Here is a 259,609-nt window from a genome sequence, read left to right as displayed (position 1 = left end):
GAGGATGTAGCTTTACCATAAGTTCTCTATCATTCCACCATCAATGGACAGTCAAAGTTTGGTCATATTAATAATAACTATCCTTTCTATACTATAGGATTTGTTTCTGTGGAATAGACTCCACAGAGTGAGATTTCCAATTCAAAGAATGTTAAAAGTACAGAGCCATGGCCATGTCTTTCCCCTAGAGGCTGCCATAATGCACCTCTCCAGCCACCTCTCAGGGCATCCTTCTCCCCACAGCCCAGCCAGCCATAGGTGGTGCTGATTTTCAAATTGTGCCAGTTTCACTGGCAGTTTGATATTTTCTGAACTTGGACTATGTTTACTGGGCATGTGGATTTACTCTGAATGAACTGTTTGAATTCACTGCTCATTGTTCAAGTGCGTAACTTTTATCCTTCTGTGTAAAATGGAAATTGTTATTAAGGCTTGTCATCTCCATTTCACATGATTTCCCAAATCTATGATTTGTGTATCACATTTTTGCAAGCTTTGTGCCCCAGAACGATCACTTGAGTCAGCACCATTTATTAAATAAATATAATTTTCTTGAAATACGACCTTTGTAAGTTATTGTGACTTCTTAACAGATTTTGTTTCATTGGTCGACTTGTCAGCTTCTATGCTATGTAATATCAATTTGTTCTGTTACCCGAAGAGGTAGACACCTGTCACTATCCTGCTTTTTCATGTTTTACTTTGGTAAAACCGCCCTGGTTTTGCAGCGATTAAGTGCTCAACTGCTAGTCCAAAGAAAGTGTGGCAGGTCGAACCCACCAGGTGTCCCCAAGGGAGAAAGACCTGGTGTTCTGCTCCCATAATGATTACAACCTAGAAAACCCTATGGGGCAGTCAAATGGGATCGCTTTGAGTCAAAAATTGCCTCCAAGTCTCGTAACAACAGGAATATTCTTTGTTATCTATTCTTTGTTATCTACTGTAGTATTTGTAGCATATGATTACTGTATACAGTTCAAAAACAACTATCTTAATATTCCGGCTAGAAATGCATTCCACTTATATATTAGTTTTAAGGACCTCCATTTAATCGACAAGACGTTCCATTTGAAAATATGGCATATTTTTGCATATATTCAGGTTTCATTTTATGTACTTTAATACACTGTTTTCCCTCATAGAGGTCCTTTGCTGCTCTGGTTAAAACAATGTTTTGCTAAATATTTTACAGTTTTGGACACAGTGTGGTACAGTCAAGTAGTAGGGGAAAGAGAACGGTCTGCCCTTCCCACCCTTGCCAATTTTAGACCCTTATTCTATACTGGAGAGAAACCATTGATTTTGATGCATTTGTCTTTTATGCAGGTATATAATTATATCATCATTATTTTAAATATCTCTTTTAATACTTGTACTAGTTACTTAAATTTTCTAATTTATTCCTTCACCTAAAAACTATGTTGAGTGATAGCAAAATTTTTGTCTAGTTCCAAATTTATCAGAATGGGTTTAATATTTTTCCATTTATCTCACACCTGATAAGTTTGGGGAGAATTTGTTATGCACCAAGAGATAACTAATACTCTGAGCTACTGACCTTTATGGTAATCTACACACGACTTGTTTCTGACAGTTAAGTACTTCCACCTGGCCTCTGTTCAGCTGGGATTTACATTGCTACTAGGCAGCCCAGCTCCCACTAAAACCTGATCCTATAGAGAATTGTTCTTGTTAGCTGTCATCAAGTCATTTCTAACTCATGACAACCCCATGTGGGCATAGTACAAGTGTTCAATAGGATTTTCAAGGCTGTGATCCTTTAAAAGCAGATCGTCAGGACTGTCTTCTGAGGTTCTTTTGGTTAGGTTCAAACCTCCAAACTTTCAGCTAGTATAGAATACTTAACTGTTTGTGGCACCCAGGGACCCCCTGCAAAGGATACATATTGGGTAAGCTCCATGTTGCTGGTGCTCCCCTCATCTCCACGTTCCTTATTCTTTTGATGAAATGGGTGTCCTTCAGGACCTCCAAGAAATGCCCACATATTGGAGGCTTTTATTTCTTCTTCCAACACCCGACACAGTAGGTCTGGCATTTCGATTTCATAGAATTTGGGCCGTTGCCTTTTCCAACCTTCCAAAAGCAATCCCACAGCATATTAAACCCATTTCCAGAACCCTTGCTACGGCAATAAATCCTTGTCAACAAACTCTCCTTGACCCAACTTTATACTAAATGCCCCTTGACTCAGCACCTTCAGCACCCACTCCTCAGCACACCCCCGTCCTGCTCACACAAGGCAGCCAGGTCTTGCAGCTCCTTCAGTGTACAGTCCCTCCGCCCCTCCAGCCACAACCAGCACTGCCCCCGGTGGCTATGCTGGTATCTGACAACTAAGTATCTGGACAAATGCATGGGTCACTATCTCAGGACTCTGCAAAGGAAAGTGTTGAAGGTGGATGGGGGCAGGGTGGAGCCAGAACATAAAGTATGAACATTCTAGAGGCTGAAATTAAATGAGCCCAAATCTCACAGCTGCACACCCGTTGTGGACAGAAACAGCTCCGAGAGAAGCCCTCTCTCATATAAATGGGATAGAAGGTCCGCAAAGGAGAGAGACAGGCAGCTGGGTAGGTGGGCAGACACCTGAAACTCTGGCAGAGGAGAATCCTTCTCTCTGACCAGAGTATGGAAGAACCAAATATTGTAGAGAAAGCTCCATTACATTTTCTCTCTCTCTGCTGTTAACTGGCACCTAGTGAATTCTACCTCAAAGGCTGAGACTTTTCAAAAGCAGATCACCAGGCTTGTCTTTTGAGGTGCTTCTTGACAGGTTCCAACTGCCAGCCTTTTGGCTGGTTGTCCATCCAGTGCTTTGGCCCCATAGGTAGAACCAGTCACTTATGTGTACAACAGAATGAAGAGATTAAAGCCCCAGCATTCCTGCCAGTGGGCCAGGAAAGCACTCCTTCAGAACTCAGACAGCAGAGAGAAATAAAGAGAGGAGACTGTGCAAGAAAGAGATTCTGCAGACTTGCCATGAAATCCTGGTTCACCCCCCAGATGCATCTGCATTGCCCTGACTCTAAGAAGCATTATCAAATCCTTTAAGAGGCGCCCTATGGGTTAGAACGCCATCAAGGTTCCAGACTGAGTGGGGCTCACATAGATTAGATCTGAATACAGCTGCAAAGCCTTCAAAAATTGAACTTACATTTGAACCACAGAATACAGAAGATGGGACAGAACTTGGAGCCTGAACATAACTGGGTCAATAGACTGCTAAAAACAAAAAACAAAAAAGAAAAAAATTCTCATAAAATTAAGCCAGACTTGTAGTCTTGAAATCATAAGACACAGATTTTAAAATGCTATTCTAATCATTCTCCAAGAAATAACACGGACACTTTTTAAATAAATGGAAAGATAATAGGTGCTATTTGCAAAGGAAAATTTTACATGGTAAAAATACATGGTAGAAATAAAATTCATTTGATAGTTTCAAGAGCAGAATGGTGATGACTGAGAAAAAAAGATGAGTTTAAAATATTTACTCTGAAAAGAGAGAAAAAATATGGAAAAAAATGAACAGAGCCTCAAGAATTAGAGAAAAAGTCTGTTTATTTATTAGAACTCCAGAAGAAGTGGAGAAAATGTGTGCTGTAGGAAAACATATTTGATGAAATACTGGGCAAACACTTTCCAAATTTGATGAAAGACGTAAACTTACAGCTTCAGAAGGTCAGCAAACTCCAACAGGTTAATCCTAAAGAATTCTATGTGAAAATATATTTTTATGCAAATATTGTGTTACGTGTTTTTTGCAAATCACATGCTCCCCTCCCCCCAAACCGGCATATTTGCAAGTATGCTATGCTAGTTTTTTACACCAACATATAAAAAAATAAATAAAATTAGGCACCATTCTCATAAGAGTACCCGGGAAGGGGAAGGCTCAGTTGGCAAAGAATATCTATAATGTGTGCATTATTTGCACAAAAATACAGTACATCATAATCAACTGCAGAATAACAAAGATCAACAAAATACCCAGGAAGAAGCTAGAGAGAAAACAATAGATTTCACATGGGAAAAATAATTTCACTGACTCTTTCTTCATTATCAGAAAACCACAGAGGCTGAAATGTTGTGAAAAAACATTTTTTCAACACTGAAAGATCAGAAACATTACCCCAGATTTCTATATCCAATCATTACCTTCAGGAGTAAAGAAAAAATAGTGCCATTCTTAGGGAAGGAAAACTGAGAGAATTCATCGCCACCAGACTTCTCCCAAACGAGACTCTAATGGAAGTGCTTCAGGAGGTAGACTTGGGATTTCACCCGTATTTCAGGAAAGCAGAAAACATGGGAACTATGTGGGTAAATATACTGTGTTAATACTGTAGTCACTGCACAACATGGCGCTGGACATGACTCTTTGGAAAGTTTTTCCAGTCTCTTGGAAACGCTTGGGAACATACTCTTGACAGAAAATCATTATTAGAGAATAGAATTAATTTTGACAATATCTGAAAGATGTCTGTAGTCAAGTCTGGTGAATAAAATGGAAACTAAATTTTGGGACCCAAAATAAGGTGTGGTAACAAAAAATGAGTCTCAATTCCGATGTGGCCATGAGCTGGCTCTGAAGGCCGGCCTTCCCCAGAGAGGCGTTTCAGGCACATTGGGAGCAATGGCTTGTTGTTCTTGTTGCTAGGTGCCATCGAGTGGATTTCTGAGTCATTGAGGCCCAGAGTGAAGGCAATACTGTCCCAACAGGGTTTCCTGAGTTTTAATCTTAATGGGAGAGGATTGCCAGATGTTTACTCCTTTGAGCCTTTGGGTGGGTTCAAACCATTGACCTTTCGGTTAGCAGTCAAGCACTTAAACTTTGCACCACCAGGGCTCCTTGGAATAATGGCAGCACCACAGAATTTGGTACAAACTTCCCCATGGGCCTTCCCTGAGAAGTAACCTCTTTGCTGAAGTACCAAGTTTAGTTTTCATACATAGTCATTCTGTACAAAGTCTACATAAGAATTAGAGTGTTTCCTTGAATAGACAACATTTTACATGCCCTCCATGAAGAAAATGCCTCAAGGGCAAATTTTAAGAGTAAACCAAGGCATTTCCCATCACTCCTTACCTGAGAGGCTCTTTGTGAGGATTTCCTAAACACATGGAAAAGAACATAGTAGACACTGCCTTCTTTTACCTCTTCCTTCCTAAACAAACTGAAACCTTTGCTAAGATGTCAGGTGTCAAGCCCCAAACTCCTCTTCTTATCCTGTATGTAAGTTCTGTAATGAGACCAGGACCCAGGCAGTATTTCCCATCTTCCAAAGTTTCGAGGTCCAGTGAAATCCTGTTACAAGTCACTAGATCAGCCCAGGAGCTGGAAGACTGAAATTCCTGGTCCTCTGACAACTGGGAAGGGCAGGGTGGGATTGGGCAGAGCCTCCTTGACCATCACTTGCCCCAACAGGCTCTGGAGGCTGCTTCATGTTATAAGTCAAAGGCCCTTCCAGCCCAGTCGCATAAGAGCAGGGAAAGGCTTTTGCCATTGAAAGAAGAAATGGGCTCAGGAGCAGCAGGTTTGAGGCCATTCAGCTTCTGTCAGCTTTGCGGCTTTGGACATCTTGGCCGCTAGTCGCCTTCACAACTGGGTCTTTATACCTCTCCACCTCTCTCTCCCTCCCAGTACCATGGGCTGTGGCTTCTGCTAGTTTTAATGATTTCAATGTTTCAGTAGCTCCTCGCCCCACTCAGAGGAGGCAGGTTTGCAGGGTGTGAGGGACAAACCCATAGTTCTGCTTAGGTTTCCTTCAACAGAAACACTCCTGAGGTGACAAGCTGTCCTGACTGATCCTGAGACCAAGACAGAGAAACTCAGTGAGGGGGTCATTGGCTTCTGGAAGTGTCAGCACTCTCAGAGACATGTCCTGGGGTCATGCCCAATTGCAGGAAAAATGAAGTGGCTCTGAACCTCGGTGTGTTGATCGTCCAGTACACAGGACCCGGAAGCCTCTGGAGGATTCTCAGTCTTAGTCTAACCCAGCACTGGTGAAATCCTCACAGGGTGGGAGCAGTGATATTCCTGGGTATCTTTATTCTAAAAATCTCAGAGCAGTTGATACAGTCTTGTGAAGTGGGAAAAGAGAAAGCTTGGGACCACAGGAGGGCGGCAAAAGAAGGAGGCTCCTATCACTCACTCCCTCTGGGATCTTGTTCAGGTTTTTTTGTTTTTTAATGCAACTTGGGCTCCAGGCAGGCACTTATTGCTAAAGTTGTATTTCTCTGTTTTAATTTATGATATCTAAGTCAAATCTGGAGTCTTGAGCTGATTTTGATAATTCGTCTTTAGTCTGTGCAGACAAGAGTCCGCTCACACCCATGATGAGAGCAAAGGAAATAAATTCCCTAGCCTAGACCAGGGCGGGCTCTCTTGCTCCTCAAACTAAGAGTACCACACTTGGGGAGCTCTCCTAGGGCAGCGCAGGCGGTGAGTCCAGTCTGGGGCCCTGGGAAGGGGACGGGGTGGGTGCCAGGCAGTGTGGCCTCTGTGGCTTCACCTTCTCCTCCAGGAAGTGCATCTCGAAGGCCTCCACTTTCAGATCCTGACGCTAACCACAAGTTCTCACCCTTCTGTGTCCACTGTCTGGACCCAAGTCCCCATATGCCTCCTCTGCCCTCCTATCCCATCATATGCGCTGTGATCAGGCTCAGGTATGTACCCTGGGTCTCGCCCTCTATGGCCTTAGGGTCCCCGAGTTCTGTTGGGACCTGCCAGTCTGGCCAGTCTTAGGTGTGGGTGGGGATGGGTGGGCTGGGACTGTCACAAAAGGCTCCTGAAGCCAGCTCTTTCCTGCTCCCCGCCAGCTTGTGGTAGGGCTGCCCAGGACCCCGCACCTCTCCCGGGTGCCCCTCTCTGAGCATCCCTGCCGCCCCCTCCCCTAGTTCTTGAAGCGCCTTCTCTTGATGCACAGATGCAACTGAGCACCTCACCACACTGAACCCGGAGTCGGTTCTCAGCTAGATTAAAGATCTGAACCTGAAATGCACAACCTTAAAAGCACTAGAACCAATAACTCATTGTTGTCTAATCCATTCCAACTCATAGGGACCATAAAGGACAGAGTAGAACTGCCCTATAGGGTTCCCAAGGAGCGCCCGGTGGACTTGAACTGCCAACCTTTTAGTTAGCAGGTGTAGCTTTTAACCACTACTCCACCAGGTTTCCTAAAACTGCTAGATAGGTGGGAAATGAAAAAAGAAAAAAAAAGTAAATAAAAAAATTTTAAGAAAAAGAACAATTACGGAATATGTAAAAGAAAAAAAAATAACAAAACAAAAAAACAACTACAAAAAAAATCACATAATATGAGACTGTAACCTCACATTATGGACTCAAGGCTGGGTTGTATCTTTCTTTGCAAATAAGTCTTAGATTAGGGAATTGGTACCAGGAGTAGATACACACTCTCACTTCAGGAAAACGGAAAATCTGGGATTAATTGACCTGGATAAGGCGGAAAACAGTGATAACCACATAATATTTAAAGATGAAATCCTAACAGCCTAAAACATGCAGTGGAAAATTTTCTAAGTAAAGTAGTATCAGAAGAGGCCTTTAATCACTACACAAAATGGGTCAGTAGTTCAAGATCTCCCTACAAAGATGGAATCAACTCAATGGCCAACTGGTTTTGGGTTTGGTGGATCACTTTCAGGCAGGTTCCAGCAAACACGCAAAAAACAGATCATTTCAATCTTGTACACAGTCATTAAAGAAGAGAAAACTATGAGATGCTTCCCAACTTGTTCCCTAAGGCTACTTTAATATTGATACCAAATTAGAAAAGGAAGGTGTAAGAGGAGTTACAGGACAAGCATAGTAAGCAATTGAGATGCAAAAGCCTACATAAAATGCTGGCAAAGAAATCCAGCAAGGTATAAAGCAGGTAATACGCCATGATCAAAGGGGTTTATTTAAAGGATGCAACCTTGAGTGAACATTAAAGGTTTAATAATTTAATTCACCACATGTGTAGGTTAAGGAAGAAAAGACATAGGCTCACCTCAAGAGACGGTGAAAAGGCAGTGATAAAATCCAACCACACTGAGACATAAGAACTCTGAGCAAACACGGAACAGAAAAGGAGTTCCTGAATGTGGAAAACTACAACTAGCATGATAGTTCCTGGTGAAATATGGGACATTCTCTTTAATATTCATTAGCAATAAGGATGCTTTCTCTCATTATTTCTATTAAATATTTAACACTGGAGTACAAAAAGAAAACGTATAACTCTTATTATTCATAGATTATAGGAATGTCTCCACAGAAAAATTTAAAAACCATAGAAAATATTAGAATTAATATTAGTTAATCATAAATACAAAGTAAAAAATAAAGTTAATGTCTATGCAGCGGCATCAAGACAACTCTGTCACAGCTCTCAGTGAAAGCAGAGGACACTGACAGGGAAACAGCGGGATCCAGGTGGGCTAGACCACGGAGGGGAGAGCACTATTTTACACTGGGCTGGATTTATAAGCACAGGTATGTGTGTTAGTTACCTAGTGCTGCCGTAGGAAAAAAAAAGATAACACAGTTGGGTGGCTTTAGAGAATAAAAATTTATTTTCTCGCAGTTCAGGAGGCTACCTGCCTCAATTCAGGGTATGGCTCATGTCTACTCTAGCTTCTAGCAGCTTCCAGCCACCCTTTGTGTTCCTCGTCTCGTAGGTGCATCTGCTCCATTGTCTGTCTTCCTCTCCCACTGAGTGTGTCTGCGTCTATTCTGCTGTTTATATAACTCAGAAGGGACTAGGTTTAGGACCCACCCTACACTGGTATGGCCTCATTAATATAATTTTAAAATCCTCTATATCCAAATCAGGTCACATTTACGGGTATGGCGGTTAGGATTTCAACATACCTTTTGGGGTTATACAATTCAGTCCATAATAGTGCCCTCACCAGATATTCTGGACTGAGAATACTAGCATGAGCAGCTAGGAGTGGTTCTATTTTTTTCCCGCATTAGTGGGTTGTAACTTGTCTCAATGGCCACTCATATGAACTTTGGAGCAGCTTATTATGAAGACCCTGGCCAACCTTTCGCACCCATGTCCATTGTGTGGAAAAACACACAGACTCCCATCACTGAAGCCTTGGGAAATTCATTGATAAGTGTGGAATGGAGTTGGGACCAGAATTGTTTCGTGGCCTTGATAACATGGCATAGCTGTTAGATATCCACATGGAGATGTCAGGTAATAATACTAACAGCTAACACTTACTGAGTACATGCGCTGGTGCCGGGATTCTTGTAAGGGCTTCTCCTTTCCTAAGATATTTGTTCTGCATGATAGCCCTATGAGGAATGTACCATTATAATGCACATTTTATACATGAAGAGGCCGATACAGAGATTTAAGCTGATATTTGACTATAAGTCTGCACCCAGGAGGAGTTGAAATGGCTGGAGGTGTAAATCTCACGACCTCAGCTACAGACCGATGGCTGTGGACACACTGAGGCATTCCAGACAGAGGGTGTCAATAGAGAGAGAGGACTAAACACCGAGCCCTAGGGCACCCTGACGCCTACAAGCTGGCCAGGTGAACCACAGCCAACAAAGCTCTCTGAAGGCCAGTGTGGTTCCTGGAAGGTGGTCTGTCCTTTCTCTAAGCCGAATTTCCCCACTGCCCCTCCCACCTGCACTGCCTTGTCCCCTTCGTAATAGCAGGGACAGTGTGTAACTTTCACCACTGCCCAAGATCCCAAGGTTACAATAACATTGGTATGGAAAGCAGAATGATGGAGTCAGGAAGCCTGGTGGTCATATGCAGCCAGTTGGAAACAGAAAAGAGCAAATAAACAAGGGGAGAAGACCATGAGTCAGAGGAGAGGGAGAAATGAATATTTCCTGAGTGCTAAGTAAGGCTGGGCGTCTGCTAGAGGCATGTAGTTCCTCATTTAAACTTCAGAGGGACACAATGGGTGGAATAGTCATTGCTGTCCACTTTCATCATGCAAACGTTTTATTTCCTTTGATTTTAACAGTAACTTCTTATGAAAACAAATGAGAAAATAGAGAAGAGAAGAATAAAAGAATACATCTCATCAATTCAGTACTATCATTTTGCCTCAGCAGCTATACATTTTTGTTGTTGATGTAAATATAACACAAACCTTTGCCAAGTGAACGAGTTGTACAGATGTACACACTATTGAAAGGAATTAATCGGCTGTGCAACCCTACCCTTAATCAGTGTGATTTTTCAATCATTGTAAACAGAAACTCAGTTTCCATATGCAATAACACCCCTTTATTCCCTCCCTCCTGCCCCTGGGAACCCTTATAAACTTTCGTCTCTATACATTTGCCTGTTTTTGTAAAAGGCATGCTTTTTAATTTGAAAGTTGATGACAAGCTACAAGGGTGAATTCATGTGGAAGCAGAAGTTATTTGCAATACATACATCCTACTACAAACTTGGTTCTAGAATATACAAACGATGATTCATAAAGAAAAAAAAAAAAGAATTCAATAGAAAGCCAAGTAAATACTTGAACGTTCTATAAAAGATTTCTGTATGGCCAACACACATATGGAAAGGGACTACATCAGTTATCAGAGGAATTCTAATAAAAACTCACAATGTGATCTTAACCCTGCACACCAGAATGGCTAAAATAAAAAAAAAAAATGGAAACACCAACTATTTGGTAGAACATGGAGCAACTGGAATTCTATTCTACTGCTAGTGAAAGTGTAATTTGGTACAACCACTTTAAAAATGCTTTGGCCATATCTACTAAAGCTGTGAACATCCATATATTCTATGACCAAGCAATTCTACTTCTAGATACATACCCAATAGAAATGGGTACATATGTTCACCAGAACACATAAGTCTAACTATTTCCTAGGGAATGAACACCCTCCTTCTGAATGCCTAACTTTTGTTTTTAACGGTTCTTTAGATGAAGGTTTACTGAGCAAAGTAGCTTCTCATTAAACAGTTAGGACATATATTGTTTTAAGACATTGTTTACCAACTTCAAGATATGTCAATACCCTCTCTTCTTAAACTTGGGTCCCCTATTACCAGCTTTCCTGTCCTCTCCTGACTTCTAGTCCTTGTTCCTGGGCTGGTATGCCCCAGGAGTCTCATTTTGATTTATGGGCCTGTCTAATCTTTGGTTAAGGGTGAACCTCAGGAGTGACTTCATTATTGAGCTAAAAAAGGATGTCTGGGGGTCATATTCTCAGGGTTTCTCCAGTCTCTGTCAAGCTAGCAATTCTGGGTTTTTTTTTTTTTTTTTTTTGAATTAGGATTTTGTTCTACATTTTTCTCCAGTCCTGTCCTGAATGCCTCACTTAAAAAGCATTATTCTCGTCTGTTCTAAGGTGATGTTCACATATAATGATAAGCTTATAAAGAAAAGTCTAGAGCTTTCTGTGAAATGCAGCAGGAAATCTCTAGAGGCTCATGTTCTTATAGCTTTTGTTCCCTCTGGAGCTACTGCTTCTGTCTGTCCTCCTGCTGGGTGCACCACATGGAACCAGTTATAAAATTCAACCTCATCTTATAAATTCACAGGAGTCCTACTCACACAAAATTTTTATTGGCTATGAGAACAGGTGTGTAGAAAAGGTATCGAAGGGATTTCTATTCCAGCAAAGCAAAACCTTAAAATGAAATGGCTGGAAATGGCGGGCCTCCTTCTGTAAAAATGCTTTTCTACATGGAATATGGGAAAATGCAGTTAAGATATGGCTTATGCAAAAAGGCAAAAAGGAGTGCTTGCAGCAATTTGGTAATCATTTAGATCACCTGTAAAAATATTTTCATCCTTTTTCTCACAGCTTTCAGGAAACGAAATTCCAAAAGGATCACATATTCAAAAGTAAAATATGCCACCATAGAAATTTCAGAAGAAACTATGAGAGATTTTGTTTTGCTTTTTATTGGTAAAAGAGAAAGATTTTCTAAAAATCCCAAAGCTGTGAAGGTTAAAACTGGTAAGATACAGATATAGATGTTAGGCATATCAAAAACTATATGAAGAAAGCAAAAATACAGGTAAAAATCTGAAGAAAAATTCGTAGGCTAAGGATTTGAATTGACATTTCTCGAAAGAAGATATAGAAATGGTCAATAATCACATGAAAAGAAGCTCAACCTCATTAGTCATTAGGGAAATGCGAATCAAAACCAAAACGCACTATTATTTCAAAACCACTAAGATGGCTCAAATCAATAGGATGGACAACACAAGTGGTGAGGATGTGGAGAAACTGGAACCCTCATACATTGCTGGTGGACATGTAACATGATCCAATCGCTTTGGAAAACAGTTAGGTACTTGCTCAGAAAGTTAAATACAGAGTTAGCATGCAACATAGCATTCCACTCCTAGGTATGCATCCAGGACAACTGAAGCACGTTCACATATAACTTACAAAAGAATTTTCATAGTAGAATTATTTATAAATAGCCAAAACGTGGAGAGAATCCAAAAGTCATGAACTGATAGATAAACTGTGGTATACTCGTAAAATGGAATATTACTCAGCCATTAAAAGGCATCAGGTACTAATACATGGCACTATATGGACAAACCTTGAGAACGATATGCTAAGTGAAAGAAGCCAAACAGAAATGACCACGTGGTACATGATTCCATTTACATGAAATATCCAGGACAGACAAACCAACACAGACAGAATGTAGATTAGCAGTTGGTACGTCTTGAAGGAAAGGAGTAATGAGGATGACTACTAATATGCAGGGCGTTTATTTACAGGGTACTGAAAATATCCTGAAGCTAGACAGTGGTGATTGTTGCACAACTCTGTCCATATACTAGAAACCACAGAATTGTGCACATTATAAAAGGCAATGTTATGGCGGGTGAATTATATCTCAATAGAAATATTTGTGACTCCCGAAAGACTAACATTTCAATTAAATATATACAACCTATGAATCAGTAGGCGAAAACAACCCAACTTTACCACCTCTCTCTCCAGCCAAAGTGAAGGGGTACATTCTACTAATACATCTTATTTTTTTATCTCTTCATTAACAAGTTCTGTTTTCATTATACATAACTTTGAGTTATACGAGTCCTAGTCTCCATTTCCTTATGCCTGTTTTCACTATTGTAACTACATAAACAGAACACTTCCATGGTTTTTATAAAAACCCACCCACTCATTCAATCAGACATATCATTTTTGGAAGCTTCTTAGGTGCCAGGAACCAGGATACTCTGACCAACACAGCAGAAAGGTCCTGCCTGCATGGGCCTTCTATTTTTGTGGAACAGTCAGATGATAAACCAGCCAAACAGTATGTAATGTTACCTAACATCAGGAGGGAGACGTATCATTTTGGAGGTGTCCCAAGCTGTGTCTCTCGCCTCTGAACCCAGTGGAAAGTAAACACTTTGAAGGAACTGTGAGGTCAGTAAGTGTGAAAAAGACATTTCATTTCAGTTTCATTTGGTTGGTTTTACCTGCTATGCTGTCAACATTTTTTTAAACTCTATCCTGCAGCTGACATCAACCAACCCCCCAAAAAGCAAAAACAAAACCCGATGCCATGCAGTCGATTCCGACTCACAGTGACCCTGTAGGACACAGTAGGGTCTCCAAGGAGTTCCTCGTCTTAGGACACAAATAATTCCTGCTTATGAGAATCTGAAAGTTGTTCACTGTGGATGTGTGAGGGACTCAGTAACACTTGCAGAGATTCCATGTGGGTGTGGTGCTCAAGTGTGAGCATCGGGGGGAATGGACCCCATGTGCACTTTGCATCCTTCTGGAGGTTATGACACAACAAACATTCCCTCTTCATTGTCCTGCATCTTGTAAGAGAACAGAGGGAATTGTTAGGCAGAACCATTTGAAAATGCATGGCAAGAAATTTTATTGAAACATTAAATTCAAAATAAAATCTTCCTATGTTTTTCAACCTTCCCTACCTCATTTCAAGAGGTAATTGGACACACAGTTAAAGCCCTGAAACTTCGAGACTCTGAAGAGTCTGTTGTAAGAGTCTCAGCTCATTGGAGTAATCACACTGAGTGAACTGGAACCCAGGGGAAGAGTGGGAGTCAGACAGCAGAGACCTACACATTGGGAAGGGGTGAGGCCTGCTTCTTGATAATGCCCTGGGCTAGGTGGCAGCACCTCAAAGGGTAATGCAGGCACACAAGTAGACAAACCACGTTACGGTGTTCCCAGCCCTGCCAAGGTTCTCATGCTCCATCTGAGAATGGAAGCAGCAGAGACAATGCTTCTAGAGAGATCACCCACATAGGCTGAGGCGATGGGTGTGTTAAAGATCTCCAAACCTTGGTCCTTCTTTAGACCCCGGGGTACCCAGAAAATAAACCAACACCAAATATACCCCTACAAAGAAGTAAGGTTAAAATTTTACCCCAATTTTGTAAGCCGAGAGCTCTGAGTTGGAATTCATTTTATTTAAAGAAATATCAAGTTTTCTTGCACACATGAATTTGTGCTGATTCACTTACAATTCATATTATTCATTCATCCATGAAGTCAGCAAACATTTACACTATAACAGCTACATGTGAGACCCTATGTCAGTTGCTCTTGGTGATGAAATGACTCAGAGAATTTCCCTCAATGCCTGGTGAGAGAAACAGCCAAGTTAACAGTTGTATCAGTCATGTATTGCTGTGTTACAAATGACCCCAAATTGTCGTGTCTTAAAAGAGCGACAATTTACCAGCTCACAATTTTTCAAGTTGTCAGTCTGGAGCTCTTCTGATCTGGGCCAGCCTCAGTGGCTCACAACATGGCTTCCTCATGTGTCTACAATTTGCTTCCAGGTAGCTGGGAGCCAGTTCATAACATCAAGTCAGTGAAACCGCTAGATCCTCCCTCCATTGGTCTTCCATCATCTAGCAGGCTGGCCTGAGGATGTTCCCATGAGTTCTCAGGGTTTAAGAGCAACAAAAGGGAAGTCTCAATGTAAAGTCTTCCAACTCTCTCATTTTATCAGGTTTTCTACCATCCCAATGTCCAAAACAATAATGTCAGCCCCAACTAAGGGATGGAGAAAGACTCCTACTGCTAATGAAAGGTACTCCAGAGTCTCATAGAAGGCATGGGCACAGAGAGAGGATAAATGTGTAGACATTTCTTACATCAACCACAAAAAGTAAATGCAATTGTGTTTTATGCTGTGGTAAAGGGTTTTGCAGGTACAATGGAGTAGGGAGCAAGAAGTGAACAAATCTACCAGGAGGATATTTAGGGAAGAGCACAACCAGGAACTGATGCCTCAACCAAGTTGAGAATATGATTGGATAGTTAAGGGGTGACAAAAGGCCCAAGTCCAGGAAGCCCCATGTTTTCTCCAGAGAGAAGTTTGAGGAGACAGGCTGAAGCTACTGAGGCATTTGAAACATTTCTGACCAGATGCAGATCATCTTTTGTTCTACTGTTTTCCAACCACTCATCCCTATTTATAGTTTGGAGTCACACAAAAGTAGCCCCTAACATTTCCCTGTTGAAACTTTTATTTTCCTCTGAGAAGTCATCACCACCCCCAACATTCTTAATTGCTTCCTCAAATGCTGTCTCCATTTACCAGCTCCTTTTCTAAATGGGCTCCAGAGTGAAAGCAGAGCCTGGAAGATGCACAGGTCATGGACTTTCCCCAAGTCAACTCCTAAACCTCCCATTCTGGCTGACCACAAATTCCTGAGTCTTAGCATTTTATGGTGAGCTCATAAGCCCAATCTGTTCCAATGGGGTCAGTTCTCTTAACCACCATGCTTCACCAGAGAGTAGGCCATCAGATGGGATGGGAGAGAAAATCTAGTCACGGGGAAGAGCCTGTGTGAAGCCTCAGAGGCTAAGGAGACCTGAGAGGTGTTCAGAGCGGACATTGTATGACCAGGGCTGGAGAGACATGGTTCCAAGAGAGTCAAATGAGAAGTTTTGGACAAATCAACTCCTGGTCACACTGTAACGATTCCCTGTACTCTCTCTCTCCCCACCAAGGGATAGTAACGAATGGAGTGCAGAGAAAAGTTGCAATTCCTTTTTTATATCTAAGCCCCCTTTTCCCAGTCTGGGACTGGCAGTATTCAAGCTCCTACTTGAACTGTTTCATATTTTTCTTTTTGCTGTGTTTCTATTTAAAGTGGGCCCATGGAACTGAGCAATGTCAAGAATGATGTCACACAGGGTTATGGAAGCCATGCCGTTCATGCTGATCTCACCTACTCTTTTGGAGAGGGTGTCGATCTGAGATCCTGTGGGAGAACACCTGGAACTACTCTATCACAGAAATTCTGGACTAAACCGGGGTCCCCAAGTCATCAAACGGTCATGCATCATGAAGAACTGGGAAAAGGGATAAAGATCCTTCAGAACATCATTATGATTGGACATCTTCACCCAGAGAGGATGAAACAGTGATACACAAGGAAGAGGCCTTTCTCTAAGACTCTAGATAAGGGTGAGAGGAAAAATTGTCCCAGATTGATGTGTGTTACGGAACAAAGGGTCTGGTTTCCACCAGAAAAGAGAGCCGTGATAGGACAAGATGAAGGAATTGGGAATGGATAAGGTCATAAGGAGGAGCGCCCTGAGAAAGCATTTCCTGTCATTTGGTAGGCAATTAACCAAATTCTTATATCAATAAGAAATGTAGGAATAAGTGAGGGATCAAGCTACAGAATTCACTGGGAGTTCGAGAGCTTTCCAGGCACTCTGTTGTTTAGGCTCTGTACCTGGTGGAAAGGAAGGAAGCCAGTGGACAACTAGTGCAGAGAGTATACGATGGGGGAAAGGGTGGTTAGAGAGAAGCGTACTTATTATATTTTCTAATGACATGATATTAATGTACTATGTGAAGAATTAAGAAAATATTTCAGGAGGTTCTGGGAGTGAGAAGTTGAAGGAGCCCAGAGCCCACATCATTGAGGGCAGAAGATGGCTTGCAGACTCCTCCCCTAGATTCAGGAACTCCCCTTCTCCTCCTATGTCTTCTCTCCACATCTCCCGAAGGGCCTAAAAAACCCTCACAGCAAAGAGAGCTAAAGGATAGAATTTTTTTACATTCCTACTTTTCTTAACCTGAATTTTGTCTAGGATCTTTAATTTGCCACTCCTTTCAGGGCAGTTTTGTTGCCCTCTTCACTACCATTATTTTTGCTACCCCCCACCACTACTCTAGTGCTGCCCTCCACTGGCCCTATTTCCTTTTGCTTCCTAGGTTTCTAACTGGCCTCTAAAACCCTCTTGAGAGATCCCCTGCTGCAGCTTCTGTCACGGAGCTTGCACTCCACTCCCAAGATGCTTTCATATCTTTCTTCCTTAACTCGCCAATCCTACCTTCATACTCAGAAAAATACAGACCCTTATGTTGACATATACAACCCACCCACACACACAGTTGATGTCATTGTGTCTTGGCTATTGAGATTTGTACCATCGGACTTTCAAATATGGACATCTCTTTCTGCCTCACACTGAAAGAGTATTTCTCATAATGACATGGTGAGAGCTTTCTGTTCAGGGAAAGGCAATCTTAAAGGAGAAGCTTTAAATTATACATAAATATACAAATTTTGCTCTAAGTATAATTCCTTGAATAACAGGTCTTCCCTTAATGGCCACATAAACCAGAGACGTCATCAGCCTGAAACCAGAAGAACTAGGTGGTGTGCAGCTACAGTCAATAACTGTCCTGACAGAGAATACTTGCAAGTTATAAAAATGATGGTACCCTCAAATACAGCCCTTATACTGAAAGAAAAGACCAATATGAATGTCAGAGATACTCTGAAACTTGCTCTTGAACGTAAAGTAGCTAAAGGAAATGAAAGAAATGATGAAGTAGAAGAGCTGAAGAGAAGATTTACAAAGGGCGGCTTGAGAAGACAAAGTATGATAATGACATGCGCAAAGACTTGGCGTTAGAAAAACAAAAGGGAAGAACATGCTTGGCATCTCTCAAGCTAAAGGAACTGAAGAAAAAATCCAAGCCTCGAGATGCAATAGTGAAGGATTGTACGGGCAAAATATTGAACAACACAGGAAGCATCAAAATAAGATGGAAAGAATACACAGGGTCACTGCACAGACACACACACACACAAAAGCATGGGTCGATGTTCAACCATTTCAGGAGGTAGCATGTCATCAAGAACTGATGGTATTGAAGGAAGAAGTCCAAGCTTCATTGAAGGCATTGGCAAAAAACAAGACTCCAAGAACTGACAGGTACCAGTTGAGATGTTTCAACAAACAGATGCAGCACTGGAGGTGCTCAATCGTCTATGCCGAATAATTTAGCCAACTGATTGGAAGAGATCCATGTTTGTGCACATTCCAAAGAAAGTGATTCAACAAAATTAAGAAACTATCAAACAATATCATTAATATCAAAACCCAGTAATATTTTGCTGAAGATCATTAAAAAGAAGTTGCAGTCAATTGGCAAAATAATTCTATTATGAAATCATTCTGCATCCCACTTTGAAATGTGGCGTCTGGGGTCTTAAATGCTAACAAGCGGCCATCTAAGATGCAGCAATTGGTCTCAACCCACCTGGAGCAAAGGAAAATGAAGAACACCAAGGCCACACGACAACTAAGAGCCCAAGAGACAGAAAGGGCCACATGAACCAGAGACCTACATCATCCTGAGACCAGAAGAACTAGTTGCTGCCCGGCCACAATCGATGACTGCCCTGACAGGGAGCACAGCAGAGGACTCCTGAGGGAGCAGGAGATCAGTGGGATGCAGACCCCAAATTCTCATAAAAAGACCAAACTTAATGGTCTGACTGAGACTGGAGGAATCCCGGCGGCCATGCTCCCCAGACCTTCTGTTGACACAGGACAGGAACCATCCCTGAAGACAACTCATCAGAAATGAAAGGGACTGGTCAGTGGGTGGGAGAGAGACGCTGATGAAGAGTGAGCTAATTATATCAGGTGGACACTTGAGATTGTGTTGGCAACTCTTGTCTGGAGGGGGGATGGGAGGAGAGAGAGAGAGGGAAGCAGGCAAAAATTGTCAAGAAAGGAGAGACTGAAAGGGCTGACTCAAGAGGGGGAGAGCAAGTGGGAGTAGGGAGTGAGATGTATGTAAACTTATATGTGACAGACTGATTGGATTTGTAAACGTTCACTTGAAGTTTAATAAAAGTTATTAAAAAAAAAAGAAGTTGCAACAGAAATTCAAGTCAGATTCAGAAGAGGGTATGGAATGAGGAATATCATTGCTGATGTCTGATGGATCTGGGCTGAAAGCAGAGAATACCAGAATACCAGAAAGATGTTTCCATGTGTTTTATTGACTATCAAATGGCATTATACTGTGTGAATCATAACAAATTATGGATAACTCTTCAAAGAATGGAAATTCTAGAACACTTAAGTTTGCTCATTTGAAACCTGTACATAGACCAAGAGGCAGTTTTTCAGAGAGAACAAGGGGCACTATGTGGTTTAAGATCAGGAATAGTTTGTGTCAGGGTTCTATCCTTTCATTACATTTATTCAATCTGTATGCTGAGCAAATAATCCAAAAAGCTGCACTCTATGAAGAAGAACGTGGCATTAGGCTTAGAGGAAGATTCATTAACAACCTACGATACGCAGATAACACAAACTTGGTGAAAGTGAAGAGGACTTGAAGCACTTAGTGGTGAATATCAAAGACTACAACCTTCAGTATGGGTTGCACCTCAACATAAAGAAAACAAAAATCTTCACAACTGGACCAATAAGCAACATCATGATAAACAGAGAAAAGATTGAAGTTATCAAGGATCTCATTTTATTTGGTTCCCCAGTCCACGCTCATGGAAGCAGCAATCAAGGAATCAAATGATGTATTGCAAATCTGCTGCAAAAGAACTCTTTAAGCTGGTGACAAGCACAGATGTCACTCTGAAGGCTAAGGTGTGCCTGACACAAGCCATGACATTTTCAAACGCCTCATACGCATGTGAAAGCTGGACAATGAATAAGGGAAACCGAAGAAGAAATGCTGCCTTTAAATTATGGTGTTGGTGAACAATATTGAGTATACCACAGACTGCAAGAAGAACAAACAAATCTGTCTTGGAAGAAGTACAGCCAGAATATTCCTTACAAGCACAGATGGTGAGTGTTTGTCTCACATACTTTGGACATGTTATCAGGGGAGACCAGGCCCTGGAGAAGGACATTATGCTTGATAAAGTAGAAAGTGAAAAAGAGGAAGACCCTCAGTGAGATGGATTGACACAGTGGCTGCAACAATGGGCTCTAGCATAATAACAAGTGTGAGAATGGCACAAGACTGGCCAGTGTTTTGTTCTGCTGTATATAGGGTCACTATAAATTAGAACTGACCTGATGACACCTAACAACAACAATACCCTGTTCGGCTTACTGCCTGTCTCTTAGTTTGCTGTACTGTGGTGGTTTGGATGTTGCTATGATGCTGGAAGCTAGGCCACCAGTATTTTAAATACCAACAGGGTTATCCATGGTGGACAGGTTTCAGTGGAGCTTCAAGACTAAGACACACTAGGAAGAAAGACCTGGAGATTTACTTCTGAAAATTAGACAATTAAACCCTTACAGATCACAAGAGAATACTGTCCAATTCACTTGCTTTGGACATGTCATCAGGACAGATTAATCAGTCCTAGAGGAGAATATCATGGTTGGTGAAGAAGAAGGCCAACAAGGCTGTAGGAGACCCTTGGTGAGATGGACTGGCACATTAGCCATAATGATGGAATCTAAATTGCTGGCACTTGTGAGGATGACACAGGACCTGGCAACCTTTAGTTCTGTGTTACCTAAGTTCACCATTAGTCGGAGTCACCTCAATGGCAGCTAGCAAAAAATTACTGTTTGAGAGGAGAACTGAGATATGAACTTGATACAATATACCAAATATTAAAATGTTCAAAGATCTCATGTTTGCTATAAAAGAATAGGAATTGAAAATACAAGTTTCAAATCGCTAGAAGGAAAAAGAAAGTAAGAGAAATTTCATCATTCCAATAAAAAAAAAAAAACAGGAAAGGCAGAATAATAATAATAAAAAAAAAGAACAGTGAATATGAAGTATAATATTGGAATTATGTCTAAATGTATGAGTAATAGCAAGAAAAAGGGATTAATACCTAAGGAAAAAACATGTACACTCAGCTTAGACTTGCAAATCCAGCCATATCTTATTTATAAAAGTTAAAACATAATGATAGAAACTTTTAAATTACGTAAATGAAGAAATTTCTACTGTCTAATGACCACATGAACAACCCTCTGCCAGATACTGTTGATACAGAAATGATTAAGAAAAGATTCCTTGCAGTCTGGTGAGAGAAACAGCCCAGTTAACAAATCAGTTATCAATTGCTGTATAACAAATGACCCAAAAATGAAGTGCCTTAAAAGAACAAGCAGTTACTTCGCTCACAGTTTTGCAGGTTGGCAGTTTGGGGTTCTTCTGGTCTGGGGCAGACTCAGCCGCTCTCGGCTGGGCGCCCTCATGTATCTGGAATCAGCCACCATGTGAGCTGGCGGGCAGAGGGCCTGAAATCTTCTCAGCTGGATTCTCTCTCTAATGGTCTCTTGTCATTTATTAGGGTGGCCTGGGCTGTTCCCATGGGTTCTCAGTGTTTGAAGAGCAGCAAGAGGGCAAGGAGGAGCCCTGGTGGTGCAGTGGTTAAGGGCTCAGTTGCTAAAGGAAAGGTAATCAGTTTGTACCCACCAGCTGCTCTGCAGAAGAAAGACATGGCACTCTCCTTCTGTAAAGATTACAGCCTTGGAAACCCTATGGGGCTGTTCTACTCTGTCCTTCAGGGTCACTATGAGTTAGAATATACTTGAGAGTGATGGGTTTCATTTTTGGTAAGAGAGCAAGTCACGATGTGTCTAATTATATTCGGTCTCTGCTTCTATTGGTCTTTACACTGTCCCAAAGGCCAAAGGAATCATAGATCAGTCCAAATTCAAGGACTGGAGGAGGAATCTTGCTCTTCAGAAAGGGAGCTGTAGGTCATATAATATGTATGGATACATACATATTAGAACATGTGGCCATTTTTGCTATCCATCACAGCATGTAAATGCAATCAAGTTTGTCCCTAGTTGTGGCAGAAGCGTTTCTTAAATACAATAGAGTGTGGAGCACGGTTGGGAAATTCTACCAGGTGTAGGGTCGGAAAGGCTCCACCAGGAAGTGATGCTTGACCTAAATTTTGAAATACGAGTGGATGGTTAGGAGATTTTCTTTTTTTTTATATTTCCAACCACTTGCTCACATTCTACCATCTGTCGTCACACAAAGCGAGCCCTCTGCTCCCATGTTGACATCTTTCATTTTCCTTCAAATCCTCACGCTCTCCTCTACCTACCAAGCACAACTTCCCAAACCCTGCCTTAAAATGTTTCAACAATTTGCTTGTTCCTTTTCTAATTGCCCCCTGGACAAAAAAGGAGATCAAGCAGAGGACAGTGGACCTTTCCCCGAGGGCTCTCCTAAGCCTCCCAGGCAGGTTGACCATAGACGTCTGGAGTCTCAGTGCTTTTCTGTGATGATGTAATCCTACCCTTTTTAGTGGCTCCAAGGGAGAAGCGTGTGGACAGGCCAAGAGGCTTCACAGGGTTTAGAGTCAGGAGGTCAAGAGAGAGTGGCCTAGACACCACCACTGAGTGATGGTACCTCCAGGCAACAGACCAAAAACTCCATTGTACATGGATGGCTACGAAGGGTGAGTCTTTTGGAAGAGTTTTCTTTTATTTAATCAATAGATATATATTGGGTATCTCCTATGGGTGGGGTTCTGTCTCACTTTCTGGGACTGCCAAATATGAGGCAGACCTCATCTTTGTCCCCAAGTTATTTACAACACATTTGGAAGACACAAATTGGAAATTGAGCATCTCCTATGACTCAGTGCTATGATGGAGGATTACTAAAAGATTACTAGGTCCTCTGAATACATAAACCAGAAGTGCAGACTGGGTACCTTGGAGGAGGAACCAGTCAACAGGAAGGGAGAGAACGTCTACTAGTCAGAGGGAACAGCCTGTGTGAAGCCTAAGTGGCAAAGGGGGCCTGAGAGGTGTTCAGAGTGGACATTGTGTTTCTAGGGCTGGAGAGATTTGATTCAGGGCCAGAGAAGAGGTTTGGGAGAAATAGCGACTCATTATACTCTTCTATTTCCTCAACTCACAGTTTCCTTCCTCTTAGATGTTGACTTCTTTAAGTGAACATTTCAATTCATTTTTAAGATATAATTTCCCTCCTCCCAGCCTCCTAGCCTCTCCCACAACAGTTGCCATATTTTTTCCTAGTGCGCTGTTTAGATTCAAACTGGGCCCTTGGAACTGAGCGATGTCAGCGATGATGTCACACAAGAGTTACTGGAAACCTTGGTGCTCACTCAGATCCCAACTGCTCTTTGGAGAGGTTGTGGGTCTGAAGTCTCCTGTGGGAGAGTGACTTTGGATACCAAATTACAAACGGTTCTGCCTAAATCAAGGTCCCCAACTTGTGAGAGTTTGGGACATCATCTCTACGTGGGAGGAGGAGAAACATCTTGCCGGTGACCATCCTTCGTGGTTCATCTTCACCCAGCCAGAATGGAGCGGCAATACGTGAGGAAGAGGCCTTTCTCTAAGGCCCGAGGTAAGGGTGGGAGGAAAATTCAGTCTGTGCGATGGGTGCTGGGCAGCAAGGGGTTTGATTCACCCCGGAAACAAGGACCACAAGGGATCACCGAGGCTTTCACCTGAAAAAACTTCCTGTCCATTAGTAAACAGTAAGAAATTATACTGTGAATAAATAAATGAAGGAATAAATATGTGAGTGAAGTATAGAATTCTACTGTCATCTGAGGGGCTTTCCGTAACAGTAGCAGACAAGTCAGATTTGTGAACTCTCCTGCTTTGTTAGTGGAAAGAACGCAGGTGGGCAACTGGGGCAGTGGGTATAGAACCAGGGAGAAGGGTGGTTACAGAGACTTGTACTTAATTTTTTCATGAGAATGAATTAATATATCATGCGAATTAAAAAAATATATCAAATTTATCAGGAGGTTTTGGGAGTGGGTGGTGTGATGGAGCACAGTACGACACATTCATTCAAGGTTCCCAGTCAATGTAAGCTGCCACAGTCCTCAGCCTGGACTCAGGCAGAAGAAGGTCCAGGAAGGCCCTGCCCCTCTAGCTCTAGGGATTTCCCTTCTCCTCCAAGGTCTCCTGACCATCTTTACCTAAGGGTTTAACATTTCTTCTAGGTAAAGACAGCTATAGTATAGATCGTTTTTTTTTCTCTTGTAATTGCAAAGTTTTATTTTTTTAAATTGTCTTGAAAATATACATAAAACATAACTGAATAATTTCTATTGTATGAGTCAGTGATACTTATTACATTCTTCAAGTCATATAACCATTCTCAATATCCTTCTCCAAACTTTTCTACAACCATTAACATAACCTCAATGCCCCAGTGGAAAAACTTCCCCTTCCCCCTGCCCACACCTGGCAACAACCAATAATCCTTGCTTTCTATATATTTGCTTATTTCATGTAAGTCAGATCATACAGTATTTGCCCTATATTTAGGGCAAATACTAACTTATTCCATTTAGCATTATATTTTCAAAGTCTAGCAGGAAAGAATTTTAAAATTCCAACTATAGCTAACCTCAGTTTCTGCTATCATTCTTAGTTATCCATTCTTTCTCCGACTAGTCTGCCCCCCCTTTGTCTTCTTGGTTGCTGCCCCATTCTGCCCTTCAGTGGCTGAGCCCTGCTTTCTGCTCCCTCCTTGATCTCTGTATCCTTCTAACCAACTGCTGGCATGTTCCATCTCTGAATCTTGTCTCTCTCTCAAGCTTTCCCTCCATCCAACGCACCCGACCTAGCTCCATCTCTTTCTGCATCCTGAACTCTGCAGTCCTTCCCACAGATTCAGAAACATACACAGACCTTTAGGTTGACACAGACAACCCACTGAGACATACACAGCGGAGGAGGCTGTGTGTTCTCCATCTGAAGTTCTCGCATCAAGGTTCTCAGATACGGCCATCTCTTTCTGCCTCACTTCATGTACTAAGGACTGGGCTTCTATTCCGAGAAAAACAATTTTCATCTTCTACTGTGGCTGGTTAAGAAGGGTGCAAGGAAGAGGTAGACATGTAAGAATCATAACTAAATATACACATTCTTCTCTTTACGTATAACTCCTCTATAAAAAGCCTTTCAGTAAAAAGAGGATGAAAAGAGGTGACCATTGCTCTGGAGTGTTTACCCTCCAAATTTACTAAGAATATCACCCGCATACAAAACATCAAGTCACACATTTATTATGAAGCTTCATGGGAATGAGGTCATTTCTAAGTTCCAAAGGAACAAATTCATTGGAATTCAATAAATGTGGAATTAAAGAAAAATAACTTCTTAAAAAATGAACTACCATAAACAGTGCCACTTTACAATGGAGACTTTGTCTTCCACAGCAGTGCCCCCATAGGGTGGTGGGTCTCTGGGGAAGAAGAAAGAAACCATGGGGTCTGTAGAGGTGGAGGATGTGGTAATGGAAAGGCCTCCAGGGGTCCCTATGACCAAAGCTTTGGAGTCACAGGTGAGAATAAGGACCCTGAAAGCTCAACTAAATTAACTCTCTATTCTCAGAGGTCTCTATCCAAGAGGAAAATGTGCAACAGTCAACAACATGCCATGAAAAAAGTCGAAGCTCCAGGCCCAGGAAGATTCCAAAACAATCTGAGAACTCTTTTCTGTCATCTTCCACCGAGCAGACCTCTCACTCCTCCAGCTACGGGGCTGCCCCAGGAAAGCCATGGGTCAGGTGTGCATATTTCACCAAGGTGCGCACGGTCAAGGGGGTGGCGGTCTCCTGGCAGACCAAAACCTCCTTTGACCCCGTGGGCAAGATGCCCCAGGTCTTTGAGGCCGAGCTCTCTGAGGAGAGCACCATCGGCTCTGCCCCCAGTCTGGCCAACACTGAGTCCCTGGTCAGCACCCTGGAGCCCTGGCAGGAGGGGCCCCAGACCTGTACCCAGGAGCCCACCGACCAAGGGGAGGAGCATGGGGAGAGACCCCGCGCAACCACCCCGGAGTGGCTGGTGACCCGTGAGCGCGGCTTCCGCTGCATGGCCTGCTGCCGCGTGTTCGAGTCCGGGGAGGCCCTCGTGGCCCATGCGGAGCATGGTGTGACTCAGGGCTTCAGCTGCCGGGTCTTCTTTGAAGAGCTGCTGGAGAGGCGGCTGCCAGGCTCAGTGCAGCGCAGGCCCAGACGCTGCCACCAGCTGGCCAGGCGTTGCCTGATGGCGGCCAAGAATAGGGAGGTGAGGGAGAAGAGAGCGGTCTGCAGACGCCTGGAGGAGCAGCTGGAGAAGCAGAGAGAAGAACTGAAGAGGCTGAGGCACCAGCTGGACAGGCTGAAGAGGCAGGAGACCAGGCTGCAGAAGGAGCAGGCACACCACCGAGGCCAGAGGGGGAAGCGCCTGAAGATGTTCTAGAACCCCAGGAATAGGAGGAGCAGGGCCTTTGGGCTGGAAACGTGGGCCCTTCAGGAGAGACCTCCATTCAGGTTCGTTTAACCCAGCCCCCCTGGAAGATCATACCCTCCTTCCACTGTGACCCTAACCCTCCCAACCCAAGTGCACAGAGAACTCCAGCCCTAAGGGGGATCTGGATGGAAGAAGCCCCAGATAGCTGACCACAGACACCAGGTCCCCTCAGAGGCTCCCCTGACCCAGGAGAGGACAGGACAGGCCTCATCTGGATGGTGAGATCTTGGGACCCTAAGGATGAGCGCAGCATAAATAGGGAAAGGGAAATGGGATTTCAGTGGGACTTGGGAGGATTGGGGGGGGGCCCTGCTGAGGTGTGATGGTGAAGGGGGTGTCACTGAGTTCTTTGGAGGAGAAGGAATCAGAGAGATGGCAGGATGTTGGGAAACATGTCTGCAGGTGAGCAGTGGACATAAAGCCCTAAACAAACAACTCTGGGTCCCTTCCCAGCAGTATAGAGGCAGAGAAAGAGGCAGGGCTTGGTAGGAGGAGAGGAGGGCAGGTTGAAGGAAAATGAACTCACCCCAGCCATGTCTTCTGGTCTCCTACGGTGAATTTGGGTTTATGACTGGGATGCATCCTTTTTGCCATATTAGGGGAATGTAAATGGGAGGTGATGTAGAAAAATCCCCCTGGGTGTTAACCGTTTCTGGATAAGAGTTGATCCAGGGCTTGCAGGATATTTCCTGTAGAGCATGTCCTAGGGGAAGGGGTAGAGCTTTGGAACTTTTTCTTCGCCTAAATCAAGCTGTACATTCCGGTTCTTGACATGTCAAACAAACTTGCTAATTTTCTTTTTGTTTTCCTGTGGTCAAATCTGACCTGTCCCGAGGTCAAAGAACTGGAAGAAAAAGGCCCTCTGAGGTGAAAGAACCAAAAGAGAGGACAGGCTTCAAACCCAGGGAGAAGAGCGAGAACACAGGTGATCAGAGGTAATGGTGGGAAGGGGCAGATTCAGGGCCAGACTCAACAGTGGACAACAAAGCCCCAGTCTCAGTCGCGACATCAAATCCCAAGTCTGGGGAAGCCCTGGACATGACCCGGGTGTATCCATCTCTCTGGGAAATGAGACCACAAGTATCACAGGGAACCCCCCAGGGGCAGAGGAATGGAGGGCAGGGCCTCTAGGATGGGCACCTCCATCCACAGTCTGTCCTGTGTGTATTCCTCAGAGTGACAGAGACGGCTCCTGCGAGGCAGAGGGTCAGAGGCAGAGAAGAACCAAGGTGTTCAGACCAGGTAAATTCTGCAGTCTCCTAAGGATCCAAAACGAAAAATCAGAGATTCTCAGAGGTATCAGGGTGGGAGGGGTTGGTATTCCCAGGCTGGGGAGAGGATGGCTGGGGAGGTGCTGCTTTCGGAAATCTTTTCATCAACATCTTTCTTCTTAAAAGCTACCTTCCCAGTTGATGTCCTCTATGATCTAGGCTCAGACCTGAATGGGGCCTAGAATGCACAAAGGCGGGTTATCCAGTGGGGCTAGGCAGGGAGGAGGTGGAAGCAGCATATCCGGGAAAGAGAATCTTCTAGAGGCGCATGAGTTACCTAGTGAATTGCACATGGCGTCCAGCCTTCTGAATTTAGCTGTAGACGTGTGCTTGCAAGACGTGTTTGAGGGGTAACTCTACTGACTTCCCAAAATTATTTTTGGTCATTTCCAGTTATAGAGACCAGAAGAACTCACTGCCTCCAAGAACAACAAGAAATCCACTGGATCTGATTATTACTCTCTGTGGTGTGCTGTCCTTCCAGTGATTCAAATCTTTTGTCTGTCATTCTGGAGAATTTTCACCTATTTTAAATATCTAACAAAACACGTTAAAATATACATATATCTATGATGTTTATGAATTTCCAAAGCTCTGAAATTGTTTTTTATCACATTTGCAAGATCACAGATTTGTATGACAAAAAAATTTATGTCAGGGTCCCACCCTCATATGTAATTTGGTCCCGCTCCCACAAGGTATCCAATGGTAATAGACACACGTGTATCCTTCCCTACACCTCTCTGCAGGGACGCATACACACAGTCACAGGTACACAAGTACATCTGCTGGGGTGTTTACTTTTATGAAAGCCTGGTCACACTCCACCCACAATGCTCTCGCCCCTTATTTCACTTAATATTCTACCTTGATTCTCTTTAAGTCATTAGATATGGCACTGACACTATATTTTTTGATCTTTTAACTTACATGAATAATTTAAATAGATGATATCAATTCAGTACACTTTATCTGGACTTCTACATGTTGTTGTCAGAAGCTATCAAGTCAGTTCTGACTCACAGTGGCCCTTTGCACCACAGAACAAAACACCACCCGGTCACGTGCAATCCTAATAATCTTTGCTCTATTTGAGCACACTGTTGCAGCCACTGTATCAATCTCATTGAGGGTCTTCCTCTTTTTCACTGGACCTCTGCTTTACCAAGCATGATGTCCTTTTCCAGGGACTGGTCCCTCCCTCTTGATAACATGGCCAAAGCCATCCTTGCTTCTAAGGAACATTCTGGCTTTCTCCCTTTAAGACAGATTTGTTCATCCATACATAACACTACTAAAATGGAAACATTATCATCCATGCTTTTTAAGTCCACTCTTCCTGCGTGTTCTACCTCTCCTCCCTCTGTTCTTTCCTGCAAGTGAATCCAAGATAATTCAGGTTAACAATGTGGTAAGTAGTCTCTCTTATCCTTGCTTAAACAAGCACACGGACTTATACACACTCATAAACATAAACAGGTATTCAAGCATATTCAAACAATTGATATTGTTTAACCCAGATGTGATCATTTTATATACACTTCTCTGCATGCACCTTGATTTTTTCAGTAATACTTCAATAATACTTCACAGAGATTTTTCCCACTCAACTACTACAACTCATTTATTGATGATGTAGCTTTACCATAAGTTATCTATCATTCAACTATCAATGTACAGTCAATGTTTGGTCAACACTAATAATAACTATCAGTTGTATACTACAGGATCTGTTTCTGTGGAATAGACTCCATAGAGTGAGATTTCCAGCTCAAAGTATGTTTTTAAAGTACAGAGCCATGGCCATGTCTTTCCCCTAGAGGCTGTCCTAAAGCACCTTTCCAGCCATGTCTCAGGGTATCCTTCTCCCCACAGCCCAGCCAGCCATAGATGGTGTTGATTTTTAAATTGTGCCAGTTTCACTGGGACTTTGATATTTTCTTAACTACCAGTGTTTTTGAGCAACTTGGACTATGTTTATTGGGCATGTGGATTTGCTGTGAACGATCAGTTTGAATTCACTGCTCATTTCTCAAGTGCTTAACTTTTATCCTTCTGTGTAAAATGGAAATTGTTATTAAGTCTTGTCATCTCCATTTCACATGATTTTCCAAATCTATCATTTGTGTATCACATTTTTGCAAGCTTTGTCCCCCAGAACGATCACTTGAGTCAGCACTGTTTATTAAATAAATATAATTTTCTCAAAATACCACCTTTGTATCAATGGTTATTGTGACTTCTTAGCAGATTTTGTTTCATTGGTCGACTTGTCAGTTTCTATGCTATGTAATATCAATTTGTTCTGCTACCTGAAGAGGTAGACACCTGTTAGTATCCTGCTTTTTCATGTTTTTCTTCTCTATACCTTTTAAAGCAGCCGCAGTGTTGCAGTGATTAAGTGCTCATCTGCTAATCCAAAGAAGGTTTGGCAGGTCGAACCCACCAGGGGGCACTGAGGGGAAAGACCTGTTGTTCTGTTCCCATAATGATCACAGCCTAGAAAACCCTATGGGGCAGTGAAATGGGATCGCTATGAGTCAGAAATGGACTCCAAGTCTCCTAACACCAGCAACATCCTCTGCTATCTACTGTACTATTTGTAGCATATGATTACTGTATACAATTCAAAAACAACTATCTTAATATTCCGACTGGAAATACATTCCACTTATATATTAGTTTTAGGGACCTCCATTTGATTGACAAGACTTCTCATTTGAAAATATGGCATATTTTTTGCATATATTCAGGTTTCATTTTATGTATTTTAGTACATTAGTTTTCGTCATAGAGGTCCTTTGCTGCTCTGGTCAAAACAATGTTTTCCTAAATATTTTACAGTTTTGAACACAGTTTGATCCAGTCAAGTAGTAGGGGAAAGAGAACGGTCTGCCCTTCTCACCCTTGCCAATTTGAGACCCTCATGTCTATACTGGAGACAAACCATTGATTGTGATGTATTTGTCTTTTATTCAGGTATGCAGTTATATCATCATTCTTTGAAAAATCTCTTATTATACTTATACTAGTTATTTAAATTTTCTAGTTTATTCCTTCACCTTAAAACTATGTTGAGTGATACCAAAATTTTTGTCTAGTTCCAAATTTATCAGAATGAGTTGAATATTAATTTTCCATTTATCTCACACCTGCTAAGTTTGGGGAAATCTATTATGCCCCAATAGATAACTACTACTCTGACCTGCTGACCATTATTGGAATCACACACAACTTGTTTCTGACGGTTAAGTCCTTCCACCTGGCCTCTGTGGAGCTGGGATCCCATGATTTGCATTGCTGCTAGGCAGCCCAGCTCCCACTAACAACCTGAGCCTATAGACGATTGTTGCTGTTAGTTGTCATCAAGTCATTTCTGACTCATGACCACCCCATGTGGGCATAGTAGAACTAACTGTTCAATAGTGTTTTTAAGGCTTTCATCCTTTAGTAGTTGATGGCCAGGACTGTCTTCCAAGGACCCTCTGAGTACGTTCAAACTGCCAAACTGCCAGACTTTCGGATAATAGTCAAGCACTTAACTGTTTGTGGCGCCCAGGGACTCCCTACAAAGTATACATATTGGTAAGCTCTGTGTTACTGGTGCTCCCTCATTCATGTCCGCATTCCTTATTCTTTTGATGAAATGGGTATCCTTCAGGGCCTCCAAGAAATGGTCTTACAGAAGACTAACACAGACATGCCCACATATTGGAGGCTTTTAATCCCTCTTCCAACATCTGACACAGCAGGTCTGGCATTTCGATTTCAGAGAATGTGGGCCATTGCCTTTTCTAAGCTTCCAAAAGCAATCCCACAGCATATTAAACCCATTTCCAGAACCCTTGCTACGGCAATAAATCCTTGTCAACAAACTCTCCTTGACCCAACTTTATACTAAATGCCCCTTGACTCAGCACCTTCAGCACCCACTCCTCAGCACACCCCCGTCCTGCTCACACAAGGCAGCCAGGTCTTGCAGCTCCTTCAGTGTACAGTCCCTCCGCCCCTCCAGCCACAACCAGCACTGCCCCCGGTGGCTATGCTGGTATCTGACAACTAAGTATCTGGACAAATGCATGGGTCACTATCTCAGGACTCTGCAAAGGAAAGTGTTGAAGGTGGATGGGGGCAGGGTGGAGCCAGAACATAAAGTATGAACATTCTAGAGGCTGAAATTAAATGACCCCAAATCTCACAGCTGCACACCCGTTGTGGACAGAAACAGCTCCGAGAGAAGCCCTCTCTCATATAAATGGGATAGAAGGTCCGCAAAGGAGAGAGACAGGCAGCTGGGTAGGTGGGCAGACACCTGAAACTCTGGCAGAGGAGAATCCTTCTCTCTGACCAGAGTATGGAAGAACCAAATATTGTAGAGAAAGCTCCATTACATTTTCTCTTTCTCTGCTGTTAACTGACACCTAGTCAATTCTACCTCAAAGGGTGAGACTTTTCAAAAGCTGATTGCCAGGCTTGTCTTCTGAGGTGCTTCTTGACAGGTTCAAACTGCCAGCCTTTTGGCTGGTTGTCCAGTGCTTTGGCCCCATAGGCAGAACCAGTCACTGATGTGCACAACAGAATGAGGAGATTAAAGCCCCAGCATTCACGCCAGTGGGCCAGGAAAGCACTCCTTCTGAACTCAGAGAGCAGAAGAGAAAGAGAAAGAGGAGACTGTGCAAGAAAGAGATTCTGCAGACTTGCCATGAACTCCTGGTTCACCCCCCAGGTGCATATCCATTGCCCTGACCCAAAGAAGCATTATCAAATCCTTTAAGACCCGCAGTATGGGTTAGAATGCCATCAAGGTTCCATACTGAGTGGCGCTCACATAGATTAGACTTTAATACAGCTGCAAAGCCTTCAAAAATTGAACTCACGTTTGAACCATAGAATACAGAAGATGGGACAGAACTTGGAGCCTGAACATAACTGGGTCAATTGACTGCTAAAAACAAAAAAATTCTCCATAAAATTTAAGCAGGACTTGTACTCTCAAAATCATAAGAAACAGATTTTAAAATGCTATTCTAATCCAAGAAATAACAGGGACACTTTTTAAATAAATGGAAAGATAATAGGTGCTATTTGCAAATGAAAATTTTACATGTTAAAAGTACAGTTGTAGAAATCAAAAATTCAATTGATATTTTCACAATAGCAGAATGGTGATGACAGAGAAAAAAACTAAATACTTGAAATAAGATCAGTAGAAAATATCCATTCTGCAAACAGAGAGCAAAATATGGAAAAAAAAATGGACAGTGCCTCAAGAACTAGACAAAAAGCTTATTTATTGGAACTCCAGAAGAAGTGGACAAAATGTGTGGTGAAGAAAATAGTATTTGAAAAAATACTGGCTGAACACTTTCCAAATGTGGTGAAAGACATAAACTTACAGATTCAAGAAGTTCAGCAAACCACAGCAAGTTAAAGAATTCCATGCCCCAATACCGTATTTGCACAAAAATATTCTGCGGGTTATAGGTTTTTTGCCAACCCAGTGGGCCTTACCCCACATCCCAAGTATATTTGTAAGTACATTACTCTAATTTTGTTTTTTTTTTTTTTAAACAGCAGCATGTAAAAAGAAAAAAACAGTATACTGTACTCACAGACACACCCAGGAGGGGAAAAACAGTTGACACACATATATATATATATATAGAACATGGGTTACTTGCATAAAAATACCATACATCATAATCAACTGCAGAATAACAAAGGTCAAGAAAATACTCAGGAAGGAGGTAGAGAGAAAACAACACATTTCACCTGAGAAAAATAATTTGAATGACTCTGTATTCACTATCAGAAGCCATGGAAGCCAAAAAAATAGATTGTGAAACATCATTTTTTCAACCCTGAAAGATGGAAATATTAACCCAGAATTCTATGTATCATGTATCTATGTATCATTACCTTCAGGAGTAAAGCACAAATAATGCCATTCTTAGGGGAAAGAAACCTGAGAGAATTCATCACCAGACTTCTAAGTGAAACACTAAAGGAAGTACTTCAGGTGGTAGACTTGGAATTTCAGTTGTATTTATGGAAAGCAGAAAACGTGGAAACTATGTGGTTAATATACTACGTCAACACTGTAGTTACTGCACAACATGGCGCTGGACAAGCCTCTTTGGAAAGTTTTTCCAGTCTCTTGGAAACGCTTGGAAATACGTCCTGGCAAATCATTATTAGAGAATGGAATTAATTTTGACAATACCTGAGAGATGTCTGCAGTCAAGTCTCGTGAATAAACTGGAAAATAAATTTACTGACTGAAACTAAGGTGGGGTAACAAAACATGAGCCTCAGTTCTTGTGTGGCCATGAGCTGGCTCTGAAGGCCAACCTTCCCCAGAGAGGCACTTCAAGCACATGGGGGGCAACGGCTTCCTGTTGTTATTGCTAGGTGCCATCGAGTGGGTTTCTGAGTCATTGTGGCCCAGTGTAAAAGGAGAACTGCCCCGATAGGGTTTCCTGGTTTGTAATCTTAACGGAAGCAGTTCGCCAGGTCTTTACTCCTTAGAGCCTTTTGGTGGGTTCAAAAAACTAACCTTCGGTTAACAGCCGAGTGCTCAAATTTGGCACCACCTGGGCTCCTTGGAGCAATGGCAGCACCACAGAATTTGGTAGAAACCTTCCCATAGGCCTTCTCTGAGAGGTAACCCCTTGCTTAAGGACCAAGTTTAGGTTTTATATATACTCATTCTACATAAAGTCTAGATAAGAACTACAGTGCTTCCTTGAGCGGACAATATGTATATGCCCTCCATAAACAAAATGTGTCAAGGGCAAAGTTTAATATTAAACCAAGGCATTTCCCGTCAGTCCTTACCTGAGAGGGTCTTCGTGAGAACTTCCTGAGACTCTTGGAAAAGGACTTAGTAGACACTGCTTCTTTTTACCTCTTCGCTCCTGAACAGAAACCTCTGCTAAGAGGTCATGCATAAAGCTCCAAACGCCTCTTCTTATCCTGAATGTAAGCCGTGTAATAAGACCAGGAACTAGGCATTCAGCTGGGTGAAGAAACCCAGGAGTACTTCCTGTCTTCAACACCTTCCAGTTCCAGCGAAATCCTGTTACAAGTCACTAGATCAGCCCAGGAGCTGGAAGACTGAAATTCCTGGTCCTCTGACAACTGGGAAGGGCAGGGTGGGGTTAGGCAGAGCCTCCTTGACCATCACTTGCCCCAAGAGGCTCTGGAGGCTGCTTCATGTTATAAGTCAAAGGCCCTTCCAGCCCAGGCACATAAGAGCAGGGGAAGACTTTGTCCATTGAAAGAAAAGATGGATACAGGAGTGGCAGGTTTTAGGGCACTCAGCATTGGTCAGCTTTGCGACTTCAGGACATCCTAGCCCATGGTCGCCTTCACGACTGGGCCTTTATAGCCTCTTCACCTCTCCGTCCTTCCCAGTTCTCTCCCAGCACCATGAGCTGTGGCTTCTGCTAGTTTCAATGATTTCAGTATTTCACCAGCTCCTCACCCCACTCAGGGGAGGCAGTTTTGCAGACTGCAGGACACAAATCCACAGTGCTGTTTACGTATCCTTCAGCAGAAACACTTCCGAGGGTACAAGTTGGCCTCAGAGATTCTGAGACCCAGGCAGAGAGAAGCCCAGGGGGAGGGTCACTGCCTGCAGGAAGTGTCAGCACTCTCAAGGGTCATGTCCCTGGGGTCGTGCCCAACTGCAGGAAAAACAAAGTGGGCTCTGAGGCTCCGTGTGCTGACCGTCCAGTACACAGGCCCTGGAAGCCTTGGAAGGATTCTGTCTTAGTCTAACCCAGCACTGGGGAAATCCTCACAGGGTAACAGCAGTGATATGCCTGGGGATCTTTATTCTAAAAGTCTCAAAGCAGTTGATACAGTCTTGTGAGGTGGGAGATGAGAAAGCTTGGGACCACCGAGAGAGGGTGGAAAAGAAGGAAGACTTTATCACTCCCCCTGTTCAAGTTTTTTTTTTTTTTAATTGCAACTGGGGCTCCAAACAGGTCTTTGTTGTTAAAGTTGTATTTCTCTGTGTTAATTTATGATCCTTAACTCAAATCTAGAGTTTCGAGCTCATTTTGATAATTGCTCTTTAGTCTGTGGAGACAGGAGTCTGCCTTCAGCCAGTGGTGAGAGTGGAAGAAATAAAGTCCCTAGTCCAGACCGGGGCAGGCTCTGCTGCTCCGCAAACTAGGGGTGCGGTCCCTGAAGAGCCCTTCTGAGGACAGCACAGGAGGGGCGTCCAGCCTGGAGAAAGGGCAGAGGGGGGTGGGGGATTGTTTGTGTGAGCAGTGTGGCCTCTGTGGCTTCGCCTTCTCCTCCTGGAAGTGCAACCTGGGGCCCTTCACGTGCGGAGCCAGAGTCCTAGGGTGACCACAACTCTCCCACCCTTTCTGGGTCACCCTCCGGACCCAAGTCCCCATACGCCTCCTCTGCCCTCCTATCCCAGCATAAGCACTGTGACTGGGCTCAGGGGTGTACCCTGGGACTTGACAACGGTAGCCTCAGGCTTCCCCTAGTTCTGGTGGGACCTGTGAGCCTAGCGGGTCTGAGTTCAGGGCAAGGCTGGGTGGGCTGGGACTCTCGCAAAAGGCTCCTGCAGCCAGCTCCTTCCTGATGCACGTGAGATTGTGGTGGGGCAGCCTCCGACCTTGCACCTCCCCTAGGCGCCCCTCTCCACACAGCCCTTCCCAGTTCCCTCCCCCCCCAACAGCCCAACCACCTCCTCCTGCCTCCTAGTTCTAGAGGAGTGCTCTTTTGATGCGCATTTGCAACTGGCACCCCATGGCCCTGCACAGAGTCAATCCAGCTAATGACCTCAACCTGAAGTGCACAACTTTGAAACTGCTAGATAGGTGGGAAATGAACAACAAAAAAAAAAGAGGAGAAACACTTAACAACAGTTACAAAAAAAGTTATATGGGACTGTATTCTCACATCATGGACTCAAAGATGCTGGGTTGTATTTTTGTTTGCAAAGAAGTCTTAGATAAGGGAATTGGTGCCAGGAAAAGATGTAGAGTCTGACTTTGGAAAAATGAGGGAATATCTGGGATTGAGTAATTGACGTGGATGAGACTGAAAATAGTGATAACAACATAACATTTAAAGATGAAATCCTAGCAGCCTAGAACATGCAGTGGAAATTTTTCTAAGTAGCACCAGAAAAGACCTTTAATCACTACACAAAATGGGTCAGTAGTTCAAGATCTCCCTAAGAAAATAGGAGGCCGAGACCACTTTCATTCAGGTTGCAGCAAACAGGCAAGAAACAGAGCATTTTAATCTTGTGCAAAGTCAGAAAAGAAGAGAAAAAGATGAGATGCTCCTCTACTTCATCCCTAAGGCTAGTTTAATATTGACACCAAATTAGACAGGGATGGTAGAAGAAGAGTTACAGGGCAAGCACACTAAGTAACTGAAATGCAAAAACCTACGTAAAATACTGGCAAAGGAAATCCACCAAAGTATAAACCATGTAATACGCCATCATCAAGGAGGTTTATCGTCAGCATGCAAGCTTGAGTGAAATTAAAGATTTAATAATTTAATTCACCATAAGCATAGATGGAAGAAGAAAAGACATGCTCACCTCAAGAGATGGGGACAAAGCAGTTGATAAAATCCAATCACACTGAGAGATAAGGACTCTGAGCAATCATGGACCAGAAAAGGAGTTCCTTAAGTTGGAAAAATACAACTGGCATGATAGTTCATGGTGAAATGTGGGACATTCTCTTTAAAATTAATTAGCATTAAAATAAGGATGCTTTCCCAATTTGAAGACTGGCGTCTGGCATCTTAAACATTAGAAAGCAGCCATCTAAGGTGCATCCATTGGTCTCAACCCACCTGGCTCAAAGGAGAATGAAGAACACCAAGGACACGAGGTGATTACGAGCCCAAGACACAGAAAGGGCCACGTGAATCAGCTACTACATCATCCTGAGACCAGAAGAACTAGATGGTGCCCGACTACTACCAATGACTGCCCTGACAGGGAACACAACAGAGAAACCCTGAGGGAGCAGGAGAACAGTGGGATGCACACCCCAAATTCTCATAAACTCATACTTAATGGTCTTACTGAGACTGGAAGGATCCCAGTGCTCATGGCCCCCAGAACTTCCGTTGCCCCAGGAAAGGAACCATTCCCGAAGCCAACTCTTCAGACATGGATTGGACTGGACAATGGGTTGGAGAGGGATGCTGGTGAGGAGTGAGCTTCTTGGATCAGGTGGACACTTGAGACTATGTTGGCATCTCCTGCCTGGAAGGGAGATGAGAGGGTGGAGGGGGTCTAGAAGCTGGCGAAAAGGACACGAAAAGAGACAGTGGAGGGAGAGAGCAGGCTGCCTCATTAGGGGGAGAGTAATTGGGAGTGTGTAGCAAGGTGTATATGCGTTTTTGTGTGAGAGACTGACTTGATTTGAAAACTTTCACTTAAAGCACACAAAAAAATATTAAAAAAATAAGGATGCTTTCTATCATTATTTATATTAAATATTTAACACTGGAGGTCCAAGCTAGAACAAAATGACAACAAAAAGAAGGAAAAGCTGCAACTGCTATTATTCATAGATTACAGAAATGCCTCCACAGAAAAATTTACAAACCATTGAAATTAATGCCAGTCAATCGTAAATATAAACTAAAAAATAAACTGCATTTCTATGCATCAGCATCAAGCCGACTCTGTTGTAGCTCTTAGTGAAAGCAGAGGACACTGATAGGGAAATAGCAGGATTTGGGTGGGCTAGACAAGGAGGGGAGAACACTATTTTACACCAGGCTTCATGTATAACCATGGGTATGTGTTAGTCATCTAGTACTGCCATGAGAAAAAAATAACACAATTGGGTGGCTTTAAAGAACAGATATTTATTTTCTCACAGTTAGGGAGGCTAGAAGTAGGAATTCAGGGCATGGCTCGTGTCTACTTCAGCTTCTAGCAGCTTCCAGCCACCCTTTCCGTTCCTGGCCTCGTAGATTATCTTCCCCTTTGTCTGTCTCCCTCTTCCCCTGTTTGTGTCTGTGTCTATTCTGCTCTTTTTGTAACTCAGAAGGGATTAGGTTTAGGACCCACCCTACACTGGTATGGCCTCATTAAAATAATTTTAAAAATCCCCTATTTCCAAATCAGGTCACATTTATAGGTACAGTAGTTAGGATTTCAACGTACCTTTGGGGTTACACAATTCAGTCCATATAGTACCCTCACCAGATATTCTAGGCTGAGAGTACAAATATGAGCAGCTGAGAGTTCTATTTTTTGTCTATATTAGTTGGCTATCACTTGTCTGAGTCCACCCATATAAACTTTGGAGCAACTTATTATGAAGGACCAGGCCAACCTTTATTAGCCATGTCCATTATACAGAAAAACGCACACATTCCCATCACTGAAGCCCTGAGAAATTCATCGATAAGGGTGGAACGGGGTTGGGACCAAGAATTGTTTCATGGCGTTGGTAACATGGCATAGCTGTCAGACATCTACGTAAAGATGTCAGGTAATAATACTGACAGCTAACACTTACTGGTGCCAGGACTCTTGTGAGGGCTTCTCCTTTCTTAAGATACTTGCTCTGCATGATACCCATGTGAGGAATGTATCATTATAAGGCACATTTTACAGATGAAGAACTCAGTACAGAGAGTTACGCTGACATTTGAATAGAAGTCATGAACCAGGAGGAGTTGAAATGTATGGAGGTGTAAACATCACATCCTCAGCTACAGACAGACAGCAACCGACTCACTGAGGCATCCTAGAGAGAGGGTGTCAATAGAGAGAGAGGACTAAGCACTGAGCCTGGGGGCACTCTGACATCTAGAAGCCGGACAGATGAACGGCAGCCAACAAAGCTCTCTGAAGTCCAGTGTGGTTCCTGGAGCATGGTCTGTCCTTTCTCTGGGCTGCATTTTACCAGTTCCCCTCCCACCCGCACTGGCTGTCCCCTTCACCATGGCAGGGACAATGGGTACTTTCACCATTGCGTCCACATGATGTAGACTATTCCTGGCACATGGAATCTTTATCTGAAATTCCACAGCAAATCTCTAGAGGCTCACGTTCTCATAGCTTCTGTCGCCTCTGCAGCCCTTGCTTCTGTCTGTCCATCTGCTGGGCTGCACCACACGGAACCAGTTATGAAATTCAAGCCCATCTTGCACTCGCCAAGGTCCTACTCACACAAAATTTGTATTAGCTTAAAAGAAAAGGTGTGTAGATAAGATACACAAGGGATTTAATTGCAGAAAACAAACCTTAAAATGAAATGGCTGAGAATGGTGGCCTCCCTTTGTAAAAAGGCGTCTCTGTACAGACTACGGGAAAATGCAGTTAAGATATGGGTCATGGGAAAAGGAGCGTTTGTAGCAATTTGGTAATCACTCAGACCACCTGTAAAAATGTTTTCATCCTTTTTCTCATACCTTACACAAAACAAAATTCCAGATGGATAGAATATTTAAAATTAAAATATGCAACCATAAAAATTTTAGAAGTTTTTATTTTCTTTTTATTGATAAAAGAGAAAGACTTTTTAAAAATCCCAAAATATGAAGGCTAAAACTGTTAAGATCTATAGATCTTTGGCATATAAAAAAGTATATGAAGAGAGTAAAAGTACAGGCAAAAAGCTGAAAAAAAGTTTGCAGGCTAAGGATTTGAATAGAGATTTCTCAAAAGCAGATACAGAAACTGTCAACAAGCACAGGAAAAGAAGCGTAACCTCATTAGTCATCAGGGAAATGCAAATCTAAACTAAAGTGCACTATTATTTCAAAACCACTAAGATGGCTAAACTCAACAGGATGGACAAGTGTCGGTGACGATGTGGAGAAGCTGGAATACCGCTGGTGGAACTGTAAAATGATCCAATTGTTTTGGAAAATGGTTTGGCAATTCTGCAGACAGTTAAACATAGAATTACCATACAACACTGCACTTGCACTCCTAGGTCTGTACCCCGGAGAATCAAAAGCATGTTCACATACAAACTTACACAGAGTATTCCTAGTACTGTTATTCGTAACAGCCAAAATGTGGAGAGAACCCAAATGTCATGACCTGATAGACAGGATGTGGTATATTCATAGACTGGAATATTACTCAGCCACAAAAAGGCACCAAGTACTGATACATGCCACAATATGGACGAACCTTGAGAATATTACGCTAAATGAAAGAAGCCAAACACAAATGACCGCATCGTGCATGATTCCATTTACATGAAATGTCCAGAACAAACCAACACAGACAGAAGTAGATTAGTGGTTGCTACGGCTTGGAGGAAAGGAGTAATGAGGATGACTGTTAATACGCCTTCATTAACAAGGGCCTTTATTTACGGGGCACTGAAAATATTCTGAAGCTAGACAGTGGTGACTGTTGTGCCAAGTCTGCCCATACACTAAAAGCCACGGTATTGTGCATATTTTCAAAGGCAGTGTTACGGCAGATGAATTGTATCTCAATAGAAGTATTTGTGATTCCTAAAAGACTAACTTTTCAATTAACATATAGAACCTATAAATCAGTAGGGAAAAAACAATCCAATTTTAAAATGTCTCCCTCCAAAGCAAAGGGAAGGGGGTACATTCCATCCACACAGCTTATTTTTTTATCTCTTCATTATTCAAGTTCTATTCTCATCTTATGTAACTCTAAATTATACAAATAATTGTCTCCATTTTCCTTATCCCTGTTTTCACTATTTAACTAAATAAAGACAGCAACACAGTGTTTTTTTATAAAAACCCACCCACATTCACTCAAATCATTTTTTAGCACTTCTTAGGCGCCAGGTACCAGGATACTCTGACAAACACAACAGACAAGTTCCTTCCTGCATGGGCCTTCTATTTTTGTGAAGCAGGCAGATCATAAACCAGCCAACCAGCTCTTAATGTAACCTAACATTAAGGAGGGAAACGTAATTTTGGAGCTATCTCAAGCTGTTGTCTCTCTCACAAAGATTTCTCCGAATCTAGTGAAAAGTAAACACCTCGAAGGAACTCTGTGGGGCCAATAAATGTGAAAAAGCCATTACATTTCAGTTTTGTTTTGTTACTTTCACCTGGTACTTTGTCATCATTTTTTAATAACACGATTATGGAGCTGACATCAAACTCTCACCACTTGGCTGAAAGAAAAAACCAAACCTGTAGCCATCTAGTCAATTCTGACTCAGAGACCCTATACGACAGAGTAGAACTGCCCCATAGGGTTTCCAGGGAGCAGCTGGTGTTAGGACACAATTCCCTTTTATAAGAATCTGAAAGCTGTTCACTGTGGATGTGGGAGGGACTCAGTAACACTTGCAGAGATTTCCACATGGGTGGGGTGCTCTAGTGTGAGCATCGGGGGAATGGACCCCATGTGCACTTTGCAGCCTTCTGCAGATTATGACACAACAAACATTCACTCTTCATCGTCCTACATCTTGGAAGAGAACAGAGGGAATTGTTAGGCAGGACCCTTCGAAAATGCAGGGCAAGAAATTTTATTGCAACATTAAATGGAAAATAAAATCTTCCTACATTTTTCCTCCTTCCCTACCTCATTTCAAGGAGATAGCTGGACTCACAGTGTTGAAGTTCTGAAACTTCAAGACTCTGAAGAGTCTGTGGTAAAAGCCTCAGCTCACTGGGGTGATCACACTGAGTGGACTGGAGCCCAGGGGAAGAGTGACAGTCAGATAGTAGGGTCCTAGACATTGGGAGGAGTAGGAGCTCCTTCTTGATAGTGCCCTGGAGTAGGTTACAGCACCTCAAAGGCTGATGCAGGCACATAAGTAGACAAACCCTGTTATGCTGTTGACAGCCCCACCAAGGTTCTCATGCTCCAGCTGAGAATGGAAACAGCTGAACGAATGCTTCTAGAGAGATCACCCACATAGGCTGAGGCAATGGGTGTGTTGAAGGTCTTCTCCAAGCACTGGTCCTTCATTAAAAATAGACCCTGGGAATTACTGCATATCTGGATGAGGGAGTACCCTAAAAGTAAGTGAGGTTAAAAACTCCCCTCAATTTTGTAAGCAGGTAGTTCTGAGCCTCAATTCATTTTATTTTTTAAAAAATCATGCTTTTTTTCATACATGATTTTGTGCAGACTCGCACATAAAATTCGTATTACTAATTCATGCAGTAAGTCAACAAAGATTTCCTGTATAAACAGCTACATGTCAGACCCTAGACCAGATGCTCTTGGTGATGAAATGACTTAGAGAAGTTGCCTCACTGCCTGGTAAGAGAAACGGCCAAGTCAACAGGTGTATCAGTCACGTATTGCTGTGTAACAAATGACTCCAAAAGGTAGTGTCTTAAAAAAACAACCATTTACTAAGCTCACAATTTTTCAGGTTGTCACTTTGGGGTTCTTCTGATCTGGGCCAGCCACAGTGGCTCGCAGCAGGGCTTACTCATGTGTCTACAATTTGATTCCAGGTCACCTGCGAGCCAGTTTCGTAAAATCAACTCAGGGAAACCGCTGGATCCTCTTTCCAATGGTCCCTCATCATTCAGCAGGCTGGCCTGGGGTCATTCCCACAGGTTCTCAGGGTTTAAGAGCAACAAAAGGGCAAGACTCAATGTAAAATCTTTTCAATTCTCTCCTTGTATCATCTCTGCTACTACTTCAATGGCTGAAGCAACCGTAAGGTCGGCCTTCAACAGGTAGAAGAAGACTCCTACTGCTAATGAAAGGTGTTCTGGAGTCTCATAGAAGGCATGGGCACAGAGAGAGGAAGAATGTGTAGTAAATGCAATTGTGTTTTATGCTGTGGTAAAGGGTTTCCTGGGTACAATGGAGTACAGAGCAAGAAGTGGACTCATCTACCAGGAGAAGATTCAGGGAAGACTACAACCAGGAAGTCATACCTGAACCAAGTTGGGAATATGACTGAATAGTTAAGGGATGAAAAAAGGCCGAGCATCCAGGAAGCCCCAGGTATTTTCCACAGGCTTCAGTAAAAGGGGAAGGATGGCTTGATGAGAAAAGTCTGAGGAAACAGGGTAAAAGCACTGGGGGATTTGTTACATTTGTGAACAGGCACAGATTATCTTTTGTTCTATTGTTTCCCTACCATTCCTGCCTCTTCTGTCCTTTGGGGTCACACAAAACAAGCCCCTACCATCCCCATGTTGGAATTTTTATTTTCCTTGGAGAAGTCTCCTCCTTCCTCATCACCACCCCAACCTTCTTAATTTCTTCCTCAAATGGTCTCCCCATTTGCTGGTTTCTCTTCTAAATGGCCTCCTAAACAAAAGCAGAGTCTGTCATGGGCTTTCCCCAAGTCAACTCCCAAACTTCCCATTCTGGCTGACCACAAAATTCCTGAGTCTTAGGGCTTTTTGGTAAGTCATAAACCTCATCTGTTCCAGTGGGGTCAGTTTTCTTCACCTCCACACTTCACCAGGGAGAGTAGGCCAGCAGATGGGAAGGGAGAGAACATCTCCTAGTCAGAGAGCAGAGCCTGTGTGAAGACTCAGAGGCTAAGGAGACCTAAGAGGGGCTCAGAGTGGACATTTTATAACCAGAGCTGGAGAGACATGATTCCAACAGAGTCAAATGAGAGGACTGGGAGAAAGCAGCTGCCCATGATACTGTTATCATTCCCTGTGCTCTCTTTACCCACCAAGGGATAGTAACCCCTTACACGGCACCGAAAAGTTTCAATTCATTTTTAGTATCTAATCTCCTTCTTCCCACATTGGCACTAGCACTTCTCAAGCGCCTACCTGACAGTTTCATGTTTTTCTGGTTGCCGTGTTTAGCTTCAAACTGGGCCCATGGAACTCAGCAGTGTCAGCAATGATGTCACACAGGATTACGGAAGCCTTGGTGCTAACTCAGATCTCAGCTGCTTTTTGAAAAGGGTGCCAACCTCAGGTCTTATGGGAGAGAAACTGTAGCTACTGAATCAAGGAAATTCAGGAGCAAGCCAGAGTCCCCAGGTTATTAAAGCTTCCTGCTGGGAGAAGGGATAAAGGTCCCTCAGAAGACCATTATGTTCGGACATCTTCATCCAAGCAGGATGAAACAGTGATACACGAGGAAAAGGCCTTTCTCTAAGACTCCAGATAAAGGTGAGGAAAAGTTGTCCCAGATTGATGAGCGCTACAGAACAAAAGGTCTGACTTCCACCAGAAAAGAGAGCCATGGTAGGACAAGATGAAGGATTTGGGATGAATGGATAAGGTCATAAGGAAGATTCTCCTGAGAAAGCACATTCTGTCATTTAGTAGATAATTAACCAAAGTTTATTTTGTCAATAAGAAATATAGGAATAAATGAGGGATGAAATGAAAGAATTCAATTGTAAGTTTGAGAGCTTTCCAGAATAGCTGCAGAAAAGGCACTCTTTTGTTCTGGATCTGAACATGGTGGAAAGGAAGGAAGCCAGTGGGCAACTGGGGCAGAGAGTATAGGATGGTGGAAAGGGTGGGTTGCAAGAAGCGTACTTCATTATTATACTTTCTAATGAGATGGAATTAATATACCATGTGAAGAACTAAGGAAATTTCTCAGGAGGTTCTGGGAGTGGTAGGTTGAAGAGGCCAGAACCCACGTCATTGAGGGCAGAAGAAGGGCTGTAGACTCCTTCCTAGATCCAGGAACTCCCTTTCCCCTCCTGTGTCTCCTGCCCACCTCCCTCAAGAGCCTAACAACCCCTAACCACAAACATGGCTACAGGATAGAATTTTTTATTTTCCTACTTTTCTTAACCTGAGCTTCATCTAGGATCAGTCATTTATCACTCTTTTCAGGCCAGTTTTGTTGCCCTCCCCACTACTATTACCTCTGCTGTCCTCCTCCACCCAGTGTTGCCCTCCACTGGCCCTGCTTCCTGCTGCTTCCTGCTTTTCTGACTGGCCTCTAATACCCTTTGAGAGATCCCCCACCCCATCTTCTGTCTGTCACTGGAGCTTACACTCCCCTCCCAAACTCCTTCTCTTTCTTCCTTAACTCGCCAATCCTTCCCTCAAACTCAGAAAAAAACTGACCCTTAAGCTGACATATACAAGCCCCGCTCGCCCACACAGGAGGCATGGTTGTGATTCAGCTACTAAGGTTTGTGCCATCAGACTCTCAAATACGGACATCTGTTTCTGCCTCACCCTGAAGGACATGGTAATGGGCTTCTGTTCAGAGAAAGGCAATTTTAATCTCCTGGTGTAGGCTAGTTAAGGGTACGAGGAGAAGTTTTAAATTATACAGAAAAGTACAAATTACGCTGTCTCTTTAAGTATAATTCCTTCTGTGAAAATCCTTCCCTTAAAAGGAGTATGAAAACAAGTTACAAAGAGGAGACCCATTCTCCTGTTTCAATGTTTACACTCTAAATTTACTAAAAAAAATAACTTTCATAGAAAACAGTTTTTAGAGAAACCATGTATTATCATGAAGGTGCACAGCATGAGGTAACTTCCATATTCCACAGGAGCAAATTCACTTCCATCCAACAAACGCAAAAAAAAAAAAATTTTTTTTTAATGTGGCGATCCTCTGTTTATATTATAAACTATCACAGGATAAACCTTCGGCTGCTAACTAAAAGGTTTGGCAGTTGGAATCCACCAGCTGCTCCTTGGAAACCCTATGGGGAGTTCTACTCTGTCCTATAGGGTTGCTATGAATTGGAATCTACTAAAAGAAAACTGGGAGTTTTATTTTTAAATCAATGTATTATAATTTTTGGAAAAACGATAGACTTTTGCTATAAGGTAGTACCATCGCTGAAATTTTCTGGAGGAGACTTTATTGCCCAGAGTAAATTCCCTAAAGTATGGTCGGTGCCTGGGGAAGAAGAAAGAAACCATGGGGACTGTGGAAGTGGAGGATGGTGGTGATGGAGAGGCCTCCAGGGATCCCTAGACCAGAGACTTAGGTCACAGTTGAGACACCAGAGCCCAGAGGGCTCATGTAAATTAACTCTCCATTATTGCAAGTCTCAACCCAAGAGGAAAGTGTCACTCAGGGTAGAACATGAGAACAAAAAGCCCAAGTTCCAAGCCCAGGAGGATTCCCCAAGTATCAGCGAGGCCTTTTGCATCAGCTTCCACTAGGCAGAATTCCCACTCATCAAATTACTCCAGAGATCCATAGGTCAAGTATGAGTATTCTACCCAAGTGTGTAAGGTCAAGGGGTTAGCCATGGTCTGGCAGACCAGACCAAAACATCTCACACCCCTGTCGGCAAAAGGCCCCTGGTCTTGAGGCCGAGTTTTTGAAGAAAGTGAGTGCCATCAGGTCTGCCCTCAGTCTAACCAACACTGAGTCCCTGGTCAGCATCCTGGAGTCCTGGCAAGAAGAGCCAGGCACCTCCAGGAGCATCTGGAGGAGAAGACAGGGGCTGAAGAGGCTACCACACCTACTGGTGCTGCTACACATGTCAGAGACCTGGCTGCAGAGGGTGCAGGCATGGCCTCAAGGTCAAAGGAGAAAGCGCCTGAAGACGTGCTAGGACTCTTAGACTGAGAGGAGCAGGATGTCTGGACTGCAAAATATGCACCCTTCAGGGAAGAACTTCATTCAGGCTTCTTAAACCCACCTCACCTGGAAGATCCACTCTTTTAGCCTTGTGCCCCTTCCACGACCCCTCAAGTACATGGAGAGATCCAGCCCTAGTGCACCAGGGTGGAAGAAGCCCCAGGATAGCTGTCCAAAGACATGAGGTCCACTCCAAAGCTCCCCCCGCCAAGGAGAGAAGAGGACAAGACTCACCTGCAGATGAGGTCTCAGGGCCCTGAGAATGAGCACAATGTTTGTAAGGAAAGAGAAATGGGATTTCAGTGGGACATGGAAGTCTGAGAAAGAGCCTCTGCAAAGATAGCTCTAACGGAGGTGTGATTGTGAAGGTGGGCTGGTCACTGAGTTCTTTGTAGTACAAGGTACCAGACAGAAGCCAGACTCTGGGGGGAACCTGCCTGCCGGTGAGCAGTGGGCTTAAAACCCTAAACCAATGAGAATCGAATCCCTTCCCAGCAGCTTCTGCACAGATCAGTGATGTTTGCTTGGTCTTTCTCTTTTCTGTGGTCTAACCTGATCTGTCCTGAGATCAGAGAGTTGGAATAGAAAAGCCTGACTGAAATGAAATGAGCAAAGAGAAGACAAGGCCTCCTAAATCTGGTGAAGACAGAACACAGATAACCAAAGGTGAGGACGGGAAGAAAGAGATTGAGTTCCAAGTCCCATCCACAGTATCCCAGGGCCTGGGAATCCCTGGAAGTGCCAGAGGTGTGTACTCCCTGGGAGATGTGACCCCAAGTGTCGGAGGAAGCCCTACGGAGCAAGGAAGGGAGGGCAGGGACTCTAGGATGGGCACTTCCATACAGGCTGCCCATGTGAATTTCTCAGAGTGACCGTGACAGATCCTGAGAGGGACAGTTTGAGGCAAAGGAAAGTAAGTTTTCTGAAGAGGGGTGAATTCCACAGTCTCCTGATAATGAAACAGAAATCCCGTCCTGCTCAGAGGTACTGAGTAGGAGGGATTGTGAATTCCCATCCTGCACAGAGGCTGGCTGGGAAGTTCGACTGTCTAAAGACAATGTGGCCAAAGTCTTTTTTATCTTTCAAAGATGTATCTTCAACTTCCTGCAAATTCAATCCTGGAAAAAAGCCTAGAATATACAAGTGTGGGTTTTTCAGGACAGCAACAAGGGAAGAAGGTGATAGTGGCATATCAGAGAAGGAGAACAACAGTCTAATAGTCCCTGTGTTACTTAATGAATCACACATGGTGTCCAGCATTCTTCCTTATCTGTAGACATGTAAATGCAGTAGATGTTTTAGCAATAACTGAATTAATCCTCACAGAATTCTTTTTGGCCATTTCCAGGTACAGAGACCAGAAGAAGTCATTAGTTACAAGAGCAAGCAATAATTCGCTGGTCTGAATTTTGTTCAATTTCTGTGTTTGCCCTTCATAGATTGATAAAAGTCTCTGAATCTGGCATTGAAGACAGTGTTTTCTCTGTTGTTGTGGATTGAATAGTGTCCCCCAAAATGTGTGCCAACCTGGCCAGACCATGATTCCCAGTATTGTGTGGTTGTCCTGCATTTTGTGATCTGATGTGATTACTTATGTGTTGTAAATTCTAACCTCTGTAATGTTAATAAGGCGGGATTAGAGGCAGTTAGGTTAATGAGGGAGGACACAATCTACAGGATTAGGGTGAGTCTTGAGTCAGTCTCTTTTGAGATACAAAGAGAAGAGTGAGCGGAAATGAGAGGGACCTCATACCACCAAGGAAGAAGTGCCTGGAGTGGAGCACGTCTTTTTGACCCAGTGTCCACGCGCTGAGAATTTCCTAGGCCAGGGGAAGATAGAAGACAAGTACCTTCCCCCAGAGCCACAAAGAGAGAGAGCTTTCTCCTAGACCTGGTGCCCTGACTTCAAACTTGTTGCTTCTTAAACTGTGAGAGAATAAGTTTCTGTTTGTTAAAGCCATCCACTTTTGGTATCTCTGCTATAGCCACACTAAAAAAAAAAAACTAGATAACTACAAAACACATATATAAAATAGTCAAAAGAAAAAAAGTTTCAAATACACACACATACACGTATGATGTTATTAAACTTTAAAAGCTTTTACATTCTTATAACACATTTAACAATAGAGATTTGTATATAGAAGTTATAATAAGAGCCATCCCCACATAAGTATATTGTACCTGCTCCCCTGAAGTGTCCAGTGTCCAAAGATACATATGTACCCTTTTACACACTTCTTTTTGCCGGGACACATGTAAGTACATTCATTTGTTTGTTTTTATGGAAATTAGGTCACACTCTATCCATGTTTTTCTCTGAATCACTCTTCACTTGGTCAATATCATGAGTCAGAATCAGGGCAGGGGCTGACTGCAGAACAGATGATCAGTTGCTCATATTCACGTTCAAGTTGAAGCTGAAGAAAATTAAAACAAGTCCATGAGTCAAAGTATGCCCTTGAGTATATCAAACCTGAATTTAGAGACCATCTCAAGAATAGATTTGATGCACTGCACACTAATGATCGAAGACCAGATTAGTTGTGGGATGATAGCAAGGACATCATATATGAAAAAAACAAAAAGTCATTAGAAAGACAGGAAAGAAAGCAAACACCAAAGAGGATGTCACAAGAGACTCTGAATCTTGCTCTTGAATGTACAGTAGCTAAAGAGAATGGAAGGAAAAATAATGTAAAAGAGCTCAATAGAATACCTGAAAGGGAAGCTGGAGAAGACAAAGTATGATAATATAATGTGAACAGATCTGGAGTTAGAAAACCAAAAGGGAAGAAAACACCTGGCATTTCTCAAGCTGAAAGAACTGAAGGAAATATTCAAGCCTCTAGGTGCAATACTGAAGGATTCTATGGGCAAAATATCGAACAACACAGGAAACATCAAAAGTAGATGGAAGGAATACAAAGACTCAATACACCAAAAACAATTGGTCGACGTTCAACCATATCAGGAGGTAGCATAGGATCAAGAGCTGATGGTACTGAAGGAAGAACTCCAAGCTGCACTGAAGGCATTGGCAAAAAACATGGCTCCAGGAATTGATGGCGTACCAAATGAGATGTTTCAACACAGGGACGCAGTGCTGGAGGTGCTCACTTGTCTATTCCAATATATTTGGAAGACAGCTACCTGACCAAATGACTGAAAGAGATCTATATGTGTGCCCATTCCAAAGAGAGGTGGTCCAATGCAATGCGGAAATTATCGAGCAATGTCATTAACATTACATGCAAGAAAAATTTTGCTGAATTTAATTTAAAAACAGTTGCAGCAGTACACAGACAGGAAACTACCAAAAATTCAAGCTGGATTCAGAGGAAGACATGGAACGTGGGATATCATTTCTGATGTCTGATGGATCTTGGCTGAAAGTAGAGACTATCACTAAGATGTTTACCTATTTTTGTTTACTATACAAGCACACTCAACTGTGTGGCTCATGACAAATTATGGATAGCTTAGCAAAGAATGGGAATTCCAGAACACTTAACTGTATTCATGCGGAATATCTACGTAGACCAAGAGGCAGTCATTTGAGTAGGGCAAGGGGATACCGTGTGGTTTAAAATCAGAAAGTTATGTGTCATGGTGGTATCCTTTCACCATACTTACTCAATCTGTATGCTGAGCAAATAATCTGAGAAGCTGGTCTGTAAGAAGAAGAACATGGCATCAGTTTTGGAGAAAGATTCACTAACAACCTATGATACGCAGCTGATACGACCTTGCTTGCTGAAAGTAAAGAGGACTTGAAGCAGTTACTGATGAAGAGCAACCACTACAGCCTTCAGTATGGATTACACCTCAACATAAAGAAAACAAAAATTCTCACAACTGGACCAGTAAGCAACACCATGATAGAGAAAATACTGAAGTCATCAAGCATTTCATTTAACTTGAATCCATAATCAATGCCCACAGAAGCAGCAGTCAAGAATTCAAACAATGTATTGCATTGGGCAAATCTATTGCAAAAGACCTCCTTAAAGTGTTGTGAAGGAAAGATGTCACTTTGAGGACTAAGGTGTGCCTGAGCAAAGCCATGATATTTTCTATCACCTCACATGCTTGAGCAAGTTAGACAATGAATACGGAAAACCAAAGAACTGATTCATTTAAAATATGGTGTTGGCAAAGAATACTGAATATACCATGGACTGCCAGAAGAATAAACAAATCCATCTGGGAAGAAGTACACCAAGAATGCACCTTAGAAGCAAGGATGGCGAGACTTCGTCTCACGTGCCTTGGACATATTTTCAGGAGGGACCTGTCCCAGGAAAGGCTCATCATGCTTGGAAAAGCTGAGGGTCAGAAAAAAAGAGGAAGGCGCTCAACAACATGAACTGACACAATGGCTGCAAGAATGGGCTCAAACATAGCAATGATTGTGAGGATGGTTCAGGATCAGGCAGTGTTTCATTCTGTTTTACACAGGATCGATGGCCTCTAACAGCCACAACTAACATACGTAAGCATATATGGGTGTGTGTGTGTGTGTGTGTGTATACCCATTGCCGTCGAGTCGGTTCCAACTCATAGTGACCCTACAGGACAGAGCAGAACTGCCCCACAGAGTTCCCAAGGAGCGCCTGGTGGATTAGAACTGCTAACCTTTTGGTTAGCAGCTATAGCTATTAACCATTATGCGACTAGGGTTTCCATATAAAAAAAAAAAAATTTTATATATATATATATATACACACACATACACACACGTATATATACACACCCTCTTTTTTTTTTCATATATATGTGTGTATATATATATTCTGTTCACCAGTTTTGCATCTCTAGAGATCCCAGGCTAAGACATTTGGTACCTACACTGGTTCCAGAGGAACCAAATCTTAAGGATGAGTTTTCTGAATTGATTCTCAAGTCTGGCTAATCTTAAAGGCACTGATGACTGTCTCCAGTAGTAAATAGGTTACTGCTAATCCATGGTGGGAGGTGACAATAGAAATACGCAAAATACTACTACAACTGGATCAAATATTTGTGAGAGACAAGGCTCTGCCTGATTACATATTTGATACTTTTCTATAATTTTGTCAGAATAAGAATAATAAGGAAGCTGCTTGGTTGGTCCTGCTTTTGCTAGCCACACTGGTGAATGAAAGAAATGGACTCAAAGCTCAAGCACCACATACAAGATCTGAAAGCTGCCACTTGTGCCCAGAAAGAAAACCATATTTCTTATAGTAACAAGGTTAATGCTGCCAAAAATAAACTCAGATTCTTATCATAAGAGTGACTGAATTAAAGCGCCAGTTGAATATCCAACCTCAAATGGTTTCTGAAGTTAAAGTAAGGGCACTGATTGGGAAGAAATGGGATCCTGAAACTTGGGATGAGGACATATGGGCAGACAGTCAGGAAGCGGGGGACAATGAACCTCCAATTTCTGTTGAATCGCTCTTCCTAACAGAACCAGACCTCTTACTCCCATCTGAAGAGATTCTCTAACTTTGCCGGCTAAGCCACCCTTCCCAGTAAAACCATTATCCCTTCCACCTCCATCTAATGAGATTACCCTCAGCTGTGCCTGAAGTGTCTTGTTTGAGTTGTCTCCTGGGGTGGTATCTGGGGCATTGCCTGGGGCATCACCTTAGGCAGATGTCTTATAAGACACGGCTGAACATCCCACTGCCACTGCCCATTTTTGCTTCTAGACCTATACCTAGACTTCAGTCCCAACAAGCCCCAAAAGGTGAGCTATGAAGTGTGACCCAGGAAAAGCTATGCTAAACTCCAAAAGAACTGCTTGATTTTTCTAATATATACATACAGAAACCTGGTGAATATGTGTGGGAATGGCTATTATGGGTGTGGGATAACGGTGCAAGCAACATAAAGGTGGATTAGTCTGAGTTTATTGATATAGGCCCAGGAAGCATAGATTCTTCATTCAGTGTTTCAGCTTGAGAGGTTAGAAAAGGATCTCATAGTTTATTTGTCTGGTTTACTGAAGCATGGATTAAGTGGTGGCCTAAAATAAATCAAGTGGAAATGGCAGATCTGCCATTGTATACTGTAGGAGAAGGTATCCAAAGGCTGAGGGAAATTGGAATGTTAGAATGGATTTATTAGGCTGGACCCACAGACCCACACACGGAGTGCCCAGAGGGCTCTCTTTTTACCATAGCAGTGAGGTACAAATTTGGGGAGCAAGCCCCAGCATTATTGAAGACTTCTGTGGTTGCTATTTTATGTAAGTAAGAGTCCACAGTGAGAACTGCCCTAACTGAATGAAGACACCTGACTACAATGCAGTTGACTGGACCCCATGGTGGTAGCAGCCAAGTGGTGGCACTCAATCAACAAAGACAAGGTGGGTGTGGTTACCATAACAGACAGTAGAGTCAAAGCAGTAATCAGAACAGTCTGCTCGCATGGATTTATGGCATTGGCTACTTAGTCATAGTGTCCCTGGGAGCGAAAGAGCTGGGAAATGTACATCTCCTGGTACCTAGTGTCTTAGATATCTAGTGCTCCTGTAACAGAAATACCACAAACGGATGACTTTAACAAAGAAAATTATTCCCTCACAGTCTAGGAGGCTATAAGTCCAAATTCAGGGTGCCAACTCCAGGGGAAGGCTTTTTCTCTCTGTCACTCCTACGAGAAGGTCTTTGTCACCAATCTTCCCCTGGACAAGAAGGTTCTCAGCACAGGGATCCTAGGTCCAAAGGATGCACTGCTCCTGACACTTCTTTCTTGGTGCTACTGAGGTCCCCCTGTCTCTCTGCTCTTTTCTCTTTTATATCTTAAAAGAGATTGACTTAAAACACAACTTAATCTTGTAGACTGAGCCCTGCCTCCTTATCATAACTGCTTCAAATCCTCGATCATTAACATCATAGAGGTATGATTTACAATACATTGGAAAATCACATCAGCTGACAAAATGGTGGATAATCGCACAATACTGAGAAGCATGGCCTAGTCAAGCTGATATATACATTTTGGGAAGACAGAATTTAATCCGTAACACCTAGTATGCGGCTATCGACCTGTTAATGCCTTTTTCTCCATACCTGTTTCGAAGTATCACCCGAAACAGTGTGCCTTCTCTCTGACCTAAGTATATAAGGACCAAATAATGTACAGGAATCTCTGTTACATTTTCTCCATCTTACCATTATTTGGCCTCATACGCAGACCCAGTCACTTAATTGTGCAGCAGAATGAAGAGATTAAAGCCCCAACATTCTTGCCAGTGGACCAGGAAGGTAGCTGCTCAGACATCAGAGAGCCTCAGAGAGACAGAGACCAGGCGGCTCAAGAGGGGGATACCATAAAGTTGTTTTTCATACCCCTCCCCACTCCCACAGTTGCATATGCTTTGCTCTGACCCTAAGAAGTAGATCAATCCTTTGAGAACTGCATTATGGGTTAGAACACCAACAAGGTCCCAGACTGAGTGACACTCCCATAGATTACATCCAAATATCACTGCAAAGTCTTCAAAATCTGAACTGACATCTGAGCCACAGCACACAGAAGTTGGGAAAGAACCTGCAGCCTGAACATAACTGGGTCAAGTGATTCCTAAAACAAACAACATTGACATTTTCTGTAAGATTGAAGTAAGACACAGTCTTGGAATCACAGACAAAAACTTTAAAAAGCTACTTTAACCATGCTCAAAGAAGTAACAGGCACAACTTAGAAAAATAGAAAAATACATAGAAACCATTCACAAATGAAAATTTTAGACAGGAAAAACAGAAAAATAGAGATAAAAAATTCACTTGATCAGCTCTACAGCGGAATGCTGTTGACAGACAAAAGGATCAATGAGATGAAAACAGTTCAATTGAAAATATCCAATCTGAAAACAGAGAACAAATATTGAAAAAAAATGAACAGAGCCTCAAAAAAATTCAAAAATATCTAACATTTATTTATTGGAATTCCATAAGGTGTAGAAAAAATATGTGGTGTAGAAAAAAGTATCTCAAGAAATACTGGCTCAACACTTTCCCAATTTGTTGAAAGACATAAACTTACAGATTCAAGAAGCCATGCAAACTCCAACAAGTTAAACTCACATAATTTTATGCCCAAATGCCTCATTGTCAATTGTGGAATAACAAGGACCAAGAAAATATCTTCAAAGAAGCTAGAGAGAAAACAACTCATCTCACACAGGAGAAACAATTGGAATGACTCTGTATTCATCATCAGAAGCCATGGAGGCCAAAAGGCTGTGAAAACAACATTTTTTTCAACACTGAAAGAAAAGAAACATTAACCCAGTGTTCTATAGGCTGTTATTTCCTTCATGAGTAAAGGAAAAATATTGACATTCTCAGGTGAAAGATGCTTAAGAGAATTCATCGCCACCAGACTTGCTCTAAATGAAACACTAAAGGAAGTTCTTCAGGTGGCAGGCTTGGAATTTCAGGAATCATGGAAAGCAACAAAGTGGAAAGTATCTTCGGAAGTTCGCCCTCCACCAAAGATTAGACAGGTCTATAAAACAAACAACAACACACGTGAAGAAAGTGTTTCTTAGTTCAATCATGTGTATGAGACCAAAAGTACAAAACCAGCCCAAAAGCACTGAAAAGAGGGCAGGACGGAACAGGAATCATGGCGGATGGAAACGGGGAACTGGAGCATAGGAGAGGACAATATTGACACATCATGAATATTGCAACCAATGTCACAAAACAATTGTGTATAAATGGTTGAACAAGAAAGTAATTTGCTCTGTAAAGTTTCAAATAAAGCACAATAAAAAATTTAAAAAAGTGGTAGGTATCTCGGTAAACATATTATGCCAACCCTGTTGTCACTGTACAACATGGCGCAGGACTCCCCTCTTTGCAAAGACTTTCTAGCCTATTGGAAAAACTTTGGAATATACTCTTGGTGGCACATTAGTATTAGAGAATGGGGTTAATTTTGAAAATATGAGATGTCTGTACTCATGCCTGGTGAATAAACTGGATAATAATATTTTCAGAGCGAAATGAGATGTTCTAACAGAAAAATAGGCCTGAATTCCCACGTGGGCCATGAGCCTACTACTCTGAAGGCCTTTCCCAGAGAGGCATTTCAGGCACTTCTAGAGCAGCAGGAGCGCTGGGGAATGCAGGTGTCAACCTCCCCCAGGGCCTTCTCTGAGGGGTAAGTACCTGCTTTAGTACTGAGCTTAGTGGTTCATAAATTGTCATTCTGCATAAGGTCTTCAGGTTCAAGTCTGTAATCCAGCTGGGATTCTGTGTGTGCTGCATCTGTGCATCAAAAGAACACGCTTCTAGAAGCAGAATGCCAGGACAGAGGCGGTTGGGCAGTTGGCGTTGGGGGGTGCTGCGCAGACAGGGGTGCCCGAGGGAGGCACAATATAGTCATTCTGCAGGAGGTCTAGTCCTTCTGCACAAGAATTAGAATGCTTCTCAATGCACAACAGTTTACATGCAGGACATAAACAAAGTTACTGAAGGACAAAGTTGAATAGTAAACCAAGCCGCTCCCTGTCAATCCTTACCTGAGAGGGTCTTCATCAGGACTTCCGGGGATGGAGAAGGAAACAGTAAACGCTGATTTATTTTACCTCTTCCTTCCTCAAGAAACAGGAACTGGTGTTAAGATGTCAGGTGTCAAGCCCCAAACTCCTCTTCTGGTCTGTATTTAAGCTGTATAATAAAACTGGGAATCAGGCAATCAGCCATGAGCAGACAGACCCAGAGTATTCCCAGTGCCCCACATCTTTGAGCTCCAGTGAGATCCTGTTCTTAGTCCCTAGATTAGCAGAGGAGCTGAAAGACTGAAATTCCGTGTTTTAAGGCAACTTGGGCTTCAAGCAGGCACTTATTGCTAAAGTCGTATATCTCTGTGTTAATTTATGATCCTTAACTCAAATCCGGACTTGGAAGCTCATTTTGATAACTCCTCATTAGTCTGCCTAGACAAGAGTCTGCTCACAGTCAGTGATGACAATGGAGGAAACAAAGTCCCTAGCCCAGAGGAGGGACTGTTCCCCAAATTTAGGGCAATGCCCCTGGGGAGCATCGGCGAGGTGCACTGTGGCCTCTGTGGCTTTGCCTTCTGCTCCTGGAATTGCACCCTGGGGGCGTCCATATGCAGACGCAGAGTCCGTGGGTGACCATAACTCCTGCCCTTCTGGGTCATCGTCCGGACGCACGTTGCGATATGCTTCCTGCCCCCCTTCCCAGCATAAGCGCTGCGATCACACGTGGCAGAACCAGTTCCCAGGTCCAGACCCTAGACCTTGCCCTCCTTGGCCTCAGGCTTCCCCTAGTCCTGGGGGAACCCGCAAGCCTGGCGGGTGCGAGGTTAGCACCCGGCTGGGCGGGCTTGGGCCTGTCTCAAAAGGCTCATGGCGCACGCAGGTTCCGCCTCCTTGGAGTCTGCGGGCTTGCGGTGGGCAGCCCGGCATCTCCTGCCTCCCTCGGGCGCCCTCTCTGGGCAGCAGCTCCCCTCCCCCCGCCCCGCCAACCACCGAACAGTCGCACTGCCTGCTTTCTGCTTCTAGAAGCGTGTTCTTTTGATGCACACATGCAGCACACACAGAATCCCAGCTGGATTACAGACTTGAACCTGAAACGCACAACTTTAAAACTACTAGACTGGGGGGGGGGCGGTATTGGCAGTGAAAAAAGGAAAAAAAAATAAGAAAGAGAACAATTACAAAAAAAGTATTAGAAGACTGTAACCTCACGTTATGGACTCAAGAAGGCTGCGGATACACAACTGCGTAGATAGCATACTGTTGTATCTTTCTTTGCAAATAAGTCTTAGATGAGGGAATTTGGTACCGCGAAGAGTTGCAGAGCCTGACTTTGGGGAAATCTGGGATTGATTAATTGGCTTGCATGAGGCTACAAGCCCTGATAATCAATATTTAAAGATGAGATTCGAGCAATCTAGAACACGCATCAGAATTTTTTACAAGTAAATTAGCACCAGAAGAGGCCTTTAACCACTAAATAAAATGGGTCAGTAGTTCAAGATCTCCCTACAAAGAAAATGGCAGACCTAGATCGTTTCCAGTCAGGTTCCAGCAAACATGCAAGAAACAGTCATTTTAATCTTGTACGCAGTCAACAGAGATTAGAAAACCATGAGACACTCCCCTAACTTGATCCTTATGGCTAGTTTAAAAATGATAACAAATTAGAGAAGGAAGGTAGAAGAAGAGTTAGAGGACAAGCACACTCAGTAACTGAGATGCAAAACCCTACATAAGATGCCAGCAAAGGAAATCCAGCAAAGGGTAAACCACGTAACATGCCATGATCAAGGCGGTTTATTGTAGGCATACAAATTTGAGTGAACGTTAAAGATTTAGTAATTTCATTCACCACATGCATAGGTGAAAGAAGAGAAGACATATGCTCACCTCAAGAGATGGGGGCAAAGCAGGTTGATAAAATCCAATCACACGGACAGATAAGGACTAGGTGCAAACATGGAACAGAAAAGGAGTTCCCGAACGTGGAAAACTACAACTAGCGTGATAGTTCATGGTGACGGGTGGGACATTCTCTTTAAAATTAATAAACAATAAAATAAGGATGCTTCTATCATTATTTTTATTAAACATTGAACACTGGAAGTGTAAGCTAGTACAAAAAAAGTATAACTGCTATTCATAGATTATAGGACTGTCTCCATTGAAAACCGTAGAAAATATTGGAATTAATAGTAATCATAAATAAAAAATAAATTGAAATTTCAATGCGTCAGCATCAAGCTGACTCTGTCATAGCTCTTAGGTGAAAGCAAAGGACACTGATAGGGAAAGAGCAGGTTCGGGTGGGCTAGACCAAGGAGGGAAGAAAATTATTCTGCACTGGGCTGAACTTATAAGCACGGGTATGTGTGTTAGTTACCTAGTCCCTCCATAACAAAAAATAACACAACTGGATGGCTTTTAAAGGACAGAAATTTATTTTCTCACAGTTTAGCAGGTAGTCGTTCGAATTCAGGGCATGGCTGTAGTGGGAGGTCCTTCCTTGTCTACCTCAGCTTCTAGTAGATGCCAGCAATCATTTGTGTTCCTGGCCTTCTAGAAGCATCTGTCTTCTTTGTCTGTCTTCCTTTTCACCTGTTTGTGTCTGTGTGTATTCTGCTCCTTTTATAACTAAGAAGAGTTAGGCTTAGGACCCACCCTACATTGGTATGACCTCATTCACATAATAAAAGCAGGCCCCTTATTTCCAAACAAGGTCAGAATTACAGGTACAGGGGTTAGGATTTCCACATACATTTTGGAGGGACACAATTCAATCCCTAACAGTTGATTTACCAGATATTCTGGATTGAGAGTACTCACATGAACAGCTGAGAGTAGTTCCAATTCTTTGCTACATTCAGTGGCTGAAACTTGTCTCAATGGTCACCCATAGGAATGTTGGAGCAATTATTTGTGCAGGACCTGGCCTACCATTCCTAATCATGTCCATTGTGTGGAAAAACACACACTCCCATCACCGAAGCCTTGAGAAATTCATCGATAAGAACGGAATGGTGGTTGGAACCAAGAATTGTTTCATAGCCTAGATAACATGGTGTAGGTGTTAGATATCCACATGGAGATGTCAGGTAATAAAACTTCACCCCACACGGAGATGTCAAGAATAATACCAACAGCTAATGTTCATTGAGTACCTACACTGGTGCCAGGCACTCCTGTGCTTTTCCTTTCATGTTTGCTTTTCATGATGGCCATATGAGGAATGTATCATTATAATGCATAAAGAGGTCAATACAGAGAGTTAGGCTGACATTTGAATATATGAGTCTCGACCCAGGAGGAGTTTGAATGGATGGAGGTATAAACCTCACGTCCTTAGCTACAAATAGACAGCAGTGAACTCACTGAGGCATCCTAGAGGGAGGGTGTCAACAGAGAGAGGAGCAGGCACCAAGCCCAAGGGTACTCGGGTATCTAGAAGCCTGCCAGGTGAACAGCAGCCAACAAGCCTCTCTGAAGTCCAGTGTGCTTCCTGGAGGGTTGTCTGTCCTTGCTCTCAGCTGCATTTCCCCAGTGCTCCTCCCACCTGCACTGGGTTGTCCCCTTCATGAGGACAGGGACAGTGTGTACCTTTCACCACTGTATCTGCATAACATAGACTACTTCTGGCCCATGGAATATACTGACTGAATGAAAAATAAACAAACGATAAGTACGTAAAATCCTTCGTAGTTGATACCTTGGGATACATTAAGGGGCTTCATGAGTAAGAGGGAGAAAAACTGATCAGGGCTGCTTCTGAGACCATCTTTTAGGCATAAAGAGTGTTAAACAATAATTAAACAAAGAGATTTAATGGCAGAGATGTATGTTAAAAAGATGTAAGTATAGGTTGAAGTTACTAGAAACATGCACATTTATTATTGCAACTATAGTTCAAATTGTTAAAAAACATATACTACATGCACACAGAATATTATAAAGTAATTTAATGCCCTCATTAAAAAAAAAACAAAAAAATTTATCATGAGAAAAGACTAATGATGAATGAAAATATCAGGATATAATATCCGTGTTAATATACATAAATATGTGTGCTAATACACACATAAAACCAGTTGCCACTGAGTCAGTTCTGATTCATGATGACACCAGTGTGCCAGAGTAGAACTGTACCCCATAGGGATTTCAGTGGCTGAGTTTTCGGAAGTAGACTGCCAGACCTCTCTTTCATAGCAATTCTGGGTGGACCGGAACTCCAACTTTCTGTCAGCAGCTCAAGATATTAACCATTTGCATCAACCAGAGTCTCTAACACACATACATGCCAATATAAGTAAGATAACAGACGTATCAGAACGTTAATAATTTATTCTATGCATTACGTATGTTTTCTTGTTATTTATTGCATACTTTCCCATTGCTTCCAAGTTTTTGAGGAATAGAATGTACTTCTGGAAAAATTCATGAGAGATTTTTAAGTAATGAAATAATTAACAGAAACAGAATGAGTAAATCTGTGGCAAGGCAGCCCATGAACCCAAGATTACAGTAACACTGGTATGAAAAGCAGAATTGTGGAGTCTTGAAGCTCAGTGGTCCCATGCATCCATCAGGAAAGAGGGAAGAGCAAATAAACAAGGAGAAAATACAGTGAGCCAGAGGAGTGGGAGCCCTCTGTTGTGGGCACAGTTTTCTCATGAAACTTTAGATGGACACAATGGGTGGGATTATCCACTTCCATCACACAAACATTTTTATTACCCTTGATTTTAACGGAACTATGTTATAAAAACAAATGATAAAATAAAGTATAATAAAAGAATAAATCTCATCAGTGGACTACTATCATTTTCCCCAGCCACTGAGGAGGGCAGGAGACACACACGGGAAAGAAGATGGAGCAGTGTGAAAACTCATGCTTAGTGAGGAGGGGAGTGTTTCTGAGACAGGCCTTACCTGCTACCACCTAGGGAAGTAGGCAGCCGTGCACAACCAACTGGAAGAAATGGCACATTATTTCTGAGACTTACTCCAGGTCATAACAAATTATGGATAACATGGGGAAGAATGAGATTTCCAGGACACTTAATTGTTCTCATGAGAAACCTGTACATAGAAAAAGAGGCAGTCATCTAAACAGAACAAGGAATACTGCATGGTTTAAAGTCAAGAAAGGTGTGCATCACCGTTGTATCCTTTCACCATATGTATTCAACCTGTATGCTGAGCAAATAATCCGAGAAGCTGGACTGTCTGAAGAAGAATAAGGCGTCAGGATTGGAGGAAGACTCATTAATAACCTGAGATATGCAGATGATACAATCTTGCTTGCTGAAAGTGAAGAGGCCTTAAAGCATTTACTGCTGAAGATCAAAGACTGCAGACTAACAGTCTAACAACTGGACCAATAAGCAACATCATGACAACGGAGGAAATGTTGACATCATTAAGGGCTTCATTTTACTTGGATCCACAATAAACACCCATGGAAGCAGCAGTCAAGAAATCAAACGACACATTGCATTGGGCAAATCTGCTGCCAGAGGCCTCTTTAAAGTGTTCAAATGCACAGATGTCACCTTGAAAACTAATGTGCGCCTGACTCAAGCCATGGTGTTTTCAGTCACCTCATACGCACATGAAAGGTGGACAATGAATAAGGAAGACCAAAGAAAAATTGAAGGCATTGAATTACGGTGTTTGCAAAGAATATTGAATATACCACGGACTGCCAAAAGAATGAACAAATCTGTCTTGAAAGAAGTACAGCCAGAATATTCCTTAGAAGCAAGAATGGCGAGGCTTCATCTCACATATTTTGGACATGTTGTCAGGAGAGATCAGTCTCTGGAGAAGCAGGTCATACTTGGTAACAAGTGGCCACAACAATTGGCTCAAACATAACGACGACTGTGAAGGCGACAATAGGTAGTTTAACATACATTTTGACCTATATGAATTAAAATTTAAACAATTATTTCATGCCTTTTTGTAGCGGTTTCAGAATATACAATTAAAATAAATGTAAACAATTAATAGAAAAAATCTCTGAAAATAAAATTTAATTTTTTTAAGTCACTGCTCCATACCCCAAATCTAAATGGCTTGATATAAAGCACTGGTCTTTGTGATTCACAAAAAGCAGGTGCCAATTCCTGAACAAGAACTGAAGTGACAGGAGAAACTCCTCATGCTGTTATAGCCCTGAGTATGGGCCCTAATCCAATAATCTGTCCTCATTAATTCCTTTTCATTTCATCTCTGTGAAAGGGGAGGGAGAAGGTGAGAGAGGGTTACGTGCGCCTATTCTGTTCTTTAGCATCTAGTTCACTGCCAGGAACAAGTATTCATAAGAGTCTACAAAACATTAAAGTACAAATAAGGAGGAAAATCTCCTAGTATATATATATATTAGGTGGCACAAAGAGTTAAGTGCTCAGCTACTAACTGAAAGGTTGGCAGTTTAAATCCACTCAGTTGCCTTGGAAGAAAGGCCTGGCAATAAACCTCCAAATGGTCACAGCTATTGAAAACCGCACGGAGGGCAGTCCTACTCTGAAAACTCACGGGGTCGTCGGGAGTGAAAATCTCCTCACGGCAACTGGATTGGTAATCTATATATGGCATAAATGTTCGGAAAATTAGTTTCTGAACATATACACGGCATAAAGAATACACTGCACATTAGTATTATGTGCCAAAACCCACTGTCACCAAGTCGATTCTAACTCACAGTGACCCCAAAGGACAGAGTAAAACTGCCCCATAGGGTTTCCAAGGCTGTAAGTCTTCACTGAAGCAGACTGCCACATCTGTCTCCTGCAGAGAGGCTGGTGCTTTCGAACCACTGACCTTTCGGTTAGCAGCCAAGTTCTTTAACCACAGAGCCACTAGGACTCACTGCTGTCATGTACAGTGATTACATAAGCAAATTCTGAAACAAACTGCCTGGGTTTAAATCCTAACTCAATTTATCAGCTGGGTGATCTGGGCACGTTACTTTACCTCTCACTGCCTCAGTTTCCCATTTCTAAAATGGGTCTTATTCAAAAGGTTGTTACGCAGGTTAAATAAAACACACAAGGCACTTAGAAAAAGGCCTTACACACAGAATGAACACAATAAATGTTAGCTTTCATAATTATTAAGGGAATACAAACAGCTTAGTTGAAGAAACTTCCATTGAGAAATAGCTGCGTTCCAAAATTCATGTGTAAAGTCATTTACATCAACTGTTAAAGTTGTATGTTTAGATTCAAGTGATTACTGAGGTATATTATGATCTTGAACAGAGTTCTGGGGACTATACAGGCTGACTCTGCATGCCCTTCTCCTGCACATCCATTCCATCTCCCTTGGAGCCCAGACATCATGTTATCAATTAAACCCCTCCCACACTGGTGGTGTACTGTTTATGAGCTACGGATGCTAAACAAAAGGTCATCAGTTCAAATCCACCAGGCGCTCCTTGGAAAGTCTATGGCACAGTTCTGCTCTGCCCTATTGGGCCGCTATGAGTTGGAATAGACTCAGTGGCAATGGGTTTTTAATGGGTATGAGTTAACTGTTCAGTGCTGAAAGACATACCAAAAGCAACCACTAACACAAAAGTATAGTAAAAGTTCTTATTTTAGAATAGCAAAACCTTAGTTTCTAACACAGTGGTGAATTAGGGTGGACTGTGGATCAAGAGGAGGCCTGGTGGCATAGTGGTTAAGAGCTCAGCTGCTAACCAAAAGGTCAGCAGTTCGAATCCACCAACTAGTCCTTGGAAACTCTATGAGGTAGTTCTACTCAATGCGATAGTGTCTCTATGAGTTAATATCCACTAGGGTCTCTACGGGTTGGAATCAACTTGATGGTGACAAGTTTGGTTTGGTTTGGATTGAATTATGACCCTAAAAAACGTGTGTTTCAACTTGGTTAGGCCATGATTCCCACTATTGCATAGTTGTCCTTCATTTTGTGATTGTAATTTTACTGTAAGAGGATTAGGGTGGGATTGTAACACCACCATCACTCAGGTCACCTTTCCCTGAGGTGTGGCCTGCACCACCTTTTATCTCGCAAGAGGTAAAAGGAAAGGGAAGCAAGCGGAGAGTTGGGGGCCTCAGACTATCAAGAAAGCAGCACCAGGAGCAGAGCATGTCCTCTGGACCCAAGGTCCCTGCACCTGAGAAGCTCCTTGACCATGGGAAGGCTAAGGACAAGGACCTTCTTCCAGAGCCGAAAGAGAGAGAAAGCTTTCCCTTAAAGCTGATGCCTTGGACTATTAGGCTACTTTAATGTGAGGTATTAAATTTCTCTCGGTTAAAGCCATCCACTCATGGTATTTATGTTACGGCAGCACTAGATGATGAAGACAGTGGGTAAAGGTGGAAGGGGTGGATGAAGGACAAAAAAAGAAAAATGGACAACAAGAGAAATATAAGAATTCAGAGAACTGTGAAAATTTAATTCCTGAATATACTTTCTTTCTCCTCCCTGTAACTGGAAGGACTTTTCTCATATACAGCATATATAAGTAAATCCTTGCAATATTTAAAACACTTAGATTTTTGTAAAACTCATTCTCTGAAAACTCATGGTGGCCCCATTAATTTGTGGCTTAAAAACAACTCAGAACTACAAAGAAGCATAAATAAATAAATAAAGGCACTGCTGTCATTTGCGGGTGATGTTCTTTTCCTGTTATCCACAACCCACACACTTGGGAGTTAATTTTCCAGGATCAGTGTTCATAGACCATCCTCTTTCTCTTACCACTACCCCACCACCCTTAATTATTTAGAAAAGGCAGGGCCAGTCAGTGCTCCAAACATCAAGTTTTCTCTCCAAAATGCCAACTCGCACTTGGGGAGCAGGCTACATTCTCAGCTATCAGCAATTCCACTAGCCCCTGCAGATAAGGAACATGTCTCCACTGAACTGTTCGTTGTAATTAAAAAACCAAAAAAAGTAAAAAACTGTTTCTTAAAACCAGAAAAAAAAAAAAAACAGGCATTTCCCTATTACCCACCCACCCCACTCTCCCACACCCAGTGCTCCCCTCACCACACACACACTCAAATATTTCCTACCAAGGGTGTGTCCCAAGCATGGGGTCTGGCTCTGCTCTTCTTTTACACCCCTTGGAGGCCTCTGGAGAAACCATACCTTTGGTTGGCAATTCCCTGAACCCTGCCTATTCAAGCTGGCACTTATTCAAAAAGGCAGGTGAGTCTTCAAGTCAGGTTTTTAAAAGGAGTTTAAGAGGAGCCAGGTGATATGCCTACTCACCCTCAAGTTTCTCAAAGGTAATAATTTCTTGAGATGTTTCCAATGTCTCAACTATGGGTTAATTAAATCCCTTAGGATGGTGGGCATAGGAAAATCCTCCATCTCAATGCCCCCCACTTTGAAAAAAAAGAGGGGGAATCTCCAAAATCACAAATTTGAATTTCTACATACTTGATTGAACTAAGGAGTAAGTTCCTCATGTGTGTTATTCTTGGTTTGAGCCTGGTGGTGCAGTGGGTAAGAGCTAAGCTGCTAACCAAAAGGTCTGCTGTTTGAATCTACCAGCTGCTCCTTAGAAACCGTATGGGGTAGTTCTACTTCGTCCTATAGGGTTGGTAAGAGTCAGAATTCACTGGATGGCAATTGGTTTGTTTGTTTTTCAATCTTTGGCTGAAAGGTAGACTTTGTTATCAATTTATTAAATCAACTGGTAATTTGCTGGATATTTCTCATACACGAACTTATGATGTCTTCAAATCCAGCCAATCAGGTTTAGGGAGAGAGAAACTTCTCTACCTTAGCCTCCCTGCCATTCCCACACCTTTTTCATTGATTTCCATGCCCTGTTTAAGTAACATCACTCATCACTTCTCACTGTCTAGGTTATCTGAGCCAATTCATGGCAGTCAATTCCACCTGAGCCCTAGGATACCCTCATTTACATACTCTGCCCTGTTGTTCCTTCACCAATGGCTGTCTTCACATCTCCCCTTGAATGTCTACTAGGCATCTCAAACTTAATATGGTTGAAATAAAATTCTTGGTCCAAGTGTCTTATTTACCTCCCAGTCTTCCTTATCTCAGCAAATGTTCTCACTATCCTCTGGGTTGTTCAGGACAAAAACCTAGAAATCATCCTTGATTTCTCTCCTTTATTCAAATCTTGCATCCAGTCCATTGACACATATTCTGGACTCTTGGTGCTACCTTAACATAAATCCTGACTCTATCCACTTCTCACTACCTCCACCTTACAGCCACCATCATCTCTTGGTTAAAACTGGACTCCGTGCCACCGATCTTCCCTCTTACAGTCTACATAACAGCATCACCTCAGTGGCTTCTCATGGCAATTAGGAAAAATTCCCAAATCCTTCCCATGGTCTTTCATGATGCGGGGCTTGCCCACCATACTAACCTCATTTCCTAACAGTCTTCCCTCGGTTCACTCCACACTAGCCATGACTTATTTCCTGAGCTTCCTCAAAACATGCCAGAACACTTGGTTATTTAAGGGCCTCAGAAACAACTCTTTCCTTTATTGACAATATCCTCACTCCAGAACTTCATACAGCTATTCTCTCCTTTGATATAGGTCAGTTATCTCCTCGAATATCCTGATCCCATAAGCCTTTACTAACTATTAATCTAAAACAGCTCACCCCACTCATTCCCTCACATGCAACTCTGTCTTATTTTCAAAATATTTAGCTCTCCTTGACATTTTTTGTTAATTATTACCTGTAAATGTACTTTTTGTGGTTGAGAATATATGCAGCAAAACATACACCAACTCAACAGTTTCTACCTGTACAATTTAATGACATCGGTTACATTCAAGTTGTGCAACCATTCTTACCCTCCTTTTCTGAGTTGTTCCTCTGTCATTAACATAAACCCACTGCTCCTTAAGGTTCCTACCTAATCTTTTCAGTAGCTGTTGTCAATCTGATGCCATATAGACAGTTCTTAAAAGAGCATATGCTCAAGGTAGACCATTTTTATTAGTTAAGTAGCTAATGTTCTGGAGCCCTCGTGGCACAGTGGTTAAGTGATACGGTAGCCAAGCAAAAGAAGAGCAGTTTGAATCCACCACCTGTACCTTGGAAACTCTATGGGGCAGTGCTATTCTGTCTTACAGGGTCCCTGAGTCGGAATTAACTCAACAGCAACAGTATGGTGTTTTCTTTTTTATACTTCAGTTTTAAGATGATTCAAGGGAATGCTTTTGGTGTAATGTTTAAAGATTATCTCACGGCAATAGTTTCAGGAGTTCATTCACCCTCAATGGCTCCAAAAAGTCTAGGGTTCATGAGAATTTGAAATTCTGTTCTGCATTTTCCCCCTTTTGATCAGGGCTTTTCTATGGACTCTTTGATCAAAATGTTTAGCGACAGCAGCCGGGAACCTTCTGGTTCTTCTGGTCTCATGGCATGCTAGATGTTCTTTTAAAAAACATGAATGGATGCTGGAGGTTATCAAATACTTATTTTATTACACCTATTAATTATTAATATAACCACATTTATTTTTCCTGTACATATGGCAAATTATACTGATTCATTTTTGAATGTTAAACTAACCTTGAATTCTTGGGATAGACCCAACTTGGTCATAATATATTCTTCTTTAGAGTATTGCTGGATTTGTTTTGCCTATTTATTTTTATATTTTGCATCTATGTTCATCAGTGACATTTCCCTGTAATTTTCCCATCTTCTGCTGCTCTTGTCAGGTTTTGGTATCAATATTCATTCTACAAGCTTTATAAAATGAGTTTGGGTATATATTTCCTTTTATATTGAAGAATTTGTGAAGTATTTCTTGAATATTTGGCAGAATTTGCAGGAAAAGCCATCTGATATGAAGTTTTCTTTTTGAGAATAGTTTGAGCTCCAATTCAATTCTATTAACAGTTGTGAAATTACTTTTGCTTCCTGTTTCTTCTTGAATCGTTGTTATTAACTTACATGGTATGATACGTTTGCCTACTTTACCTAAATTTGCAAATTTATGAGCTAATATGGTTCATAACATTCTCACATTATCTTTAAGTTCTGCAAGATCTGTAGTCATTTTCTTTCTAATTCCTGATATTTGTTATTTATACCTTCATTCTTTTTCACTTGATCAATCTTGCCTAAAGTTTGTCAATTTTACTAGCATTTTCTAAGAATCAACTTTAGTCTTCGTTGATCGTCTGTTGCATGTATCCAATCATTAATAGAAACAAAAATTCCTATGAATGTTTGTTTCTGGTTTTTTCCCAACATTTTGAATGGATGTTTAACTCACTTATTTTTCAAAATTTGTTCTTTCCAATTATATTTTTAAGGCTATAAGTTTCCTATATTATATTGTCTGTACTGCACCAATTTTTATATGCACTATATTCATAATTGTTCACCTCAAAATATATTCTAATTTTCATTATGATGTCTTTTTTAACGCATAGTATTTTAAAATATCCAAGCACATGGAGATTTTGTATTTTCTTTTTCTAAGATGGTTTTTTTTTTAATTATGGTGTACTTACACAGTATCCTCTATATTATTGCAGACTCTTGAAATTTGTTGAGACTTGTTTTATAACACAGTATACAGTCAATTTTTATAAACACTATGTGCATGAGATGAATGTATATTCTTTAGTGGTTAGATAATGCACACACATACACATATATCAATTTGGTATTTTTATACATGTTAAATCTTCTGTATCCTTGACAATTTATGGACTTCTATGTTTCTGAGGGGTGTGTTAAAAATCTATTATGATGCATGATGTCAAAAGGAGCCCCAGTAGTGCAGTGGTTAAGCACTCAGCTGTTAAACCTTTTGATTTGATCCACCAACTACTCCACAGGAGAAAGATATGACCGTTTCCTTCCATAAAGATTACAGCCTTAGAAACCCTTTGGAGAAGTTCTACTCCATCCTATAGTCACTATGAGTCAGAATTGACTCAACAGCACATAAGAAAAAATGTATGATGTGATGGAAACTGAGCAGTACGAAGGTATAAGAATTGGTCCTACCTCCAGGGTCAAAGGATGAAGGACAGAGAAAACAGCAGAGACATCCAAAAGCTTGGAAAAAAGGGGGCTGAGAGGACAATGGTTGGTGGTTTAAGGGCTTTGAAGGGCTACCACATATACTGAGGAATCTGGAGTGCAATATTCTTGCCTAAGGATGAAGACATGCTCATAAAGATCCTGACAAAGCTTTAGGCTTGCACCTCTGGCTGATCTTTGGGCTCCACGGGGGCAGGAAGTGAAGGCTAAGGCAGAGTTTTAGGCGCTCTTGCCTAACATTGAAAGAACACCCCAGTTCAGAGCCAATCGCAAAGACTGGGATAATGTTACTTTTTCTTTTTGGCTACAAGCATTTAAAGAAAGCACTGTCAGCTCATGAACTGACTGCTGAGATAACAGAACAGAACTTCAGTGTCCACACATGAGAAGACATACAATCTTTGCAGAAATAGTTTGGAAACATCACTAAGCAAATGGATGACTGGCCCTCAACAATTAAAAAAAAAAAAAAGCAAACCCTAACGCCTGGAGGGAATCTGATTTCCAGAGTTACATTATAATATTTAAGATATCCAGTTTTCAACACACTATTTTAAGTCATAAAAAGAAAAAGAAAAGGATAGTTTATTTGTTAAGAAGAAAGAAAGAAGAGAAATGAACAGAAAGCATCCCTAAGGAAACACAGATATTGGGATTACTAGACAAAGATTTTAAACCAATTGTCTTAAATTTCCTCAAAGAGCTAAAGAAACCATAGACACACACACAAAAAAAGGAAACCAAGAGAAGAATGTATGAACAAGTAGAAAATATTAATAAAGAAATATTATACAAAAGAACCAAATAGAAATTATAGAGCTGAAAAGTTGAATAGCTGAAATAAAAGTTTCATTAGAGGAGCTCAACAGCAGATTTGAGCAAGAAAGCAGGAAAATGTAAACTTGAAAAAGCACAACTGAAATTGTTCTAACTGAGGAGCATAAAGGAAAAAGAATGAAGAAAATGAACAGAGCCTAAGGGACCTGTGGGACAACATCAAGCATACCAATATACTCATTAAGGGAGTCCCAGAAAGGAAAGAAAGATGAAAGGACAGAAAGAATATTTGAAAACGTAATGACTGGAAGTTTCCCAAATGTCATCTAGATATCCAAGAAGCTCAATAAACTCAAAGGACAATAAATACATAGATATCCACAGACAGACATAATCAAAATGTCAAAAGACAAACACAGAAACTTGAAAGCAGCAAGAGATAAGTGACCCCTAATGTACAAGAGAGTCTCAACAAGTTTAACTGTTGATTTTTCATCAGACACCACTGAGATGAGAAAATAGTGGGATGATGTATTTAAGATACTGGAAAAAAAAATACAGAAACAAAACTATGAACCAAGATTTCAATATCTAGCAAAACTATCTTTCAAAAATGAAGGCAAAATTAAGACATGCCCAGATACACAAAACCTGAGGGAGTGTGTTAGTAGCAGAACTGCCTTATGAGAAATGCTACAGGGAATCATTCTGGCTGCCATGGAAGGACACTAGACAGTAACTGGAAGCCATAAAAAGAAACAAAGACTCCGTAAAGGTAACTACTTAGATAAAACAAAGTCAGTAATATTTTTATATCACGCCTCTCTTTTTTTCATATATGATTTAAAGCACGAATGCATAAAAATACTTACACATCTCTCTTAATGGACACACAATGTATAAAGATGCAATTTTTGTAACAGCAATGTAAGTAGGGGAGGTAACTGAGCTGAATAAAAGCAGAATTTTGTATACTGTTGAAGCTAAATTTGTATTAATTAAAAGAAGATTGTTATAAATATAAGATATTAATTGTAATCCTCATGGTCACTACTAAGAAAGTTAAAAAATATAAGGAAAGGAAACAAGGAGAGGATCAAAATTGTACACTTGAAAAACATCAGTCAAACACAAAAGTGGACAGTAGTGAAGAAAATGAGAAACAAAATACGTATATGACCTACTACAAAGTAGAAGATATAAGTCCTTCCTTATCATTAATCGCTTTAAATATAAACAGATTAAATTCACAATTGGGATCATTAAAGTTGTGTGTCAACTTTGTTGGACCATGATTCTCAGCGCTTTGGCAGTTATGATGTAGTTTAGCAGTCGTATAACGATGCAATCACTTCCATGATGAGACGTGATATAATGTGATTACCTCCATGATGGGATCTGCTGTGAGCAGCCAATCAGATGTAAGGGAGTTTCCTCGGGGGTGTGGACTGTATCCAATATAGGTGGACTTTCTGGCAAGGCTCTTGAGCTTTTGCTCACTCTGAATCCTGCAGCTGGCTCCTCTTCATCTGATCTCAAGTTTTTGGGACTTGAACTCTCAGCTTACCTTCCAGTTTTGGGATTCATCAGCCTCCACAGTCTGTGAGCCGCGGGCTGCCAGCTTACCTGCCGATCTTGAGATTTGTCAGCCTTTGCAGCCTGTGAGCCACAGACCTGTTGTATGACCTGCAGATCTTGAGTTCTGCAGTCCCTGCACCTATGTGAGTCAGGAGAAGCCACCAGCCTGACCCATGGACTTGAGACTTATCAGCCTCTACAGCCTCGTGAGCCATTTCCTCAGTATAAATCTATTTATATATAAATACATACATATATATATCTCACTGGTTTTGCTTCTCTAGAGAACGCAGCCTAAGATACCAATTAAAAGACAAACACTGGCAGAATGAATAAAAAAATCATTCACTTGCTATCAAGCTGATCTGACTCATGGTGACCCCTCGCCCCATGTGTGTCAGAGTAGTAGTGACACACAAGTGTGTCAGTTCAACGGCTAATTTTTCAAAAGTAGATCACCAAGCCTTTCTTCCGAAGTGCCTCTGGGGGGACTCAAACCTCCAACATTTTGGTTAGCAGCTGAATGCGTTAACAGTTTGCACCTCCCAAGGACTCTATGTTTATTTCTGTATTACTTGTCTTTATACTATATACATACACACACACATAGACATCCATGAGTGGTTCATACAGATGCTTTGGACTTCGACTAGCAGGGCTCTATTAATTATTGATAGAAAAGTACTGATACCAATTACAAATGCGTATTTGTCCATTTCCCCTTTCAGATTTATTAGTTTTTGTATTTTGGAGCCCTGTTGTTAAATATGTACACATTTAGGATGGTTGTATCTTTTTGGAGAAGTGAACCTTTATTATGTTATGTCCCTACTTATTCCCATTAATACTCCTTTTTCTGAAGTATAATTTGTCTGATATTAATATAGTACTGCAGTAGAACTGGATAATTTTCAACCATTTCAATAGGTAGCATAAGATCAAGAACTGATGGTATAAAAGGGAGAAATCGAAGCTGCATTGAAGGCATTGGTGAAAAAACTATCCTCTCTCCACCATCTTCACTAACTCTGACACCAACTGTCCCTCACACAGCACTCCCTACTTCTCTGCTGGGTTCAATAATTCATTGCAACGGCCACACAGAGCTCACAGTCCATATTCATGATTATGGGGTTTATTAGGGAAGCAACAGTTATAACTCAGGCTCAAAGACACTCAGAATACAGTTCTTCTATCAGGACAGCCTCTTCCCTCCTGTGCTCATAGGTGTGCCTCTGCCTGGCCTTGGGCCTCTCTCCAAAGGCACTCAGCTTTCCTTCTCCCTGGGCCATCATCTCCTATAGCCAGGTCCCTGTTGCTCGGTCTCTCCTGCCATGGCATCTTACCGTCTTCAGGGTTACAGCTTCCTCTCTCTATCTCAGTCTCCTACTTCTAGGAGCTTCTCAGTGCAGGGATCTCAGGTCCATAATATATGCTCAGCTCCTGGCTGTTCTTCCTTGATGGGAGTTGAATCCTCCTCTTTGCTCTGGAACTGGTTCTCTTTGAAGGGAAAACTAAACAATCCCCTTGCTGAGCCACAATTACCCTATCACACAGTCCTGCCCAAGTACCAGGCTAGATGTTATAAGACCATGGCTAGAAAGGCCACACAAAGTAAACAATCACATCACAGTACCTTGGACTCATTTTTCGAGTGAAGTATCAAAAATCCCATTGGAACGGATTGGTAAAGAACATAATCAATAGCAAGAACATTTTCATAATTATGTTTTCTGTATTTGGAAGAAATCTATAGCACTATTCTTATTTTGCCAATTCACAGGGATCACAGAGATTAGTGGTAGATATTGCAGTACCAGAAAACTCTCTGGTGAAACAGTCTGTGAGCGGTCTTACATACACGGATATTCCACCAGAGTCAAAAGAATGACGTTACATTAATCATCAAAGAAAACATTTCAAGATCTAGCCTGAAGTACAATGTTGTCACTGATAGGCTAATATCCATACACTTACAAGGAAGACCAGTTTATATGACTATTCAAATTTATGCACCAACCACCAATGCCAAAGACAAAGAAATTGAAGATTTTAAACAACTTCTGCAGCCTGAGATTGATCAAACATGCAATCAAGATGCATTGATAATTACTGGTCATTAGAATGTTAAAGTTGGAAACAAAGAAGGAAAAGTAGTTGGAAAATACAGCATTGCTGATACAAATGATGCCAGAAATCTCATGAAAGAATTTTGCAAGACCAGTGACTCATCCGCTGCAAATATTTTTTTTCGCCAACATAAACGGCAGCTATACACGTGGACTTTACCAGATGGAATACACGGGAATCAAACTGACTACATCTGTGGAAAGAGAAGATGGGAAAACTCATATCATCAGTCAAAACAAGGCCAGGGATCGATTGTGAAACAGACTGTCAATTGCTCATATGGGAGTTCAAGTTGAAACTGAAGAAAAGTAGAATAAGTCAAAAGGGCCAAAGTATGACCTTGAGTATATCTCACCTGTATTTAGAGACCACCTCGAGAATACATTTTATGTGGTAAACACTAATGACTGAAGACCAGGTGATTTGTGGAATGACATCAAGGACATCACACATGAAGAAAGCAAGAGGTCTTTTAAAAGACAGGAAAGAAAGAAAAGACCATAACGGATGTCAGAAGAGACTCTGAATGTTGCTCTTGAATGTCTGGTAGCTAAAGTGAAAGGAAGAAATGATGAAGTAATAGAGCTGAACAGAAGATTTCAAAGGGTGGCTTGAGAAGAAAAAGTATTATAATGACATGTGTAAACATCTGGAGATGGATAACCAAAACGGAAGAACACACTCAGCATTTCTCAAGCTGAGAGAACTGACGAAAAAATTCAACCCTTGAGTTGCAATACTGAAGGATTCTACGGGTATAATATTAAATGACGCAGGAAGCATCAAAAGAAGATGAAAGTAATACCCACAGTCACTATGCCAAAAAGGATTGGTCGACCTTCAACCATTTCAGGAAGTAGCATATGATCAGAAACCGATGATACTGAAGGAAGAAGTCCATGCTGCCCTGAAGGAATTGGTGAGAAAAAAAAGCCTCCAAGAATTGATGGAATACCAACTGAGATGTTTCACCAAATGGATGCAGCACTGGAATTGCTCACTTGTCTAATCCCATGAAATTTGGAATACAGCTACCTGCCCTATGAACTGGAAAGGATCCATATTTACACCAATTCCTAAGAAAGGTGATCCAACCAAATGTGGAAATTATCAAACAATATCATTAATATCACATGCAAGTAATATTCTGCTAAAAATCATGCAAAAGCAGCTGCAGCAGTACATTGACAGGGAACTGCCAGAAATTTAAGCAGGATTCAGAAGAGGACATGGAAGGAGGGATATCACAGCTGATGTCATATCGATTCTGGCCGAAAGCAGAGAATACCAGAAAGATGTTTAAACCTGTGTTTTATTGACTATGCAAAGGCATTTGACTGCTTGGGTCATAACAAATTATGGATAACACTGCGAAGAGTGGGAATTTCAGAACATGTAATTGTGCTGATGAGGAACCTGATCAAGAGGTAGATGTTCAAACAGAAAAAGGTGATACTGCGTGGTTTAAAGTCAGGAAAGGTGTGTGTCAGGGTTGTATCCTTTTACAATACTTATTTAATCTGCAAATAATCTGAGAAGCTGGACTTTACCAAGAACACGACATCAGGATTGGAGGAAGACTCATTAACAACCTGCATTTTGCAGATGACACAACCCTGCTTGCTAAAAGATAAGAGGACTTGAAGCACTTACTGATGAAGATCAAAGACCGTGGCCTTCAGTAGAGATTGCACCTCAACATAAAGAAAACAAAAATCCTCACAACTGGACCAATGAGCAACATCATGATCAACGGAGAAAAGACTGAAGTTGTCAAGGATTTCATTTTATTTGGATCCACAATCGACACCCATGGAAACAGCAGTTAAGAAATCAAAAGATGCACTGCATTAGGCAAATCGGCTGCAAAAGACCTCCAAAGTGTTGAAAAGCAAAGACATCACCTTGAAAACTAAGACGCAACTGATCCAAGCCACGGTGTTTTCAGTGGCCTCGTATGTGTGGGAAAGCTGGCTGATGAATAAGGAAGACCGTAGAAGAATTGATGCCTTTTAATTGTGTTGGTGAAGAATTCTGAATATACCATGAACTGCCAAAAGAACGAAAAAATCTATCCTGAAAGAAGTATAACCAGAATGTACCCTAGCCTAGAAGCAAAGATGGCTAGACTACATCCTACATACTTTGGACCTGTTTTCAGAAGGAATTAGTCCATGGAGAAGGATATCATGTACTATTTCTTTGGACTATCTAAGACCTGAAGAACAAAATCTCATGGTCCAAATTAACGTTTTTACTTACTAATTTACAAATGTAGCCCTGGTGGAACAGTGGGTAAGAGCTTGGCTGAAACTAAAAGGTTTCAACCAGCCTCTCCTTAGAAACCCTACTGTGCAGTTCTATTCTGTCCAACAGGGTCACTGTTAGTTAAAATTTAATCCACAGCAATGAGTTATTTAATTTTCAAATATAAATTTTTTTGTGTTAATGTCTAAATTCTAAAGTAAATTTTATTTTATAAACTTCCGGTTTTATGAATTTATTTTCTATTATGCAAATTTATTGTTATGGCAGAATCAAATTTAAAAAGTGACATAATTTTCAATCCAGGCAAAATGAAACGGCAATAACTAAGTGCAGTGCAAAAACGGAAGCCTGCAGAAGATAAAAAGAAAATGATTTGTGAATCCCTAAAGACTATTCCAAAATTCCTTTTTAGAATGTAATAAATCAGCAGAGACTTCTTGCATTAAAGGTACGTGCTTAATGGGTGGGAATCATCCTACTAGTACCACTAGTGCTGAAATTAACGATGGCAATACAAGTATAACAGAATTTGTTCCAAATTCTGCAACTATTTCTTGCTGTAGTAAAAAAAAAGAAATTAGTAATGATCTAGAAAGTGAAACTAAGAATATTAAATTGTCACATCTGCAGACCCCATAAATAACAGAAATGCAGATCCTGCCTTGTGGAATAATTTTCTTCCAATGAAGTAAATTACTGGATCAAAAGAGGCCCAAGTGATTGTCAACATCACAGTTGTCCACTTGTAAATTCGTGTTGAAAATTCCTGAACGGTAAACAAAGTTCTGTAGCCAGAATTTTTTCTAGAGTGCAAAGTTAATGATGAAAATTATAAGAGGGAGTGGCTACTGCAATCTCCATCAGTCAGCTCCCTGTATTGTTTTGTTTGCAAACCTACTAACCAAGCAAACAAACCCGTCATCCTCATTTAATTCTTGAATTGTTACAGATGAATTTAGCAATTGGTGCAAATTGAATAGGATCGGTAAACATGAAAATAGTTCAATTCACAGAGATCATGTTATCATATTTAAACCAAACACATTGTTCTGGCTTAATTTATGAACTGGAATCACAAATTAATGAACATCAGTATTGAAAAGCCATTTTGTAATGTGTCGTTGTTGTCATAAGAATCACTGAATGGGGGCTATCTTCGTGAAAAAGAAATGCAGTCTTTGGGTCCCCACGAAATGGAAAATTTTAAAGTTGGCTTCAACTTGTTGCTCATTTGATCTATTTTTAGCAAGTCACATCTCAAAATACGGTAACACAGGAAAGGGCAATCCATCCCATAATTCTAAAATAATGTGTAAAAAATTTATAATCTTGATAAGTGATGAAGTTCAATCAACTACTGTCAGTGAAATAAGTATAGCTCGATATTTTATTTTGTCTGTGGATTCCACTTCTGAGCCTTCTCATACAGGCCAGCTAAGTATTATTTAAAGATCCGTATCTCCAACAGATAGAAAACCTGTGTGGTGATTTATCACATTTGCTAGCTTAAAAAATCTAAAAAATCATACTGGTAAAGACATTGCAAAGCAAGTGTTTCACTAATTATGTGAAGTTTGCAAAATTGATTTTTCTAAGTGCAGAGACCAATCCTATGACAATGCTGCCATTACGTCACTGCATTACAAAGGCATACAACAGAAAATTCTGGAATGAAATTAATATGCCATTTTCATACCAAGGTGCTGCACATTCACTTAATTTTGTAGGATGTATCACAATAGATTTTTTTTGTCCAAAAGCAATTGATGTTTTTTCTAATATTCAGTTACTTTACAAATTTTTTGCCACCTCTACTCACTGATGAGCTGTTCTTAAAACACATTCAAGCAATGATTGAGCATTAAAATGTCTAATACACATTGGGAAGCACATGCTATAGCAACAAGTACAATTCTAGGCGCCACACAGAATATTGCTGAAGACCAGATACAAAAAGGAAACACCAAAACAGAAGCTAAAATCATCGCTGCCTTAGTCACCTAGTGCTGCCACAACAGATACCATAAGTGGATGGCTTTAACAAAGAGAAATTTATTTTCTCACAGTCTAGTAGGTTACAAGTTCAAATTCAGGACGTCAGCTCCAGGGGAAGGCTTTCTCTCTCTGTTGATTCTGGAAGAAGGTCCTTGTCCTCCATCTTCCCATGGTCAAGGAGCTTCTCAGGTGCAGGGACCCCAGGTCCAAAGGACATGCTCTGCTCTTGGTAGTATGAGGTCCCCAACTCTCTATCCTTTCATCTCCTGAGAGATAAAAGGTGGTGCAGGCCACACCCTAGGGAAACTCCCTGTATCTCAGATCAGGGAGGTGTTAAAATCCCACCCTAATCCTCTCAATATAAAACTACCATCACAAAATGGAGGACAACCTCACATGGCCTATCCAAGTTGATACACACATTTTGGGGGGACATAATTCAATCCATGACATTCTACCCTTTGGCCCCCCCAAAATCACATTCTTGCAAATGGAAAACATATTCATCCCACAACAAACCAAAACCAAACCCACTGCCGTCCAGTCGATTCTGACTCATAGCGACCGTATAGGACGGAGTAGAACTTCCCCATAGAGTTTCCAAGGAGCGCCTGGCAGATTCGAACTGCCGACCTTTCGGTTAGCAGCCGTAGCACTTAACCACTATGCCACCAGGGTTTCCTCATCCCATCATAGCATAGAAAAAGTCTTAAATCAAGTCCAAGTCCAAAATTCAAAAATCCCTCTTCATCTGTGAAATCTAGGACACAAGTTATCTGCTTCCAAAGGTACAATGGCATAAAAGGCACAAGCTAGACATTTCCATTACAAACTGAAGAAACTTGAGGGAAAGTAGGCATAACATGCACCAAGTGAGTCAGGAGAACACATCGCGTTAGCCCTCAAAGACATTGCAAACCAAGTGTTTCACTAATTAGGCGAAGTTTGCAAAATTGATTTTTCTACGTGCAGAGACCAATCCTATGACACTGCTGTGAAATGTCACTGCATTATAAAGGCATGCAACAGAAAATTCTGGAATATAGTGAATATGCCATTTTCATACCAAGGTGCTGCATATTCACTTAATTTTGTAGGATGTATCACAATGGATTTTTGTCAAAAAAAATGATTTTTTTCTTCTATTCAGATATTTTTCAAATTTTTTGCCATCTCCATTCACCAATGAGCTTTCATAGGCAATGATCAGCATTAAAATGTCTTTCTAATACCCACTGGGAAGCACGTGCTATAGCAACGAGTGCAATCCTGGACTCACACACTCAGATTCTAGGTGCCACAGAGAATATTGCTGAAGACCAGTCACAAAAAGGAGATACCAGAACAGAAGCTTAAAACGTCGCCAACGAAATGGAAACACAGCCCATATATTTATGTTTGTTATGTATAATAATATATTGCATCATTTTCATTTGACGAGTCAGTTCTCCAAGATTCAGAAGTAAATTTATAGACATGCATGGATCTCTACCAGCTATTAACAAGATATTTACATGAGAATATTTTGAAAACACAATAAAACAAATACTGCCAAATACTGATTATCAAGCAGTTTATTGTTGCAGAAGCATTAAAAGCAACAAGTAAATGACAGAAATGCTCCAGAAGTACTGAGTGCCAGGGATCAATTTCACATAACCATCATCACTGACACACTTGAATCTTGCATGAAATGAAGGGTGAAGATGTACGAAGTTCCTTCTGATATTTTTTTCCTTCTTAACGTGAATATAACTGATGAAGAACTCCTGAAGGTACCCAATAAATTAGCACAGCCTTATCCTGATGAGGAAACCCTGGTGGCACAGTGGGTAAGTGCTACGAATGCTAACCAAGAGGACGGCAGTTCAAATCCACCAGGTGCTCCTTGGAAACTCTATCGGGCAGTTCTACTCTGTCCTATAGGGTCAGGATGAGTCAGAATCGACTCGACGGCAGTGGGTTTGGTGTTTATCCTGATGACTTAAGACAAACCTTTATGGAGAAGTGCTACAATTTCATTCTTACACTAGAATTAAGTTTAGAGATTCAAGACAAATTTTACTCATGTAGGCATGTAAACCAAAAAACCAAACCCATTGCTGGTGAATTGATTTCAACACATAGCAACGCTATAGGACAGAGTAGAATTGCCCCCATAGGGTTTCCATGGGGCAGCTAATGTATTCGAACTGCCAAGCTTTTGGTTAGCAGCTGAGTTCTTAACCACTGCACCACCAGTGCTCCAAATATACTCTGGCCCAGTAGTTCAAATGCAACAGCCGCTCCTTGAAAACCCTATGAGGCAGTTCTACTCTGACCTATAGGGTCATTATGCATCAGAATCGACTCCAACCCAACGGGTTTGTTCTGCCTACTGCCTCATCCCTATTTCATTTTCTCAGAGATAAGTTTCTCTGATAGTGTCAGATTCAGGAATGTGATGAAAAATGTCTCTTGTAGGGGGTCGGGCCAAGATGGCAGAGTAGTCAGATGCTTTGTGTAGCCCCTCTTATAACAAAGACCCAGAGAAGTAAATCGATTGTCTATGACAATCTAGGAGCCCTGAACATCAAAGGTGAAGTCATAGAATTGGACTTAGTGGCGGGGATATGGTTCAGAAGCAGTGAGAGGTTGACAGATCTGACCCGGCAGAAACCAGCACCCTGCAGGCTGGATTGGATGGCATGTGCGGTGAGGCAAGCAGTGACGCTTGGGACATGTTTTTCACATCAGAAGAGACCGAGTGGTGGAAAGTCTACACAAGCCTCCAGAACCAGTGAAAAGCAGTGTTAAGCTGGCAAAAGATAAGTACATGCATTTAAAATGCCACACAAATCAAAAATCATCCCCTTTGGGAAGAACATCTCTCCCATTTACCTGCTTCCTCCCTCTCTTTTTAGTCTTGGACCAGCTTCGGCTATTTCTGGGTCCTCTGGGCCAGAAGTAGGACCTATCACATGCCGTGGAGCAGGAACAAACAACAAAAAATAATCTGCCAGCTTCCCTAAGCCAGGAACTCAGGGAAGGAACAGACATAAGGGGTCCAAGGACTTTGAATGCCTTTCACCCTTGCATAGACCTGTGTGGGCCCATTTCAACAGCATAGGCCCTCATTAGCACACTACAACAGGGTATATACCTGAAGCCTATTTTCAACTGTATCAGCTATAAAGTAGAGTGGCAGATTCGTGATATTTGACAATGTTCTGCCAATTAAGCAGGGTCCTCACCTACCCACATCAGTGACCTGAGGGTTGGTGGCTCCACCCATGCCACCTAGCCACCCAATTCAGGAGTCCAAGAGTAAGTGGTGAATCCCAGTCCTTACAACCAACAGCATTGGGTGACCATGGTCTGGCTGCAAAACCCACCCACCTATGTGCTCTAGGGAACAGGGACATGCTTTCCTCCCAGACACTCAGGGGCAGTCATTCCCCCCACAGCAGCCAGACACCTGTACCTACACCAATCAACCCTGTCTATGTAGGACTGTAGGTGAGAGCCTACACCACACACTTGGTGACCGACTACCTGGACACCTGAGCTGAATCCATACAAGAAAAGTAAAAGGGCTCCTAGGCTCACATACCTAGTAACAGCTCTGATCACCTGGTGACAGGATGTAAGAGCTTCAAAGGTGTCAATAATCAAACTAGCTCACCCAAGCAGCCTATTTGGGCATATCAAAATAAAACAAGAAGCTAGGACACAGTACACCAAAAAAGAAAAAGAAAAAGAAAAAAACCAAACCCAGTGCCATCAAGTAGATTCCGACTCAGTAAGCAAACATAAAATAAATGAATATAATAACTTACTGACAGCTCAGAGACAAGTGTAAATATCAAATAACATAAAGAGGCAGACCATGATGGATTCAGGAAGCTCCCAAAACAACAAATCAAGAAATCTTCCAAATGAAGAGAAATTCCAGGAATTACTGGAGGTAGAATTTAAAAGATTAAGAGACCGAGCTCTTCAAGAAATCCAGGAGGAGATCAAGCAAAACGAAGAACAAGCCAAGGAACACACAGATGAAACAAAAGAGGAACTTAAGAAGGTTATACAAGAGTATAATGACAAATGTAACAGGCTGCAAGAGTCCATAGAAAGATAGCAAGCAAATCCAAAAGAGTAACAATAAAACTTCAGAATTAGACAACTCAATAGAAAATGAGAGGAGCAGAATTGAGGCACTGGAAGTCAGAATTAGTGAGATTGAAGATAAAGCACTTGACACCAACTTATTTGAGGAAAAATCAGATAAAGTAATTTTTTTTAATTGAAGAAACTCTAAGAATTATGTGGGATTCTATCAAGAGTGATTGGAACACCAGAATCGGGGCGGGGGGTGGAGGGATAACAGAAAACACAGTGAGAATTGTTGAAGACTTCTTGGCTAAAAACTTCACTGATCTTGTGAAAGATAAGAAGATATCTATCCAAGATGCTTACTGAACCCCACCCAAGGTAGAGGCCAAGATAAAGTCACCAGGACATATAATAATCTTGCTTGCCAAAACCAAATATAAAGGGAGAATTTTAAGAGTAGCTAGGGATAAACAAAAAGTCACCTATAAAGAAGGGTCAGTAAGACTAAGCTCGGACTACTCAGCAGAAACCATGCAGGCAAGAAGGACATATACAAAGCCCTGAAGGAAAAAAAAAAAATTCCCTGCCAAGAATTATATATCCAGCAAAACTGTCTCTCAAATATGACGGTGAAATTAGGACATTTCCAGATAAGTAGAAGTTTAGGGAATTTTTAAAAACCTAACCAATATGACAAGAAATAATAAAGGGAGTTCTCCAGTTAGAAAATCAATAACATCAGCTAACAAACCAAGACTAGAACACGGGACAAAACTACCAGATATCAAGCCACATAGGGACGTCACAAATAAATCAAAGCTAAAACACTGAAAATACAGAAACAGAGACATCGATCTGTAAAAGATGACAACATTAAGACAAAAAAGAGGGACTAAATAATGTAGTCATAGATCTTTCATATGGAGAGGAAGTCAAGACGATATAAAGAAATAAAAGATTGGTTTAAATTTAGAAAAACAGAGGTAAATGTTAAGGTAACCCAAAGGAAACTAACAATCCTACACATTAAAATAAAAAAAAAACAAGGAAAGCATAAATTTTCGGCAAATACAAAAGCAACAACAAGGAAAAAGATGAAAGACTAAAAAGAAAAATGATTCAGCACAGAAAAAAATAAATTAGCAGTAAATACAAAGGCAACAAAAATGAAGAGGATGGAAAGAAAATGCACAAAGAACACATGACTCAACAGAGAAAATTAAGTGGAATAAGGAAAATGTCAACAAGACATACACAAAAAAGACGAAAATGACAGCACTAAACTCAAAAATTTACATTTTTACATTTAATTTACATTTATGAATAATTACAATAAATGTAACTGGTTTAATTGCACGAATAAGGAGACAGAGAGTAGCAAAATGGATTAAAAAACATGATCCGTCTGTATGCAGACTGCAAGAGACACACCATAGACTCAAAGACATAAACAAACTAAATCTCAAAGAATGGAAAAAAAAAAATTATATATATATATCAAGCAGACAACAATAAAAAATAAGAGTGGCAAAATTAATCTCCAATAAAACAGGCTTTAAAGTAAAATCTGTCAAAAAGGAAAAGGAAATACACTATATAATGATTAAAGGGTCAATAAAAAAAAAAATTTTTTTTTTAATATCAGGAGAATAAAATCATAATAAATACTTGTATACCCAATGACAGGGCTCCAAAATACATAAAACAAACTCAGACAGCATTGAAAAGAGAAATAGCTCCACAATAATAGTAGAGGACTCCAACATACCACTTCTGATGACAGACAGGATATCCATAAAGAAGCTCAATAAAGACACGGAAGATCTAAATACCACAATCAGCCAACTTGATCTCATAGACTTAAACACAACACTTCACCCAACGATAGTCAAGTAAACTTTCTTTTCTAACGCTCATGGAGCATTCTTGAGAATAGACCACGTATTAGGCCACAAAGCAAGCATTAACAGAATCCAAAACATCAAAATATTACACAGCATGTTTCCTGACCATAAAGCCATAAAAGTCAAAATGCTGTAGTTATCATACATTCTAATTTCTTACATATTTTAAACCCAATAAAGTCTATTCTTATTATGTTATGCAGTCAGTAATCCTCTATTTTTACCCATTTCATTAACTTCCATTCCTTCTTGCATCTTAAGCCTTTCACCTTATTTTCTTTCTGCTTGAAGAATACCTTTGGAATTTTCTTTAATGTGGGCATGCTGATGTTAACTTATCTAGGTTTTGTTTGTCTGAAAACAAAAGGTCTTTGCTCATTCATGATGTTTTTCCTCAGCATAGAGTTCTGGGTTGCCATGTATTTTCTCTCTGTAATTTAAATATATCATCTTATTGTCTTAGGGTTTTCACTATTTCTGTAGAGAAGTCATCAGTCAGTTTTTTTGTTTGTCCTTTAAAGATAATCTCTTCCATTCTTTAGTAGTGTTAAATTATTTGTTTTTTGTGGGGTTTTTTGTCTTTAGCTTCAGCAGTCCTACTATGAATTTCTTTGTATTTACCCTACATGGGTCTTATAAGGAAATCCTGGTGGCGTAGCGGTTAAGTGTTATGGCTGCTAAGGAAAAGGTCAGCAGTTCGAATCCACCAGGCGCTCCTTGGAAACTCTACGGAGCAGTTCTACTCTGTCCTATAGGGTCGCTTTGAGTCGGAATCGACTCGACGGCAGTGGCTTTGTTTTTTTTTTTTGGTTTGGGTTTTGTAAGTCTTCTAGGATCTGTGACTTGGTATCTTTAATCATTTGAAGAAAATTCTCAGCCATAATCTCAGTTTTTCTGCCTCATTCTTTTTCTTCCTTCTTAAGGTATCTCATGCTAGATATTCTCATTGTAGTCTCTGTATCTTATTCCTTTTTATATTATATATATTTTTTTCTTTTGTCTATGCCTCTATTTTCTTCCAACATATCTTCCAGTTCACTAAATCTCTCTTCAGCATTTTTAATCTGCTGTTATATACATACATTAAGATTTTAACTTCAGCTATAGTTTTCAGTTGACTTTCTAAGTTGATCTTTTTCTTAGTTTCTAGTTTTTTGCCAGATTTCTAAGTCTTGCCTTTATTTCTTTGAACATAATAGAGTTATTTCAGTGTCTTTGTCTGATAGCTCCAATATCTAGTTTTTCTGTGAATCTCATTCTGTTATTTGTTGTTTCTACAGGTTTTACTTTTTTCTTTCTTTTTTTAAAAAATTGGTGATTATACTAGAGAGGCGAGGCCAAGATGGCAGAACAGTGAGATGCTGCCAGTGATCCCTCTTACAAAAAAGACCCAAAAAAACAAGTGAAGCGATTATATTTATGACAAGGTAGGAGCCCTGAACATCAAAGGCAAAGTTAGAAAACGGACTCAGCGGCAGGGGGAGGGAGAGACTATTCAGAAGTGGAGAGGAGTTACTGGACCTGAATAGCCAGGAACCCTCAGGCACCGTTCCCTGGAGCGACTGCAGCGGGGCTGGCAGTAGCGTTCCAGAGGCGTTTAGCTCAGGGAAGGACAGCAAGTTGCACAGACTACTCACACCTCCAGAACAAGAGAAGAACGGCACTCTCAGCAAAAGCTAATTACTTGTGTTTATTTTACCACGCCCCCAGCCCCCAAGCCGGCTTCAGTGGCTGTCAACTTCCCTGGGCCTGAGATAGGCCCTGGTACCACTCTGAGCCATTTTTCCATCCTTGAAGAAGGTATAAGTTCACAACTGGGGGAAAGATAATCTGCCAGCTCAATTAAGCTGTTGAGCTCAGGACAGAAGTAGCTCTTGTTCAGGCACAAACGGTCCATGGGCTTTGAATACCTTTCACCCCAGCATGGACCTGTGTGGGCCCATTTCAGGAGAATAGGCCCTTGTTGCCAGACTGCAACTGTTTCAGCTGGACGGTGGAAAGATGGGTGTTTGATGTTTGACACTGCTTTGCCTATTAAACAGGGTCTTCACCTACCCACATCAGGGGCCTAAGGACTGGTGGCCCCACCCACCATACCGAGCCACCTGTGACAGGGCTCCAAGGATAAGTAGTACCGCCCTGAACTTACAACCAAAAGCATTGGGTACCCACTGCCCTTCTGCAGAACCCACCCGTGTGCTCTACAGAACAGGGATGCACTTTCCTCACAGACACTCAGAGCACAGCTGTCAGCCCCCTGCCTTGATCAGACTCTGACCCCCTACTGCAGCCAGATACTTCTGCCTACACCAATAACCCCTGCCCCTCTAAGACTGTAGGACAGAGCCTGTACCTTACACTTTATGACCAACTACCTGGGCACCTGAGTTCAATCCATACAAGAAAAGTAAATGAACTCCTAGGCTCATATACCTGGTAACAGTGCTAGCCATCTGGCGATAGTACATTAGAGCTTCAAAGGTGAAAATAATCAACCTAGCGCACTCAAGCAGCTTATTTGGGAATACCAAAACTAAACAAAGCAAGAAGCTAGGATACAAAAAACAAGCATAAAATAAACTAATACAATAACTTATAGATTGCTCAGAGACAACAGTCAATATCAAATCACATAAAGAGTCAGACACGGGGGCAGGACCAAGATGGCTGACTAGGTACAAGATTCCGCTTATCCCTCTTGAAACAAAGACTCGAAAAAACAAGTGAATCAATTACATAAAGGACAATCTACAAACCCTGACCATCAAACACAGAACTAAGGAGTTGACCTGAGTGACAGGGGAGCAAAAAGCCACACTGCAGCAGGGACCACTTCCGGAGCCAGTGTCCCACGCCACAGCCTTGAGCCCTTGCGGTTCCCTGGTGCCAGAGTGGTGGGGCTGATTGTGGCTTACTGAGACAGGGAAGCACGGATGTAGCCCTAGGAGGGGACCCAGACAGCACACGCAGGCTCCACACAGATGCGGCTGACAGGGAAACGAAAAACCACGGGGAAGCAGTGACTGGTTTTGGAGCCTGGAGTGCAGCGTCCCAGAAAGGAAACCTTGGTGCTGGGCTTTGGACTAAGCTTGGGGGAGCTGATTGCGGCTTCCTAGGACAGTGTGAGCATGGATGCAGCCCTAACCCTCTGAGACAGTCTCAGCAGGGATCCAGCCAGCACACACAAGCTGCACAATGCTCTCGAATCTCAGAAAAAACAGTCCTCACCAAACAACATAAGTAACTTTGTATATTTTGCCAGGCTACTCTCTTCTATATATCTGATTCCACCCCTCATTGCCCCAGCCAGCTTCATTAACATTGGAATTCTCTGTGCCAGAGAGTGAAGTGCACTGCTGGATTTTTTTTCTTCTTTCTTTTCTAACCCATTCTCCTGGCCTGAGAAAAGCAGCATGTAACAATCAAAGAAAAAATCCTTCCCTGACTTCCCTAAACTGGAATTAACAATACAGAATCAGCTCCATCCAGGCATTAAGAGACCCATAGTCTTTGGCTTTCACCCTACAGGTAACTAGGTGGCTATTATAATGCAAAGGCCATTCTGATAGAGATCTCACCATAATTGTTTTAGCTCAGCAGTGGAAAGGCAAGTTTTGGAGGTCAGATACCTGTCCACCTACTAAACAGAGCCCTCGCTGATCCACACCAGCGAACTGAGGGCTGAGACTCCACCCACATCACCTAGCCACCTGCTAGAGAGGTCTGAGAATAGTGACGTCTACCCAAGCATTGGGTGCCTAAGATACAGATGCAGAGCCCACCCACCAGAGCACTCTAGAGAATAGAGCCACATGTACCTCACTGACACTTGAAGGAAGGCTGTCAGCATCCTGCCCTCCTCGAAATGTGACCCCTTGCCACTAATAGAAACTGGTGCATACAACCATCACCACTACTCCTCTAAGATAATAGGTGACAGCCTACACCACACACTAGGTGACCAGCTATCAGGACACCTGAGCTGATTCTATTCAAGAATAGTGAATGGACTCATACACTTACATACCTGGTAACAGCTCAGGCAAGCTGGTAACAGGACGTAAGTGATTCAAAAGCTACATCAATCACGATACCACAATCTAGTAGCCCGTCTGGGTGTACTGTAACAAAACAAAACAAGAAGATAAGACTCAGTGACCAAATATAAGAGAAAACACTACAATACCTTATAGATGACTCTGAGACAGCAGTCGACATCAAATCACATAAAGAAGCAGACCATGATTGCTTCTACAAACCCCCAAATCAAAGAATCAAAATCATTCCCGGATGTAGATACATTCCTAGAAATGCCAAATGTAGAATATAAAAAAATCGTATACAGAATGCTTCAAGACATCAGGAATGACCTCACAAATGAAATAAGGCAATCTACAGAAAAAGCCAAGGAATACACGGATAAAGCAGTTGAAGAAATCCGGAAGATTATTCAAGAACATAGTGAAAAAATGAATAAGCTGTAAGAATCCATAGAGAGACAGAATTCAGAAATCCAAAAGATTAACAATAAAGTCACAGAATCAGATAACTCAATAGGAAGTCAGAGGAGCAGACTGGAGGAACTGGAACGCACATTGGGGGAGCTGGAGGGTAAGGCAATTGACACAAATACAGTTGAAGAAAAATAGAATTTAAAACTATGAAGAAACCCTAAGAATCATGGGGGACTCTATCAAGAATACTTTGCTTGTGATTGGAATTCCAGAACAGGGAGGGATAACAAAAAATACAGAGAGAATAGTGGAAGATCTGTTGGCAGAAAAATTCCCTGGCATTGTGAAAGATGAAAAGATATCTACCCAAGATGCTCATTGAACCTCATACAAGATACATCCCAAAAGAAAATCACCAAGACATATCATCAAACCTGCCAAAACCAAAGATAAAGAGAAAATTTTAAAAGCACCCAAGCATAAACGAAAAGTTACCTACAAAGGAGAATCAATAAGTTTGCACTACTCGGCAGAAACCATGCAGGCAAGAAGACAATGGGATAACATATATAGAGCACTGAAAGAGGAAAAACTGTCAGCCAAGAATCATATATCCAGCAAAACTCTAAAACATGAAGGTGAAATTAAGATATTTACAGATAAACACAAACTTAGAGAATTTGCAAAAACTAAACCAAAACTGCAAGAATTACTAAAGGAAATTCTTTGGTCAGAAAATCAATGTCAGATACCAACACAACACAAGGTCACAGAACAAAACATCCTGATGTCAACTCAGATAGGGTAATCACAAAAACAAAATAAGATTAATTAAAAAAAATTGCTCAAAACAGGGAATCATTGATGTGATTATGTAAAAGATCACAATAGTCAAAAAAGAGGGACTAAATACAGGACACATAGATCTTACTTATGGAGAGGAAACCAAGGCGATACACGGCGAAACAACTTAGGTTTTTACTTAGTCAAACCGGGGTAAATATTAAGGTAACCACAATGAGGTCTAATAATTCCATACTTCAAAATAAAAACCAAGATAAACATAAAGACTCACCGAAATAAATTCAACCTTACTATAAAAAGGAGGAACACACATTCTACAAAGAAAAACTCAGCACAAAAAAGTAAATGGAAAAATGAAATTGTCAAAAACAGGCATCAAAATGACAGCACTAAACTCATACTTATCTATAATTACACTTAATGTAAATGGACTAAATTCACCAATAAAGAGACAGAAAGTTGCAGACTGGATAAAAAAACACGATCAGTCTGTATGCTGCCTAAAAGAGACACGCCTTAGACTTAGAGACACAAATAAACTAAAACTAAAAGGATGGATAAAAATATATCAAGCAAACAACAATCAAAAAAGAGCAGGAGACGCAATATTAATTTCCAACAAAATAGGATTTAAAGTTAAATCCACCACAAAGGATAAAGAATGACACTACATAATGATTAAAGGGGCAAATGACCAGGAAGATATAACCATATTAAATATTTATGCACCCAATGATAGGGCCGCAACATTCATAAAATAAATGTTAACAGAATTAAAAAGGGAGATAGACACCTCCACAATTATAGTAGAAGACTTCAACACAACACTCTCGGTGAAGGATAGGAAATGCAGTAAGAAGCTCAATACAGACACGGAAGATCTAATTGCTACAATTAAACAACTTCACTTCATAGACTTATACAGAACACTCCACCCAACAGCTGCAAACTATAGTTTCTTTTCTAGTGCACATGAAACATTCTCTAGAATAGATCACATATTAGGTCATAAAACAAGCCTTTGCAGAACCCAAAACATTGAAATATTACAAAACATCTTCTCTGAACAAAAGACCATAAAAGTAAAAATCAATAACAGAAAAACCAGGGAAAAGAAATCAAATGCTTGGAAACTGCACAATACCCTGCTCAAAAAAGACTGGGTTATGGAAGACCTTAAGGAGGGAATAAAGAAATTCACAGAATTCAACAAGACTGAAAACACTTCCTGTGAAAACCTTTGGGACATGGTGAAAGCACTGCTCAGAGGTCAATTTATATCAATAAAGGCACACATATTAAAGAAGAGCCAAAATGAAAGAACTCTCCCTACAACTTGAACAAACAGAAAGAGAGCAACAAAAGGAAATGTCAGGCACCAAAAGAAAGCAAAAAATAAAAACTACAGCAAAATTAAATGAATTAGAGAATAGAAAAACAATTGAAAGAGTTAACAAGGCCAAAAACTGCTTCTTTGAAAAAATTAACAAAATTGATAAACCATTGGCCAGACTGACTAAAGAAATACAGGAAAAGAAACCAATAATCCGAATAAGAAATGGGATGGGCCATATCACAACAGATCCAACTGAAATTAAAACAATCATATCAGATTACTACAAAAAATTGTATTCTAACAAATTTGAAAACCTAGAAAAAAATTGATGAATTCCTAGAAACACACTACCTACCTAAACTAACACAAACTGAAGTAGAACAACTAAATAGACCCATAACAAAAAAAGAGATTGAAAAGGTAATCAAAACACTCCCAACAAAAAAAAGCCCTGGCCCTGACGGCTTCACTGCAAAGTTCTACCAAACTTTTAGGGAAGACTTACCACTACTACTGAAGGTATTTCAAAGCATAGAAAAGGACGGAATACTATCTAACTCCTTCTATGAAGCCAGCATAACCCTGATACCAAAACCAGCTAAAGACAACACAAAAAAAGAAGATTACAGACCTATATCCCTCATGAACATAGATGCAAAAATCCTCAAGAAAATTCTAGCCAATAGAATTCAACAACATACAAAAAAATAATCCACCATAACCAAGTAGGATTTATACCAGGTATGCAAGGTTGCTTCAATATTAGAAAAACAATTAATGTAATCCACCACATAAAAAAAAAGACAAGAACCACATAATTTTATCAATTGATACAGAAAAGGCATTTGACAAAGTCCAACACCCACTCATGATAAAAACTCTCAGCAAAATAGGAATAGAAGGAAAATTCCTCAACATAATAAAGGGTATTGATACAAAGCCAATACCCAGCATCATCCTAAATGGAGAGAGCCTGAAAACATTTTCCTTGAGAACAGGAAACTGACAAGGATCCCCTTTATCACTGCTCTTATTCAACATTGTGCTAGAAGTCCTAGCCAGAGCAACTGGGCTAGACAAAGAAATAAAGGGCATCCAGATTGGTAAGGAAGAAATAAAATTATCTCTATTTTCCAATGACATTATCTTATACACAGAAAACCCTGAGGAATACTCAAGAAAACTATTAAAACTAATAGAAGGGTTCAGCAAAGTTTCAGATTACAATATAAACATACAAAATCAGTTGGATTCCTCTATATCAACAAAAAGAACACTGAAGAGGAAATCACCAAATGAATACTATTCAGAGCAGCCCCCAAGAAGATAAAATACTTAGGAATAAACCTTACCAAAAATTTAAAAGAGCTATACCAAGAAAACTACAAGGTACTACTGCAAAAAAACAAAAGGGACCTACGTAATTGGAAAAACATACCTTGCTCATGGATAGGAAGACAACATTGTAAAATTGTCCATTCTACTAAAAGCCATCTATAGATCCAATGCACTTCCGATCCAAATTCCAATGACATTTTTTAAAAAGATGGAGAAACAAATCACCAACTTCATATGGAAGGGAAAGAAGTCGTGGATAAGTAAAGCATTACTGAAAAAGAAGAAGAAAGTGGGAGGCCTCACTCTACCTGATATCAGAACCTATTATACAGCCGCGGTAGTCAAAACAGCCTGGTACTGGTACAACAGACACATAGACCAATGGAACAGAACTGAGAATCCAAATATAAATCCATCCACATATGAGCAGCTGATATTTGACAAAGGCCCAGTGTCAGTTAATTGGGGAGAAGATAGTCTGTTTAACAAAAGGTGCTGCCATAACTGTATATCCATCTGCAAAAAATGAAACAGGACCCATACCACTCACCATGCACAAAAACTAACTCCAAATGGATCAAAGACCTAAACATAAAATCTAAAACGATAAAGATCATGGAAGAAAAAATAGGGACAACATTAGGAGACTTAATACATGGCATAAACAGAGTACAAAACATTACTAAAAATGACGAAGAGAAACCAGATAACTGGGAGCTCCTAAAAATCAAACACCTATGCTCATCTAAAGACTTCACCAAAAGAGTAAGAAGACCACCTACAGACTGGAAAAAAGTTTTCAGCTAAGACATCTCCACCGGCGCCTGATCTCTAGAATCTACATGACTCTGCTAAAACCCAACCACAAAAAGACAAACAACCCAATTAAAAAATGGGCAAGGGATATGAACAGACACTTTACTAAAAAAGACATTCAGGCAGCTAACAGATACATGAGGAAATGCTCTCGATCATTAGCCATTAGAGAAATGCAAATCAAAACTACAATGAGATTCCATCTCACTCCAACAAGGCTGGCATTAATCCAAAACACACAAAATAATAAATGTTGGAGAGGCTGTGGAGAGACTGGAACACTTATACACTGCTGGTGGGAATGTAAATGGTATACAACCACTTTGGAAATCAATTTGGCTCCTCCTTAAAAAGCTAGAAATAGAACTACCATACAACCCAGCAATCCCACTCCTCGGAATATATCCTAGAGAAATAAGAGCCTTTACACAAACAGATATATGCACATCTATGTTTACTGCAGCACTGTTTACAATAGCAAAAAGATGGAAGCAACCAAGGTGCCCATCAATGGATGAATGGATAAATAAATTATGGTATATTCACACAATGGAATACTACACATCAATAAAGAACAGTGATGAATCTGTGAAACACTTCATAACATGGAAAAACCTGGAAGGCATTATGCTGAGTGAAAGTAGTTGCAAAAGGTCAAATATTGTATAAGACCACTATTATAAGATCTCGAGAAATAGTTTAAACTGAGAAGAACATATTCCTTTGTTGTTACAAGAGGGGGGAGGGAGGGAGGGTAGGAGAGGGGTATTTACTAAAGAGATAGACAAGAACTATTTTGGGTGAATGGAAGGACAACTCTCAACACAGTGGAGGTCAGCACAACTGGACTAAACCAAAGCAAAGAAGTTTCCTGAATAAACTGAATGCTTCGAAGGTCAGCAAAGCATGGGCAGGGGTTTGGGGACCACGGTTTCAGGGGACATCTAAGTCAACTGGCATAATAAAATCTATTAAGAAAACATTCTGCATCCCACTTTGAAGAGTGGCATCTGGGATCTTAAATGCTAGCAAGCAGCCATCTCAGATGCATCAATGATTCTCAACCCACCTGGATCAAGGGAGAATGGAGAACACCAAGAACATAAGATAATAAGGAGCCCAAGAGACAGAAAGGACTACATGAACTAGAGACTACATCATCCTGAGACCAGAAGAACTAGATAGTACCGGGCCACAACCAATGACTGCCCTGACAGGGAACGTAACAGAGATCCCTTGAGGGAGCAGGAGAACAGGGGGATGCAGACCCCAAATTCTCATAAAAAGACCAGACTTAATGGTCTGACTGAGACTGGAAGGACCCCAGTGATTATGGCCCCCACACCTTCCGTTTACCCACTACGGGAACCATCCCCAAAGCCAGTTCATCAGACATGGGTTGGAGAGGGATGCTGGTGAGACGTGAGCTACTTGGTTTGGGTGGACACTTGAGACAATGTTGGCATCTCCTGCCTGGAAGGGAGATGGGTGGGTAGAGGGGCTTAGAAACTGGCAAAATGGTCACGGAAAGAAAGAGTGGAAGGAGGGGGTGGGCTGTCCCATTGGGGGGAAAGTAATTGGGAATATGTAACAAATTGTGTATAAGTTTTTATGTGAGAGACTGGCTTGATTTGTAAACTTTCACTTAAAACACAATAAAAATTATTAAAATAATAATAAAAAAAGAAGCTGACCCATAATTGCTTCAACAAGCTCTCAGAACAAAGACTCAAGGAATCTTCTGGATGAAGGTGCAATCCTGGAATTACCAGATGCAGAATACAAAAGATTAATATACAGAACTCTTAAAGACATCAGGAAGGAAATGAGGCAAAATGCAGAACAAGCTAAGGAACACAAAGATAAAGCAGCTGAAGAAATTAAAAAGGTTACTCAAGAACATAATTAAAAATTTAATAAGCTGCAAGAAACCATAGAGAGACTGCAATCAGAGATTCAGAAGATTAACCATAAAATTACAGAGTTAGAAAACTCAATAGAAAGTAAGAAGAGCACAATTGAAGAACTGGAAGGCAGAATTACTGAGATTGAAGATAAAACTCTTGGGACTAATATATTTCAAGAGAAAGCAGATAAAAGAATTTTAAATGAAGAATCCAAAGAATCATGTGGGACTTTATCAAGAGAAATAACTATGAGTGATTGGAGTAGCAGAAGAGGGAGGGCTAACAGAGAATACAGAGGGAACTGTTGAAGATTTGTTGGCAGAAAACTTCCATGATATCATGAAAGATGCTCATCGAATTCCACATAAGGTAGATCTCAAAAGAAAGTGACCAAGACATATAATAATCAAACTTGCCAAAATCAAATATAAAGAGAATTTTAAGAGAGGCTAGGGATAAAGGAAGTCACCAACAAAGGAGAGTAAATAACAATAAACTTGGACTACTCAGCAGAAATCATGGAGGCAAGAAGGCAATGGGATGACTTATACAAAATATTGAAGGAAAAAAATTGCCAGCCAGGAATCAAACCTTAACCCTGGCCCTCTGGCCTTCTGGCCCTCTGGCCTTAGCCTTCTAACTCTAGCCCCTAAGCCCTAAGCCCCAAAGCCCCTAAGACCCTAAGCCCTTAGGTCCTAACCCCAAGGCCCGAAACTCTAACCCTAACCCAAACCCTAACCCCTATACCCTACAACCTAAACACCTACACCCCAAAACACTACACACCAAAACCCTACACTCTAAACCCTATACTCTGAGCCCCAAACCCTAAACCCAAACCTCAAATGGCAAAGCCCAAACCCTAAACCTAACCATAAACCCTAAACCCTAACACGTAACCCTAACCCCTAACCACCCTAACCCTAAAGACCCTAAACCTAACCCTGGAACCATAACCCTCTAACGCTAACCTGAAACCCTAACCCGAAACCCTAACCCTCTAACTCTAACCCTCTAACCCTAACCCTCTAACTCTAACCCTCTAACCCTAGCCCTAAACCTAACCCCAACCCCCAAACCCAACCCCAAACCCTCAACCTCAACTCCCTAGCCCTAAACCTAAGAATGAACCTAAGCCTAACCCTATCATTTAACCCTAAACCCTAAACCATAACACTTAAAACCCTAACACCCTTAGCCCTAACACATTTAACCCTAACATCCTAAACGCCAAAACCCTAAACACTAACACCCTTAACCCCAACCCCTAAACTCTAAACTTAAACGCTAAACCATCTAACCCTCTAACCCTAATACCCTAACCCTAAACCCTAACCCCAGCCCCCAGCCCTAACCCTCACTCTAAGCCTTAAACCGTAAATCTTAAGCCCTAAACCCTAGGCTCTAAGCCCTAAGCCCTAAACCCTAAGTCCTAAAACCCTAAACTCTAAGCCCTAAACCTAACCCTCTAACCATAAACCCTAAAACCTTACCCCAAACCCCTAAACCTGAAACTCTAAACCCTAGCCCTAACCCCTAACCCTAAAACTCTAAACCATACCCCTAATCCTCTAACCCTAAACCTCTAACCCTAACCCTCTAACCCTAACCAAAACACCAACCCCAACCTCTGAACCCTGAAACCCTACACCCCCAACCCGCTAACTCTAAGCCTCTGAACCCTAAGCCTAAACCCTCTAACCCTAAACCCTAATCTTCACCCCCTCACACCCTAACCTTCTCACTCCCACACTCTATAATCTTCTCAACCTCTAACCCCCTCACCCTCTAACCCCTCACCCTCTAACTCCCTCAATCTCTAACCCCCAACCGTCTAAACCTCAACCCTCTAACACCCACCCTCTAACCCCAAACCACATACCCCAAACAAACCCAACACCAACCCCAACCATAAACCTAAACCCTAACCCCTAAAACCTAACCCAAACCCTAATGACTAAACCCCAAAACCCTAAACCCCAAACTGCAACCCCTAACACCTAACCTGTAACTCCAAACTCTAACCTCAAACCCTAAACCTAACCCTAACACCTAACCCCAACCCAAAAACCCTAACCCCAAACCCTAACAACCCTAACTCTAACAACCCTAACCCTAACATCCCGAACCTCAAACCCTAACCCTTTTTGTTAGCAGCCGTAGCACTTAACCACTAGCCACCAGGGTTTCCATGAGCAGTCATGGAACAGACATAGGCACACCCGTATTCACTGCAACATAATTCACAGTAACAAAAAGATGGAAACAACCTAAGTGCTCGTCCACAAAGGAATGGATAAACAACCTACGGTACATACACACAGTGGAACACTACATGACAATAAAGACCAATGATGAATCCCCGAAACATCTCACGCCATGGATGAATCTGGAGCGCATCATGCTGACTAAGTCAGTCACAAAACGACATATACAGTAAGAGACCACTATCATAAAAACTCGTGAAAACATTTACACACAGAAACAATCCTTGATGTTCACCAGGCAGACGAAGAGTGGGTAGAGAAAAGCCAACTAAACAATAACCAAAAAAAAACCAAACCCACTGCCGTCGAGTTGATTCCAGCTCATAGAGACCCTATAGGACAGATTAGAACTGCCCCATAGAGTTTCCAAGGAGCGCCTGGTGGATTCGAACTGCAGACCTTTGGTTAGCACCGGTGGGTCTTAATCACTACGCCCTCAGGGTTTCCAACCAAACAACAGATATGTGGTAACTCTGGTGAAGAGACGGTACACAAGACTGGGGAATCAACCTCAGCCTCACTCTAACCCTAACCATAACCCTAAACCACTTGTGTCCTAGCCTAGTAACCCCAGCCCTAACCCCAACCCCCAACCACCTAAAACCTATACCCCTAAACCTAACTCCCAAACCTCTAACCCCCAAACCTGAACCCCTAACACCAAACCCTAACCCCTAACCCTAATCCCCTAACCCTTCTGCATCTCTGGGCCTCTCGACTCTCCATTTTCTCCCTCCAAATCCTACTAACACTCAGTGGAATTTTGAAGTTTCAGCTGTGCTTTGCTTCTTGTTGTCTCCACCGGTCCCATCAAGGCACTGCATCATTTATTTGCTCTGCTTCACTATTGAATTCCAAAACCCTGGCTTAGAATCCCCCAACACTGAACTTCAGCGATTCGGCGAAAGGCCGCGAGAGGGCGCGCACACCGCCGGTTCTGTTCTGCCCACCAGGCCCTCCGAGCATGGGAACCTCCTGGACCTAAGCCCGGACCAACCTGGGCACCGATTCAGTGGTGACAGCAGAAGCTTTTCTTCCCGAGGGACCCAAGGCCCCAGGGCGCTCTCTCAATACTCCCATTAATGCTATGATTATCCTAACCCACTCCTTCTGCGAGACCTAGTGGGTCCTCGACCAGGCCCAGCCTTCACGACCTGCACCCCCCTGCCGTGGTCACGTACAGGAACGTGCAGGGCCTCGCCCTCCCCACCCAAGCTCTGCCCCTCCATACCCTGATGCACTGCAGGCCTCTACTAGGTCCCCGCCCAGGGGAGAGTTGTCACCCCGCACGGGGTGGGGGGACAAGAGGGAACATTCTGAAAACACCCCCCAGGCACGAAGCCCACTGCCCGACTGCCCGTATTGAGACCATGTGAGCAGGGCTGCCCCGCCGACTGGAGCCTGCAGGGCATCACTCACGTTTGTCAGCTTCTCACCGCCCTCTGGGCTCGGGGTCCCAGAGCAGCCAATCCCCCCCCGGGGAGGGGGTCCGTCCGTAGGGGCTGGAAAATTGGGTTGGCGCCCATGGCCGGAGCGCTTAAAACCCTTATAAACCCTCACAAACCGTCAGCTCCAGACCTTCAAATGTCAGCCCGAGAGACACCTAATCTCCTCCAACCTAAAAAAAAAAAACACACCCGTTGCCTTTGAGTCAATTCTGACTCATAGCGACCCTACAGGACAGAGTACAACTGCCCCACAGAGTTTCCAAGGAGCGTCTGGTGGATTCAAACTGCCAACCTTTTGGCTAGCAGCCTTAGCACTTAACCACTACGCCACCAGGGTAACCCACTGGAACCAGGGTAGAGGCTCCAAATCCCGCCAGTGTGAGGAACCCTCAAATCCCCTCAGCACCAGAGACCGCGTCCACAGCGACCGCTACACAGCGCCGCACAAACCTTTAACTTAACAAACAACCTGGTTGCTCAGGACCCCTTCCTGCTACCCCAACCCCCGCCACCCAGAGGGGGAGCGGGACCCGGCATCCACACTGTTAACAGACACTGAATCGCCGCAGCTTCCACAAGGAGTAGGATCCCCGCACTGCTCCACAGATTCCCAGGACCCCTTCCTTTCCAGGTGGGGCCGGGGCCGGGGCCGGGGCCGCGCCGACGCCCCAGCCCCGAGAGTAGACCAGCGGGGCGCGGGCGAGGGCGCAGGGTGCCTCAGCCTCCCAGGCACAGCGCCCAAAACAGTAAGGGGCAGCGGGGCCTTGGGCGGGGGATCCCTTTCTCCCCTGTCCCTGGCACCCTACGGAGTCTGGTGGGGGTGGGACGACAAATGGGGGCGAGTGTCCCGCCCTCAGTCTGGAATCTCACCCCCCCGGGGCGAACTCTGGGCCTTGGTTTCCCCCCTGGCATAGGGAGCAGGTGGGGGGCGGGGGGGCAGGCGCCCATCCCCCAGCTTGGCCCGCAAACCCGCCCCGGGCAGAGGAGGGACCTGGGCGCAGCCCTGGACACGGCCTTTCTCCCCAGGCCCTTCAAGCCCCCAGGCCCGAGGGCACTCCGCAGCTGGATCCCGCGGCTGGACCCCGCCCCCGCAAATCCATGGGGATGCAAATTTCGCAGACCAGCTGCGTCTCCCGGGCCAGAGGCTCCCTCTCGCAGCCCCTAGAGTGGCTGCGTCTGCCCGCCCCCGCGCCGCGTCCGCCCCTGGGGATCACTCGGGACGGGGTACGCCGGAGGGGGCGATGCGAGCTGCTAACCCAACGTCCGGACTCTCCAACCTCTGGAGCCCACGGGATGCTGGGACTGGGACCCGCCCTCCTGGCGCCTTCCCTCCACACCTTCGAGGGGCCGGGCTTGTTCAGTCTGAGAGCGGGTCCCTCCACCCAGCTGCCGGAGTTTCACACCTTTCAGAAACCACGGCACGGAAAGCAGCACGAACACCATCCTCTCTAAGGCGCGCCAACATCCAGGGCCCCTCACCACCCGTCCCGGCGCTTCCGGGAGTAACTGGCTGGATGGCGTGGAACATGGCTGCCGGCCCCGCCCAGCGGCCCGGGTGTGGGGGGCGGGCGTGGGGGGGTTGGGCCTCCAGAGGGGACAGTGGGGTCTAGAAGCAAGGACAAGGGCAAGGAGTGCTGGGTGAGGAGACAGGAGACGTCAGGAGAGGGCCCTCTCGCGTGCAGAGTTAAGTATTGGAGGTGCAACGGTTAAGTGCTTGGCTAACTGAAAGGTGGGCCGTTGGAACCCACCAGCTCAGGGGTTGAAAAGATCTGGAGATGGGCTCCCATAAAGATTCTAACCAAACAAAATCCAAACCAGTTGCTGTTGAATCAATTCTGACTCATAGTGACCCTATAGGGCAGAGCAGAACTGCCGCATAGGGTTTCTAAAAGTATAAGTCTTTACAGAAACAGACTGCCATGTCTTTCTGCCAAGAAGCAACTGGTGAATTCGAACTGTCCACCCTTTGGTTAGCAGCCGAGCTCTTAACCACGGGTGCCACCAGGGCTGCGCCATGAAGGCTGCAACCTAGGAAACCTTGTGAGGCAGTTCTAAGTTGTCGTACAGGGTTGATACGAGTCAGAATCTCTTGATGGCACACAACCATGATTGTACTAAGAAAAATTCCTCCAAGCATCTGTCTACATGACCCCTGAAGCACACATGCATGCACGCTATCAAAGTAGTGCAGCCAAAGACAGGAAATTGGAATAGAGACATTATAGAGTGGACAGTGAAAAGTGATTTCTGAGGGGTATGCAGCTCAAGTGGAGGAGATAGCATACAACTAAATGCCCTTCTCCTATTGTTCAATGGTCTTGAGAAAGAATGTGTCCCAGGAATTAACTGTAGCCCAGGAGAACTTGAAGACAGCAAATACAGAGGACCGGTCAGGATGCTTCTGCAGTGGTCAGGGTGAGCAGTGATGGTGGAAGTGCAGGTGGGAACAGTGGGCAGGCTTGAGGTGTACTTTGGAGCTTGAGCTGCCAAGAATTGCTGGTGGATCAGATGTATGGGATGAGGGGAATGGAGAATCAAAGGTGACTTCTAGAATTCAGGCTACCATGAGAGCATGGTCACCAGAGCCATTCTCTACCATGTGGAAAACCATGGAGGAACAAACTTGAGAAAATGACCAAAAGATTTTTTCTGGACATGTTAGATTTGGATGTCTGAGTTTGTCCAAGTGTGGAGAACAGTTCCCAGCTGTGGATACCACTGTGAGGTAGTTTTCTGGGTTCTAAGAATTTGGAGATCATCAGCCTATAGCTGATTTGAAAGCCACTGGTGGTGCGATGATTATGCATTTGGGTGCTACCAAAAGGTCTGCAGTTTGAATCTACTAGTCGCTCCTTGGAAACCCTGTGAGGAAGTCCTACTCTGTCTTATAGGGTCCCTATGAGTGAGAATCCACTCGATAGTGACTTTTTTGTTTTGTTTTGTTTTAATACTAAGCTCAGAAAAGTTGTGTGTCAGGGTTGTATTTTTTCACAATACTTATTCAAGCAGTTCGAATCTACCAGCCACTCCTTGGAAACCCTATGGGTCAATTCTACTCTGTCCTTTAGGGTCGCTATGAGATAGAATTGACCCAACAGCAATGGACTTAGAACTTGGACTTAGAGGAGCCCTTTCTTTGTCAAAGCTGAAAGTTTTACTTCATACTTTTTAAAAACCGCCATGTCTCATGCTACACAGCTACCCTTACAGGAGCATTTTTGGTGATAACTTGACTTGTTCTTGGTGAAGGGCTCTGTATTTTCTAGGGCTGCCGTAGTAAATTAACAAAAACTGAGTTTCTGTAAAAAAAACCGTATAATCCATACAGTCCAAGAAGCTGGACTATATGAAGAAGGGGCACCAGGATTGGAGGAAGACTCATTAACAGCCTAGACATGCAGATGACACAACCTTGCTTACTAAAAGTGAAGAGGACTTGAAGCACTTACTGATGAGGATCAAAGACTTCAGCCTTCAGTATGGATTACACTTCAACGTAAAGAAAACAAAAATCCTCACAACTGGAACAATAAAAAAATCACAATAAACAGAGAAAATACTGAAGTCGTCAAGGATTTCATTTTACTTGGATCCACAATCAACACCCATGGAAGCAGACTTCGAGAAATCAAACGACATATTTTATTGGGCAAATCTGCTACAAAAGACCTCTTTAAAGTCTTAAAAATCGAAGATGTCACTTTGAGGACTAAGGTGTGCCTGAACCAAGCCATGTATTTTCAATTGCCTCATTTTTTCATATGCATGCTAAAGCTGGACAATGAATAAGGAAGACAAAAGAACTGAAACTTGAATTATGTTGTTGGTGAAGAATAATGAATATACCATGGACTGCTAGAAGAATGAACACACCTGTCTTGGAAGAAGTACAGCCAGAATGCTCCTTAGAAAGGTGGGTGGCAAGACTTGATCTCATGTACTCTGGACATATTATCAGGAGGAATCAGTCCCTGGAAAAAGACATCGTGCTTGGTAAAGCAGAGGGTCAGTGAAAAAGAAAAAGATCCTCAATGAGACAGATTGAGACGGTGGCTGCAACAGTGGGCTCAGACATAGCAATGAGAAAGGCCCAGGGCTGGGCACTGTTCCGTTCTGTTGTACACAGGGTCGCTATGAGTTGGAACTGACCCAACAGCACCTGACAACAACATCATAAACTCACTAGATCTCCTGGGGATAGAATGTCATATTCAGTGTAGAATAGATAGAGTTTGTTTGTTTACCATATTTACTAATGCTGTGATTTACGTTTGATAACTTCCACAATCTGTTGGATCGCTTTTCTTTGGAATGGACACAAACGTGCATCTCTTGCAGTCTGTTGGCCAGGTAGCTAGCTTCCAAATTTCTTTGCATGGTGGAGTGAGCATCTGCAGTGCTGCATCTGTTTGTTGAACCAACTCAGTGGGCATTCTGTCAGCTCCTGCAGCCTTGTTCTTCACCAGTGCCTTCAGTGTAGCTTGGACTTCTTGCTTCACTACTACCAGTTCTTCATCATATGCCACCTCATGAAATGACTGAAAGTCGACCATTTCTTTTGGTACTGTGACTCTGTATATTCTTTCCATCTTTTGTGTGTGTGTGCTTTAAGTGAAACTTTACAAATCAAGTCAGTCTCTCATACAAAAATTTGTATACAGCTTGCTATGTACTCCTAGTTCCTCTCCCACTAATGAGACAGCACACTCCTTCTCTCAGCCCTGTATTCCCCGTGTCCATTCAGCCACTTTCTGTCCCTCTCTTCCTTCTCATCTCCCCTCCAAACGGGAGCTGCCCACATAGTCTCATGTGTCCACTTGAGACCAGAAGGTCTCTCCTCACCACTATCATTTTCTATCCTATAATGCAGTCCAATCCCTGTCTGAAGAGTTGGCTTTGGGAATGGTTCCAGTCTTGGGCCAACAGAAGGTCTGGGGACTGTGACCTCCAGGGTTCCTCTAGTCTCAGTCAGATCATTAAGTCCGATTTTTTATGAGACTTTGAGGTCTGCATCTCACTGCTCTCGTGCTCCGTCAGGGATGCTCTGTTTCGTTCCCTGTCGGGGCAGTCTTCGGTTGTAGATGGGCACCATCTAGTTCTTCCGGCCTCAGGCTGATGTAGTCTTGGATTTACGTGGCCATTTCTGTCTTTTGGACTCATAATTACCTTGTATCTTTGGTGTTCTTTATTCTCCTTGCTCCAGGTGGGTTGAGACCAATTGATGCATCTTAGATGGCTGCTTGATAGTGTTTTTAAGACTGCAGACGCCACTCACCAAAGTGGGATGCAGAATGTTTTCTTAATAGATTTTATTATCCCAATTGACCTAGATGTCCCCTGAAAACATGGTCCCCCCACTGCTGCCCCTGCTACTCTGGCCTTTGGAGCATTTGGTTTATTCAGGAAACTGCTTTTGGTTTAGTCCAGTTATGCTGACCTCTCCTTTATTGTATGTTGTCTTTCCCTTCACCTAAAATAGTTCTTGTCTACTATCTAAATTTGCGAATATCCTTCTCCCTCCCTTTCTCCCCACCCTCATAACCATCAAAGAATATTTTCTTCTCTGTTTAAACTATTTCTTGAGTTCTTATAATAGTGGTCTCATACAATATTTGTCCTTTTGCAACTGACTAATTTCACTCAGCATAATGCCCTCCAGATTCCTCCAAGCTATGAAATATTTCACGGATTCATCATTGTTCTTGATCTGTGTGAAGTATTCCATCGTGTGAATGTACCACAATTTATGTATCCATTCATCTGTTGAGGGGCACCTTGGTTACTTCCATCTTTCTGCTATTGTAAACAGTGCTGCAATGAACATGGTTGTGCATATATCTGTTCATATAAAGGCTCTTATTTCTCTAAGATATATTCCAAGGAGTGGGATTGCCATATCCTATGGTAGTTCTATTTCTAGCTTTTTAAGGAAGTGCCAGATTGATTTCCAAAGTGGCTCCACCATTTTAAATTCCCACCAGCGGTGAATAAGTGTTCCAGGCTCTCTACAACCTCTCCAACATTTATTATTTTGTGATTTAGGATTAATGGCAGCCTTGCTGGAGTGAGATGGTATCTCATTATAGTTTTGATTTACATTCCTCTAATGGCTAATGATTGTGAGCATTTCCTCATGTATCTGTTACCTGCCTGAATGTCTTCTTCATTGAAGTGCCTGTTCCTATCCTTTGCCCATTTTTAAAATGGGTTATTTGTCTTTTTGTTGTTGAGTTTTTGCAATATCATGTAGATTTTAGAGATCAGATGCTGATCAGAAATGTTATAGCTAAAAACTCTTTCCCAGTCTGTAGGTAATCAGTTTACTCTTCTGGTGAAGACTTTGGATGAGCGTGTTTGATTTTTAGGAGTTATCTAATTTTTCTTTGGGTGCTTGTACATTGTTCTTAATGGTTTTTGTACTGTTTATGCTATGTATCAGGGCTCCTAGTGTTGTCCCTGTTTTTTCTTCCATGATTTTTATCTTTTTAGATTTTATATTTAGGTCTTTGATCCATTTTCAGTTAGTTTTTGTGCATGGTGTGAGGTATGGATCTTGTTTCATTTTTTGTGGAGGGATATCCAGTTATGCCAGCACCATTTGTTAAAGAGGCTATCTTTCCCCCATTTAACTGACTTTGAGCCTTTATCAAATATCAGCTAATAAGTGAATGGATTTATGTCTGGATTCTCAATTCTGTTCCATTGGTCTATGTGTCTGCTGCTGTACCGGTACCAGGCTGTTTTGACTACTATGGCGGTATAATAAGTTCTAAAATCAGATAACGTGATGCCTCCCACTTTGTTCTTCTTTGTCAGTAATGCTTTATTTATCTGGGGCGTCTTTCCCTTCCATATGAAGTTGGTGATTTGTTTCTCCATCACATTAAAAAATGTCCTTGGAATTGGGATTGGAATTGCAGCATATCTATAGATCGCTTTCAGTAGAAGAGACATTTTTACAATGTTCAGTATTCCTATCTATGATCAAGGTATGTTTGTCCACTTATGTAAGTCTCTTTTGATTTCTTGTAGTAGTGTCTTGTAGTTTTGTTTGTATAGGTCTTTTATGTCTCTGGTTACAATTATTCCTAGTATTTTATCTTCTTGGGGGCTACAGTAAATGGTATTGATTTGGTGATTTCCTCTTTGATGATCTTTTTGTTGGTGTAGAGGAATCCAACTGATTTTTGTAGGTTTATCTTGTATCCTGATACTCTGCTGAACTCTTCTATTAGTTTCAGTAGTTTTCTTGAGGATTCTTTAGGGTTTTCTCTGTATAAGATCATGTCATCTGCAAATAGAGATACTTTCATTTCTTCTTTACCAATCTGGATGCCTTTATTTCTTTATCTGGCCTAATTGCTCTGGCTAGGACCTCCAGCACACTGTTGAATGAGTGGTGATAAAGGGCATCCTTGTCTGGTTCCCGATCTCAAGGGAATGCTTTCAGACTCTCTTCATTTAGGATGATGTTGGCTGTTGGCTTTATATAAATGCCCTTTATTGTGCTGAGGAATTTTCCTTCTATTCCTATTTTCTGAGAGTTTTTATCATGAATGGGTGTTGGACTTTGTCAAATGCCTTTTCTGCATCAATTGATAAGATCATGTGGTTCTTGTTCTTTGTTTTACCTATATGGTGGATTACTTTGGTTGTTCTTCTAATGTTGAACCATCCCTGCATACCTAGAATGAATCCCACGTGGTCATGGTGAATTATTTTTTTGATATGGTATTGAATTCTATTAGGTAGAATTTTGTGGAGGATTTGTGCATCTAAGTTCATGAGGAATATAGGTCTGTAATTTTGTGTGTGTGTGTGGTGTCTTTAGCTGGTTTTGGTATCAGGGATATGCTGGCTTCATAGAATGAGTTTGGGAGTATTCCATCTTTTTCAATGCTCTAAAATAGCTTTACTAGTAGTAGTGTTAACTCTTCCCTGAAAGTTTGGTAGAACTCACCAGGGAAGTTGTCAGGGCCAGGGCTTTTTTGTTGTTGTTGTTGGGAGATTTTTAATTTTTTTTAATTACCTTTTTCAACCTCTCCTTCTGTTATGGGTTTATTTAATTGTTCTACCTCTGTTTCTGTTAGTTTAGGTAGGCAATGTGTTTCTAGAAATGTATCCATTTCTTCTAGGTTTTCAAAGCTGTTAGAGTATGATTTTTCACACTAATCTGATATGATTCTTTTAATTTCAGTTGGGTCTGTTGTGATGTTGGGTAATTTGCTTCTTCTCCTGTTTTTCTTTTGTCAGTTGGGCCAATGTTTTAGCAATTTTGTTAATTTTTTCAAAGAACCAGCTTTTGGTCTTGTTAACTCTTTCAATTTTTTTTCTGTTCTCTATTTCATTTAATTCTGCTCTACTTTTTATTATTTAATTTCTTCTGATGCCTGAGGGTTTCTTTTGTTGCTCTCTATTTGTTCAAGTTTTAGGGATAATTCTTTGATTTTGGCCCTTTCTTCTTTTTTGATGTGTGCGTGTATTGCTATAAATTGACCTCTGGGCACTGCTTTACCTGTGTCTCAAAGGTTCTGGTAGGAAGTGTTTTCATTCTCATTGGATACTTTGAATTTCTTTATTCCATTCTTAATTTCTTCTATAACCCAGTCGTTTTTGAGCAAGGTATTGCTCAGTTTCTGAGTGTTTGATTTCTTTTCCCTGCTTTTTTTTTTTTGTTTTTGATTTCTACTTTTATAGCTTCATGGTCAGAGAAGATGCTTTGCAATATTTTGATGTTTTGGATTCTGTTAAGGTGTGCTTTATGGCCTAATATGTGGTCTCTCCCAGAGAATGTTCCATATGCATTGGAAAAGAAAGTATACTTGGCTGCTGTTGGGTGGAGTGTTCTGTATATGTATGTGAAGTCAAGTTGGTTGATTGTGGCATTTAGATCTTCCATGTCTTTACTGAACTTCTTTCTGAATGTTCTGTTCGTCACCAAAGTGGTATGTTGGAGTCAGCTAATATTATTGTGGAACTGTCTATCTCACTTTACAATGCTGTTAGAGTTTGTTTTATGTATCTTGAAGCCCTGTCATTGGGTGTGTAAATATTTAATATGGTGATATCCTCCTGGTATGCTGTCTGTTTAATCATTATATAGTGTCCTTCCTTATCCTTTTTGGTGAATTTAACTTTAAAGTCTATTTTGTCAGAAATTAATATTGCCACTCTTGCTCTTTTTTGATTGTTGTTTGCTTGATATTTATTTTTGCCATCCTTTGAGTTTTAGTTTGTTTGTGTCTTTAAGGAGTGTCTCTTGTAGGCAGCATATAGATGGATCGTGTTTTTTAATCCATTCTTTCACTCTCTGTCTCTATTGGTACATTTAGTCCATTTACATTCAGCGTAATTATGGTAGTTATGAGTTGTGTGCCATCATTTTGATATCTTTTTTTGTATGTTGTTGAGTTTCTTTTTTCTGCTTAATTTTTTGTACTGAGTAGTTTTTCTTTGTATATTGCCTTTTCCTCTTATTCATTGTTGATTTTTTTTTTCTGAGTTGTTATGTTTTTCTTGTATTTTATTTCGATGTGTAGGATTGTTAGTCTCCTTTTTGGTTACCTTAATATTTACCATTATTTTTCTAAGTTTAAACGTGACTTTTATTTCTTTCTATCCATTTGACTATCTCTCTGTGTGAAAGATCTATGACTACATTTTTCAGTCCCTCTTTATTATTTTAGTATTGTCATCCTTTACATAATAACATCACTGTTTCCCTGTTCTGAGCATTTTTTTATCTTGATTTATTTTTGTAATTTCCCTACCTGGGTTGATATCTGGTTGCTTTGTCCTGCATTCTAGTCTTGGGTTGATATCTGATATTGTTGATTTTCTAACCAGAAAACCCTCTTTAGTATTTCTTGTAGGGTTTTTTTTTTTTTTACAAATTCCCTAATCTTCTGTTTATATGGAAATGTCCTAATTTCACCTTCATATTTGAGAGACGGTTTTGCTGCATATATGATTCTTGGCTGGCAATATTTTTCCTTCATCACTTTATATTAGTCATCCCATTGCCTTCTTCCCTGCATGGTTTCTCTTGAGTAGTCTGAGCTTATTCTTATTGAGTCTCCTTTGTAGGTGACTTTTCATTTATTCCTAGCCACTCTTAAAATTCTCTCTTTGTCTTTGGTTTTGGCAAGTTTCTTTATAATATGTCTGGGTGACTTTCTTTTGAGATCTACCTTATGTGGGGTTCAATGAGCATTTTGGATAGATATCTGCTGCTCATCTTTCATGGTATCAAGGAAGTTTTCTGCCAACAAATCTTCAACAATTCTCTCTGTTTTTTCTGTTATCCCTCCCTAATCTGATACTTCAGTCACTCATAGATTATTTCTCTTGATAGAGCCCCGCATAATTCTTAGGGTTTCTTCATGTTTTTTTAAAATAATTTTATCTGATTTTTCTTCAAATATATTGGTGCCACATTATCTTCAATCTCACCAATTCTGCTTTCCATTTCCTCAATACTGTTCCTCTGTCTACTGAGTTGTCTAATTCTGTAATTTTATTGTTAATCTTCTGAATTCCTGATTGCTTTCTTTCTATGGATTGTTGCAGCCTATTAAATTTTTCTTTACGTTCTTGAGTAACCTTTTTAATTTCTTCAGCTACTTTATCTGTGTGTTCTTTGGTTTGTTCTGCATTTTGCCTGATCTCCCTGATCTCTTGAAAGTTCTGTATATTAACCTTTTGTATTCTACATCTGGTAATTCCAGGAAAACACCTTCATCTGAACGATTCCTTGATTCTTTGTTTTGAAAGACTGTTGAAGTGATCATGGTCTGCTTCTTTATGTGATTTGATATTGACTGCTGTCTCTGAGCCATCTATAAGTTATTTTATTTTATTTTTTTACTTTTGCCTACTGTATCCTAGCTTTTTGCTTTGTTTTGTTTTGATATGCCCAAATAGGCTGCTTGAGTGAGCTTGCTTGATCATTTGCACCTTTCAAGATTTAACGTCCTGTCACCAGATGGCTAGAGCTGTTACCAGGTATATGAGCCTAGGAGTCCATTCACTTTTCTTGTATAGATTCAGCTTAGGTGTCTAGGTAGTTGGTCATCAATTGTAGGTCATCAAGTCCTATAGTCTTAGATGGGGAGGGGTGATTGTTGTAGACACAGGTATCTGGTTGCAGCAGGGGGTCACACTCTGAACAAAGGCAGGGGGCTGACAACCATCTCCCAAGTGTCTGTGAGGAAAGTGCACCTCTGTTTTCTATAGTGCACAGGTAGGTGGGTTCTGCAGTCAGACCACAGGCACCCTATGCTTTTGGTTGTAAGGACGGGGAGGCATCTGTTATCCTTGGACCCCTGTCTTGGGTGTCTAGATGATGTGGGAGGAGCCACCAGTTCTCAGGCCCCCAATGTAGGTAGGTGAGGACCCTGTTTAACAGGCAGAGCAGTGTCAAACATCAGAAACACACCTCTCCACCAGAAGGTGAAACAGTTGAAGTTGGATACCCAGCACATACACCATTGCAGTAACAAGGGCCTAATCTCCCGAGATGGGCCTACACAGGTCCATGCAGGGGTGAAAGGTATTCAAAGTCTGTGGACCATTTGTGCCTGGAAAGGAGCTTCTTCTGTCCTGAGCTTCCCAGCTTAGTGGAGCTGGCAGATTATCTTTTCCCCCAATTGTTAATTTATTCCTTCTCCAAGGCCAGGAGAATGGCTCAGGCTGCACAGCAACACCTATCTCAGGTGCAGGGAAATCTGCAGCTACTGAAGCCGTCTTGGGGGCTGAGCGCACAGTAAAACGAATGCAAGTACTTAGCTTTTGCCACCAGCACTGTTCTTCTCTGGTTCCGGAGTTGTGAGTAGACTGTGTGACTTGCTGTCTCCCCCTGAGGAAACTGCATCCTGAATGCTACTGCCAGCCCTGCCACTGTCCCTCCAGGGGACTGTGTCCAAGGGGTGCCATTTCTCACCAAGTCAGGTCCAGCAACTGCTCGCCACTTCTGAACCGTGTCTCCCTCCCCCTGCCACTCAGTCTGATTTCCTAACTTTGCCTTTGATGTTCAGGGCCCTTATCTTGTCATGTATAAAATTGTTCCACTTCTTTTTCAGGTCTTTGTTGTTGTTGTCGTTTTTTTTTTTTTTTTTTTTTTTTGTTGTAAGAGGGATCACTGGAAGTGTCTGACTACTGTGCAATCTTGACTCCACCTCTCTCTAACTTCTTTTGATGCTTTCTGCATCATTTAATATTTTCCCTGTAGAATCCTTCAATATTGCAACACAAGGCTTGAATTTTTTCTTCAGTTCTTTCAGTTTGAGAAATGCCGAACATGTGCTTCCCTTTTGATTTTCTAACTCCAGGTCTTTGCACATTTCATGATAATATTTTACTTTGTCTTCTTGAGGTGCCCTTTGAAATCTTCTGTTCATCTCTTTTACTTCATCATTTTCTTTTTGCTTTAGCTACTCTACATTCAAGAGCAAATTTCAGAGTCTTTTCTGACATCCATTTTGGTCTTTTTTCTTTCCTGTCTTTTTAATGACCTCTTGCTTTCTTTTTTTTCCAACAGATATACATATATATTATATTTTATATCTTTATTGTCATTCTTTAGATGAAGGTTTACAGAACAAACTAGGTTCCCATTAAACAATTAGTACATATATTGTTTTGTGACACTAATTACCAACCCCACAATATGTCAACACTCTCCCCTTCTTGACCCTGGGTTCCCTATGCCCAGCTTTTCTGTCCCCTCCTGCCTTCTAGCCCTTGCCCCTGGGCTGGTGTGCCCCTTCAGTTTTGCTTTATGGGTCTGTCTAATCTTTGTCTGAAGGGTGAACCTCAGGGGTGGCTTCCTTACTGAGCTAAAAGTGTGTCCAGGGGACATACTCAGCATTTCTCCAGTCTCTGTCAGGCGAGTAATCTGGTCTTTTTCGTGAGTTAGAATTTTGTTCTACATTTTTCTCCAGCTCTCAGACCCTCTATTGTGATCCCTGTCAGAGCAATGACCTCTTACTTTCTTCAAGTATGATGTCCTTGATGTCATTCCACAACTCATCTGGCCTTCAATCATTAGCCTTCAATTCATCAAATCTATTCTTGAGATAGTCTCTAAATTCAGGTGAGATATAATCAAGGTTGTACTTTGGCTCTCGTAGACTTGCATATGAGAAATTGATGGTCTGTTCCACAGTCAGCCCCGGTCTTGTTCTGACTGATGATATTGAGCTTTTCCATTGTCTCTTTCCACAGATGTAGACATTTGATTCCTGTATATTCCATCTGGTGAAGCCCATGAGTATATTCACCATTTAAGTTGTTGAAAAAAGGTATTCGCAATGAAGAAGTCATTGGTCTTGCAAAATTCTATCATGCTGTTTCCAAGGCCAGATTTTCCAACTACTGTTCCTTCTTCTTTGTTTCCAACTTTCACATTGCAATCATCAGTAATTATCAATGCATCTTGATTGCATGTCTGATCAATTTCAGACTGCAGAAGTTGGTAAAAATCCTCAGTTTCTTCATCTTTGGCATTAGCAGTTGGTGCATAAATTTGAATAATAGTCATGTTAACTGCTTGTCATGGATTGAAATGTGTCCCTAAAAAATATCTGTCAACTTGGCTAGGCCATGATTCCCAGTATTGTATGATTGTCTACCATTTAGTCATCTAATGTGATTTCCCTATGTGGTGTAAATCCTATCACAATGATGTGATGAGATGGATTAGTAGCAGTTATGTTGATGAGATTTATAAGATTAGATAGTGTCTTAAGCTAATACCTTTTGAGGTATAAAAGAGATAAGCAAGCAGAGAGATATGGGGACCTCATAACACCAAGAAAGCATCTCCAGTAGCAGAGCATGCCCTTTGGACCCAGGGTCCCTGCACCTGAGAAGCCCCTTGACCAGGAGAAGACTGATGATGGAGACCTTCCCACAGTGCTGACAGAGAAAGTTTCCCCTGGAGCTGACACCCTGAATTTTGAATTCTAGCCTACTAGACTGTGAGAAAATAAATTTCTCTTTGTTAAAGCCACCCACTTGTGGTATTTCTGTTATAGCACCACTAAGACACTGGTCTTCCTTGTAGGCATTTGGATATTATCCTATCACTGACAGCACTGTACTTCAGGATAGATCTTGAAATGTTCTTTTTGGTGATGAACTCTCTTCGATTTGGCACAGTAGTCCATAAAAAAAAAAGTCCATATGATTGTCCAATTAAAAATGGTGAATATCAGTCCATTTCAGCTCACTCATGCCTAAGATATTGATGTTTATGTGTTCCATTTCATTTTTTAATGATTTCTAATTTTCCTAGATTCATACTTCATACATTCTATGTTTCTGTTATTAATGGATGTTTGCAGCCATTTCTTCTCATTTTGAGTCATGCCACATCAGCAAATGAAGGTCTCGAAAGCTTGATTCCATGCATGTCATTGAGGTTAACTCTACTTTGAGAAGTGTGTGTGGTTTTGTTCTTATGTAACTTGTATCTTTTAAAATAAATCTTATAAAGCTTTTGTTTAATTAAATGGTTTTGAAAATTCATCTAAAATCATTGCTAAGCTTTCTGTTACAATTCATCAATTGCATTTAATTTCTATTAGGTTTTCTGTTTAGACTATTGTATAACCTTCAATAATAATTTTTATATCAATTCACAATCATTATAATTTTTTGGGGGAGGTGTTTAAATCTGAAATATAATTATGAATAGAAGTGTTAATAGCAGATATTATTTTCTCGTTTCTTCTGTTAAATAAAGGTTTGAACTTAAAACTGTTGGATGATCTGTTTCATCTAAAAAACTCCATCTTTTTTTTTTTAAGAAATAAACTATTAGTCTTATTTTTAAATTTATTTTATATATATAACTATATATGTCTTTCTTTACTCTCTGGTTCTTTTTAAGATTTTTTATTGTATTCATGTACTGAAGTTACACTACATTATACCTTGATTCAGATTTATTTTTACTTTGCCCTCTTGGGTCATCTTTGCCTTCCCTAATCTAAGGATTGATATATTTCATTGTTTTTAGTCACTAGTTCCCCAAATGTTTTTTCCTATATTTTTGAAGGGATAGAATTCCTCCACGTTTTGTGAATATATGTACGTCATATTTACAATCATGTTTTTAAAATGATTTTGCCCACGAGGTAGCTAATATTTTCCTAAATTAAAGAAGTGGGGGAAACAGCACAATACAGAAATAATGAATGCCACATCAGATCAGTTATTTGATGCCATGTCTTATGACTGCCAATGGAACATATTGCTTTTTATCCATGTCTCCCTGTTTATGTGCTAGTATCCTGTCCTGTGAACTCATTTCAAGGGCTGTGTGCCTGACCCGGAAGCAGCTTTCAGCATTTTCCCCAGGTCTAAATAGAGGAGGATGTTTTTTCTTCTGTAAAAATAAATCCAAATAGGTTTTTTTTGGTCCCTTTTATTTTTATTTTATCCATTGAAAGAGAAATAAATATTTATTTGTAGTCTATTTACAAAACTTTTTCACCTGTCTTTATTTTTGATTTTCCCCCATAATTTTGTGATATGGGTATTAGCATTTATTACATTATACACAAAAAGAAAGGACAAGGAGAAAAAATTCTGATGATAGTTTCAGAGAAGAAACAAAAGTGGGAGAAACAAGCCTTAAATCTGGACCATGACCATACATGGGAGGTAAAACTTTTATTCACCACCTTCACTGGGTGACACCTAAAATATTTCAGGATTTGTGTCAGGATTAAATTGTAGTTTATGCTTCACACAACCTCTTAAGGTTGATATCACCACTGACATTTTATAGATGATAAAATTGATATGAGGAGATTTTAAGTAGTTTTCCCTAAATGTCCAGCTAAATCATATATATATATATAACCTTTTAAAATACATACCCTATAAACCAAACCCATTGCCATAGAGTTGATTCCAACTCACAGCTACCCTATATTATCTCTCAACTATTTGGAACTGGTGAATCTAAAGAATGGTACACTTTTTAATGACATAGAACAGAAAGAGAGACAGAAAGGAAAGAAGTAAAGGAAGGGAGGGAGGGAGGAAGAGAAAGAGAGAGGGAGGAAGGAAGGAAGGAAGGTAGGAAGAAAGAAACGAAAGTTATTAAAATAGAAATTCTCTGTATATAGTAGAGGATCAACAATATATATAAAAGAATTTTTATTCCCAGATGAATTTGTTTTAGTGTTAAAAATTTATTCATTTTAACAAATTCTTCTGTTTATATTTCATCATATGTCCTGGCTCTAACATATTCTCATTCAACAGCGAGTTATTCTAAAACAACCCAAATCTAATGAATGATAGAAGAAGACATATACACTATCACAGAAAAATGGCTTCTCAGAGCCTCCTAATGAACTCCAATTAAAGTATTGCTCCCAATTCAAAAGTATCTGTTCTTAGGAGATTTTGCTTACAAAGAAACACCCATGTTGTCTCCTTAGTAAGTCAGGGTGTACATATTATGTAAAGGAATATCCTCCAATGGCTTCCAAGTTTGAAATAAATTACATATCATCATGACGTGTATTGCCTTGCATTGTTGTTGTTAGTTCCCTCAAGTCAGTTCCAAATCATAGTGGCACTATGTACAACAGAATGAAACACTGCCAGGTCCTGTGTCTTCTTAGGTCTTCCTTATTCATAGTCCAGCTTTCACGTGCATATGAGGCAATTGAAAACACCGTGGCTTGGATCAGGGACACTTTAGTCTTCAAGGTGACATCTTTGCTTTTTAATGCTTTAAAAATTTCTTTTGCAGCAGATTTTCCCAATGCAATGCATCATTTGATTTCTTGACTGATGTTTCCACGGGTGTTGATTGTGGATCCAAGTAAAATGAAATCCTTGGCAATTTCAACCTTTTCTCCATTTGTCATGATGTTGCTTATTGCTCCACTGATAAGGATTTTTGTTTTCTTTATGTTGAGGTGTAATTCATACCTAAGTCTTTATAGTCTTTGGTCTTTATCAGTAAGTGCTTCAAGTCCTGTTCAGGTTCAGCAAGCAAGGTTGTGCAATCCGCATATCACAGGATGTTAATGAGTCTTCTTCCAATCATGATGCTCTGTTCTTCATATAGTTGTTTGTTGGACTATGTGCACTGCATACAGATTGAATAATTATAGTGAAAGGATTCAACCCTGATGGACACCTTTCCTGACTTTAAACCATGCAGTAGTAGCCCATTGTTCTGTTTGAATGACTGCCTCTTGATCTATGCAGAGGTTCCCCATGAGCACAATTAAGTGTTCTGGAATTCCCGTTTTTTGTGATGTTATCCATAATTTGTTATGATTCACAGAGTCAAATTCCTTTGCATAGTCAATAGAACACAGGTAAACATCTTTCTGATATTCTCTGCCTTCAGCCAGGATCCATCTGACGTCAACAATGACTTACCTGTTCCCACGTCCTCTTTTGAATCTGGCTTAAATTTCTGACAGTTTCTGTCAATGCACTGCTGCAGCCACTGTTGAATGATCTTCAGCAAAAATTCACTTGCATGTGATATTGATGATAATTTCTGCATTTGGTTGAAACACCTTTCTTTGGAATAGGCATAAATATGGATCTCTTCCAGTCAGTTGGCCAGGTAGCTGTATTCCAAATTTCTTGGCATAGACAAATGAGCACTCCCAGTATTGCATTTGTTTGTTGAAACATCTCTATTAGTATTCCATCAATTCCTGTAGCCTTGTTTTTCTCCAATGCCTTCAGTACTGCTTGGACCTCTTCCTTCGGTACCATTGCTTCCTGATCATATGCTGCCTCCTGAAATGGTTGAACATCTACCAATTCTTTTTGGTGTAGTGACTCAGTGTATTCCTTCCATCTTCTTTTGGTACATTCTGAGTCGTTCAATATTTTCTCTGTAGAATCCTTCACTATTGCAACTTGAGGCTTGAATTTTTTCTTCAGCTCTTTCAGCTTGAGAAATGCTGAGGGTGTTCTTCCCTTTTGATTTCTAACTCCAGATCTTTGTATATGTCATTATAATACTTTGCTTAGTCTTCCGTAACTACTCTGTGAAATCTTCTGTTTAACTCTTTTACTTCATCATTTCTTCTGTTCTTTTTAGCTACTAGATGTTCAAGAGCACATTTCAGAGTCTCTTATGACATCCATTTTGATCTTTTCTTTCTTTCTTGCCCTTTTAATGACCTCTTGTTTTCCTTGCATGTCTGATGTCCTTGATGTCGCTCCACTGCTCATCTGGCCTTCAGTCATTAGTGTTCAACATGTCAAATCTATTCTTGAGATGGTCTCTAAATTCGGGTGGGATATACTCATGGTCATACTTTGGCTCTCATAGACTTGTTCTAATTTTCTTCAGCTTCAACTGGAACTTGCATATGAGCAGTTGACTGTTCTGTAGTTGGCCCCAGCCATGTTCTGACTGATGGTATTGAGCTTTTCCATCATCTCTTTCCACAGATGTAGTCAACTTGATTCCTGTGTATTCCATCCAGTGAGGTCCACGCTTATACTTGCTGTTTATGTTGTGGAAAAAAGTTATTTGCAATGAAGAAGTCGTTTGTCTTGCAAAATTCTATCATGTGATCTCTGGTATCATTTCTATCACCAAGGCCATATTTTCAACTACCGATCCTTCTTTGTTTCCAATTTCTCATTCCAATCACCAGTAGTTATCAATGCATCCTGATTGCACATTCCATAAATTTCAGACTGTAGAAGTTGGTAAAAATCTTCAATTTCTTCATCTTTGTCCTTAGTGGTTGGTGTGTAAATTTGAATAGATTGTATTAACTGGTATTCCTTGTAGGCGTATGAATATTATGCTATCAGCGGCAGTGTTGTACTTCTGGATAGATCTTGAAATGCTCTTTTTAGTGATTAGTGCACAGCCATATTCATTGCAGCACTGTTTACAAAAGCAAAAAGATGGAAACAACCAAGATGCCCATCAACAGCTGAGTGGATAAACAGATTATGGTATATTCACATAATGGAATATTACACACTGATAAAGAACAACGATGAATCCATGAAACATCTCATAACATGGAGGAATCTGGAAGGCTTTATGCTGAGGGAAATTAGTCACAGAAGGACAAATATTGTACGAGACCATTTTTATAAAAACTCAAGAAAAGATTTAAATACAGTAGAAAACATTCTTTGATGGTTGCCAGTGTGGGGAGGGATGGAGAAGGGTTTTCACTAATTAGATAGTAAATGGAATTATTTTAGGTGAAACGAAGGACAACACACAATGCAGGGGAAGTCAGCACAACAGGACTTATTCAAAAACTAAGAAGTTTCCAGGATACCACCAAACATTTTGAGGGACAGAGTAGCAGGGGCAGGGGTCTGGGGACCATGGTTTCAGGGGACATCTAGGTCAATTGGCATAACAAAGCATATTAAGAAAACATTGTGCATCTCACTTTGTTGAGTGGCATCTGGGGTCTTAAAAGCTAGCAAACTGCCATCTAAGATGCACAAATTGCTCTCAACCCATCTGGAGCAAAGGAGAATGGAAAACACAAAAGACGCAAGGAAAATATTAGCCCAAGAGACAGAAAGGGCTACATAAAGCAGAGACTCCATCAGCCTGAGACCAGAAAAACCAGATGGTGCCTGGCTACCACCAATAACTGCACTGAAAGGGAACATAGCAGAGAATCCCTGATGAAGCAGGAGAAAAGTGGGATGCAGACCTCAAATTCCAGTAAAAAGACCAGACATAATGGTCTGACTGAGATGGAGGTACCCCAGAGGTCATGACCCCCAGACTGTCTGTCAAAACTAAAACCATTCTTGAAACCAACTCTTCAGACAAAGATTAGACCATAGGACATAAAATGATACTGGTGAGGAGTGTGATTCTTAGCTTAAGTAGACACATGAAACTATATGGACAGCTCCTATCTGGAGTCAAGGTGAGGAGGGAGAGGAGAACAGGAGCTGGTTGAATGGACACAGGGAACACAGGTGGAGAGAAGGAGTGTGCTGTCACATTGTAGTGAGAGCAACTAGGGTCACATAACAATGTGTACATAAGTTTTTGTATGAGAAACTGACTTGGATTGTAACTTTTCACTTAAAGCACAATAAAAAAAAAAGAAAAGAAAATCTAATATAGACTCATAAACAACTTTTATGACCTTTGGGAGATGATGCTTTTCTTCTAAATTTATATCCTAAGATTTGCTGAAGCAGTGCATCTGCTCCCGTTGAGGAGCTGTATTTCTTCCTTGGGTGTTCTGTGCACAATAATGCCAAAGCAAACTTTCTCGAAGTCAGGTATCATTACCTGGATCTTCTGCTCAGAAATCCACGATGAATTATCATTGCCAATTACTAGCTACACAAAGTTATTTTAATTCACATATATATACATATATATATATATCTTCAGTTTCTCTACTATGCATTCCTTTCTACCCACTCACCCAATTTCCAAAGTTCTAGTTAACCAGACCTTTTACTGGAGTGTCTGTATGACATGGTCATTGTAGCTGCCGTGACTCTGCTCAAGCTTTGCGCAAAGAAGAAGTGCATTCTGTCACTCTGGTTCCCTGATGCTTGGCTGACACAAAGTATTGCACAGTGGCGCCTTCTCTTACTCATTTCTCTTTTTTTGAATTTTTTTTTTTGTATTTAAAACTCAAGATATATGATGATTAAGTAATAGAAATGTTATAAATTTAAAAAGAAAAAGTATAGAAAGTATAAAGAGATTAAGAATGAGAGCATGAGATGAGACAGTGAAAGATTTCAGGCCCTTCCCACCTCCCTGTCACAGCTGGCAACCCCCAATAATCTTCGGTTTCTATATATTTGCTTATTTCATATAAGTAAGATCATACAGTAGTTGTCCTTTTGTGACTAACTTTCTTCAATCAGCATGATGTTTTCAAAGCCTAGCAAGAATTTTCAAATTCCAACTAGCTAACCTCAGTTTCTGCTATCATTCCCAGTTCTCCATCCTTTCTCCAACTAGTGTACCCCCTTTGTCTTTTCTGTTGCTGCCCCATTCTGCCTTTCAGTGGCTCAGCCCTGCTTTCTGCTCCCTCCTTGGTCTCTGTATCCCTCTAACACACTGCTGGCAGGTTCCGTCTCTGGATCTTGTCTCTGGAGCTTTCCCTCCATCCAACACACACGACCTAGCTCTATCTCTTTCTGGATCCTGAAGTCTACAGTCCTTCCCACATATTCATAAACATACACAGACCTTTAGGTTGACATAGGCAACCCACCCAGAGACACCCGGTTAAGGTGGTTGTGTGCTGTCTGTCTGAGGTTTCTGGCATCAGGTTCTCAGATACAGACATCTCTTTCTGCCTCACACTGAAGGAGTTCCTCTAATAAGGACAAGGGCTTCTATTCCGAGAAAAGCAATTTTAATCCCCTACTGTAGCTTGGTTAAGAAGGGTACAAGAAAGAGGTATACATGTAAGAGTCTTAACTAAATACACGCATTCTTCTCTTTAAGTATAACTTCTCCGTAAAACAGCCTTTCAGTAAAAGACGTTGAAAAGAGGTGAGCATTGCTCTCGTTTGAGTGCTTACACCCCAAATTTACTAAGAAAATCACCCTCATAGAAAACTTCTTTCAATGACGTCACACATTTATTACGAAGTTTCAGGGGAATGAGGTCATTTCTAAGTTCCAAAGGAAGAAACTCATTGGAATTCAATAAATGTGGAATTAAAGAAAAATAACTTCTTAAAAAATGAACTACCATAAACAGTGCCACTTTACAATGGAGACTTTGTCTTCCACAGCAGTGCCCCCAAAAGGTGGTGGGTCTCTGGGGAAGAAGAAAGAAACCATGGGGTCTGCAGAGGTGGAGGATGTGGTGATGGAGAGGCCTCCAGGGGTCCCTATGACCAAAGCTTTGGGGTCACAGGTGAGGATAAGGACCCTCAAAGCTCAACTAAATCTACTATTCTCAGAGGTCTCTATCCAAGAGGAAAATGCGCAAGAGTCAACAACATCTCAAGCAAAAAGCCCAAGTTTCAGGCCCAGGAAGATTCCAAAACCATCCGAGAGCTCCTTTCCTTCATCTTCCACAGAGCAGACCTTGCACTCCTCCAGCTACAGGGCTACTTCAGAGAAGCGATGGGTCAGGTGTGCATATTTCACCAAGGTGCGCACAGTCAAGGGGGTGGCAGTCGCTTGGCAGACCAAAACCTCCTTTGCCCCCCTGGGCAAGATGCCCCAGGTCTTTGAGGCCGAGCTCTCTGAGGAGAGCACCATCGGCTCTGCCCCCAGTCTGGCCAACACTGAATCCCTGGTCTGCACCCTGGAGCCCTGGCAGGAGGGGCCCCAGATCTGTACTCCGGGCCCCACCGACCAAGGGGAGGAGGATGGGGAGAGACCCCGCGCAGCCACCCCGGAGTGGCTGGTGACCCGTGAGCACGGCTTCCGCTGCGTGGCCTGCTGCTGCGTGTTCGAGTCCCGGGAGGCCCTGGTGGTGCACGCGGAGCATGGTGTGAGCCAGGGCTTCAGTTGCCGGGTCTTCTTTGAAGAGCTGCTGGAAAGGCAGCTGCCACGCTTAGTCCAGCAAAGGCCCCAACACTGCCACCAGCTGGCCAGGCGTTACCTGATGGCCTCCAAGAAGAGGGAGGTGAGGGAGAAGAGAGAGGTCTGCAGGCGCCTGGAGGAGCAGCTGGAGAAGCAGAGAAAAGAATTGAAGAGGCTGAGGGACCAGCTGGACAGGCTGCAGAGGCAGGCCAGGCTGCAGAAGGCGCAGCACCAAGGCCAGAGGCGGAAGAGCCTAAAGACCTGCTAGCACCCTGGGACTAGGAGGAGCAGGGCCTTTGGGCTGGACACGTGGGCCCTTCAGGAGAGACCTCCATTCAGGCTCGTTTCACCCAGCTCCCCTGGAAGATCATACCCTCCTTTCCCTGTGACCACCACCCTTCCACCCCAAGGGCACAAAGAGCTCCAGCCCTAAGGGGGATCTGGATGGAAGAAGCCCCAGATAGCTGACCACAGATGCCAGGTCCCCTCAGAGGCTCCCCTGGCCCAGGAGAGGACAGGACAGGCCTTATCTTGATGCTGAGGTCTTGGGACCCTAAGGATGAGCACAGCATAAGTAGGGAAAGGGAAATGGGATTTCAGTGGACTTGGGAGGCTAAGGGGAACCCTGGCGAGGTGTGATGGTGAAGGGGGTATCAGTGAGTTCTTTGGAGGAGAAGGAATCAGAGTGATGGCAGGGTGTCAGGAAACGTGCCTGCAGGTGAGCAGTGGGCATAAAGCCCTAAACCAAGGACTCTGGGTCCCTTCCCAGCAGCATACAGGCAGAGAAAGAGGTAGGGCTTGGCAGGAGGAGTGGAGGGCCCGGTGAAGGAAAATGAATTCACCCCAGCCATGTCTTCTGGTCTCCTAGGGTGAATTTGGGGTTCTGATTAAGATGCATTGTTGTTGCCTCATTAGGGGAATGTAAGTGGGAGGTGGTGTAGAAAAATCCCCATGGGTGTTAACCATTTCTGGATAAGAGTTGATCCAGCGCTTGCAGGGCATTTCTTGTAGAGCATGTCCTCGGGTAAGGGGCAGAGCTTTGGAACTTTTTGTTCTCCTTTAAATAAAGCTGTACATTCCGGTTCTTGACACGTCAATAAATCTTGTTAATTTTTTTTTTGTTTTCCTGTGGTCAAATCTGACCTGTCCCGAGGTCAAAGAACTGGAAGAAAAAGGCCGTCTGAGATGAAAGAAGCAAAAGAGAGGAGAGGCTTCCGAACCTGGGGAGAACAGCGAGAACACATTTGACCAGAGGAATGGATGGAAGAGGCAAATTCAGGACCAGACTCAACAGTGGACAAAAAAGACCAAGTCTCAGTCACAACATCAAATGCCAGGTGTGGGGAAGCCCTGGACATGACAGGGATGCATCCATCTCTCTGGGCGATGAGACCGCAGAGGGCAGAGGAAAGGAGGGCAGGGCCTCTAGGATGGGCACCTCCATCCACAGTCTGTCCTGTGTGTCTGCCTCAGAGTGACAGAGACAGCTCCTGTGAGGGAGAGGGTCACAGGCAGAGAAGAGCCAAGGTGTTCAGGCCAGGTAAATTCTGCAGTCTCCTAAGGATCCAGAACAAAAAATCAGAGATTCTCAGAGGTATCAGGGTGGGAGGGGTTGGCATTCCCAGGCTGGGGAGAGGCTGGCTGGGGAGGTACTGCTTTCTGAAATCTTTTGATCAACATCTTTCTTCTTAAAAGCCATCTTCCCAGTTGATGTCCTCTATGCTCTAGGCTCAGACCTGAAAAGGGTCTTGAATGCACAAAGGCGGGTTATACAGTGGGTCAAGGCAGGGAGGAGGTGGTACCAGCACATCCAGGAAAGAGAATTTTCTGGAGCGTCATGAGTTACCTAGTGAATCGCACATGGTGTCCAGCCTTCTACATTTAGCTGTAGACATGTGCTTGCAAACGTGTTTGGGGGTTAATTCTACTGAGTTCCCAAAATTATTTTTGGTCATTTCCAGTTATAGAGACCAGAAGAGCTCATTGGTTCCAAGAACAAGAAGAAATGCACTGGATCTCATTATTACTGTCTGTGGTGTGCTCTCCTTCCAGTGATTAAAATCTTTTGTCTGTCATTATAGAGAATTTTCACCTATTTAAAATATTTAACGGAACATGTTAAAATATACATGTATCTATGATGTTTATCAATTTCCAAGATCTGAAATTGTTTTTTATTACATTTGCAAGATTACAGATTTGTATGACAAAAAAGTTCCATCAGGGTCCCATCCTCATATGGAATTTGCTCCCGCTCCCACAAGGTATCCAATGTTAATAGACACACGTGTATCCTTCCCTACATTTCTCTGCAGGGACACATATACACAGTCACAGGTACACAAGTACATGTGCTGGGGTGTTTGCTTTTAGGGAAGCCTGGTCACACTCTACCCACATTGCTCTCGCCCCTTCTTTCACTTGACATTCTACCTTGATTCTCTGTAAGTCATTAGATATGGCACTAACACTATATTTTTGGGTCTTTAACTTTCATGAATAATTTAAATAGATGATATCAACTCTGTACACTTTATCTGGACTTATACATGTTGTTATTAAAAGCTATCAAGTCAGTTCTGACTCACAGTGACCCTAGGCACCGCAGAACAAAACTCGGCCCCGTCATTGCAATCCTAATAATCGTTGCTATATTTGAGCACACTGTTGCAGCCACTGTATCAATCTCATTGAGGTTCTTCCTCTTTTTCCCTGGACCTCTGCTTTACTAAGCATGATGTCCTTTTCCAGGGACTACTCCCTCTTGATAACATGTCCAAAGCCATCCTTACTTCTAAGGAATATTCTGGCTTTCTCTGCTCAAGACAGATTTATTCGTCCATACTTAACACCACTAAAACGGAAACATTATCACCCATGCTTTTTAAGTCCACTCTTCCTGCATGTTCTAACTCTCCTCCTCCTGTTCTTTCCCACAAGTGAATCCAAGGTAATTCACTTTAACAATGTGGTAAGCAGTCTCTTTTATCCTTGCTCAAACAAGCACACACAGACTTACATGTATCCTCGCCTTCTCATTTATACACACACATAAACATCAACAGGTATTCAAGCATATTCAAACAATTGATATTGTTTAACCCAGATGTGCTCATTTTATATACATTTCTCTGCACCTTGATTGTTTCAGTAATACTTCCATAATACTTCATAGAGATTTCTCCCACTCAACTACTACAACTCTTTTTCATTCTAATGACTCCCTGTTTTCTTGAGGATGTAGCTTTACCATAAGTTCTCTATCATTCCACCATCAATGGACAGTCAAAGTTTGGTCATATTAATAATAACTATCCTTTCTATACTATAGGATTTGTTTCTGTGGAATAGACTCCACAGAGTGAGATTTCCAATTCAAAGAATGTTAAAAGTACAGAGCCTTGGCCGTGTCTTTCCCCTAGAGGCTGCCATAATGCACATTTCCAGCCATGTCTTGGGGTATCCTTCTCCCCACAGCCCAGCCAGCTATAGGTGGTGCTGATTTTTAAATGTGCCAGTTTCACTGGCAGTTTGAGATTTTCTTAACTTGGACTATGTTTATTGGGCATGTGGATTTACTCTGAATGATCTGTTTGAATTCACTGCTCATTGTTCAAGCGCTTAACTTTTATCCTTCTGTGTAAAATGGAAATGGTTATTAAGCCTTGTCATCTCCATTTCACATGATTTTCCAAATCTATCATTTGTGTATCACATTTTTGCAAGCTTTGTCCCCCAGAACGATCACTTGAGTCAGCACCATTTATTAAATAAATATAATTTTCTTGAAATATGACCTTTGTAAGTTATTGTGGCTTCTTAACAGATTTTCTGTTTCATTGGTCGACTTGTCAGTTTCTATGCTATGTAACATCAATTTGTTCTGTTACCCGAAGAGGTAGACACCTGTTACTATCCTGCTTTTTCATGTTTTACTTTGGTAAAACCGCCCTGGTTTTGCAGCGATTAAGTGCTCAACTGCTAACCCAAAGAAAGTTTGGCAGGTCGAACCCACCACGTGGCTCCAAGGGAGAAAGACCTGGTGTTCTGCTCCCATAATGATTACGACCTAGAAAACCCTATGGGGCAGTCAAATGGGATCGCTTTGAGTCAAAAATCGCCTCCAAGTCTCGTGACAACAGGAATATTCTTTGTTATCTATTCTTTGTTATCTACTGTACTATTTGTAGCATATGATTACTTTATACAGTTCAAAAACAACTATTTTAATATTCTGGCTAGAAATGCATTCCACTTATATATTACTTTTAAGGACCTCCATTTAATTGACAAGACGTTCCATTTGAAAATATGGCATATTTTTGCATATATTCCCGTTTCATTTTATGTACTTTAATACACTGTTTTCCCTCATATAGGTCCTTTGCTGCTCTGGTTAAAACAATGTTTTGCTAAATATTTTACAGTTTTGGGTAAAGTGTGGTACAGTCAAGTAGTAGGGGAAAGAGAACGGTCTGCCCTTCCCACCCATGCCAAATTTAGACCCTTATTCTATACTGGAGAGAAACCATTGATTTCGATGCATTTGTCTTTTATACAGGTATGTAATTATATCATCATTATTTTAAATATTTCTTTTAATACTTGTACTAGTTATTTAAATTTTCTAGTTTATTCCTTCACCTAAAAACTATGTTGAGTGATACCAAAAATTTTTGTCTAGTTCCAAATTTACCGGAATGGGTTTAATATTTTTCCATTTATCTCACACCTGATAAGTTTGGGGATCATTTGTTATGCTCCAATAGGTAACTAATACTCTGAGCTACTGACCTTTATGGTAATCTACACACAACTTGTTTCTGACAGTTAAGTACTTCCACCTGGCCTCTGTTCAGCTGGGATACCATGATTTACATTGCTACTAGGCTGCCCAGCCTCCACTAAAACCTGAGCCTATAGAGAATTGTTCTTGTTAGCTGTCATCAAGTCCTTTCTGACTCATGACCACCCCATGTGGGCATAGTACAAGTGTTCAATAGGGTTTTCAAGGCTGTGATACTTTAAAAGCAGATCGTCAGGACTGTCTTCTGAGGTGCCTTTGGGTAGGTTCAAACCACCAAACTTTCAGCTAGTATAGAACACTTAACTGTTTGTGGCACCCAGGGACCCCCTGCAAAGGATACATATTGGTAAGATCCATGTTGCTGGTGCTCCCCTCATCTCTCCGCATTCCTTATTCTTTTGATGAAATGGGTGTCCTTCAGGACCTCCAAGAAATGGTATTATAGAAGACTAATTCAGACATGCCTACATATTGGAGGCTTTTATTTCTTCTTCCAACACCCGACACAGTAGGTCTGGCATTTCAATTTCATAGAATTTGGGACGTTGCCTTTTCCAACCTTCCAAAAGCAATCCCACAGCATATTAAACCCATTTCCAGAACCCTTGCTACGGTAATAAATCCTTGTCAACAAACTCTCCTTGACCCAACTTTATATTAAACTCCCCTTGACTCAGCACCTTCAGCACTCGTCCCTCAGCACACCCCCGTCCTGCTCACACAAGGCAGCCAGGTCTTGCAGCTCCTGCAGTGTACAGTCCCTTCCCCCTCAACCACAACCAGCACTTCCGCCGGTGGCTATGCTGGTATCTGACAGCTAAGTATCTGGACAAATGCATGGGACACTATCTGAGGATTCTGCAAGGGAAACTGTTGAAGGTGGATGGGGCGGGGGTGGGAAACCAGAACATAGAGTATGAACATTCCAGAGGTAGAAATTAAATGAGCCCAAATCCCAGAGCTGCACATCTGTTGTGGACAGAAACAGCTCCAAGAGAAGCCCTCTCTCATATAAATGGGATAGAGAGTCCGTAAAGGAGAGAGACGGGCAGGTGGGCAGACACGTGAAACTGTGGCAGAGGAGAGTCCTTCTCTCTGACCAGAGTATGGAAGGGCCAACGAGTGTAGAGGAATCTCCAATATATTTTTTCTCTCTCTCTGCTGTTAACTGGCACCTAGTCAATTCTACCTCAAAGGCTGAGACTTTTCAAAACCAGATAGCCAGGCTTGTCTTCTGAGGCGCTTCTTGACAGGTTCAAACTGCCAGCCTTTTGGCTGGTTGTCCATCCAGTGCTTTGGCCCCATAGGTAGAACCAGTCACTTATGTGCATGACAGAATGAAGAGATTAAAGCCCCTGCATTCCTGCCAGTGGGCCAGGAAAGCACTCCTTCAGAACTCAGACAGCAGAGAGAAATAAAGAGAGGAGACTGTGCAAGAAAGAGATTCTGCAGACTTGCCATGAACTCCTGGTTCACCCCCCAGATGCATCTGCATTGCCCTGACCCAAAGAAGCATTATCACATCCTTTAAGAGCCGCACTATGGGTTAGAACGCCATCAAGGTTCCAGACTGAGTGGCGCTCACATAGATTAGATCTGAATACAGCTGCAAAGCCTTCAAAAATTGAACTAACATTTGAACCATAGAATACAGAAGATGGGACAGAACTTGGAGCCTGAACATAACTGGGTCAATAGACTGCTAAAAACAAAAAAGAAAAAAATTCTCATAAAATTAAGCCGGACTTGTAGTCTCGAAATCATAAGATACAGATTTTAAAATGCTATTCTAATCATTCTCCAAGAAATAACACGTACACTTTTTAAATAAATGGAAAGATAATAGGTGCTATTTGCAAAGGAAAATTTTACATGGTAGAAATAAATTCATTTGATAGTTTCAACAGCAGAATGGTGATGACAGAGAAAAAAAATAGATGAGTTTAAAATATTTATTCTGAAAAGAGAGAAAAAATATGGAAAAAAATGAACAGAGCCTCAAGAATTAGAGAAAAAGTCTGTTTATTTATTAGAACTCCAGAAGAAGTAGAAAAAATGTGTGCTGTAGGAAAACATATTTGATGAAATACTGGGTGAACACTTTCCAAATCTGATGAAAGACGTAAACTTACAGATTCAGAAGGTCAGCAAACCCCAACAGGTTAATCCTAAAGAATTCTATGTGAAAATATCATATTTTTATGCAAATATTGTGTTATGTGTTTTTTGCAAATCACACGCTCCCCTCCCCCCAAACCGGCATATTTGCAAGCATGCTATGCTAGTTTTTTACACCAACATATAAAAAAAATAAATAAAATTAGGCACCGTTCTCATAAGAGTACCTGGGAAGGGGAAGGCTCAGTTGGCAAAAAATATCTATAATGTGTGCATTATTTGCACAAAAATACAGTACATCATAATCAACTGCAGAATAACAAAGATCAAGAAAATACCCAGGAAGAAGCTAGAGAGAAAACAATAGATTTCACATGGGAAAAATAATTTCACTGACTCTTTCTTCATTATCAGAAAACCACAGAGGCCGAAAGGTTGTGAAAAAACATTTTTTCAACACTGAAGATCAGAAACATTACCCCAGATTTCTATATCCAATCATTACCTTCAGGAGTAAAGAAAAAACAGTGCCATTCTTAGGGAAGGAAAACTGAGAGAATTCATTGCCACCAGACTTCTCCCAAATGAGACGCTAATGGAAGTGCTTCAGGAGGTAGACTTGGAATTTCAGCTGTATTTCAGGAAATCGGAAAACGTGGGCACTATGTGGGTAAATATACTGTGTTAATACTGTAGTCACTGCACAATATGGCACTGGACATGATTCTTTGGAAAGTTTTTCCAGTCTCTTGGAAACGCTTGGGAATATACACTTGATGGAAAATCATTATTAGAGAATAGAATTAATTTTGACAATATCTGAAAGATGTCTGTAGTCAAGTCTGGTGAATAAAATGGAAACTAAATTTTGGGACCCAAAATAAGGTGTGGTAACAAAAAATGAGTCTCAATTCCGATGTGGCCATGAGCTGGCTCTGAAGGCCGGCCTTCACCAGAGAGGCGTTTCAGGCACATTGGGAGCAATGGCTTGTTGTTCTTGTTGCTAGGTGCCATCGAGTGGATTTGTGAGTCATTGCTGCCCAGAGTGAAGGCAATACTGTCCCAACAGTGTTTCCTGAGTTTTAATCTTAATGGGAGAGGATTGCCAGATCTTTACTCCTTTGAGCCTTTGGGTGGGTTCAAACCACTGACCTTTCGGTTAGCAGCCAAGCACTTAAACTTTGCACCATCAGGGCTCCTTGGAATAATGGCAGCACCACAGAATTTGGTATAAACTTCCCCATGGGCCTTCCCTGAGAAGTAACCTCTTTGCTGAAGTACCAAGTTTAGTTTTCATACATAGTCCTTCTGTAGAAAGTCTCCATAAGAATTAGAGTGCTTCCTTGAACGGACAACATTTTACATGCCCTCCATGAAGAAAATGCCTCAAGGGCAAAGTTTAAGAGTAAACCAAGGCATTTCCCATAACTCCTTACCTGAGAGCGTCTTTGTGAGGATTTCATGAAGACGCTCTCAGGTAAGGAGTTATGGGAAATGGAAAAGAGCATAGTAGACACTGCCTTCTTTTACCTCTTCCCTCCTAAACAAACAGAAACCTTTGCTAAGATGTCAAGTGTCAAGCCCCAAACTCCTCTTCTTATCCTGTATGTAAGTTCTGTAACGAGACCAGGACCCAGGCAGTATTTCCCATCTTTCAAAGTTTCGAGGTCCAGTGAAATCCTGTTACAAGTCACTAGATCAGCTCAGGAGCTGAAAGACTGAAATTCCTGGTCCTCTGACAACTGGGAAGGGCAGGGTGGGATTGGGCAGAGCCTCTTTGACCATCACTTGCCCCAAGAGGCTCTGGAGGCTGCTTCATGTTATAAGTCAAAGGCCCTTCCAGCCCAGTCGCATAAGAGCAGGGAAAGGCTTTTGCCATTGAAAGAAGAAATGGGCTCAGGAGCAGCAGGTTTGAGGCCATTCAACTTCTGTCAGCTTTGCGGCTTCTGACATCTTGGTTGCTGGTCGCCTTCACAACTGGGTCTTTATACCTCTCCACCTCTCTCTCCCTCCCAGTTTTCTCCCAGTACCATGGGCTGTGGCTTCTGCTAGTTTTAATGATTTCAATGTTTCAGTAGCTCCTCGCCCCACTCAGAGGAGGCAGGTTTGCAGGGTGTGAGGGACAAACCCATAGTGTTGCTTAGGTTTCCTTGAACAGAAACACTCCTGAGGTGACAAGCTGTCCTGACTGATTTTGAGACCAAGACAGAGAGAAACTCAGTGAGAGGGTCATTGGCTTCTGGAAGTGTCAGCATTCTCAGAGACATGTCCTGGGGTCATGCCCAATTGCAGGAAAAATGAAGTGACTCTGAACCTCGGTGTGTTGACCGTCTAGTACACAGGACCCGGAAGCCTCTGGAGGAGTCTCACTCTTAGTCTAACCGAGCACTGGGGAAATCCTCACAGGGTGGGAGCAGTGATATTCTTGGGCATCTTTATTCTAAAAATCTCAGAGCAGTTGATACAGTCTTGTGAAGTGGGAAAAGAGAAAGCTTGGGACCACAGGAGGGTCGCAAAAGGAGGCTCCTATCACTCACTCCCTCTGGGATCTTGTTCTGGTTTTTGTTTTTGTTTTTTAATGCAACTTGGGCTCCAGGCAGGAACAAGGTAGGCTAAAGTTGTATTTCTCTGTTTTAATTTATGATATCTAAGTCAAATCTGGAGTCTTGAGCTGATTTTGATAATTCGTCTTTAGTCTGTGCAAACAAGAGTCCGCTCACACCCATGATGAGAGCAGAGGAAATAAATTCCCTAGCCTAGACCAGGGCTGGCTCTCTTGCTCCTCAAACTAAGAGCACCACATTTGGGGAGCTCTCCTAGGGCAGCGCAGGCGGTGAGTCCAGTCTGGGGCCCGGGGAGGGGGACGGGGTGGGTGCCAGGCAGTGTGGCCTCTGTGGCTTTGCCTTCTCCTCCTGGAAGTGCATCTCGAAGGCCTCCACGTTCAGATCCTGACGCTAACCACAAGTTCCCACCCTTCTGTGTCCACTGTCTGGATCCAACTCCTCATATGCCTCCTCTGCCCTCCTATCCCATCATATGCGCTGTGATCAGGCTCAAGTGTGTACCCTGGGTCTCGCCCTCTATGGCCTTATGCTTCCCCTAGTTCTGTTGGGACCTGCCAGACTGGTGGGTCTGAGGTCCAGGTGGGGCTGGGTGGGCTGGGACTGTCACAAAAGGCTCCTGAAGCCAGCTCTTTCCTGCTCCCCGCCAGCTTGTGGCAGGGCTGCCTGGGACCTCGCGCCTCCCCCGGGTGCCCCTCTCTGAGCATCCCTGCCGCCCCCTCCCCTAGTTCTTGAGGCGCCTTCTCTTGATGCACAGATGCAACTGGGCACCTCACCGCACTGAACCCGGAGTCGGTTCTCAGCTAGATTAAAGACCTGAACCTGAAATGCACAACCTTAAAACCACTAGAACTAATAACTCGTTGTTGTCTAATCCATTCCGACTCATAGGACCATAAAGGACAGAGTAGAACTGCCCTATAGGGTTTCCAAGGAGCGCCCGGTGGACTTGAACTGCCAACCTTTTAGTTACCAGCTGTAGCTTTTAACCACTACTCCACCAGGTTTCCTAAAACTGCTAGATAGGTGTGAAATGAAAAAAGAAAAAAAAAAAGTAAATAAAAAAATTTTAAGAAAAAGAACAATTACATAATATGTAAAAGAAAAAAAATAATGAAACAAAAAAACAACTACAAAAAAATCACGTAATATGAGACTGTAACCTCACATTATGGACTCAAGGAGGCTGGGTTGTATCTTTCTTTGCAAATAAGTCTTAGATAAGGAAATTGGTACCAGGAGTAGATACACACTCTCACTTCAGGAAAATGGAAAATCTGGGATTAATTGACCTGGATGAGGTGGAAAGCAGTGATAACCACATGATATTTAAAGATGAAATCCTAAAAGCCTAAAAACATGCAGTGGAAATTTGTGTAACTAAAGTAGCATCAGAAGAGGCCTTTAATCACTATACAAAATGGGTCAGTAGTTCAAGATCTCCCTACAAAGATGGAATCAACTCGATGGCCAACTGGTTTTCAGTTTGGTAGATCACTTACAGGCAGGTTCCAGCAAACATGCAAAAAACAGATCATTTCAATCTTGTACACAGTCAATAAAGAAGAGAAAACTATGAGATGCTTCCCAACTTGTTCCCTAAGGCCACATTAATATTGATACCAAATTAGAAAAGGAAGGTATAAGAAGAGTTACAGGACAAGCACACTAAGCAACTGAGATGCAAAAACCTACATAAAATGCTGGCAAAGAAATCCAGCAAGGTATAAAGCACGTAATATGCCATGATCAAGGGGGTTTATTTAAAGGATGCAAGCTTGAGTGAACATTAAAGGTTTAATAATTTAATTCACCACATGTGTAGGTTAAGGAAGAAAAGACATAGGCTCACCTCAAGAGACGGTGAAAAAGCAGTGATAAAATCCAACCACACTGAGACATAAGAACTCTGAGCAAACATGGAACAGAAAAGGAGTTCCCGAATGTGGAAAACTACAACTAGCATGATAGTTCCTGGTGAAATATGGGACATTCTCTTTAATATTCATTAGCAATAAAATAAAGATGCTTTCTCTCATTATTTCTATTAAATATTTAACACGGGAGTACAAAAAGAAAAACGTATAACTCTTATTATTCATAGATTATAGGAATGTCTCCACAGAAAAATTTAAAAACCATAGAAAATATTAGAATTAATATTAGTTAATCATAAATACAAAGTAAAAAATAAAGTGAATTTCTCTTCAGCAGCATCAAGGCAACTGTCATAGCTCTCAGTGAAAGCAGAGGACACTGACAGGGAAACAGCGGGATCCAGGTGGGCTAGACCACGGAGGGGAGAGCACTATTTTACACTGGGCTGGATTTATAAGCACAGGTATGTGTGTTAGTTACCTAGTGCTGCCGTAGGAAAAAAAAAAAAACACAGTTGGGTGGCTTTAGAGAATAGAAATTTATTTTCTCACAGTTCAGGAGGCTACCTGCCTGAATTCAGGGCATGACTCATGTCTACTCCAGCTTCTAGCAGCTTCCAGCCACCCTTTGTGTTCCTGGTCTTGTAGATGCATCTGCTCCGTTGTCTGTCTTCCTCTCCCACTGAGTGTGTCTGTGTCTATTCTGCTGTTTTTATAACTCAGAAGGGACTAGGTTTAGGACCCACCCTACACTGGTATGGCCTCATTAATATAATTTTAAAATCCCCTATATCCAAATCAGGTCACATTTACGGGTACGGTGGTTAGGATTTCAACATACCTTTTGGGGTTTTACAATTCAGTCCATAATAGTGCCCTCACCAGATATTCTGGACTGAGAATACTAGCATGAGCAGCTAGGAGTGGTTCTATTTTTTTCCCGCATTAGTTGGTTGTAACTTGTCTCAATGGCCACTCATATGAACTTTGGACCAGCTTATTATGAAGACCCTGGCCAACCTTTCGTAACCATGTCCGTTGTGTGGAAAAACACACAGCGCCTCCCATCACTGAAGCCTTGGGAAATTCATTTATAAGTGTGGAATGGAGTTGGGACCGGAATTGTCTCGTGGCCTTGATAACATGGAATAGCTGTTAAGATATCCACATGGAGATGTCAGGTAATAATACTAACAGCTAACACTTACTGAGTACATGCGCTGGTGCCAGGATTCTTGTAAGGGCTTCTCCTTTCCTAAGATATTTGTTCTGCATGATAGCCCTATGAGGAATGTATCATTATAATGCACATTTTATACATGAAGAGGCCGATACAGAGATTTAAGCTGATATTTGAGTATAAGTCTGCACCCAGGAGGAGTTGAAATGGCTGGAGGTGTAAATCTCACGACCTCAGCTACAGACCGATGGCTGTGGACACACTGAGGCATTCCAGACAGAGGGTGTCAATAGAGAGAGAGGGCTAAACACCGAGCCCTAGGGCACCCTGACACCTACAAGCTGGCCAGGTGAACCACAGCCAACAAAGCTCTCTGAAGGCCAGTGTGGTTCCTGGAAGGTGCTCTGTCCTTTCTCTAGGCCGAATTTCCCCACTGCCCCTCCCACCCGCACTGGCTTGTCCCCTTCCTAATGGCAGGGACAGTGTATAACTTTCACCACTGCCCAAGATCCCAAGGTTACAATAACATTGGTATGGAAAGCAGAATGATGGAGTCAGGAAGCCTGGTGGTCATATGCAGCCAGTTGGAAACAGAAAAGAGCAAATAAACAAGGGGAGAAGACCATGAGTCAGAGGAGAGGGAGAAATGAATATTTCCTGAGTGCTAAGTAAGGCTGGGCGTCTGCTAGAAGCATGTAGTTCCTCATTTAAACTTCAGAGGAACACAATGGGTGGAATAGACATTGCTGTCCACTTTCATCATGCAAACGTTTTATTTCCTTTGATTTTAACAGTAACTTCTTATGAAAACAAATGAGAAAATAGAGAAGAGAATAATAAAAGAATACATCTCATCAATTCAGTACTATCATTTTGCCTCAGCAGCTACACATTTTTGTTGTTGATGTAAATACAACACACAACCTTTGCCAAGTGAACGAGTTGTACAGATGTACACACTATTGAAAGGAATTACATTAATCGGCTGTGCAACCCTACCCTTAATCAGTATGATTTTTCCATCATTGTAAACAGAAACTCAGTTTCCATATGCAATAACACCTCTTTATTCCCTCCGTCCTGCCCCTGGGAACCCTTATAAAATTTTGGCTCTATACATTTGCCTGTTTTTGTAAAAGGCATGCTTTTTAATTTGAAAGTTCATGAGAAGCTACAAGGGTGAATTCATGTGGAAGCAGAAGTTATTTGCAATACATACATCCTACTACAAACTTGGTTCTAGAATATACAAAGGATGATTCATAAAGAAAAAAAAAAGAGAATTCGCTAGAAAGACAAGTATATACTTGAACACTCTATAAAAGATTTCTGTATGGCCAACACACATATGGAAAGGGACATCAGTTATCAGAGGAATTCTAATAAAAACTCACAATGTGATCCTAACCCTGCACACCAGAATGGCTAAAATAAAAAATAAAAAAAAAAATGGAAATACCAACTATTTGGTAGAACATGGAGCAACTGGAATTCTAATCTACTGCTAGTGAAAGTGTAATTTGGTACAACCACTTTAAAAATGCTTTGGCCATATCTACTAAAGCTGTGAACATCCGTATATCCTATGACCCAGCAATTCTACTTCTAGATACATACCCAATAGAAATGGGTACATATGTTCACCAGAACATATAAGTCTAACCATCTGCTAAGGAATGAACACCCTCCTTCTGAATGCCTAAGTTTTGTTTTTAATTGTTCTTTAGATGAAGGTTTACAGGGCAAAGTAGCTTCTCATTAAACAGTTAGGGCATATATTGTTTTAAGACATTGTTTACCAACTTCAAGACATGTCAACACTCTCTCTTCTTGACCTTGGGTCCCCTATTACCAGCTTTCCTGTCCTCTCCTGACTTCTAGTCCTTCTTCCTGGGCTGGTATGCCCCAGGAGTCTCATTTTGATTTATGGGCCTGTCTAATCTTTGGTTAAGGGTGAACCTCAGGAGTGACTTCATTATTGAGCTAAAAGGATGTCTGGGGGTCATATTCTCAGGATTTCTCCAGTCTCTGTCAATCTAGAATTCTGGGGTTTTTTTTTAATTAGGATTTTGTTCTACATTTTTCTCCAGTTCTGTCCTGAATGCCTCACTTAAAAAGCATTATTCTCGTCTGTTCTAAGGTGATGTTCACATATAATGATAAGCTTACAAAGAAAAGTCTAGAGCTTTCTGTGAAATGCAGCAGCAAATCTCTAGAGGCTCATGTTCTTATAGCTTCTGTTCCCTCTGGAGCTACTGCTTCTGTCTGTCCTCCTGCTGGGTGCACCACATGGAACCAGTTATAAAATTCAACCTCATCTTATAAATTCACAGGAGTCCTACTCACACAAAATTTTTATTGGCTATGAGAACAGGTGTGTAGAAAAGGAATCGAAGGGATTTCTATTGTAGCAAAGCAAAACCTTAAAATGAAATGGCTGGGAATGGCGGGCCTCCTTCTGTAAAAATGCTTTTCTACATGGAATATGGGAAAATGCAGTTAAGATATGGCTTATGCAAAAAGGCAAAAAGGAGTGTTTGCAGCAATTTGGTAACCATTTAGATCACCTATAAAAACATTTTCATCCTTTTTCTCATAGCTTGCAGGAAACAAAATTCCAAAAGGATCACATATTTAAAAGTAAAATATGCCACCATAAAAATTTTAGAAGAAACTATGAGAGATTTTGTTTTGCTTTTTATTGGTAAAAGAGAAAGATTTTCTAAAAATCCCAAAGCTGTGAAGGCTAAAACTGATTAAGATACAGATATAGATGTTACGCATATCAAAAACTATATGAAGAAAGCAAAAATACAGACAAAAATCTGAAGAAAAATTTGTAGGCTAAGGATTTGAACAGATATTTCTCCAAAGAAGATTGAGAAATGGTCAATAATCACATGATAAGAAGCTCAACCTCATTAGTCATTAGGGAAATGAGAATCAAAACCAAAACGCACTATTATTTCAAAACCACTAAGATGGCTCAAATCAATAGGATGGACAACACAAGTGGTGAGGATGTGGAGAAACTGGAACCCTCATACATTGCTGGTGGACATGTAACATGATCCAATCGCTTTGGAAAATAGTTAGGTACTTGCTCAGAAAGGTAAACATAGAGTTAGCATGCAACATAGCAATCCCACTCCTAGGTATATGCATCCAGGACAACTGAAGCATGTTCACATAATAACTTACAAAAGAATTTTCATAGTAGAATTATTTATAAATAGCCAAAATGTGGAGAGAATCCAAAAGTCATGAACTGATAGATAAACTGTGGTATACTCGTAAAATGGAATATTACTCAGCCATTAAAAGGCATCAGGTACTAATACATGGCACTATATGGACAAACCTTGAGAACGTTATGCTAAGTGAAAGAAGCCAAACAGAAATGACTGCGTGGTACATGATTCCATTTACATGAAATATCGAGAACAGACAAACCAACACAGACAGAAAGTAGATTAGCAGTTGCTACGTCTTGGAGGAAAGGAGTAATGAGATGACTACTAATATGCAGGGCGTTTATTTACAGGGTACTGAAAATATCCTGAAGCTAGACAGTGGTGATTGTCGCACAGCTCTGTCCATATACTAGCAACCACAGAATTGTGCACATTATAAAAGGCAATGTTATGGCCGGTGAATTATATCTCAGTAGAAATATTTGTGACTCCCGAAAGACTAACATTTCAAATAAATATATACAACTTATGAATCAGTAGGCGAAAACAACCCAATTTTACCATATCTCTCTCCAGCCAAAGTGAAGGGGGTACATTCTATTAACACATCTTATTTTTTTATCTCTTCATTAACAAGTTCTGTTCTCATTATACATAACTAGTCTCCATTTCTAATTATACATAACTAGTCTCCATTTCCTTACGTCTGTTTTCACTATTGTAACTACATAAACAGAGCACTTCCATGGTTTTTATAAAAACCCACACACTTTCAATCAGACATATCATTTTTGGAAGCTTCTTAGGCACCAGGAACCAGGATACTCTGACCAACACAGCAGAAAGGTCCTGCCTGCATGGGCCTTCTATTTTTGTGGAGCAGTCAGATGATAAACCAGCCAAACAGTAGGTAATGTTACCTAACATCAGGGGGAAGACGTATAATTTTGGAGGTGTCCCAAGCTGTGTCTCTTGCCTCTGAACCCAGTGGAAAGTAAACACTTTGAAGGAACTATGAGGTCAGTAAGTGTGAAAAAGACATTTCATTTCAGTTTCATTTGGTTGGTTTTACCTGCTACGCTGTCAACATTTTTTTAAACACTATTCTGCAGCTGACATCAACCCCCCCCCCAAAAAAACAAAAACAAAACCCGATACCATGCAGTCGATTCTGACTCACAGCAACCCTGTAGGACAGAGTAGGGTCTCCAAGGAGTTCCTCGTCTTAGGACACAAATAATGGACACAAATAATTCCTGCTTATGAGAATCTGAAAGTTGTTCACTGTGGATGTGTGAGAGACTCAGTAACACTTGCAAAGATTTCCATGTGGGTGTGGTGCTCAAGTGTGAGCATCGGGGGGAATGGACCCCATGTGCGCTTTGCATCCTTCTGGAGGTTATGACACAACAAAAGTTCCCTCTTCATCGTCCTGCGTCTTGGAAGAGAACAGAAGGAATTGTTAGGCAGAACCATTTGAAAATGCATGGCAAGAAATTTTATTGAAACATTAAATTCAAAGTAAAATCTTCCTATTTTTTCAACCTTCCCTACCTCATTTCAAAGAGGTAATTGGACTCACAGAGTTAAAGCCCTGAAACTTCCTGAAACTTCACAGAGTTAAAGCTCTGAAGAGTCTGTTGTAAGAGTCTCAGCTCATTGGAGTAATCACACTGAGTGAACTGGAACCCAGGGGAAGAGTGGGAGTCAGACAGCAGAGACCTACACATTGGGAAGGGGTGAGGCCTGCTTCTTGATAATGCCCTGGGCTAGGTGGCAGCACCTCAAAGGGTAATGCAGGCACACAAGTAGACAAACCACGTTATGGTGTTCCCAGCCCTGCCAAGGTTCTCATGCTCCATCTGGGAATGGAAGCAGCAGAGACAATGCTTCTAGAGAGATCACCCACATAGGCTGAGGCCATGGGTGTGTTAAAGATCTTCAATCCTAGGTCCTTCTTTAGACCCCAGGGTAACCAGAAAATAAATCAACACCAAATATACCCCTACAAAGAAGTAAGGTTAAAATTTTACAACAATTTTGTAAGCCGAGAGCTCTGAGTTGGAATTCAGTTTATTTAAAGAAATATCAAGTTTTCTTGCACACATGAATTTGTGCATTCACACTTACAATTCATATTATTCATTCATCCATGAAGTCAACAAACATTTACACTATAACAGCTACATGTGAGACCCTATGGCAGTTGCTCTTGATGATGAAATGACTCAGAGAATTTCCCTCAATGCCTGGTGAGAGAAACAGCCAAGTTAACAGTTGTATCAATCATGTATTGCTGTGTAACAAATGACCCCAAATTGTAGTGTCTTAAAACAACAACAATTTACCAGCTCACAATCTTTCAAGTTGTCAGTTTGGAGCTCTTCTGATCTGGGCCAGCCTCAGTGGCTCACAACATGGCTTCTTAATGTGTCTACAATTTGGTTCCAGGTAGCTGGGAGCCAGTTCATAACATCAAGCCAGTGAAACAGCTAGATCCTCCCTCCATTGGTCTTCCATCATCTAGCAGGCTGGCCTGAGTATGTTCCCATGAGTTCTCAGGGTTTAAGAGCAACAAAAGGGAAAGTCTCAATGTAAAGTCTTTCAACTGTGTCCTTGTATCAGGTTTCCTACCATCCCAATGTCCAAAACAATAATAACCTCAGCCCCAACTAAGGGGTGGAGAAAGACTTCTACTGCTAATGAAAGGTGCTCCAGAGTCTCATAGAAGGCATGGGCACAGAGAGAGGATGACTGTGTAGACATTTCTTACATCAACCACAACAGAAAAAAAAAATTTTTTTTTTTTTCATAAGCACAATAAGTAAATGCAATTGTGTTTTATGCTGTGGTAAAGGGTTTTGCACGTACAATGGAGTAGGGAGCAAGAAGTGAACAAATCTACCAGGAGGATATTTAGGGAAGAGCACAACCAGGAACTGATGCCTCAACCAAGTTGAGAATATGATTGGATAGTTAAGGGGTGACAAAAGGCCCGGGTCCAGGAAGCCCCATGTCTTCTCCAGAGAGAAGTTTGAGGAGACAGGCTGAAGCTACTAAGGCATTTGGTACATTTGTGACCAGATGCAGATCATCTTTTGTTCTACTGTTTTCCAACCACTCGTCCCTATTTATAGTTTGGAGTCACACAAAAGTAGCCCCTAGCATTTCCCTGTTGAAACTTTTATTTTCCTCTGAGAAGTCATCACCACCCCCAACATTCTTAATTACTTCCTCAAATGCTGTCTCCATTTACCAGCTCCTTTTCTAAATGGGCTCCGGAGTGAAAGCAGAGCCTGGAAGATGCAGAGGTCATGGACTTTCCCCAAGTCAACTCCTAAACCTCCCATTCTGGCTGACCACAAATTCCTGAGTCTTAGCATTTTATGGTGAGCTCACAAGCCCAATCTGTTCCAATGGGGTCAGTTCTCTTAACCACCATGCTTCACCAGAGAGTAGTCCATCAGATGGGATAGGAGAGAAAATCTAGTCACAGAGAAGAGCCTGTGTGAAGCCTCAGAGGCTAAGGAGACCTGAGAGGCGTTCAGAGTGGACATTGTATGACCAGGGCTGGAGAGACATGGTTCCAAGAGAGTCAAATGAGAAGTTTTGGAGAAATCAACTCCTGGTCACACTGTAACGATTCCATGTACTCTCTCTCTCCCCACCAAGGGATAGTAACGACATGGAGTGCAGAGAAAAGTTGCAATTCCTTTTTATATCTAAGCCCCCTTTTCCCAGTCTGGGACTGGCAGTATTCAAGCTCCTACTTGAACTGTTCCATATTTTTCTTTTTGCTGTGTTTCTATTTAAAGTGGGCCCACGGAACTGAGCAATGTCAGGAATGATGTCACACAGGGTTATGGAAGCCATGCCGTTCATGCTGATCTCACCTACTCTTTTGGAGAGGGTGTCGATCTGAGATCCTGTGGGAGAACACCTGGAACTACTCTATCATGGAAATTCCGGACTAAACCGGGGTCCCCAAGTCATCAAATGGTCATGCATCATCAAAAACTGGGAAAAGGGATAAAGATCCTTCAGAACATCATTATGATTGGACATCTTCACCCGGAGAGGATGAAACAGTGATATACAAGGAAGAGGCCTTTCTCTAAGACTCTAGATGAGGGTGAGAGGAAAAATTGTCCCAGATTGATGTGTGTTATGGAACAAAGGGTCTGGTTTCCACCAGAAAAGAGAGCCATGATAGGACAAGATGAAGGAATTGGGAATGGAAAGGGTCATAAGGAGGAGTGTCCTAAGAAAGCATTTCCTGTCATTTGGTGGACAATTAACCAAATTCTTATATCAACAAGAAATGTAGGAATAAGTGAGGGATCAAGCTACAGAATTCATTGGGAGTTTGAGAGCTTTCCAGAACAGGTGCAGACAAGGCACTCTGTTGTTTAGAATCTGCACCTGGTGGAAAGGAAGGAAGCCAGTGGACAACTAGGGCAGAGAGTATTAAAAAAAAAAAAAAAAAAAAAAAATTTGAGCATATAGGATGGGGGAAAGGGTGGTTAGAGAGAAGCATACTTAATTATTATATTTTCTAATGACATGATATTAATGTACTATGTGAAGAATTAAGAAAATATCTCAGGAGGTTCTGGGAGTGAGAAGTTGAAGGAGCCCAGAGCCCACATCAATGAGGGCAGAAGATGGCTTGCAGACTCCTCCCCTAGATCCAGCAACTCCCCTTCTCCTCCTATGTCTTCTCCCCACATCTCCCGAAGGGCCTAAGAAACCCTTACAGCAAAGAGAGCTGTAGGATAGAATTTTTTTACATTCCTACTTTTCTTAACCTGAATTTTGTCTAGGATCTTTAATTTGCCACTCCTTTCAGGGCAGTTTTGTTGCCCTCTCCACTACCATTATTTTTGCTGCCCCCCACCACTACTCCAGTGCTGCCCTCCACTGGCCCTATTTCCTTTTGCTTCCTGGGTTTCTAACTGGCCTCTAAAACCCTCTTGAGAGATCCCCTGCTGCAGCTTCTATCACGGAGCTTGCACTCCACTCCCAAGATGCTTCCATCTCTTTCTTCCTTAACTCGCTAATCCTACCTTCACACTCAGAAAAATACAGACCCTTATGTTGACATATACAACCCACCCACACACACAGTTGATGTGGTTGTGTCTTGGCTACTGAGATTTGTACCATCGGACTCTCAAATATGGACATCTCTTTCTGCCTCACACTGAAAGAGTATTTCTCATAATGACATGGTGAGAGCTTTCTGTTCAGGGAAAGGCAATCTTAAAGGAGAAGCTTTAAATTATACATAAATATACAAATTTTGCTCTAAGTAGAATTCCTTGAATAACAGGTCTTCCCTTAATGGCCACAGAAACCAGAGACTCCATCAGCCTGAAATCAGAAGAACTAGATGGTGCGCAGCTACAGTCAATAACTGTCCTGACAGAGAATACTTGCAAGTTATAAAAATGATGGTACCCTCAAATACAGCCCTTATACTGAAAGAAAAGACCAATATGAATGTCAGAGATACTCTGAAACTTGCTCTTGAACATAAAGTAGCTAAAGCAAATGAAAGAAATGATGAAGTAGAAGAGCTGAAGAGAAGATTTCAAAGGGCAGCTTGAGAAGGCAAAGTATGATAATGACGTGCAAAAACTTGGCGTTAGAAAAACAAAAGGGAAGAACATGCTTGGCATCTCTCAAGCTAAAGGAACTGAAGAAAAAATCCAAGCCTCGAGATGCAGTAGTGAAGGATTGTACGGGCAAAATATTGAACAACACAGGAAGCATCAAAATAAGATGGAAAGAATACACAGGGTCACTGCACAGACACACACACACACAAAAGCATGGGTCGATGTTCAACCATTTCAGGAGGTAGCATGTCATCAAGAACTGATGGTATTGAAGGAAGAAGTCCAAGCTTCACTGAAGGCATTGGCAAAAAACAAGACTCCAAGAACTGACAGGTACCAATTGAGATGTTTCAACAAACAGATGCAGCACTGGAGGTGCTCAATCGTCTATGCTGAATAATTTACCCATCCGATTGGAAGAGATCCATATTTGAGCACTTTCCAAAGAAAGTGATTCAACAAAATTCAGAAACTATCAAACAATATCATTAATATCAAAACCCAGTACAATTTTGCTGAAGACCATTAAAAAGAAGTTGCAACAGAAATTCAAGTCAGATTCAGAGGAGGATATGGAATGAAGAATATCATTACTGATGTCTGATGGATCTGGGCTGAAAGCAGAGAATACCAGAATACCAGAAAGATGTTTCCATGCGTTTTATTGACTATGAAATGGCATTATACTGTGTGAATCATAACAAATTATGGATAACACTTCAAAGAACGGAAATTCTAGAACACTTAAGTTTGCTCATGTGAAACCTGTACATAGACCAAGAGGCAGTTTTTCAGAGAGAACAAGGGGTACTATGTGGTTTAAAATCAGGAATAGTTTGTGTCAGGGTTCTATCCTTTCATCACATTTATTCAATCTGTATGCTGAGCAAATAATCCAAAAAGCTGCACGATATGAAGAAGAACGTGGCATTAGGTTTAGAGGAAGATTCATTAACAACCTACGATATGCAGATAACACAAACTTGGTGAAAGTGAAGAGGACCTGAAGCACTTAGTGGTGAATATCAAAGACTACAACCTTCAGTATGGGTTGCACCTCAACATAAAGAAAACAAAAATCTTCACAACTGGACCAATAAGCAACACCATGATAAACAGAGAAAAGATTGAAGTTATCAAGGATCTCATTTTATTTGGTTCCCCAGTCCACGCTCATGGAAGCAGCAATCAAGGAATCAAATGATGTATTGCAAATCTGCTGCAAAAGAACTCTTTAAGCTGGTGACAAGCAGAGATGTCACTCTGAAGGCTAAGGTGTGCCTGACACAAGCCATGACATTTTCAAACGCCTCATATGCATGTGAAAGCTGGACAATGAATAAGGGAAACCGAAGAAGAAATGCTGCCTTTGAATTATGGTGTTGGTGAACAATATTGAGTATACCACAGACTGCCAGGAGAACAAACAAATCTGTCTTGGAAGAAGTACAGCCAGAATATTCCTTACAAGCACAGATGGTGAGTGTTTGTATCACACACTTTGGATATGTTATCAGGGGAGATCAGGCCCTGGAGAAGGACATTATGCTTGGTAAAGCAGACAGTGAAAAAGAGGAAGACCCTCAGTGAGACGGATTGACACAGTGGCTGCAACAATGGGCTCTAGCATAATAACAAGTGTGAGGATGGCACAAGACTGGCCAGTGTTTTGTTCTGCTGTATATAGGGTCACTATAAATTAGAACTGACCTGATGACACCTAACAACAACAATATGCTGTTCAGCTCACTGCCTGTCTCTTAGTTTGCTGTACTGTGGTGGTTTGAACGTTGCTATGATGCTGGAAGCTAGGCCACCAGTATTTTAAATACCAACAGGGTTATCCATGGTGGACAGGTTTCAGTGGAGCTTCAAGACTAAGACAGACTAAGAAGAAAGACCTGGAGATTTACTTCTGAAAATTAGACAATTAAACACTTACAGATCACAAGAGAATACTGTCCAATTCACTTGCTTTGGACATGTCATCAGGAGAGATTAATCAGTCCTAGAGGAGGATATCCTGGTTGGTGAAGAAGAAGGCCAACAAGGCTGTAGGAGACCCTTGGTGAGATGGACTGGCACATTAGCCATAATGATGGAATCTAAATTGCTGGCAGTTGTGAGGATGACACAGGACCTGGCAACCTTTAGTTCTGTGTTACCTAAGTTCACCATTAGTCGGAGTCACCTCAATGGCAGCTAGCAAAAAATTACTGTTTGAGAGGAGAACTGAGATATGAACTTGATACAATATACCAAATATTAAAATGTTCAAAGATCTCATGTTTACTATGAAAGAACAGGAATTAAAAATACAACTTTCAAATAGCTAGAAGGAAAAAGAAAATTTCATCATTCCAATAAAAAAAGAAACAGGAAAGGCAGAATAATAATAAAAAAAAAGAACAGTGAATATGAAGTATAATATGGGAATTATGTCTAAATGTATGAGTAATAGCAAGAAAAAGGGATTAATACCTAAGGAAAAAACATGTACACTCAGCTTAGACTTGCAAATCCAGCCATATCTTATTTATAAAACAAAATTAAAACATAATGACAGAAACTTTTAAATTATGTAAATGAAGAAATTTCTACTGTCTAATGACTACAGGAACAACCCTCTGCCAGATACTCTTGATACAGAAATGATTAAGAAAAGATTCCTTGCAGTCTCGAGAGAGAAACAGCCCAGTTAACAAACCCGTTATCAATTGCTGTATAACAAATGACCCAAAAATGAAGTGCCTTAAAAGAACAAGCAGTTACTTCGCTCACAGCTTTGCGGGTTGGCAGTTTGGGGTTCTTCTGGTCTGGGGCAGACTCAGCCGCTCTCGGCTGGGCTCCCTCATGTATCTGGAATCAGCCACGATGTCAGCGGGAGGGCAGAGGGTCTGAATTCTTCTCAGCTGGATTCTCTCTCTAATGATCTCTTGTCATTTATTAGGGTGGCCTGGGCTGTCTCCATGGGTTCTCAGTGTTTGAAGAGCAGCAAGAGGGCAAGGAGGAGCCCTGGTGGTGCAGTGGTTAAGGGCTCAGTTGCTAAAGGAAAGGTAATCAGTTTGTACCCACCAGCTGCTCTGTGGAAGAAAGACATGGCACTCTCCTTCTGTAAAGATGACAGCCTTGGAAATCCTATGGGGCAGTTCTACTCTGTCTTTCAGGGTCACTATGAGTTAGAATATACTTGAGAGTGATGGGTTTGGTTTTTGGTAAGAGAGCAAGCCTTGATGTGTCTGATTATATCCGGTCTCTGCTTCTATTAGTCTTTGTACTGTCCCAAAGACCAAAGCAATCATAGATCAGTCCAAATTCAAGGAGTGGAGGAAGAATCTTGCTCTTGAGAAAGGGAGCTATAAGTCATATAATATGTATGGATACATACATATTAGAACATGTGGCCATTTCTGCTATCCATCACAACATGTAAATGCAACCAAGTTTGTCCCTAGTTGTGGCAGAAGCATTTCTTAAATACAATAGAGTATGCAGCAGGGTGGGAAATTCTACCAGGTGTAGGGTTGGAAAGGCTTCCACCAGGAAGTGATGTTTGACCTAAATTTTGAAATACGAGTGGATGGTTAGGAGATTTTCTTTTTTTTTATATTTCCAACCACTTGCCCACATTCTACCATCTGTAGTCACAGAAAACGAGCCCTCTGCTCCCATGTTGACATCTTTCATTTTCCTTCAAATCCTCACGCTCTCCTCTACCTACCAAGCACAACTTCCCAAACCCTGCCTTAAAATGTTTCAACAATTTGCTTGTTCCTTTTCTAATTGCCCCCTGGACAAAAAAGGAGATCAAGCAGAGGACAGTGGACCTTTCCCCGAGGGCTCTCCTAAGCCTCCCAGGCAGGTTGACCGACGTCCGGAGTCTCAGTGCTTTTCGGTGATGATGTAATCCTACCCTTTTTAGTGGCTCCAAGGGAGAAGCATGTGGACAGGCCAAGAGGCTTCACACGGTTTAGAGTCAGGAAGTCAAGAGAGAGTGGCCTAGACACCACCACTGAGTGATGGTACCTCCAGGCAACAGACCGAAAACTCCATTCTGCAGGGATGGCTACGAAGGGTGAGTCTTTTGGAAGAATCTTCTTTTATCTAATCAATAGATATATATTGAGTATCTCCTATGGGTGGGGCTCTGTCTCACTTTCCGGGACTGCCAAATATGAGGCAGACCTCATCTTTGTTCCCAAGTTATTTACAACACATTTGGAAGACACAAGTTGGGAAATGAGCATCTCCTATGACTCAGTGCTATGATGGAGGATTACTAGGTGCTCTGAATACATAAAGCGGGAGCACAGACTGGGTACCTTGGAGGAGGAACCAGTCAACAGGAAGGGAGAGAACGTCTACTAGTCAGAGGGAACAGCCTGTGTGAAGCCTAAGTGGCAAAGGAGGCCTGAGAGGTGTTCAGAGTGGACATTGTGTTTCTAGAGCTGGAGAGATTTGATGCAGGGCCAGAGAAGAGGTTTGGGAGAAACAGCGACTCATTATACTCTTCTATTCCCTCAACTCACAGTTTCCTTCCTCTTGGATATTGACTTCTTTAAGTGAACATCTCAATTCATTTTTAAGATATAAATTCCCTCCTCCCAGCCTCCTAGCCTCTCCCACAACAGTTGCCATATTTTTTCCTAGTGCGCTGTTTAGATTCAAACTGGGCCCTTGGAACTGAGCGATGTCAGCCATGATGTCACACAAGGGTTACTGGAAGCCTTGGTTCTCACTCAGATCCTAACTGCTCTTTGGAGAGGTTGTGGCTCTGAGGTCTCCTGTGGGAGAGCAACTTTGGATACCAAATTACAAACGGTTCTGCCTAAATCAAGGTCCCCAACTTGTGAGAGTTTGGGACATCATCTCTACGTGGGAGGAGGAGAAACATCTTGCCGGTGACCATCCTTCGTGGTTCATCTTCACCCAGCCAGAATGGAGCAGCAATACATGAGGAAGAGGCCTTTCTCTAAGGCCCAAGGTAAGGGTGGGAGAAAAATTCAGTCTGTGTGATGGGTGCTGGGCAGCAAGAGGTTTGATTCACCCCGGAGACAAGGACCACAAGGGATCACCGAGGCTTTCACCTGAAAAAACTTCCTATCAATTAGTAAACAGTAAGAAATTATAGTGTGAATAAATAAATGAAGGAATAAATATGTGAGTGAAGTATAGAAATCTACTGTCATCTGAGGGGCTTTCCATAACAGCAGCAGACAAGTCAGATTTGTGAACTCTCCTGCTCTGTTAGTGGAAAGAACGCAGGTGGGCAACTGGGGCAGTGGGTATAGAACCAGGGAGAAGGGTGGTTACAAAGACTTGTACTTAATTTTTTCATGAGACTGAATTAATATATCATGCGAATTAAAACAAAATTTCAAATTTATCAGGAGGTTTTGGGAGAGGGTGGTGTGATGGAGCACACGTTCATTCAGAGTTCCCAGTCAATGTAAGCTGCCACAGTCCTCAGCCTGGATTCAAGCAGAAGAAGGTCCAGGAAGGCCCTGCCCCTCTAGCTCTAGGGATTTCCTTTCTCCTCCAAGGTCTCCTGACCATCTTTACCTAAGGGTTTAACAATTCTTCTAGGTAAAGACAGCTATAGTATAGATCTTTTTTTCTCTTGTAATTGAATAATTTCCAATGTATGAGTCAGTGACACTCATTACATTCTTCAAGTCATGTAACCATTCTCAATATCCTTCTCCAAACTCTTCTACAACCATTAACATAACCTCAATGCCCCAGTGGAAAAACTTCCCCTTCCCCCTGCCCACAACTGGCAATGACCAATAATCTTTGCTTTCTATATATTTCCTGATTTCATATGGGTCACTTTGTACAGTATTTGCCCTATACTTAGGGCAAATACTAACTTATTCCATTTAGCAAAATGTTTTCCAAGTCTAGCACGAAAGAATTTTAAAATTCCAACTATAGCTAAACTCAGTTTCTGCTATCATTCTTAGTTATCCATTCTTTCTCCGACTAGTCTGCCCCCCCTTTGTCTTCTTGGTTGCTGCCCCATCTGCCCTTCAGTGGCTGAGCCCTGCTTTCTGCTCCCTCCTTGATCTCTGTATCCTTCTAACCAACTGCTGGCATGTTCCATCTCTGAATCTTTTCTCTCTCTCGAGCTTTCCCTCCATCCAACGCACCCGACCTAGCTCCATCTCTTTCTGCATCCTGAACTCTGCAGTCCTTCCCACAGATTCAGAAACATACACAGACCTTTAGGTTGACATAGACAACCCACGGAGACATACACAGGAGAGGAGGTTGTGTGTCCTCCATCTGAAGTTCTCGCATCAAGGTTCTCAGATACGGCCATCACTTTCTGCCTCACTTCATCTACTAAGGACTGGGCTTCTATTCCGAGAAAAACAATTTTCATCTTCTACTGTGGCTGGGTTAAGAGGGGTGCAAGGAAGAGGTATACATGTAAGAATCATAACTAAATATACACATTCTTCTCTTTACGTATACCTCCTCTATAAAAAGCCTTTCAGTAAAAAGAGGATGAAAAGAGGTGACCATTGCTCTGGAGTGTTTACCCTCCAAATTTACTAAGAATATCACCCGCATACAAAACGTCAAGAAACACATTTATTATGAAGCTTCATGGGAATGAGGTCATTTCTAAGTTCCAAAGGAACAAATTCATTGGAATTCAATAAATGTGGAATTAAAGAAAAATAACTTCTTAAAAAATGAACTACCATAAACAGTGCCACTTTACAATGGAGACTTTGTCTTTCACAGCAGTGCCCCCATAGGGTGGTGGGTCTCTGGGGAAGAAGAAAGAAACCATGGGGTCTGCAGAGGTGGAGGATGTGGTGATGGAAAGGCCTTCAGGGGTCCCTATGACCAAAGCTTTGGGGTCACAGGTGAGAATAAGGACCCTGAAAGCTCAACTAAATTAACTCTCTATTCTCAGAAGTCTCTATCCAAGAGGAAAATGCGCAAGAGTCAGCAAAATCCCAAGAAAAAAGTTGAAGCTCCAGGCCAAGGAAGATTCCAAAACAATCTCAGAATTCTTATCCTTCATCTTCCACCAAGCAGCCCTCTCACTCCTCCAGCTACGGGGCTGCCCCAGGAAAGCGATGGGTCAGGTGCGCATATTTCACCAAGGTGCACACGGTCAAGGGGGTGGCGGTCGCCTGGCAGACCAAAACCTCCTTTGACCCCGTGGGCAAGATGCCCCAGGTCTTTGAGGCCGAGCTCTCTGAGGAGAGCACCATCGGCTCTGCCCCAAGTTTGGCCAACACTGAGTCCCTGGTCAGCAACCTGGAGCCCTGGCAGGAGGGGCCCCAGACCTGTACCCAGGAGCCCACTGACCAAAGGGAGGAGCATGGAGAGAGACCCCGCCCAACCACCCCGGAGTGGCTGGTGACCCGTGAGTGCGGCTTCCGCTGCGTGGCCCGCTGCCGTGTGTTCGAGTCCCGGGAGGCCCTGGTTGCGCACGCGGAGCATGGTGTGAGCCAGGGCTTCAGCTGCCGGGTCTTCTTTGAAGAGCTGCTGGAGAGGCGGCTGCCACGCTGAGTCCAGCGAAGGCCCAGACGCTGCCACCAGCTGGCCAGGCGTTGCCTGATGGCCGCCAAGAAGAGGGAGGTGAGGGAGAAGAGAGCGGTCTGCAGGCGCCTGGAGGAGCAGCTGGAGAAGCAGAGAGAAGAACTGAAGAGGCTGAGGCACCAGCTGGACAGGCTGCAGAGGCAGGAGACCAGGCTGCAGAAGGAGCAGGCGCACCACCGAGGCAAGATGGGAAAGCACCTGAAGACGTGCTAGAACCCCGGGACTAGGAGGAGCAGGGCCTTTGGGCTGGAAACGTGGGCCTTCAGGAGAGACCTCCATTCAGGTTCGTTTAACCCAGCTCCCCTGGAAGATCATACCCTCCTTCCCCTGTGACCCCACCCCTCCCAACCCCAGTGCACAGAGAACTCCAGCCCTAAGGGGGATCTGGATGGAAGAAGTCCCAGATAGCTGACCGCAGACACCAGGTCCCCTCAAAGGCTCCCCTGGCCCAGGAGAGGACAGGACAGGCCTCATCTGGATGGTGAGATCTTGGGACCCTAAGGATGAGCGCAGTATAAATAGGGAAAGGGAAATGGGATTTCAGTGGGACTTGGGAGGATTGGGGGGGCCCTGCTGATGAGTGATGGTGAAGGGGGTGTCACTGAGTTCTTTGGAGGAGAAGGAATCAGAGAGATGGCAGGCTGTTGGGAAACATGCCTGCAGGTGAGCAGTGGACATAAAGCCCTAAACAAACAACTCTGGGTCCCTTCCCAGCAGTATAGAGGCAGAGAAAGAAGCAGGGCTTGGTAGGAGGAGAGGAGGGCAGGTTGAAGGAAAATGAACTCACCCCAGCCATGTCTTCTGGTCTCCTAGGGTGAATTTGGGTTTATGATTGGGATGCACCCTTTTTGCCACATTGGGGGAATGTGAAGTGGGAGGTGGTGTAGAAAAATCCCCCTGGGTGTTAACCATTTCTGGATAAGAGTTGATCCAGGGCTTGCAGGATATTTCCTGTAGAGCATGTCCTAGGGGAAGGGGTAGAGCTTTGGAACTTTTTCTTCTCCTTAGAATCAAGCTGTACATTCCGGTTCTTGACATGTCAAACAAACTTGCTAATTTTTTTTTTGTTTTCCTGTGGTCAAATCTGACCTGTCCCGAGGTCAAAGAACTGGAAGAAAAAGGCCCTCTGAGGTGAAAGAACCAAAAGAGAGGACAAGCTTGAAACCCAGGGAGAAGAGCGAGAACACAGGTGATCAGAGGTAATGGTGGGAAGGGGCAGATTCAGGGCCAGACTCAACAGTGGACAACAAAGCCCCAGTCTCAGTCGCGACATCAAGTCCCAAGTCTGGGGAAGCCCTGGACATGACAGGGGTGTATCCATCTCCCTGGGAGATGAGACCACAAGTATCACAGGGAACCCCCCAGGGGCAGAGGAATGGAGGGCAGGGCCTCTAGGATGGGCACCTCCATCCAGTCTGTCCTGTGTGTATTCCTCAGAGTGACAGAGACGGCTCCTGCAAGGCAGAGAGTCACAGACAGAAAAGAGCCAAGGTGTTCAGACCAGGTAAATTCTGCAGTCTCCTAAGGATCCAAAACGAAAAATCAGAGATTCTCAGAGGTATCAGGGTGGGAGGGGTTGGCATTCCCAGGCTGGGGAGAGGCTGGCTGGGGAGGTCCTGGTTTCTGAAATCTTTTCATCAACATCTTAAAAGCTACCTTCCCAGTTGATGTCCTCTATGATCTAGGCTCAGACCTGAATGGGGCCTAGAATGCACAAAGGCGTGTTATCCAGTGGGGCTAGGCAGGGAGGAGGTGGAAGCAGCATATCCGGGAAAGAGAATCTTCTAGAGGCGCATGAGTTACCTAGTGAATTGCACATGGCGTCCAACCTTCTGAATTTAGCTATAGATGTGTGCTCGCAAGACGTCTTTGAGGGGTAACTCTACTGACTTCCCAAAATTATTTTTGGTCATTTCCAGTTATAGAAACCAGAAGAACTCACTGCCTCCAAGAACAACAAGAAATCCACTGGATCTTATTATTACTTTCTGTGGTGTGCTCTCCTGCCAGTGATTCAAATCTTTTGTCTGTCATTCTGGAGAATTTTCACCTATTTTAAATATCTAACAAAACACGTTAAAATATACATATATCTATGATGTTTATGAATTTCCAAAGCTCTGAAATTGTTTTTTATCACATTTGCAAGATCACAGATTTGTGTGACAAAAAAATTTATGTCAGGGTCCCACCCTCATATGTAATTTGGTCCTGCTCCCCCAAGGTATCCAATGTTAATAGACACACGTGTATCCTTCCCTAAACCTCTTTGCAGGGACACATATACACAGTCAGAGAAATAGATGATATCAATTCAGTACACTTTATCTGGACTTATACATGTTCTTGTCAGAAGCTATCAAGTCAATTCTGACTCACAGTGGCCCTTTGCACCACAGAACAAAACACCACCCGGTCATGTGCAATCCTAATAATCTTTGCTCTATTTGAGCACACTGTTGCAGTCACTGTATCAATCTCATTGAGGGTCTTCCTCTTTTTCACTGGACCTCTGCTTTACCAAGCATGATGTCCTTTTCCAGGGACTGGTCCCTCCCTCTTGATAACATGGCCAAAGCCATCCTTGCTTCTAAGGAATATTCTGGCTTTCTCCCTTTAAAACAGATTTATTCGTCCATACATAACACTACTAAAATGGAAACATTATCATCCATGTTTTTTAAGTCCACTCTTCCTGCGTGTTCTAGCTCTCCTCCCCCTGTTCTTTCCTGCAAGTGAATCCAAGATAATTTAGGTTAACAATGCGGTAAGTAGTCTCTCTTATCCTTGCTTAAACAAGCACACAGACTTATACACACTCATAAACATAAACAGGAATCCAAGCATATTGAAACAATTGATATTGTTTAACCCAGATGTGCTCATTTTATGTACACTTCTGTGCATGCACCTAGATTTTTTCAGTAATACTTCAATAATACTTCACAGAGATTTTTCCCACTCAACTACTACAACTCATTTATTGATGACGTAGCTTTACCATAAGTTATCTATCATTCAACCATCAATGTACAGTCAATGTTTGGTCAACACTAATAATAACTATCCGTTGTGTACTACAGGATCTGTTTCTGTGGAATAGACTCCATAGAGTGAGATTTCCAGCTCAAAGTATGTTTTTAAAGTACAGAGCCATGGCCATGTCTTTCCCCTAGAGGCTGTCCTAAAGCACCTTTCCAGCCATGTCTCAGGGTATCCTTCTCCCCACAGCCCAGCCAGCTATAGATGGTGTTGATTTTTAAATTGTGCCAGTTTCACTGGGACTTTGATATTTTCTTAACTAGCAGTGTTTTTGAGCAACTTGGACTATGTTTATTGGGCATGTGGATTTGCTGTGAACGATCTGTTTGAATTCACTGCTCATTTCTCAAGTGCTTAACTTTTATCCTTCTGTGTAAAATGGAAATTGTTATTAAGTCTTGTCATCTCCATTTCACATGATTTTCCAAATCTATCATTTGTGTATCACATTTTTGCAAGCTTTGTCCCCCAGAACGATCACTTGAGTCAGCACCATTTATTAAATAAATATAATTTTCTCAAAATACCGCCTTTGTATCAATGGTTATTGTGACTTCTTAGCAGATTTTGTTTCATTGGTCGACTTGTCAGTTTCTATGCTATGTAATATCAATTTGTTCTGCTACCTGAAGAGGTAGACACCTGTTAGTATCCTGCTTTTTCATGTTTTTCTTCTCTATACCTTTTAAAGCAGCCGCAGTGTTGCAGTGATTAAGTGCTCATCTGCTAATCCAAAGAAGGTTTGGCAGGTCGAACCCACCAGGGGGCACTGAGGGGAAAGACCTGTTGTTCTGCTCCCATAATGATCACAGCCTAGAAAACCCTGTGGGGCAGTGAAATGGGATCTCTGTGAGTCAGAAATGGACTCCAAGTCTCCTAACACCAGCAACATCCTCTGTTATCTACTGTACTATTTGTAGCATATGATCACTGTATACAATTCAAAAACAACTATCTTAATATTCCGACTGGAAATACATTCCACTTATATATGAGTTTTAGGGGCCTCCATTTAATTGACAAGACTTCTCATTTGAAAATATGGCATATTTTTTGCATATATTCAGGTTTCATTTTATGTACTTTAGTACATTAGTTTTTGTCACAGAAGTCCTTTGATGCTCTGGTCAAAACAATGTTTTCCTAAATATTTTACAGTTTTGAACACAGTTTGATCCAGTCAAGTAGTAGGGGCAAGAGAATGGTCTGCCCTTCTCACCCTTGCCAATTTGAGACCCTCATGTCTATACTGGAGAGAAATCATTGATTGTGATGTATTTGTCTTTTATTCAGGTATGCAGTTATATCATCGTTATTTGAAAAACCTCTTATTATACTTATACCAGTTATTTAAATTTTCTAGTTTATTCCTTCACCTTAAAACTATGTTGAGTGATACCAAAATTTTTGTCTAGTTCCAAATTTATCAGAATGAGTTGAATATTAATTTTCCATTTGTCTCACACCTGCTAAGTTTGGGGACAATCTATTATACCCTAATAGATAACTACTACTCTGACCTGCTGACCATTATTGGAATCACACACAACTTGTTTCTGACAGTTAAGTACTTCCACCTGGCCTCTGTGGAGCTGGGATCCCATGATTTGCATTGCTACTAGGCAGCCCAGATCCCACTAACAACCTGAGCCTATAGACGATTGTTGCTGTTAGTTGTCATGAAGTCATTTCTGACTCATGACCACCCCATGTGGGCATAGTAGAACTAACTGTTCAAGAGTGTTTTTAAGGCTTTCATCCTTTAGTAGCAGATGGCCAGGACTGTCTTCCAAGGACCCTCTGAGTACGTTCAAACGGCCAAACTTTCGGATAATAGTCAAGGACTTAACTGTTTGTGGTGTCCAGGGACTCCCTACAAAGCATACATATTGGTAAGCTCTGTGTTGCTAGTGCTCCCCTCATCTCCGCATTCCTTATTCTTCTGATGAAATGGGTATCCTTCAGGACCTCCAAGAAATGGTCTTACAGAAGACTAACTCAGACATGCCCACATATTGGAGGCTTTTAATCCCTCTTCCAACATCTGACACAGCAGGTCCGGCATTTCGATTTCATAGAATGTGGGCCATTGCCTTTTCCAAGCTTCCAAAAGCAATCCTACAGCATATTAAACCCATTTCCAGAACCCTTGCTACGGCAATAAATCCTTGTCAACAAACACTCCTTGACCCAACTTTATATTAAACTCCCCTTGACTCAGCACCTTCAGCACCCACTCCTCAGCACACCCCCGTCCTGCTCACACAAGGCAGCCAGGTCTTGCAGCTCCTTCAGTGTACAGTCCCTCCCCCCCCAACCACAACAGCACTGCCCCCGATGGCTATGCTGGTATCTGACAACCAAGTATCTGGACAAATGCATGGGACACTATCTCAGGACTCTGCAAAGGAAAGTGTTGAAGGTGGATGGGGAAGGGGCGGAACCAGAACATAAAGTATGAACATTCCAGAGGCTGAAATTAAATGAGCCCAAATCTCACAGCTGCACACCCGTTGTGGACAGAAATAGCTCCGAGAGAAGCCCTCTCTCATATAAATGGGATAGAAGGTCCGTAAAGGAGAGAGACGGGCAGGTGGGCAGGTGGGCAGACACCTGAAACTCTGGCAGAGGAGAATCCTTCTCTCTGACCAGAGTATGGAAGAACCAAATATTGTAGAGAAAGCTCCATTACATTTTCTCTCTCTCTGCTGTTAACTGGCACCTAGTCAATTCTGCCTCAAAGGGTGAGACTTTTCAAAAGCGGATCACCAGGCTTGTCTTCTGAGGCGCTTCTTGACAGGTTCAAACTGCCAGCCTTTTGGCTGGTTGTCCAGTGCTTTGGCCCCATAGGTAGAACCAATCACTTATGTGCACAACAGAATGAGGAGATTAAAGCCCCACCATTCCCGCCAGTGGGCCAGGAAAGCACTCCTTCAGAACTCAGAAAGCAGAAGAGAAAGACAGAGAGGAGGCTGTGCAAGAAAGAGATTCTGCAGACTTGCTATGAACTCCTGATTCACCCCCCAGATGCATATGCATTGCCCTGACCCTAAGAAGCATTATCAAATCCTTTAAGAGCCGTACTATGGGTTAGAACGCACTCCTTCAGAACTCAGAGAGGAGAAGAGAAAGACAGAGAGGAGGCTGTGCAAGAAAGAGATTCTGCAGACTTGCTATGAACTCCTGGTTCACCCCCCAGATGCATATGCATTGCCCTGACCCTAAGAAGCATTATTAAATCCTTTAAGAGCCGCACTATGGGTTAGAATGCCATCAAGGTTCCATACTGAGTGGCGCTCACATAGATTAGACTTTAATACAGCTGCAAAGCCTTCAAAAATTGAACTAACATTTGAACCACAGAATACAGAAGATGGGACAGAACTTGGAGCCTGAACATAACTGGGTCAATTGACTGCTAAAAAAAAAAAAATTCTGCATAAAATTTTTGCAGGACTTGTAGTCTCAAAATCATAAGACACAGATTTTAAAATGCTATTCTAATCATTCGCCAAGAAATAACACGGACACTTTTTAAATAAATGGAAAGATAATAGGTGCTATTTGCAAATGAAAATTTTACATGTTAAAAGTACAATCGTAGAAATAAAAAATTCAGTTGATATTTTCACAATAGCAGAATGGTGATGACAGAGAAAAAAACTAAATACTTGAAATAGATCAGTAGAAAATATCCATTCTGCAAACAGAGAGGAAAATATGGAAAAAAATCGACAGTGCCTCAAGAACTAGACAAAAAGCCTATTTATTGGAACTCCAGAAGAAGTGGAGAAAATGTGTGGTGTAGAAAATAGTATTTGAAGAAATACTGGCTGAACACTTTCCAAATGTGGTGAAAGACATAAACTTACAGATTCAAGAAGTTCAGCAAAGCACAGCAAGTTAAAGAATTCTGTGTCCCAATACCAAATTTGCACAAAAATATTCTGCGGGTTATGGGTTTTTTTGCCAACCCAGTGGGCCTTACCCCACATCCCAAGTATATTTGTAAGTACACTACTCTTTTTTTTTTTTTTTTTAACAGCAGCGTCTAAAAAGAAAAAAACAGTGTACTGTACTCACAGACACACCCAGGAGGGGAAAAACAGTTGACACACATATATATATAGAACATGGGTTATTTGCATAAAAATACCATACATCATAATCAACTGCAGAATAACAAAGGTCAAGAAAATACTCAGGAAGGAGGTAGAGAGAAAACAACACATTTCACCTGAGAAAAACAATTTGAATGACTCTGTATTCACTATCAGAAGCCAAGGAAGCCAAAAAAATAGATTGTGAAACAACATTTTTTCAATCCTGAAAGATGGAAATACTAACCCAGAATTCTATGTATCATGTATCTATGTATCATTACCTTCAGGAGTAAAGCACAAATAATGCCATTCTTAGGGGAAGGAAAACTGAGAGAATTCATCACCACCAGACTTCTAAGTGAAACACTAAAGGAAGTACTTCAGGTGGTAGACTTGGAATTTCAGTTGTTATTTAAGGAAAGCAGAAAACATGGAAACTATGTGGTTAATATACTACGTCAACACTGTAGTTATTGTACAACATGGCGCTGGACAAGCCTCTTCGGAAAGTTTTTCCAGTCTCTTGGAAACGCTTGGAAATACATCCTGGCAAATCATTATCAGAGAATGGAATTAATTTTGACAACACCTGAGGGATGTCTGTAGTCAAGCCTCGTGAATAAACTGGAAAATAAATTTTCTGACTGAAACTAAGGTGTGGTAACAAAACATGAGTCTCAGTTCCCACGTGGCCATGAGCTGGCTCTGAAGGCCAACCTTCCCCAGAGAGGCACTTCAAGCACATGGGGGGCAACGGCTTCCTGTTGTTATTGCTAGGTGCCATCGAGTGGGTTTCTGAGTCATTGTGGCCCAGTGTAAAAGGAGAACTGCCCCGATAGGGTTTCCTGGTTTGTAATCTTAACGGAAGCAGTTTGCCAGGTCTTTACTCCTTAGAGCCTTTTGGTGGGTTCAAAAAGCTAACCTTCGGTTAACAGCCGAGTGCTCAAACTTGGCACCACCTGGGATCCTTGGAGCAATGGCACCACCACAGAATTTGGTAGAAACCTTCCCATAGGCCTTCTCTGAGAGGTAACCCCTTCCTTAAGGACCAAGTTTAGGTTTTATATGTACTCATTCTACATAAAGTCTAGATAAGCATTACTGTGCTTCCTTGAGCAGAGAATATTGTATATGCCCTCCATAAACAAAATGTGTCAAGGGCAAAGTTTAATATTAAACCAAAGCATTTTCCGTCAGTCCTTACCTGAGAGGATCTTCGTGAGAATTTCCTGAGACTCTTGGAAAAGGACTTAGTAGAAACTGCTTCTTTTTACCTCTTCGCTCCTGAACAGAAACCGCTGCTAAGAGGTCATGCGTAAAGCTCCAAACGCCTCTTCTTATCCTGAATGTAAGCCGTGTAATAAGACCAGGAACTAGGCATTCAGCTGGGTGAAGAAACCCAGGAGTACTTCCTGTCTTCAACACCTTCCAGTTCCAGCGAAATCCTGTTACAAGTCACTAGATCAGCCCAGGAGCTGGAAGACTGAAATTCCTGGTCCTCTGACAACTGGGAAGGGCAGGGTGGGGTTAGGCAGAGCCTCCTTGACCATCACTTGCCCCAAGAGGCTCTGGAGGCTGCTTCATGTTGTAAGTCAAAGGCCCTTCCAGCCCAGGCGCATAAGAGCAGGGGAAGACTTTGTCCATTGAAAGAAAAGTTGGGCACAGGAGTGGCAGGTTTTAGGGCACTCAACATTGGTCAGCTTTACGACTTCAGGACATCCTGGCCCATGGTTGCCTTCACAACTGGGCCTTTATAGCCTCTTCACCTCTCCATCCTTCCCAGTTTTCTCCCAGCACCATGGGCTGTGGCTTCTGCTAGTTTCAATGATTTCAGTATTTCAGTAGCTCCTCACCCCACTCAGGGGAGGCAGTTTTGCAGACTGCGGGACACAAATCCACAGTGCTGTTTACGTGTCCTTCAGCAGAAACACTTCTGAGGGTACAAGTTGGCCTGACAGATTCTGAGACCCAGGCAGAGAGAAGCCCGGGGGAGGGTCACTGGCTTCAGGAAGTGTCAGCACTCTCAGGGTCATGTCCCTGGGGTCGTGCCCAACTGCAGGAAAAAATGAAGTGGGCTCTGAAGCTCAGCGTGTTGACCATCTAGTACACAGACCCCGGACGCCTCTGGAGGATTCTGTCTTAGTCTAACCCAGCACTCGGGAAATCCTCACAGGGTGACAGCAGTGATATGCCTGAGGATCTTTATTCTAAAAGTCTCAAAGCAGTTGATACAGTCTTGTGAGGTGGGAGATGAGAAAGCTTGGGACCACCGAGAGAGGGTGGCAAAAGAAGGAAGCCCCTATCACTCCCGTTGTTCAAGTTTTTTTTTTTTTTAATTGCAACTGGGGCTCCAAACAGGTCTTTGTTGTTAAAGTTGTATTTCTCTGTGTTAATTTATGATCCTTAACTCAAATCTAGAGTTTCGAGCTCATTTTCATAATTCTTCTTTAGTCTGCGGAGACAGGAGTCTGCCTTCAGCCAGTGGTGAGAGTGGAGGAAATAAAGTCCCTAGTCCAGACTGGGGCAGGCTCTGTTGCTCCACTAACTAGGGGTGTGGTCCCTGGACAGCCCTTCTGAGGGCAGCACAGGAGGGGCATCCCACCTGGAGAAAGGGCAGAGGAGGGTGGGGGATTGTTTGTGTGAGCAGTGTGGCCTCTGTGGCTTTGCCTTCTCCTCCCGGAAATGCAACCTGGGGCCCTCCACGTGCGGACCCAGAGTCCGAGGGTGACCACAACTCTCCTACCCTTTCTGGGTCATCCTCTGGACCCAAGTCCCCATACGCCTCCTCTGCCCTACTATCCCAGCATAAGCACTGTGACTGGGCTCAGGGATGTACCATGGGTCTTGACCTCTGTAGCCTCAGGCTTCCCCTAGTTCTGGTGGGACCTGTGAGCCTAGCAGGTCTGAGTTCAGGGCAGGGCTGGGTGGGCTGGAACTCTGGAAAAAGGCTCCTGCAGCCAGCTCCTTCCTGATGCACGTGAGATTGTGGTGGGGCAGCCTCCGACCTGGCACCTCCCCTATGCGCCCCTCTCCACACAGCCCTGCCCAGTCCCCTTCCCACCCAACCGCCTAACCACCTCCTCCTGCCTCCTAGTTCTAGAGGAGTGCTCTTTTGATGCTCATTTGTAACTGGCACCCCATGACCCTGCAGAGAGTCAATCCAGCTAATGACCTCAACCTGAAGTGCACAACTTTGAAACTGCTAGATAGGTGGGAAATGAACAAAAAAAAAAGAGGAGAAACACTTAACAAGAAGAACGATTACAAAAAAAGTTATATGGGACTGTATTCTCACATCATGGACTCAAAGAGACTGGGTTGTATTTTTGTTTGCAAATAAGTCTTAGATAAGGGAATTGGTGCCAGGAATAGATGTAGAGTCTGACTTTGGAAAAATGAGGGAATATCTGGGATTGATTAATTGACGTGGATGAGACTGAAAGTAGTGATAACAACATAACATTTAAAGAGGAAATCCTAGCAGCCTAGAACATGCAGTGGAAATTTTTCTAAGTAGCACCAGAAAAGACCTTTAATCACTACACAAAATGGGTCAGTAGTTCAAGATCTCCCTAAGAAAACAGGAGGCCGAGACCACTCTCATTCAGGTTGCAGCAAACAGGCAAGAAAAAGAGCATTTTAATCTTGTGCAAAGTCAGAAAAGAAGAGAAAAAGATGAGATGCTCCTCTACTTGATCCCTAAGGCTACTTTAATATTGACACCAAATTAGACAAGGATGATAGAAGAAGAGTTACAGGGCAAGCAAGCCAAGTAACTGGGATGCAAAATCTACATAAAATACTGGCAAAGGAAATCCAGCAAAGTATAAACCATGTAATATGCCATCATCAAGGGGGTTTATCGTCAGCATGCAAGCTTGAGTGAACATTAAAGATTTAATAATTTAATTCATCACATGCATAGATGGAAGAAGAAAAGACATGCTCATCTCAAGAGATGGGGACAAAGCAGTTGATAAAATCCAATCACACTGAGAGATAAGGACGTTGAGCAATCATGGACCAGAAAAGGAGTTCCTTAACTTGGAAAAATACAACTGGCATGATAGTTCATGGTGAAATGCGGGACATTCTCTTTAAAATTAATTAGCATTAAAATAAGGATGCTTTCCCAATTTGAAGACTGGCGTCTGGCATCTTAAACATTAGCAAGCAGCCATCTAAGATGCAACCATTGGTCTCAACCCACCTGGATCAAAGGAGAATGAAGAATACCAAGGACACGAGGTGATTACGAGCCCAAGAGACAGAAAGGGCCACGTGAATCAGCGACTACATCATCCTCAAACCAGAAGAACTAGTCGGTGCCCGGCTATAACCAATGACTGCCCTGACAGGGAACACAATAGAGAAACCCTGAGGGAGCAGGAGAACAGTGGGATGCAGACCCCAAATTCTCAAAAGACCATACTTAACGGTCTTACTGAGACTGGAAGGATCCCGGTGGTCATGGCTCCCAGACCTTCCGTTGCCCCAGGACAGGAAACATTCCCGAAGCCAACTCTTCAGACATGGATTGGACTGGGCAATGGGTTGGAGAGGGATGCTGGTGAGGAGTGAGCTTCTTGGATCAGGTGGACACTTGAGACTGTGTTGGCATCTCCTGCCTGGAAGGGAGATGAGAGGGTGGAGGGGGTTTAGAAGCTGTGAAAAGGACACGAAAAGAGAGAGTGGAGGGAGAGAGCAGGCTGTCTCATTAGGGGGAGAGTAATTGGGAGTGTGTAGCAAGGTGTATACGGGTTTTTGTGTGAGAGACTGACTTGATTTGAAAATTTTCACTTAAAGCACACAAAAAAATCATTAAAAACAGAAGGATGCTTTCTATCATTATTTATATTAAATATTTAACACTGGAGGTCCAAACAAAACGACAACAAAAAGAAGGAAAAGCTGCAACTGCTATTATTCATAGATTACAGAAATGCCTCCACAGAAAAATTTCCAAACCATTGAAATTAATGCTAGTCAATCCTAAATAGAAACTAAAAAATAAACTGCATTTCTATACATCGGCATCAAGCCGACTCTGTTGTAGCTCTTAGTGAAAGCAGAGGACACTGATAGGGAAATAGCAGGATTTGGGTGGGCTAGACAAGGAGGGGAGAACACTATTTTACACCAGGCTTCATGTATAACCATGGGTATGTGTTAGTCATCTAGTGCTGCCATAAGAAAAAAATAACACAATTGGGTGGCTTTAAAGAACAGATATTTATTTTCTCACAGTTCAGGAGGCTAGAGGTAGGAATTCAGGGCATGGCTCGTGTCTACTTCAGCTTCTAGCAGCTTCCAGCCACCCTTTGCGTTCCTGGCCTTGTAGATTATCTTCCCCTTTGTCTGCCTCCCTCTTCCCCTGTTTGTGTCTGTGTCTATTCTGCTATTTTTATAACTCAGAAGGGATTAGGGTTAGGACCCACCCTACACTGGTATGGTCTCATAAAAATAATTTTAAAAATCCCCTATTTCCAAATCAGGTCACATTTATAGGTACAGTAGTTAGAATTTCAACATACCTTTGGGGTTACACAATTCAGTCCATATAGTACCCTCACCAGATATTCTGGACTGAGAGTACAAACATGAGCAGCTGAGAGTTCTATTTTTTCTATATTAGTTGGCTATAACTTGTCTGATTCCACCCATATAAACTTTGGAGCAACTTATTATGAAGGACCAGGCCAAGCTTTATTAGCCATGTCCATTATACAGAAAAACGCACACATTCCCATCACTGAAGCCCTGAGAAATTCATCGATAAGGGTGGAATGGGGTTGGGACCAAGAATTGTTTCATGGCGTTGATAACATGGCATAGCTGTTAGACATCTACCTAAAGATGTCAGGTAATAATACTGACAGCTAACACTTACTGGTGCCAGGACTCTTGTGAGGGCTTCTCCTCTCTTAAGATACTTTCTCTGCATGATACCCATGTGAGGAATGTATCATTATATGGCACATTTTACAGACGAAGAACTCAGTACAGAGAGTTAGGCTGACATTTGAATAAAAGTAGCGAACCAGGAGGAGTTGAAATGGATGGAGGTGTAAACATCGCATCCTCAGATACAGACAGACAGCCACTGATTCACTGAGGCATCCTAGAGAGAGGGTGTCAATAGAGAGAGAGGACTAAGCACTGAGCCTGAGGGCACTCTGACATCTACAAGCCAGACAGATGAACGGCAGCCAACAAAGCTCTCTGAAGTCCAGTGTGGTTCCTGGAGCATGGTATGTCCTTTCTCTGGGCTGCATTTTACCAGTTCCCCTCCCACCCGCACTGGCTGTCCCCTTCACCATGGCAGGGACAATGGGTACTTTCACCATTGCGTCCACATGATGTAGACTATTCCTGGCACATGGAATCTCTCTAAATATTGACTGATTGAAAAAACGAAAGATGAAAATGATGAATGAAATCATAGTTTGCTACCCCCACGTGTCTGTCAGTTTGTCGTACTGTGGGTGCTTGTGTGTTGCTGTGATGCTGGAAGCTATGTCACCGGTATTCAGATACCAGCAGGGTAACACATGGAGGACAGGTTTCAGCTGAGCTTCCAGTCTAAGAGAGCCCAGGAAGAAGGACCTGGCAGTCTACTTCTGGAGAGCATTAGCCAGTGAAAACCTTATGAATAGCAACGGAACACTGTCTGATATATGGCTGGAAGATGACCTCCCCAGGTTGGAAGGCACTCACAAGATGACTGGGGAAGAGCTGCCTCCTCAAAGGAGAGTCAACCTTAATGACATGGATGGAGTAAAGCTTTTGGGACCTTCATCTGCTATTATGGCACTTCTCAAAATGAGAAGAAACAGCTGCAAACATCAATTTAATAATCAGAACCTGGAATGTACGAAGTATGAATCTTGGAAAATTGGAAATCATCAAAAATGAAATGGAATGCACAAACATCGATATCCGAGGCATTAGTGAGCTGAAATGGGCTGGTATTGGCCATTTTGAATCAGACAATCATCTAGTCTTCTATGCTGGGAATGACAACTCGAGGAGGAATGATGTTTCATTCATCGTCAAAAAGAACATTTCAAGATCTATCGTGAAATACAACGCAGTCAACGGTAGGATAATAACCATACTCCTACAAGGAAAACCAGTTAATACGACTATTATTCAAATTTACACACCAACCACCAGGGCCAAAGATGAAGAAATAGAAGATTTTTTTCAGCTGCTGCAGTCCGAAATTGATCGAACGTGCTATCAAGATGCATTGATAATTACTGGCTATTGGAATGCAAAAGTTGGAACCAAAGAAGGATCAGTAGTTGGAAAATACGGCCTTGGGGATAGAAATAATGCCGGAGATCAAATGATAGAATTTTGCAAGACCAATGACTTCTTCACTGCAAATACCTTCTTTCACCAACATATACGGTGACTATACACATGGACCTCGCCAGATGGAACACACAGAAATCAAACTGACTACATCTGTGGAAAGAGACGATGGAAAAGCTCAATATCATCAGTCACAACACGGCCAGGGGCGGACTGTGGAACAGACCATCAATTGCTCATATTCAAGTGCAAGCTGAAATTGAAGAAAATGAGAGCAAGTCCACGAGAGCAAAAATATCCCACCTGAATTTAGAGACCAACTCAAGAATAAATTTGACACATTGAACACTAGTGACCGAAGACCAGACAAGTTTTCAAATGACATCAAGGACATCATCCATGAAGAAAGCAAGAGGTCACTGAAAAGACAGGAAAGAAAGAAAAAACCAAGATGGGTGTCAGAGGAGACTCTGAAACTTGCTCTCGAACGTTGAGCAGCTAAAGCAAAAGGAAGAACTGATGAAGTAAAAGAACTGAAGATTTCAAAGGGCCTCTCAAGAAGACAAAGTAAAGTATTATAATGACATGTGCAAAGAGCTGGAGATGGAAAACCAAAAGGGAAGAACACGCTCGGTGTTTCTCAAGCTAAAAGAACTGAAGAAAAAAATCAAGCCTCGCGTTGCGAAAGTGAAGGATTCCATGGGGAAAATATTAAACGATGCAGGAAGCATCAAAAGAAGATGGAAGGAATACACAGAATTATTATACCAAAAAGAATTGGTCAATATTCAACCATTTCAAGAGGTGGCCTATGACCAGGAACCAATGGTACTGAAGGAAGAAGTCCAAGCTGCTCTGAAGGCATTGGCGAAAAACAAGGCTCCAGGAATTGATGGAATATCAATAGAAATGTTTCAGCAAACAGATGCAGCACTGGAGATGCTCACTCGTCTATGCCAGGAAATATGGAAGACAGCTTCCTGACCAACTGACTGGAAGAGATCCATATTTATGCCTATTCCCAAGAAAGGTGATCCAAACGAATGTGGAAATTATAGAACAATATCATTAATATCACACGCAAGCAAAATTTTGCTGTAGATCTTTCAAAAACGGCTGCAGCAGTGTATCGACAGGGTACTGCCAAAAATTCAGGCCGGTTTCAGAAGAGGACGTGGAACCAGGGATATCCTTGCTGATGTCAGATGGATCCTGGCTGAAAGCAGAGAATACCAGAAGGATGTTTACCTGTGTTTTATTGACTATGCAAAGGCATTCGACTGTGTGGATCATAACAAACTATGGATAACACTGGGAAGAATGGGAATTCCAGGACACTTAATTGTGCTCATGAGGAACCTTTACATAGATTAAGAGGCAGTTGTTCAGACAGAACAAGGGGATACTGATTGGTTTAAAGTCAGGAAAGGTGTGCGTCACGGTTGTATTCTTTCAGCATACCGATTTAATCTGTATGCTGAACAAATAATACGAGAATCTGGACTATATGAAGAAGAACGGGGCATCAGGATTGGAGGAAGGCTCATTAACAACCTTCATTATGCAGATGACACAACCCTGTTTGCTGAAAGTGAAGAGGACTTGAAGCACTTACTAATGAAGATCAAAGACCACAGCCTCCAGTATGGATTACGCCTCAACATAAAGAAAACAAAAATCCTCACAACTGGACCAACGTGCAACATAATGAGAAATGGAGAAAAGACTGACGTTGTCAAGGATTTCATTTTACTTGGATCCACAATCAACAGCCATGGAAGCAGCAGTCAAGAAATCAAAAGACACATTGCATTGGGCAAATCTGCTGCAAAGGACTTCTTCAAAGCGTTGAAGAGCAAAGATCTCACCCTGAAGACTAAGGTGCACCTGGCCCAAGCCATGCTATTTTCAATCACATCATATGCACGTGAAAGCTGGACAAGGAATAAGGAAGACCGAAGAAGAGTTGACGCCTTTGAATTGTGGTGTTGGCGAAGAATATTGAATATACCATGGACTACCAAAAGAACAAATCTGTTTTGGAAAAAGTGCGGCCAGAAAGCTCCTTAGAGGCAAGGATGGCGAGACTGCGTCTTAACATACTTTGGATATGTTGTCAGGAGGGATCAGTCCCTGGAGAACGACATCATGCTTGGCAGAGTACAGGGTCAGTGGAAAAGAGGGTGACCCTCAATGAGGTGGACTGACACAGTGGCTGCAACAATGAGCTCAAGCATAACAATGATTGTAAGGATGGCGCAGGATCAGGCAGTGTTCCGTTCTGTTGTGTCTAGGGTCGCTATGAGTCAGAACTGACTCGACGGCACCTAACAACAACAACAACAATCTCTGAATACTTTAAGGGCCTTCGTGTGTAAGAGGGAGAAAATATGATCTGAGTTGATCCTGAGACTATCTCTTAGTGTTAAAGAATGCCGAATAACAATTAGATAAAAAGGTTCAATAGCAAAGATCTTTGTTAAAAGATTTAAGTATAGGTTGAAGATTACTAGAAACATGCACATTTAATATTTCAACTATAGTCAAATTTACTAAAATTATATACTCCTTGCACACAGCAGAATATAATACAACAATTTGATGCTGTCTGTAAAATAAACAAAACTTTATCATGGAAAAGGCTAATATTGAGTGAAAGGAGCAGGATATAATATTTATGTGAATATACATAAATGTGTGCGACACACACATAAAACCCATTGCCGTGGAGTCTATTCTTACTCATGGTGTTCCCATGTGTGTTAGGGTAGTCTCCAAATTTTCAATGACTAGAATATACTTCTATAAGCAGGACAAAATTAAAGGAATATATTTAAATAATAACTTAACAGATGTGAAAGAATTAAACCTGCGGAGAGGCTGCCCAGGAACCCAAGACTACAATAACATTGGTATGGAAAGCAGAATGATGGTGTCGGGAAGCCTGGTGATCACATGCTTCCAGCTCTAAAGAGAAGAGCAAATAAACCAGGGGAGAAGACAGTGAGCCAGAAGAGTGGGAGAAATGAAGCATTTCTCGAGTGGCAACTAAGGCTGAGCCTCTGCTGATGGCATGTAGTCCCTCATTTAAACCTTACAAGGATGTAATGGGTGGGATAGACCTTGTTATCCACTTTCATCATGCAACATTTTATTAATTTGAACAGTAGCATGTTATAAAAACAAATTAGAAAATAGAGAAAAGTGTAATAAAAGAATACGCCTCATCCGTTGAGTACTATTATGTTGCCTCAGCAGCTGCTCATTGTTGTTGTTGTTGTAAACATACCACACAACCTTTGGTGACTGAACAACTGACAGTAATTACCATTAATTGGCTGTGCAACCCTGCCCTTCATCAATGTGACTTTTCCACCACTCTTAACCAGAACTCAGTCTCCATATGCAGGAACACCGCTTTATTTCCTCCCTCCTGCCCCTGGTAACCCCTAATAAACTTTTATGTCTACACATTTGCTTGTTTTTGTAAAAGACGGGTTTTTGAATCTGAAAGTTCACGACAAGCCACAAGGGTGAATTCATGTGGTAGCAGAAGTTATTTACAATACATATATCCTACTACTGACTTGGTTCCGAAATACATAAAGAACAATCCAAAAAGAAAAAAGGAAAAAGAAAGCAGACAGTTTGATAGAAAAATGAGCAAATACTTGAACACTGTATAAAAGATTTCTATATGGCCAAGAAACATATGAAAAGTGACAAACCTTCACTGGTTACCAGAGAAATTCTAATTAAAAGCCACAATGTGATACTATCCCCTACAGGCCAGAATGGCTAAAATGGAAAAGATGGAAAATACCAACTATTGGGTATAACGTGGAGTAACTGGAGCTCTAATCTACCACTAATGGAAGTGTAATTTGGTACAACCACTTTAAAAATGTTTTGTCCGTATCTACAAAAGCTGTGAACATACATATATCCTAGGACCCAGCAATTCTACTTCAAGATACATACCCAGTAGAAATGGGTACATATCTTCACCAAAACACATACACTTCTCAGCATCCTATCTTCACCAAAACACATACACTTCTCAGCATCCACTAAGGAATAAACACCTTCCTTAGGAATGTCTAACTTTTAAAGCATTATTCTCTGTCTGTTGTAAGGTGATATCCATATATGATGATAAGTTTACACAGAAAAGTCTAGAGCTTTATGTGAAATTCAGCAGCAAATCTCTAGAGGCTCATGTTCTCATAGCTTCTGTCGCCTCTGCAGCCCCTGCTTCTGTCTGTCCGTCTGCTGGGCTGCACCACATGGAACCAGTTATGAAATTCAAGCCCATCTTACACTCGCCAAGGTCCTATTCACACAAAATTTGTATTAGCTTAAAAGAAAAGGTGTGTAGATAAGATACACAAGGGATTTAATTGCAGCAAAACAAACCTTAAAATGAAATGGCTGGGAATGGTGGCCTCCCTTTGTAAAAAGGAGTCTTTGTACAGACTACGGGAAAATGCAGTTAAGATATGGGTCATGGGAAAAGGAGCGTTTGTAGCAATTTGGTAATCACTCAGACCACTTGTAAAAATGTTTTCATCCTTTTTCTCATACCTTACACAAAACAAAATTCCAGATGGATCAAATATTTAAAATTCAAATATGCAACCATAAAAATTTTAGAAGTTTTTATTTTCTTTTTATTGATAAAAGAGAAAGACTTTTTAAAAATCCCAAAATATGAAGGCTAAAACTGTTAAGATCTATAGATCTTTGGCATATCAAAAAGTACATGAAGAGAGTAAAAATACAGGCAAAAAGGTGAAAAAAAGTTTGCAGGCTAAGGATTTGAACAGAGATTTCTCGAAAGCAGATATAGAAACTGTCAACAAGCACAGGAAAAGAAGCGTAACCTCATTAGTCATCAGGGAAATGCAAATCTAAACTAAAAAAAACTAAAGTGCACTATTATTTCAAAACCAGTAAGACCGTTAAACTCAACAGGATGGACAAGTGTCGGCGACGATGTGGAGAAGCTGAAATACCGCTGCTGGAAATGTAAAATGATGCAATTGTTTTGGAAAACGGTTTGGCAATTCTGCAGAAAGTTAAACATAGAATTACCATACAACACTGCACTTGCACTCCTAGGTCTGTACCCCGGAGAATCAAAAGCATGTTCACATACAACTTACACAGAGTATTCCTAGTAGTGTTATTCATAACAGCCAAAATGTGGAGAGAACCCAAATGTCATGACCTGATAGACAGGATGTGGTATATTCATAGACTGGAATATTACTCAGCCACAAAAAGGCACCAAGTACTGATACATGTCACAATATGGACGAACCTTGAGAATATTACGCTAAATGAAAGAAGTCAAACACAAATGACCGCAACGTGCATGATTCCATTTACATGAAATGTCCAGAACAGACAAACCAACACAGACAGAAGTAGATTAGTGTTTGCTACGGCTTGGAGGAAAGGAGTAATGAGGATGACTGTTAATACGCCTTTATTAACAAGGTCCTTTATTTACTGGGCACTGAAAATATTCTGAAGCTAGACAGTGGTGACTGTTGTGCCAAGTCTGCCCATATACTAAAAGCCACGGTATTGTGCATATTTTCAAAGGCAGTGTTACGGCAGGTGAATTGTATCTCAATAGAAGTATTTGTGATTCCCAAAAGACTAACTTTTCAATTAACATATAGAACCTATAAATCAGTAGGGAAAAAACAATCCAATTTTAAAATGTCTCCCTCCAGAGCAAAGGTAAGGGGGTACATTCCATCCGTACAGCTTATTTTTTTATCTCTTCATTATTCAAGTTCTAGTCTCATCTTATGTAACTCTAAATTATACAAATAATTGTCTCCATTTTCCTTATCCCTGTTTTCACTATTTAACTAAATAAAGACAGCAACACAGTGTTTTTTATAAAAGCCCACCCACATTCACTCAGATCATTTTTTAGCACTTCTTAGGTTCCAGGTACCAGGATACTCGGACAAACACAACAGACAAGTTCCTGCCTGCATGGGCCTTCTATTTTTGTGAAGCAGGCAGATGATAAACCAGCCAACCAGCTCTTAATGTAACCTAACATTAAGGAGGGAAACATGTAATTTTGGAGCTATCTCAAGCTGTGTCTCTCTCACAAACATTTCTCCGAATCTAGTGAAAAGTAAACACCTCGAAGGAACTCTGTGGGGCCAATAAATGTGAAAAAGCCATTTCATTTCAGTTTTGTTTTGTTGCTTTCACCTGCTACCCTGTCATTATTTCTTAATAACATGATTATGGAGCTGACATCAAACTCCCACCACCCACCTGAAAGAAAAAACCAGACCCGTAGCCATCGAGTCAATTCTGACTCAGAGACCCTACAGGACAGAGTAGAACTGCCCCATAGGGTTTCCAGGGAGCAGCTGGTGTTAGGACACAATTCCCTCTTATAAGAATCTGAAAGCTGTTCACTGTGGATGTGGGAGGGACTCAGTAACACTTGCAGAGATTTCCACGTGGGTGGGGCGCTGTAGTGTGAGCATCGAGGGAATGGACCCCATGTGCGCTTTGCATCCTTCTGCAGATTATGACACAACAAACATTCACTCTTCATTGACCTACATCTTGTAAGAGAACAGAGGGAATTGTTAGGCAGGACCCTTCGAAAATGCAGGGCAAGAAATTTTATTGCAACATTAAATGGAAAATAAAATCTTCCTACATTTTTCCCCCTTCCCTACCTCATTTCAAGGAGATAGCTGGACTCACAGTGTTAAAGCCCTGAAACTTCAAGACTCTGAAGAGTCTGTGGTAAAAGCCTCAGCTCACTGAGGTGATCACACTGAGTGAACTGGAGCCCAGGGGAAGAGTGACAGTCAGATAGTAGGGTCCTAGACATTGGGAAGGGGTAGGACCTCCTTCTTGATAGTGCCCTGGAGTAGGTTACAGCACCTCAAAGGCTGATGCAGGCACATAAGTAGACAAACCCTGTTATGCTGTTGACAGCCCCACCAAGGTTCTCACGCTCCAGCTGAGAATGGAAACAGCAGAACGAATGCTTCTAGAGAGATCACCCACATAGGCTGAGGCAACGGGTGTGCTGAAGGTCTTCTCCAAGCACTGGTCCTTCGTTAGACCCTGGGAATTACTGCATATCTGGATGAGGGAGTACCCTAAAAGTAAGTGAGGTTAAAAACTCCCCTCAATTTTGTAAGCAGGTAGTTCTGAGCCTCAATTCATTTTATTTTTTAAAAAATCATGCTTTTTTTCATACATGATTTTGTGCAGACTCACACTTACAATTTATATTACTCACTCATGCATTAAGTCAACAAAGATTTCCTGTATAAACAGCTACATGTCAGACCCTAGGCCAGATGCTCTTGGTGATGAAATGACTTAGAGAAGTTGCCTCACTGCCTGGTGAGAGAAACGGCCAAGTCAACAGGTGTATCAGTCACGTATTGCTGTGTAACAAATGACTCCAAAAGGTAGTGTCTTAAAAAAACAACCATTTACTAAGCTCACAATTTTTCAGGTTGTCACTTTGGGGTTCTTCTGATCTGGGCCAGCCACAGTGGCTCGCAGGGGGGCTTATTCATCTGTCTACAATTTGATTCCAGGTCACCTGCGAGCCAGTTTCATAAAATCAACTCAGTGAAACCGCTGGATCCTCTTTCCAATGATCCCGCATCATTCAGCAGGCTGGCCTGGGGTCATTCCCACAGGTTCTCAGGGTTTAAGAGCAACAAAAGGGCAAGACTCAATGTAAAATCTTTTCAATTCTCTCCTTGTATCATCTCTGCTACTATTCCAAGGGCCGAAGCAACTGTATGGTCAGCCTTCAACTAACAGGTGGAAAAAGACTCCTACTGCTAATGAAAGGTACTCTGGAGTCTCATAGAAGGCGTGGGAACAGAGAGGGGAAGAATGTGTAGTAAATGCAATTGTGTTTTATGCTGTGGTAAAGGGTTTCCTGGGTACAATGGAGTACAGAGCAAGAAGTGGACTCATCTACCAGGAGAAGATTCAGGGAAGACTACCACCAGGAAGTCATGCCTGAACCAAGTTGGGAATATGACTGAATAGTTAAGGGATGAAAAAAGGCCGAGCATCCAGGAAGCCCCAGGTATTTTCCACAGGCTTCAGTAAAAGGGGCAGGATGGCTTGATGAGAAAAGTCTGAGGAAACAGGGTAAAAGCACTGGGGGATTTGTTACATTTGTGAACAGGCACAGATTATCTTTTGTTCTATTGTTTCCCTACCATTCCTGCCTCTTCTGTCCTTTGGGGTCACACAAAACAAGCCCCTACCATCCCCATGTTGAAACTTTTATTTTCCTTGGAGAAGTCTCCTCCTTCCTCATCACCACCCCAACCTTCTTAATTTCTTCCTCAAATGGTCTCCCCATTTGCTGGTTTCTCTTCTAAATGGCCTCCTAAACAAAAACAGAGTCTGTCATGGGATTTCCCCAAGTCAACTCCCAAACTTCCCATTCTGGCTGACCACAAAATTCCTGAGTCTTAGGGCTTTTTGGTAAGTCATAAACCTCATCTGTTCCAGTGGGGTCAGTTTTCTTCACCTCCACACTTCACCAGGGAGAGTAGGCCAGCAGATGGGAAGGGAGAGAACATCTCCTAGTCAGAGAGCAGAGCCTGTGTGAAGACTCAGAGGCTAAGGAGACCTAAGAGGGGCTCAGAGTGGACATTTTATAACCAGAGCTGGAGAGACATGATTCCAACAGAGTCAAATGAGAGGACTGGGAGAAAGCAGCTGCCCATGATACTGTTATCATTCCCTGTGCTCTCTTTACCCACCAAGGGATAGTAACCCCTTACACGGCACCGAAAAGTTTCAATTCATTTTTAGTATCTAATCTCCTTCTTCCCACATTGGCACTAGCACTTCTCAAGTGCCTACCTGACAGTTTCATGTTTTTCTGGTTGCCGTGTTTAGCTTCAAACTGGGCCCATGGAACTCAGCAGTGTCAGCAATGATGTCACACAGGATTACGGAAGCCTTGGTGCTAACTCAGATCTCAGCTGCTTTTTGAAAAGGGTGCCAACCTCAGGTCTTGTGGGAGAGAAACTGTAGCTACTGAATCAAGGAAATTCAGGAGCAAGCCAGAGTCCCCAGGTTATCAAAGGTTCCTGCTGGGAGAAGGGATAAAGGTCCTTCAGACCATTATGTTTGGACATCTTCACCCAAGCAGGATGAAACAGTGACACACGAGGAAAAGGCCTTTCTCTAAGACTCCAGATAAAGGTGAGGAAAAGTTGTCCCAGATTGATGAGTGCTACAGAACAAAAGGTCTGACTTTCACCAGAAAAGAGAGCCATGGTAGGACAAGATGAAGGATTTGGGATGAATGGATAAGGTCATAAGGAAGATTCCCTGAGAAAACACATTCTGTCATTTAGTAGATAATTAACCAAAGTTTATTTTGTCAACAAGAAATGTAGGAATAAATGAGGGATGAAATGAAAGAATTCAATTGTAAGTTTGAGAGCTTTCCAGAATAGCTGCAGACAAGGCACTCTTTTGTTCTGGATCTGAACATGGTGGAAAGGAAGGAAGCCAGTGGGCAACTGGGGCAGAGAGTACAGGATGGTGGAAAGTGTGGGTTGCAAGAAGCGTACTTCATTATTATATTTTCTAATGAGATGGAATTAATATACCATGTGAAGAACTAAGGAAATTTCTCAGGAGGTTCTGGGAGTGGTAGGTTGAAGAGGCCAGAACCCACATCATTGAGGGCAGAAGAAGGGCTGTAGACTCCTTCCTAGATCCAGGAACTCCCCTTCCCCTCCTGTGTCTCCTGCCCACCTCCCTCAAGAGCCTAACAACCCCTAACCACAAACATGGCTACAGGATAGAATTTTTTATTTTCCTACTTTTCTTAACCTGAGCTTCATCTAGGATCAGTCATGTATCACTCTTTTCAGGCCAGTTTTGTTGCTCTCCCCACTACTATTACCTCTGCTGTCCTCCTCCACCCAGTGCTGCCCTCCACTGGCCCTGCTTCCTGCTGCTTCCTGGTTTTCTGACTGGCCTCTAATACCCTTTGAGAGATCCCCCACCCCATCTTCTGTCTGTCACTGGAGCTTACACTCCCCTCCCAAACTCCTTCTCTTTCTTCCTTAACTCGCCAATCCTTCCCTCAAACTCAGAAAAAAACTGACCCTTAAGCTGACATATACAAGCCCCGCTCGCCCACACAGGAGGCATGGTTGTGATTCAGCTACTAAGGTTTGTGCCATCAGACTCTCAAATACGGACATCTGTTTCTGCCTCATGCTGAAGTACATGGTAATGGGCTTCTGTTCAGAGAAAGGCAATTTTAATCTCCTGGTGTAGGCTAGTTAAGGGTACGAGGAGAAGTTTTAAATCACACAGAAAAGTACAAATTACGCTGTCTCTTTTAAGTATAATTCCTTCTGTGAAAATCCTTCCCTTAAAAGGAGGATGAAAACAAGTTACAAAGAGGAGACCGATTCTCCTGTTTCAATGTTTACACTCTAAATTTACTTAAAAAAAATAACTTTCATAGAAAACAGTTTTTAGAGAAACCATGTATTATCATGAAGGTGCAGAGGATGAGGTAACGTCCATATTCCACAGGAGCAAATTCACTTCCATCCAACAAACGCAAAAAAAAAAAAAATTTTTTTTTAATGTGGCGATCCTCTGTTTATATTATAAACTATCACAGGATAAACCTTCGGCTGCTAACTAAAAGGTTTGGCAGTTGGAATCCACCAGCTGCTCCTTGGAAACCCTAAGGGGAGTTCTACTCTGTCCTATAGGGTTGCTATGAATTGGAATCTACTAAAAGAAAACTGGGAGTTTTATTTTTAAATCAATGTATTATAATTTTTGGAAAAACGATAGACTTTTGCTATAAGGTAGTACCATCACTGAAATTTTCTGGAGGAGACTTTATTGCCCAGAGTAAATTCCCTAAAGTATGGTCTGTGCCTGGGGAAGAAGAAAGAAACCATGGGGACTGTGGAAGTGGAGGATGGTGGTGATGGAGAGGCCTCCAGGGATCCCTAGACCAGAGACTTAGGTCACAGTTGAGACACCAGAGCCCAGAGGGCTCATGTAAATTAACTCTCCATTATTGCAAGTCTCAACCCAAGAGGAAAGTGTCACTCAGGGTAGAATATGAGAACAAAAAGCCCAAGTTCCAAGCCCAGGAGGATTCCCCAAGTATCAGCGAGGCCTCTTGCATCAGCTTCCACTAGGCAGAATTCTCACTCATCAAATTACTCCAGAGATCCATAGGTCAAGTATGAGTATTCTACCCAAGTGTATAAGGTCAAGGGGTTAGCCATGGTCTGGCAGACCAGACCAAAACATCTCACACCCCTGTCGGCAAAAGGCCCCTGGTCTTGAGGCCGAGTTTTTGAAGAAAGTGAGTGCCATCAGGTCTGCCCTCAGTCTAACCAACACTGAGTCCCTGGTCAGCATCCTGGAGTCCTGGCAAGAAGAGCCAAGCACCTCCAGGAGCAACTGGAGGAGGAGACAGGGGCTGAAGAGGCTACCACACCTACTGGTGCTGCTACACATGTCGGAGACCTGGCTGCAGAGGGTGCAGGCATGGCCTCAAAGTCAAAGGAGAAAGCGCCTGAAGACGTGCTAGGACTCTTAGACTGAGAGGAGCAGGATGTCTGGACTGCAAAATATGCACCCTTCAGGGAAGAACTTCATTCAGGCTTCTTAAACCCACCTCACCTGGAAGATCCACTCTTTTAGCCTTGTGCCCCTTCCACGACCCCTCAAGTACATGGAGAGATCCAGCCCTAGAGCACCAGGGTGGAAGAAGCCCCAGGATAGCTGTCCAAAGACATGAGGTCCACTCCAAAGCTCCCCCCGCCAAGGAGAGAAGAGGACAAGACTCACCTGCAGATGAGGTCTCAGGGCCCTGAGAATGAGCACAACGTTTGTAAGGAAAGAGAAATGGGATTTCAGTGGGACATGGAAGTCTGAGAAAGAGCCTCTGCAAAGATAGCTCTAACGGAGGTGTGATTGTGAAGGTGGGCTGGTCACTGAGTTCTTTGTAGTACAAGGTACCAGACAGAAGCCAGACTCTGGGGGGAACCTGTCTGCCGATGAGCAGTGGGCGTAAAACCCTAAACCAATGAGAATCGAATCCCTTCCCAGCAGCTTCTGCACAGATCAGTGATGTTTGCTTGGTCTTTCTCTTTTCTGTGGTCTAACCTGATCTGTCCTGAGATCAGAGAGTTGGAATAGAAAAGCCTGACTGAAATGAAATGAGCAAAGAGAAGACAAGGCCTCCTAAATCTGGTGAAGACAGAACACAGATAACCAAAGGTGAGGACGGGAAGAAAGAGATTGAGTTCCAAGTCCCATCCACAGTATCCCAGGGCCTGGGAATCCCTGGAAGTGCCAGAGGTGTGTACTCCCTGGGAGATGTGACCCCAAGTGTCAGAGGAAGCCCTACGGAGCAAGGAAGGGAGGGCAGGGACTCTAGGATGGGCACTTCCATACAGGCTGCCCATGTGAATTTCTCAGAGTGACCGTGACAGATCCTGAGAGGGAGAGTTTGAGGCAAAGCAAAGTAAGTTTTCTGAAGAGGGGTGAATTCCACAGTCTCCTGATAATGAAACAGAAATCCCGTCCTGCTCAGAGGTACTGAGTAGGAGGGATTGTGAATTCCCATCCTGCACAGAGGCTGGCTGGGAAGTTCGACTGTCTAAAGACAATGTGGCCAAAGTCTTTTTTATCTTTCAAAGATATATCTTCAACTTCCTGCAAATTCAATCCTGGAAAAAAGCCTAGAATATACAAGTGTGGGTTTTTCAGGAGAGCAACAAGGGGAGAAGGTGATAGTGGCGTTATCAGAGAAGGAGAACAACAGTCTAATAGTCCCTGTGTTACTTAATGAATCACACATGGTGTCCAGCATTCTTCCTTATCTGTAGACATGTAAATGCAGTAGATGTTTTAGCAATAACTGAATTAATCCTCACGGAATTCTTTTTGGCCATTTCCAGGTATAGAGACCAGAAGAAGTCATTAGTTACAAGAGCAAGCAATACTTCGCTGGTCTGAATTTTGTTCAATTTCTGTGTTTGCCCTTCATAGATTGATAAAAGTCTCTGAATCTGGCATTGAAGACAGTGTTTTCTCTATTGTTATGGATTGAATAGTGTCCCCCAAATGTGTGCCAACCTGGCCAGACCATGATTCCCAGTATTGTGTGGTTGTCCTGCATTTTGTGATCTGATGTGATTACTTATGTGTTGTAAATTCTAACCTCTGTGATGTTAATGAGGCGGGATTAGAGGCAGTTAGGTTAATGAGGGAGGACACAATCTACAGGATTAGGGTGAGTCTTGAGTCAGTCTCTTTTGAGATACAAAGAGAAGAGTGAGCGGAAATGAGAGGGACCTCATACCACCAAGGAAGAAGTGCCTGGAGTGGAGCACGTCTTTTTGACCCAATGTCCACGCGCTGAGAATTTCCTAGGCCAGGGGAAGATAGATGACAAGGACCTTCCCCCAGAGCCACAAAGAGAGAAAGCTTTCTCCTAGACCTGGTGCCCTGACTTTAAACTTGTTGCTTCTTAAACTGTGAGAGAATAAGTTTCTGTTTGTTAAAGCCATCCACTTGTGGTATCTCTGCTATAGCCACACTAAAAAAAAACTAGATAACTAAAAAACACATATATAAAATAGTCAAAAAAAAAAAAAGTTTCAAATACACACACATACACGTATGATGTTATTAAACTTTAAAAGGTTTTACATTCTTATAACACATTTAACAATAGAGATTTGTATATAGAAGTTTTAATAAGAGCCATCCCCACATAAGTATATTGTACCTGCTCCCCTGAAGTGTCCAGTGTCCAAAGATACATATGTACCCTTTTACACACTTCTTTTTGCCGGGACACATGTAAGTACATTCATTTGTTTGTTTTTATGGAAATTAGGTCACACTCTACCCATGTTTTTCTCTGAATCACTCTTCACTTGGTCAATATCATGAGTCAGAATCAGGCCAGGGGCTGACTGCAGAACAGATGATCAGTTGCTCATATTCACGTTCAAGTTGAAGCTGAAGAAAATTAAAACAAGTCCATGAGTCAAAGTATGCCCTTGAGTATATCAAACCTGAATTTAGAGACCGTCTCAACAATAGATTTGATGCACTGCACACTAATGACCGAAGACCAGATTAGTTGTGGGATGATAGCAAGGACATCATATATGAAAAAAACAAAAAGTCAGTAGAAAGACAGGAAAGAAAGCAAACACCAAAGAGGATGTCACAAGAGACTCTGAATCTTGCTCTTGAATGTACAGTAGCTAAAGAGAATGGAAGGAAAAATGAAGTAAAAGAGCTCAATAGAATACCTGAAAGGGAAGCTGGAGAAGACAAAGTATGATAATATAATGTGAACAGATCTGGAGTTAGAAAACCAAAAGGGAAGAAAACACCTGGCATTTCTCAAGCTAAAAGAACTGAAGGAAATATTCAAGCCTCTAGGTGCAATACTGAAGGATTCTATGGGCAAAATATCGAACAACACAGGAAACATCAAAAGTAGATGGAAGGAATACAAAGACTCAATACACCAAAAACAATTGGTCGACGTTCAACCATATCAGGAGGTAGCATAGGATCAAGAGCTGATGGTACTGAAGGAAGAACTCCAAGCTGCACTGAAGGCATTGGCAAAAAACATGGCTCCAGGAATTGATGGCGTACCAAATGAGATGTTTCAACACAGGGACGCAGTGCTGGAGGTGCTCACTTGTCTATTCCAATATATTTGGAAGACAGCTACCTGACCAAATGACTGCAAGAGATCTATATGTGTGCCCATTCAAAGAGAGGTGGTCCAACGCAATGCGGAAATTATCGAGCAATGTCATTAACATTACATGCAAGAAAAATTTTGCTGAATATAATTTAAAAACAGTTGCAGCAGTACACAGACAGGCAACTACCAAAAATTCAAGCTGGATTCAGAGGAAGACATGGAACGTGGGATATCATTTCTGATGTCTGATGGATCTTGGCTGAAAGTAGAGACTATCACTAAGATGTTTACCTATTTTTGTTTACTATACAAGCACACTCAACTGTGTGGCTCATGACAAATTATGGATAGCTTACCAAAGAATGGGAATTCCAGAACACTTAACTGTAGTCATGCGGAATATCTACGTAGACCAAGAGGCAGTCATTTGAGTAGGGCAAGGGGATACCGTGTGGTTTAAAATCAGAAAGTTATGTGTCATGGTGGTATCCTTTCACCATACTTACTCAATCTGTATGCTGAGCAAATAATCTGAGAAGCTGGTCTGTAAGAAGAAGAACATGGCATTAGTTTTGGAGAAAGATTCACTAACAACCTATGATATGCAGCTGATACGACCTTGCTTGCTGAAAGTAAAGAGGACTTGAAGCAGTTACTGATGAAGAGCAACCACTACAGCCTTCAGTATGGATTACACCTCAACATAAAGAAAACAAAAATTCTCACAACTGGACCAGTAAGCAACACCATGATAAATAGAGAAAATACTGAAGTCATCAAGCATTTCATTTAACTTGAATCCATAATCAATGCCCACAGAAGCAGCAGTCAAGAATTCAAACAATGTATTGCATTGGGCAAATCTATTGCAAAAGACCTCCTTAAAGTGTTGAGAAAGAAAGATGTCACTTTGAGGACTAAGGTGTGCCTGAGCAAAGCCATGATATTTTCTATCACCTCACATGCTTGAGCAAGTTAGACAATGAATACGGAAAACCAAAGAACTGATTCATTTAAAATATGGTGTTGGCAAAGAATACTGAATATACCATGGACTGCCAGAAGAATAAACAAATCCATCTGGGAAGAAGTACACCAAGAATGCACCTTAGAAGCAAGGATGGCGAGACTTCGTCTCACGTGCCTTGGACATATTTTCAGGAGGGACCTGTCCCAGGAGAGGCTCATCATGCTTGGAAAAGCTGAGGGTCAGAAAAAAAGAGGAAGGCGCTCAACAACATGAACTGACACAATGGCTGCAAGAATGGGCTCAAACATAGCAATGATTGTGAGGATGGTTCAGGATCAGGCGGTGTTTCATTCTGTTTTACACAGGATCGATGGCCTCTAACAGCCACAACTAACATATGTGAGCATATGTGTGTGTGTGTGTGTGTGTATACCCATTGCCGTCGAGTCGGTTCCAACTCATAGTGACCCTACAGGACAGAGCAGAACTGCCCCACAGAGTTCCCAAGGAGCGCCTGGTGGATTAGAACTGCTAACCTTTTGGTTAGCAGCTATAGCTATTAACCATTATGCGACTAGAGTTTCCATATAAAAAAAAAAAAATTTTTTTTTATATATATATATATACACACACATACACACACATATATATACACACACTCTTTTTTTTTTTCGTATATATGTGTGTATGTATATATTCTGTTCACCAGTTTTGCATCTCTAGAGATCCCAGGCTAAGACATTTGGTACCTACAGTGGTTTCAGAGGAACCAAATCTTAAGGACGAGTTTTCTGAATTGATTCTCAAGTCTGGCTAGTCTTAAAGGCACTGATGACTGTCTCCAGTAGTAAATAGGCTATTGCTAATCCATGGTGGGAGGTGACAATAGAAATACGCAAAATACTACTACAACTGGATCAAATATTTGTGAGAGACAAGGCTCTGCCTGATTACATATTTGATACTTTTCTATAATTTTGTCAGAATAAGAATAATAAGGAAGCTGGTTGGTCCTGCTTTTGCTAGCCACACTGGTGAATGAAAGAAATGGACTCAAAGCTCAAGCACCACATACAAGATCTGAAAGCTGCCACTTGTGCCCAGAAAGAAAACCATATTTCTTATAGTAACAAGGCTAATGCTGCCAAAAATAAACTCAGATTCTTATCATAAGAGTGACTGAATTAAAGCACCAGCTGAATATCCAACCTCAAATGGTGTCTGAAGTTAGAGTGAGGGCACTGATTGGGAAGAAATGGGATCCTGAAACTTGGGATGAGGACATATGGGCAGATAGTCAGGAAGCGGGGGACAATGAACCTCCAATTTCTGTTGAATCGCTCTTCCTAACAGAACCAGACCTCTTACTCCCATCTGAAGAGATTCTCTAACTTTGCCGGCTAAGCCACCCTTCCCAGTAAAACAATTATCCCTTCCACCTCCATCTGATGAGATTACCCCAGCTGTGCCTGAAGTGTCTTGTTTGAGTTGTCTCCTGGGGTGGTGTCTGGGGCATTGCCTGGGGCATCACCTTAGGCAGATGCCTTATAAGACACGGCTGAACATCCCACTGCCACTGCCCATTTTTGCTTCTAGACCTATACCTAGGCTTCAGTTCCAACAAGCGCCAAAAGGTGAGCTATGAAGTGTGACCCAGGAAAAGCTATGCTAAACTCCAAAAGAACTGCTTGATTTTTCTAATATATACATACAGAAACCTGGTGAATATGTGTGGGAATGGCTATTATGGGTGTGGGATAACGGTGCAAGCAACATAAAGGTGGATTAGTCTGAGTTTATTGATATAGGCCCAGGAAGCATAGATTCTTCATTCAGTGTTTCAGCTTGAGAGGTTAGAAAAGGATCTCATAGTTTATTTGGCTGGTTTACTGAAGCATGGATTAAGTGGTGGCCTAAAATAAATCAAGTGGAAATGGCAGATCTGCCATTGTATACTGTAGGAGAAGGTATCCAAAGGCTGAGGGAAATTGGAATGTTAGAATGGATTTATTAGGCTGGACCCACAGACCCACACATGGAGTGCCCAGAGGGCTCTCTTTTTACCATAGCAGTGAGGTACAAATTTGGGAAGCAAGCCCCAGCATTATTGAAGACTTCTGTGGTTGCTATTTTATGTAAGTAAGAGTCCACAGTGAGAACTGCCCTAACTGAATGAAGACACCTGACTACAATGCAGTTGACTGGACCCCATGGTGGTAGCAGCCAAGTGGTGGCACTCAATCAACAAAGACAAGGTGGGTGTGGTTACCATAACAGACAGTAGAGTCAAAGCAGTAATCAGAACAGTCTGCTCGCATGGATTTATGGCATTGGCTACTTAGTCACAGTGTCCCTGGGAGTGAAAGAGCTGGGAAATGTACATCTCCTGGTACCTAGTGTCTTAGATATCTAGTGCTCCTGTAACAGAAATACCACAAACGGATGACTTTAACAAAGAAAATTATTCCCTCACAGTCTAGGAGGCTATAAGTCCAAATTCAGGGTGCCAACTCCAGGGGAAGGCTTTTTCTCTCTGTCACTCCTACGAGAAGGTCTTTGTCACCAATCTTCCCCTGGACAAGAAGGTTCTCAGCACAGGGATCCTAGGTCCAAAGGATGCACTGCTCCTGACACTTCTTTCTTGGTGCTACTGAGGTCCCCCTGTCTCTCTGCTCTTTTCTCTTTTATAGCTCAAAAGAGATTGACTTAAAACACAACTTAATCTTGTAGACTGAGCCCTGCCTCCTTAACATAACTGCTTCAAATCCTCGATCATTAACATCATAGAGGTATGATTTACAATACATTGGAAAATCACATCAGCTGACAAAATGGCGGATAATCGCACAATACTGAGAAGCATGGCCTAGTCAAGCTGATATATACATTTTGGGAAGACAGAATTTAATCCGTAACACCTAGTATGCAGCTATCGACCTGTTAATGCCTTTTTCTCCATACCTGTTTCAAAGTATCACCCGAAACAGTGTGCCTTCTCTCTGACCTAAGTATATAAGGACCAAATAATGTACAGGAATCTCTGTTACATTTTCTCCATCTTACCATTATTTGGCCTCATACGCAGACCCAGTCACTTAATTGTGCAGCAGAATGAAGAGATTAAAGCCCCAACATTCTTGCCAGTGGACCAGGAAGGTAGCTGCTCAGACATCAGAGAGCCTCAGAGAGACAGAGACCAGGCGGCTCAAGAGAGGGATACCATAAAGTTGTTTTTCATACCCCTCCCCACTCCCACAGTTGCATATGCTTTGCTCTGACCCTAAGAAGTAGATCAATCCTTTGAGAACTGCATTATGGGTTAGAACACCAACAAGGTCCCAGACTGAGTGACACTCCCATAGATTACATCCAAATATCACTGCAAAGTCTTCAAAATCTGAACTGACATCTGAGCCACAGCACACAGAAGTTGGGAAAGAACCTGCAGCCTGAACATAACTGGGTCAAGTGATTCCTAAAACAAACAACATCGACATTTTCTGTAAGATTGAAGTAAGACACAGTCTTGGAATCACAGACAAAAACTTTAAAAAGCTACTTTAACCATGCTCAAAGAAGTAACAGGCACAACTTAGAAAAATAGAAAAATACATAGAAACCATTCACAAATGAAAATTTTAGACAGGAAAAACAGAAAAATAGAGATAAAAAATTCACTTGATCAGCTCTACAGCGGAATGCTGTTGACAGACAAAAGGATCAATGAGATGAAAACAGTTCAATTGAAAATATCCAATCTGAAAACAGAGAACAAATATTGAAAAAAAATGAACAGAGCCTCAAAAAAATTCAAAAATATCTAACATTTATTTATTGGAATTCCATAAGGTGTAGAGAAAATATGTGGTGTAGAAAAAAGTATCTGAAGAAATACTGGCTCAACACTTTCCCAATTTGTTGAAAGACATAAACTTACAGATTCAAGAAGCTATGCAAACTCCAACAAGTAAAACTCACATAATTTTATGCCCAAATGCCTCATTGTCAATTGTGGAATAACAAGGACCAAGAAAATATCTTCAAAGAAGCTAGAGAGAAAACAACTCATCTCACACAGGAGAAACAATTGGAATGACTCTGTATTCATCATCAGAAGCCATGGAGGCCAAAAGGCTGTGAAAACAACATTTTTTTCAACACTGAAAGAAAAGAAACATTAACCCAGTGTTCTATAGGCTGTTATTTCCTTCATGAGTAAAGGAAAAATATTGACATTCTCAGGTGAAAGACGCTTAAGAGAATTCATCGCCACCAGACTTGCTCTAAATGAAACACTAAAGGAAGTTCTTCAGGTGGCAGGCTTGGAATTTCAGGAATTATGGAAAGCAACAAAGTGGAAAGTATCTTCGGAAGTTCGCCCTCCACCAAAGATTAGACAGGTCTATAAAACAAACAACAACACACGTGAAGAAAGTGTTTCTTAGTTCAATCATGTGTATGAGACCAAAAGTACAAAACCAGCCCAAAAGCACTGAAAAGAGGGCAGGACGGAACAGGAATCATGGCGGATGGAAACGGGGAACTGGAGCATAGGAGAGGACAATATTGACACATCATGAATATTGCAACCAATGTCACAAAACAATTGTGTATAAATGGTTGAACAAGAAAGTAATTTGCTCTGTAAAGTTTCAAATAAACCACAATAAAAAATAAAAAAAAGTGGTAGGTATCTCGGTAAACATATTATGCCAACCCTGTTGTCACTGTACAACATGGCGCAGGACTCCCCTCTTTGCAAAGACTTTCTAGCCTATTGGAAAAACTTTGGAATATACTCTTGGTGGCACATTAGTATTAGAGAATGGGGTTAATTTTGAAAATATGAGATGTCTGTACTCATGCCTGGTGAATAAACTGGATAATAATATTTTCAGAGCGAAATGAGACGTTCTAACAGAAAAACAGGCCTGAATTCCCACGTGGGCCATGAGCCTACTACTCTGAAGGCCTTTCCCAGAGAGGCATTTCAGGCACTTCTAGAGCAGCAGGAGCGCTGGGGAATGCAGGTGTCAACCTCCCCCAGGGCCTTCTCTGAGGGGTAAGTACCTGCTTTAGTACTGAGCTTAGTGGTTCATAAATTGTCATTCTGCATAAGGTCTTCAGGTTCAAGTCTGTAATCCAGCTGGGATTCTGTGTGTGCTGCATCTCTGCATCAAAAGAACATGCTTCTAGAAGCAGAATGCCAGGAGAGAGGCGGTTGGGCAGTTGGCGTTGGGGGGTGCTGCGCAGACAGGGGTGCCCGAGGGAGGCACAATATAGTCATTCTGCAGGAGGTCTAGTCCTTCTGCACAAGAATTAGAATGCTTCTCAATGCACAATAGTTTACATGCAGGACATAAACAAAGTTACTGAAGGACAAAGTTGAATAGTAAACCAAGCCGCTCCCTGTCAATCCTTACCTGAGAGGGTCTTCATCAGGACTTCCGGGGATGGAGAAGGAAACAGTAAACGTTGATTTATTTTACCTCTTCCTTCCTCAAGAAACAGGAACTGGTGTTAAGATGTCAGGTGTCAAGCCCCAAACTCCTCTTCTGGTCTGTATTTAAGCTGTATAATAAAACTGGGAATCAGGCAATCAGCCATGAGCAGACAGACCCAGGAGTATTTCCAGTGCCCCACATCTTTGAGCTCCAGTGAGATCCTGTTCTTAGTCCCTAGATTAGCAGAGGAGCTGAAAGACTGAAATTCCGTGTTTTCAGGCAACTTGGGCTTCAAGCAGGCACTTATTGCTAAAGTCGTATTTCTCTGTGTTAATTTATGATCCTTAACTCAAATCCGGAGTTTGGAGCTCATTTTGATAACTCCTCATTAGTCTGTGTAGACAAGAGTCTGCTCACAGTCAGTGATGACAATGGAGGAAACAAAGTCCCTAGCCCAGAGGAGGGACTGTTCCCCAAATTTGGGGCAATGCCCCTGGGAAGCATCGGCGAGGTGCACTGTGGCCTCTGTGGCTTTGCCTTCTGCTCCTGGAATTGCACCCTGGGGGCGTCCATATGCAGACGCAGAGTCCGTGGGTGACCATAACTCCTGCCCTTCTGGGTCATCGTCCGGACGCACGTTGCGATATGCTTCCTGCCCCCCTTCCCAGCATAAGCGCTGCGATCACACGTGGCAGAACCAGTTCCCAGGTCCAGACCCTAGACCTTGCCCTCCTTGGCCTTAGGCTTCCCCTAGTCCTGGGGGAACCCGCAAGCCTGGCAGGTGCGAGGTTACCACCTGGCTGGGCGGGCTTGGGCCTGTCTCAAAAGGCTCATGGCACACGCAGGTTCCGCCTCCTTGGAGTCTGCGGGCTTGCGGTGGGCAGCCTGCCATCTCCTGCCTCCCTCGGGCGCCCTCTCTGGGCAGCAGCTCCCCTCCCCCAGCCCCGCCAACCACCCAACAGTCGCACTGCCTGCTTTCTGCTTCTAGAAGCGTGTTCTTTTGATGCACACATGCAGCACACACAGAATCCCAGCTGGATTACAGACTTGAACCTGAAACGCACAACTTTAAAACTACTAGACTGGGGGGGGTATTGGCAGTGAAAATAGGAAAAAAAAATAAGAAAGAGAACAATTACAAAAAAAGTATTAGAAGACTGTAACCTCACGTTATGGACTCAAGAAGGCTGCGGATACACAACTGCGTAGATAGCATACTGTTGTCTCTTTCTTTGCAAATAAGTCTTAGATGAGGGAATTTGGTACCGGGAATAGTTGCAGAGCCTGACTTTGGGGAAATCTGGGATTGATGAATTGGCTTGCATGAGGCTACAAGCCCTGATAATCAATATTTAAAGATGAGATTCGAGCAATCTAGAACATGCATCAGAATTTTTTACAAGTAAATTAGCACCAGAAGAGGCCTTTAACCACTAAATAAAATGGATCAGTAGTTCAAGATCTCCCTACAAAGAAAATGGCAGACCTAGATCGTTTCCAGTCAGGTTCCAGCAAACATGCAAGAAACAGTCGTTTTAATCTTGTACATAGTCAACAGAGATTAGAAAACCATGAGACACTCCCCTAACTTGATCCTTATGGCTAGTTTAAAAATGATAACAAATTAGAGAAGGAAGGTAGAAGAAGAGTTAGAGGACAAGCACACTCAGTAACTGAGATGCAAAACCCTACATAAGATGCCAGCAAAGGAAATCCAGCAAAGGGTAAACCACGTAACATGCCATGATCAAGGCGGTTTATTGTAGGCATACAAATTTGAGTGAACGTTAAAGATTTAGTAATTTCATTCACCACATGCATAGGTGAAAGAAGAGAAGACATATGCTCACCTCAAGAGATGGGGGCAAAGCAGGTTGATAAAATCCAATCACACGGAGAGATAAGGACTAGGAGCAAACATGGAACAGAAAAGGAGTTCCCGAACGTGGAAAACTACAACTAGCATGATAGTTCATGGTGATGTGTGGGACATTCTCTTTAAAATTAATAAAAAATAAAATAAGGATGCTTCTATCATTATTTTTATTAAACATTTAACACTGGAAGTGTAAGCTAGTACAAAAAAAGTATAACTGCTATTCATAGATTATAGGACTGTCTCCATTGAAAACCGTAGAAAATATTGGAATTAATAGTAATCATAAATAAAAAATAAATTGAAATTTCAATGCGTCAGCATCAAGCGGACTCTGTCATAGCTCTTAGGTGAAAGCAAAGGACACTGATAGGGAAAGAGCAGGTTCGGGTGGGCTAGACCAAGGAGGGAAGAAAATTATTCTGCACTGGGCTGAACTTATAAGCACGGGTATGTGTGTTAGTTACCTAGTCCCTCCATAACAAAAAATAACACAACTGGATGGCTTTTAAAGGACAGAAATTTATTTTCTCACAGTTTAGCAGGTAGTCGTTCGAATTCAGGGCATGGCTGTAGTGGGAGGTCCTTCCTTGTCTACCTCAGCTTCTAGTAGATGCCAGCAATCATTTGTGTTCCTGGCCTTCTAGAAGCATCTGTCTTCTTTGTCTGTCTTCCTTTTCACCTGTTTGTGTCTGTGTGTATTCTGCTCCTTTTATAACTAAGAAGAGTTAGGCTTAGGACCCACCCTACATTGGTATGACCTCATTCACATAATAAAAGCAGGCCCCTTATTTCCAAACAAGGTCAGAATTACAAGTACAGGGGTTAGGATTTCCACATACATTTTGGAGGGACACAATTCAATCCCTAACAGTTGATTTACCAGATATTCTGGATTGAGAGTACTCACATGAACAGCTGAGAGTAGTTCCAATTCTTTGCTACATTCAGTGGCTGAAACTTGTCTCAATGGTCACCCATAGGAATGTTGGAGCAATTTATTGTGCAGGACCTGGCCTACCATTCCTAATCATGTCCATTGTGTGGAAAAACACACACTCCCATCACCGAAGCCTTGAGAAATTCATCGATAAGAACGGAATGGTGGTTGGAACCAAGAATTGTTTCATAGCCTAGATAACATGGTGCAGCTGTTAGATATTCACATGGAGATGTCCGGTAATAAAACTTCACCCCACACGGAGATGTCAAGAATAATACCAACAGCTAATGTTCATTGAGTACCTACACTGGTGCCAGGCACTCCTGTGCTTTTCCTTTCATGTTTGCTTTTCATGATGGCCATATGAGGAATGTATCATTATAATGCATAAAGAGGTCAATACAGAGAGTTAGGCTGACATTTGAATATATGAGTCTGGACCCAGGAGGAGTTTGAATGGACGGAGGTATAAACCTCACGTCCTTAGCTACAAATAGACAGCAGTGAACTCACTGAGGCATCCTAGAGGGAGGGTGTCAACAGAGAGAGGAGCAGGCACCAAGCCCAAGGGTACTCGGGTATCTAGAAGCCTGCCAGGTGAACAGCAGCCAGCAAGCCTCTCTGAAGTCCAGTGTGCTTCCTGGAGGGTTGTCTGTCCTTGCTCTCAGCTGCATTTCCCCAGTGCTCCTCCCACCTGCACTGGGTTGTCCCCTTCATGACGACAGGGACAGTGTGTACCTTTCACCACTGTATCTGCATAACATAGACTACTTCTGGCCCATGGAATATACTGACTGAATGAAAAATAAACAAACGATAAGGACGTAAAATCCTTCGTAGTTGATACCTTGGGATACATTAAGGGGCTTCATGAGTAAGAGGGAGAAAAACTGATCAGGGCTGCTTCTGAGACCATCCCTTAGGCGTAATGAGTGTTAAACAACACTTAAACAAAGAGATTTAATGGCAGAGATGTATGTTAAAAAGAGGTAAGTATAGCTTAAAGATTACTAGAAACATGCACATTATTGCAACTATAGTCAAATCGCTAAAAACCATATAGTACATGCACACAGAATATTACAAAGTAATTTAATGCCCTCATTAAAAAAAAACAAAAAAAAATTACCATGAAAAGACTAATGTTGAATGAAAATATCAGGATATAATATCTGTGTTAATACACATAACTGTGTGTGCTAATACCCACATAAAACCAGTTGCCACTGAGTCAGTTCTGATTCATGATGACACCACTGTGCCAGAGTAGAACTGTACTCCATAGGGGTTCCAATGGCTGAGTTTTCGGAAGTAGGCTGCCAGACCTCTCTTTCACAGCAATTCTGGGTGGACCTGAACTCCAACTTTCTGTCAGCAGCTCAAGATATTAACCATTTGCATCAACCAGAGACTCTAATACACATACATGCCAATATAAGCAAGAAAATAGACATATCGGAACGTTAATAATTTATTCTATGCATTACGTATGTTTTCTTGTTTTTTTTTTTTTTTTTTTTGCATACTTTCCCATTGCTTCCAAGTTTTTGAGGAATAGAATGTACTTCTGGAAAAATTCATGAGAGATTTTTAAGTAATGAAATAATTAACAGAAACAGAATGAGTAAATCTGTGGCAAGGCAGCCCATGAACCCAAGATTACAGTAACACTGGTATGAAAAGCAGAATTGTGGAGTCCTGAAGCTCAGTGGTTCCATGCATCCATCAGGAAAGAGGGAAGAGCAAATAAACAAGGAGAAAATACAGTGAGCCAGAGGAGTGGGAGCCCTCTGTTGTGGGCACAGTTTTCTCATGAAACTTTAGATGGACACAGTGGGTGGGATTATCCACTTCCATCATACAAACATTTTTATTACCCTTGATTTTAACAGAACTATGTTATAAAAACAAATAATAAAATAAAGTATAATAAAAGAATAAATCTCATCAGTGGACTACTATCATTTTCCCCAGCCACTGAGGAGGGCAGGAGACACACAAGGGAAAGAAGATGGAGCAGTGTGAAAACTCATGCTAAGTGGGGAGGAGAGTGTTTCTGAGACAGGCCTCAGCTGCTACCACCTAGGGAAGTAGGCAGCCGTGCACAACCAACTGGAAGAAATGGCACATTATTTCTGAGACCTACTCCAGCTCATAACAAATTATGGATAACATGGGGAAGAATGAGATTTCCAGGACACTTAACTGTTTTTATGAGAAACCTGTACATAGAACAAGAGGCAGTCATCTAAACAGAACAAGGAATACAGCATGGTTTAAAGTCAAGAAAGGTGTGCATCACCGTTGTATCCTTTCACCATATGTATTCAACCTGTATGCTGAGCAAATAATCTGAGAAGCTGGTCTGAAGAAGAATAAGGCATCAGGATTGGAGGAAGACTCATTAATAACCTGAGATATGCAGATGATACAATCTTGCTTGCTGAAAGTGAAGAGGCCTTAAAACATTTACTGCTGAAGATCTAAGACTACAGACTAACAGCCTAACAACTGGACCAATAAGCAACATCATGATAAACGGAGAAAATGTTCACGTCATTAAGGGCTTCATTTTTACTTGGATCCACAATAAACACCCATGGAAGCAGCAGTCAAGAAATCAAACGACACATTGCATTGGGCAAATCTGCTGCCAGAGGCCTCTTAAAGTGTTCAAAAGTACAGATGTCACCTTGAAAACTAATGTGCGCCTGACTCAAGCCATGGTGCTTTCAGTCGCCTCATACGCACACGAAAGGTGGACAATGAATAAGGAAGACCAAAGAAAAATTGAAGGCATTGAATTACGGTGTTTGCAAAGAATATTGAATATACCATGGACTGCCAAAAGAATGAACAAATCTGTCTTGAAAGAAGTACAGCCAGAATATTCCTTAGAAGCAAGAATGGCGAGGCTTCATCTCACATATTTTGGACATGTTGTCAGGAGAGATCAGTCCCTGGAGAAGCAGGTCATACTTGGTAACAAGTAGCCACAACAATCGGCTCAAACATAACGACGACTGTGAAGGTGACGATAGGTAGTTTAACATACATTTTGACCCATATGAATTAAAATTTAAACAATTATTTCATGCCTTTTTGTAGGGGTTTTAGAATATACAATTAAAATAAATGTAAACAATTAATAGAAAAAATCTCTGAAAATAAAATTTAATTTTTTTAAATCACTGCTCCATACCCCAGATCTAAATGGCTTGATATAAAGCACTGGTCTTTGTGATTCACAAAAAGGATGTGCCAATTCCTGGAGGGGGGATGGGAGGATAGAGAGAGTTGGAAGCTGGCAAAATTGTCACGAAAGGAGAGACTGGAAGGGCTGACTCATTAGGCGGAGAGCAAGTGGGAGTACGGAGTAAGGTGTATACAAACTTATATGTGACAGACTGACTTCATTTGTAAACGTTCACTTGAAGCTCAATAAAAATTAATATAAAAAAAAAGCCCAGCCCTGACCAATGTTTGCTTAAAAACTTTGAAAGTTTGTTCCTCGCTAAAATAAAGCAGGGTCTAACTTTAAAAAAAAAATAAATAAATGTAAACAATTATTAGAAAAAATCTCTGAAAATAAAATTTAATTTTTTTAAATCACTGCTCCATACCCCAAATCTAAATGGCTTGATATACAGCACTGGTCTTTGTGATTCACAAAAAGCAGGTACCAATTCCTGAACAAGAACTGAAGTGACAGGAGAAACCCCCCATGCTGTTAGAGCCCTGAGTATGGGCCCTAATCCAATGATCTGTCTTCATTAATTCCTTTTTATTTCATCTCTGTGAAAGAGGGGAGGGAGAAGGTGAGAGAGGGTTACATGTGCCTATTCTGTTCTTTAGCATCTAGTTCACTGCCAGGAACAAGTATTCGTAAGAGTCTAAAAAACGTTAAAGTACAAATAAGGAGGAAAACCTCCTAGTATATATATGTATTAGGTGGCACAAAGAGTTAAGTGCTCAGCTACTAACTGAAAGGTTGGCAGTTTAAATACACTCAGAGTTGCCTTGGAAGAAAGGCCTGGCAATCTACCTCCAAATAGTCACAGCCATTGAAAACCGTATGGAGGGCAGTCCTACTCTGAAAACTCACGGGGTCGTCAGGAGTGAAAATCTACTCAACGGCAACTGGATTGGTAATCTATATATGGCATAAATGTTCGGAAAATTAGTTTCTGAACATATACACAGCATACAGAATACACTGCACATTAGTATTATGTGCCAAAACCCACTGTCATCAAGTCGATTCTAACTCACAGTGACCCCAAAGGACAGAGTAAAACTGCCCCATAGGGTTTTCACTGAAGCAGACTGCCACATCTGTCTCCTACAGAGAGGCTGGTGGGTTCGAACCACTGACCTTTCAGTTAGCAGCCAAGTTCTTTAACCACAGAGCCACTAGGGCTCACTGCTGTCATGTACAGTGATTACATAAGCAAATTCTGAAACAAACTGCCTGGGTTTAAATCCTAACTCAGTTTATCAGCTGGGTGATCTGGGCACGTTACTTTACCTCTCACTGCCTCAGTTTTCCATTTCTAAAATGGGTCTTATGCAAAAGGTTGTTACGCAGGTTAAATAAAACACACAAGGCACTTAGAAAAAGGCCTTACACACAGAATGAACACAATAATTGTTAGCTTTCATAATTATTAAGGGAATACAAACAAACAGCTAGGTTGAAGGAACTTCCATTGAGAAAGAGTTGAGTTCCAAAATTCATGTGTAAAGTCATTTACATCAACTGTTAAAGTTGTATGTTTAGATTCAAGTGATTACTGAGGTGTGTTATGATCTTGAACAGAGTTCTGGGGACTATACAGGCAGACTCTGCATGCCCTTCTCCTGCACATCCATTCCATCTCCCTTGGAGCCCAGACATCATGTTATCAATTAAACCCCTCCCACGCTGGTGGTGTACTGTTTAAGAGCTACGACTGCTAACCAAAAGGTCATCAGTTCAAATCCACCAGGCGCTCCTTGGAAAGTCTATGGCACAGTTCTGCTCTGCCCTATAGGGCCGCTATGAGTTGGAATAGACTCAGTGGCAATGGGTTTTTAACGGGTATGAGGTCAGTGCTTAAAGACATACCAAAAGCAACCACGAACACAAAAGTATAGTAAAACGTTCTTATTTCAGAGTAGCAAAACCTTAGTTTCTAACACAGTGGTGAATTAGGGTGGACTGTGGATCAAGAGGAGCTCTGGTGGCATAGTGGTTAAGAGCTCAGCTGCTAACCAAAAGGTCAGCAGTTCGAATCCACCAACTAGTCCTTGGAAACTCTATGGAATAGTTCTATTCTATGCTATAGGGTCTCTATGAGTTCAAATCAACTAGGGTCTCTATGAGTTGGAATCAACTTGATGGTGACAAGTTTGGTTTGGTGGGTGTCATGGATTGAATTATGACCCTAAAAAATGTGTGTCTCAACTTGGTTAGGCCATGATTCCCACTACTGTGTAGTTGTCCTCCATTTTGTGATTGTAATTTTACTTTAAGAGGATTAGGGTGGGATTGATTGTAACACCACCCTCACTCAGGTCACCTTTCCCTGGGGTGTGGCCTGCACCACCTTTTATCTCTCAAGAGATAAAAGGAAAGGGAAGCAAGCAGAGAGTTGAGGGCCTCAGACAATCAAGAAAGCAGCACCAGGAGCAGAGCATGTCCTCTGGACCCAAGGTCCCTGCACCTGAGAAGCTCCTTGACCATGGGAAGGCTAAGGACAAGGACCTTCTTCCAGAGCCGAAAGAGAGAGAAAGCTTTTCCTTAGAGCTGATGCCTTGAATGTGGACTATTAGCCTACTTCAATGTGAGGTATTAAATTTCTCTTGGTTAAAGCCATCCACTCATGGTACTTCTGTTATGGCAGCACTAGATGATGAAGACAGTGGGTCAAGGTGGAAGGGGTGGATGAAGGACAAAAAAAGAAAAATGGACAATAGGAGAAATATAAGAATTCAGAGAACTGTGAAAATTTAATTCCTGAATATACTTTCTTTCTCCTCCCTGTAACTGGAAGGACCTTTCTCATATACAGCATATATAAGTAAATCCTTGCAATATTTAAAACACTTAGATTTTTGTAAAACTCATTCTCTGAAAATTCATGGTGGCCCCATTAATTTCTGGCTTAAAAACAACTCAGAACTACAAAGAAGCATAAATAAATAAATAAAGGCACTGCTGTCATTTGTGGGTGATGTTCTTTTCCTGCTATCCACAACCCACACACTCGGGTTAATTTTCCAGGGTGAGTGTTCATAGACCATCCTCTTTCTCTTACCACCACCCCACCACCCTTAATTATTTAGAAAGGGCAGGGCCAGTCAGTGCTCCAAACATCAAGTTTTCTCTCCAAAATGCCAACTCGCACTTGGGGAGCAGGCTACATTCTCAGCTATCAGCACTTCCACTAGCCCCTGCAGATAAGGAATGTGTCTCCACTGAACTGTTCATTGTAATTAAAAAAAAAAAAAAGTAAAAAACTGTTTCTTAAAAAAAAAACCAGGCATTTCCCTATTACCCACCCACCCCACTCTCCCACACCGAGTGCTCCCCTCACCACACACACACTCAAATATTTCCTACCAAGGGTGTGTCCCAAGCACGGGGTCTGGCTCCGCTCTTCTTTTACACCCCTTGGAGGCCTCTGTAGAAACCATACTTTTGGTTGGCAATTCCCTGAACCCTGCCTATTCAAGCTGGCACTTATTCAAAAAGGCAGGTGAGTCTTCAAGTCAGGTTTTTAAAAGGAGTTTAAGAGGTGCCAGGTGATATGCCTACTCACCCTCAAATTTCTCAAAGGTAATAATTTCTTCAGATGTTTACAATGTCTCTACTATGGGTTAACTAAATCCCTTAGGATGGTGGGCATAGGAAAATCCTCCATCTCAATGCCCCCCATTTCGAAAAAAAAAGAGGGGAATCTCCAAAATTACAAATTTCAATTTCTACATACTTGATTGAACTAAGGAGTAAGTTCCTCACATGTGTTATTCTTGGTCTGAGTCCTGGTGGTGCAGTGGGTAAGAGCTAAGCTGCTAACCAAAAGGTCTGCTGTTTGAATTCACCAGCTGCTCCTTAGAAACCATATGGGGTAGTTCTACTCAGTCCTATAGGGTTGCTAAGAGTTAGAATTCACTGGATGGCAATTGGTTTGTTTGCTTTTCAATCTTTGGCTGAAAGGTGGACTTTGTTATCAATTTATTAAATCAACTGGTAATTTGCTGGATATTTCTCATACACGAACTTATGATGTCTTCAAATCCAGCTAATCAGGTTTAGGGAGAGAGAAACTTCTCTACCTTAGCTTCCCTGCCACTCCCACACCTTTTTCACTGATTTCCATGCCCTGTTTAAGTAACATCACTCATCACTTCTCACTGTCTAGGTTAGCTGAGCCAATTCATGGCAGTCAATTCCACCTGAGCCCTAGGATACCCTCATTTACATACTCTGCCCTGTTCCTTCACCAATGGCTGACCTCACATCTCCCCTTGAATGTCTACTAGGCATCTCAAACTTAATGTGGTTCAAATAAAATTCTTCGTCCAAGTGTCTTATCTACCTCCCAGTCTTCCTTATCTCAGCAAATGTTCTCACTATCCTCTGGGTTGTTCAGGACAAAAACCTAGAAATCATCCTTGATTTCTCTCCTTTATTCAAATCTTGCATCCAATCCATTGACATATTCTGGACTCCTGGCACTACCTTAACATAAATCCTGACTCTATCCACTTCTCACTACCTCCACCTTACATCCACCATCATCTCTTGGTTAAAACTGGACTCCATGCACCGATCTTCCCTCTTATAATCTACATAACAGCATCATTTCAGTGGCTTCTCATGACAATTAGGAAAAATTCCCAAATCCTTCCCATGGTCTTTCATGATGCGGGACTTGCTCACCATACTAACATCATTTCCTAACAGTCTTCCCTCGGTTCACTCCACACTAGCCATGACTTATTTCCTGAGCTTCCTCAAACGTGCCAAAACACTTGGTTATTTAAGGGCCTCAGAAACAACTCTTTCCTTTATTGGCAATATCCCTCCCTTCAGAACATCATACAGCTATTCTCTCCTTTGATATAGGTCAGTTATCTCCTCAAATATCCTGCTCCCAGAAGCCTTTACTATTAATCTAAAACAGCTCACCCCACTCATTCCCTCACATGCAACTCTGTCTTATTTTCAAAATATTTAGCTCTCCTTGACATTTTTTGTTAATTATTACCTGTATTTTTTCTGGTTGAGAATATATGCAGCAAAACATACACCAACTCAACAGTTTCTACCTGTACAATTTAATAACACTGGCTACATTCTTGAAGTTGTGCAACCATTCTTACCCTCCTTTTCTGAGTTGTTCCTCTGTCATTACATAAACCCACTGCTCCTTAAGGTTCCTATCTAATCTTTTCAGTAGCTGTTGTCAATCTGATGCCATGTAGACAGTTCTTAAAAGAGCATATGCTCAAGGTAGACCATTTTTATTAGTTAAGTAAGCTAATGTTCTGGAGCCCTCATGGCACAGTGGTTAAGTGATACGGTAGCCAAGCAAAAGAAGAGCAGTTTGAATCCACCACCTGCACCTTGGAAACCCTATGGGGCAGTGCTATTCTGTCTTACAGAGTCTCTGAGTTGGAATCAACAGCAACAGTTTGGTTTTTTCTTTTTCATACTTCGGTTTTAAGATGATTCAAGGGAATGCTTTTGGTGTAATGTTTAAAGATTATCTCACGGCAATAGTTTCAGGAGTTCATTCACCCTCAGTGGCTCCAAAAAGTCTAGGGTTCATTTGAAATTCTGTTCTGCATTTTCCCCCTTTTGATCAGGGCTTTTCTATGGACTCTTTGATCAAAATGTTCAGCGACAGCAGCCGGGAACCTTCTGGTTCTTCTGGTCTCATGGCATGCTAGACGTTCTTCTAAAAAACATGAGTGGATGCTGAAGGTTATCAAAGACTTATTTTATTACACCTATTAATATAATCACATTTATTTTTCCTGTACATATGGCAAATTATACTGATTCATTTTCGAATGTTAAACTAACCTTGAATTCTTGGGATAGACCCAACTTGGTCATAATATATTCTTCTTTAGAGTATTGCTGGGTTTGTTTTGCCTATTTATTTTTATATTTTGCATCTATGTTCATCAGTGACATTGGCCTGTAATTTTCCCATCTTCTGCTGCTCTTGTCAGGTTTTGGTATCAATATTCATTCTACAAGCTTTATAAAATGAGTTTGGGTATATATTTCCTTTTATATTGAAGAATTTGTGAAATATTTCTTGAATATTTGGCAGAATTTGCAGGAAAAGCCATCTGATATGAAGTTTTCTTTTTGAGAATAGTTTGAGCTCTAATTCAATTGTATTAACAGTTGTGGAATTACTTTTGCTTCCTGTTTCTTCTTGAATCATTGTTATTAACTTACATGGTATGATACGTTTGCCTACTTTACCTAAATTTGCAAATTTATTGGCTAATACGGTTCATAACATTCTCACATTATCTTTAAGTTCTGCAAGATCTGTAGTCATTTTCTTTCTAATTCCTGATATTCGTTTTTTATATCTTCATTCTTTTTCACTTGATCAATCTTGCCTAAAGTTTGTCAATTTTACCAGCATTTTCTAAGAATCAACTTTAGTCTTTGTTGATCGTCTGTTGCATGTATTCAATCATTAATAGAAACAAAAATTCCTATGAATGTTTGTTTCTGGTTTTTTCCCAACATTTTGAATGGATGTTTAACTCACTTATTTTTCAAGATTTGTTCTTTCCAATTATATTTTTAAGGCTATAAGTTTCCTATATTATATTGTCTGTACTGCACCAATTTTTATATGCACTATGTTCATAATTGTTCACTTCAAAATGTATTCTAATTTTCATTATGATGTCTTTTTTGACTCATAGTATTTTAAAATATCCAAGCACATGGAGATTTTGTATTTTCATTTTCTAAGATGGTTTTTTTTTTTTTTTAATTACGGTGTACTTACATAAAAAAAAATGGAGATTTTCTATTTTCATTTTCTAAGATGGTTTTTTTTTTTTTTAAATTATGGTGTACTTACATAGTATCCTCTATATTATTGCAGACTCTTGAAATTTGTTGAGACTTGCTTTATAACACAGTATACAGTTAATTTTTATACACACTATGTATGTGCATGAGATGAATGTATATTCTTTCATGGTTAGATAATACACACACATACACATATATCAATTTGGTATTTTTTTTACATGTTAAATCTTCTGTATCCTTGATAATTTATGGACTTCTATGTTTCTGAGGGGTGTGTTAAAAATCTATTATGATGCATGATGTCAAAAGGAGCCCCAGTAGTGCAGTGGTTAAGCACTCAGCTGTTAAACCTTTGATTTGATCCACCAACTACTCCACAGGAGAAAGATATGACCGTTCTCTTCCATAAAGATTACAGCCTTAGAAACCTTTGGAGAAGTTCTACTCCATCTTATATTCACTATGAGTCAGAATTGACTCAACAGCACACAAGAAAAAATGTATGATGTGATGGAAACTCAGAAGTACGAAGCTAAAAAGAATTGGTCCTACCTCCAGGGTCAAAGGATGAAGGACAGAGAAAACAGCAGAGACATCCAAAAGCTTGGAAAAAGGGCTGAGAGGACAAGGGTTGGTGGTTTAAGGGCTTTGAAGGGCTACCATATATACTGAGGAATCTGAAGTGCAATGTTCTTGCCTAAGGATGAAGACATGCTCATAAAGATCCTGACAAAGCTTTAGGCTTGCACCTCTGGTTGATCTTTGGGCTCCACGGGGGCAGGAAGTGAAGGCTAGGGCAGAGTTTTAGGCACTGTTGCTTAGCATTGAAAGAACGCACCAGTTCAGAGCCAATCTGCAAAGACTGGGATAATGTTACTTTTTCTTTTTGGCTACAAGCATTTAAAGAAAGCACTGTCAGCTCATGAACTGACTGCTGAGATAACAGAACAGAACTTCAGTGTCCACACATGAGAAGACATACAATCTTTGCAGAAATAGTTTGGAAACATCACTAAGCAAATGGATGACTGGCCCTCAACAATTAAAAAAAAAAAAAAGCAAACCCTAATGACAGGAGGGAATCTGATTTCCAGAGTTACATTATAATATTTAAGATATCCAGTTTGCAACACACTATTCTAAGTCATAAAAAGAAAAAAGAAAAGGATGGTTCATTTGTTAAGAAGAAAGAAAGAAGAGAAATGAACAGAAAGCATCCCTAGGGAAACACAGATATTGGGATTACTAGACAAAGATTTTAAACCAATTGTCTTAAATTTCCTCAAAGAGCTAAACAAACCATAGACACACACACAAAAAAAGGAAACCAAGAGAAGAATGTATGAACAAGTAGAAAACATTAATAAAGAAATATTATACAAAAGAACCAAATAGAAATTATAGAGCTGAAAAGTTGAATAGCTGAAATAAAAATTTCATTAGAGGAGCTCAACAGCAGATTTGAGCAAGAAAGCAGGAAAATGTAAACTTGAAAAAGCACAACTGAAATTGTTCTAACTGAGGAGCATAAAGGAAAAAGAATGAAGAAAATGAACAGAGCCTAAGGGACCTGCGGGACAACATCAAGCATACCAATATACTCATTAAGGGAGTCTCAGAAAGGAAAGAAAGATGAAAGGACAGAAAGAATATTTAAAAACGTAATGACTGGAAGTTTCCCAAATGTCATCTAGATATCCAAGAAGCTCAATAAACTCAAAGGACAGTAAATACATAGATATCCACAGACAGACATAATCAAAATGTCAAAAGACGAAGACAGAAACTTGAAAGCAGCAAGAGATAAGTGACCCCTAATGTACAAGAGAGTCTCAACAAGTTTAACTGTTGATTTTTCATCAGAAACCATTGAGACAAGAAAATAGTGGAATGATGTATTTAAGGTACTGGAAAAAAAATACAGAAACAAAACTATGAACCAAGATGTCAATATCTAGCAAAACTATCTTTCAAAAATGAAGGTGAAATTAAGACATGCCCAGATACACAAAACCTGAGGGAGTATGTTAGCAGCAGAACTGCCTTATGAGAAATGCTACAGGGAATCATCCTGGCTGGCACAGAAGGACACTAGACAGTAACTTGAAGCCATAAAAAGAAACGAAGACTCCGTAAAGGTAACTACTTAGATAAAACAAAGTCAGTAATATTTTTATATCACGCCTCTCTTTTTTTCATATATGATTTAAAGCACAAATGCATAAAAATACTTACACATCTCTCTTAATGGACACACAATGTATAAAGATGCAATTTTTGTAACAGCAACGTAAGTAGGGGAGGTAACTGAGCTGAATAAAAGCAGAATGTTGTATACTGTCGAAGCTAAATTTGTATTTATTAAAAAAAGATTGTTATAAACATAAGATATTAATTGTAATCCTCATGGTCACCACTAAGAAGTTAAAAAATGTAAGGAAAGGAAATAAGGAGAGGATCAAAATTGTACACTTGAAAAAAATCAGTCAAACACAAAAGTGGACGGTAGTGAAGAAAATGAGAAACAAAATACGTATATGACCTACTACAAAGTAGAAGATATAAGTCCTTCCTTATCATTAATCGCTTTAAATTTAAATAGATTAAATTCACAATTGGGATCATTAAAGTTGTGTGTCAACTTTGTTGGACCATGATTCTCAGCGCTTTGGCAGTTATGATGTAGTTTAGCAGTCGTATAACGACGCAATCATTTCCATGATGAGATGTGATATAATGTGATTACCTCCATGATGGGATCTGCTGTGAGTAGCCAATCAGATCTAAGGGAGTTTCCTCGGGGGTGTGGACTGCATCCAATATAGGTGGACTTTCTGGCAAGGCTCTTGAGCTTTTGCTCACTCGAAATCCTGCAGCTGGCTCCTCTTCATCTGATCTCAAGTTTTTGGGACTTGAACTCTCAGCTTACCTTCCAATTTTGGGATTCACCAGCCTCCGCAGTCTGTGAGCTGCGGCCTGCCAGCTTACCTGCCGATCTTGAGATCTGTCAGCCTTTGCAGCCTGTGAGCCACAGACCTGTTGTATGACCTGCAGATCTTCAGTTCTGCAGTCCCTGCATCTATGTGAGTCAGGAGAAGCCACAAGCCTGACCCATGGACTTGAGACTTACCAGCCTCTACAGCCTCGTGAGCCATTTTCTTGATATAAAGCTATTTTATATAAATATATATATATACACCTCACTGGTTTTGTTTCTCTAGAGAACCCAGCCTAAGATACCAATTAAAAGACAAACATTGGCAGAATGCATAAAAAAATCATTCGATGGCTATCAAGCTGATCTGACTCATGGTGACCCCTCCCCTCATGTATGTCAGAGTAGTACTGACACACAAGTGTGTCAGTTCAATGGCTAATTTTTCAAAAGTAGATCACCAAGCCTTTCTTCCAAAGTGCCTGTGGGTGGACTCAAACCTCCAACATTTTGGTTAGCAGCTGAATGCATTAACCGTTTGTACCTCCCAAGGACTACAACATGTATCTATGTTTATTTCTGTATTACTTCTCTTTATACTATATACATACATACACACATACACACACATACCTACACACACACATAGACATCCATGAGTGGTTCATACAGATGCTTTGGACTTCAACTAGCAGGGCTCTATTAATTATTGATAGAAAAGTACTGATACCAGTTATAAATGCGTATTTGTCCATTTCCCCTTTCAGATTTATTAGTTTTTGTATTTTGGAGCCCTGTTGTTAAATACGTACACATTTAGGAGTGTTGTATCTTTTTGGAGAATTGAACCTTTATTATGTTATGTCCCTACTTATTCCCAATAATACTCCTTTTTCTGAAGTATAATTTATCTGATATTAACACAGCCACTGCAGTAGAACTGGATAATTTTCAACCATTTCAATAGGTAGCATAAGATCAAGAACTGATGGTATAAAAGGAAGAAATCGAAGCTGCATTGAAGGCATTGGTGAAAAACTATCCTCTCTCCACCATCTTCACTAACTCTGACACCAACTGTCCCTCACACAGCACTCCCTACTTTTCTGCCGGGTTCAATAACTCATTGCAATGGCCACACAGAACTCATAGTCCATATTCACGATTATGGGGCTTATTAGGGAAGTAACAGTTATAGCTCAGGCTCAACGACACTCAGAATACAGTTCTTCTATCAGGACAGCCTCTTCCCTTCTGTGCTCATAGGCGTGCCTCTGCCTGGCCTTGGGCCGGCCTCTCTCCAAAGGTACTCAGCTTTCCTTCTCCATGGGCCAGCATCTCCCATAGCCAGGTCCCTGTTGCTCGGTCTCTCCTGCCATGGCATCTTACCATCTTCAGGGTTACAGCTTCCTCTCTCTATCTCAGTCTCCTGCTTCTAGGAGCTTCTCAGTGCAGGGATCTCAGGTCCATAATATACGCTCGGCTCTTGGCTGTTCTTCCTTGATGGGAGTTGAATCCTCCTCTTTGCTCTGGAACTGGTTCTCTTTGAAGGGAAAATAAACAATCCCCTTGGTGAGCCACAATTACCCTATCACACAGTCCTGCCCAAGTACCAGGCTAGATGTTATAAGACCATGGCTAGAAAGGCCACACAAAGTAAACAATCACATCACAGTACCTTGGACTCATTTTTCAAGTGAAGTACCAAAAATCCCATACAAACAGATTGGTAAAGAATATAATCAACAGCAAGAACATTTTCATACTTATGTTTTCTGTATTTGGAAGAAATCTATAGCACTATTCTTATTTTGCCAATTCACAGGGATCACAGAGATTAGTGGTAGATATTGCAGTACCAGAAAACTCTCTGGTGAAACAGTCTGTGAGCAGTCTTACAAACATGGATATTCCACCAGAGTCAAAAGAATGACGTTACATATCATCAAAGAGAACATTTCAAGATCTAGCCTGAAGTACAATGTTGTCACTGATAGGCTAAAATCCATACACTTACAAGGAAGACCAGTTTATATGACTATTCAAATTTATGCACCAACCACTAATGCCAAAGATAAAGAAATTGAAGATTTTAAACAACTTCTGCAGCCTGAAATTGATCAAACATGCAATCAAGATGCATTGATAATTACTGGTCATTAGAATGTTAAAGTTGGAAACAAAGAAGGAAAAGTAGTTGGAAAATACAGCATCGCTGAAATAAATGACGCCAGAAATCTCATGAAAGAATTTTGCAAGACCAGTGACTCATCCACTGCAAATATTTTTTTTCACCAACATAAACGGCAGCTATACACGTGGACTTTACCAGATGGAATACACAGGAATCAAACTGACTACATCTGTGGAAAGAGAAGATGGGAAAACTCGTATCATCAGTCAGAACAAGGCCAGGGATTGATTGTGAAACAGAGTGTCAATTGCTCATATGGGAGATCAAGTTGAAACTGAAGAAAATTAGAATAAGTCAAAAGGGGCCAAAGTATGACCTTGAGTATATCTCACCTGTATTTAGAGACCACCTCAAGAACACATTTTACGTGTTGAACACTAACGACTGAAGACCAGACGAGTTGTGGAATGACATCAAGGACATCACACATGAAGAAAGCAAGAGATCCTTTAAAAGACAGGAAAGAAAGAAAAGACCAAAACGGATGTCGGAAGAGACTCTGAACGTTGCTCTTGAATGTCGAGTAGCTAAAGTGAAAGGAAGAAATGATGAAGTTTTGAGTATTGAGACACCACCAGTGATCCCTCTTACAAAAAAAACCAGAAAAAACAAGTGAAGCGATTATATTTATGACAAGCTAGGAGCCCTGAGCATCAAAGGCAAAGTTAGAAAACGGACTCAGCGGCAGGGGGAGGGAGAGACTATTCAGAAGTGGAGAGGAGTTACTGGACCTGAATAGCCAGGAACCCTCAGGCACCGTTCCCTGGAGCGACTGCAGCGGGGCTGGCAGTAGCGTTCCAGAGGCGTTTAGCTCAGGGAAGGACAGCAAGTTGCACAGACTACTCACACCTCCAGAACAAGAGAAGAACGGCACTCTCAGCAAAAGCTAATTACTTGTGTTTATTTTACCACGCCCCCAGCCCCCAAGCCGGCTTCAGTGGCTGTCAACTTCCCTGGGCCTGAGATAGGCCCTGGTACCACTCTGAGCCATTTTTCCATCCTTGAAGAAGGTATAAGTTCACAACTGGGGGAAAGATAATCTGCCAGCTCAATTAAGCTGGGGAGCTCAGGACAGAAGCAGCTCTTGTTCAGGCACAAACAGTCCATGGGCTTTGAATACCTTTCACCCCAGCATGGACCTGTGTGGGCCCATTTCAGGAGAATAGGCCCTTGTTGCCAGACTGCAACTGTTTCAGCTGAACGGTGGGAAGATGGGTGTTTGATGTTTGACACTGCTTTGCCTATTAAACAGGGTCTTCACCTACCCACATCAGGGGCCTAAGGACTGCTGGCTCCACCCACAATACCTAGCCACCTGTGATAGGGCTCCAAGGATAAGTAGTACCGCCCAGAACTTACAACCAAAAGCATTGGGTACCCACTGCCCTTCTGCAGAACCCACCCATGTGCTCTACAGAACAGGGATGCGCTTTCCTCACAGACACTCAGAGCACAGCTGTCAGACCTCTGCCTTGATCAGAGCCTGACCCCCTACTGCAGCCAGATACTTCTGCCTACACCAATAACCCCTGCCCCTCTAAGACTGTAGGACAGAGCCTGTACCTTACACTTTATGACCAACTACCTGGGCACCTGAGTTGAATGCATACAAAAAAAGTAAATGAACTCCTAGGCTCATATACCTGGTAACACTGCTAGCCATCTGGTGATAGTACATTAGAGCTTCAAAGGTGAAAATAATCAACCTAGCGCACTCAAGCAGCTTATTTGGGAATACCAAAACTAAACAAAGCAAGAAGCTAGGATACAAAAAGCAAGCATAAAATAAACTAATACAATAACTTATAGATTGCTCAGAGACAACAGTCAATATCAAATCACATAAAGAGGCAGACACGGGGGCAGGACCAAGATGGCTGACTAGGCAGGAGATTCCGCTAATCCCTCTTGAAACAAAGACTCGAAAAAACAAGTGAACACATTACATAAAGGACAATCTACAAACCCTGACCATCAAACACAGAACTAAGGAGTTGACACGAGTGACGGGGGAGCGAAAAGCCACGCTGCAGCAGGGACCGCTTCCAGAGCCAGTGTCCCACGCCGCAGCCTTGAGCCCTCGCGGTTTCCTCATGTCAGAGTGGTGGGGCTGATTGTGGCTTACTGAGACAGGGAAGAAGAGATATAGGCCTAACCCTCAGGACCAACCTCAGAGGGGACCCAGGCAGCACACGCAGGCTCCACACAGATGCGGCTGACAGGGAAACAAAAAACTATAGGGAAGCAGCGACTGGTTTTGGAGCCTGGAGTGCAGCATCCCAGAAAGGAAACCCTGGTGCTGGGCTTTGGACTAAGTGTGGGGGAGCCGATTGTGGCTTCCTGAGATGGTGTGAGCATGGATGCAGCCCTAACCCTCTGGGACAGTCTCAGCAGGGATCCAGCCAGCACACACGAGCGACACAATGCTCTGGAATCTCAGAAAAAACAGTCCTCACCAAACAACATAAGTAACTTTCTATATTTTGCCAGGCTACTCTCTTCTATATATCTGATTCCACCCCTCATTGCCCCAGCCAGCTTCATTAACATTGGAATTCTCTGTGCCAGAGAGTGAAGTGCACTGCTGGATTTTTTTTCTTCTTTCTTTTCTAACCCATTCTCCTGGCCTGAGAAAAGCAGCATTTAACAATCAAAGAAAAAATCCTTCCCTGACTTCCCTAAACTGAAATAACAGTACAGAATCAGCTCCATCCAGGCATTAACAGACCCATAGTCTTTGGCTTTCACCCTACAGGTAACTAGGTGGCTATTACAATGTAAAGGCAATTCTGATAGAGATCTGACCATAATTGTTTTAGCTCAGCAGTGGAAAGGCAAGTTTTGGAGGTCAGATACCTGTCCACCTACTAAACAGAGCCCTCGCTGATCCACACCAGCGAACTGAGGGCTGAGACTCCACCCACATCACCTAGCCACCTGCTACAGGGGTCTGAGAATAGTGACGCCTACCCAAGCATTGGGTGCCTAAGATACAGCTGCAAAGCCCACCCACCAGAGTGCTCTAGAGAATAGAGCCACACCTACCTCACTGACACTTGAAGGAAGGCTGTCAGCATCCTGCCCTCCTCGAAATGTGACCCCATGCCACTAATAGAAACTGGTGCATACAACCATCACCACTACTCCTCTAAGATAATAGGTGACAGCCTACACCACACACTAGGTGACCAGCTATCAGGACACCTGAGCTGATTCTATTCAAGAATAGTGAATGGACTCATACACTTATATACCTGGTAACAGCTCAGGCAAGCTGGTAACAGGACGTAAGTGATTCAAAAGCTACATCAATCACGATACCACAATCTAGTAGCCCATCTGGGTGTATTGTAACAAAACAAAATAAGAAGATAAGACTCACTGAGCAAATATAAAAGAAAATATTACAATATCTTATAGATGGCTCAGAGACAGCAGTCGACATCAAATCACATGAAGAAGCAGACCATTATTGCTTCTACAAACCCCCAAATCAAAGAATCAAAATCATTCCCAGATGTAGATACATTCCTAGAATTGCCAAATGTAGAATATAAAAAAATTGTATACAGAATGCTTCAAGACATCAGGAATGACCTCACAAATGAAATAAGGCAATCTACAGAAAACACCAAGAATACGCGGATAAGGCAGTTGAAGATATCCAAAAGATTAGTCAACAACATAGTGAAAAAATTAATAAGCTGTAAGAATCCATAGAGAGACAGCATTCAGAAATCCAAAAGATTAACAATAAAGTCACAGAATCAGACAACTCAATAGGAAGTCAGAGGAGCAGAATAGAGGAACTGGAATGCAGAGTGGGGGAGCTGGAGGATAAGGCAATTGACACAAATATAGTTGAAGAAAAATCAAATAGAATTTAAAACTATGAAGAAACCCTAAGAATCATGGGGGACTCTATCAAGAATAATTTGCGTGTGATTGGAGTTCCAGAACAGGGAGGGATAACAGAAAATACAGAGAGAACAGTGGAAGATCTGATGGCAGAAAAATTCCCTGGCATTGTGAAAGATGAAAGGATATCTACCCAAGATGCTCATCGAACCTCATACAAAATAGATCCCAAAAGAAAATCACCAAGACATATTATCAAACCTGCCAAAACCAAAGATAAAGAGAAATTTCAAAAGCACCCGAGGATAAATGAAAAGTTACCTACAAAGGAGAATCAATAAGTTTGCACGACTCGGCAGAAACCATGCAGGCAAGAAGACAATGGGATAACATATATAGAGCACTGAAAGAGGAAAAACTGTCAGCGAACAATCATATATCCAGCAAAATTCTAAAACATGAAGGTGAAATTAAGATATTTACAGATAAACACAAGCTTAGAGAATTTGCAAAAACCAAACCAAAACTGCAAGAATTACTGAAGGAAATTCTTTGGTCAGAAAATCAATAATATCAGATACCAACACAACACAAGGTCACAGAACAAAACATCCTGATATCAACACAGATAGGGAAATCACAAAAACAAAATAAGATTAATTAAAAAAATTGCTCAAAACAGGGAATCATTGATGTGATTATGTAAAAGATTACAATAGTGAAAAAAGAGGGACTAAATACAGGAGGCTTAGAAATTACATATGGAGAGGAAACCAAGGCGATACAGGGCAAAACAACTTAGGTTTTTACTTACTCAAACCAGGGTAAATATTAAGGTAACCACAACAAGGTCTAACAATTCCATACTTCAAAATAAAAACCAAGATAAACATAACGACTCACCAAAATAAATTCAACTACTATAAAAAGGAGGAACACACATTCTACAAAGAAAAACTCAGCACAAAAAAGTAAATGGAAAATGAAATTGTCAAAAACAGGCATCAAAATGACAGCACTAAACTCATACTTGTCTATAATTACACTTAATGTAAATGGACTAAATTCACCAATAAAGAGACAGAAAGTTGCAGACTGGATAAAAAAACATGATCAGTCTGTATGCTTCCTAAAAGAGACACGCTTTAGAGTTAAGAGACACAAATAAACCAAAACTGAAAGGATGGATAAAAATATATCAAGCAAACAACAATCAAAAAAGACCAGGAGAGGCAATATCAATTTCCAACAAAATAGACTTTAAAATTAAATCCACCACAAAGGATAAAGAAGGACGCTACATAAAGATTAAAGGGACAATTTACCAGGTACATATAACCGTATTAAATATTTATGCACCCAATGATAGGGCCGCAACATTCATAAAACAAATGTTAACAGAATTAAAAAGTGAGATAGACACACCTCCACAATTATAGCAGGAGACTTCAACACAACACTCTCGGTGAAGGATAGGAAATGCAGTAAGAAGCTCAATAGAGACACGGAAGATCTAAGTGCTACAATTAAACAACTTCACTTCATAGACTTATACATAACACTCCACCCAACAGCTGCAAACTATAATTTCTTTTCTAGTGCACATGAAACATTCTCTAGAATAGATCACATATTAGGTCATAAAACAAGCCTTTGCAGAACCCAAAACATTGAAATATTACAAAACATCTTCTCTGAACAAAAGACCATAAAAGTAAAAATCAATTAACAGAAAAACCAGGGAAAAGAAATCAAATGCTTGGAAACTGCACAATACCCTGCTCAAAAAAGACTGGGTTATGGAAGACCTTAAGGAGGGAATAAAGAAATTCACAGAATTCAACAAGACTGAAAACACTTCCTATGAAAACCTTTGGGACATGGTGAAAGCAGTGCTCAGAGGTCAATTTGTATCAATAAAGGCACACATATTAAAGAAGAGCCAAAATGAAAGAACTGTCCCTACAACTTGAACAAACAGAAAGAGAGCAACAAAAGGAACTGTCAGGCACCAAAAGAAAGCAAAAAATAAAAACTACAGCAAAATTAAAAGAATTAGAGAATAGAAAAACAATTGAGTTAACAAGGCCAAAAACTGCTTCTTTGAAAAAATTAACAAAATTGATAAACCATTGGCCAGACTGACTAAAGAAATACAGGAAAAGAAACCAATAATCCGAATAAGAAATGGGATGGGCCATATCACAACAGATCCAACTGAAATTAAAACAATCATATCAGATAACTACAAAAAATTGTATTCTAACAAATTTGAAAACCTAGAAAAAATGGATGAATTCCTAGAAACACACTACCTACCTAAACTAACACAAACTGAAGTACAACAACTAAATAGACCCATAACAAAAAAAGAGATTGAAAAGATAATCAAAACACTCCCAACAAAAAAAAGCCCTGCCCCTGACGGCTTCACTGCAAAGTTCTACCAAACTTTCAGGGAAGACTTACCACTACTACTGAAGGTATTTCAAAGCATAGAAAAGCACGGAATACTACCTAACTCCTTCTATGAAGCCAGCATAACCCTGATACCAAAACCAGCTAAAGACAACACAAAAAAAAGAAAATTACAGACCTATATCCCTCATGAACATAGATGCAAAAATCCTCAACAAAATTCGAGCCAGTAGAATTCAACAACATATCAAAAAAATAATCCACCATAACCAAGTAGGATTTATACCAGGTATGCAAGGTTGCTTCAATATTAGAAAAACAATTAATGTAATCCACCACATAAAAAAAGGACAAGAACCACATAATTTTATCAATTGATACAGAAAAGGCATTTGACAAAGTCCAACACCCACTCATGATAAAAACTCTCAGCAAAATAGGAATAGAAGGAAAATTCCTCAACATAATAAAGGGTATTGATACAAAGCCAATACCCAGCATCATCCTAAATGGAGAGAGCCTGAAAGCATTTCCCTTGAGAACGGGAAACAGACAAGGATCCCCTTTATCACTGCTCTTATTCAGCATTGTGCTAGAGGTCCTAGCCAGAGCAACTGGGCTAGACAAAGAAATAAAGGGCATCCAGATTGGTAAGGAAGAAATAAAATTATCTCTATTTCCAAAGACATTATCTTATACACAGAAAACCCTGAGGAATCCTCAAGAAAACTAATAGAAGGGTTCAGCAAAGTTTCAGATTACAATACGAACACACAAAATCAGTTGGATTCCTCTATATCAACAAAAAGAACATTGAAGAGGAAATCATCAAATGAATACCATTCACAGCAGCCCCCAAGAAGATAAAATACTTAGGAATAAACCTTACCAAAAATGTAAAAGTGCTATACCAAGAAAACTACAAGGTACTACTGCAAAAAGAACAAAAGGGACCTACGTAATTGGAAAAACATATCTTGCTCGTGGATAGGAAGACAACATTGTAAAATTGTCCATTCTATCAAAAGCACTTCCGATCCAAATTCCAATGACATTTTTTAAACAGATGGAGAAACAAATCACCAACTTCATATGGAAGGGAAAGAAGTTGCGGATAAGTAAAGCATTACTAAAAAAGAACAAATTGGGAGGACTCACTCTGCCTGATATTAGAACAAATTATACTGTCACAGTAGTCAAAACAGCCTGGTACTGGTACAGCAACAGACACATAGACCAATGGAACAGAATTGAGAATCCAGATATAAATCCATCCACATATGAGCAGCTGATATTTGCCAAAGGCCCAGTGTCAGTTAATTGGGGAGAAGATAGTCTTTTTAACAAAAGGTGCTGGCGTAACTGTATAGCCACCTCCAAAAAATGAAACAGGACCCCTACCACACACCATGCACAAAAACTAACTCCAAATGGATCAAAGACCTAAACATAAAATCTAAAACGATAAAGATCATGGAAGAAAAAATAGGGACAACATTAGGAGACCTAATACATGGCATAAACAGAATACAAAACATTACTAAAAATGATGAAGAGAAACCAGATAACTGGGAGCTCCTAAAAATCAAACACCTATGCTCATCTAAAGACTTCACCAAAAGAGTAAAAAGACCACCTACAGACTGGGAAAAAGTTTTCAGCTAAGACATCTCCACCCGGTGCCTGATCTCTAAAACCTACATGACTCTGCTAAAACTCAACCACAAAAAGACAAACACCCCAATTAAAAAATGGGCAAAGGATATGAACAGACACTTCACTAAAGAAGACATTCAGGCAGCTAACAGATACATAAGGAAATGCTCTCGATCATTAGCCATTAGAGAAATGCAAATCAAAACTACAATGAGATTCCATCTCACTCCAACAAGGCTGGCATTAATCCAAAACACACAAAACAAATAAATGTTGGAGAGGCTGTGGAGAGACTGGAACACTTATACTCTGCCGGTGGGAATGTAAAATGGTATACAACCACGTTGGAAATCAATTTGGTGCTTCCTTAAAAAGCTAGAAATAGAACTACCATACAACCCAGCAATCCCACTCCTCGGAATATATCCTAGAGAAATAAGAGCCTTTACACAAATAGATATATGCACTTCCACGTTTACTGCAGCACTGTTTACAATAGCAAAAAGATGGAACCAACCAACGTGCCCATCAATGGATGAATGGATAAATAAATTAAGGTATATTCACACAATGGAATACTGCACATCAACAAAGAACAGTGACGAATCTGTGAAACACTTCATAACATGGAGAAACCTGGAAGGCATTATGCTGAGTGAAATTAGTAGCAAAAGGTCAAATATTGTATAAGACCACTATTATAAGATCTTGAGAAATAGTTTAAACTGAGAAGAACATATTCCTTTGTTGTTATGAGGGGGGGAGGGAGGGAGGGTAGGAGAGGGGTATTTACTAAAGAGATAGACAAGAACTACTTTCGGTGAATGGAAGAACAACACTCAACACAGTGGAGATCAGCACAACTGGACTAAACCAAAGCAAAGAAGTTTCCTGAATAAACTGAATGCTTCGAAGGTCAGCAAAGCAGGGGCAGGGGTTTGGGGACCATGGTTTTAGGGGACATCTAAGTCAACTGGCATAATAAAATCTATTAAGAAAACATTCTGCATCCCACTTTGAAAAGTGGCATCTGGGATCTTAAATGCTAGCAAGCAGCCATCTCAGATGCATCAATGATTCTCAACCCACCTGGATCAAGGGAGAATGGAGAACACCAAGAACATAAGATAATAACGAGCCCAAGAGACAGAAAGGACTATATGAACTACAGACTACATCATCCTGAGATCAGAAGAACTAGACAGTGCTGGGCCACAACCAACGACTGCCCTGATGGGGAACATAACAGAGACCCCTTGAGGGAGCAGAACAGTGGGATGCAGACCCAAAATTCTCATAAAAAGACCAGACTTAATGGTCTGACTGAGACTGGAAGGACCCCAGTGATCATGGCCCCCACACCTTCCGTTTACCCACTACGGGAACCATCCCCAAAGCCAGTTCATCAGACATGGGTTGGAGAGGGATGCTGGTGAGGCGTGAGCTACTTGGTTTGGGTGGACACTTGAGACTATGTTGGCATCTCCTGCCTGGAAGGGAGATGGGGTGGGTAGAGGGGCTTAGAAACTGGCAAAATGGTCACAGAAAGAAAGAGTGGAAGGAGGGAGTGGGCTGTCCCATTGGGGGGAAAGTAATTGGGAATATGTAACAAGTTGTGTATAAGTTTTTATGTGAGAGACTGGCTTGATTTGTAAACTTTCACTTAAAACACAATAAAAATTATTAAAATAAAAAAAAAAGAAGCTGACCCATGATTGCTTCAACAAGCTCTCAGAACTAAGACTCAAGGAATCTTCTCGATGAAGGTGCAATCCTGGAATTACCGGATACAGAATACAAAAGATTAATATACAGAACTCTCAAAGATATCAGGAAGGAAATGAGGCAAAATACAGAACAAGCCAAGGAACACAAAGATAAAGCAGCTGAAGAAATTAAAAAGGTTACTCAAGCACATAATTAAAAATTTAATAAGCTGTAAGAAACCATAGAGAGACTGCAATCAGAAATTCAGAAGATTAACAATAAAATTACAGAGTTAGAAAACTCGATAGAAAGTAAGAAGAGCACAACTGAAGAACTGGAAGGCAGAATTACTGAGACTGAAGATAAAACTCTTGGGACCAATATATTTGAAAAGAAACCAGATAAAAGAATTTTAAATGAAGAAATCCAAAGAATCATGTGGGACTTTATCAAGAGAAATAACTATGAGTGATTGTAGTACCAGAATAGGGAGGGCTAACAGAAAATACAGAGGGAACTGTTGAAGATTTGTTGGCAGAAAACTTCCATGATATCATGAAAGATGCTCATCAAATTCCACATAAGGTGATCTCAAAAGAAAGTGACCGAGACATATAATAATCAAACTTGCCAAAATCAAACATAAAGAGAATTTTAAGAGAGGCTAGGGATAAAGGAAGTCACCAAAAAAGGAGAGTAAATAATAATAAACTTGGACTACTCAGCAGAAATCATGGAGGCAAGAAGGCAATGGGATGACTTATACAAAATATTGAAGGAAAAAAATTGCCAACCAGGAATCAAACCATAACCCTGGCCCTCTGGCCTTAGCCCTCTAACTCTAGCCCCTAAGCCCTAAGCCCCAAAGCCCCTAAGACCCTAAGCCCTTAGGTCCTAACCCCCAAGGCCCTAAACTCTAACCCTAACCCAAACTCTAACCCCTATACCCTAAACCCTAACACCTAACCCCTAACCACCCTAACCTTAACGACCCTAACCCTAACCCTAACACTCGAACCCTAACCCTCTAACGCTAACCTGAAACCCTAACCCTCTAACTCTAACCCTCTAACCCTAGCCCTCTAATCCTAGCCCTAAACCTAACCCCAACCCCCAAACCCAACGCCAAACCCTAAACCTCAAATCCCTAGCCCTAAACCTAAGAATGAGTCTAAGCCTAACCCTATCACTTAACCCTAAACCCTAACACTTAAAACCCTAACACACAAAACCCTAACACCCTTAGCCCTAACACATTCAACCCTAACACCCTAAATGCCAAAACTCTAAACACTAACACCCTTAACCCCAACCCCTAAACCCTAAACTTAAACGCTAAACCATCTAACCCTCTCACCCTAATACCCTAACACTAAACCCTAAACCCTAACCCCAGCCCCCAGCCTTAACCCTCACTCTAAGCCTTAAACCCTAAACCTTAAGTCCTAAACCCTAGGCTCTAAGCCCTAAGCCCTAAACCCTAAGTCCTAAAACCCTAAACTCTAAGCCTTAAGCCCTAAACATAACCCTCTAACCCTAAACCCTAAAATCTTACCCCAGACCCATCCCACACCCCTAAACCTGAACCCCTAAACCCTAGCCCTAACCCCTAACCCTAAACCTCTAAACCATACCCCTAATCTTCTAACCCTAAACCTCCAACCCTAACCCTCTAACCCTAACTCTCTAACCCTAACCACAATACCAACCCCAACCTCTGAACCCTGAAACCCTAACCCCCAACCCTAAACCTCTGAACCCTAAGCCTAAACCCTCTAACCCTAAACCCTAACCTTCACCCCCTCACACCCTCACCTTCTCACTCCCTCACTCTATAATCTTCTCAACCTCTAACCCCCTCACCCTCTAACCCCTCACCCTCTAACTCCCTCAATCTCTAACCCCCAAACCTCTAACACCCACCCTCTTACCCCAAACCACATATCCCAAACAAACCCAACACCAACCCCAACCCTAAACCTAAATCCTGACCCCTAAAACCTAACCCAAACCCTACCGACTAAACCCCAAAACCCTAAACCCCCAAAACTGTAAACCCCAAACTGCAACCCCTAACACCTAACCTGTAAATCCAAACTCTAACCTCAAACCCTAAACCTAACCCTAACACCTAACCCCAACCGAAAAACCCTAACCCAAACCCTAACAACCCTAACCCTAACATCCCTAACCCCAAAACCCTAACCCCAACCCCTAACCCCAAACCCTAACAACCAGAACTCTAACAACCCTAACCCTAACATCCCGAACCTCAAACCCTAACCCTTTTTGTTAGCAGCCGTAGCACTTAACCACTAGCCACCAGGGTTTCCATGAGCAGTCACAGGAATTGACATATGCACACCCGTGTTCACTGCGACATTATTCACAGTAGCAAAAAGATGGAAACAACCTAAGTGCTCATCCACAGAGGAATGGATAAACAAACTACGGTACATACACACAGTGGAACACTACACGACAATGAAGACCAATGATGAATCTCCGAAACATCTCACACCATGGATGAATCTGGAGCGTATCATGCTGACTAAGTCAATCACAAAACGACATATACACTAAGAGACCACTATCATAAAAACTCATGAAAACATTTACACACAGAAACAATCCTTGATGTTCACCAGGCAGACGGAGAGTGGGTAGAGAAAAGCTAACTAAACAATAACCAAAAAAAACAAACCTACCGCCGTCGAGTCGATTCCAGCTCATAGAGACCCTATAGGACAGATTAGAACTGCCCCATAGAGTTTCCAAGGAGCGCCTGGTGGATTCGAACTGCAGACCTTTGGTTAGCACTGGTGGGTCTTAACCACTATGCCATCAGGGTTTCCAACCAAACGACAGATATGTTGTAACTCTGGTGAAGGAAGAGACGGTACACAAGACTGGGAATCAACCTCAGCCTCACTCTAACCCTAACCATAACCCTAAACCACTTGTGCCCTAGCCTAGTAACCCCAGCCCTAACCCCAACCCCCAGCCACCTAAAACCTATACCCCTAAACCTAACTCCCAAACCTCTAACCCCCCAACCTGAACCCCTAACACCAAACCCTAACCCCTAACCCTAATCCTCTAACCCTTCTGCATCTCTGGGCCTCTCGACTCTCCGTCTGTTTGCTCCCTCCAAATCCTACTAACACTCAGTGGAATTTTGAAGTTTCAGCTGTGCTTTGCTTCTTGTTGTCTCCACCGGTCCCATCAAGGCACTGCATCATGTATTTGCTCTGCTTCACTATTGAGTTCCAAAACCATGGCTTAGAATCACCTGACACTGAACCTCAGCGATTCGGTGCAAGGCCGCGAGAGGGCGTGCGCACCGCCGGTTCTGTTCTGCCCACCAGGCCCTCCGAGCACGGGAACCTCCTGGACCTAAGCCGGGACCGACCTGGGTACCGCTCCAGTGGCGACAGCAGAAGCTTTTCTTCCCGAGGGACCCAACGCCCCAGGGCGCTCTCTCAACACTCCCATTAATGCTATGATTATCCTAACCCACTCCTTCTGCGAGACCTAGTGGGTCCTCGACCAGGCCCAGCCTTCACGACCCGCACCCCCCTGCCGTGGTCATGTACAGGAACCTGCAGGGCCGCGCCCTCCCCGCCCAAGCTCTGCCCCTCCACACCCTGATGCCCTGCAGGCCTGTACTAGGTCACCGCCCAGGGGAGAGTTGTCGCCCAGCACGGGGCGGGGGGGGGCACGAGGAAACATTCGGAAACCACGCCCCGGGCACGAAGCCGACTGCCCGTATTGAGACCATGTGAGCAGGGCTGCCCCGCCGACTGGAGCCTGCAGGGCATCACTCACGTTTGTCAGCTTCTCACCGCCCTCTGGGCTCAGGGTCCCAGAGCAGCCAATCCTCCCCGGGGGGGGGGGGCGGTCCGTCCGCAGGGGCTGGAAAATCGGGTTGGCGCCCATGGCCGGAGCGCTTAAAACCCTTACAAGCCCTCATAAACCGTCAGCTCCAGACCTTCAAATGTCAGCCCGAGAGACACCTAATCTCCAACCTAAAAAAAAAAACCACACCTGTTGCCATCGAGTCAATTCTGACTCATAGTGACCCTATAGGACAGAATAGAACTGCCCCACAGAGTTTCCAAGGAGCGCCTGGTGGATTCAAACTGCCAACCGTTTGGCTAGCAGCCTTAGCACTTAACCACTACGCCACCAGGGTAACCCACTGAACCCACTGCCACCAGGGTAGAGGCTCCAAATCCCACCAGTTTGAGGAACCCTCAAATCCCCTCAGCACCAGAGACCGCGTCCACAGCGACCGCTACACAGCGCCGCACAAAAGTTTAAGTTAACAAACAACATGGGCGCTCAGGACCCCTTCCTGCTACCCCCACCCCCGCCACCCAGAGAGGGAGCGGGAACCGGCATCCACACTGTTAACACACACTGAATCGCTGCTGCTTCCACAAGGAGTAGGGTCCCCGCGCTGCTCCACAGATTCCCAGGACCCCTTCCTTTCCAGGTGGGGCCGGGGCCGCGCCGACGCCCCAGCCCCGAGAGTAGACCAGCCGGGCGCGGGCGAGGGCGCGGGGTGCCTCAGCCTCCCAGGCACAGCGCCCAAAACAGTAAGGGGCAGCGGGGCCTTGGGCGGGGGATCACTCTCTCCCCATCCCTGGCACCCTACGGAGTCTGGTGGGGGTGGGACGACGAATGGGGGCGAGTGCCCCGCTGTCAGTCTGGAATCTCACCCCCCGGGCGAACTCTGGGCCTTGGTTTCCCCCCCGGGCAGAGGGAGCAGGTGGGGGGCGGGGGGGGCAGGAGCCCATCACCCAGCTTGGCCCGCAAACCCGCCCCGGGCAGAGGAGGGACCTGGGCGCAGCCCTGGACACGGCCTTTCTCCCCAAGCCCTTCAAGCCCCCAGGCCCGAGGGCACTCCGCAGCTGGATCCCGCGGCTGGACCCCCCCCGCCCCCCGCAAATCCATGGGGATGAAATTTCGCGGACCAGCTGCGTCTCCCGGGCCAGAGGCTCCCTCTCGCAGCCCCCAGAGTGGCTGCGTCCGCCCGGCCCCGCACCGCGTCCGCCCCAGGGGATCACTCGGGACGGGGTACGCCGGAGGGGGCGATGCCAGCTGCTAACCCAACGTCCGGACTCCCCAACCTCTGGAGCCCACGGGATGCTGGGACTGGGAACCGCCCTCCTGGCGCCTTCCCTCCACACCTTCGAGGGGCCGGGCTTGTTCAGTCTGGGAGCGGGTCCCTCCACCCACCTGCCGGAGTTTCCTACCTTTCAGAAAACACTGCACGGAAAGCAGCACGAACACCGTCCGCTCTAAGGCCGCCATCCGCCCGGGCCCCTCACCACCCATCCGGGCGCTTCCGGGAGTAACTGGCTGGACGGCGTGGAACATGGCTGCCGGCCCCGCCCAGCGGCCCGGGTGGGGGGCGGGCGTGGGGGGGTTGGGCCTCCAGAGGGGAGGGTGGGGTCTAGAAGCAAGGACAACGCCAAGGTGTGGGGGGTGAGGAGACGGGAGACGTCAGGAGAGGGCCCTCTCGCGTGCAGAGTTAAGTATTGGAGGTGCAACGGTTAAGTGCTTGGCTAACTGAAAGGTGGGCCGTTGGAACCCACCAGCTCAGGGATTGAAAAGATCTGGAGATGGGCTCCCGTAAAGATTCTAACCAAACAAAATCCGAACCAGTTGCTATTGAATCAATTCCGACTCATAGTGACCCTATAGGGCAGAGCAGAACTGCCCCATAGGGTTTCTGAGACTATAAGTCTTTACCGAAGCAGACTGCCATGTCTTTCTGCAAAGAACCAACTGGTGGATTCGAACTGTCCACCCTTTGGTTAGCAGCCGAGCTCTTAACCACGGTGCCACCAGGGCTGCGCCATAAAGACTGCAACCTAGGAAACCTTGTGAGGCAGTTCTAAGTTGTCATACAGGGTTGATATGAGTCAGAATCTCTTGATGGCACACAACCATGATTGTACTAAGAAAAATTCCTCCAAGCATCTGCCTACATGACCCCTGAAGCACATATGCATGCACGCTATCAAAGCAGTGCGGCCAAAGACAGCAAATTGGGATAGAGACATTATAGACTGCACACTGAAAAGTGATTTCTGAGGGGCATGCAGCTCAAGCGGAGGAGGTAGCATACAACTAAATGCCCTTCTCCTTCTATTGTTCAATGGTCTTGAGAAAGAACGTGTCCCAGGAATTAACTGTAGCCCAGGATAACTTGAAGACAGCAAATACAGAGGACTGGTCAGGATGCTTCTGCAGTGGTCAGGGTGAGGAGTGATGGTGGTAGTGCAGGTGGGAACAGTGGGCAGGCTTGAGGTGTACTTTGGAGCTTGAGCTGCCAAGAATTGCTGGTCAATCAGACGTATGGGATGAGGGGAATGGAGAATCGAAGGTGACTTCTAGAATTCAGGCTACCATGAGAGCATGGTCACCAGAGCCATCCTCTACCATGTGGAAAACCATGGAGGAACAAACTTGAGAAAATGACCAAAAGATTTTTTTCTGTACATGTTAGATTTGGATGTCTGAGTTCGTCCAAGTGTGGAGAACAGTTCCCAGCTGTGGATACCACTCAGACGTAGAGTAGTTTTCTGGGTTCTAAGAATTTGGAGATCATCAGCCTATAGCTGATTTGAAAGCCACTGGTGGTGCGATGATTATGCATTTGGGTGCTACCAAAAGGTCTGCAGTTTGAATCTACCAGTCGCTCCTTGGAAACCCTGTGGGGAAGCTCTACGCTGTCCTATAGGGTCCCTATGAGTGAGAATCCACTCAATAGCGACTTTTTTTTTGTTTTGTTTTAATACTAAGCTCAGAAAAGTTGTGTGTCAGGGTTGTATTTTTTCACAATACTTATTCAGGCAGTTCGAATCTACCAGCCACTCCTTGGAAACCCTATGGGTCAATTCTACTCTGTCGTTTAGGGTCGCTATGAGATAGAATTGACCCAACAGCAATGGACTTAGAACTTGGACTTAGAGGAGCCCTTTCTTTGTCAAAGCTGAAAGTTTTACTTCATACTTTTTAAAAACTGCCATGTCTCATGTTACGTGGCTACCCTTACAGGAGCATTTTTGGTGCTAACTTGACTTGTCCTTGGTGAAGGGCTCTGTATTCATTTTCTAGGGCTGCCAGAGTAAATTACCAAAAACTCACTGTCTTTAAAAAAACATATAATCCATACAGTCCAAGAAGCTGGATCATATGAAGAAGAAGGGGCACGAGGATTGGAGGAAGACTCATTAACAGCCTAGACATGCAGATGACACAACCTTGCTTACTGAAAGTGAAGAGAACTTGAAGCACTTACTGATGAGGATCAAAGACTTCAGCCTTCAGTATGGATTACACTTCAACATAAAGAAAACAAACATCCTCACAACTGGAACAATAAAAAAATCACAATAAACAGAGAAAATACTGAAGTCGCCAAGGATTTCATTTTACTTGGATCCACAATCAACACCCATGGAAGCAGACTTCGAGAAATCAAATGACATATTTTATTGGGCAAATCTGCTACAAAAGACCTCAAAGTGTTAAAAATCGAAGATGTCACTTTGAGGACTAAGGTGTGCCTGAACCAAGCCATGATATTTTCAGTCGCCTCATGTACAGCTAAAGCTGGACAATGAATAAGGGAGACAAAAGAACTGAAACTTGAATTATGTTGTTGGTGAAGAATAATGAATATACCATGGACTGCTAGAAGAATGAACACACCTGTCTTGGAAGAAGTACAGCCAGAATGCTCCTTAGAAAGGTGGGTGGCAAGACTTGGTCTCACGTACTCTGGACATATTATCAGGAGGAATCAGTCCCTGGAAAAAGACATCGTGCTTGGTAAAGTAGAGGGTCAGTGAAAAAGACAAAGATCCTCAATGAGACAGATTGAGACGGTGGCTGCAACAGTGGGCTCAGACATAGCAATGAGAAAGGCCCAGGGCTGGGCACTGTTCCGTTCTGTTGTACACAGGGTCGCTATGAGTTGGAACTGACCCAACAGCACCTAACAACAACATCATAAACTCACTGGATCTCCTGGGGATAGAATGTCATATTCACTGTAGAGTAGATAGTTTGTCTGTTTGCTTACCATATTTACTAATACTATGATTTACATTTGATAACTTCCACAATCAGTTGGATCGCTTTTCTTTGGAATGGACACAAACATGCATCTCTTGCAGTCTGTTGGCCAGGTAGCTAGCTTCCAAATTTCTTTGCATAGTGGAGTGGGCATGTACAGGGCTGCATCTGTTTGTTGAAACAACTCAGTGGGTATTCTGTCAGCTCCTGGAGCCTTGTTTTTCGCCAGTGCCTTCAGTGTAGCTTGGACTTCTTGCTTCACTACTACCAGTTCTTCATCATATGCCACCTCATGAAACGACTGAGAGTCGACCATTTCTTTTGGTGCTGTGACTCTGTGTATTCTTTGCATCTTTTGTGTGTGTGTGCTTTAAGTGAAACTTTACAAATCAAGTCAGTCTCTCATACAAAAATTTGTATACAGCTTGCTATGTGCTCCTAGTTCCTCTCCCACTAATGAGACAGCACACTCCTTCTCTCAGCCCTGTATTCCCTGTGTCCATTCAGCCACTTTCTGTCCCTCTCTTCCTTCTCATCTCCCCTCCAAACGGGAGCTGCCCACATAGTCTCATGTGTCCACTTGAGACCAGAAGGTCACTCTTCACCACTATCATATTCTGTCCTATGATCCAGTCCAATCCCTGTCTGAAGAGTTGGCTTTGGGAATGGTTCCAGTCTTGGGCCAACAGAAGGTCTGGGGACCGTGACCTCCAGGGTTCCTCTAGTCTCAGTCAGATCATTAAGTCTGATTTTTTTATGGGACTTTGAGGTCTGCAATCTCACTGCTCTCGTGCTCCGTCAGGGATGCCCTGTTTCGTTCCCAGTCGGGGCAGTCTTCGGTTGTAGATGGGCACCATCTAGTTCTTCTGGTCTCAGGCTGTTGTAGTCTCTGGTTTATGTGGCCCTTTCTGTCTCTTGGGCTCTTAATGACCTTGTGTCCTTGGTGTTCTACATTCTCCTTTGATCCAGGTGGACTGAGACCAATTGATGCATCTTAGATGGCCGCTTGCTAGGGCCAAAGACTCCAGATGCCAATCTCCAAAGTGGGATGCAGAAGGTTTCTTAATAGATTTTATTATGCCAATTGACTTAGATGTCCCTTGAAACCATGGTCCCCAAACCCCTGCCCCGGCTACTCTGGCTTTCGAAGCGTTCAGTTTATTCAGGAAACTTCTTTGCTTTTGGTTTAGTCCAGTTGTGCCGACCTCCCCTGTATTGTGTGTTGTCTTTCCCATCACCTAAAGTAGTTCTTATCTACTACCTAAAGTAGTTCTTATCTACTACCTAATTAGTGAATATCCCTCTCCTTCCCTCCCTCCCTCCTTCCCTCCCTCCCATGTCTCTTAACCATCAAAGAATATTTTCTTCTCTGTTTAAACTATTTCTCAGTTCTTATAGTAGTGGTCTTATACAATACTTATTCTGTTGTAACTAATTTCACTCAACATAATGCCTTCCAGGTTCCTCCATGTTATGAAATGTTTCACAGATTCATCACTGTTCTTTATCAATGCGCAGTATTCTGTCATGTGAATATACCATAGTTTATTTATTCATTCATTCATTGATGGGCACCTTGGTTGCTTCCATCTTTTTGCTATTCTAAACAGTGCTGCAATGAACATAAGGGTGCATATATCTGTTCCTGTAAAAGTTCTTATTTCTCTAGGATATATTCCAAGGAGTGGGATTGCTGGATCTTATGGTAGTTCTATTTGTAGCTTTTTAAGGAAGCGCCAAATTGATTTCAAAAGTGGTTGTACCATTTTACATTCCCACCAACCGTGTGTAAGTGTTCCAATCTCTCCACAACTTCCCCAACATTTCTTGTTTTGTGTTTTTTGGATTAATGCCAGCCTTGTTGGAGTGAGATGAAATGTCATTGTAGTTTTGATCTGCATTTCTCTAATGGCTAACGACCATGAATATTTCCTCATGTATCTGTTAGCTACCTGAATGTCTTCTTTAGTGAGGTGTCTGTTCATATCTTTTGACAATTTTTTAATTGTGTTATTTGTCTTTTTGTAGTTGAATTTTTGCTGTATCATGTAGATTCTAGGGATCAGGCACTGATTGGAAATGTCATACCTAAAAACTTTTCCTCAGTCTAGGTAATCTTTTAACTCTTTTGGTGAAGTCTTTGGATGAGCATAGGTGTTTGATTTTTAGGAGCTCCCAATCACCTGGTTTTTCTTCTGCATTATTAATAAAGTTTCATATACTCTTTATGCCATGTATTAGGGCTCCGAACAGTGTCCCTATTTTTTCTTCCATGATCTTTATCATTTTAGATTTATATTTAGGTCTTTGATCCATTTTGAGTTTGTTTTTGTGCATGGGGTGAGGTATGGGTCTTGTCTGATTTTTTTGCAGATGGATATCCAGTTATGCCAGCATCATTTGTTTAAAAAACTGTCTTTTCCCTATTTAACTGTTTTGGTGCCTTAGTCAAATATCAACTGCTCATATGTGGATGGATTTATGTCTGGATTCTCAAATCTGTTCCAGTGGTCTATGAATCTGTTGTTGTAGGAGTACCAGGCTGTTTTGACTACTGTGGCAGTATAATATGTTCTAAAATCAGGTAGAGTGAGGCCTCCCACTTTATTCTTCTTTTCCAGTAATGCTTTACTTATCATTAAAAAATGTCATTGGACTCATTAGACATGGATTGGACTGGACAATGGATTGGAGAGAGAGATGATGAGGAGTGAGCTACTTGTATCAGGTGGACACCTGAGACTATGTTGGCATCTCCTGTTTGGAGGGAAGATGGGACGGTTAGAAGCTTACAAAATGGTCACCAAAAAAGAGACTGGAAGGAGGGAGCGGGCTGTCTCATTGTGTAGTAAGGCGTATATTATAAGTTTATATGTGAGAGACTGACTTGATTTGTAAACTTTCACTTAAAGCACAATACAAATTATTTTTAAAAAGTTGGAATTTGGCTCGGAATTGCATTAAATCTATAGATTGCCTTTGGTAGAATAGACATTTTTATAATGTTAAGTCTTCCTATCCATGAGCAACGTATGTTTTTCCACATAGGTAGGTCTCTTTTGGTTTCTTGCAGTAGTGTCTTCTAGTTTTCTATGTTTAGGTATTTTACATCTCTGGTAAGATGTATTCCTAAGTATTTTATCTTCTTCGGGGCTATTGTAAATGGTATTGATTTGGTGATTTCCTCTTTGATGTTCTTTTTGTTGGTGTAGAGGAATCCAACTGATTTTTTTATGTTTGTCTTGTATCCCGATACTCAGCTGAACTCTTCTATTAGTTTCAGTAGTTTTGTGGAGGATTCCTTAGGGTTTTCTGTGTATAAGATCATGTCATCTGCAAATAGAGATACTTTTACTTTTTCCTTGCCAATCTGGATGCCCTTTATGTCTTTATCTAGCCTAATTGCTATGGGTAGGACCTCCAGCACAGTGTTCAATAAGAGTGGTGATAAAGGGCATCCTTGTCTGGTTCCCTATCTCAAGGGGAATACTTTCAGGCTCTCTCCATTTAGGATGATGTTGGCTATCGGTTTTGTATCAATGCCCTTTATTATGTTGAGGAATTTTCCTTGTATTCCTATTTTGCTGAGAGTTTTTGTCATGAATGGTGTTGAACTTTGTCAAATGCCTTTTCTGCATCAATTGATGAAATCATGTGATTCTTGTCTTTTGTTTTATTTATATGATGGATTACATTAATGGTTTTTCTAATGTTGAAACATTCCTGTATACGTGGTATGAATCCCACTTGGTCATGGTGAATTATTTTTTTTTGATATGTTGTTGAACTCTATTGGCTAGAGTTTTGTTGAGGATTTTGGCATCTAAGTTCATGAGGGATATAGGTCTGTAATTTTTTGTGTGTGTGTGATGTCTTTACGTGGTTTTGGTATCAGGGATATGGTGGCTTCATAGAATGAGTTTGGGAGTATTCTGTCCTTTTCTGTTCTCTGAAATACCTGTAGTAGTAGTGGTGTTATCCCTTCTCTGAAAGTTTGGTAGAACTCTTCAGTGAAACTGTCCGGGCCAGAGCTTTTTTGGGGGGGGGGGGCAGTTTTTTGATTACCCTTTTCGCTTCGTCTTTTGTTATGGCTCTATTTAGTTGTACTACCTCTGTTTGTGTTAGTTTAAGTAGGTAATGTGTTTCTAGGAATTCATCCATTTCTTCTAGGTTTTCAGATTGTTAGAGTACAATTTTTCAGAGTAATCTGATATGATTCTTTTAATTTCAGTTGGGTGTGTTGTAATATCGTCCATCTCATTTCTTATTCAGGTTATTTGGTTCCTCTCCTGTTTTTCTTTTGTCAGTTTGGCCAGTAGTTTATCAATTTTGTTGATTTTTTTCAAAAAAACTAGCTTTTGGTCTTAATAATTCTTTCAATTGTTTTTCTGTTTTCTATTTCATTTAGTTCTGCTCTAATTTTTATTATTTGTTTTCTTCTAGTGTCTGTGAGTTTTTTTTTATTGCTCTGTTTCTATTTCTTCAAGTTGTAGAGATAATTCTTTCATTTTGGCCATTTTTTCTTTTTGTATGTGTGCATTTATTGGTAAAAATTGGCCTCTGAGCACCGCTTTTGCTGTGTCCCAAAGGTTCTGTTAGGAAGTGTTTTCATCTTATTGGATTCTATGAATTTCTTTATTCCATCCTTATTTTTTCTTTTTTAATGTCTTCTATAATCCAATCTTTTTTGAGCAGGGTATTGTTCAGTTAGTGTTTGATTTCTTTTTCCTGCTTTTCCTGTTATCGATTTCCACTTTTATGGCCTTCTGGTCAGAGAAAATGCTTTGTAATATTTCAGTGTTTTGGATTCTGCTAAGGCTTGCTTTATGACCTAATATGTGGTCTATTTTATAGAATGTTCCATGTGCACTAGAAAAGAAAGTTTAGTTGGTTGCTGTTGGGTGGAGCGTTCTGTATATGTCTATGAGGTCATGTTAGTTGGTTGTGGCCTTTAGATCTTCCGTGTCTTTACTGAGCTTCTTTCTGGATATCCTGTTCTTCAGCGAAAGTGGTGTGTTGAAGTATCCCAGTATTATTGTGGAGCTATCTATCTCACTATTCAATGCTGATAGAGTTTGTTTTATGTATCTTGCAGCCCTGTCATTGGGTGTGTAAATATTTAATATGGTTATAGCTTCTTGGTGTATTGTCCCTTTAATCATTATATAGTGTCCTTCCTTATCTTTTCTGATGGATTTAACTTTAAAGCCTATTTTGTCAGAAATTAATATTGCTACTCCTGCTCTTTTTTGCTTATTGTTTGCTTGATATATTTTTTTCCATCCTTTGAGTTTTAGTTTGTGTCTCTAAGTCTAAGGTGTGTCTCTTGTAGGCAGCATATAGACAGATCGTGTTTCTTTATCCAGTCTGAGACTCTCTGACTCTTTATTGGTGCATTTAGTCCATTTACATTCAGAGTAATTATGGATAGGTGTGAATTTAGTGCTATCATTTTGATGTCTTTTTTTGTGTATTGACAGTTTCTTTTTCCCACTTGATTTTATGTGCTGAGTAGATTTTCTTTATATATTGTCCTTTCCTCATATCTGTTGTTGTTGATTTTGTTTCTGCTGAGTCTCTATTTTTTTTTTTTTTTTAATGAGTAGGGTAGCTTGTCTCCTTTGTGGTTACCTTATTATTTACCCCTATTTTTCTAAATTTAAATGTAACTTTTATTTCTTTGTATTGCCGTATTTTCCACTCCATATGGAAGGTGTATGATAACATTTCTTACTCCCTCTTTATTATTCTAATGTTGTCTTCTTTTCTATGATAACATTGCTGTTACCCTGTTTTGAGGGTTTTTTTTTTTTTTTAAATAATCTTGCTTTGTTTTTTTGGATTTCCCTATCTGGGTTGACTTCTGGTTGCTCTGCCCAGTGTTCTAGTCTTGGGTTGATACCTGATATTATCAATTTTCTAGCCAAAGAACTCCCTTTAGTGTTTCTTGTAGTTTTGCGTTGGTTTTTATGAATTCTCTAAACTTCTGTTTACCTGGAAATGTCTTAATTTCACCTTTATATTTGAGAGACATTTTTGCTGGATATATGATTCTTGGCTGGCAATTTTTTCCTTCAACTTTTTATATGTCATCCCATTGCCTTCTTGCCTGTGTGGTTTCTGCCTAGTAGTCCAAGCTTATTCTTATTGGCTCTCCTTTCTAGGTGACTTTTCCTTTATCCCTGCTCTTAAAATTCTTTCTTTATCTTTGGTTTTGGCAAGTTCAAGTATAATCTGTCTTGGAGACTTTCTTTTGACATCTGCCTCAAGTTCAGTTAGACGGGTATCTTGGATAGATATCTTCTCCTCTTTCATGATATCAGGGAAGTTTTCTGCTAAAAAATCTTCAACAATTTTCTCTGTATTTTGTGTTATCCCTCCCCGTTCTGATACTCCAATCATTCCTAGGTTATTTCCCTTGATACAGTCTGCCATGATTCTTAAGCTTTCTTCATTTTTAAAAAATTCTTTTATCTGATTTTTCTTCAAACATATGACTGCCAAGTGCTTTATCTTCAAGTTCAGAAATTCTGCCTTCCATTTGCTCAAATCTGTTTCTCTGGCTTTCTATTGAGTTGTCTATTTCTTTATTTTTATTGTTAATTTTCAGAATTTCTGATTGCTGTCTGTCTATGGATTTTTCCAGCTTATGAAATTTTTCATTATGTTCCTGAATAATCTTTTTAATTTCTTTAATTGCTTTATCTGTATGTTCCTTGGCTTGTTCTGCACATTGCCTTATTTCCTTCTTGATGTCTTGAAAGGTTCTGCATATTAATGTTTCGTTTTCTGCCTCTGGTAATTCCAGGAATGCACTTTCATCTAGAAGATCCCTTGATTCTTTGTTTTGAGAGTTTGTTGAGCTGATTATGGTCTGTTTCTTTATGTGACTTGAAATTGACTGTTTTCTCTGAGCCATCTATAAGTGATTGTATTAGTTTATTTTATGTTTGCTTACTGTGTCATAGCTTCTTGCTTTGTTTTGTTTTGATATGCCCAGATGGGTTGCTTGAGTGAGCTAACTTGATTATTTTCACTTTTGGAGCTCAGATGTCCTCTCACCAGATGGTTAGAGCTGTTCTCAGGTAGATCAGTGTAGGAGTGCATTCAGTTTTCTTGTATGAATTCAGCTCAGGTGTCTAGGTAGCTGATCATCAAGTGTGTGGTGCAGGCTGTGTCCCACACCCTTAGAGGGGCAGGGGTGATTGGTGCAGGTACCTGTATCTGGTTGTAGCAGGTGGTCATACTCTGAACAAGGCAGGGGGCTGAGAATCATCCCCCAAGTGTCTCTGAGGAAAGTGTGCCCCTATTCCCTAGAGTGTACAGTTGGGTGGGTTCTTCAGACGGACCATGGGCACCCAATATTTTTGGTTGTAAGGACTGAGAAGTACCAGTTATCCTCAGACCCCTTTTGCGGGTGGCTGGGTGACCTGAGTGAAGCCATCTATCCTTAGGCCCCTGATATGGGTAGGTGAGGACCCTGTTTAATAGGCAAAGCAATATCAAGGGTCAAACACCCACCTCTCCACTGCACAGCTGAAATAGTTGGTGTTTGCCAACAGGGGCCTCTTCTCCTGAAATAGGCCCAGACAGGTCCATGCAGAGCGGGAAGGTTGTCAAAGTCCACGAACCGTTTACATCTGATCAGGAGCTGCTTCTGTCCTGAGCTTCTCCAGTTAATGGAGCTGGTAAATTATGTTTTTCCCCAATTGCAAATTTATTCCTTCTCAAAGCCCATGAGGATGGGTCTAGGCTCTCAACAGGACCTATCTCAGTCCCAGGGAAGTCAGCCACTGAAGCCATCTTGGGAGTAGGGGGGTGGGGGGGGCAGAGTGGGGGGTGTGGTGAAATATATGCAGGTAATTAGCTTTTGCTGAAAGCACCATTCTTCTCTGGTTCTGGAGGTCTGAGTAGGCTGTATGGCTGGCTGCTTCTCCCTGAGGAAACCGTGGCTGAACACTAGTACCAAGCCGCCACTGTGGCTCCTGGGAATGGTGCCTGAGGGCTCCCCATGATTCAGGTCTGGTAACTCCTCTCCACTTCTGAACCATCTCTTCCTCCCCCTGCCCCTCAGTTCTTTTTCTAAGCTTGCCTTTGATACTCAGGGCTCCTAGCTTGTCATAAATATACTTGTTTCACTTGTTTTTTTCGGGTGTTTGTTGTAAAGAGGGCTCAGTGGAAGCACCTGTCTATTCTGCCATCTTGGCTCTGCCTCTGGAAATAGCATCTTTTGATTTCTTGATTGCTGCTGCTATGGGTATTGATTGTGGATCCAAGTAAAATGAAATCCTTGACAACTTCAATCTTTTCTCTGTTTATCATGGTTTGGCTTATTGGTCCAGTTGTGAGGATTTTTGTTTTTTTTGTGTTGAAGTGTAATCCATAATGAAGGCTGTAGTCTTTGATTTTCCTCAGTAAATGCTTCAAATTCTCTTCACTTTCAGCAAGCAAGGTTGTGTCATCTGCATAATGCAGGCTGTAATGAGTCTTCCTCCAATTCTGATACCTCATTCTTCTTCATATAGTCCAGTTCCTCAGATTATTTGCTCAGCATAGAGATTGAATAGGTATGGTGAAAGGACACAACCCTGACACTCACCTTTCTTGACTGTAAACCACTCAGTCTCCCCATGTTCTGTCTGAACAATTGCCTCTTGATCCATGTACAGGTTCCTGATAACACAATTATGTGTTCTGGAATTCCCATTCTTCACAATGTTATCCATAATTTGTTATGATCCACACAGTCAAATGCCTTTGCGTAGCCAGTAAAACGCAAGTAAACATCCTTCTGGTATTCTCTGCTTTCAGCCAGGATCCATCTGACATCAGCAATGATATCCCTGGTTCCACTCCCTCTTCTGAATCTGGCTTGAATTTCTTGCAGTTCCCTGTTGTTATACTGATATTCAAATCTATTAATGTCCCATTTATCTTACCATTAATAAGGACCAGTTATAAAAATATATAAATGGTCACCTAATGGTATTAAAAATATGATATTCAAGTCAGCTATTATAGGGACATCTTTGGGTTAGGGTCTGTCAAAACCAGTATGCCTATTGTTCATAGGAGACATCTGTGATACCTCACTGGTTTCTAGTCGTGCTTGTACAGCAAGTCAAAATTTCACCCAAGCTTCTGTCATTATTATTTAAAATACATATGGGTTGGGACGGGTGTATATCATCACCATTATCATCAGCAACAGCACTTTTTTTGCATTATCACTAAATCAGTTAAAATTTGTGTTAACTGGGTTAAAAAAAAAAAAAACCTGAGTTCAAACTTGTATAATAATTACAGGTGCATGAACCCCTTCTAGAAGAAATAAACAATTGACCTAATTAGACAACATCTGGTTTAATTCATGCTCCAGAAATAATCACGACAAGTGGGATTACTGTTATTGGTGAAATGGTTAGGTTATATCCTTGGAACTGGGCTTGAACTCTATCCTAGTTGATTGACAATCCACAAGTTTCATTGACTTAAAATGTGGGGATATTTCTCATTTATAATACCTCTTGGGTGTGAGTCAAGTGCAAATCTGCTCTGTATTATCATCTTTCCTATTTCATTTCTGGTTAGCAGCTCTTATGTTAGCCACTATCATGGCAAATGCATAGGAATATGGATGGAACCAGGTAAATGGAACTTAATTCTTCTGTTTGAATGTGGAATCTTCCACTTCACTCATATTCCATTTGCCCAGCAAGTCATATGGCAAATCCTGATGTGAAAGAGATGAGAAATACCCCACTCCTCAGGATGTACCAAGGATAACCCTTTCCCTTGTTTCTAGGTATAGTGAATTAATCATATATTTCATATACCATTAGGTCTGTATTTGGCTTCCATATCATGTTCCTATATTAGTCATGGAATCGACTCGAAGGCACTGGATTGGGATATTAGTCAGAATTTTACTACAATAATGATGCATGAAAGACAACCACAAAATCTTAGTGACGTGTAATAAAAAGTATTTCATGCAACTCTGCAGATCAGCTAGGTTTTGAGTTCAGGTTGTTTCCACGCATCTCTTAGTTTCCTTGGACAAGTTGAAGGGGCAGCAGACACTTGAGACATGTTCATCTCATGGTAGAACTTCAAGCTTTCAGAGGAGAAGTCTCTTACAGACTAGGCTGGGAAACACCACACTCACACTCATATCCACATTCCATTAACCAAGTACCATGGCCAAGACTAGTGTCAGTGGGTCAGGAAATATACTCCTCCCATGGAGACAGTGTAGGTCTATGTGTGTGGGGGCAAGCAGGGGAATAATGTCAATATTTGGTGACTAATAATCTAATCTACACAAGTTGCATTCACTCATCCAAGAAATACTTTCTGGGCACAAATCTTTTTTTCAGATACCAAAGCAGGATGTCAAAGTATATGCATTCTAGTTGTTGTTAGTTGTCATCAAGTTGGTTCCGAGTTATGGTGACTTTTTGCATCATAAAATGAAAGATTGCCATGTCCTGTAACATCTTCATGATCTTTGGTATTTTGATTTTGAGTCCATTTTTGCAGCTATTGAGTTATTCCGTCTCACTGAGGGTTTCCTCCATTTTGGTTGGCTCTCTACTTTACCAAACATGGTACCTTTTTCTAGCAATTGGTTTTTCCTGATGACATGTCCAAAGTAAGCAATTTGAAGTCTCACCAGCTGAAATGGATTGAATTGTGTCCCCCCCAAAATATCTGTCAACTTGCCTAGGTCATGATTCCCTTGTACGATTCTATGATTGCCTATCATTTTATGATCTGATGTGGTTTCCCTAAGTGTTGTACACCCTATCACTATGATGTAATAAGATGGATTAGCAGAAGTTATGTTGATGAAATCTATAAGATCAGGTAGTGTCTTAAGTGAATCTCTTTTGAGATACAAAAGAGAGAAGTGAGAAGAGAGACATGGGGGCCTCATACCACCAAGAAAGGAGTGCTGGAGCAGAGCATGTCCTTTGGGTCTGAGATTCCTTCACTGAGATGCTCCCAGACCAAGGGAAGATTGATGACAAGGGCATTCCTCCAGAGCAGACAGAGAGAGAAAGCCTTCCCCTGGAGCTGACGACATGAATTTGGACTTGTAGCCTACTAGACAGTGACAGAATAAATTTTTCTTTGTTAAAGCCAGCCTCCTGTGGTATTTCTGATATAGCAGCATTAGATGACTAAGACACCATCCTAATTTCTAAGGTACATTTTGGTTGTATTTCTTCTAAGACTGCATGAGTAAACATTCATTCTATTGGGAGTCTATGGTATATTCAATATTCTTCATCAACACTGGAGTTTGCATGCATCAATTCTTTTTCTAGTAGTAGACAGAAATAGATACACATAATTACATATATAGTTAGATGGTGCCTTGCTCTCTGAAGAAAAATTAAAAAAGTAGGGTAAAGGACAAGATAGTAACTGGTTCAGGGATGAAGTCTCTCTATCATTTCTAGAAGCAGACTGCTCAAAGCAAATGAACTGGCTAAAGCCCTGAAATAAGAGATGAGTTAGTATCCAAAGAAGAAACCTCAGCAAAATACAGCTGTAATACAATGAAAGAGCCCAGTGATGTAATAGGAATTGAGGAGCACACAACAATGGAGGCCAGGTGGAGTTGGGCCTTGAGTTTAATTTTAAAAGCTTTCCATTCAACTCAGGTTTTTGTAAAATTGAATAGAACCGTAATAAAATCTAACATACTTTAAATGGATTATTCCATGTGCTTTATGGTACAAAGATGGGCACAGTAAGACAATTTAGATAGATATTACAAAAGTACAGGTGAGTAAGTATGATGACTTGAACCATCAAGTATGGAAAATAGCAAAAGTAGCAAAATCCTGAAGACAATGAGCAAATGCTGAACAATGCATTCATTGAGAGAACAGTGGAGTCAGGGATGCTACTAAAGCTTTGGTTGAATAAAGGCATCATTTATTGATAGGATGAAGATTGAGCAGGAAAATATCTTGGAGAGCCTAATCAACCTTTAAACTTCAAATACGTCAACTCTGAATACTTAACATATATCCTCATGGAGAGATTAACTTGGAAGTTGATATTCAACCATAGATTTCAGGGAAGAGATTCTATTTGGAGATATAAATTTGGTAGTTGTAAACATAGAGATAGAAATTAAACAATGACATAAACAATTTAGTCAGATGAGAAGTCTGTTTATTTAAATAAGGACACAGCACTGTTCATTTATTACAAAATGTCAGGTATCTGGTAGGGGCTGTTACTTATTTTTTAGTACTACTCTAGCTACTATTGGGCCTTTACATACCTACGTAAGTTTTAGAATTAGTTTGTCATTTTCTTTACAAATTTTGTTGTGATTTTTATTAGATTTGCATAGAATATATAAACAGTATTGATGGAATTTAGTCTTCTTAACCATTAACTTTCTATATCTCAAGAATTATTGAGATCTACCTTCATGTCAATATTATAATTTTATCCGTGAAATCCTTGAGTGGATACGTGTGTTCATGAGTGTAGGAGTGTGTGCATGCATGTGTGTGTTCATATAGATGCGTGTAAGTCTGTTCACAGATATACATTAACAAAATATAATCAATAAAATACCAAAAAAACACTGAATAGAAAATACCTAAACTAGAAAGCTACTGAACCATTAAAATCCAAAGCAAATCGCTGTCATATAATTTTTATGTTACTTTTATCAAAATATCAAGAAACTTGCAATTCTTATACTTTGTAATATATTGCAGACACAGGGCATAGTGAGGGTAAGGAGTTTCCAGGGGCAATCTCTAAGTTCAGCCTTTCCGTATCCCAAATTTCAAGATGAATAGATGTTGATGAGTCAGCAGAAATGTCTTCCCCCTCTTGTCTGGCTTTCATATTTGTGGTGCCTAAAAGTATTCTGTACCTTGTCTGCTGCACCCTTGGACTTGGACCCTGGGGCATGTGCCCTCCTCTGCCCCCCTTTTGCGATGCTTCTGTTTAGACAATGGAGAATATAAAATAGAACAAAACCGTGTGATTAATAATAATCATACGAATTCTAGTTGCATGACCAAGAACAAGTTACTTAACCTCTCTAAGCCTCAACTTTGTCATCTGTACAATGGCAGTAACAACAGTAACAGATTCAATAGAAGTAATAGCTTTTGATGTTGTGAGGATTAACTAGTTGCCATCCAACTGATTTCATCTCATGGCAAACCCATACTCTGTAGGGCTTTCAATTGCTGTGACCTTTTGGAGGTAGATCACTAGGTCTTTCTTCTGAGGTGCCTCTGGGCAGACTGAAGCCACAAATATTTTGGTTAACAGCAAAAAAAAAAAAAAATTTTTTTTTTTTTTTTTTTTTTTTAGTGCAACTAGGGACTCCCTGTGAAAGTTAAGTGACTTATTATAAACAAAATGTGTAGAACACTGCTTGGTATATTGTAGTTGCTACTTAATTGTTATCAATATATCATGAATATTTATGGCATTATCACTGAAACATTTGATAAAAAGAACAAAAATATAAAGTTGGACAAGCCTCACTTATGCATATTATTTAATACCATAAATCAAATCCCAGAAAATGAATGCTGTCAGTTGATAAAAAAGATACTGTATTTTAAACATATATTTGTAATTACAAAATTCCTAAGATGGCCCTACAATAGGACCAGTACAATAATCCATTCATTAAAAAATATTAAGTAAGTGCATATTGTTTGTCAACTGCTGTTTCAGGTCCCATAGAAACAGAAGTAAACCATCAGACAAATCTCTGCCCATCAGAAACTTACATTCCAATGTAGAAATACACAAAAAATGCATATACAAATAGAGATACAGTAAAATTCAAAGTAATGCTAATGCTTACAAAATGAGCAAGGCATTGAAGTAGAATGTTAATTTATAGGTTAAATTAGTTGGTCAGCAAAGTCCTTTCTTAAGAGTGGTATCTGAGCAGAGATCTGAAAGAAAGGGGAGAGACAACCAACAGGAAAATATGCAAAAAAAAGAAAAAAATGCTAGGAGAGAGAACCAACCCCAGTCCAAAGGCCTGGAGGCAATGAAACAAAACAAGGAGGATGCACAACAGAAATCAAGGGAGAGAGGGGTGCTCTGTAGTGAGGTGAGAGATATGTCCAAAAGACTATCATGGCAGCCTAAAGGACTTGGATTTATTTAAAATCTTTGAAAAGATTTGATCAGAGAGACATGTCACCTGAGTAATGTTTTAAGAACTTCCCCCTGGTTGTTGTCTGATTAGACTCTAGAGGGAAAAATTGAAGGTTGGGAGAGCAGTTAGGAGGCCCTTGCAGTGTCTGAGCAAGCTGTAATGGCAGCCAGGCCCAGGGTGTTGGCAAGGGAGTAATTTAGAAGTGGACAGATATGGAATCTATTCTGAGGATACAACCAACAGAAAGTGTTGTATATAAGATGTTAGAGAAAGAGAGAAGTCAATGATGACTCCAAATTAGAGAAAAACCCTGACATCACATCAGTGGGGGATAAACATTTTTGGTAAAAAATAATGCAAATTCCCATAGAACACTAAATACAAACATACTAATTTTTTTTTGATAGTCTAGAAGAGGCAGAAAAAAATCTGTAATATGATAAAATGCATACATAGTTTAAATGGAAAATAAAACACTGTTAATGTTTTCCATCAATGTTACAATCAAACATTAAGGATCAAATACTCAACATTTTTCTTGGAAATTGTAGACCTGGATATCATGGCAAACAACACTGGAACCAAAAATATCTTACCTTTGAAAAGCTAGCAAAAACGAATGGTATTTACGTATGATATAATCAACCTGAAACACTATTAGACTCAACTGAAAAATCATATGAACTAAAAAGAATGCTCAGAAAGTATAATTGGCACCCCATTAATATAGATAAAGTATAACCCTGAAGAGTTACAAATTTTATTTTCTCATAAATAAAAAATGCAACAAAATTTATACATTTCCTAAATATAAATTATCAGTTTATATTTAGGAAATGTATTTTGTGATATTTATATAAAACATTTTTTCCTTGAACTCCACTTAAACCAAATGAAACCCATTGTTATTGAGTTGATTCCAACTTACAGCAACCCTATAAGAGTGATGTAACTGCTCAGTAGGATATTCTTGCTGTACTTCTTCCAAGACAGATTTTTTTTCTCCTTTTGGCAGTCTACGGTACATTAAATATTCTTCACTAAAACCATTATTCAAAGGCACCAACTCTTCTTTGGTCTTCCTTACTCCTTGTCCAGCTTTCACACACATATAAGGCAGTTGAAAACACCATGGCTTGGATCAGGCACTCCGTGGTCCTTAAAGTGACATCTTTGCTTTTTAACACTTTAAGGAAGTCTTTTGCAGCAGATTTGCCTAAAGTAACACGTCATTTGATTTCTTGAGTGCTGCTTTGATTGTCACTCCAAGTAAAATGAAATCCTTGACAAGTTCAATATTTTCTCCTTTTATCATGACGTTTCTTGGTCTGGTTGTGAGGATTTCTGTTTTCTTTATGTTGAGGTGTAATCTATAATGAAGGCTGTGGTTTTTGACCTTTATCACTAAGTACTTCAAGTCCTCTTCACTTTCAGTAAGCATGGTCTTGTCATCTGCATATCACAGGTTGTTAATGAGTCTTCCTCTAATCCTGATGCCAAATTCTTCTATACAGTCTGGCTTCTCAGGTTACTTGGTCAGCGTACAGATTGAATAAGTATGGTGAAAAGATACAAACCTGATGCACATCTTTCTTAACTTTAAACCATGAAGTATCCCCTTGTTCTGTTGGAACGATTGCCTCTTGATCTATGTCCAAGTTTCTCATGAGCAAAATTAAGTGCTCTAAATTCCCATTCTTTGCTATGTTATCCGTAATTGGTTATGATCCACACAGTCGAATGTCTTTGCATAGTCAATGAAACACAGGTAAACATCTTTCTGGTATTCTCTGCTTTCAGCCAGGATCCATCTGACATCAGCAATGATATCCCTCATTCTATATCCTCTCCTGAATTCATCTTGAACTTCTGGCAGTTCCCTGTCAATACACTGCTACAGCCACTTTTGAATGATCTTTAGCAAAATTTTGCTTGTATGTGATATTAATGATATTGTTCAAGAATTTCTGCATTTGATTGGACCTCCTTTCTTGGGAATAGGCATATATATTGGCTCTCTTCCAGTTGGTTGGCCAGGTAGCTCTCTTCCAAATTTCTTGGCATAGACAAGTGAGCACTTCCAGTGCTGCATTTGTTTGTTGAAACATCTCAATTGGTATTCTATCAGTTCCTGGACCCTTGTTTTTTGCCATGCCTTTCAGCATAGCATGGACTTCTTCCTGCAGTACCATTGGATCTTGATCATATGCTACATCCTGAAATGTTGAACATTGGCCAATTAGTTTTGGTATAATGACTCTGCGTATTCCTTCCATCTTTCTCTTGATGTTTCCTGAGCTGTTCAATATTTTGCCCATAGAATCCTTCGATATTGCAACTTGCAGCTTGAATTTTTCTTCAGTTCTTTTGGCTTGAGAAATACTGAGAGTTTTGTTCCCTTTTGATTTTCTAGCTCCAGATCTTTGCACAGTTCATTATAATATTTTATTTTGTCTTTCAAGCTGCCCTTTGAATCTTCTGTTCAGCTCTTCTACTTCTTAATTTCTTCTATTCCCTTTAGCTACCGGGTATTTTAGAGAAAGTTTCGAAGTCTCTTTTGACATCCATTTTGGTCTCTTCTTTCTTTCCTGTCTTTATGATACATATAAACCAAGTCATTGAGTCAATTTTGACAGAGTGGAACTGCCCCATAGGGTTTCCAAGGAGCACCTGGTGGATTCAAACTGCCGACCTTTTGACTGGCAGTCATAGCTCTTAACCACTATGCCACCAGGGTTTCCTATAGCACTCCTCAAATCAACATAAAAGTATAAAAATGAGCAAAATATATGTCAGGAGAGTCCAGTAGAAGATAAGAAGGCACTAATATATTCATGGAAATTTGTCTAATTTCACTAAAAAATAAATTTAAATTAAAATGGCAGCTGGAATTCATCATTTTTCCAAATTTTTTTTATCAGCTATTGGAAGACTTAAAAATAGTAATAGAAATGGTCCAAGGGAAAGCAGGTGCCCTCAACCATTGTTGCAAATATGGATTGTGAAACTTTGTGATGATAAATTTGCAGTTGTTTTCAATATTTATATTTATGCTAGAAATAATCCAAGTTAGGAATTCATAAAATGCAAATAAACAATTTTACATACTTTTCTTCATTACATTTTATAAGAGGATTTTTTGAATCAAAAAAAAAAAAAGGAAAGAATTCCCATGACTGTGAATTTCCATCAGTCAGGCATGAGAACATAATGTCTACTTTGAAAGCATGAGGAAAACTTATGTTCTAACCTAGAAAAGTATCTATCAAATATAGCTAGACAAGAATGCATCAGATGCAGGCAGGGCCAAGATAGTGGAGTAGTCAGATGCTTCTGATAGTCCCTCTTACAACAAAGACCTGAAAAAACAAGTAAATTGATTATATATATGACAAGCTAGGAGCCCTGAACATCAAAGGCAAAGTTAAGAAATTCGACTTAGCAACAGAGGGAGGGAGATACGGTTCAGAAGCGGCAAGAAGTTGCCGGACCTAACTCAGTGGGAACCAGCGCCCCTCATCCCTGATCTGCTGGTGTGACTGCAGAAGGGCTGGCAGTAGCTTTCTGTACACGGTTTCCCCAGCCACAGAGAGCCAGTGGCACAGAGTCTACTCATGCCTCCAGAATCAGAGAAGAACAGCGCTCTCGGCATAAGTGCTAGCATTTAATTCACTGCACGGATCAAATACCTCCCCTTTCAAAAGAACTCTCTCCCATTTATCTGATCCCTCATCCTGTGTCCCAGGCCCCCAAGCTGGCTTCAGTGACATTCGATTTCCCTGGGCCTGAGATAGGTCCTGGCATGCAACCAGAGCCATTGGAGAAGGAGCAAATTAACAAACAGGGAAAAAATAATCTGATGGCTCCTCTAAGCTGGAAACTCAGGGCAGAAGCAGCTCCTGTCCAGGCACAAGTGGACCATAGACTTTGAATGGCTTTCACCCCTGCATAGAACTGTGTGGCCCATTTCAGGAGCTGGGTTCTTGTTACAGTGCAAGGGTGTGTGGCCTAAGGTCTGACTTTAACGGTTTCAGCTGTGCAGTGGCGAGGTGGGTTCTTGATGCTTGGCACTGCTCTAATAAGCAGGGTCCTCACCTACCCAAATCAGGGGCCTGAGGACTGGTGGCTCCACCTGCACCACCTAGCCACCCATGTCAGGGGTACAAGGATAAGTGGTGTCTCCCAGTCCTTACAGTTAAAAGTATCGGGTGTCAATGGTATGGCTGCAGAGCCCACCCACTTGTGCACTCTAGAGAACAGGGACATGTCTTCCTCACAAACACTCAGGGAAAGGTTGTCAACCCCCTACCTTGCTCAGAGTGTGACCACCTGATGCAACAAGAGACCTGTGCATACACCAATCGCCACTGCTCCTCAAAGACAGTAGGTGAGAGCCTACACCACACACTTGGTGACTAACTACCTGGAAATATGAGCTGAATCCTTACAAGAAAACTGAATGGACTTCTAGGCTCAATATCTGATAACAGCTCTAGCCATCTGGTGACAGGACGTTAGAGCTTCAAAGGCTCCATTAATCAAACCAACTAATTTGAGCAGCCTATTAAGTATTTCAAAACAAAACAAAGCAAGAAGCTACGACACAGTATGCAAACATACAGAGACAACAGTCAATATCAAATCACATAAAGAAGCAGACAATGATCATGTCAGGAAGCTTCCAAAGCAAAGAATTGAGGAATCTTCCAGATGAAGATATATTACTAGAATTACCAGAGATAGAATACAAAATAATAATATACAGAACTCTTCAAGATATCAGGAAAGAAAAAAAAGAGCTCAGGCAAAATGCAGAACAAGCCAAGGAACACACAGATAAAGCAGTTGAGGGAATTAAGAAGGTTATTCAAGAGAATAACGAAAAATTTAATAGGCTTCAAGAATCCTTAGAGAGAGAGCAGTCAGAAACTCAGAAGATCAACAATAAAATTTCAGAATTAGACAACTCAGTAGAAAGTCAAAGGAGCAGAATTCAGGAAAGTGAAGTCAGAATTAGTGAGACTGAAAATAAAATACTTGGCACCAATATATTCAAAGAAAAATCAGATAAAAGAATTTTAAGAAATGAAGAAACCCTAAGAATCATGTGGGACTCTATCAAGAGAAATAGCCTACAAGTAATCAGAGTACCAGAACAGGGAGGAAAAACAGAAAATACAGAGAAAATTGTGGAAAATTTGTTGGCAGAAAACCTCCCAGATATCATGAAAGACGAGATATCTTTCCAAGATGCTCATCTAACCCCACAGAAGGTAGATCTCAAGAGAAAGATATCAAGACATATTATAGTCAGTCTTGCCAAAACCAAAGATAAAGAGAATTTTAAGAGCAGCTAGGGATAAACAAAAAGTCACCTGTGAAGGACAGTCAGTAAGACTAATCTCGGACTACTGAGCAGAAACCATGCAGGCAAGAAGGCAATGGGAGGACATATATAAAGACTTAAAGGGAAAATAATTGCCAGCCGAGAATTATATATCCAGCAAAACTGTCTCAGATATGAAGGTGAATTATGGCATTTCCAGATAAACAGAAGTTGAGGGACATTGCCAAAACCAAACCAAAATTACAAGAAATTCTAAAGGAAATCCTCCAGTTAGAAACTCAATAACATCAGATAACAATCCAAGACAAGAACAGAGGACAGGGAAACCAGATATCATTCAAGACAGAGAAATCACAAAACTAAATCAAAGCTAAAATGCTCAGAACAGGGAAACAGACATCATGAAGTAAAAGATGACAACATTAACTCAAAAAAGAAGAACTAAAAGATATAGTCATAGATCTTTCATATGGAGTATGAAAATAGGGGTAAATTTGTCAAGGTAATCACAAAGGAAAATAACAATCCTGCACATCAAAATAATAATAAAAAAGAAAAACATGAAGACAGCAAAAACAAAAGCAACAACACTGGAAAAGAGGAAAAGATAATACATAAAGAGAAATTACTCAGCACAGAAAATTCAGTGGAAAAAAGAAACTGTCAACAACCAAAAAAAAAGGCATCAAAATGACAACACTAAACGCATACCTAGACATAATTACGCTGAATGTAAATGTACTAAATGCACCAATAAAGAGACAGAGAGTGGCAGAATGGATTAAAAAAACAAGATCTGCCTATATGTTGCCTACAAGAGACATACCTTAGACATAAAGATACAAACAAACTAAAACTCAAAGGATGGAAAAGAGATACCAAACAAACAACAACCAAAAAAAGAAGAGTGGCAATATTAATTTCTAACAAAATAGACTTTAAAGTAAAATCTACCACAAAGGATAAGGAAGAACCCTTTTGTGCAGCCAATGACAGGGCTCCAAAATACATAAAATGAACTCTAAAAGCACTGAAAATAGAGATGGGCAGCTCTACAATAATAGTAGGAGGCTCCAACACACTACTTTTGGTGAAGGACAGAACATCCAGAAAGAAGCTAAATAAAGACAGTGAAAGTCTAAATGCCGCAATCAACCAACTTGATCTCATAGGCACATACAGAACACCCCACCCAACGGCAGACAAGCATATTTTCTTTTCCAATGCACATGGAACGTTCTCCAGAATAGACCACATATTAGGTCATAAAGCAAGTCTTAACAGAATCCAAAACATCAAAATATTTCAAAGCATCTTTTCTGACCATAAAGCCGTAAAAGTAGAAGCCAATAACATAAAGCAAGTGAAAAAAAACCCAAATGCACAGAAACTGAACAACACCTTGCTGAAATACTACTGGGTTATAGAAGAAATTAAGGGTGGAATAAAGAAATTCGTAGAATCAAATGAGAATGAAAACACTTCCTACCAGGACCTGTGGGACACAGCAAAACAGTGCTCAGAGGTCAATTTATAGCAATAAATGCACACATCCAAAAGAAGAAAAGGCCAAAATCAAAGAATTATCCCTACAACTCAAAGAAATAGAAAGAAAGCAGCAAAAGAAGTCCTAGGGTACCAGTAGAAACAAAATAATAAAAATTAGAGCAGAATTAAATGAAATAGAGAAAAGAAAAACAATTGAAAGAGTTAACAAGACCAACAGCTGGTTCTATGAAAAGATCGACAAAATCGATAAACCATTGGCCAAATGGACAAAAGAAAAATAGGAGAGAAAGCAAATAACCCGAATAAGAAATGAGATCATCAATATTACAACAGACCCAACTGAAATTAAAAGAATCATAACAGAATATTATGAAAAATTGTACTCCAACAAATTTGAAAACCTAGAAGAATTGGATAAATTTCTAGAAACACACTACCTACCTAATCTAACACAAACAGATGTAGAACAGCTAAATAAACCTATAACAAAAGAAGAAATTGAAAAGATAATTAAAAATTCCCAATAAATTAAAGCCCTGGCCCTGATGACTTCACTGGAGAATTCTACCAAACTTTCAGAGAAGTGTTAACACCACTACTACTAAAGGTATTTCAGAACATACAAAAGGATGGAATACTCCCAATCTCATTCTATGAAGCCAGCATAACCGTCATAACAAATCCAGGTGAAGACACCACAAAAAAAGAGAACTACAGACCAATATTCCCCATGAACTTAGACACAAAAACCCTCAGCAAAATTCTAGCCAACAACATACTGAAAAAGTAATTCACCTTGACCAAGTAGGATTCATACTAGGTATGCTGGGATGGTTTAACATTTGAAAAACAATCAATGTAATCCATCATATAAATAAAAGACAAGAACCACATGGTCTTATGGGTTGATGCAGAAAAGGCATTTGACAAAGTCCAACATCCATTCATGATAAAGACTCTCAGCAAAATAGGAGTAGAAGGAAAATTCCTCCACATAATAAAGGACATTTATGTAAAGCCAACAGCCAACAGCACCCTAAATGGAGTGAGTCTGAAATCATTCCCCTTGAGAACGGGAACCAGACAAGGATACCCTTTATCATCACTTTTATTCAACATTGTTCTGGAGGTCCTAGCCAGAGCAATTAGTCTAGGGAAAAAAAAAAAAAAAGCATCCAAATTGGTAAGGAAGAAATAAACTATCTCTATTTGCAGATGATATGATTTTATACACGGAAAACCCTAAAGAATCCACAAGAAAACTACTGGAACTAATAGAAGATTTCAGCAAAGTATCAGGATACAAGATAAACATGCAAAAACCAGTTGGATTCCTCTATATGAGCAAAGAAAAAGTCGAAGAGGAAATCATGAAATCAATACCATTTACAATAGCCCCAAGAAGATTAAATACTTAGGAACATATCTAACCAGAGACATAAAAGACCTATACAAAGAAAACTATAAGACACTACTGCAAGAAACCGAAAGAGACCTATGTAAGTGAAAAAACATACCTTGTTCTTCAATGGGAAGACTCAAGATTGTGAAAATGTTTATTCTACTCCAAGCAATCTATAGATAAATGCAAGCCTGATCCAAACTCCAATGGCATTTTTTAATGAGATGGAGAAACAAATCACCAAGTTCATAAGGAAAGGGAAGAGGCCCTAAATAAGTAAAACAGTACTGAAAAATTAGAACAAAGTGGGAGACCTCACACTACCTGATTTTAGTGCATATTACAACACCAGGGTAGTCAAAACAGCCTGGTACTGGCACAACAGCAGGTACATAGACCAATGGAACAGAATTGAGAATTCAGACATAAATTCATCCACGTATGAGCAGCTTGTATTTAACAAAGGCCCAAAGTCCATTAAATGGAGAAAAGACAGTCTCTTTAACAAATGGTGCTGGAATAACTGGATACCCATCAGCAAAAAAATGAAACAAGACCCATACCTCTCACACCATGCAGAAAAACTAACTCAAAATGGATCAAAGACCTAAATGTAAAATCTAAAATGATAAAGATCATGGAAGAAAAAATAGGAAGAACTCTAGTAGCCCTCAAACATAGCATAAACAGTATACAAAACATTGCCAGCAATGCACAAACACTGGAAGGTAAAGTCGATAACTGGGAGCTTCTAAAAATGAAACACTTATCCTCATCCAAAGGCCTCACCAAAAGAGTAAAAAGACTACCTATAGACTGGGAAAAAAAAATTGGCTACAACAAATCCGAACAGTGTCTAAATCTTTAAAATCTACAAGATACTGCCAAACTTCAACAACAAAAAGACAAATAAACCAATTAAAAAATGGGCAAAGGGTATGAACAGAAACTTCACCAAATAAGACGTTCAGGCAGCTAACAGCTACGTTAGGAAACGCTCATGATCAATAGCCTTTAGAGAAATGCAAATCAAAACTACAATCAGATACCATCTTACCACAACGAAGCTGGCTCTAATCTAAAAAACACAAAATAATAAATGTTGGAGAGGTTGTGGAGAGACTGGAACACTTATACATTGCTGGTGGGAATGTAAAATGGCACAACCACTTAGGAAATCGATTTGGCGTTTCCTTAAAAAGATAGGAGTACCATACGATCCAGCAATCCCAGTCCTTGGAATATAGTGTAGAGAAATAAGAGCCCTACAAGAATAGATATATGCACACCCATGTTCACTGCAGCACTGTTACAATAGCAAAGAGATGGAAACAATCAAGGTGCCCACCAGTGGATAAATGGATAAACAAATTATGGTATATTCACACAATGGAATACGATGCAACAATAGAGAAAAACAATGAATCCATGAAACATCTCATAACATGTAGGAATCTGGAAGGCATTATGCTGATTGAAATTAGTCAGTCGCAGGACAAATATTGCTTGAGACCACTATTATAAGAACTCAGGAAAAGGTTTAAACACAGAAGAAAACATTCTTTGATGATTACGAGAATGGGGAAGGAGGAAGAGGGATATTCACTAATTACGGAGTAGACAAGAATCATTTTAGGTGAAGGGAAGGACAGCACACAATACAGGGGAAGTCAGCACAACTGGACTAATCCAAAAGCTAAGCAGTTTCCTGAATACAACGAAACACTTCGAGGGACAGAGTAGCAAGGGTGGGGGTCTGGGGACCATGGTTCAGGGGACATCTAGGTCAACTGACGTAACAAATCGTATTAAGAAAGTATTCCACATCCCACTTGGATGAGTGGTGTCTGGGGTCTTGAAAGTTAGCAAGCGGCCATGTAAGATGCATCAGTTGATCTCAATCCGCCTGGAGCAAAAGAGAATGAAGAACACCAAGTACTCAAGGAAATATGAGCCCAAGAGACAGAAAGTGCCACTTAAACCAGAGACTCTAACAGCCTGAGACTGGAAGAACTAGATGGTGCCCGGTTACCACCAATGACCGCACTCTAAGGGAACACAACAGAGAATCTCTGATGGAGCAGGAGAAAAGTGGAATGCAGACCTCAAATTCTAGTAAAAGAGACCAGGCTAAATGGTCTGACTGAACACTGGAAGGGCTCCAGAGGTCATGGCCCTTGGACTCTCTGTTAGCCCAAAACTAAAACCATTCCGAAGCCACTTCTGCGGACAAGGATTAGACTGGACTATAAGACATAAAATGAAACTGGTGAGGATTGTGCTTCTTAGTTCAAGTAGACACATTGTGACTGTGTGGGTAAAGCCTCTCTGGAGGCGAGATGAGAAGGCAGAGGGGGACAGGAACTGGATGAATGGACACAGGAAATACACAGGGGAGAAAGAAGGAGAGTGCTGTCACATTGTAGGGAGAGCAACTAGGATCACCTTAACCATGTCTGTATAAGTTTTTGTATGAGAAACTTACTAGAATTGTAAACTTTCACTTAAAGCACAATAAAAAGAATACTTAATATTAAAAAAAAGAATTGTTATCCATACACATTTGCTAAATATTTACTTCTGAAAAGCTTCCATATACCATAACTTCCCCATTACCCTCACTCTGTTTATGATTTTTAAAATAAGCTTAAAAATTTCAATTTAGAACAATTTTATATCTTGCTATTATGATTTCACTTAAAGTAAATTTATTGCCAATCATAGCTTTTATAACAAAATATTAATTCTTTTTCCCTTGCAAATAATTCATTTGATTGGACTATATATATATATATATACATTTTTTCTCAATGAGTCCATGTTTAAATTTCTTGTTTATAATTTCTTTTCTTATCCACTCCAAGCCTGGAAATACAATTTACAGAATGTAGTAGCAAGTTTTGATATAAGACCGTGGATTCACTTTGGAAACCCTGGTAACATAGCGGTTAAGAGCTACAGCTGCAAACCAAAAGGTTAGCAGTTCAAATCCACCAGGTACTCCTTGGAAACCCTATGGCGCAGTTCTACTCTGTCGTATAGGGTTGGTCGGAGTCAGAACCCACTCGATGGCAACGGGTTTTAGGGAACTTACTTTATGCTACATAAAAAAAGAAAATATAGCCATCAATTTACATATTATTTAGGTCAACAATTAGGTTATCAAACACTTATCATTTATTAGTCACCGTGCAGGTCATGGTGCCATGAATAGTGATGTTTATGGTCTCCAGATACCAAAAGAAAAATGAGTAGTGATGGTGAACATTTAGAAATTTATTTCATCTAATAAAAAGGAAATACTTTTTTTCTGATTTTTGATGCTCTACCCACTTTTTTTTTTTTTTTACCCACTGTCATCTGATGCCTACAGCCACGTTTTCTTAGCATTAGAAATATTTGTTTGTTTTTCTGTGAAAGTAATTTACAAGTGAGAACAACTTTCGTGAGGAAAGGGGTCATGTGCACCCTCTGAGGGAGGCTGAGGAATATACTCAGCATTGCATAATCCAGTATATTGGCTGATGCCTTATTGTTTTCCTTGGCAATTTTATTGCATACTCCCAGAAATAAAACAAATTAAGAGAACAGTTTATTGTGATACACTCAGTGATTATTTTTGAAAGCTGGAAGGATATATTTATTTTTACCTTTCAAATATTTTTGATATGAAAATAAAATGGCAGAAATCTTAATGAAAAGTATAATTTCTGAGATTATTCTATAAAATATGAGAAGAACAAAAGAATTTATTTTGTATTCTCCTATGTAATTTCCATCTATCCTATATCAGTATTTTTGAAGATTGGGTTACTTCAGAGTCTATGTCTTATTTTGTTAGAAAAAAATTTTAAAAACTACCAAATTATTTTAACATTGGTCTTTACCACTTATACACAAATCTAATTCCCCTTCAACACTGAAATTTTACCCTCTGTGTGCTTAGCTACATTCCCAAATTTCTCACTGGAATGACAAGATTTTGTTAATTTTAGATGAGTGGAATCACAAACATGAATTTTTGTCTAGAATGTGGGCAATTAGTTATAATATTCTAGTTTATGCTGTAGTATAACACCAGTGATTAAAAAAAAATCTCTATCATAAAACCACAATAGTGGATTTCTGGATCACGCTGCATGTTATCTTGGGATTTGTCCTCCCTCAGGGACACAGGCTGATGGTGCTTCCCTCATTGTGAAGCAACAGCAATTTCTGGAAGATGGAAAGAACGTGGAATTTCACTCGCTGGCTCTAAATTCTTGCCATGGGTTACGCATGTCACTTGCACTAATGTTTCACAGTCCACACCTAACTTCAGAGAAAAGGGAAGTGCAATCTAAACTTGAGCCAGGAAGGATGAAGATCAGATGATTAACCAACATTCCTAATCAAGTAGTTCACCCTTCTGGGTCCCAACTCCTCTCCAAAGGAGACAACCAAATGTCCCGTTCAGTCATGGAATAAGCTCAAAGCCCAGGATCTCTTGGTGATAAGCAGTCACCAATAAGGTCCATCTTTTATCTGATGACCTGTGAATTATCTAAATTTCCCAGTTATCCAAATATCCAGCATGTCTTAGTTGGACAGGGACAGGATAACGGAAATAAACACTGGTATTAGGAAAGAAAGAATGAGATATCCACAGGAATCGTGGGTCCCCAGAAGTTCTGAAATTCCATTAGGCAGACATTTAAAGGCCCACTATATTTCTGATGAGGAATAGTCACTGATAAGGCCACTTTTCTGCCTCCTTGGAGTAGTTTTCACATTCATTTTTTTGATAGCATAGCCCCTGGATCTTCTCTCTGAGATATGCTTTTTAAAAGATTCATATTGCCTTATCTGCCATGATGCAAAACCCCAAAAAACCCACTGCTGTTGAGTCGATTCTGCCTCATAGCGACCCTATAGGACAGAGTACAACTGCCCCATAGAGTTTCCAAGGAGCGCCTGGTGGACTCGAACTGCCAACCTTTTGGTTAACAGCCATAGCACTTAACCACTACGCCACCAGGGTTTCCTATCTGCCATGATAATTGTGGAATATACTCTTATGGTTGCTAAAGAGTTTTTTCAACTAACTTTCTGCCCATGGTGTTTGGAGTCTGTGATAAAGAGACTATCATTTGACAAGTATTTACTGCCTTCTGCTGATCACATGAGGAGCACACTTCTTCACTCCATCACGCGTTAACCTAGTGATTTGATAAACTTTGCTCAATAGCATGTGGCTGAAAGTGTCTGTATACCATTTCCAAGCCTAGAGTTTCAGTGATATTATATTTTCATATTTCTCTATTGTTTCTTCCATCATCATGAGAAGAAAATGTCTCCAGTAGGTTGTCTCTTTCAAAAACTTTTTTCTAAGCCTAATTTCCTCATCTAAAAATCAGTTATCAGGAGAGAGATCACTAGCTATTTCAAAAGAGAGAACAGAATTCAGATAAGTACTTCAATAGGAGATGAAGGAATCAAGGAACCAAACAAGGGAAGCTGAATCAACTTAGAGACTCCCATCAGTATGTTGCTTCCAACACCCAGAAAACTGTCAAACAGCAGGACAAGATGGCTTCCAGGACCCCATGGGTGGGGCCCTCATGCAGAACCCAGAACCAAGGTGAGGACCAGCAGACAATATTTGAAACCATGAAAAGAGTGGCTATTTATTCAAAGTGAAATCATGGCGAGCCATGGTTACTTCCAGGAACTATAGTTGAAGTGGGGAAAGAGAGAAGGAGAAATTTGCTGACTTCTGTCCTATAGCCTTTCTAATCTTCTGACAGTCTTACATTGTGATTTCCTACAAGAAATATGCTGGCAAAGGATCTTGGGAAATGTAGTTCTCCTTGGTATAGAGTCAAATAAAGTCAGTGAAAGTATCTGAAAACCAAGGAGCATTACGAAACATGCTGGCGAATACGAAAAAATAAAAACCAATCATGTTGAGTCAATTACAACTCATAGCAACCCTATAGGGCGAAGCAGAACTGCCTTGTAGGGTTTTCAAGGAGCAGCTGGTGGATTTGAACTGCCAACCTTTCGATAAGTGTCAGCTTTTAACCACTGCACCACCAGGACTCCAAGCTAATAATCCAAAAAATAGAGCCTGTCTTATATGGTGTGTGTGAGCATCTTCATATCTAGAGATTTTTTTCTTTAAAATCTGCTTTGTTTAATATTTTATAGCTAAACCATCTTTCCTTTTAATTAATATTTGTCTTATGTATCTTTTTGACCTTTTAAATTTCATATATTCTTTGTCTTTATATTTAAATATGCCTCCTTAAAATTTCACTCAAGTAAAATTTTGCTGAAGATAATTAAAAAATGGCTGCAGCAGTACATCAACAGGAAACTGCCAGAAATTCAAGCCGATTCAGAAAAGGATGTGGAAACTAATGGGCCGCAACTACCACAGCCTCCACCAGACTGAGTCCAGCATAACTAGATGGTGCCCAGCTACCACCAACGACTGCTCTGACAAGGATCACAATAGAGGAGGGTCCAGGACAGAACTGGAGAAAAATGCAGAACAAAACTATAACTTACAAAAAAAGACCATACTTACTGGTCTGACAGAGACTGGAGAAACCTCGAGAGTATGGCCCCTAAGTGTCCTTTTAAATCAGTACTGAAGTCACTCCGAAGGTTCACCCTTCAGCCAAAATTTAGACAGATCCGTAAAACAAATCAAGACTAAATGGGCACACCAACCCAGGGGCAAGGATGAGAAGGCTGGAGGGAACAGGAAAGCTGATAATGGGGAACCCAAGGTTGACAAGGGTAGAATGTTGACATGGTGTAGGGTTGGCAACCAATGTCACAAAACAGTATGTGTATTTATTGCCTAATGAGATATTAATTTGCTCTGTAAACCTTCATCTAAAGCATAATCAAAAAAAAAAGAGAAAAATCAAAATATCTACCTGATAACATTTGGGAATTACTGTTATTTCCATCATTGCTATCACATAATAACAATTATAACATGTGCATTGTTAATTATAATTACAACATTTATTGTGCACTGTCAGGAACAGTACCAAGTACTTTTCATACATTGCTCATTCCATGCCCGTATTAACCCCATGAAGTAGGTGCTATTATCACATCCAGAGTCCTGTGGATAGTAATGGGTAGGAATGTAAACCTAGGTTGAAATTCTTAACCACTGTTACATTAACTTCAGTTCTACTTCTGGCCACGGTGGTTCTGTTTTTATATATTAATTGATTAAATGTATTGAGGAAGACTGAGACTATAAACCTAGAGAGATAAATTTGAATATGTAAGTATATAGCCAGTGGAAGGATTTCAAAGGATAATGGAATCAGGGTATTATAATGAAGAAAGATCTGGATCATTGGGATGGCAGACCAAAGAGTAAGAAACACTAACTCTTCAGATGAACTATGTGAGCACTACCCAACTGGCACAATGGTAAGTTCCACCACTTGTCTTGTCAAAGAAGATATGACATAATGAAGCCATATACAGCTGTATTTCTGTATGACTTGATTCTGATCCATTGGGCAGACAACCATGTATAATGACTCTGATCTACAAGAAATATGTGCTCTGTGTGCTAGGCTTTGGGTACACAGATATATGTTCCCTTTCTTTTCTTTTTTAAAAATAAGTTGTGGTTAAATAAATATTAAAATAGAAAAATCCTGATTTGAAAGAAAAAAAATAAAGAAAATGACATGGAAGGAGGGATATAATTGCTGATGTCCAGTGGATCTTGGCTAAAAGCTGAGAATACCAGAAAGATGTTTATTGTTGTTGTTATTAGGTGCAGTGGAGTCGCTTCCGACTCATAGCGATCCTATGTACCACAGAAAGAAACACTGTCCGGCCCCGTGCCATACTTACACTCGTTGTTATGCTTGAGCCCGTTGTTGCAGACACTGTGTCAATCCATCTCATTGAGGGTCTTCCTCTTTTAAAAGCTGACCCTGTACTTTACCAGGCATGATGTCCTTCTCCAGGGACTGATCTCTTCTGACAACATGGCCAAAGTATGTTAGATGCAGTATCACCATCCTGGCTTCTAAGGAGCATTCTGGCTGTACTACTTCCAAGACAGATTTGTTTGTTCTTTTGGTATATTAAATATTCTTTGCCAACACCACAATTCAAAAGCATCTATTCTTCTTCAGTCTTCCTTATTCATTGTCCATCTTTCACATGCATATGAGGCAATTGAAAATACCACTAATGCTTGGAACCTGAAATATACGAAGTATGAATCTAGGAAAATTGGAAATCTTCAAAAACGAAATGGAACACATAAGCATCGATATCCTAGGCATTAGTGAGCTGAAATGGACTGGTATTGGCCATTTTGAATTGGACAACACATAGCCTACTACGCCAGAAATGACAACTTGAAGAGGAATGGTGTTACATTTATCGTCAAAAAGAACAATTCGAGGTCTATCCTGAAGTACAGTGCTGTCAGTGATAGGATAATATCCATAGGCCTATAAGGAAGACCAGTTAATATGACTATCATTCAAATTTACGCAGCAACCACTGAGAACAAAGTTGAAGAAATTGAAGATTTTTTTCAGCTTCTGTAGTCTGAAATTGATTGAACGTGCAATCAGGATGCATTGGTAATTACTGGTGATTAGAATGTGAAAGTTGGAAACAAAGAAGAACAATTGGTAGTCGGAAAATATGGCCTTGGTGATAGAAACAATGCCGGAGATTGAATGATAGAGTTTTGCGAGACCAATGACTTGTTCATTGCAAATACCTTTTTTTCACCAACATAAACGGCAACTATGCACATGGCCCTCGCCAGATGGAATACACAGAAGTCAAAACGACTACATCTACGGAAAGAGACAAAGGAAAAGCTCAATATCATCAGTCAGAACAAGGCCAGGGGCTGACTGTGGAACAGAAAGATCTTTCTGTGTTAATTATTGACTATTCAAAGGCATTTGACTGAGTAGATCATAACAAATTTTGGATAACATTGCAAAGAGTGGGAATTCCAGGACACTTAATTTTGCTCATGCGGATTCTCTACATAGACCAAGAGGCAGTAACTGGAACACAACAATGGGACACTGCTTAGTTTGAAATCAGAAAAGATGTGCATCAGGATTGTATCCTTTCACCATACTTATTCAATTTGTATGCTGAGCAAATGATCTGAGATGGACTATATGAAGAAGGCAGCATCAGGATTAGAGAAAAACTCATTAACAACCTGCAATATGCAGAACACACAGCCTTGCCTGTTGAAAGTAAAGAGGACTTGAAGCACTTGCTGATGAAGATCAAAGACGTCAGCCTTCAGTATGAATTACACCTCAAAATAAAGAAAACAAAAATCCTCAAAACTGAACCAGTAACCAACATCGTGATAAATGGAGAAAATACTGACGTTGTCAAGGATTTAATTTTACTTTGATCTACAATTAACTCCAGTGGAAGCAGCGGTCAAAAAATCAAAGGATGTATTGCAGTTGGCAAATTGGCTGCAAAAGCCCTCTTTAAAGTGTTAAAAAGCAAAAATGTCGCTTTGAGGACTAAGGTGCACCTGACCCAAGCCATTGTATTTTCAGTTGCCTTTTGCCACTTCTGCATGTGAAAGATGGACAACGAGTAAGGAAGACCAAAGAAGAATCGATGCCTTAGAATCACGGTGTTGGTGGAAAATATTGAATATAAAATGGACTGTCAAAAGAATGGTCAAATTTGTCTTGGAAGAAGTACAGCAAGAATGCTCCTTAGAAGCGAGGATGGCGAGATTTCGTCCCATGTAATTTGGACATATTATAAGGAGGAACCAGTCCCTGGAGAAGGACATCATGCTTGGTGAAGTAGAGGGTCAGCAAAAATGAGGGATTAACACAGTGGCCGCAATAATGGGCTCAAACATAGAAATGATAGTTAGGTTGGGGCAAAATGGGGCAGTGTTTCATTATGATGCACATAGGGTCGCTCTGAGTAGGAACCCACATGAAGGAACCTAACAACAACAATTAAAATACGAAAAGGTTTTCTCCAGTCTAGATTCTTTGCTCGGAATATTTAGTCTATTTACATTTGCTGAAAAACTTATGTTTTTCAGCTTATTAGTTTTTTCATTTTAAATTAAAAAAAAAACTTTATATTATTCAATGTAGTGATTTTTAGTTACTTATCTTCTCTGTGTCCCCCCTTCATCTCATTCCTGTCTTCTTTGGATTGATTATTTTTTTGCATTTCACGATTTCTTTGTGTCATTTAAGACAATATGCACTTTACTTCTTTATGTTTAGTGATAATCTAGGACAATGTACCATACACTTAATTAATCAAAAACTAATTTTATTACAACTTCATCTACTCAAACAATAAAAGGTATTATATATTTTAACTCATATCTTCACAGCTATTGCTGTCTAACAAAACACCACAAAACTTGGCAGTTTAAAACAATAAGTTATTATCTCCCCAGGATTCTGGGTTGAGTGGGTTGGTTCTCTGCTAGAATGTCCATTTTGAAGTTGCAATCAGATACTGGCTGGAGTCATCTGAAAACCTATTGGGCTGGATGTCCAAGAATACTTCTTCACTCCCATGTCTAGTGCCGCAATGCTGCTCCATGGGACCTCTCTCTCCAGCAGACAATTATGGGCTTTTTATGTGACCTACAAGTTCTTGACCGAGTTCTCAGCCACTCTACTTGGTGCCACTCACTGAGAAAGAATTTTCTGCAGATTTCCTGGACCTACTTGAGGAGCTGGGAGGTTAATTTCTAGCTAACTCAGACAGAATTGTGTTGTCCCTTACATTCCCTGGTTTATTCAGAGTTCTTCTGAATCCTCACCTTTAGGGGCCTTGTAGTTTATCTCCTGTTGTCCATGAAACACAGAGCCATGAAAGTTGATACAGCATTGTTTTTTTATTTCCTTTGACTAATATTCTGGTAAAGAAGCTACTTCCTTCTGCCTTATTTTTCTAATTACTGTTTTTATTTGTGTATGTGTGTGTCTGTGGTATATATATGCAGTTCTTTAATGCATGAAAGAAAAACTTAGATCCACATGCCTATAATCTGTTTCCAAGTCTATCTATCTATTCAACTAGCTCTGTGTGTTGGTTATGACAGCTCATCTGCCATGTTTCCAGGCACTGAAGTCTCTGTCATGTTATTTTCACATTACTAACTTAAATTAATCTTGATAATACATATATTTTTAATTTTAGGAATGCTGTTTTTATAGACAGAATAGCTGTATATCAGAGAAGCTAACTTACCCAAGGTACATGTTCTTAGTTGACTGATCCCAGACGGCAACCCCTGGCCCTCTCACAGAAAAATCTAAGTGGTTTTCCTCAACCACATTGTTTTTGATTTTTCACTTCTAGAACATCTTAAAACTTTAATCAAAGCCGAAGTGGTAAGACTTCTCTGTAATGTAAAATAATTCTAAACAGATAAAAATATTATTTTCAGAACATTGGTTCCAGATTATATGAAGTAGGGAAAGAGAATTATAACCCCTTTTATTCAAATGTAGTTCATATCTTTATTATGGGTTTTAGGTAACACATATATTCACCTGAGCACTATTCCAGTGTGTGTATATGTGTGTATGTGTGTGTGTGTGTGTATCCACAAAGCACAGCAGTTTAAAACAATTATTTATTTTGCAAATGAATTTGCAATTTCAGCAGGTTTCATCAGGGACAGCTCATCTCTACTCCACGCTTCATCAGTGGAAGTGGCTCAACTGGGAGGTGAAAGATACACTTGCATGATGTGCCACCAAGGACTGAAAAAAATGGCTTTGAATTTGGCAGGGCTCTCAGCTGGGGATGTGCACTAGAAGTCTTGGTTTCTCTCTTTGTCACAGCATGGGGATTATATAATTGCACCAACACAATTACTCTTAAGACATTTCTTAAAATAGGGAATGGGGTAGCATACAGTCACTTGCAACTCTAAAATTCTGGTAGAAATTGTTGCCAGCTCCTTAACTAAGATTCAGTGTGATTCTCTGGGAATTATTCTACATGATTTTTGCCTCTGCTTTCTGAGTCACCCTTGCTCTACCATGAGAAAACTGAGTAGTCACCTCAATCAGCTTACTCCTTAGACCAAACTAGTGATATTTCTGTCAGAAAAACATGCTTGCAAACATTGTGAGTTTTCCATGAATCTTACTGGAATTTACTCCATTAGACAAAACCCACAACTACCAACCTTGGGTTTCCTGTGACTCTGCTGCACTACAGTGCCCTGAAACATTTTAGTAGTCCTATATATTTTTAACTAAAGAGAATCTACAAGACTCTCAAGATTTATAGAAGGTCTTTTGTCTCTTTGGATGTTTATTTAAGGTTTTTTTTTTTTTGTACAGTGTCTTAAATCGTCCTGAAGCCTTAATAAATGGTTTTAGAGTCACAACTTGTGTTGGATCTTTGGCCTGAGGCCCTTTCTTAATTTGAGACTTCTTTGCTGAAAGAAAGTTTTATTTTTGAATCCACTGTGTACTGACTCCTTTGTACACAATATATTTTTTTCTTCAGCTCATCTCTCTACTCTTACGTTTTAACATAGGTCATGAAAAGCCAATTAGCATTTTTATATTCTGTCTGGAAGTTTCTTTAACAAATCTTCCCACAGCAACATTTTGCAAATATTTCTTGATGTCTTCTTACGTATTTTATGTTTGATGGTCACATTGGGTCCTTATTTCATTTGAATTTATTTTATCTTCATTATGTGATTTAGGATCTACATTTAGTTTTCAAAAGGTATTATCCCCATCGAAATTAATGATTTCCATTATTTATCAAAAAATACAAATTATACACTTATCATATGCTATTTAGAAACTCAGTCACTCATATTTATTGCCAGAGCCCTAATTTCAAAGCAAAAACACCATTGCAAATTATAACAGGAGGACAAATATAATTTTTAATTAGTTTACCATATATAAAAACAATCATATAGGAACAATGGAGCCAGATTGGCAAAGTAAGAGCAAAATAACTTGATAACACAAAAAGAAGAATTTAAATGGGATGAACAAAATAGCAAAACAATATTTTAGAAATGTAACCTGTATCCAGTTTGGTTGCTGCCCTTTTGGCAAATTATGCTCAGCATTGATATCACATAAAATGTCTCTCCAGCCACCTCCTCAAGGCACCCTTGACTTCTTTATTTCTCACACTGTATATAAGGGGGTTCAAGACAGGTGTGAAGATGGTATAAAACACTGAGACCACCTTATCATGGTCCTCTGAATCGTTAGATTTGGACCTCATGTAGATGAACATGATGGTGCCATAGAAGAGTCCCACAACCACCAGGTGAGAGAAGCAGGTCTTAAAGGCTTTTTTCCCAGCTCCGGCTGACCGCATGCAGAGCACTGCAGCCAGGATAAGGCTGTATGAGGCCAAAATGAGAGACAAAGGGATCAAGAGCATCAGAATGCAGCAGACATACATGAAAAACTCAAAAATCGTGGTGTCAGCACAGGCAAGGCATACTAGTGATGGTGCTTCACAGAAAAAGTGATTGATTTCCCGTGAGTGACAGTAAGGGAAGCTCAAAGTGGCACCAGCCTGCATCAGCCCATCGATCCCTCCCAGGAGCCAGGAACCTGACGTCACGAGTAAACAGAGCTTCTGACTCATGAGAATGGGGTAGCGCAGTGGGTGACATATGGCCACATAGCGGTCATAAGACATGGCCGTTAAGAGGAAGCATTCACTCCCTCCCAGAGTGAGAAGCAGGAAGATCTGGACTCCACAGCCAGTGGGAGAGATAGACCTAGTGTCCATCAGGTAGTTGGCTGCCATTTTGGGAACGATGGTGGAGACCAGCATCATCTCCATGAAAGAAAGCTGGCTAAGCAGGAAGTACATGGGCATGTGGAGTTGAGGGTCCACATGAATGAGAATGATCATAACGGTGTTGCCCGTCAGTGAGGTGATGAAGATCATAAGCACCATGGCAAACAGGAATAGGTGGATCTGTGTGTGGTTAAAGGCCCTAGAAGAATGAAGTTTATTCCTGTGGTGCCGTTTGCATTGACCATGGCTCTACTGGTGCCTGAAAGATGTAAAATGATGCAGAAATAAGATTTGTTTAAAAGGAAAAAAAAAAAAAAATTTTTTTTTTTTTTAAAGGAAGCTTGTACATATCTTTATGAAAACTTGATCAAATGACTTGGGAAATCTCAGACTTGGAGGGCTAATTGCTACTTTAATCTTTCACTTACCAACAAGATTTTTGCCATAGCATGTAGTATCCATCTCTGCTGTTACTGTACATTATTTTTTATTCACACAAAATTAGATAACATACATGTACAGTAGTACAACTTACACCTCTATTGTTTTTTAATAATTTGTCAGTATGCCACACGTAATTTACTCATGGTGTTAAGAAATATTACTTATGCAATCCGAGTTCTTTACACTTTGGGTATTTCTATATTGAAGGAAATTCAGATTTATGCACTTTAGTAGGTATTGAGGTGATATGCCTATAGTTATTACTTTTGCATGTGTTTTAGATATTTGCTTAATGGATTCTCACATGATTTTCTTCAATATCAAGACAAATAAATTACAACTGATAAAACTAAGTTTGATGGGGAAAAAACAAAAGCAAAAATTCTCTATTCCACACTTACATGCAGCCTGTGCTCTAAACACACTAGGCTTTCAGCCACCACAGATACTACTGTACCCATCGCCATATCATTTATATTATCATGACTTGCTTTCCTGATCATGGTGCCTACATCTCATTAAGTTTAGAACCCCCTCAACATTTAAACTTTTATGTATTATGTTCTCAAACAATGCTGCTGATTTTAATTTAATATATAATATATCCATTCTAAGGGAGCCCTGGTGGCACAGTGGTTAAGCTTTCGGCAGCTAACCAAAAGGTTGGCAGTTCAAACTCACCACCACTCCTTGGAAACTCAATGAGGCAGGTCTACTCTGTCCTATAGGGTCAGAATTGACTTGACAGCACAGGTGTTTGGGTTTTATCCATTCAAAAAAGTTAATAATTTCATAAATGAACATAATTTGTATTGCATGCAATTTTCACATAAATTTGGACATTAATAATCTTATACTTCTAAAAGTAGAAGACAAAAACTAATCCATTGATTATGACTTATCCAAATGATATTCTCATATAATGAACCTGAGGGCCAACATCTCCCACAGGTAAAATATACAGGTACTCATTCACTTTCAGAATAGCTCCTCTTTTCACTAGAACCTATAACTTCCGTTTCTTTTACGTCTGAGTATTTTTGGTGGTAGGAATGGATGCACATGTAAA

General features: G+C 41.4%; 1 long non-coding RNA gene across 3 annotated transcripts; it reads right to left on the bottom strand.

The window, feature by feature from the left end:
- Positions 1–49,366: 49,366 nt before the first annotated feature.
- LOC135229624 (uncharacterized) lies at positions 49,367–206,088 on the bottom strand. Of its 3 annotated transcripts, XR_010320301.1 has the most exons (5): positions 203,310–206,088; positions 186,083–186,230; positions 185,730–185,830; positions 56,867–57,014; positions 49,367–49,760 (listed from the first exon to the last, which is right to left on the bottom strand). It is a non-coding gene; the product is annotated as an uncharacterized LOC135229624 (long non-coding RNA). The 3 variants fall into 3 exon arrangements; XR_010320300.1 differs by lacking the exons at positions 186,083–186,230; positions 203,310–206,088 and adding an exon at positions 178,745–178,980 and having other exon boundaries at positions 185,730–186,074; XR_010320299.1 differs by lacking the exons at positions 186,083–186,230; positions 203,310–206,088 and having other exon boundaries at positions 185,730–186,064.
- Between the last annotated feature and the right edge of the window lie 53,521 nt (positions 206,089–259,609).

The sequence above is a fragment of the Loxodonta africana genome, unplaced genomic scaffold, assembly GCF_030014295.1.
Source record: "Loxodonta africana isolate mLoxAfr1 unplaced genomic scaffold, mLoxAfr1.hap2 scaffold_43, whole genome shotgun sequence".
Taxonomy (NCBI): Eukaryota; Metazoa; Chordata; class Mammalia; order Proboscidea; family Elephantidae; genus Loxodonta; species Loxodonta africana.
The sequence above is the reverse complement of the archived record's forward strand: the minus strand, read 5'-3'. Positions and strand labels throughout refer to the sequence as shown.